Source organism: Dermacentor andersoni, chromosome 7 (assembly GCF_023375885.2).
Source record: "Dermacentor andersoni chromosome 7, qqDerAnde1_hic_scaffold, whole genome shotgun sequence".
Lineage (NCBI taxonomy): Eukaryota > Metazoa > Arthropoda > Arachnida > Ixodida > Ixodidae > Dermacentor > Dermacentor andersoni.
This window is the reverse complement of record NC_092820.1, coordinates 95,218,115-95,456,230: the sequence shown is the minus strand read 5'-3', so window position 1 is coordinate 95,456,230 and position 238,116 is coordinate 95,218,115. Positions and strand designations below refer to the sequence as shown.

The following is a 238,116-nucleotide window of genomic DNA, read 5'->3' as shown; positions in this document are numbered from 1 at the left end:
CTGCACCCAATTCACGGCACATGAGCGTGTTTGCAATCTGCCTTCATCGAAATGCGGCCATAGCGGCAGGGAGTTGAACCCGCGGCCTTGTGCACAGAAGCGCAACGCCATAGCCACTGAGCCACCGCGGTGGGTCAGTAACGTTCGTATGCGTCTTTTCTACAGAAAACTGATGTCCACGCACCACTTCTTTTGCAACCAGTAGTCGCTAAACAAGAGATGATTAGGAGGGAATATTAGTACCAGCATCAAATTTATGTTCAAAAGACACGCAGACCCAACGCAACGTTGCAATCTGAATCACACGAAGCTTATTTCAATTAGGAAAGTATCAGCAGTAGCGGATGACATAAGCGCGGCCTCGTCGCCTGTAGCTGTAGCTGTCTACGTCACAAGCACGAAGGCGACCTTTGATGCACGTCGAGCGGCGAATGTCGAAGAAAAACAAATAGACAGAAAACAAACACTCATTTGGAAATACATTGGCCAAGAATCGGCATATACCCTGTCGCGCCTACCCAGTGCTGCATACATCTGCCCCAAGTTGTGTGTGTCTGTATATATATATATATATATATATATATATATATATATACACACACATTGCCAAACCCGTTGGTTGAGACAAAGAAAGCTTCGCTTGAAATTTTTCAAACATTTTTCACGACAAACTTGTTAGTAGCTGATATTCTGGCGCAGGGAGAGGCCTATATCCTGCAGCGGCAATAACAAGATATGCTGATGATGATGATAACGATGATGATGATGATTCTAGCTGACGTTAAGAGGATGGAGTCAGTTGCGCAGGTCATGTATTGCATGCAGCAGCTATCTTTATATGTTTCGGTAATAGAATGGGCAAAGTGGGAAGGGAAACCTGGTCAAGGACAGCAGAGGAATCGGTGATGTGATGACATGAGAGAATTCGCAGGAAAAGGATGGACTAAGCTGATTAAGTACAGGGAAAATTCGAGATATCCCTAGGAGAGGCCTTCACCCACCAGTGAGCGTAAAATACCCTGATTATGATAGCCTTAGGTCATTAAAAAAGAAGGCATGCGTCCTGAATGACAAGTGGCCTTGAAGTTCTAAGCCATGAAGTCACGGTAGTGGGCTTTTATTTCCTTTTTCAATGCGCTTTCGACTCAATACAATTCAGCTTTGCTCAACATCTGCCAGATGTTCGGAGCAGGGACAAAAAGCCTGAAAAGGCTTGACTGGGTCCGTGCACCATAGCATCGCATACAGTGACATCAATTCCATACATGTACAGGAGAAAATCAAGATGCCGGAAATGCAGAAAAACAAAACTTCAGAAAAATACAAAATAATGCAAACAAGGGACTAATATGACCATAAAGAAAATCAATGAATATATAAAAATAATGCGGCAAGATCAGTGGATCAGAAAAGAAAAAAAAAACAGAGAAAGCACACGTAGTGTTGCAACAAAAGATGAAACAATCGATAATTATATATGTTTCGTAGCTTATTCAAAGAGTTCAATTCTACATCTGTGCCATTTTTGTCCAACTCGTTTAACAAGGTTGGTAATGTGTACCTTGGTATTTGCTTACGGTAGGTCGTGTGGTATTTATCAACTTTCCTTGTTTCGGGATAGCGTGTGTTGTATGTAGGGGAATTTTTTCCTAGCCTCACCAGTGATTTCAGAACGTAATTTTTCTTATTTGTTTCCAACTTGTGTTGCCGAAGTAGACTGAAATTGTACTTACATTGCACGTTAACCATCTTTAGCTTATTCAACATGTTCTAGGTGTGACTTAGGTAAAGAGCTTTAAAAACAAGGCGTATTGCGCACTTTTGAGGGGAAAAGTTCCTTCATATTTCCTTTAGTTGTTGTTCCCCAAACTAGTGTACCATAGTTTAGGGTAGAAGAAAACAAAGAATTCTACAGAATATTGTTAATCGAAGGAGGGGACGTAAAGCAATGTCGACGCATGAAACCAATTACGTTGGACAGTTTTTTCGTCAGGTAATTAAGGTAAGCATCCCAGGACTTGAAACAAAATCACGCACGTTATTTTCTGTAACCACCCATGTCCAGCTAATTATGGGAATTTTAGCCTGAATAGCCTTATGCGTGGCCTAGGAGCAGTCATATTTTGAGCGCTCTCAGGAGCGCTAACTGGTGGTGTTATTCTTGACAAATGTCTTACTCCGCCACATTGTTAGTACAATGGCGGCGTTTCGAGCCGATGAGAAAGGCTCTAGCCGTCCTGTGGGCCAATCAGAGCTGACAAAATGGCGAATTCAGCAATATGGCGGAATCTGACAACGTCCAGAATACCACTCCGGAGAATGGCAGCGGTTCTTCGCAGGAGGGTCCAGTCAGCGGACTTCTTTCATCTTTCGGGCCATGCGGTAATAAAGCTACCATCGCAAGTAAACAGCGCATCATTCATCATTATACTTAGTCGGCACCTCCTGGATTCCAAAGTGGTACCGGGGACACCAAAGCTGGTACCAGAGTGGCCCGTTGGTGGGGACCGCTCTGGTATCAGCTTTGATACCCTTACTGTCCCCTGGGTGCCCTGGTCATCTTGCGCCGCCTGCTCAGTATAAACCCAGGTGCTGTCCCGAGGCCTTTGTTCGCCGATATTCTTTTCATATTTGCATACTAAACTATCTCATACGACAAACTCGAACACTAAGCGTAACTTGCTTCCCACATAATGTAGCGCGAATGAAAGAAGATGCGCGCTCTACCGAGTGAATGGCTGCAGTCGCCGCCGGCTGGAACGTCCTCTCACGGCCGTTCGATGAGAACACACACCTGCAAAGAACCATATTGCCCGAGAATAGCGTTCTCGTCCTTCTGGTACTTCCCGTGAATCGTTAGATGAGTATGATAATTCCATTGGAGCCTGAACGCTGCCTGAAATAAAGTAGCCAAGAATAATAAAAACAAAGAGTGGCCTTTCTGCGTGAACAGTAGCTAGTACGTAATTACTGGGGGAAGCAGTTTAACTTTGTTTATGACTTGAGGGGATGATGATGAAGATGTCGAGGCGCAGACATCTTCGTCACAATCACCCCTCCCCCATTCCTGAAGGAGCCGAGTTTGTTTCGATACGTCGGGAAAATAAACTTACTTTTGGGTTGGATCCGCTTGAAACTCATAATTAATTAGCCCAACTGAACAGGCAACTCTGTCGAAATGTTGATTTTCATGTTTAATTTTATGTATGTGGTATAACTTTTTAAAATGCAAATCTTATAGGTGGCTGAAGACATCAAGAAACGGCATGCAGAGCTCAAAACTACCCCACTATGTTCAAGCCAGAGACATAGATTACTCGAAGTTCTGTTCTTGAAGTCTGGATTAGGATCAAGTATTCCGGTAATGTTATCATTTGGGGCCTCGGCACTATGCTATGGTCACGGGGTGTTTATTGCAGAGAATTTTCTTTTTCAAACTGGAACACAATTACCCTGCTAATTTTTGTAGTTTTATTCTACTATAAGATAACTATTCATCTCACTGAAATTTTTTTCTAAATTGCTTATTAACGTTGTCCTTATTCTCTCCTCGATTATTATATCTTTCATAATTGTTTTGCAGGTATTCTGACTGCTCGCTCACGCACTATTCTTGTTCTTCCAGTCTTCCCTTTTGTATTTTCCTTTCAGTTTCCGTTTCTCGTCGCCGGATAAGAGAGTTTATTGATAGAAAAGACAGAGAAGTGCACCTGATCTAGTGCACTCTTGTTTGCTACTCTGCACTGGGGAAGAGGGAAGGGGGGGGGGGGCGAAAGTAGTGGGTTGGATGATGATCATAATAGAAGTCGTAAGTGCTTATGTACACTAGGCGGTGGTTCTACTAGAGCGGCTAGTCTAGTTTCATGTCAAGCAGAAACTTGCTTGAGTTGTCCGCATTCAAGTTCAAGCCTCACTAGTGGTCTCTGTGTTGTCCTGAGAGGTGTTTCAGGCATGTTGGTGGCCTGGAACCTTGCAGGTATAAGGCTGGCGTGACATGCAATCGGTTTAGAAAAATCACAGTCAAGAATAGTTCTTGGAAGTAGTGTTGTGATGGTGTGAGTGTCTGGTCAGCAGGCGAAGATATGTTCACACAGGTTAACAGTACCTGTATACGTCGCTTGGGCAAGCCCATGCTTCTGCTATTATGTCCTTAGATGTCGTGCAGCACAGCAAGCCAATGCATATCCGCAGTGTTTGTGCCTGAAGGTTATCCAGCATGCGCAGACAAGATGACTGAACCCTAGATAGCACAGGCATGCTGTAGCGTATGTACCTCGCCAAATATTCCTGCTGCACTTGGATCAAACTTCATTCAGAAGGGCCCCATCTCAGTCCAGATATAACATGAAGAATGTGTATGAAGTTTGTCAGTTTAGTCATAAGTGCAGTAAAAGGTTGGCATTCACGTGCAAATCAATGTCCCAATGTCCAAATCTTGTCGACGGAATGGTGCTTTAGTCACCCACTACAAATTTCTTGGTGTCGTGATCGGCCGCAATCTTTCTTCGAAAGAGTGAGTGAGTGAAGAAACTTTGTTGTGAATGCCTGCAGAACGGTTAGCCTTCCCCTGTTAGGGAGGCATTACTGTGACGCGGCCATGACGTCTTCGCGGCGTGTGGCGCCTCTACTTCGGCCGCGGCCGCACTATTCCCTTTGGTCGACCGCGCCTGCCCCTCTTTTGGGGTGGCAGCCTCCCTCCGGTTTCGCTAGGTCGTTGCCTTTCGAAGGCCGCCGAGATCTGCTGGACAGCCTGGGTTTGGACATCTTGGTCATAGCACCTCGTTGCGGCCTCGAGCCGCGGCGGGATCGTTGTTATCGTTGCAGCTTCGTGCGCATTCTTAGCACAGTCCCAAAGGATGTGAGCTGCAGTGGCTCTTTCCTTTCGGCACACACAACAAAGATCACTTTCATAAACGCTTGGACACACGAGCTTCATCAGCACCGGGGTGAATAACGACCCCGTTTGAAGTTGTCGATATAAAACCGCCTCCTTACGGGTCAAGCCAGGATGAGGTGGCGGCATAGTCCTTCGCTCTAGTCGGTACCATTTCACAATTTCGTTGTAGGAAGTCATTTTGTCCTTGGTTTCTCACCACCACGACGGGTCGGCTGTAGTAGCAGCGGCATGGTTGGTTAGTCCTCGCGCCGCCGCGTTCGCCGTCTCGTTGTGGTTAGCGTTGCCGCGATCCGACACATCACTGCCAGGTAATGCAAGGTAATTCGAATTTCTTCGAATAAGAATTTTCTTGCTCTACCTCCGGTTGCCCGATTCTTGGGCTATCGCCCTTAGTGGGTACACGTCATAAAAGCGGGACATAATCATCATCACCGCGCTTTCTGTGGTCATCTTCGGCAACACGGAAAGAAATGAAAAACCACTTCGCGTGTGCGATTTCGCAGACGAGACTCCGGTTCCTATGAGAAGCAAGCAAAAAAGGGCACACCTCTTAGGCGCCGCTCGTGCTTATGAGCACTGTCCTTCCATTCGCCTGGTGCCGTGTACGAGAAGACAGCTTTAGAATAGTCTTTGTTGTCTTACATACGTCAAATGCAAGCACGTTTGCGGGACGTTAGATGCGAGTCACGTCAAGGCTTTTAGTTTAACGCACGAGCACACAAGCACAAGGAATACGTTAGATGACAAAGCGCCACCTGGTGCCTCGTGTCAAACGTATCGAAATAGACGCTCTTATTAGCAACCATCCTGTCGTTTCTGTGCAGACGCGTCTCGTTGGGCCTACCGACGCCGGAATCGCCTAACAGTCTCAGAAAGTGGACGCGCTAAGCGCTCATAACTAACGCTTCACCTAAGGTTACAGGAATCGAAAGCCTGTAACCTGCAGCGCACCAGTTGTATATTGTACACAATGTCTAAATCACGTCCGCCAACCCTCATCGTAGATGTAGGTGCGGATCCTTGGGATACTGGAATGCATCATGTAACCGCACAAAAACAAGGGACAAAGAAGCAACACACAAGACAGGCGCGGAACTTCAACTAAGATTTACTCCAGGAAATCCCACATTTATACAACTATCATAATCGCACTTGCTAATCATTAGACAGCCATCACTCGACGTTGGCATGCGGGCGTGAGTGCCACAAATTTGCTTGTAAATATTTGAACTCTTTATCGCTCAATGACACTGAAGAGCTGCTTACGCAGCTGCCAGATTGCATTTTTATACAGTAAGCTTCATAGATATGATACTTGTATAAATGTGGGATTTCCCGGAGTAAATCTTAGTTGAAGTTCCGCGCCTGTCTTGTGTGTTCCTTCTTTGTCCCTTTTTTTTTGTGCGGTTACATGATGCATTCCAATAACGACCACCAACTAGCCCGTTTGTCCCTGTTAAATATGTTACTTTCTAGTTCAATGGGCCCTGTTCTTATGATACTTGTATAAATGTGGGATTTCCCGGAGTAAACCTTAGTTGAAGTTCCGCGCCTGTCTTGTGTGTTCCTTCTTTGTCCCTTGTTTTTGTGCGGTTACATGATGCATTCCAATAACGACCACCAACTAGCCCGCTTATCCCTGTTAAATATGTTACCTTGGGATACACTGGCACGCACCCACTCTGGGGGATTGGCCAAGAGTCTGGCGGGTCAAAGTTCAAAATAAGAGAACTGATCGTTCGCACGCGTGCATAATGTAACAACGAAGAAGAAGAAGAAGCAGCTCGAAAGCCCGGCGCCATGCATCAAGGAAGGTCATCCAATTTCCATCCACCTGCGCCAATGGGCACCGCAAGCCGAGTTTCTTTGGACCTGGTTGGTCCCGATGAGAGCGTCTCGACGATGCCTCAAGACGCGGGGCCTTCCTGTTCGCATCTGGACGCGGCCGAGGCCCGCCATGAGCCCGACATGGGGCGCCGTGCTCAGGCCTCGCCAGCGGCCAGTTCATCCGCGGTGGCCACAGGTTGGAAGCGCGAGAGTACACTTATTTGCTTACATCCTATAGCCACTTTGGCAATTTTATCTGGCTGTCCGGCCTCGGTACGAGTCACACGTAACATTATGCGCCACACGCTGCAGCAGAACGTCTTCGCTGTGCCGCAATAACTTGAGAAGCCAGGGAACGCCGGCTCAAACAAAAATGAGATGCCAAACGCCAACGCGTCGCACAAGGAAAAACTCGAGAACGAGACTCCGGCTAGAATAGTGTGTGTATCGTTGTATGAAATACAGTTGCATTAACTTGGGCGATCATCATAGATGGGTTATGTCTAATATCACAGCGAAGCTGTTAGCCATGTAATTGGTCGGAATTTTTTCGTCGGTAATGCTCACCCCAAAACAGTACCGCTACCTAGCAGCCATGGAAAGCAGTTGAAAATGAATCGGTGGATGACAGTAAAAAGTAGACTGGAGGATTGGTAGCATACGTAAAGATAGGGAAAACAAAGAATAAGAAGACGGTATATATATATATATATATATATATTTTACAGGTTTGACGGCTTGTTAACACGAACCCACTGATTGTAGTGGCCGATCGACAGTTATGACAGAAAAGAGGTAGAAATGACGAGCTTGGTGCACTAAACCACTTCGAATTGGATGCTAATATTATCCATCCATTCAATCGCGACGGAGTGTCGAGCGTTGTAGGAGCGGTCCAGCAAATGGTGGTTCGTTCCGCTGCCATCGACATACCTTTCTTTCTTTTCTTTTTTTTTCTTTTTGTTTTTGCTCGTGACCAGCAGGCGTCACTCCGACGACCGACGCCGACAGCTGCGGAAGAGGCCTCGACGCCGGTGCCTCCGGCTGGGCGTCCGCAATCTCCAAGGAGGCCCTCTGGGTGCTGGGCATCGTGGTGGCGCTGTGCCTGCTGCTCGTGGCGCTCGTCTACCTCAACCTGAGCCACAGGGCGGGGATGTGAAGACTACCACGAAGCGGCCAGCCACACCCTCTTCGTGGGCCTGTCGCAGAAACTTAAATTTTTTACTGGAATTCATTGGCATATTTGCGCTTGCTTCTATGAAGTCTCTCTTTGTTTTCTTGCTACCGCTGTTACAGATGTGCACATCGTCGGGCAAAAATTATTGCAATTTTGCTCAACAAGCGACAACGCCACTTGTGAGCCAACACAAGCTTCACTTGAAAATGTTTTCATCATCGAAGCGCACTCTCGTCGTGGGTGCCGTCATTGCATTTGTTCTGTCTAGCTGTCAACGGCGCATGCGCGGCTCGCGCGCGACGTCTTAGAGGCACAGGAAGGAGTCCGCAGAGACGCGGAGAGCGTTTGGCTAAATAATGAAGCGAAGTGGAAGCACCATCAACACTCCGCTCAATCGCCTCGATGGCAACGCAAGAGGAGCATTCTTCCTTCCACTGTTGGCATGGATGTTGTGCGCACACGCAGTAAAGCATACTAAGATTCGTGCTAAGCTACTATGTTGTGTATCACTGATCTGAGCGAAACGGACATTAAACGTCGAGCTAACATTATCTAATATTTCATTTGCTGGTGTATGCTTTTTTGTTTTTTCTGTGTTTTTTCTATGATGATTATGAAGATAACGGAAAAGATGAGTCCGACGGTTTCCCGTAGGAGAGTATCTCGCGCTACAAGGAGGTGCAATGTAAGCAAACCAACTTGTGGACCTTCTTATCACTCCACTTTTGTGATGTGCCTATCAAGGGGCCCAACGTACACAGTAGCACACCGTGGTATGTTACAAGCAGCGATAAGGTGCCTCAAAATGGTGGGCTATCGTTTTGATAGGAGGACCCATTTTCGTCAAAGGCGGCCTTGTCATCCTCGGCAGGTTAGTTTTAGCAGGTTACTAGAGTGACGCCACGTGCGGTCGTTGTCGGTGGTGGCTGGCTGTAAAGGGCGAGACTGGAAAAGGAAATGCGCGCAGTCGCTTGACGTCTCTAGTCAGTGTAATCTTTTACAGCAGAAGCTGTCATGGACTCATTCCAATAGCGTTTTTGATTAGGAATCTTACAAATTTATCTGGACTGTCCTGACCATATCCTCATATTATAAACATGTAGTCTATGTATGGTAGGTATGTTTGGTGCTTGCTGCGCAGCGAGATTGGATATCTGTTTCTAGAGAATCCATAAATTTATTCACGTAAGTCGGCGCAAGAGGTGTACCTATATTTGCCCCATGAATTCTTAGCTAGCAGTTTTCCTCAATTTTTAACTAGATATATGTTAGAACCAATTCAAGAAAAGTCAAGTAGACTTCAAAAGAGTGTTGTGCATTGTGTTTGGACAGCGTTTCTTTTATTGGAGAGAAACCGTCAGGGGTTGGAATGTTGGTGCACGAGGCCTTGACGTCTAATGGTACGAGAATTATGTTTTGCGGTAATGTGTCTTTAGTATTAATGTCCTCCGTATTTCTCAGTAGGTGTGGGGGGAGGGAGGTGTATAATTGTACAAATGACGGAAGTGTTTTGGGTAAACCACCAATGAAGTTGTTAAGAAAATGTGGTAGCTCTCTGTCGGGTGTTTTTATTTGATACTATAGGACGCCCTGTGATATTAGCAAGGTATATTTGAGTGGGTGGAATTTTATTAATTTTCGAAAGGAGGTAGGAACTTGCAGTTTCGTTGGTTGGCTTAAATTTTTTTTATTTCTGACCTACCTCAAAGACTGGGACGCGCTCCCACCCACGATGATAGGATTCAGGAGAAACCTCTCAGCACAGGACGCTCTGTTACAAATAAAACATCAGATCATAGACGATTCGGGCAGATCGACAAAGGCAATTCTCGGGTTGGACCTAAAAAAAGGTCTTCGATAACGTAACACATGCAACTATACTAGATAGAGTAGGCGAACTAGGACTGGGAAAACGGACGTACGATTATGTACCCAATTTTCTAACGGGCAGAAAGGCAAAGATCACGATAGCGGACCTAGTTTCGGAGGAGATCGAGATAGGCTGCGCAGGTAGGCCCCAGGGCTCGGTCTTATCACCGATGCTATTCAATCTGGCGCTAATCGGGCTGCCAGCCAAGCTGCAAGAAATCGAGGGTCTAAATCATACCTTATACGCTGACGATATCACCCTATGGGTGAGAAACGGAAGTGACGGGCAGATAGAACAACCACTTCAAACAGCGGTCGAAACAATCGAAAAATATGTAGAGCGGACAGGGCTAACATGCTCGGCAGAGAAATCGGAGCTGTTGCTGTACAGACTGACTCGCAGAGGTCGCAAACCAGGCAACTACAGAGAAGACCTCACCCATAGAGAGGAGATACAGTTAAAGACGGCCGATGGGAAACCCATACCCAAGGTCGATAGGATCAGGGTATTGGGGCTCCTCATTGAAGCCAAGGGCAACAACGGAGAAACCCTCAGAAGACTGGAGGGAACTGTAGCGCAAATCATGAGGCTAATCAGAAGGATAACAAATGAACATAGCGGCATGAAAGAGGAAAACACGATCAGGTTAATACAGGCCTTCATAATAAGTAGAATAGTATACGTAGCGCCGTACTTAAAATGGCAGGTCGCGGAAAATATCAAACTAGAATGCCTCATTCGGAAAATATACAAACTTGCCATAGGACTACCGATCAGCACCAGCACGGACAAGTTGCTGCAATTAGGCCTACATAACACGATAGACGAGCTCATTGAAGCGCAGTGTAGTGCACAATATGAACGCCTCTCTAAGACTAGAGCAGGCAGACACATCCTAGAGAGATTAGACATAGGTTACCACACACAGAACGGTGTCAAGGTGGACATCCAGAGAGAGGCGAAGGAAAGATTGGTAATACCTCCCGCACCAAAGAACATGCACCCAGAACACAATAAGGACAGAAGAGAGAACAGAGCGAAGCAAATACAGAAGAAATTCGGCAGCGACAAGGACGCAGTGTTCGTAGACGCGGCTCGATAGAGTTGAAGACGGGGGTTTACGGCAGCCGTAATCGACAGGGAGAAACGGGGCAAGACGTGCGCGACGCTACGCACCACAAGTAACGAGATAGCTGAAGAAGTAACCATAGCGCTCGCAGTCGCTCAGACTAACGCAACCGTGATAGTCAGCGACTCTCAGACGGCAATAAGAGACTTTGTCGACGGCCGAATCTCCCCAGAGGCACTACGCTTTCTTCTTGCAGGAGGCCAAAATTACAAAAGAAAGATATACATCACCTGGCCACCCGCTCACACCCTCGCGGAGGACGGCAACAACGAGGCGGCACACGACGCGGCTCGAGGGCTTACGGACCGAGCCGCAGTTGCAAGTGACGCCCCGACACTCTCCGGACGTGACGGTGCGGTAAATGAGTGGGAGTGGGAGGACAGAATGACAACATATAATGACATTACGAAACATTATAGGTTACAGAGGCGCAAATTCCCGCGACCTCACGCAAAATTGACAAAAAAGCAGTCTGTCGCATGGCGGCAGTTACAAACTAGGACGTATCCGAATCCTGCGCTCTCGCACATCATATATCCGGATGTATATCCTACGGACAAATGCAAAACATGTGAATCCAGAGCCACTCTGGATCATATATTATGGGAATGCCGAGGGATAAATAACAATAAAGAAAACGCGGCCTGTAGCAGCAGCCTTCGCGCGCGCTGGTAAGCCGCGCTGCTCAGCCCCGCCCTCGAGGATCAACTATGGGCCGTCCAGCGGGCCGAGGATACCGCCAGGACCAACGAACTCCTGGACGTCACCTAGGCGGGGCCTCTGGCTCTCCCCACCAACTCGCAGGGCACACAATAAAGTTCTTTCCTTCTCCTCTGACGGTGTAATCAATTCACCAGCAAAAAGTGATTTCAGCCTGTTGGTAATTGTCAGAGAGTATGGTAACACCGGATAGTTTTATAGCTTACGGTAATATTCAGAGTTGTTTAGCTGTTTGTAAGCCTCGTGCTTTTACTTATCTACTGGCAAAATAACTTTACTTCCACCCTTACCTGCTTACTTCATGGCAGTGTAGTTCCGGAAACTAAAATTTGAGATGATGCGACTGTTTGAGAAAGTTATGCTTCTGGGTCGCTTAGCTGTCTTTGCTTATGATTTCTTTAGTGACAGTTTTAAGATATAGGTCGAGTTCTATGGCTTGTTCTGGTTCAGGAGTCCAAGTGGATTGGACTCTAAGTGGCGTCGTCCCGGTGTCTGGTGCGTTGTTGTCTGCGTGCGTTGTTGTCGTCGGGAAAATTCCGTAAGGTCCTTGTGACGCTCGAATTCATCTATAGTATTGTTCGTGGGACAAAAGCTTAGGCCTTTGCTAAGCGCGCCTATTTCTTCCCTGCCTAATGTTTTTGAGATGCCTGCAACATTAGACTGGTTTACCTTGCGGAGACGTCAACCGCACCTGGTGTTTCTGGATTCGAGTTCCCTCTTGTTGGCGTGAGGTACCTGTTAATTTCTCCTTCTGCCCAGCAGCAGTCGCCTTGCGTTCTCCGTTGCGCCATCGGGTCGCGCCCGCACATAGCTGGGACACTGTTCGATAGGCTCGAGCGCAACGCTAAACCTTGTATCGCTTTCAATTCTTCACCCTTCGGATGAAACTGTCGAATTTTTACCGCAGAAGTGATTTTCTCGAGGCGTTTCGCAGACTTCCGGTTCACGGAAACTGCGTCATCGCCACACGTAGCTCAGTACAGGACAGTACGCATACATCGATTGGGCGTAAACTAAGGCTACATGTGAGCGCGGTCTCGTTTTAAAGCGACTTGCTTTGCTTCCCTTTTTCCCCGTTTTCGTACTCGCACATTTTTCCGCTATATATGGGCGTCGGTTCTCGGTGCGTGTTAGTCGCCGAACGACAACTAGCTCTGTCAGATTCACGTGTTGTCGCAGGAGACCTTTACGGCGTCCGAAGATTTAGACACTGTGGTCGGTGGTAGCGCTTTGTCGCGCTTCCCCGCCGCCTGGGCTGACGGTTCCAGGCCGCCTTTTTCGTCGAAATCCTCTACGCGTCTCTTATCATAATGCGCCAAAATGTGTTCTTCCATGAGTAATACGTGTTTTAATTACATATACTGGCTAACTCATTTCAGACTAATTTCAATGTTTCTGCGGGACTAAGCAGCCGCCGCTTCTGTAAGCTGGTTTTGTTCGGAAATCATGTAGTCCTAAAATTTGTTTTTCTTTTTTGTAATTGCTCTTCTTGTAGACGTCGCAATATTGCGAGAACTATCAAATATTCAAATCAGTCAATCAGCTTGGACTCCATTTCGTGCAAACACAACAGTATACACTTAGAAGAATTTAGAGAAAGAAAAAGACAGAGCCTGGAGTTGCATGGAAAACTCACTGGCGTCCTCATGCAGATGCTATCATCACCGTTACCAACCCGACTGCTCGATCTCATGTCCGCACGCTGTAGCCGAAGAAGAAGAAAATTCCGCAAGCGGACGCCATGCATCAAGGTGGGCCGACCAGTCGCCTTACGCGAACCCCGACGGGTGCCACAAGCAGGGCTTCTCTGGACTGGATCGGCACGGGCCCCGGGCCAAGCGTCCCTGCGATGTCCAGCCACGCGGTCCTTTCGTCGTCGTTCCAGGACCGGGGACACCAAGACGTGGTCAAGGCGCCCCACGATCTCGACACTGGGCGCCGCTCGCGGGCCTCGTCAGCGGCCAGCATATCGGCAGCGCCAGCGGCCTCAGGTATGTACCGAGTCGCGAGTACTTTATTGGCGAGTTCGAACAGTTAATTTCCACACCCCGTTTTGAGAACTTATCATTGTGTGAGGTCACATCTTATTGCTTCATTGCCTGTTCGCTTCGTGTAGCTGTAACCATGTTGTAACTAACAAAACACGGAGCTGGTCAGGTACGCCTTATTATTTTCCTTTTATGGCATTACCCATTTATCGCATCACAAACGCGGACATCGATGAAGATGTTTGTTTTCATCGAAAATGCCCTCCCGCTGAGCACGAAAAAAAAGACATGTTCCTTAGCGGCATTTAACCTGATGACTTACCTTTTGCGAGCTAGCTGTTGCAAACACTGCACCACAGCACTTCCACGGCAGCGTGTGACTAGTGGAATCATGTTATGCAGTCACGCCGTTTTGTGCGTGTATCGCGGAAGACTAGAGCCATGAGTTAAAGGCACTGAACCGACACGCGTCTAAGCGGTAAGGCAAATGCGGTGAGACGCAGCACTTTGCGCATTTTTTGTGCAACAAAAGTCTGGTATTTAGTACAGTTAAACAAATACCAAAGAAAGTAGACAGAGGCATAGCCGCCACCGCAGTTCCGTCCGTAGACCATCATCCACGTCACGCCTGTGGAGATGGTCGGCTTGGTTCCCACCGGCGGCGCTTTGTCTTTACCTTCCACTTTCATTTAGCTTTTCTTTAATAATTTCTGCATTTAGGAAAAAAAAGAAACGCGCTTCATTTTCCCTACGTTTTCCTTGGATTCATTATCTCTTGGCATTTTATGGTTGGTAGTACAAAAATAAAATCGAACATCATATGCTCCCTCATGGTTTTAGCTCTGTAAGTGACAAAGACTGTGGAATTGGTGTCAGTGTTTGTTGGCTTCTTATGATATGACTAATAAAAATCGGGCCCTTGGTTAACCCCCTTTCTTCTCGTTTAATACTGTGGGAGGTGTCACGAGATTGCTACCCAGCCGGCCAACCTGCAAGTCACTCGTCGATCCCACTCGCTTGAGCTACAGCATGTACGTTATCGATAACGTTTGCACCCTTTGGGGCTTGTTCCAAAAGTTCTTGAAATATCTGCGTTCGCACATTTTCTTGTCACGAATACTATGCTACACTGATAACGCGCATGCCGTTAGCAACCTGGAGCTACCGGGCTCGCCGCGTGAACGAAAGGAAGCGCAAGCAAGGCAGATGACAGTTATTGTTGCGGGACAAGATAAGCACCCCAAGCTGCAAACTTTTCTGGGTGTGTACACTATCGGCGTGAAATGAAAGGATAACAGCGGAGCGCGTGGCCGAAGCATAACTGAAGGTGTAGTATGCGCCGTCCAGTCATCACCATTGAAAAGCGCGCACATCCGGTTTTAACCGCACTGCTCGGTGATGCCCGCCCTATACTGCTATATTTTCGTTTTTGTTCCTGTTGTGTATTACCTAAGAAGCGAGAAAAGATTAAGATAAAGTAATGATGTATGCGCAAACTGTAGCACGCGTATCGCTGTTCGCCTTTCATTTGACGCTGATAGCACATATGGTTTCGCCGCACCGTGCCATAATACTGGTTCGATACTGCGATATTTTAGCTCCTGTTTTAGAGCTCTTAGACGCCCGTTCCATGGCGAGCAACGGCGTAGCGGAGCGAACGAGCACAGCGAAAGATTAGAGCGAACGCGGCGCGCAGCGGCGGATGAAAAAAGCGGCGAGAGCGAGGAGGCGCGAGGAGGAAGGCGGAAACGAAGGCGCACTTGAACCATGAGGCGGAAAGCGTAGGAGGGAATGGCGAAAGAGTGAGGAGGAAAGCCGGGTGCCGGCAGCGACCAAGCATGCGGCGAGCCCGGAAACAAAGCGCTGGCGTGGGCTTCAGACCCATTGCGCATGCGCTACTTCACTTGCGGCGCCGCCGCCACGCGTTCCCGCGTTCACGCTTTTTTTCTGAACAATGAGCGACGCAACCGGTGGAATTGCTTCGTCTGCCGCTGCTGCTAAACGAGCTGCTCGAGCAGTGGCTCAGCGCAAAGGTGTCCTGTTTCGTGCTTGTTATACGTATCTTGTGTGTCGTATGACCTCCTTGTATCATTTCAACAGTGAATTCGCCTGCAGTAGCACGCTAGTGGCGCGCCGACGATTTCATTTCGATCGTTTCGACGAACCGACAGTTTTCGTTTGCCTATCTATCTCTCCGTTAACCGGCCAGTCGGTCGTGATCGTCACTCGTTGGGTCGAACAGAACCGTCACTTTGATAAAGAAGTTTGATGTGGCTGGCATACTCACATCTTGCGCTTCTTCGCCTCTCGCCAGTGGGCCCCCTTCCGACGGCCGAAGCCGAGAGAAGTGGAGGCGGCCCCATCGGTGATGTGTCCGGCTGGGCGTCCGCAATCTCCAAGGAGGCCCTCTGGGTGCTGGGCATCGTGGTGGCGCTGTGCCTGCTGCTCGTGGCGCTCGTCTACCTCAACCTGAGCCACAGGGCGGGAATGTGAACATCGCATAGCCCAGTCGCTCCTGTCTGCAAGGCCCTTGTGGCCCTTCGCATACTTTACTCCATTACATACCGTGCGCTGATATTCACTTACTGATTCACGTTTTGCTTTGTTTTGTTTTGTTATGTTTTGAAAAGCATCAGTGAATAAAGAACCGTTTATATTCCCCTGAATTTATATTAAAACAAAGATCTCGGCAGCAATGGCAGTCGCTAGCTAAAACCGCATTTAACGATAAAATCTAGTCCACTAATACGTAAGCAGTCTAGGGCTATACTTCCCTCGGAAATATGTTCGTCTGAAACGTGACACGATGTGCTCCATAGGTATACAAACGGTCCTATGGAGTACATATGACAGTGCCTTATCACTACGTATGACTACTGAGATTTATGATTGTCTATGGAACACCTACAGTTACAGTCGGCATAGAAGGAAAGTACACGAGTGCAGTCGACATAAGTAACGCTACCATGCTTCCGAAAAAGAGAAGCATGTGTAAGTGAGTGAATAAACTTTATTTCGGAGACCAAGCTGTTGATGCCCGAAGGCGGGCGGCCACCCTATTCCAGGTAGCCTTGCCCTATTCACTAGCTGAAGTTGGTCCTCAGTTTTTGGGCTTGTCAGCTGTGCCTCCCACCGGTCTTCTGTTGCAGCTTGGATGGGCGTTGTCCGCGATTTCTTTTTGCATTCCCAGACCATGTGGTAAAGGGTGTTTGGTGTATCGCAGAATTGGCAGTCTATTGTGAATGTTAAGGGGTACATTGCGTGTAGTGTAGAGTGCCCTGGAGGTAATTGCCCATCTGAAGTCGGCGTAGTATGACGGCTTCTTCTCTGTTAAGCTTGATGCGTGGCGGCGGATATTCCCTCCTGTTCTTCTTGTAATGTTCTAGAATGTTGTAGTATTTTCTTTATATCATGTCGTCTTGGTCTGACAGTAATGATGTCCTAGTGGTGTTGCCCGGCGTACAGGTTCTCGGGCGACGGCGTGAGCCACTTGGTTTCCCACCAAGGATTCGTGTCCCGAGGTACAGACAATGTACATTTCAGTGATGTCTTGTTTTTTGATGACGTTGAGTGCGCTCTTGCTAATTCTTCCTGCCCGAAAATGGCCACAGGCTGCCTGCGAGTCTGTAACGACGATGACCGGAGCGTCACATTGGCAGGTCCGTATGGCCATTGCTATGGCCACCTGTTAGGCCACCTCAATGTAAGACAGCAGAATTAAAGATTTCATTTGGTTTCGCTTAGGAAAGCATATAGAACGCCTACAGTCGCCGCAACAGTCGGCACAAACAGAAAGCAGATAGAACAGTTGCCACAAAAAGTGTACCATACAGTCAGCCATATTACAAGGTGCATGTGGAGCCATATGGTCAGTGAGGAAAGAAAGTAGGTCACAACACTCGGCCGCGACAAGTGTACCATACAGTCAGCACACCATACAGTCCGTATGGAAAGAAAGCAGGCCACTATAGTTGCCGCCTAAGTATACCATACAGACGGTGCAGAAAGAAAGGCCACTACACTAACCACAACACGTAACTATATCATACAGTTAATGTAGACAGAAAGCCACTACACTTCCTGCAAAAATTTTACCATACACTCGAGCAATGCCGTAAAATTGGTGCAGAAATAAAACAGGTCACTAAAGTTGCCGCAACAAGAAATTAACCCTAATTAAGCCACTAATTACACCTAATCAATAATACTTAAGTGTACTTATTATTAAACATGTAAGCCTTAAACCTTGTAACATGTTTCTGTGAATAAATGTCACTCGCACATTTGGCTACGTTGTTTGTGTGCCTTAGTGCCTACACACCTTCAGCAGCACGCACAAGATGTTCATCACGGGCCTCGCTGCAGCTGAGTCCCCGATACAGCATTCCCCGATTTTATTGTGAGGTTAGGTAATTTTTTACCAAAAAATAATTCAGCATATTTTAAGGTATTGCTTCAAACGCGACATCTTAAGTGAAGGAGAGCGTACAGAGAAATATGAAAATAATTTTTTTTCGTGATTATAGCTGCTGCAATTTTTTTACTACTTACTTACTACTTTCATAACGAGTATCGTTAATTTTTTTTTTTTTTTTAACTCGTTGGTGTTTACGACTGCCAGGTGTGCTGGGGCGCGGCAGACTAGGGCGCGAAGACGGTACACTGCACTCGATCGTTACTAAATTGAAAGACCTATAGATCAGAACCAACAAGAACAGATTGTTTTATTATTTATTAGTGTAGCCTTGGGTAAAAAAATGATATAAGTAAGAAAGGCTGTTGGATGGCATCGGGAGAGAAAGTTCGGCAAGCTCGTATTGGACGAGAAAGGTATGCACGGACGACACGACAACTCTAAGATTATATTTTTTGCTGAAAACCACAGTGATTTACAATAATCATGCTTATTGATTATTTTATTGGCATACCCTTGGAAACTGGGCGGCGAAAGATAGTCACCTATCCTGCTTTACCAGTCTAGCATTTTTCTTATATTTAAAGTACATTATCTCTCTCTCTCTCTCTCTCTCTCTCTCTGTAGGCTCTATATTCACTCTATCTCCAGGCTTTTTTTTTTCTCAGTGCGCATACTCTAAACATCTCTTGCTTATCTCTACGGCTAACCAGTGAATGCTTTGATCCGCTTTGAATCTAAGTGCTTCTGGAAGATAGATGTTCTCTACGGTTATTGCAGGGTGAACATCTTGGGATTTCATATACGATGCGCTGAATCATCTCCGAACTTTTGCTGCAGCAAACACTTGCCTCATCCTGTTCCGGATAAGTGCTCCTGCATGTCCTTGTCCTTACGCAGCCAGCTCGGGTTTTCGAACAGCAAGGCCAACGCTTTGTAATACTGTGCAAAATGTCTCTCCTGACTTTTTGTAAACCTTCAATAATGATGATGGGGATTATAACTGTGGTCTTCCCCTTCGTATCCGGTAGCCACCGCGCAGTGTCCTAACCGGTAAATGTAAAAAGAAGAAAAATATATATGCAGATCCCACGCACTGTGGAAACCGATGTAAGCGAAGCTTTGTCTGCTGTTTGCTTTCATTAACGTTATTTGGCCGTGATATACCGACAGCATACCATAGCCGTGACGGGATGTGAAATATGACCTTGCCTGCTCTGCTCGACGCTTTATGCAAGCCTTCGTGTCGTCGGCACTAATGTGCACGCTTCGGCGCCATTCTGGGTTGTAGTGTTGTAGCTCACAAAACTGCCTCCTCTCTCTCTCTCTCTCTCTCTCTCTCTCTATTCCCTCGCTAATATTCTCCCCACCATCGTAGCGTTCCGGGCTGGGTCGCCCCCACAGCTCACCGTCGACACGGTGGCTGCTTGCGGGTCTCCGAGCTCCCGCGCGCCAGCGTTCGGCGTTAGGGCTAACAGTATACCGTCGGCGTGGCCGTACGAATAGGGCTCTCGTTGGTCTTAAAAACTACGGCTCATCGAAGTTTGGTTCCGCTGAGTCCCCTTGATGTTTACAAAGATATTCCGCTGATTTCAGTGGTACCAGGAGATTTTGGGCGCTTGGAAAATTAGAAATCACGGAGCCGATAGATAGTAGCCACTGGATAGATAGATAGTCGCCACTGGAAAGTGTATGAAGTACTCTGAGAATGCCAACGCATTAGTTATTGGTGTCCTTCAAGACAATACTAAGTCTCCTTTACAAAATTAAGATGCCGTATTCTTCATTTAACGTTTACATGAAAATTATGGTGTTTACGTGCCAAAACCATGATCTGATTAGGAGGCACGCTATAGTGGGTGTCTCAGGATAAATTAGGACTATCTGGGGTTCTTTCACGTGCATCTTAATCTAAGTACACTAGTGCTTTGTACATTTCACCCCATCGGTGTGCCGCCGCCGCGGCCGGGATTCGGTCCCGCGACGTCGTGCTTAGCAGCGCAGCGCCAAAGCCACTAAGTAGCCAAGTACGGTAAAGTTTACTCTAGCCGCCGATATTTATTACAAAGTTCTTAGAAGTATCATTTCGACAATTTTGATTATCGTTAACCACGCCAACCAATCCTGTCTTTAGGGGCGCTTTCACTGGTCCTCAGCCACATGGATGCTTTTCTCGCGATTTACTATTTCATTAGCGACGCAAAATGATTACCTTTTTGAATTCCCGAACTTCTCAATCATTGGTGTTATTTCATTTCTTGATGGTAGATTATTTGACCTCAATATTCCTAACGAAATTTTTTTTTATTTCTCACTTTTTTTAACTCACGCTCTGCTAGAAAAAGGTTATTTTTGCTATAATCTTAGTAAGCACGTGTGCAATCGCCTGCTTTTTGGCCAGTCCCTTGTAGTGGGTGTGAGCGAGCGTTTAGACGCACGAAGAAGAACAAAAACAACAACGGTTTGGGAAGTGCACCGTCGAAAGGGTTATGTACTTCCAGCAGTATTCGTCGGCTCCGCCGGCCGCACTTCCAACAAACGCGGCCGGAAACTTCCCTGGCCAGCCTTTCCCAATCGCCGCGCCTGGCGGCCCGTACGTCCAACAGCCGCAGCTCGTCGAACCTCGTCCCGAGTTGGCTCAGCCCACCGCTCCTGACGATGTGTACCCAGAACCAGTGCAGCATATCGACAGCCCGTATCCCCTGGCGGTTCAGCGCGTCCACAGTACCTATCCCCAGCCACCACCACAGCCAGCCCTAGGAACCGTGGACATCGATCCTGGCCAAGGATCCTATGATCCGGTTGCACTCTGTGCACCAGTGCCGCAGCCGGCTCTGGCGTACACTGGCTCGGTGGACTTCCAAGCCGAGCCATGGGGTGCCGGCCTGGCCGCCGGTAAGGCTTCGAAACTGAATTCAGTTATTGCATTTTACGTGCAAAAACCACAATCTGATCATGAGACACGCCGTAGCGGGCGACTGTAGATTAATGTCGACTACCTGGGGTTCTTTAACGTGCATTCACCTGTTGCGTGCACGCGAGCATTTTGGCAGCCCGTCCCCTTTGAAACGCGGCCGGCATCAAACCCGCGACCTCGTTCACAGCAGCACAACGACATAGCCACTGAGCTACACCGCGGTGGGTGGTTTTCATTCCTGACGATTGAGACAGGTTAGAGGAAGATTGGAACGAGCTCGGCAGGCGCTTGTCAACTCATGACGTGCTTAGCGATATCGAAAAGGACAGTATGTAATCAGTGTATCTGGTCAGCAATAACCGATACGAACATCTTGAAGGGGCAGCGCAAGACGACAAAGACAAAAAGCAGAAAACACACAGGACAGCGCTGAACTCACAACTAAGTTTACTAGAAAGTACACAGAAACTTAAGCGCTACAACCTACACCCACGTGCTCTCCCGTCGATGGCGCCATTATCAGTGCACAGGCAAACAGCAAAACCCTGCAATCTAATGCTACACTATGAAGCGGTCTAAAAATGAAAGTTCACTGTCATGCAAATTTAATGAAGGCATGCTTACACAACGCTTCATGCTTCAATTAATCTTTAATACTTCTGCCACGATGCGATGTACCATGTGAGGCAATGACAATGCCAACCTTTTCGGAGGTTATGAATAATGGCGCACAACGCTTCAAGGAGACACGTTTCGCTGTGTGTTCAGTGTACTACGCAGACAGACAGTGGTGTTCAAGAGGCAACAATTAACGCCAACTTCCCTTTGTAGTGTTGCACTAAACGGTGAAGAATTTAAACATTCGCTGTAAACGTCACGTATCGCCAATCAACGGAAACAGCACACAAACCTTCGATTACATCGATTTCCACAGTGCATGAGATCCGCATAATTTTGTCCATGTGTCTCTGCGCTACGATTTAACACTTCTCTGCCCACTGGGAAAACAACTACCTTTTTAAAGACAAAGTCTTTCTTAGCGGGTTCCGTATCGTACCGCTTTTCCGTATCGGGCACGCTCTTAGCCATATATCTTGGGCCAATTCCGGAGATAGTGCAGCCTTAAAATGTGAGCCGCCGATATGCGCTACTGGGACTACTAGGCGACCTGATACGCGAATGCAACATCGACACAATGTGACAACGCCGGCAAGATCCCGTAGTCCTGGCCGATTCTGCTCGCGGCCATCGAGTTCTTTCTGTCCGTATTTGTCCGCGCACGTCACGTCACGCCTGTTTACTTAGCCAGTATGTGTTTACTGCAATTCATACTGCCAGCAAAGCTACGAGCCTTGTTTCGGGTCATATTCTAGCATGTATCTATCGCATTCATTGTTTAGCCCTTGTGACGAAACTGATTTTCTTTTAAATCGGTAAATCGATAACATTGTCCAAAGGCCGGATTCGAATAGAGGACGTCTTTCACAGAAGCCTGATACTGTAACCATTACGCCGTGAACACTTTTCTCACATAACGGCGTGCCTCATAATTAGATCGTGGTCCGACACGTTGAATCCTGGAAGTTATTTAGAATAATTAACACGTCATCATACGTCAAAATCTGGGCCAATATCGAAGATAGTACAGTAAAAGAATTTGAATGCGATGCTCCATGCTATACTCCTCCTCCTCCTCCCCCCCCCCCCCGCGTGAGGAGTGACGCGATAAAGTGCGTTGCGCAGTGACTCCACCCCTATCTCGTCCCCAACTCGCTCTGGAAGACCTCGTCATTCATCGACTTTCAACTGCAGGTTGACTCGCATTGCAACTTAACTCTTTATTATGCAGATTAGAAGTGCGTTTAGTAGTACTGTTTTGCCGATCGGCATATACAAATGTTATACTATATGCTCGTTTGCTGGTACTTGCAACGGTGCAAGGTCCATCTATACTGTGCACAAATACGCCTCCTATATATGCCCGCAAATGTAACCGCCGAGATATGGGCTGACCCATCAATAGACAGCAGCAGCCCCGCGATACCAGGGAGGGCAGGCAAGGAAACCTTCTCTTGAAGGAAACGCAAAGATGATTGGGCGGCAGGCTGAAGCATTACCTCGTCATGCCGTTTGCATCGGCGCGCATGTATATAGAGCCACAGCTGCACGTGATATCTACCTGGCAAATATGATTTCACGGACCCGTTTCGATTAAAAAATCAAATTTAAGAATAACAGCACTTGGCGTTCTTTCTTCAATGTTTTAAGCAAACATTACGTTTCCTCTTTCGATTCCAACCTCTCGTTGCATCTCAGGTATTGTTTCTTCCCAAAACGTTGAAATAATTTCAGGCATGCGGTTCTTTCAGCCGCGAGTTCTTTTGAAACGGAAAGGGTAAGCTGCAGCGTAGAAGACAGGCAGACTTTTTGCCTTTAACGTGCCTTTTCGTATTTAGTCGATGTGACTGTGCAGGCAGGCAGACTGATGCTTTCACATCTTTCCTAATTCCTAGAATCCATGACTCCCTACGTGGAGCCGCCTCCCGCCCCTGTCCGGCGCCGTCGAATGGCGTCTCCGCTGGGCCAGACTCGTTCCGACTGGGTGTTCTGCCTCTCGGTGACCTTGGTGTTGCTGCTGGCAGTGCTGGTGGCCCTCGCTTACTTCTCGTACCGGAAGCTGCTCGCCCTGCGACGTCGAATGCAACGCCACATGCTACTGTTTGCGGCGACTACCAAGTTGGGGCAACCGTTGTAGAAGGCTTTGGCGTTTCTCAGATGCGAACGCCTTGTCGGCTCGACAGGTTTCCGGTGTGCAATATTAAAGTTCGAGACGATGACTTCATGTTATACCCTGTTTTCGGTGCCTCAGCTATGCTTTTTCTTTGGACTTTCCCTTGCGTTTATGGCCTTTCCTCCTTGGGGGAATGGGCAAATATATATTGCTTCTACGGAAGCACAGAGCTTTATCTTATAGTTTTGGGAATCACGTGTTTGGGATATGAGCCATCTCCAGCAAATTTCTTATTATTCATCTTTATTTCTCACGCTTAACTATACACTGAGTTTCCGTTACTCATATTTAATTGTATTAACGACATTATTGGGCATCTTGTAGCATCGCCGGACGTGACAGCCTTTTCGTTTTTAAATGTTTTCTTCTTTTACTTCCACCTTTCAAATATTTGTAAGAATGCCTTCACGGATGCATTTAGAGATGACATTAATGCATGAAAGTACAGAGGCTGTGCTGGCTCACGCCGTCGTGAATGGCTGTTATTAGCAGTGGCATAGGGGGGAGGGGGAGGGGAGGGACGGAGGGAGAGGGGCAGACGTGTGTTGTCTCCCGCCGTTTTATGCTGCAGGTATCCCTCACAAAAATTTCGGTGGAGGATGGGGGGTATACGCCCCTGGTTCTTAGTGACGGCACAACAAGCACCATGGCGTCAGGTGTTATGGCCGCAGCCGTACAAACTCCTAGCCGACTCTAAGTTAAACGACGTGAGAAACAAGTTACGGATTACTTGGTAAAAAGATCGTGCATAAAAGTGGTTGGCCATTCCAACGACGTATAAGCGAGGTAACTTAGCACCCTTTATCGTTAAGCTTAACTTCCCCTCCCTCCCTCCCTCCCTCCCTCCCTCCCTCCCTCTCTCTCTCTCTCTCTCTCTCTCTCTATATATATATATATATATATATATATATATATATATATATATAGGCATGCGTGGGTGTCAAGGAAGTAGTTCTTCGGATTAGGCGTTAAATAAATTGAGGGAACTGCAGGCATACGTAGAAAACCGCAGGTTTAATTTCGACGTGTCGGCCGGGATCCGGCTTTCACTTCACCAAGCACCAAGGGATTACAACAGTGACGCTTATAACGTTGCATATCTTCTCGAATGCACCATTTTCCACGCACAATACATTGGACAAGCTGAAACGCATTTTAGTACGCTTTAACAATTATGAATCACAAGTAAAATCTATACCGCAGCTCCCCCTTTCCACACATGAAAACACGCTAGGCCCCCCTTTCGAAACCGTTAAGGCCATTATTTTGAGATCCGGATTTTCCACTCACTGCGACAGGGAAGCTCTCGAGTCATTTCTAATACAAAAGTTCAGCACACTTTCTATAGGGTAATTAATAAAAGCCTAGGTAGGATGAAGTGTATGCGCAACTACCAAGATGCATGTTTCCAAGGTTGTCGACATTTTTGGCGCACCGATGAATATCTTTCCGGGTGCTTGCAATCGCACTTTTCATGAAGGCCGGACCCCGGCCGAAACGTTGAAATTAAATGTTTTACTACAAGCCATTCTATCGACCACTCCGCCGCACGCTGACCTTCGCTGCTCGAAAACCACCCATAAAGGGGCCCTCACCATGGTGACGTTGCAGCTTGGCATCCTCCTTAAGAGGAAGCTTTAGCTGGGGTGTTCCTATTTAAATACATGTAGAAGAGGAATTCATTTTTCTCGGCAACCACTACACCAAATGTGACGAAGTTTGTTGCATTTCAAAGAAAACCTTGGGCGGGGGGGGGGGGGGGGGGGGGGTTCTAGTAACTGCTGGTTTCGAATTTTTCATTTAGGTCGTCAATTTTTTATTCAAAATTAGCCAAAATCGCAAATTTTCCGGAAACGAAACTATCAAGTTTAAAACTCTAACTCAACAATGAAAAATGGCATCACTATTCTGTGAATTTCATCTAATAGCACATCTACAGCGGACAGAATTGATATGTTACACATGAATCTAACAAGGTGAGTATTATGGAAACACGGCTTTTGCAGAACCCTTGTACACAACGTAGCCAATTCACGTAAAATACAAATTAACGTACCAAATTTGTCCGCTTTGACTGTTACAATAGATGCCGTTGACAGAACCGCGGTATCTGTTCTTGATGCAGAGCTGTTAGTTTTGAAATCTCGTGCTCCTATTTTTTTCAAACTTTCAAAATTTTCGAAATGTTTTAAACAAAATTCAGGCCCTAAATCGAATTTCCGCTTCCAGACACTACAATTTAACTTTCTCAAATGCAATGAATTTCATTAAAAGCGATCCAGAGGTTATCTCAGAAAAGCGTTTCTGCGTTTTACATGTATTTGAATAGGCCGCGTTGGAGTAGGGCCCGAGCTGAAGTTTCCTCTTAAACAATTTGTCGAGGGATCAAATACATGATTAATAATTGCATTGTCATCGCCAAAGATGCTGCCAACGAATTCTTGAACGCTACGCACCGTAAGAACAAGTAAAATATATCATTCTTCCTAAAATAATGTACTCGTATGTACCAAAAATTGTGTCCAAAATAACTGATATCAATGCTTCCATGTTTTTTTGTCTATTGAATAAGTAAAGAAAATATCACACGAACTTTAGAACTATAGCAGTTCTAAACCAGCAAAGCAGCGCATGCCGCTGATATGAAAAATGTAAAGGCCATGAAATGAACAAGTTGAGAGCAAATATGTTATTGAAACTTTGTCATTCAACAAGTCGTCATAAAATTTCGGAATTGATATCCATGCGCTCCGTAGATTCTGCGGCCTCCGCCAGATGCAGCGGTGACCCCGTTTATTATCAAAACGCCATTGAAACTTTGCGCTCGGATGGGGCTGCTTGCGTTATGCGACTCCCGGTGCATGGGCAATGCCACGAAATCCAGCCCGAGTTTGCAATTTTCGCGGCGAAATGTCTTTTCGGTCATGAAAAAGACATTGTAGACAAAATCCAGAATGATTTCTGGCGCCCGTGGTTGCTTTGGTCGGCTGTGCATTGACAGCACGAAAAAATTTCGGGGGGGGGGGGGCTGAAGCCCCATAAGCCCCCCCCCCCCCGGCTACGCCCCTCGCCCCAGCAGCACCAACGAAAGACCAAGTAAATCTCACTCAAGAGGACTACCGCCAAAGAACACGACGTAAGCAGTCAGCAGTAGCCTCCCCTCGTATAAAAAACCACAGAAGCCACCATCTATGAAATTTGAACAGGAACTCGCGACCATGCGCGCACAGATACAAACACTCACACAAGAGAACAGACAACTCAAACAACAAGTGATACAGCTAACACAAATACCACAAGAGATGGCTCCACTCAAGGCCATCATTTACCTATAAACCCATGTCGATGCCATGCGCACCCAGATGCAAGCCTTTTGGAACGCGCCCAGTTGGAACTAATAACACAGACTGCAATACAACGCACAGAGGCATGCAGCAATAAAACACATCGAAGCCACTGCAGACAGCAAGCCTAAGAACCAGCTTCACTCCATAAAACTACGAAGGAAACTACGACAGAACCTTTACAAGGCCACATCTGTAGCAGGACCGAACCAAATCGTAACATCACCGACCACAACATCCAACAATGGCGGCGGGTGCGGTGTAGACCACACAGGCAAGTCAAAGAAAACTTGGAAATTTGGCAATGGAACTGCCGTGGGTACCGAAGGAAGGGCTGCAGACACAATTGATCGCTCATTCCTCAAAGCCACCGGGGATCATAGCCCTACAAGAGCCCGGTACCCGACCAACACTACATGGCTACGAAGAATACCACACAAGGAAAGACGACAAGTGGAAGATAGCCGCACTAGTAGATAGAAACATCACAACCATACAACACAAACCGATAGACGACGTGGACGTATTATATGTACTTCTCTAAATCGTACAAAGGCAACCAGAAACAGAACGCCTTCGTCCTCAACATTTACTGCCCCCCCAAGCCAAAGGCGGACAAACATTGCAAAACTCTTTGGGGACGCCCTCTGCCTCGCTAAAGACAGTCCCCTGGTAATCATAGGAGATTTCGACGCTCAGAACAAGCTGTGTGGGTACCAGAGACAGGGTTGGAAGGGTTTCCAGCTAGAAACACTAATTGAACAGTGTCACCTCACACTCATCACAGACCCGAACATACCGACGAGAGAAGGGAACAGAGTAACACGCGACACCACTCCCGACCTCGCTTTCATCACTCAAACCAGGCGAGCCGAATGGCTCAACACACTCGAAAACTTAGGCAGCGATCACTACATATTAAACATAACACTAGAAACTGGACGCCTACGCAGGCAGTTCGGCACAGCTAAAGTCACTGACTGGCGGAAAATCGGGGAAGATCGCGAGCAGGACGCCGACATAACCACGAACCTGGAATATTGGTGCGACAACCTCTGTCGACATAAACAACACCACACAAAGGAAATCGCCAGAACGGAAGAGGCCCCAGAGGTGGATCCCCACTTACTACACCTGTGGGATGCCAAACGGGGCCTCACCCGCCGCTGGAAAAAGAAATACAACAGGAACCTGAAGACGCGCATAGCACAAATAACAGCGGAAGCAGAAGAATATGCCATGCAACTCGCCTCCGTGAACTGGTATAGATTCTGCGACTTCTTCAGTGGCACCCTGGATACGGCCAAGACGTGGCACATCCTCAAAGCCATCCTGGACCCCACCAAAACCAAAGGAGAAGGGCACAGGGCTCTGGAGCGGTTATTACACACCTACCCAGGTAGCCAACAAGACCTTATCGATGCCATCAAGACCAAGTGCTGTGGAGATCCCGCTCCCACACAACCATGTAGAACACCCTACACAGGACAACCCAACACACTAATGGACGAACCTATCACAGAAAACGAAATGAGAGCGGTCATCGCAGCTACCAACCGTAACACAGCGGCGGGCACGGACCAGATCACGAGCTCCATGATCAGAAACCTGAGGGACAAGTCTATGTCCGCGCTCACGGCCTTTCTCAACCAACACTGGGAACAAGGTACGGTGCCGGCGATGTGGAAGCACGCACGAATAATCATGATCCCTCCCTGCCTCCCGCAGGGAAATTTTGTATTCTTCCTGCAAAATAAACAAAAATAAACCGGGCAAGAAATTAGCAATTGAAAACCTCAGACCCATCTCGCTCCCGTCCTGCCTCGGCAAGGTGTACGAGAAAATTATAAACACGAGCCCACAGAGACACTTACAAGATAATAAACACCTGCCGGACACCATGTCCGGTTTCCGCGCAGGCCTGTCCACACAAGATGTGCTACTCCAAATCGAAATAGTCCTCAGCAACGTTTCCCGCAGCGGCAAGAAAGTCCTCCTAGCAATCGACACCAAATGGGCTTTCGACACCGTCAGCCACCAAGGAATCCTAGAAGGGCTGGCCAACAGCAACTGCGGTGAGCGAACGTACAAGTATGTTCAGAACTTCCTGAGCCACCGCGGCGGAGCTGAAAATGGGAGAGATCCAGACCCCAGTGTACCACCCTCCCAACAAGGGCACACCACAAGGTGCTGTCATCTCACCCACGCTGTTCAACGTCGCCATGATCGGCCTCGCAATCAAACTGCAGGACCTATAGCAGGTCGTCGGCACGCAATCTGCGCAGACGACACAACACTCTGGACCACAACAGGGTCCCTCGTTGAAAAAGGAGAACGGCTGCAAACTGCAGCAAATCTGATCCAAGAATACGTCGGCCGGCCGACGGGGACTACAATGCTCCCCCGAGAAATCTGAGCTCGTAAGAGTCTGGCGAGGCCGGGGTGACCACACAGTATCCACAGACCCAACAAGAAAACTCGAGGCACGCCTCAACGGGGGCCTCATGCCTGAGAAGCCATTGCTCAGGGTGCTGGGCATGTGGCTGCAGTCCAACCAGCGGGCCACACACACCCTTACACTCCTCAAAACCAGTGTCAAGGCGATATGACGCATGATCTCTCGCGTAACATCCAAGAACAGAGGCATGAAGGAAAGGGACACCCTCTGACTCGTCAGAAGCCTGGTGGTGAGCAGAATCACATACAGCTTGCCCTACTACCATCTCACACAGTCCGAGACGAAGCAGACCCACACACTGTTGACGATGGCTTTCAAGACCGCTCTCCGCCTGCCGATGAGTAAATCGACTGAAAAATTATTGGCGCTAGCGTTGCATAACGCCCTTAGCGAACTGACAGAAGCCCTTTACGTCTCGCGACAGAAACATGCACGGACTCGCACGGGCCGGCAGGTCCAACAGGCCTTGAGATTCCCAGGCATAACAACACGAACCCAACAAACCTGCTTGATATCTCGTCATGTCCAGGGCAGGTTTCACGTTGCCCCTATACCACGCAACATGGACGCTAACCTACACTCCGGCAGGAGAAGAGCAAGGGCCCAGTACATGGAGAAAGCATTCAGGTTCAATACCACGGCCCGTTTTACGGACGCCACCAATAAGGGCGCAGTGGCAGTGGTATGCGACCACCGAGGCCACGTTACCTCCGCTGCATCGACCCGCCCCTGCACGATTACGGAAGCCGAAGAGGTGGCCATCGCGTTAGCCATCCGCCAAGGCCCACACGCAAACCGTCCACTGACGAACCTCACGGATTCCCAGCAGGCCTGTTGTAACTTCCTACAGGGAAGAATTGGAAGACCTGCTACACAATTCCTAGCCCAAATACTCAAGGAGGACTCCGAGGACTTCAACACCCAAACCATCATCTGGATACCGGGTCACACTGGCATCACGGACGACCTGCAGGCCGACAGAGCAGTTCGAGGATTCGTACATAACCTAGCACTCATCACGCTGGCTGCAGAAGACCCGGACCCTGTCGACCTCGAGTATTCAGCCATCGTTAACTACCACAGAGGGCGTCGCTAGCGACATCCACCACCCCATCGAAACCTAAACACAGAGGATGCCGCTACCTGGCGTAGGCGCCAGACAGGCACTTACACGAACCTACACATATTGCATCGCATACACCCCACAGCCTACAGGGCCGAATGCCCGTGGTGTGGGGCCACACCAACCTTATACCACATTACGTAGGAGTGCACACTACACAACATAGAACACCCTGACACGAACACCACGAGTGAGCAATGGGAGGCACTACTGTCCAGCTCGGCTCTCGACGACCAGCTCAAGCTGATCCAGAGAGCTGAGAAGATGGTAAGAGCCAGCGGAGCCGTGGACTAGGGGCCCCGACCATTAGCGGTGTTTCTTACTATTCTCTGAATAAAGTTTATCTATCTATCTATCTATCTATCTATCTATCTATCTATCTATCTATCTATCTATCTATCTATCTATCTATCTATCTATCTATCTATCTATCTATCTATCTATCTATCCAACAGCCAAAATCAAACTGGACGAGGAGGAGAGCATACAGGTGGACATGGGCAGCGCTGGCACACCGCCAGGGTCCGTTGTGTTACCGATGCTCTTCAACCTCTTCATGATCGGACTATCGGAAAGCTGGAGCGAATAGGAGGCATTAATCACACCGTTTATGCAGACGCAGACATGGCACACATCTTATGGAAGTGCACAAAGATCAGATCAATATATGTAGACGACAACATAGAACCTGACCTTCTCTAGGAGCGAAGCCTAAGCGCTCCGACTAGCTCGGCATAACCAACTATGGGCTATCCAGCGGGTCCGGGCAGCGGTGGAAAGGCTATGCCTCACCGCACTTAATGCCCGGGTGGCCTGAGCCCGGGCTGGCAACCTCGCATGTCCTTTTCTCATTAAAGTTTGTCGGTCTGTCTAGCTAGCCGCCTATCTATGTTTGTATCTAACCGTTTTCCAGCCTACCAGGGTTGCTGGGTAGTCCATGGTCGAATGGGTAGCACGTCGGGCTGCTGTGCTGAGGGAACTGGGTTCGAAACCAACTGTCCGACCAACTTGGCTCACTGGGTATGTGGCATTGTGCACATAGGTGCCGTTATTCAACGAACCTCTCATGCAGACATAGGTCAATGTAGATGCGGGACTGGGTAGGTGCCGCTGTTCAATGAAACTCTTTGATGCCAACTTGGAACACTTGGCATGTGCAATCGATCTGTGATGGTCTGCGATGAACCATTGTGATGCCAACTCGGGTCGCTGGGTATGTGCCAGTAGGTGTGTGCCGCTCTTCAATGAATGCCTTTGACGCCAACATGGGTAAGTAGGTATGTGCCACAGGGAATGTGTCGCACCTACAATGACGACGAAGATCCCTTCAATTTATTCGATGGTGAGCGGAATCAAACCCACGTCACAAGGGTTCCCCAAAGACGGTAACTCGACGTACTCGGTATGTGCCGCTTTCAATAAACGCCTTTCCGTCAGCGTTTTAGCGAGCTGCGCCATGAATGCATTGTGTATCTGCAGATCATGAACCACCCGCCAACTTGGGTCACTGAGTATGTGCCACTGACTGCGGCAAGGGAGGGAACAATTCTCAGCGTTCGCAGGCACCGGCGCGCCACGCTTCTCGTCTCGGAGCCCACGCGCGATCTTCTCGGCAGCGTCGCTAGATGGCACGACGTATCTAGAATCAAAGTAACGTACACCTTCTAGAAGCTCTCGAAGTGTAGGGAAGCATCAACCGGTTTCAAGTAGGGATAAGCAAAAAAATGCAGGGAGGAGATTGATACGACCGGAACCGTTACGGGCATAAGTAGAGGTACAAGGAAGGTAGAGAGGTTTTCGTTCATTCAAATGACTTTATTGAGAGTTCTGGGATTTGGTGCGGTGGGCCTGGACCCCACCTAGGTTTCGGCAAGGGTTGTTGGCCCTTGGCGGCTTCCTCGGCTCGCTGGACGTATCAGAGTTGGTGCTACAGGCTCGAGCTGAGCAACGCGGACCCCCAGCACACGCGGAGGCTGTCGCTGTTTCAGGCTACATCACCGTTATCCTGTATTATAGCCGTACATTCCCATCGGATGAAGGCTAGGTGACTAATTGTGACAGCCCCATTTCAATGGGGATGCCAATGAATCATCATCATCATTGAAGCGCGAAAGAGAAGCTCGGTTGCCGCATGACACGTGAGTGAGTGAGTGAGTGAGTGAGTGAGTGAGTGAGTGAGTGAGTGAGTGAGTGAGTGAGTGAGTGAGTGAGTTAAGAGGAAGCTTTAGCTCGGGCCCAACTCCGACGCGGCCTATTCAAATACATGTAAAACGCAAAAACATTTTTATGAGATAACCCCTGGACCGATTTTGATGAAATTTGTTGCATTTGAAAGAGAAAGTTAAATTCTAGTGACTGTTGGAAGCGAAATTTCGATTTAGGGCTTGAATTTTCTTAAAACGATTTTCAAATATTTCACCGTTTGAAAAAATAGAAGCACGAAGTTTACAAATTCATAGCTCTGCATCAAGAACTGATATCGCGGTTCTGTAAACGGCATCCATTAGATCATTCAAAGCGGACAAATTCAATATGTCATTTTACATATTACGTGAATTTGCTACGTTGGTTACAACGGTTTTGCAAAAGTTGTATTTCCCTGTGATTAAATTTTTTTATGTTCATGTGTAACATATCAATTTTGTCCGCTTTAGATGTACTACTAGATGCAATTTACAGAATTGTATTATCATTTTTAGTGGTTGAGTTACAGAGTTGTAAACTTGATAGTTTCGTTTTTTGAAAATTTTCGATTTTTGCCAATTTTTAATAAACATTTGACGACCTAACTTAAAAATTCGAAACCAACAGTCACTAGATTTTAAGTTTGTCTTTTAAATGCAACAAACCTCGTCAAATTTGGTGCAGTGGTTGCCGAGAAAAACGAATTCTGCTTTTACATGTATTTAGATAGGAGCACCCGAGCTAAAGCTTCCTCTTAAGAAACTTTATTTCAAGTCCGGCGAGGACGCGAACTCGTCGCGCACCCGGCTAGTCCCACGTCGGGACCGGCAGGTCTAGCCCACAGGCCGGGTCGCGGGCACGCCGGACAGCCAGGATTTGCTTTTCTAGAGCGGGGCTACGCAGAAGCGAGTCCCACTCCTCCTTGATGAACTTGGGGTATGTGGAACCACACTCCCAGAGCATGTGCGCTAGAGTGGAGGTCTGCCTGCAGGACGGGCAGGCGTCGTCGCGATACACGTCGGGGTAAGCCTCGTGGAGAACGGACAGACACGGATATGGGCTGGTCTCTAAAAGTCTAAGCGAAACGGCTTGCGCCCTATTCAACTTGAGGTGAGGGGGTGGAAAGACCCTTCTAGACATGTAGAAAAATTTAATAATCTCGTGAGTAGCGGGAGCGTCCCTGTGGCCGTAGAGAGAAGGGGAGTCAGCGCTCCTTATAGAGGAAGCGCGGTCGGTGAGGTCACGCGCAGCCTCATGAGCCGACTCATTGAGGTTCGGAGGAGCACCCTCGTCCGACCCTACGTGAGTGGGGAAACCAGTGAATTGAATGATGCGTGAGAGCACATGGACTCGAGTCGCTAAGAAGACGAGCAGCTTGCTTAGCGATGCAACCATCAGTTAGGGCAGTTAGGGCGATGCAAGCCCTAAATGCCGTTTTGTAATCACTATAGATCTCGGACCCACGACCGTCTAGCAGGGCGAGGGCGATGGCGGCTTGCTCGGCGACTCCGGGGTCTGAAGTGCGAATCGAGGCGCTATTGGAAATCTTGCCGCTGGAGTCGACCACGAGGGCAAAGGTCTTCCCGTCGCTGTACTCCGCGGCGTCGATGAAACTTGCTCTAATGTCGCGTTGCTTGATCTGTTTGAAGATGGCTGCTGCTCTGGCCTTTCGTCTGCCCTCGTTGTGGACGGGATGGACGTTTGGTGGTGAAATGGTGAACTTGACGTGTGGACATATCCCAGTGTTGTAATTGTGCTTGCACAAATACTGTCTGAGGGCTGTGTAATCGCAACCACAACACTTCAAAAAGCTCAGACGGTCCAGTGACAAATACATATTGTGCTGTTTCAAACATCTTAAATTTCTAAAAATGGCTGGACCGTATGAGTGCGGAATCTGCAGTCTAGGATGTGTACATGTATATCTACTTCCTGATATAAGACATTGTTGGCAACGAACCTAGGTAGCCCAAGGCATAAGCACAGAGCTTCTATTTCTAAAAGCACGAGAAGATTAATTTTTCCCTTCTTCATTGGCTTCAATAAATTAATTGGCGCTTGACGTGCTCAGAGCTTTGCGCATGTCACGTCACGTCGTGACATATCTCCTCTATTTAAAATAGAGGAGCTATTGCAGGACAAAAAAGGACCATAACAGAAAACGCCTCTCACTACCAAAATCTACGCAATACATGTGTATACGCTGTTTTGTAACCGGTAATTGTATCCTACCCGACAATACGAAATTTCCTTTAAGACGCTGCCGTTGCCGTATCCCGCCATTTAATTTCTACTCGCACAGATCTGGTACGGCGGCATCCCATTTATGCTCCGCAATGAGCCATAATCAATCGATTGCTTTCTTTTTTCATCGTGCCGGTGCCTTTTCGGAATTTCCCTTCGTTATCTCGGGCTGACTTTAGGCAGTACCGTTGTAGTTTCACTTGGAGCATCGGTGTTAGGATACAGCCACAGGAACGTTTGCCGAGCCACACATAATTGCCTCTGCGACACAAATAAATTGCCCTAATAATATTCCCGATTTTTCCGCAATGGATTTATTTCTGTTTATGCAAGGCTTGACGACCTCATTACGCACTATTTTATTTTATTCAAAATGAGTTTCTTTCATAGCTTCGTTCGCACGATTATTTATTTTTTATTCGTTTATCGCATAACTCGGTTCGTGGCCTATCTATCATCTGCAGCGAAGAAGTATTTTAATGACTGGAAAATGTAGAGAGGTCGACCGGATAATGGGGCATCTGGCCTGCTACTCTACGTGAGGGAAGGGGAAGAGGGGAAGAAAAAGGGTCACAATGGGGGATGATAATGGCAGGAACGAGGTGAAGGACACATTACACAACTGGTATCACAGGCGTGAAACCAGGCCCGTGTCACCTAGGAAACGTGAAAGAGCATGCATTGTCTCTGTCATCTGCCAACTCTGTGGCCATGCGCCTAGCAAGGGGTCCTCATCCGCAGCGAGTTTTGTGTCATTGTACATGAAATTAGCGTTACCGTCATCACTGCTTGAGATTCGAGAGACGGAGGGCCTAGATAACACTCGACAAGCACAGCCGTGCGAAGGTTTGCATGTGCGACCGAAACTCACCCAGAAGTAATATCGTGACCGCTAATCGTGAATAGGCTGCTATGTAGGCCGACATATGGATCCTACCGCACGGAAAGTTTTACTTTACGCTCAATGAGCATTGCGGGAGTGACTAAGTTGCCGCTTTGTAATTTGACGACTCACAGGGATAACAAGTATCGCAGAAGTAAGACTTTTCTTGATAAACCCGTTTTTTTTTTCTTTTTTTTTTCTTTTTTCCTGACCGAAGAAAGTGTATTAGTGATGGCTGTTCATACATGTATATAGCTCGCAGCAACTCGTCGCACAAGGAGTCGAGGAAGACTGCTGACGATATACAGTAGCTTCGTCCACGAGAGCCTTGCGATGGTGTTTTGCGGTGCATATACTTTCTTTTTAACACGTACCCTTGAGTTCTCGTTTAAAGATGCTTTGGAAACCTCCTACTCGGCCACTCTTCTACGCATGCGCGCACGACAAAGGAATTGCTTAGTATAACTTATTAATGATGTCCAAAGGCGTCAGATGTGCACGTACGTGTACATCAACCGTTCAGTACCTCCAAGTCCCTTCAGTCACTTAGTCAGTCAGTCAAAAATAAATGTATTTGTACATTAAATAAAGCCATATATAATTATACTTCAGTCCGTAGAATATGCGCCAGTGCATGGTCCGGTGCAACAACTTAAATGGGCTATTACCAACATCTTTCAAGAAATATTATTTGAAAGATAAAGAGTGATGTTCGACTGGATAACTAGCCTTCATACTTTTTAACAGTCGTTATGTAACTTGATAAATAACTTTCTGACACATCGTTCATAATTTACACAACTCTAGAATTCCTGAGTTTCTAAATGATTTCGACAACATGAGCACAAAACTAACAGAAAAACAACTAAGACTATCTGTCAAAAAGTTATAACCTAGCTAAAGTGTATCGGGAGGAGGTACGTGGCCGAAGCGCCAAAATATGCTTCCAAGCCAAACATGACGAAGCCGCCTTTCACATTGCAAGTATACATAATTTATATCGAAGCGTAGGCAGGCATGTTTTCAGACACGTGGTCATAGACGCACTTACCGGGGGTGGGGGAGTGTAGGGAGAGAGGGGTAACCACCTATCAAAGTATGCTCCCCCCCACACACGCACACTTTTGAAAGCCTGCACTGCTGCCTACGACGAACCCAATAAAACCATACCTGTTGCCATATTTTCCTTCTGAAAGTAGTGCCAGCGTAACTAATGCTTTTCTTTCTTACGTGTTCTATGCTTGGGCAGCAAGGATTGTCTTTCGCGCCTCCCCGCAATGCGCTATGCGGGCGCGCATTGCGGAGAAGACTGGTGTTGGCCAGTTCCAGCCATAAATAAGTTTCAGCTTGAGCTGCTTAGTACACCATGCCGAGTTTTTGGGGCCGTCTAACCATATCTGAAAACGCAAAATCAGCGTTGCTGTATTTAACCTAAGCGTCAGTGGACGGATGCGGATAAAATGGCATAATCAGCCGCACCCTACAATTTGCGTGCCTTACGGCCCGCAATCGAAGGATTATCAAAAATGCCGGAACTATGAAATACCGATCCTCTGTCCACGTACAGTCCGTACAGCACGCAGTCTGCCTCATCTCACCTTCAAAGAACAAAAGAAGGAAACTCTCGCAGCTCACCAGTGTGCAATCACAACTTATCGTAGATAATGTTGGTGAAAAACTATCTTATCGTAGGTGCAGAAAAAACAAAAGGCAAGTCAACAGCGGCTGACATTGAAATGATACAAGGTCGTCTCGGACGCGTTGGTGTACCATGTGGTTTGTTGTTTACACCACACTGCCTTCGGGACCGGCCCACGTTTTTACTGCGCTACCTCCGGGATTGTTGTATATTTTCCTTTGAGTAATGCCATACTTCCTGTTCCGGCTTTAGGCGCGCTGAAGTCTGAACGAGTGCTAATGGGTTTTATTTCGGTCTTTATAAGCTAATTATGTACTATTACTACTCCATACACAGCTCTAGGCTACCTTGGTGCAAGTCTTTCGCTTCAAGCTTCATTTTGACGTATTTTTCGTTGCCCTACGAGCACTAGAAGGGCTAAAATCGCTAAGATGGCGAGACGAGACGAAAGTGGCCAGATATCTAGATCCCAGGAACCCCAAATTGATCGCAAGTATCCAAATAACACCTTACCATCCCACAAAAAGAAGAAAAAAGGGAAAAAAATAGATTAAGATATCACATTGTGTTCTTAAACACGCGTACCCTTACAGCATCGACTTATTTTTTTTTTTTCATATTGACATATGTTTCTTCTGACGTTCCCTTTCATTTTTAGGTTCTTTCTGCATGAGAGTTACAATAGCAAATACATTTTTTCCTTGTGCATCTTGCAGGTGTTTTAATGTTGATTCTACCTCATTGGTATAACCTCGACAACGTAATTGCCTTAACTGCTCTCAACTTTGTCTTGTATACGTAAACAGCATGTATTATGTATGCATTGTTTAATTACTAACATTGTTTGTAGCAAATGTTGTATGAAGCCAACAGAGCATGCAGACAAGGAAAGCATCGGGGAAGTTATTTGCACTTTTAATTGAAGTGTAGAAACGATAAATTAAAGAGAAATGAAAGTGGACGAAGCAGTGGCGTAGTAACGGGGGGGGGGGGGGGGGTCGCTGGCCCTGTGTGCCAGTTGCCAGTTGGGGGGGAGGGGCGTGTCAGATATGTCTGAAGACCCCGTTTCCGCTGGCTTGACTGGGCGTAAATGATAAAGAATACTCCGGTAACCAGCAGCCCGAGCTCACGTACCCGATGTACCAGATGTGTAGTGTTAAGAACGGCCAGCTGCAGTGCAAGTTTGCCAGCCTTTTACGCCAGCGGTGGTAACCTCATCTTGGAACGCCGCCGCCAACCTCTAGCCTCGTCGCCGTTGCGAGAGAAGGCGTTTGACGAAGCAGGCTTTGCGCCGAAACCGCCACCGTTACGCTCTAGCCTCGTCGCCGTTGCGAGTGAAGGAGTTCGACGAAGCAGGCTTTGTGCGCAACACGACAATGCGGACCTGATCAGCTACGGGTGGGGGAGTTGCCGAGGGAAAGCCGACGAAGGCTTTTCGTCGACGAAGGCCATGCGCTTTTCGAGACGCCAGAGAATGGACCGCGGTGGAGGCCCCTGTGCGAGGTCCGCTCTGGAATTTAGAGGCGACGGCTGTTCTGCAAAGTTCATCGGCCCTCGAGGCGGCACTGAAACCTGTGCAACACGTGTATGTGAGCCCGCCTCCTCCAAAAGGGCGGGTCATCTACGGTGACGTCGAACGATGACTGGACGAACGTTTCCGTCCGCTTGGAATCAAAAGGGGACCAAGTGCTTATAAGCAGCGATTGCCGGCTGCTAGTGTGTGCTTGTTGTCGTGCTAGAAATGTACTAGTGAGCTGTGTGCTCGTTGTCATGCTCGAAATGTACTCGTGAGCTGTGTGCTCGTAAGCTGTTCGCTGTATGCTCGTCTTGCGGGCTCCAATTGGGAGTCACGCTAGACTGTCGATGTATCTCATGTTCAACTGCAAATAACATGTAAATAAATCCTGTTCACCGAGTTCCTCTGTACGACCGTCAACTCCTTCAAATGGTGGCAGCGGCGAGATCGTCCGACGACTCCTACATCTGGTTGACAGCGGTGGGATCGTCCGACAACTCTGACAGTAGTGCCGCAGAATTGTCGGCAGCAGCTTTATCAACAACTTACGTAATAGCTAAGTACGCCAAGTTTATCAGCAGGCAGCTGACCAATAAACCCTTGTATGCCAACTGACCGCAACAAACATGCCGGCTTCATCTCTGATGGTTTCCGCGAAATTTTCTTATCTAGCGTGTGTTTACATCCGCTGTCCTATGCATATTAAAGCAAGTGGTGGCCACGCTGCTTTGAATGCGCTCCAAGCCGTACACCACGTCGCGTGAATATTTCGGTTGCTCAAGTTGTGCACACGTTGTCTCAAAAGATGGAAGCAAGAACAGAATTACCTAATCCCAAGGTTGGCTATAATGTACAAAGCTAACAAATGGACTAAAGCAGAGAAAGCATCTAGCAAGTACACCAATACCCATTATGTCTGTTTTCTGCACACTGCGCGCGCGTCCTTTATTCATTAAATTTTCAGAAAAACGAAAGGAACAAACTTTCTCCGCAATTTCACCACATCTCTTCCGTTGGGAACGTAGGCTTCGAGATAGCCGTGGCCCTCGCTTTCTCTAAGCGAGTCATATTGACCACGTAGCTGACGTACATCGTAACCATCAAAACGACGCCGACCACAACCATGACGAAGAACATCCAGGTCATGTTCTTGGGTTTCTCCGGTGGCGTCATAGTGTCCTCTATGGAAGGCGGCCTGTCCCATATCGTCCAACCCATGCTGATCGGAAACGAATCGGTTATTCGTGGCGATGATGTCAGCCGACGCTTGATTTCCGGCGTCTTGAGAGGAGGGTCGGAAGAGCCACCACGTCCAAAAATAAGACTCGGGGCAAGTGTCGGAGCCTCCGGTTTCTGCGGCGGCACGTAGCCGGAAGTTAGGAACGTGAGAACATTGTCAGCATCAATGCCCTCGCCGAAGACGCTGGCTAAGTACGGCGGTTCAGACCGATCTGGCGAGGAACTCGACGCCTGGACAGGTCCGAAGCTTTCGGAGGACGGCGTAATGGGCTCGCGAGCAGCCCGAAGAGATGGCACGAAAGCGGAACGCTTTCCGGCACGATTTTCCTCCTTGAGAACACGGCCACTGACGGGCTCCTTATGCGAAGCCCGGCGGGTCGCTCCTCTGTCGAGCCAATCGGTTTCCGTGATCTTCGCGTCCTTCAGGACCCTAGCCGTACGCGGTGCTGTTCTCGCTTCCCAATAGGGGCCACCTGTGATGTCCGGTACTCTTTCTACCTTGACTGCAGGCTCGCTCACGTCCTCGAAGGCACCTACTAGTGGCTTGGGCACCAGAGACACTAGAAGTTCGTGCATCGGTTCCAGGACGGGAGTAGCGCTGGACAGAGTCTTTTGCACGTTTACACGAGCGGCTTCCAGCGTCCCCGGTACGTCTCGCTCGAATTCCGAAAGAAAGAGCAGCTTATGCATGCTGAATGATGCGCGGTACTGGTAAGCTACAGCAATCGTGCCGCCAAGACCATGCGATTTCGTCTTCCTTTCCGCTTGTTCAGATGTGACCACGATAGCACCCTCTACGTGGAATCAGCAGAGAAGCCAGTGGCTCGGGGGGTGAAACAAGAGCAATAATTTTACAATTGGGAGAAATTTATTTTGATGCTAATGCATCAGACGGCCCATTGAGCGAAAAAGCCGGCGTCTGTAACAGCGAAACGGCACCTAAATTCCCATTGGCCGCGACGCCACGTCACGAGCGCGCCTCGACGGACCAGCGCGGGCGAATTGGAACACCTGCTGCCACGCCAGCGCGCCGGGTGTTGCGCCGCCGTTGGCGTTGTCAAGCGCGGCCCACGCGTAGAGTTAGAATGACTCCAGAAACGCGCGTGCATTTGGCCGCAAAAGCAACCAAGTCAACCGGACGCAGATGCGCGACAGTTCTCCAGAAAGGGGCAGACCTACAGTGCTGAGACGTTTCGCACCTGCCTTGTCTACTTTGCCCCCAAATCCATGGCTTACCCCTACTATGTCATGACAGTCAGCTATGAGCATTGCAATTGGAACTATTAGTTGTATCGCTTTAATTGCTTAATGATCAGCATAAGGCAAATGAGTAACGTGATTTTTCTTTCTGTTTAAGGTCATGCATTGCCGCCTTGCACAATGATGAGAATAGTGAAAGGCAACAAAGGAAAACAAGCGATGGAGAGCTTCAGTGGAAGCAGAAGCACCCAAAAGCACAAGGTGGTGAAGCTGTGCCTTGCCTTTGAAAGAGAAAGCATCTTATGGTATGACCGGTTTTTCTATATTGTAAACATATTAGAAGACTTGGCTTCGTGTGGTGGTTGTATTTACTTGACGCTCAGCACAGTCGGCCTACATTGGTTGCAAAGACACGTACAATGCAGGATAACAGTACAAAATGGTGAACAGTCCTTATGCAAAGCTGATTCTATAAGGCCTGCCCGATATCGACAGCCTGAAACGATTTTTTTTTTTTTTGCGAAAGAAACTGGCAATGTGTTGCAGAGGCTTAGCAGAGGTACAAATGAAATATGGAAGCCTGCTCTTGCTAGAGTTCACAGACAACGGCCTCTCCATGCTAACCTCCTAGCTGCGTTTAACTCTTTCTCTACCATGGGGAAAATAGGCTTTTTTGTAGGCTACGGCAGATTTTCTTTCTCAGTGAACTAATGCACTCTATATTTTATGTAATACTAAAACAAAAGGCAGAACGATGCACCTGTCACTCATAAATTTTTTATTAACGAGATGTATGTCATAAAAAAGATATAGATTGCCAAAATAAAGATTGTGGGATAAAATTTAACAAAATTTGTAATGACACGCTTGTATCTATTAAGAAAAAAAATATAACACATGGATACAGTCAGCCACAAACGCAGCGGAATTGCGAGATCTGCGTTTGTGCATTGCGAGATCGAAGCGCGCGCTGCTCCCGGAGGTGGCCATTTTTGCTTTCTGCGGACAATCGCCAAACATCGAAGTGCGTTCAAAAATTAACGCCTGGTGGGGAAAAAGCGAACTGCTTAGAAAACAAAAATATAGTTCTCCTTCACATCCTACGGTGCCGAGTGGCCGGGAACAGAGCGGAAAGTCTCGAAAGCGGCGTTTTAAATCATCGATTGCGGGCAGCCATTTTTGCTTTTTACTTTGACGAGTGCGAAAGCTTCAGAGCGTGTTCAAGATCACCGCCTGGGGGGACAAGGCGAACTGCTTAGGAAACTAAAGACTAGCTATCCTTTTTCACGTCCGAAAGTGCAGTGTCCGTGAGCGGCGTTTCAAATAATAGTTAGCGGGCTAACGATGCCCAATGGGCGCGGTACGGAGAGTTAAAGCGTCGTCAACGGCGCTGCTAATGAGTTTTGAGTGAAGCAAACAGCACATCAGCAACAGTTGTATATGGTTCCAGATGGCACTTGACAAAATTGCAAGACCTTGTTGCTGTGCTGTCAGAGCACACTATAGACATTGCTTTTCAGAAAATTCATCAGAGCGTCTTGCTGTTCAAACAACTCCGTACTACTTTTGTTTTTGCAATGTTATGTTCATGCTCTGTGTGAGGCCTTTATGGTACTGATAACTAAAAAAGCAGCATATAGATATCAGCTAGAATTCCCATTAGCTCTACAAAAAAAAAATGCAGACAACTTTCATGCGTCATAGGCACTTGCTTTAAATTTTTTTGTGCTTCTTTTTGTGTTTGCATTGAAGTAGAGATAAAAGCAATTTCTGCATTATGCCCAGCTATAAGCCAACACTGTGGAAAAGAGCTAGGGCTGTTATGGCCGTTTCCCTCAGATGTAACATATTCCATTTATTTTACCTCAAAATTGCTGTTTATGTGACCAATTTGCTGCAGTGTGTTGCGGAGTCTGCTCAAGCTGCAACACCAGTTCTCAACAGGCTCACACCACCACCACCCCTTAGCAAAACTATCCTCAAGTTCCAATCCAGGACTTGGTGGACAAGCGAAGGCATTGCTACAGCCTGTGCTGACATGAAAGAACTGTAATGTGTGCTTCTGGGGCGATAACTGCATCTGTTTTGGAGAAAAGGGAAATGAAATTAATTGAACGAACGTTAAGTTGCAACAAGCCATGGGCCAAGCCCTCTGTGGCACGTACTCACCAGCCCGTCGTGGTGCCAGGTCTCTTACGCAGCATGGGTAGGTGGTGATGCCTTTTGTCTAACGACACTACAAGAACATCACCCGTAATGCTGTAGAATTAGTAATAATCTTGCAATGATAGCTGCACCTTTGGCTTGCCGCTACTTATTGCAGTTACCGTCGAGGGCATACGAATGGGTACACTGAAAGACTGGCATGCCGACAACACTGCCCCAGAAAACTAACAGACACGAATTGTATCCAGCGGGATACTGCCTGCCCGTGTCCAGCAACTCTCTTTATTACAACAAATCATGATTGGCGCCCTGGAACTATCTATGTTAAGCACACAACATCATCGTTTCTATGTCCCCTTACAAGTTCAGCCTCCTTGAAACACAAATAGTTCAGCTGCAATGAGAAATGCACCCCGAGGGCTCCTGCACAGTTGTTGGTGTAGCACCATAGGATGGGGCAACCCCACGTAAAGAGGCTTGGCTCTGGTTGGGATGCTGAATGGCTTGCTGGGTCCCTTCTCCGGCAGTGCCGTGTCAGCTATTGGGCTGGAGCTGCTAGCTGCTGACCTGGGGGATGTCGGGACAAGATAAATGTGCTTGCATTGCACCGCACCGTGGAGGTCCTTATGACATATGGGTGTGGACATTATGCAGGGCTCAAGATGACTGCTGGACAACTGATTTCACTGACCCAAACCTGTCTACCAAGCAGAAGCAGACGGAGCTCAAGGGCAGCATGCCTTCTGGTAAAGTCCATCATCTTTCTTTGCTTGTTAGTGCGGTTGACTTGATCCGAAGATGGCCAACCTGGCTTCAACAGGTTACTTGTCTTGGGGAGGCATGTTTGTAGGCATCTGTCCATAAACAGTTGACCAGGGCTAGCTCCATTGATACCAAATGCGTCTCGATAGGCCAACAGGGCCAAGTATGCGTCTTCCGACTTGACAAGGTCTTTCATAGCTCCAACCATCTATTCCACCTCGTCATTTGATTGCGGGAATCAAGGACACTGGTGGCATGACAGAAGGTATAGGAACCTGAGAAGTTCCCGAATTTCTTGGCTGCAAAGTAAGGTACATTGTCTGTGCAGTAGCCTGGCGATGCATAGCAAGCAAAAACACTCTTGATGACAGCGATAACTGTCGCTGCTGATGTGGAGCCGAAGCTGATAACCTCAGGGAATCTGTACCTGTAGTTGACCAGAAGAATGTAGTCCTTGCCATTCATATGGAAGAGGTCGGCCCTGACCTCTTCCCAAGGAAGACTTAGAGGTGACTGAGGCCATCATGGGCTTTGTGAGTTGGACATGTCTCGGCACACTTGGTGCAGCTGGAGACAATGTTCTCAATTTGGGTGTTGACGGTAGGCCGCCATACTGACTATCGGGCCCCAAGTCCACTCAGAGTATTTAGCAGCAGGGCTCGAATGGGAGCAGTGACGTCAGAGGCATGTGGCGAGAAACATCTCACATGATTCACGAGTCCAAGTAGACGATTGACACTAGAGATGTCCTCTGGAGGTGACATATGCTTGACAGCTCCTACATTAGTTGGGGTCTGGTGAAATTCCCCGAGCACCCACAATGGCTCCTAGAAACTTGATATTGCTGGTGCTTGATATGATACTTTTACAGATATAAGAGTTTTGATAAAAACTTGGCATCTCGAAGCAAGTCTAGGCATTGTTCCACAGTTAGCAGTATGTGGCAGCTTGTTAAGCTGACAGAGATCAATGCAGATCCTGTATCCACTCAGGCCTTTTGGGACAGCTATCAGTCCAGCAGCACATCACTCAAGAATGTTGACACTACGGATCACCTCCTTTGCTTCGATACTTTAAGGTGTCGAGGTGCACTTAGCAAGAATGGCATTGCTCTGGGTTTCAAGCGGATCTTGTAGGCTTCAGGTAGTGATCCCAGTTCTTTCAACAGGCCAGGGTTTAAGAGCAGTTCCCTCGATGGCTTCTGCGAGCTTGAGACATGGTCAAGGAACTTGCATACACTCAGGGCCTGCATTACAGGGAAGCTTTGCAGAGGAACCGTTCTGGCAGCCAACACATTTCTGTTCCACGGACTTCTTTCCATGTGAGCATGGCTTCATATGTACCTAGGACAGGCAATGTATGCTTATTGGGACCCTTAGCTTGCCTTCTGGGACATGAAGCTGCAGCAGGATGACAAGAAATGAGCCAGGGACAACAGAAAGTTAAGCACCGAAGTCTACCTTGAAAAACAGTGAACAGCTATTCACAAGTTTCTCAATTATCTTTGTGTTTGAACGATTCTCTGCAACAGCATGAAGCTTGATAGAGCTCGCTGAAGACCGTGTGTGCTTTAAGTTGCTTCCTTTTTTTCTTCAAGCGCGTCGCTTCAAAAGTTGTGGAGTGGATGTTGAGCTGGAAGCCTGTGGCACCACATATTGTAGAAACACGGCATTGTGATAGGCAGATCGCATACAGTGAGAGGGTCCTCACTGGTTGCCTCTAAACATTGCGTCTTTGGTGCACGAAACGCTTCATGTGGTGGCATATATTCACATACGAAATGCACAAGAACTGTTGTTTTGGTGTCTTTGTAGTTGGTATTGTTATGTGGTGGGACAGACTTGGTGACTGCAGTGAGAACAGATGGCCGGATTTGCAGAAGGATCAGTGATGCCGTTAAGACAGAGTCGGCTGTCGGCCCATAGCTGCCTTGTTCATGCGAGGCACCTGAACTATTCCTCAACAGGAGGAGCCATAAGTGTGGAGCATACCACCAAGTAGTCCCTCTCTTGTGCGATGACTGAACTTCAATGCTGCTTAGTTTCTGTGATCGCGAAAGCTGGGAAACTTGCAGTAGGAAGTGGCTGATGCCTTTCATCGTAGATGTTGTACAAGCAATAACAATAACATTTTGTCAGTTACCCGCAGCCATGCTCAGTTCTTTTGTGTTGTCTGTCTTGTTAGGTATTTCAGTGCACCTCGATTGAACAGAACTACTAATTGCAGCTTTTATATTAAATGGTGCTGTAGCAGGAACCCTGATCTTCAGATAATGTACAAACTTTTTCTTTTTTATTGCCGTGAACACCTGCCTTAAGGCATAACGTTTGGCGTGTATTATATGTGTGCTGCAAGGCCTATGTTGTGTATGAATTGAAGCAGAATTTTATTGTATCTGTTGTCATGTGCCTAGCAATCATAGCTTGTCATGGCACTGTAGCAAGGCCAGCTGAAATGCCAAATCTAAGAATGCATCCTGAGTGCTGTACAATGTTTACTTGAAAAATGGAGAATAAGTTGAGGTGAAAGCCACATTCAAAAATCAGTTTTCTTGCTGAATATTGATTTTCGTTTTTTACCTTTTATGAACACCTCAACATTCGGAAATATGTTGCAAAAGAAATTATCTTCCTGATTGTGAGTTAGTGAGTTTTGCAACTCACACACTTATATTGCGAAACGGAAACCACATTGCATTAATTCCGAAAATTTTATATATATATATATAGTCATACTTTTTCTCTCTTATGTTGTTCACGGGCAGCCACATGAACAAAGAGAGACTCCTGCGCATCTCATGGGGGTCTCGGCTATGAACTTGGTGCATTTTAGGTCTCTGTGTGTTTTTGACATATATTACATGGTTTGAAACATTCATTTACACTTTTCTCAAAACAAGATTACGCTCCACCTCATGTTAACGAAACTTTGAAAGTTTTTTTTCTGAATGAATACATTCAAACGAAATTTTTCACACCCATTCCTGACATAGATATGTGTGCAACAAACCAAAAGAAAAGAAATAGGTGCAAGATTTTTGAATTTGCATCATATTTTGCAAACAACTTTGATCCAAATGGGCAATTCTTTTTTTCAAGTTGCTTAGTCTTTCAAACACAACTTCCTTGATGTTCATCACATTACATTTATTCTAGTTCATTGCATAGGCCACACACTTAGCTACATAAATGCCAACAGCTTTACTCAATTCAGCAATTCATTAGTTAGTTACCATTGCTGGTGAAACTAGCACTTCTAATACCCCCCCATTTTACCAAAAAAATTACCTGCAAGAAAACTAAATGAGCTATTCTTGCAGTTTAAACAGTTGGATATGTTAAATAAGACGTGCTCATTCAGGGAAAAAAGTTATTTCCATCCTTACTTCTGTTTTAAAGAATGACTTTTTTTTTGGCCTCTCATCTTAACAGTCTATACATCGAAAGTCTGCGCACTGCTCCGACGGAAATGTTTTCCTAATTTTCAGCACTATGCAGCTTGGAAGAGGCTCTCTGTTGTGTCTGCCACACCTGTGCCATATCAACCTTGCAAAGTGGCAATACGCCGCATTTCTGTACCACCTGCAAAAAAAAAGGAATAAATTATTTCCCATTTCAAATGCTTGCTACCGTTTTTATCAAGCCAAGGTAAATAGTGCTTTCTATTAGAGAAATTATTGTAACACAGCTAGCTACTGCATAGACAAATTTGAAGAGTTCAACTGTACTAGAAGAGAAACTTGGGCGAGTTGGTGGTGATTTATGTTTCGAAAATTTACAGCCCGAAACAGACAAGGATGAAGGAAAAGAACACAGCGCCAGTGTCACTTTCTTTTCCTTCGCCCTTGTCTGTGTCGCGCTGTTAGTTTCCGAAACATGACGAGTTTAACGCTTTAGTTGTCAGTGACTGCACATGCGTATGTCTACAGCATTGACCTCTTTTTGGTTCAGGGCCATCATGTTCAGGTAGGCAATCTCTGTGGCATGCACACCTAAAATTTCAGCCACAAAGGTTGGGTGCATTGTGATGCAGGCTCTGCCTTTCATCTTGGCGTGGACTTTGGCGACGCTATGGCAGCAGATGATTTCTGTGGCTGTCTCCATCTGCTTGCACAGGCCACAGGAACACCTGAAACATGCAATGTTACTTTTTTATCAGGTAACATGCAAATCCTCCTGCCATGTCTTTTATCAAGCATTACTCACCGCTGTGAGCTTGCTTTCAAAAATACATAAACTTCTATTCACTCATGGAGTAAAGTAAATGAGGCATTGCACTTCTTTTTTGATGGAAGAGAATTTTTTGAAAGATCGTCTGAGATACCACTATATCGCTTCTCCTGTGTGGTCATTTAAAAAGGCAGAGACCACATGTTTGACAAAACAGCGGAAAGACAAGGAGTTTATGCAACATGTTGACATTGCAGAATTGTAGCCTGTATTCTGAAGCGACACCTGTTTCAAGATATACATGGTACAAGCATGTGCCAAAGACGTTATTGTCTCAGTTGCTTAACTCTTGCTCTGCACATCTTTTTTTGCTGCAGGAGGAGAGCACATTTCAGGCATTCGAATCTCTGAACTCGTGCTATTACATTATTGCAGCCAAATATATTATCGACTGTGCCATTGCAACATGTGCCCTGTGGTCATTAGTTAAAATGGTATTTAAAACACATTTGTCAGTGACTTTCTCTGTATAATTTTTTGAGCTTGTGATGACCCCTGTTTGTTGAACTAATCCCACTGAAGTGGTATCACCGCTAGCGATCTTTTGTAACGCAGCCTAGTGAGCTCTACAGCGAGTATGCTCTTGGAAGCACTTTACTGATGTTTCTTGAGGCTGCAGGCAGGTAGTGCCCCGGTTAAACGTTAGACTTGCTATTCTTTTACCGATATTGGGTGCAATAAAGCAAGTTCAAGTAGAGGTTCAGCCAAAGCATACATTGTGCAAAATCCTTGCACCGTGGGCACATGTTGTGCACGGAAGTACAGGGGAGGAAAAAAAAGAAGACTGGTAGGAATGCACGGCAGCTTAATGAAATCGTACTTTTGTCGAGTATGGACCTGAGATACATGCATGCACTGAATTCATGCCAGCGAGCAATCTATGCGCATAACAATTTGCATTGTGTGAAGTAGCATGAGACTTCGTCTCCCGTGAACGGCTGGCTAAGCAGTGCTGCATGCATAAAATATGATGAAATGAAGCTATAGTACTCACCAGTGCAGAAGGGCATCACCAGCATTTTGCGCAACACTAACGTCGTCGTCTCTGTCGACCGCGTCTTCTGCGCTGCCTCTTGAGCTGGTGACGATCAGGTCAAAGTCTAAATGTGAAGCGTACACGATGCCATCGCTGCTTGCTTCACCCGAAGTTGTTGGTGTCAAATACAAGGCATGCAATATCGAGTAAATATGGCAACGAACGGCAGCTATACTCTGACATCGCATGTTGCAGTGGCCGATTTTGTAGCAGACGATGGCTCAGTTCCATGCAGCACATGACTTTACACATGGAATGGCAATATGGCAGTCAGCGCCGGAGGGCGGTGCTTAGAGACAGCGACTTCTATCTTGTATTTTGCACAGACGTATGTACAGCCCAGTTTTTACACATGTATAGCCAATACTAGACCCTCTACTACAATTTCTTGTGGAAAACCAAAAATTGTTGGGTGACCGTGTAATGCCCTCTTTAACAAAAGGCTCGTTTATGCATTGAAGCACAAGAAAAACTGGAACAACCTAGTATTTCATCCCACACTTTGGGAAATAATATCTCGGAAGTGGTGTAATCCTGGTAAATCATTTCAAGTGGATTTGTCTTGTAAGCTCTCCGGTTACAATTCGTAAATTGCAATACTTGCCATAAAGTAAATAACTAGGAAGTTACTTAGTTGAATATGTGTTTCGATTTCTCATGCAATTAATGTCTACCTCTTGAAATCATCCTGCTCCGGGATGAGAATTGTGCAATTAGCCACAAGTGACATTTAAAAATTATGTAAAACTTGAAAATGACCACACCATATATTGCTCCTTAATTCCATATCTGCAGTATAGACAATATTATATAGGATTCATGGGCACCGCCATCTTGGGCTGTTACCCAAACAATTTCCACGTTTTATCAGACGTAAAGTGCCATAACATGGCCATGAAATGCTGAACGCATTTATACAACTATTTTCATGCTTGGAGGTCGACTGTAGTAACGCACACTTCATCGTTAAAGACAAAGCAGCGTTAACAGCTCAAGAAGGCGGCTAAGCAATGCTTCCGTAAAAATAGTCTATATTACTGGGGGATTAGCATATCAACCTGGGATAGCAAGGAATGCTAGACGTTAGTGGTACACACACGCGTTTGGACAAATGCCTCACGTGTGCTAGAGCATTTGTGATCCTAGTTAAACTTCACAATGAACACAGCTCTAGCAATGGTAATGACAGGGTTGGGAAACTGGACATATCTCAAGTGCATGTGCGTTCATTTGTTTATGCACCTTTCTTGGCTTTCTTTTTTTAATACCCTTCCCCTCATGCCTCCCTCCTCCACCCTGCTCTTCTGCAGGACCATTCCGGTGTCTGCATAAATGCGACACAGCTATGATGCCTGCGATCACACTTTTCCATTTTCTCAACAGTAATCCATACTACCACTATTACTGACATGTATTGCCGTTTTGTGGACACAAAGTGAGTGAAATAAACAATGAAAAACAGAGGAGAGGATCGCATCACATGCCAGACTCTTTCATTCGTCATCACTCTGCTTTCAGCACACGCAGTTAATGTACATTCTCATGGCAGTCCATTCCAATGGTTCACTTTTCTAGTCTCTTCTTGACAAAGTTGATGAGGGTCATGCGATGGACACGGCCATCGTTGGGGCAGGTCTCAGATGGTGATTGGGGGGGCAGGATTCGGAGGCCTGGAACCCACGGCCAAAGCACGGCCGACTGGAAGCAATCCTTAAAAGTGGCTGCGCACCCATACTTGGGCATCTCGTAGTCACTCTTTCTCGTCATCGTGTTGAAGTAGTAGGTGCGTTGTGAACTCGTGCTGAACTCTTCATGCCATGGCTCTGCATAAACGTAGGTTACAAAAAAGGAGTGGGTATAAGCTGCTACTGCAGAAGTACTAAAGTTCCTACTGTTTGAATGATGGTGTTTTAATACAAAGGCCATCCAGAAAGTTAGTTTCGATTCATTTTTAAACAGGCATGAACATACAAAAAGTTGACAGTCACTTGAGCATACACTAAGAGGATGATGGCAAAAGCCTGCGCGATCACGAGACATCCCTGAAACTACTTGATATTCTCATTCGAATGAGTTGTTACTTCGTATCAGTTGTTTTCTCCCACCAAAGGTCATGGCTTCGAGCACCTTAACTCGATCATAATTAACTGTGCCTTAATTAACTTTGCCTTAATTAACACCAAAGGTCTTGGGTTCAACTTCTATTAATGGTCGTGAGTTCAACTATATATAGTGGCACTATCAATTTTTGGTGCCATCGAATTTTGGTCCGACCAAAATCGAGGGTTTGACTTCACCAAAAGTCTTGGGTTCAAGTGCTGTAATTAACTTAGCCCTATTAACTTAGCCCCAATTTCGGTGCCATTGAATTTTGGTCCCACCAATGGTCGTGGGTGATGCCCTCAATTTTGGTGCCATAATGCCAGATGTCAAATTTTTTCATAATGTAAAACAATGAATTTTTCAACCCATGAAGCACTTAAGGCTTTTTGCATTAAGGAAAGAAAGGGTCCAACCAAGCATTCACGTTAAAGAAGACAAGGTCGACGTACATGGTGGTTCAAATGATTCACTGATTAAATGTTGATTATATCTCTCTATTCTCTCTATTTCTCGGGTTTATTATTTAATCATTTTGTATCGTATTCATATTGTATTTCATATGCAGTTACATCGACCTTGTCTTGTTCAAGCTTTCTTTCTTCGGCATTTCATGCTCTGGAATGCACCCCTCGCCTTGCTTTTCTTGGTGCTCTTTCACGCTACCACGTGGAGTAGGGCCTATTAGCCCCTAGTGCTTACAGCTCCTTCAAAACACACGCTCAAGGCACAGGCGACGAACTCACACGGCCGGCGGCTCGCCACTCTCCGTGTTTCTCTAACCCAGCTCTCCTCCGCCCGAAATTCACGCACTTCGCACCATCTGGCAGAGGGCGGGGCAATTAAGTTAGAGGGTACTTGGTGGTGGCATGACAGAGGACAGCGGTGACACAGGCATTGACATCCCATCCCATTTATGGCTAATTACACTCGTTTTTGATTGTATCCTTAGTTTCTGACTACCGTAAAATTCCGATCAAGCCCCCCTACCCGTGCAAGCACCTCCCTTTACTTTCGAGTGACCTGAAATTGGCACCAACTACCAAGCAAGCGCCCCCTCCCTTTCTTCACCCTGTGCACTGCTTCATGCATTTTCACCAGACTGCTTGGCTACTGTTCTTTTTTTGTCAACATTTTACGAAATTGCACAATAAATTACATGAAATGATGCAATTTAGTGCGAAATGAATTTATTGTTGAGCCACATTTCTGCCGAGGCCCGATAGTTCACCACAGCCAGGTATCTGCATGACCGTTGCCTACGTCGGTTGCCATTTTGGTCAAACATGCGAAGTGTCACGTAGCGCAAGACAAATGGTGCGATTTTGCGTGCGATCCGTCACGCGTTGGAGTCCGACTTGTCACATACGATTATTCAGGACACATGGCATGAATAGGCGAGCGGCTAACCGGCACCCCAGCATGAATGCTCTGAATGACTTCGCAAATACAGTGAAAACAAACATATTTGCACAGCTCTTTTGTTTTAAGCGAACGATGCTAATATCAACACAACTATGTGAGCAGTGTAGACGCGTTTCCGCAAGGTCACGTCCACTGTGTGGGCAACATTGACAGCCACCGATGACTAGGAGCCGGCAGGCCTAGCTCACTGGCCACCAGATTCGAGGCCGACAGCCCTTCAATTACGCTCCAAACTTTCTGGGATTAGCTTTCACCCTAGAGCAGGAGGGGGAGGGGCACTTGCTTCAAATTTTACGGTATTGCTCCGTGTTCTTGACATGAAGAGGTATCATTTGATACGATTTTCATGTTCATACATCTACAAATCACCTGATCGACCATTTTGTTTCCTCAAAATGGTTGCAAGATACCCAGATCCCAGATACGCCAAATCCATCTGAAGTCAGCTAAGACCTTGTCATCAAGAAGCAATGTTCCACTCATGTACAGAAAAGATTCTATTGGCCAGAATGGCAGATGCATCAATGACCGAGCATGGGAACATGAACAAACGATTAGGAATAATACGTATCGGATTGATTGACACATTGTAGGGCTGCGCAAGTGAGCCACTGCTTTCCTCTGCAGTGGACTTTCATTATTTTAACCTTGACAGGACCAACAAAATTATGCAGTGAGAGAAACAAGAACAAAGCAGAAAAATTATCCAAACACACCACTGGCACATTTGGCATTATTTGCCCGCTTTCAGTGCATTCTAAATCCAATGCACACCCAGTGTTTATGGGTTCACAGCAGGGTTCCCCGCAGAATTTTTGCGACCGAGAGGGGGGGTACAGACAACTAAGCCGCCATTCTCTCTTTTTCAAGTACCATTCCACCATTTTTAATTGTAACTTCACCAATTTTGCATTTTAGATGCATTTACAAAACTAGCACGAGCCAGCGATGCATCCTACTACAATCCGCCTCTGTCATGGCGCGACGGCGCATGCGCCCTGCCCTAGTGGATTAGTCGCAAAACGTTTTGGAAGGGTAGTGCGCGTGGCCGTGCTACGGAAAGTCCCCCGAAAAAAAAAAAAAAAGAAAGCACTCGGACGGGTGCTGCTGCAAACACTCGTGCCATGTACCGCGTTGAAACTCTACTGGTAGCTCGACGTCGGTGCGGTACCGAAAACGTGTGTAGCGTTTGACTGAACCCCCCGTGATCGGCCGTCGAACCGACAACACAATAGCGATGTCTTCGCTTGTATATAAAATTAGTCGTGCTCAAAATGAGTCAAGCACACATACCAAGTTGAAATACACAAGCTTTAACCCTCTCAAGCCATGCCCACGAAGTTTGAGCCAATGTCGGTCCTGTTCAGCGAAGATTAACCTGGCGCCATCGAGTTCGTGCACTCGCTACCGGCGGACCTGAACTGAAATGTAAGCAGTTGGGTCGAACGAAACTGCTTTTATAGTTCAATTCTGGCCTTAGCAATTTGAAATCAGCTACACTTCACTTCGCACGGCGCGTACACAATAAGCGGTAAGCGGTGACACAGCGCTGTGCCAATATCTGTACGTCATCGCACCTGTAGGCTGTCGGCCGCATTCGCTACATGTATGGATGGGCCTGTACGTGTTGCTTTGCCGACACATTTCTCAATTTCAGAGATGCACTGTTTGCCTCTGCGCCAAGCGGCAAACAAGAGACAGTGTATTCGGTATACTGCAGCATAAACAACTGCTTCGCTCATTTATACCAACGCCGGGTGAGCCATGGCATTCACGCGTTTTCGAGAGAACAACATGGCCTACAAATGAGCACTTATGCCAGCACAGTTTTCTCTAATAATGCTTTATGGCATGCTGAAACTGTAAGTATGGAGTTAAAGAAAAGCGAGAATGAGTTAACAGCCCGTAATATCTGTATCTGCATCACAGTTGCCGCTGTTTTTAAGTGGTTCGGCCGCTCCTATTGACTCCTCTCACGGTGTAACAACATGGCACATATGTGCAGATATGCATGTTTTGCGACATTTTGACACCATTTCATATCAGCGATGGACCTTTTCCACAATATTTGACGAAACAACAACCTGCGGCTGTAGATGTCGATGTAAACAAGTGCACCGCTTTAATAAATCTGACGCAGAACGCTGCGCTTGAAGACTTTTTGAATATGCGAAACGTCTAAATAATGTGTAAAAGGAATACAAAAAGTGATGTCCAAGTGCAGAAATCAGTGACAAATTCCAAGGCAGCCGTGCCGCCAGGCGGAACTCAGCGCGCCTTTATCGGCCGTACTGTTTGCAGAACAGCGCACTCAGGCCTGCTCACCAAGTAGTCATTGAGTGCCACATGGCTTCAGGAACGACATGCTGTCCCTAAGAAGCCATTAATAATGATCCGCGATCCACGAAACACGCAACCAACGTGCACTCAATGTGGGCACAGGTACACAAATCAACCGGCGAAAGCCCCGGGACCCATCCAAAACATTTTCAGCGGCATGCGCCAGAGGGCAGCACAGTAAAATGAAAGAGGCAGACTGCCAAACTTCACCGGGACAAAAAATTTGCAGCTTGCTGCTGTCAAAATGCACATGAAAAATCTGCTGGCGATTTAAGTCTGCATCAGCCAATAGGAGCACTTCCTGTGCCCGCACGGCAACTGTAACAAATCGCAACGTTAGTTTAGGCACTAAGTTTCTTATTGAGGTATCAGCAAATCTCCTCCCGGGTTGTCGCACATCGAATTCGTAGCTATTGCCACCAATCCTATTGCGACAAGCACATTCACTTATCTGTTTAACAGTGTGTGGGCCGTACTGCCGTTGGAAGCGTACTGCACGCTTTTAATAGGCGATAATCCAAATGCGCTGCCGCTCCCTGCTGCATGTACGGTAAAGGGGGCATCATGTATCGCTCTGGTGGCATCATAGGCATTGTATTCCGGTGTTGCCCACCAGCTCAATTTCACTTATATTTCCAATCGCAGTCTCTCAAAACAGTGTGCAACAGAAAAACGACCATGTGCATCTCGGGTTGCTCAGGCACTACAAGCTCGACACGTGTCCGCATCTTGTGCCAGAATGACTTGCGCTAAGTGGGCACGTCCAAACGTCCCAACAAAATGCCCTGCTCGAAGAAGCTGCTGACCCAGGCTGAAGTTGAGAAGCACAAATGTAAGCCTGCTGAAGCCGTAAAAATGACAACGCAAGTTCCGGGGCCTTTCGAGGACCCACCAGCTCAGCTCGTGTTTTCGTCTCGTGTTGCAATTCGCATAATGCTTTGCATTACACAGATGTCAAACAGTTGAGCCTGTAGATTTTTTAGTGACTTCTGATTGTATGTTTTCTCGGTTAGTATGTTTTTTCTCACATTTCTTTTTCTTAAACGTACAAATGAGTTTCTACTGTAGTAAGTAACATTCTATTTATATAGGAAACTGTAGCGCCCTGGCCTGGGCGGAACCCGGATAGCGCGTGCCCGCATGAGAAGAAAAAGACGGCGCCTGGTCGTGGCACACGAAGCCACAGCTCGCAGTTCCATTCCGGCGTCGATTCGCATCAGCTGTCTCTTTCCTTCGTGCCTGAGACATAAGCCTACAAAACTTCGAATATTCAACCACCCCTAGAATTTACATTTTGCCTCTGACGAAATACTGCCAGTACAGCAGGGAATCAAGCTGGGAGTCCAACCCATGACCTCATGTTCAGCACCAAAAGGTCATGGCCACTGAGCCAGGTGGGGAATAGACCCTTACAGCTGCTACAAGAGTGAAAGCAACTCTCCCTTACCCCTGGTGGTACGGTAGAAGAGGACGCCCGTGGCTGAGAAGTGCTTCTCCTCCCGATCCCTCACTTCCTTGGGCACCGTGCAGCTCAGCCGCATGTTTCGGGCAGCACCTTTCTCCAGCTTCAAGGTGATCCTGGTGCCAACATGAGAGTAAAGTATTAGTATGGCGGTGGCAGATTAGACGGAGAAACAACAATGTCATGGCTCAACAGGTAAACTCAACAGCACCTGCCTAAAAGGGAGCTTATCCCTTTAATTATTAACAAATGTGGAGTTAAATGCTATGTGAAACCACTCTACAATATGCATTCACACGTGGTGAAGACGGCCTTGATACCTGCGAATACCAGAACAATACGACCTTGCATGTAAATCCTTTTCTTACTTTGCAAGAAAACTGCTCTCTAAGCAAACAGTATCAGTCAACAAGACAAGTGTGCAGAGCTAACGCACGCTAACTTACTTGCACATTCGCAAGCATTCTACATGACAAACAGGCACATAACCTTCCTTTAACAAAAGTAAGGAACAAAAATGGTACTACCGTTCAAAGAGTGACTCTACATCTTGAAGCTTGAAAACCTCCTTGGCTCGAAGAGGCGTCAAGTCAGACCGACTTGGCTTTGACACGGCTTTGGCAAACTTTTGAACCCATTTCATCCTGGGAAAGTTAAGCAGTGAAAATCATCAGTGAAAGAGCAAATGGCTTGTATACATTTATGAAAACTTCCCAACCTAATTGTGCCACCCCATCGGCAGCATGGGTGGAAGAGACGCGAAAAGATGGCTGGCTTTGCTTTGTATCATCGACATGAAGATATCATTGACAAGGCATGAAACAGTACCTTCCGTCGCCGACTCTTAAATTCAACAAAATTAATTTTTTTCTTATTCAAATTTGTCTTTTACGACTGTCCAATAATTCCGAAAATTTTGTGGCCCCTTCCGTGTAAAAAAACATGCATTGGCGACCAAACTTATTTACACGAAAGGTCAAACTTCAATACTATAACAAAATTTCAATATATTGAAGCAAATTGCAAATTTTACAGACTTGGTTATATCAAGGTTTAACTGGACTGTGGCACCTTCCCAAGTAAAGTCGGTACTACATTTCATCACCACTGCTTGGCAGCTTCTTCAATGAGATGCTGCTTGAGAAACACATCTCAACTCAATCAGGCAGGCAGGTGAGATGCTGCTTGAGAAACACATCTCAACTCAATCAGGCAGGCAGGTGAATATATTAGGAGCGTCAACATGTAGTGACCAGTTCACAGCAGGTGGGCAGCACTGCCGACCCATAATTAATGCAGAACAAAGATAAAAGCAATAGGCATAGGCTTGGCAACATCAGCCAAGAACATGTCGGAACGGAATGCTCCTAAGTAGGCTTGCGCAAATATCAATTTTAAGGTTTCTCACTGCTCGAATTTTCTGGTTCGAAGCAACGTCGAAGCAAAAAGTATTTAGTGTGAAATAATTTAGAAGCGAATGGTTTGAATAGTCGTAGGGTTTGCATCAAACCTTGACATAAGAGCCAGACGTCGGCAAATCTAGGAAAAGTTGGCTCTTTGCTTGCACCGAGGAAAAGGCTTTATCTCTAAAGTCATTTTATTATAAAAGTGCCGTTCCACGCAGATATTGTCATGCAAAAGTGCAAGTTCAACATTTATTACTACTCCATCTGCACAGAAAATTTGTTCACAGGTTCTTGCTCCCTGTCATGTCTGCCTAATTAAGATTCTGTGGTGGTTGAGGCACGGGAATATTTTGGTTTCGCTTGTCCTGCATCGTCACAATGCTGAGGAGGGCAACCTGCTAAACAAAGTATCATAAAATTATTCGAAGTGAGACAAGGACCAAAGTTTTTGAAGAAATGCAAAAACAATATGGGTAATGCAAGCTTGGTTTCATGATAGAAGCCCAAAAGCCAACTGGTGATTTCTGCTTGCAGTCTGTCATTTCGTGTTCTTGGCAGTCTAGTAGCTCTATTTATGCTACAATCAGTGATGTTTTTCATTTACACGTACTTACGACACAACCTTCAGCTGTAATTGTTTTTCTCCACAACTCTTTCTTTTTTCTTTTAATGCAAAAACGTCAAATGTCCCATTGAGCTACAAAGCCGAGATTGTAAGATCTTTTCTCGTTTGGAACTGAAAAGGCTTCTGGCAATGCCACTATCGTATTTGGAGACTATCGTATTTACCTGCATAATTATCGCACTTGCATAATGATCGCACCCCTGAATTTTGTCGTCAAAATTCATTTTTTTTCTTTCCCACGTAATGATCGCACCCCGAACTTGCCGCAGCAATATGTCGAGTGCCAAGTCTAGCTAATGATGATTGTGCTTACCATCTGTTGAATGCTGTCGAATGCTATGCGAACAACTCCTCAAGACATACCAAGCGGTCTGCACACACCAAACATTCTTAAGCAGATGCCCCATTTTATTCCTTTCATCACTTTCCACACTTCCATGAAAAAAAAAAAGGCTACTACAAAGTAGCCCTGGCTTTATTGATTGTAGGCTTTATAATGGTTGTGATCAACAACAACAAAATAGGCGCCTTTCGATTCTTCGCATCTGCACTCGTAGGCACGCAACAAATCACGAGCGGCAACGATAGTAGCCACGTTTACACTGATATGTTAGAAGTGCACCCTATTCATACGCAAACGCTTGTAACACAGCTAAGATATTTGCCCACCCTTAGCGGAAACGTGCCTTGTTAGAATAGTAGTGAAGACAAACGCCGCAGTTTCTGCAGCATACCCACCATATGTTTCTATGTCACTGGCAGCTAAGCACGCCCATCTATTTCTGTCCTCTCAAAGTGGACATGGCTAGGTTATTGCCACAGACTTGCCGATATTAACAATACTATTCATTACTAATACAGAAGAAACTGTTGCATCAAATTCGGCGCGTTCGGCTTGCTCCCCCGGCCGCCATTTTTGTTTTGGTGTCCCGCACTGTTACAGTGGCAGCCGGCTATTTGTTGACCTATCTTCCCGCAGCAAATGCAGGCTGAAAAAATTTTTTTCCGTTTTGCGGGAAATTTTACCTGCGTAATGATCGCACCCCTAAATTTGCAGCAATTTTTTTTACAAGAAAAGTGTGATCATTATACGAGTAGATGCGGTAAAAAGTTCCATATTTTCACGACACCATTAGACACATACAAATATAGTAGGCCCGAGACAACAAGTGCTAACCCGGGCCTTGGCAAGGCAGGGCGGGCGAAAGGGTGCACTTGCTTCCACGTTAGCACGCCAGATATTGCGTGAAGGGAGAGGGCACCCCCCCTACGTCACGACACCCTTGCTCTCTCGGAGGCTTGTGCTATCCGTGAGCTCCTTGCGTGTGCAAGCTCTCGCCTGCATTTTAACTGCGCCTTGGTAAGGCCAAATCAAAATGCACCAAGTGCCTCAACCGCTTGCCCGCGAGGAGTCCATAACATGAAGGATCACTCAGCAGTGTTCAACAGGACATTAATGCATTTGCATTCACAACTCATGAGAAGTGCTTACGTGTCCTCGGATACATTTTGGCAAGCATCTAGTGGCCTGACTACATGGAATCAAAGCTGTGAAATGGAATGGTTTGGCTGCCTCTGAGAGCTGGATGAATGCAAAGAAAATTTGACAAGAAACTTCAGATGCCACTCACCTCTCCTCATAGTGCTTATCTCTGACAGATACTTTGCCCAAAACAAGAGCATCGATGATGTGGATTGTGTTGAAGCGTTTCTGTTGTCGGCCCTGAAAAAAAAGAGAAAAAAAGACAAATAAGCAAAATGTGCTGCTGATGGCTTTAACCTTTCTAAGCATCTCTTCTGCCACGCGGGCCATGCAGCTTTGCTCTTTCTATCTGCGGCCCTTTGTTTAGGCCCCACTGGAGAGAGACGCGTTTCCACCAGGCCAGGCGTGGCCAACACCTTTGTTGCAGGTCAGTTCTCTCCCTCTCTCACAACCTTCAAGGTAAAAACGCATGCGCGGCATGGCATGTTTTTTTCTTTTTCCTTCTTTTTTTTCATTTTACATCTTGGAGGCTATGCTCTTTCTCTACAAGGTTTTTCTGCCGAGAACCGGCACCAGGTAACGTGTAAAGAATGGCAGCCGTGACGTTTATTGGCATTCGCAGTACCAAAAAAGCATGGCCTTTGAGATTAGTGGCCATTAATCAATGGAAAGCAACATTTTGATACGTGTTTGGCCGCCACGCCGATGCAGGTACGGAAGTACAACGGAGACCAACATTGCAGCAGGTTGTGGTGTGTTTTGCAAGTGCATTTTAGAGCGCAGCTCTTGTTTCTGTGGTGAGCGTCGGTGGCACAAAGGCGCGTTTATTGTCTGACGTTTCCGGTGTGGGTCACTTTTGGCCAGTCCCGCTACGTCACTTGCGCTGTGCCAGCCGAGATGCCGTCCCCTCCAGATGCACGCGCCGTATGTGTGAGCGCTGCTCTCTTCGAAGCATGCGCAGAACGATCCCCGACCCGCACGCCGCTTTGAACGGCTGTCTGCAACCGTCAATGAAGTGGCGTGGGCACTCTTTTATCTGTGCCATGCATTGTGGGTCGGCGCAACAAATGCGCAGATGGAGCAAGAGCCATCTTGACGTCGGGCAAGTTGGACCGCATTGGCCGCGTACGGTTACGTTGGCAGAGCCACTGCAAACTATAGACATTGTTGTTCTCACCAACATTACGTAGCATGTGCGCGCACAGGCTCCCACTACGTCAGACTATATGCGTGCCTTAACTGAACGATTTCTTTTCTGGCTTTCATTATTTAGAATTTTGTATAATTCGAATTTTCGTAGCATCCCCGCAGAATTTTAATTAATGAGCTTTTACTGTGGTGAAAGCCTCAAAATTAACCATTCCGCCCATCAACCCATCAGTTCATAAGTTGTCACCATATAAACTATCCACGAAAATGTCACTGTTAGCTGTCAGCACGTGCTGTTGCTATTATCCACAGATTCCGCTGCCACACACCATTGAAGCACCGTATAATAAGAGCGACGCGTGCAATACAGATGCTGACGCCGAGAAAACTACCGACAAAAAGGTAGCTCCGTGTTGCCTCCAAAGCGCTATGTTTCTTGCTTTTTGTTTGTTTTCCACATTTCTTGCCGTGCACACCTAAACTGTCTCGCTCGAGGAGGACACCCGAACTATGTCAAAGCACAAGGGCGCCTAAACGACACCGTCTGGAACGTGCGAAGTACGACTGCGTGGCATCCCCGCGAGTACGGAGGTTACATTTCACCGTACATGTAGCTAGTACGGCTGCAGAAAGAAGCGCAAAAGAAGAGGCATGCACAGAAAGAAGGGTGAAAGAAGCAAGAGGCGCGCCTCCATAGCATGGTGGCATTTTACTGGGTGGAGCATCTCGGCAAAACCCGATGCATTGTCGCCTCTGCTCACCCGCATTCTTTTTTTCTTGGGCATTGTCTCGGGTTTTCCGAACCCACGCGCCACAATGTCCGCTCTCTGCACCCTGTCATCTGCTAGCCTATTGTTTCGGTTGCCGCAAAGGATACAAAAAAATCTAAGAATCTCCAGATTTCAGAATATTAGCTCGTATTCCTGAGGCATTGTTAACTTCACAGGGTAACTGAACAACGATTGTTATTCTGAAAAGTTCGGTATTCTGAAGTTCGTAGTACTGAAATATTTTTACATTGAAACTATAAGTCAGCAGGCGATTTCTAAAATGTTCATTGATCTGAAAAGTCTGTTAATGCGGCATTCATAGTACCGAGGTTCCACTGAAATGGCTGTATAAGCATACATGCTGATATCAGTGGGAAAAAAAGTTGAGATCAAGTCCATGCAGAAAAAATGCAAGAATGATGCCTCTGACAAGTCAGCAATGGCTTTCCTTTTGATTGTAATGGCCCACCAGTGGCTCACCGTTTCAATGTATGGCACACAAGCCATGCTAAAAATGTAAGCAAACTATGCGCTGTTCTCCACACGTAGGCAGGTAATTGGCGTGATCCCACGGGATTATAGGAATGGTCAGAATGCTGGAGGCCAGCCAAATTTAGTCTAAAATTCACTTGCATGTTCAGTGTGTGCTGTACCAAGACATATCTGATCAGCATTCGACATCTCTCTACCAGGGAACATACTTTGAGCTGCTGAGCAAACAGGTGTTCGCTTCTCTGTAACCAAAATTGTCTCGGATCTTGGACATCTGGTTTCATTCTAGCAGTAGAATACTCTGTGAATAAAACATGGCATGAAGATTTACTTTATTGTATCGAACAGTTTGTATACTTGTGCTCGCTATATAAAAGTATTCATTTTATATGATTTAAGTTGTTATAACCGTGCTTGCTATAATCTTACTTCCACTGCCCAAAACAAAATGAAGCAAGTGGCGCTTCAGTATAAGACGTTCTCCATGATCCAGCCAAATAAACACCAAAAACAAATAAACAGGCTGCGAACTTGGGCGAGTTGGTAAGTCATAGTAAACTTTAAAGAGTGCTTTACGAACGAGACATAGGCAAAGCAAGTGGTGCAAGAAATATGGCGTTACTTCCAAGTGGTCTATTATGTGTTCTGTTGAACTCAATAGAGTTCAACAGAACACATAATAGAAAAAAGATAATGTGCAGACAGAGCAGATGATGCTGTCGTCAATGTGATCAAACCCCGTGCGTAAGATACCAGCGTTCTTTGTTTGATAAGGACGAAGACAGAGCGCTGATGCAGTCTTCTCTGCCAAAACAAATTTCCGCTGCCCCTATAATCTCCTGCATGCACTTGCCCCCTTACAGCAAATAATGATGCAATTATTTAAAAAATTTCTAACTGCAAAAGATTTTGAAGGTGTGTTTGTCGTACCCGTTTCTTTGCATATGTCTCGTTCGTGAAGCACTTATGCAAAGTAAGCGTAATGTTACGCTTTCAGAACTCTCACGACTCTCCTCCAGCTGTCATGGAAACCTGACGTGTAGTGCGTGCCATGTGCAAGCCACTGACCTCTCCTGAAAACTCCTGCACCATCTCGCCATAGAAAAGCGTGTCTGGTGGGAGTTCCAGGCCTTCGGTGACTTTCTTCCACTGGTCCGTGGAGTTGCCTGTCCACTGGTAGACCTGCTTCCGCTGCAAGTGGATGTAAGCAGTTATAGTACTAGTATAGGCAAAAAAAAAAAAAAAAAAACAGACCTCCTGTGCCAGCAACCTGTCAACCTTAGAACATGAAAAACACTACAGTTAAAGTGCAAAAAAAAAAGAGAGAGAGAAAGTAACAACCAAGATTTCATGAAATATACCACAAGTTGTCTGATTACTCAGCATTTAGGTTGGTCGTTAAACATTCACTGACTCTGTAATGCAGGGATGCTATAAACAGGCAGCTCTATATAATAGTTGCAGCAAGAATGAAATATTTCATGAAATTTGTTCATCAAATATTTGTGTTGCAGCAAGTGATATTTTGTTTCCTGTTACAAATTGGTTCTGTATGTCATTGTCACTGCTGCAGGTAGATCCGAATAAGAGTCTGAAATGTTGCGCATTAAAAAAAAATTGGCAAGCAACTGTATTTATATTCTTGTGAAATCAGTACTGCCTTAACCCTTTCAGGGTCAATGACGTAAATACATGTATATGGCGTCGCGAACAAGTGCAATATGGTCGATGCCGTATATTTAAGGTGCCATCTGTACGTTTAAAAAGCATACCAATTTCCTTTTCTTTTTCCTGGCATTTGCTGCCACTATGTGGAAATACATGGAATTTTCTTCTCGCATTTCCCTCTCTCGATTTTCGTTGCATGGTTCTTTTTTTAGAGCTAGTTTGCTCCGACACGTCTATATACTACCGCTCGCACACTGCCGCATGCACGGGCAGGCGGCGGTTTGAGTTTTGTTCTGCGGGCGGTTTCGGCTTCTTGCATTCGCAAAATTGATGGCTATCTCTGATGGCTATCTCGTTACCAATCGCTCAAAGGGCGGCCACCTGTTTCTCGCTCATTTAGTGCTCACAGGGGTGAGCACAGGAAGGATGCCGTCGTACATGCGCTTCCTTTTCTTTTCTTTTTTTTGGGGGAGAGACTTGCGATATTTAATTGCCTCTGGTTGGCGATAAGATGAAGATTAGCAGAAGTTTGTCACACGTTTTGCTTTTTTTGACGGGCACACAACCACACAGTTTTCTTGAGTGCTATTACCTACACAGTTCGATTACGCTATGGACGTAAATATTAGTGTAAGAGCAGGAACATTTGAGACTTGCGAAATATTCTCGTGTGTGCATGTTCAAAGCCTTGAGCTATGTGTATAACAATGCATCAAATTTTGAATTCTTATAAGGTTATTTCCTTTTTTTATTGTTGTTATTCATGAATGAAGAGTACATATATACCAACACAAAAGATTTTTTCTCACTTTACGGTCACCCTAGAAAAATTACGGTAAGTTTTTTTCGAAATAGGTCCCTCAGAAGAATTGGCATCTGCAGTAAAAAAAGTCGACCCTGGGCGGTCGCATATAGCGAAAAATATCGACCCTCAAAGGGTTAAACTAAACACAAATTAAAGATTACTACTGCCACGAGATCTGTAAACAAGATCTGAGAATTGTGCCTTGTACAAGAACATCATAGATGTTGGGAGGTAATATGAAAGCATAGGCAGGAGCTGTACACTCTTCCAGAAGTGAGATATCCTCACAAATGTCAGACACAGTTTTGGCAAGTCAAGTGCAACTGCATTATACTGGAATACCCGCACATTTTTTCCCTGAAGCTTTGCTAACAATTTAGCAATAATTCGAAAAAAAAATTAATGTGACAAATGTTGGCGAAGTGTTGGCTAGGGTGTGTGAGGTGCCAACTCTTTCGGATAGTGTCATGCCAAGCTACTATGTGCAGCCTATGAGAGGACATGCGAAAAGTAAGTGGAATGCTTCTGTCATGCAATGATGCCTTGTCCTTCCTTAAAGTCAACAGACCTCACCACTAGTATGAGGCATTCTGTATCAGTGTGGCAAGTTACATAGGTTGACATAAAATAGGTAATTTATCATGCCACGAGCAGTCTAGTTAAGTTGTAGCAAGCAAGCTGTATTAAGCAATTTTTCCATGAATTTCTAAAAGCATATAGGGAAATTTGTTTTCTTGTAAACAGTGAACATACTAGTATGAGGAAGGTTACAGACTCTGACAAGGCCTTAAAGAGAATGCTCTTTACCCCTACACTTCATGAGTTATTCTGTGCAGTTAAAGAAGAAAGCAACATTCTAGCTCTGAGCACAACAAGGCTTTGTTGACTGCTAATGAGCTGGATTGGTGCATATTTTAAGTTCCCCATGCACTGACTGATGTTATCAAAAAGCCATTATTGTGGCTTCAAAAGACTTGACCTCATATAAAGGTTAAGACATATTGGCAAACTGTTTCATAAGAAACTGTCTTGGAAAGGCGAGCACTGGATAAGAAAATGAGACTCATCTTGCCAATGACAGATCTGTCACAAAAGAAAAAATAATAATAATTCTGGGTTTTGTGTGTCTTTTATCCTTTAAGGGTGTGCTACCAATGTAGAATGACTTGATTTACAGACCGACCTTAATTTGTACCCTTTCGTTAATTCAACTTAATTCAATTTTTAGTTATTGATTCGATTAATTAGATTTTTAGGTCAATTTGATCCTCGAAGTTTCTGGCTGGCCCCTATACATTTCTACTGGACCAAACTTTCGTTATTCTGATCCTGAAACTAGCCTTCACCGGGTAATTCTAACTTGGCTGGTCATTGCGCGCACACCCAATTCCAATGGTGACCACAGACTCCAAAAGGTGCAGCATCCATTTTGGTAGTGTTTAGGGTAAAGTGAATGCGTTGAGCTCATGTCATCTTTCGTTGAAAACCCGTTTTTTTGGCATGCTCCAGGAATATTTTTAAGCAAAAGCAGCGGCGCACAGTGAATTATCACGGTATTTGCCCTGTTCTAAGCGTGCCTTCTTTTTTCCCAAGAAAATTCATACGAGAATTGTTTGGCCTGGGCAATCCCGATACGAAGCTGAAACCAAAACAGTGTTTGTGGCGTTCAATCGTTATAGCCGGCCTAGCCAGCTCCACCACCATTTCCCTTAGGAGATGACGAGCACGGAAGGTGACAAAACGAGTTTTCTTGCATAGCATGACGACGTCACGCACCAGTTTCAGCTTGATTACAAACGCACATTCAAACGACCGGCTATTTTACGTGCTAAGCTAGCAGCAAGAAGTCGCGTCACGTGTTCTTGGCTTTCCGGAGAATTGTATGCGTTGCAGGATGAACTAGCGAAGTGGTTATGATCCCGTTAGCGATTGTGGCAGAGTTGCTTCATAAATTCAGATTATAAAGTGAGCTATGGACCGAACGAAGGACGAAATGCGGTGGTTCTTAATTGACAATGATAAAGTGCGGTATGAGAGCATTGGTGATCAACACCACGTAGATACATAAATTTACATTCTGTGAAGGTAAAGCTCACTGGTTTCGTTGTTTCCTTTCTGTCTAATATGCATCTACTTCCTGATTAGACAAGATGTTGTCCAATTATTGATTTATTTTTCTTATTGCCAGAAACAGACGCATTGTATGTTTTTCTTGCTAAAATATAGAGTGCGCGTTCTGATTTCTATTTCATTTAGGGGCTCTAATGTCATTTCTGTATTAGTTTTCTATTTTGAACCCTTAATAAGTGGGTGCGCATTCGATTCAGAGGCGCTTCAGAAACAGGGAAAATACTGCTGATGAATCAGCAGTGAGTTTCGGCATCTTTTCTGCTTCTTGCTTAATACAATCCATTGAAAAATTCAACCAATTCAGTCGGTCCCATCAGGGTCAACTTAACTGACGTAATCTTTAGTGCCTACAAGCACGCTTCAAGAACACTCCTGCACAGCTTTCATTTGCCAGGAGCTACTCACAAACAGCGAAACAAGGCAAGTGCTTTCTGAGATGAAGTGCTGAATATGCAACCAACACAAACACTGCAAATTCTGCCGATAAGCTATGGCAACAACCTTAGGAAGTATGCAGCAGCCAATCTCACAGCAATGAAAAAAAAATGATGGTACCACTTCAGCCGGCGATCAAGAAATCGGTGGTCTATGCGAGCAGTATGTGATAAGTCGAACCAAACTAAGCTGTTCCAGACAGCAGGAACATAAATAGATGCATAGTGCATCTTGTGCACAGCCAAACACCAAAACTCTCATTTGCTGCATATTCTGCTGGCTACAATCTATGAGGGTGCCACAGTGAACCTCCTTGTGCATGCTTTATTCAATGCCACTGCCTGTCAATATCAATGCCATTGACGACACCAATAGTTATAGGATACGGCTTCAGTGGAGGCCATAAAAAATTGTCCCGTGTTGATTGCTACAGTTAACAATCACCCTTTATAACAACTGTTTTGAAATGTTCTCACTGCTAAAAGGAAAAGCCAAAAAAATGTTAGCCTAAAATACTGAAGGAAACACAGAAAAATTCACTCACCCCTGCGCTGAGATAGAAATATTTGTTGTCTGGAATATTGGGCTTCCACTCTCCACATACGACACACCGGTAGTCGTGGATGCTCTTGATGCCCTCAAGAAACTTGGGTTTGAGCTCGTCAGGACGTTTGTCAAAGTACGACAGTTCATTCTAAAGCACAGAAAGCAAAGAAGGTAGATCGATGAAAGAATGTCACGAAACAATGTGTATGGCCTACTATATTCCCACAAAATCAGCACAAATTTATCTAAGACAATTTATGCTATTCTAAGACAATTTATTAATGCTAGCTACTGTCAAAGTAGAACATTAATTGGATATAGAGCACCAAATAATACCCTTAATGATACAAAGTTTCACTGGTGGCGAACGTGTTTTTGCATCTGGTTGATGTGTTCAGTCCTCTTATACCCCTAATGTTGTTTGCTATTGCCAGGGAGTGTTTTTAATTGCAACATTTAGAATGACTCAGATACAGTTGCTACATGGTAAAGTGGACGTAATGAGGACAGCCTAAATGTCCAAGTAATCAAAAGTACAAAACACTGGAGTCACCAGAAGATAGGTGGCTTCATTCCCCAAGTGGCCAAAAAACAAACTTGTCAACGGATTGCTATGCGACTATGTGTACGCTTGCCTGTGACCTGGTCAACCTGTTTTTCGACCATAGTCTCACCATGCCTACAAAGTGATGAAAGTTAAAGGGACACTAAAGGTTACCAGAAAGTCAAGTTAAAGTGATAAAGCAATGCTCTAGAACGTCTAAGGCGTCAATGCAATCGCGAACAGAGCTTTAGTAACCGAGAAATTGAGGTAAATGCACGACACGATTTGAGACCCCCAGCCGCATTCCGGTACTAGCCCGATGACGAAAGCACTCCTCACCATAATTTATGTCACTAGTACTCAACTACTCGTATTAAAAAGATCACTTCATTAGATTATAAGACGGAAGAAAATGCTACTTGTCTACTTCTATTCGGTTCTAAGAAAAAAATAACATTTTGACGTTACCCTTGAGTAGGATGAGTGATCGAAAGGTTTCATTTTCGCTCGACTGTGCGCGCTCGACTTCGCGCCGCGCGCGCTTTGGAGTTTCAGTTGTTTCTTTATCGCGTCGTGCTGCGGTGGTCCTGCTGGCTCGCGAAACTTGCATTTGGAACAAGCAGCAAGAATGCCACGTCCATGTGTTGTCGTGGGATGCGCGAACGGTCCGTGGAACTAGGCCAAGGGCAGTTGCAGCGGCGAATCCAACGTTACTTATCACTGTGTGCCAACGAGTGAACCTCACCGTTCGAAATGGTTGAAGTGCCGTACCTCTGCCACAACGCGCTGGCAAAGAGCCGAAAAATCACGTAATGTGCTCGCTGCACTTTCGTCCAGAGGATTACGAGTTCAACGCCGACTTACTGAAGTCGCGTGAAGTGCCTTTCAAAGCAGGCCGTCGTCGTAGTACCGTATTTACTCGCATAATGATCGCACTCGCGTAATGATCGCACCCCTAAATTTTGTCATCAAAATTCGATTTTTTTTATTTCCCGTGTAATGATCGCACCCTGAACTTGCCGCAGCGATATGTCGTGTGCCAAGTCTAGCTAATAATGATCGCGCTTACCATCTGTCGAATGCTACGCGAACGACTCGTCTGCACGCACCAAACATGCTTAAGTAGATGCCTCATTTCATTACTTTCATCACTTTCCGCACTTCCATGGCAAAAAGACGTACAACCAAACTTGCCTTTATTATGGGTAGGCTTTATAATGGTTGTGGTCAACAAAAACAAAAAAGGCGCCTTTCGATTTTTTTCATCTGCACTCGTGAGCACGCAACAAATCGCGCGCGGCAATGATAGTAGCCACGTTTACACTGATACGTTAAAAGTGTACCCTATTCATACGCCGACACTTTTAACACAGCTAAGATATTCGCCTACCCTTAGCGGAAACGTGCCGTGTTAGGATAATAGTGAAGACAGATGCCGCAGTTTCCGCAGCACGCCGGCCATGTGTTTCTATGTCACTGGCAGCTAAGCATGCCCATCTCTGTTTCTGTCCCCTCAAAGTGGACATGGCTACGTTATTGCCGCAAACTTGCCGATATTAACGATATTATTCATCACTGATACGGAAGAAACTGTTTCAATGCACGTAATGTACTCACGAGAAGAAAAAAAAAAGATCGCGTTCGGCGCGCTCGGCTTGCTCCGCCGGCCGCCATTTTTGTTTTGGTGTCCCGCACCCGCATTCCGCAGCAAACGCGGGACGAAAAAAAAAAATTTTTTTCTCGCGGGAAATTTAACTCGCGTAATGATCGCACCCCTGAATTTGCATCAATTTTTCTGACAAAAAAGTGCGATCATTATGCGAGTAAATACGGTAGTACGCAACGACGCCGGCAGCGCGATCCCTCAACAGCACATCACGTTCATCAGTGCTTAAATCGCTGAACTCGAGCCCAGCATCGCGAGCTAATGTGTCGTTGTCAGGGTCATCCATTGCAACCAGCGTCGAAGTTGGCGTCATAAAATAAAGAACCAGCTTATCGTTGTGCGCTTTCCCTTCCGCTAGCCACCATAGTTCCGCTTTCGCGCTGCTGTCGGCTCTGTCTTGGCTCTGTTTCTGGCCGCGCGTTTGCGTTTTGTGCAGAAAATCCGTAGCGCCGTCTGCGGGAGCCGTTTTACTCACCGACGGCGCAACGACACTGTGAGACCATGACGTCAATACTCCTCGATCGGAGGGCGGGTGATTTGAATTGCGCTAGAGGTACACGGACGCTTCAGAACGCATTTTCTCTTAAAGTAAGTCTCTTCTTCGCATGAAACAAGCGTTTCGAGGTTTCTGGGATGGTATTTCAACAATCCACGTTGACTTAATATTAACCTTTAGTGTCCCTTTAAGGCAACGTGTACGCCAAATCTATATCCCTTGGAAACTTGAAACGGAGGTCGACTGTGCTCTGATAGCTAAATAACTTTGGGTTTCTTCACAACAGTGATTGTCTGGCACTCCCCTCACTTAATCACCGTCTTTGTTGGCTCAGACACTGAAAATGGAATTGGCACCACTTCAAGCTGTTTGATGATCCTGAGCGACAAAAATCAAAGAAGTCGCCTGGATCTGTGTCACTATTTAACACGTAAAGGAACAAATCCTAGACCATATGACGAACAATGCGGCCTTTACAACTCGACATCTTGGCTTGGCTTGTCCTGTGTTTAGCGCATGGTCAGCAACTACTGGATTTACTAGGATCTACTTGTTTCAGTTTTGAGGAGACCCTGGTGACAATGCTGATGACACATCAAACAAAAATTTAGCTCTTTCTGTCCGACTATGTGGCTAAATTAGCTGGCGATTGTGCAGTTATCGAAGGGTTCATGGTAAGGTGCATGAATTTTCGGTCATCTTTATACATTAGGTCTCTGACACCAGTGGTCGTGCTGCGAAGCTGTCCGAAAACTACAGCATGCCTGAATTATCGGTAAGTGACTATACTAGTCCATTTGGCAGTGGAGATTAAGATTACTTCTTGTACTGATCTTCTACTGATCTCTTGGAGGATGAAAAATTGGCAGTTCTGACTGAAGCGTAAAGCAGCAACAATAATTGCTAGCATAACATAAGCTACTTGCATTACGGTTCACATTATTTCATGCAGTCTAAGTTGCAGTACACATTCGCAGGCAGATGAAAACAATTTGCACATCACTGTCTGGCTGAACTCAGAACTTTGTACATAGTTTGCAGAGTTTGACGTATGCACAGCACATCACTATACTTTTGCAAGAGATTTTCAAGAGGATTTTACAACAGCTCGATATAGAAAATAATTTTACATATCAGAGTTTGACATATCTGGGATCTACTGCTGCAGCATCGTCATATCTTCATTACGTTACACTTTGCAACTCATCTATATTGTTATGCAGGCAAAAAAAATCCAACCTTGGTCAGTTCTTTGAGCTTTGCTTCAGGGGGTGGCCGCTTGGGGTCTAGCCGCGCTAGGTCTGGAACCTGCATGGATAACAAATGAAATCATCACAAGGAATTTCAGGATGGCATCCAATTTAAATTTTCAGATAGCGGTGCACTTCTTGCTGCATACATACAAGTAATGTACAGGGTGTTTCACTTAACTTGGGCCAAACCTTAAAAATATGCAAATGCCACATAGCTGGACTGAACCAAGGTAACGTTGCTTGCTGTCGTTTGGAGATACTCCGATTATTTTTTGCATTATGCCCAATTATATAATTAGTCTTAATTAATCAACTTCTCAATTATTATAATTAGATGAAAAGTGTAAACAAGAAAATTGTAGAGCAACGTGATAAACTCCAGATACAGCTTTCTGTTGCTCAATACGTGCTAGATAAGTGTTTTTCCGAGCGTGAAAGAAGCCCACGAATACATGCCAAAGTGCTGCGCGACTGGCCGCTCGAGGCATTTTGTGTGTATTCACACTTAAGTAAGACTAATTATCTAATTAGGCGTAATGCAAAAATTAGCTATCTCCAAGCGACGGCAAACAACATTACCTAGGTTCTGTAGAGCTACGTAGCAGTTGCATATTTTTAATGTTTGGCCAAAGTTAAGTGAAACACCCTGTATATTCAAAAGGAGAGATGTGAACATGCACCTATGTTTCCACAAGAAGCATTCTAGGCGCATTTTCTGAGAACCGCGGTTTTTATGCACTGGCCATGTCCCAGTTACCCAAATGCTGTCACATAATTCACGACTTCACAATCAGCCAATATCATCATCATCATCATCATCATCAGCCTGGTTACGCCCACTGCAGGGCAAAGGCCCCTCTCATACTTCTCCAACTACCCCGGTCATGTACTAATTGTGGCCATGTTGTCCCTGCAAACTTCTTAATCTCATCCGCCTAAGCAACTTTCTGCCGCCTCCTGCTACACTTCCCTTCCCTTGGAATCCAGTCCATAACCCTTATCGATTATCTTCCCTCCTCAGCCAATATACCATCAAATTATTGTGTTATCAGTAACAGAAGCTCACAGATCATGCGAACATCACTAACCATGCATCCCTGTACAGCTTGCACACCTAATTAATATCCCTACATCGGCTGTTTTTTGATGTACTGCTCTTGATTGAGAAGCCAGAAAGCTTAAATTTACTGATAGCACTGCTTAAATCAAGCAGCCTCGAAATGCATTGAAAACACAATGGGTGAACCAAAATTTTGAAGTTGTTTCAACTGAATGGCGTATTAAAATATGTTAAAAGCCTCAACGCTCATGAGGCATTAATTTAATTACTTGACACTCTCACTTGAATGCATGGTTACATCCTATTGCTTGTTTTCTCCCACCAAAGGCCGTAGGTTCGACTCCTACCAATAGTCATGGGTTCGACCATCAATGATGGCACCATCAATTTTGGTGCCATTGAATTTTGGTCCCACCACGCAGATTACCTTTAAAACAGGGTGTGCGGCTGCGTATGTGATCAGCTGTGCTTACAGCCATGCGCAGCTACGGCCGAGATGCGCGCCAATTAAACCCCACCCCCCCTGCCCCGTCCCGCATGCTTGATCGCGTTACCGCGAGCGAGCTCCCCTTCCCCTCTTTCCCTTTGCTTGCGCGGGAAGGCGGCACTCGTCAAGTCGCCATCTTTCTTCTCTCACCCTCGCACACTTTCACTCACACCTACAGCACACAGTGAGCAGGGTGCGATAGGATCTTATCGCACTTGGACTTTATACAGAACATGATGCAGCTCCCATTCGGCGGTCGCTCTTCCCACGCCGCGCGCGACTTGAGAGGTGCACTGCAAACAGCCGCTTGTAATTAAATCATCTGACCAGCTGTGTCCGTGAAAGTTTCCATTTATTGTCTTGGCATTCCTTTACGGTGGGAGTGAAATTTCAATATAATGAAATGGCATACAAACACACTTCGTTATATAGAGGTTCTAAATGCATCGTGTTCTATGGACAAGAGGTTATGAAAAGTTAAATACTTCATTATATCAAAAATTTCGTTATACTGAAGTGCATTGTATCGAGGTTTAACTGTATTGAAACAGTATGGACCTAAGATACTACATTGCAGCACTCCAGACGAAGTGCCTTTTAATTGAAGATGTGGTGTTATCAGTAGAAATATATTGCTGGCTGTGACTAAGGTGATATTAGAGGATTCGACAAGCTGCATATGAATGCCGTAGAATTCTAAATTTTGTACAAGCAGATTTCTATTAGGGGAATTAAATGCCTTTGTAAGGTCTATAAATATACCTAATATACACTTCCTCTCTTCAATCTTCTACAGTATAAATTCTTTTTGATTAAGGAGTGCCAGTTGTGTGGAATAGTTCTTACAAAAGCCAAATTGAAATTCTGCCACTATGTTGTGCTTATCGGAAAAAGAGATGAATCAAGAATAAAGAGCCTTTTCGAAAATTGTGGAAAACATAGACAGGATTAAAACTGGTCTACAATTCGCTAAATCATTTCTGTCCTTCTGTTTATACAAGACACAAACTTTTTCCTTCTCAAGTTTAACAGGGAATATGGAATCGGAAGTGCAAAGGTTGATTACATCAACAATTACATCTTGGCAATTACATCTGCAACAAATTTAACGGGGCATACCTGAATTCCAAAAACATCACAACAACAACTGCCTATTAAGCTGCACAATTAGCAGGCAAATCTCAGCCTATGAAACACGATTCAAGTACACCGTATCAGCATAGTTGCCTTTCAAATACCCTAAAGTGTTTCCTGGAGTCAGAGAAAAAGACAGGTTTACAAGGTACTCGCTGAACATATCGGCTAGTTCGGCACTTTGAACTGCTTGGCCATTAACAATAATTTCATGCATAGTATTATTCCTCCTACCGAGCACTGAGTTGAGCTTTCCCCAAGCTACAATCGTGTTTTTTTAGCCCTCTGAAAACATATTACTTTGTTTCTTTAGCGTGCTGAATTTATTTACTTAAACGATTACGATATTTTAAATATTCCTGAAGAGGGGTCACGAAGCAAAATGACTTTGTTGTACATTGAAGTGCAACAAATTGTCCATCTCAACCATTAAAAAATGTGGTTGAGATGGACAAAGGAGCTGCGAAAGACTTGAGGGATGTGTTACCAACTGCTGCTTCCCCATTTGCCATATCTCAAAAAGTGTGGTATGTCCGTGCAGAATGGCTGGCACCTGTAAGCCACTGTGCTTCGTGAAATGTCGTCATTGACGGTGCCTAAGGCCAAAAAGAGCAGGGGCTTCAGGTGCCACGGGGGAGAGCTAGTGATCTGTTACGTGAGACCCCAAAATTTCCTGTTGCTTGCACTTGGTCAATGTGCGGCACGCATGTTAAACAAAAGCTACAGATTGTTTACAGATTGGGAACATTTTCTTACAGCCCTTAAAAAGTGCTTCAGCACCCACTTACTTCCCAAACCTAGCACACAAGCCATATAACCTATAAGACGAAACAGATGAACAAGCACGAGAAAGCACGCACCTTCCAGAGTTTCAAACATTCTTTCCGAAGGTTGCTCTGCCTCCCATCATACAACTCACTGCACAAGGCAAAAAGAAAAGCACAATCGTTAGACATGATGGGGGTTACAACACCGAAGATGCCACTAAGTTTGTGCGTTCAACAAGCTGTGACAGGAACACTACAAAGCACGTCAAAATGTGTCGGTGACAATTGCAGCAATGCGACAGTGACAACAAATGCCTTACAAATTCTATGCTGCACACAGCCAGAGGAAGAACAAAACCACAAAAGAGAGAACACATTACAAGCAGTTTGATGAAAAGTTCACAGCCCCAAGAGCGATAGCTAGTACAACTCTCAGGAGCCAGTGCTTTTGATCCTTTTGTTTGGCATATATTAACCCTTTCAGGGGCGATTTTTTTCGCCATATGCAACTGCCCAGGGTCGATTTTTTTTATTGCAGATTCAAATTCTTCTGAGGGACCTATTTAGAAAAAAATTTACCATAATATTTTTAGGGTGACCGTAATGTGAGAAAAAAATATGTTGCGTTGGTATATATGCACTGTTTACCGTATTTACTCGCGTAATGAACCCACCTTTTTTCCAGATAAGTTGACATAAATTTGGGGGGAGGGTTCATTACGCGGGGAAAAAAAATTTAGATATTTTTTAGGTCGAAATTTCATGTCACAATGAAGATAGGAAAATCGCAATCCCAACCTTACCTTTATAGTAAAAACACGTACGCGATGAATGTGAATTAAAAATTCATTTTTATTTTCATGCTGCTGGCTGCTTATGGTCTGTCTCACTCGGGCTCGCTATCTGAATCCACGCTTCCACTCATATCGCTTGCGACTTCGTCGGCGTCGTCGTCTTCCCACAGCGCGTCGTCTTCACTGCCGTCGAGGCTGTTGGAGATGCCAGTCTTTTTGAAGCTGCGGACGACCATCTCGCTGGGAATCACACTCCATGCTTCTAGAATCCATCGACAGAGCATGTCGATGGTGGGCCTTCTAATCTTACCTGCGGGAGTCAGGTCGTGGTTTCCCGCGGCCATCCACTCTGTATAGAGCCGGCGCACGTTGTCCTTAAAGGGCTTATTAATGGAAACATCAAGGGGCTGCAGCACTGATGTCAAGCCACCTGGGATGATAGCGAGGTCCGTGCGTAACTCGCTCATTCGGCAGCGGACATTTTTTTTTAGATGGCCGCGGAAGCTGTCCATAACAAGCAGCGATGGCAGGAGAAGAGCCCCGGGCCGCCGTCCCCAGACTGTTTTCAGCCAGTCGGACACCAGCTCGGCCGACATCCACCCTTTCTCCTGGGCGCGAATGTGGATACCGGCAGGAAGAGTTCCCTTTGGCAGAGTCTTTCTTTTGAAGACGACGAACGGCGGCAGCTTCCTGCCGTCCGCTGTTACAGCTAACATCACGGTGCACCGCTGCTTCTCGGCGCCCGTCGTCTTAACCTGCACACTTTTCGCACCTTTCATATCGACAGTGCTTTTTCTTGGCATGTCAAAGTTTATAGGCGTCTGGTCCGCGTTCCCGATTTGCGACAGCAGGAACTTTTTGTCCTCACGGATCCGAATGACAAAGCGGTGGAAATCACGCACTTTGTCCCCACAGTCTGCCGGCAGCCGCTGGCATAACATAGTACGCCTTCTGAGGCACAACACGTTCCGGCGCATGAAACGAGTCGTCCAACCACTGCTCGCCTTAAATTCACTCGCGGCAATGCCGTGACTTCTTGCAGTGGCCCGCGCGTGATTCTGTATCAGCTCGTGGGATACGGCACATCCTTCGTTGCGGAGCCTCTTCACATAGCTCAGAACTTCTTCCTCGACGCGAGGAAACTTGCCCTGCTTCGGCCCGCGAAAGGCCCGGCGATCTTTCTTCGTCGCTCTGAGTTCCTCTTGTTGATTCCTCCAGTAGCGCACACGCACGGGGTCTACACTAAAATGCCGTCCAGCCGTGCGATTGCCATGCTCCAAAGCATGCTCCACGACTTTGAGCTTAAAACCGGCCGTGTAGCTAGCGTAACGCCCCATCGCACAACGCGCAGAAAATGCACAGCACGCACGAAATAATGCAAAGGTCGTAGCGAAGCACTTAAACAGCAACAAAATAGGACTGGCGAAATGGCGACCGACGCTGTCCAAGTGCGTTGTCTTTACTTCGTTCTGCCGCCGCCGCGCATGCATGGCGCTATAAGCAGAGATAACGCGAACATGCTGAACACCGACCCTGCGGGCGGGTGCGCGTTATTTACGCAACGTAAAAAAAAAAAAAAATTCAATTTTCGACGACAAAAGTGGGGGGTGGGTTCATTACGCGAGTGGGTTCATTACGCGAGTAAATACGGTATTCATGGATAACAACAATAAAAAAGGAAATAAACTTATAAGAATGAAAAAATTTGATGCATTGTTATACACATAGTTCAAGGCTTAGAAAATGTGCATACGAGAATACTTCAGAAGTCTCAAATGTTCCTGCTCTTACACTAATATTTACGTCCGTAGCATAATTAAAGTGCGTAGGTGAGCGCACTCAAGAAAACCATGTGGTTGTGTGCCCGTCAGAAAAGCAAAACGTGTGACAAACTTCTGCTAACCTTCACCTTATCACGAATCAGAAGCGATTAGTTTTCGCAAGTCTCCCAAAAAAAGAATTAGAAAGAAAGAAAGAAAGAAAGAAGAAAGAAAGAAAGAAAGAAAGAAGAAAGAAAGAAAGAAAGAAAGGAAATGCATGCACGGTGGCAACCTTCATATGTGCACCGCCGTGAGCAATAAAAAAGCGAGTAACAGGCAGTCGCCCTTTAGTAACGAGATAGCCATCAGTTTTGCGAGTGCAAGAAGCCGAAACCGTCCGCAGAACAAAACCCAAACTAACCACCGCCCGCCCGCCCGAACGACAATGCGCGAGCAGTAATACGTAGACGCACCGGAGCAAACAAACTAGCTCTAAAGAAACCATGCAACGATAATCAAGAAAAGGAGGTACAAAAAAAAAAAATTTCGTGTGTTCCCGCAGAGCAGCAGCACATGCCAGGAAGCATGCTTTTTAAATGTACAGACTTCACCGTGAATATACGGCATTGACCATTTTGTAGTTGTTCATGGTGCCATATATTTACGTCATTTACTTACGTCATATATTTACGTTAACTGCAACGAAAAAGAGGCACTACTGAGCTGGTGCACCATGTCAAGTGTTTTTGTCTTCTTCATTACTGCAGACCCCTGTCCTTCCTTATTGCCGAGGAATAATCTTTCAATATGGCCCAATGAAGCTGCAACAAGTTTCCTTTTTTCTTTTCTTTTTTTCAACAAGTAAACATTTGACATAGCAGTGCTGCCAGTTATGTTAGACATGTCACGTAAAGTGCATTCTTCTCATCTTTCCTAGCAACTGTCTACTTTTTGGAAGGATGAGCAGGTAATGCAATTACGTATACTTGAACTACTTGTGACACCACAAGAAGAGAACTCACCTGTTCTGTGCAAAGGCCCTGATCTTCATGAGATGTGTGACTTGGGCACGCCCTAGCCTAGATGTGCAAGAAGGGAATTGCAAGAGAATAAGACAAGAACACAGAACGAGAGAGAGTTAATGTATTCATCTGAACCTAACACACACCCTTTCTTCAGAGAAAAATGAATCCAAAAATTGCCTACACATTACAACCAGGCATGAAACCAAAACTGTGTTCTCAGTGTTGGCAACAGCCTATCATCAAAGGTGTCAGACGTAGCGTCATCACCATCATCAGATGGCGACAGAGACTGTTTTTGCACTGGTTTTCATGAAGCTTGCTGTGGGCACATTTTGTGTTCAACTACATTCTGGAGCGGTATTCACAATCGCTTTCGGAGGTACTACCCCTTTCGTGAAATTGTGCACGACTCGGCACTAGATGGTCAGCGTATAAGGCCGACAGCATTTCTGGCACCGTGCCAAGCTCGTTGTCTGCAGACAGTGCCAGGAACGCTATCGGTCATATACTTCGACAAGTCCAATGCAGAGTCACAAAATCTCACCAAAGTGATAGCAGTGTCTGTAGTGATCGCTCGAGAATGTTGCCCCTGCGTGCTTCTTATCTGTGGGCAATGAAGCGGTAATGGCGATGACGGCATGCTGCTTTCATAATGAAAGCTCATTTAAAGAAAAAATTCCCTTCTGCAAAGACAAATTCTGCATGCCTCGTTTTTTTCTGATCGCAAATGTGGGGGGCATGCTACAGCTTAAACCATTTACCATTTATAGTGCGCAACTGGCTACAAGACGGCATTTTCTGACTCCTGTTTACCCTCCCAGAGAACTCCATGTATATGCATACTGCTTACATTGCAGCTGTGCGAGACGAAATACCAATTATAATGTGGCTTCCACAGAAAAATCCCGCGAACAAGCACAGTAGCAAGCATGCTTCTCAATGAGGTGTGCCAGCCGATGGAAGAGGAGAGCAACGAGGGCGATGCAGAGGAGGAGGAGGAGCACGAGACGAGGAGCGAGTGAACGAATGACCGGAAAAAAAAGCAGCGGCAGCGCTATGCTGGCGCTCGGTGGTTGCCTAGGCAATGGAGAAGCTTTGTGCTCAGCTGCTGCTTATCAGCGATGTGCTCTGCACTGAACGCAGCTTCAGTTTCTGTGCACCCATTACGATGTGCGTCGTTGTGATGTGCATATGCCATGCATGCGACCTTGACTGCTGTCAGTTTAAGCAGTGTTCTGCAAATTTAGTTTGGAACTATTAGGCTTTATGAGCACTTGTGAGCCTCAGCCATTCCTACCAGTGTGCACACATATAGGCTTGGTAGGCGTGCACAGTAGTTGCCACGACTGATCGCCTGAGAAACCAAACTCTACTTTACACGTGCTGCTGTCAGTTCAGACCGTGCGCACGATCGCATGTGCAATCTCCATGCAACTGTCTGTGGGTACAAACATACCAAGGGTAAGAATCCTGCAACGGCATGCAGGCCCTCAAGATGAGTTGAGCTACTCCGTTGTTCTGTGCTTGTTCAATGCTATATGGTGCAAGGTGCCTGTTGAAGGGTGAAGTTGTGAATATAGACTTTTTTGCTTCCTTGTCGCGTAACCGGCCATTTATTTCAAAATGGCATCCTCCATGGGATAATAAACATGACTCATCGATATGATAACATGATAACATATGACTCATAGAGTCATGTTGAAAAGAAAAGAATGTGTGTTGATTTGGAGAACTGAACTTCTTCGAGTAAGAAGTATTTTGCAATACAGTGCAATGTGTCGAAACGTAAAAATAAGAGAAGCAAAAATGAGCAGTGAAATCCGCCTGTGTGTAGTTTAGCCAACTTTCATTACAGCACAAAATGTTTTTTTTTTTTCTGATAAACTGTCTTCCTGAAACAAAATTTTTGCGTGGTCTTCATACAAACAGATCATTTTCAAGCAAAAAAAGAAATGGGTATTCTTTGCAAGCCCATTTTCTTAAATATTTTTGCTGTCCTTCAAGGGTAAGGGAAAATAAAGCACTTCTCACAACAGTAAACATGAAGAGACACTTATTTTCTCCATGTAGATAGTGCCTTCAGATGCTAATTGTGGTATTAAAAAGGAAAATAGGCTTATCACATCAGAAATTAATGTATTTGAGCTGTCCTTTGGATCTGAAGAGCATGCAGACTCAGTTTAAAGAAGTGCATGTTAGGTACTGGTACAGTTTTATCTCAATATAACGAAAATGGATATAACAAATTATTGCATAAAGAGAAGTAAATCTAAAATGCGGCTGGTTAACATCTGCATGCAAGAAATAGATTCTTGTGACAAATGTAATGAAGGTACAGTCGAATCTCGTCAATACTTTAAATAGTTTAATTTGGTTTGTATTAGGAACACCTGCATCTCGGCATCAGCCAACACTGTTTTTTCGAGCTCAAGCTCTTGCAAAGAAGGGGCAGCACGCTTCCTTTCCCCTTCATCCATCAATGCGTAGATCCTTTCTGTTCTCGTCCTTGCGCTCCGTGCGCATTCGCCCCACACACTATTTGAGGCATCCTCGTGGTCCCTAGGGGCCGCAGGAACATAAAAAAAAATCAGGCAGTCGTAACCCTTAAGGGCTAAGCTCGCTGCAGGCACATCCAAAAATGCTCTGGATGCCTGACAGTACACTTAGTAAGCATATCGGTGCTTGTACTGTGACAGGAGATGGTGGGTGCACGCATGTAACAGGCTAATACCAGTGCCGCATACACGTACAAATTACGGTAGATCTAGACTGGATTACTGCATACAAACACTATACAACCTCTTAAAAGCTCACATTAATTTCAATGCCCTACTCGGCACGTTTAAATCGGAGGTGCGTGATTACCTGAGAAGCAATGAACTTTTTCTCTTTTCTCCTGGCCGCTACATTTCTTGCACTGTTGATGCATTCTGTGATAGTGTCCACCATGTATGCTGCGTCTGTATCAAACACGTTCGTTTCTTCTTCATAATGTCTGTATGTATTTACAATTGTTAGAATTTGTGAAAATCCACTGCCTGTTGCTCTCTGTAGGCCCCCAGGTCCCGTCAAGCTGTCTGCAACAGCTTTTTGCCTGGGGGCCCCCAACTAGTGTGTTGGAAATAAAGTGGATTCTGATTCTGATGCATAATGAATGAATACATACTGTACCCGTGACAATTGCCTCTTCCCACACTTGTCATACTTTACCTACTTTCGGGTGTGCTTCACCGCGTAACACTGCTGTACCGAGGCGAAGCTGACTTTCGGGAACCGGAATTATGCAACGAACTGTTCCTTCTGAGCTTCGCAGCCAATCGCAAGGACCACAAAGGTGGAGCCAGTGCCATTGCCGACAGCGGCAAATTCTTCCAATGAAAAACACGGCACAGAACGGCAAGAAGCTTAGTAGAGAAAGTTGAAGCAGCAAGGCCTAGCGCTGCTGCGGTGGTGGCTACGGCTGCCAGCAGATCTGCATGTGAGGGCGCCGGTTCGAGGCGGCGAGGTAATCAAAATGGCGGCGGTGGTGGCTTTAATTAATGCCGTTTCTGACCTGCGGTCACGGCAAAAAGTCCGGAAAATCGGTCGGCGGAGGGTTCTTGCATCCGAAATTTCACACTTTCTTATATATAGGCGCTATGGGACACGTGGGGGTGCCGCAAAGCCGTCCGAATTAGAATTATAGGGCATTCGGAGAGTCGGTCGTTGAGTGCGCACTGTTGACTCCTCCAGCCGACGACATGGCGTGAAAGACAATTTCTTACGGTTTCTCTCTGTTACCCGAGCCAGCATTACTGCGACTTTCGTTCCCTTTAAATAAAATTACAGCAAATTTCACAAATTTCCTGAGTTTTCCCTGAGTATTTCCAGAGTATTAAATATCTAGGCGAATTCCCGGTTTTCCCGGTTGGTAGACACCCTGGACAATGGCCTCAGCAGTGCACCAAATCACACGGTGGCGTCTCCAACCAGCATTGCTCTGACCCCACCACAGACGAAAGGCTTAGGAGAAACCCTTCAACGCTGCACGTGAAAAAAAAAATGTGGCAGAAATTTCACCCTCCCTCAAATGGTGAGCTCGCCGTGTCTGCGCCCCGCCGTAATGCCCCAGCCACACTAGTGGCAAAACGCACGGCGAGAGTGATCGGTATGGGTCGGTTTTTCGTGGCTCGCTGCAGTGGCAAGCGAGCCGCGAGCGGACGAGACCAATAAGAGTGGTCCCTACAGTGAGGTAAGCGCAGGAAAGTGGTAGCACATGGATCTGCCCAACCGCTCTATTCATACTCGCATCTGGTTTAGCCGGACCGCTTGTTTCGTACTATTATCTGCTTGCGTCAACTAGTTCACACTTGTTTTTTTACAATGATGCGTTTAAACGGAGATGTCCCTAGGGAAAGGTTGTTGGAGACAGTGTGCCATATCCAATTCTGTACGACAAGACAGAGCCTGAATACAAGGACGTGAAGGCGACACCCAGTGCCTCATACTCCTTGTCTTTTGAATGCGGCGATGCCGCAACAGAAGGGAGCCAACCAGCATGATTATTATCAACGGCAATGATTTCGTCATCTCGATAAGACATGACTTGCGTTAAGAATGCAGGGATGAAGAAGGTAAACACAGTGCCGATCTGCCAGCAGAGGAAGGAAAAAACACGTGAGCACACAGAGGGATGCAGCAGCGGAGGCCCAGTACTAGCCATGGCAACTCCGACAGTAGGTGGCAGAGGTACTGTATTTACTCGATTCTAACGAGCACCCGTTTTCCGCGACCAAAAAAAGGAAAGAAAAATGCTCTCGATTGTAACGCGCATCCATTCACCATGACCTAAAAAAAAAAAAGTATCTTACAGTACCGCGCACCTCATTCTTTCATACATAAATATGACTTTCTCTCATTTGGAGGAAAAGGATTTACTCCTAATGCGCTAAAGGTGCGATAAATAAAAATATGTCAGTTTCGCCCGAAAGGCGAAGCATCGATTACGATAGCAATTTAGTAGACAGCTATACAAAAAGTAAGGATAGTAGTTTTATCAGCCATATAAACTTTTAAACATTCACTTACTAGCTAAATAACAAGCATGGTGTGATGCGAGCACAAGCAAACATGAACACGTCTCACTCAATGACTGCGCAAAGTCTTTATCAAAACGCTGGAGCGAGGTGGTACAGTAGCAGGAGCCAGGGAATTGACGTTTGTGTGTCCTCTCACTTCAACGCGAACTAAGCGACGAGAACACAGCGCGGTGCGCCTAGATGCATACTCTTGTCTCGGTCGCAGATCGCTTTCAAGATGGGGGCCACGCGGCCGTGCCTTACGTAGCAGCCGCCGGTGTGGAACACCCATCCTGTTTGCACCAGTCCCACACGCAACTTTTGGGAACTCCGAACACCCGTGATGTGGCCTGATTTCCGTTCGTCTCTGCACACGTGATAGCTTTCCTTTTAATTGCGGCATCGTGATCAACTCGGCATGTCCTTGCAGTCGACACTTCCATGCTGATAGAGCAAACGCAGAAAACGGAAAGACAGATGGTGCACTAACCAAAGTCAAAGGAAGCATTGCCTAAGCACGTGTCCTGCAGCACATGGAGGAAGCTACCGCAGCTAGGCTCGAAGCGCGTACGAGGCGGCCACTTTGATATGCCGATGGCAATATGGTGATGCAGATTTAGGGTTGTACTCGATTCTAAAGTGCACGCAATGTATTTGCCCATTTTATCTGGAAAAAATGTGCGTTATATTCGAGTAAATACGGTAATTAGTGCCATCCAGCAAGCTGGCGGGAAAGCAAATCCACTTCCCTTCCGCCCATCCTCGCAACTGCGCACCTCTCACCCTCCCTCTCAACTTCCTCGTAACTCCCTCATCTTCGACGGTCTTTGCGTGCGTGCACTTCTGCGCCAGTGCCGCCAGCCTCGCCAGTCTCACCAGCCTGGTACCTGCTTAGCCCGCTCCTTGAAGTTTCGTTTCCTGCCATTATCTTGAAGCAAGTGTTGGCCGGCTTGGGCAGTTTCGTGGTCCTTGCTCGCTGTGTACTTGCGCACTGCGATAGTTCCTGACTTGCACTGTTTACGCATCGCGCTATGGTGAATGAATAATTAAAAAACAAGTCCTTCTTTTAATTTGAAGTCTGTTTCATTTGAACAAATTTTTGGGCCCCTTCTAGCTCCGATTATTGAGATTCGACTGTGTTTCCATGTTTGCTGCAACTTCGTTATAACGAGCTTCAATTGTATTCCGAGACGTGCACCAGAACTGTAGTTCAATGACGAGTTGCGTTTGTGACCAAGTCATGTCCCTGACCAATTGCTGCCAGAAGCCTAGCACACGCACCCACCTGTCATTTGACTCGCGGATGTACTTCGCGAAGACAGCATCGTCGTTGATGACTTCCAGGGGCACAACCTCAACTATGTCAAGCTCGCTCATGACACTTGAAATCTCCTTGAAGCGACAGGACAGCTCGTACATGTAGTCCTCGATGTCCTTGGTGTCCGGCCGGCGCCACTTGCAGACGATGTACCTGCACATTCCCAAAATTAGCGGTTCTTTACTTGTCCCAAGTCGGAGAGCAGTCAGAGGACAACTCCAAGAATAACTCCAGCTTTGTATGACAAGCTTTACAACACACAATTAAGATGCGCACTGTTAGGAGATAGAAAGCAATATGAGGATTAGCAATATTTTGGCAGAAATTAGGGAGCTTTAGGAGAGGGACGCCCGAGCCTAGGGTCCCCCTAATGAATAACACCTCGCCACTGCAGATGTGCTAAACGCAAACCTTGGTGTTTGAATTATTACGTGGGTGTCCCTAAGCCTTGTATAAACAAACATGGTGGTATCCATCCTGATGACACCTCCTACCTAGCACCAAATCTGACTTGATTTCTGAGTAACTGGTAACATTTGTGACAAACCAATCCTGATAAACATTATCACTTAAATAAAGAACATTAAACAACAAATCACTACTGTTTTTGAGATTGTTTGTCGATCAAGAGCTCACATCCTTGAAGCAAGATGCTTTCGGCTCGTGTAGCCTAATTTGGAATTGCCTCGGCTGATTGTGCAGCTGCTTTTCGTTGCTTTCAACAAGAAAACCAAGGCTGCCTTTGTGGAAAATGTCTCAAAGACAGATTATTTGTCTAAGCACTGCCTCTCTGGCAATTATTACTTCACGCAATAATTGTAGCATTAGCACGACGGTCACAATAAAGGTGACATTTGTCCCATCATCTTTCTTGCAGCTGTCATCTTAACACTATGGTTATTGCTTTAGGTATGAACTGACTAGCTTGATATGAACCTTTGACCTTTCACATAAGGCCATAACAAATGCACGTGCTACAATAATTCGTTATATATACATTTTTAGAACTTTCTTCTGCAGCCACAACAGCACTGCAAATGCTTTATGCTATTGCGAATCTGGAACCGTACACAAAAGGGCATTCACTTTAAGTAACCCTTGAACACAAAGTCGTCACTGTATGATGGGGAAGAACTAAAGTTTGGCATCTCAAGTCTGATGCCAACAGCCCAAAAATTGTCCCCTCAATGTTATGTTCATGTTAATGCTACACAAAGATTATTGTAGTACAGTTAAACCTCAATATAACAAACTTCAATACAGTCAAACCCGTCTATATCGAACCCGTTTACATTGAGTTATTCTATATATCGAACCATTTCTGGACACGGTGTAGTTACAATGAGTATATACTACAGCAAAAATTACGCTTACATCGAACAAAAATAGCAGAGACTCTCGATATATCAAACGTCAAGGGGCGGAAAAGTGCCCCCAGAAGTTGGCTTTTCCTCGCGGTAGCAAGTAAACCTGGTGGCGCAACTCCATCCAACCGCTCTCCCTACCGTGACCGCGCTGCCTCGGGTGAGCTGTCGACACCCCTCTGCAAAAAATGATCCTGGCCCACCCGCAGCGCTTGCTCAGACAGCCAATCAGAGGCTCTTGTGCTCTCGTCGTGCAATATGGCGAAAGTGCGAGTTGTCTCGCTGCTTTTCTGGTTCATTGTGTGTGCGCCTTGTGGGCCTTCTCCCGCAGAGTTGCCGTGATGAAGCGGCAGAATTTGCCTTTTGTCGTGAAGCTCAAGATCATAAATCGGGTTGAACGCAGTGAGAAGTCGGATGTCCCCGCAGCGTGCAAGATTCCAAGGAGCAGTCCCGCAGTCACCAGTCCTGTGAAAAATTCTATTATAGTGCCAATACCTATGTGGGATGTATGACCACGTGTTAACCATGTCCCATTATAAACCACTGTTATGTTGTTATTAAAGGTAGGGTCCATCTCCCTGTAAACATTGCACACTGCCACCATAGCATCAGAAAAAATATTGGCAGCAGCTGTCCCACTGGCAGGTCTGAACTCAGCCTTAAGGTGTTTCTGAGATGTTTTATGATGCAACCCTCTATGGGACACATTCCTTATTGACCAGAAATTGGTCAAAGCTGTTGCCCCTTCGCCAATACTTTAACAGCCGGTACAGCTCTCATATTCACATAAAAATTTTCCATCGTTCCTTTCGTGGCGATGACCACCCCTTTGCGACAGCGCTGCAAAACGCACACGTCAGTATCATTTGCGCTGCTAATCCATGTCTTGTTCCCAGGTGACCTGAAAGTCCCGGTTGGGAGCACTGCTGGCACTTGGATTTGCTGAGAAGGGCATTCACAGCAGTCATTTGAACGATGAGAAAATCCTCCGCTTGTTCCGTACCGGCAAGCACCTCGCCTTCACCTGCCAGTTCCATTTTCCGCGCAGTCGCCGACACTGAACTTAGTTTGCTTGCACTTTCGCGGCGACCTCCCGGGATGCTTCGGCCAATACAAAACGTAGCTCAAGGCGCGCCTGAATGGTGCCGCCCGTACTTGTAGACGGTGTAGCAACATCGTACAAAGTGCCAAGACGATAATCGGGCACATCTGAGACACGATCGCTGGATGCCTCCGACGATGTGGCACATGGCACGACAAGCTCAACAGTGATACTGCTGCTCGCATGAGATGTTTTGCCCGTGTAAGAAGTGCCAGAGGACGACTCCTCAACATCGTCGACACAAGTAGGTATTCCGCCCGCATGTGAAGTGCTCGGCGGTGGCTCCTGAACGACATCATCAGCACGCGTACACATCCTGCCCACATGTGGAGCCCTCGGCTGCGTGTCTGTGACTTCTGCGCTATGCTGCACAGTACTGCCACGCGATCTTGAAGCAGTCTTTTTCACCGTCGGCAATTTTCACTTATGAGTGCTGTAAGCATGAGCCGTCTTGTACTTTAGCGGTAACCGACCCATGGTCACCAGTAAACTTCCACAGCTACACCCCGCAAGCACTGATGAATGCGTCGAGCTGATATGTCCAGAGTAGCGTATCACAACACAAACCGGCTTCCGAAACTATGCTCCCCACACACTGACAGCGAGCCAATATGTCCAGAGGCGCATATCACAACACAAGTCAGCTGCGTTTGCAAGTACTAATGAATGCGTCGAGCTGATATGCCCAGAGTAGCGTATCACAACACAAACCAGCTTCCGAAGCTATGGTCCTCACACACTGATGGCGAGCCGACATGTCCAGAGGCGCATATCGCAACGCAAATCAGCCAAATTCCGCAAGTACTGATGAATGCGTCGAGCCGATATGCACAGAAAAGCGTATCACAACACAACCCAGCTTCCGAAACTATGCTCCTCATGCAATGACAGCGAGCCGATATGTAGACAGGCATATATCACAACACAAGTCAGCTACGTTTGGCAAGTACTGGCGATCCTGGCAAGCTGAGATGCGAGGAGGCGCTTATCACTTGTGGAGTCCACTGCTGAAACTACGCTCTGTACGTGCTTGCGAACAATGCGAGGCGATTGTCAGACGCGCGAGTCATGGGCAATATGAAATGTAAGCTTCTGAAACTATACACCGCACATACAGACAAACATCGCATGCCGAGAGGCACCGCCTGCACGTGGCAGTGCAGTAGCAGAAGACGAGCATCACCGAGACCAATGGTGAAGCTCCAATTGACCACGTGATGGGCGTGGCCAATCGGAGGCCTTGGAATGGCCTTGAATCATTTGCTTTTTGTGAGCTTGCTTCTGAATGGAGGAGGTGGCTAGCATGGCAAACTTAAAGATGGAGAAATGCGGTTTCTAACACGGGCAAAATGACGGAACTCGGTTGCGCCATTGCGGAGATATTGTGGCTTGAAAAACGCCATTTTTTCGCGATTTCCGCGGAACTTTCTCGTCACATTGGCTGCTACAAAAACTTTTTTGAGCACTTCTACGCAGTTTTCAGCGTTCATATTTTGGAATCAGATAAAGAAAAGAGTTATAGAAACGGAATATGTGCTTTTAAAAAAAATAAATTTTTTGGTTATTTTTCGCGACACGAAAGCCGTGTCCCCCCTTAATCAGCAGCTCTCCACAATGGCGTCTCGTAGCCCCAGCATCGCTTAGAAATGTTAAATACCATTTTTGAACTAATCAAACAACTTGTAGCTCTGCACATCTATCGAGCACACCCAACTTTTCCTTTTAACATATCTTCACCCATAACCAAGTTCACCATGCAAATAGCTGCACATTTTTCTATGTTTTAAACTTGCCTTTCAGAATTTGCAGGTCGACTCGTGTTTGGCTTGAAGATGCAGACGTGCCTGAATGCCCGGTACATCAGGTAAATTAGACCGATACTGTACACAGTGAAGATGTCGAACAGCTTGCAGACAAAGTGACCTCCTAAACAAAAAAGGCCAACAGAGAGCGATTTGAAAAAGCAGACTGATGAAAACATGCTCCACATGATCTCCCCAATTCTGCTTCTTCCTCTTAATGTTAAGCAGAATACCTCTACACATTTCGCCTCTAAGCATTAGTCTTCAATCTTTTACTTCATAGTAATCAGTGGACTATATACAGTGGAATCCTGTTAGTGCGAACCTGTTGAATTTGAACTTCTGGTTCATTTAAGCTGACGCTGTGGTTCTATCTGGATTATGTCTAGTTCAATGCGTCATAACGCCTCATGATTCAAATGCGCAACATGCAGTGCCACCGACCGTACTCCTAGCAAAGCACTAGCTCGCACAGCGGCGCTTTCGACCCAGCAGTGTGGCCGTGCATTAGCTGCTGCTTCCGTCCCTGTTGCAAGTGCCGTATTTTGGTGCATGTAACCAGCAACAAAATTTTTGTAAGTTTGACAATAAAGTCGGGGTGAAGGTCACATTCGAATTTTGCCTTGATATGCGGCTTCACAGCAGCTAAAATTTCGCCTAGAGGTGTGGCTTCACTGTAGTACACCGCGGTGAAGCCAAACTTCCCGAACTCGTCATTCGTGTTCAGTGCGCATGTGCCGCCTAACGCCACGCTACAGATAGTTCCTCTATCGAATGAGCTGCCTTTAGTTCGAACTAAATTTGATTTTCACAAATTTTAGGGCTTCGAGTTCGAATTATTGAGATTCAACTGTATACCGAAGTACACTGTATCACCAACTATGTACTGTGCAGCAAAAGCTAGGGCTTGTGTCATCCAGTCATTATTGAGAACTGGCATTGTTTTTCAGAGAAAGGAGGAGGGCTTTCCCACTGTGTCCAATTCTCTGTGAAACTCCCTTTCAGTCTGTGCCACATGGACGGCAATGGGAGACCGAAATCGGAGATATGTATTACTACTTTAGTTGCCTTTACTGGTCGGCTGACATGACCCACAGCATCTACCGCACTGCACCAAGTTCGGTGACATGTTTGCAAGTAAATTTACTTGCCCTGCTGCATTTTTTTTTCACAAAAACGAAAGGTAAAAAACAAAAAGCTGAATGAACAAACAGAGCTCACCTGTTCTCAAGATAGAGAGTGCCATGTAGAATTGGCACAGGTAAAGTTGTTTAGACAATATTTCTTGGATGTTTTCCTGGCCCTCGACTGAGAAGCCCTGCAACAAAACAAAATTAAAAGGTGACGTTGTTACAGGGGTGTTTGAAATCTTTCTCAACTTAATTAAATTGAAAAAGAGGATTCACTAAGCCATTTTGAATTGTGCGTCGATAAAGAGCTTTAGTAAATGACTCGGCTTGCATATCTTTACTTGGCTTGTTCAGTGTAATATTTATGTTTAAATACAAACCAGAACACAGTTTTTCCCAACTCTCTCTCCCAATTTGGAAGCTTTTTTGCTTTGCACGTGCAAAAAAAAGAAAAAGAGAATGTGCCAATAAACATTCTTTAATACAAAAGAGAGACAGTGGAGAAGTTAGTGTTCTTTATAGGGATATAATAAATAAGGCCAATGTATTGCTGTTTTTATTCACGATGATTTTTAGGGCACAAAGAAATTTTACACCAATGGACAAGAATGGAGATTTTGCGCTAACTTTTGTAATAGCCAATTCACCCAGAGGGTGCCAAATTCAAACAAACATCTAAAAAATGAATATTTCTTTGGCATAAATAAGAAACACTATTCGTATGAGAAAGAAATTGCATAACATTTTTCAGGCAGATTGGCAATGGTCAAGCCCAACCACTATGAAGTTACGAGATTTAGGATAATTAGCCCATTAGCTGCTACTATGCAGACATGTATATGTGTACCTCCAGAAGGGCCATAGAGCTCTGAGAACACCTACGCTAAAGCATTAAAATCAAAGCCAAAAATAGTCACACTGTGGTGATGGTGAAAAACACAGCTACAAGAACTATGAATCACAAAACTAACTCTTTATTGGGTGAACCTGTGCCCAGCAAAGCAAATAACACTGAAAGCACAATGATAGGGGAGAGCGCAGTCGGCGATCTTCGAAATTTGAGCAGCAGGTCAAGCGCATTGGCTTTTACACATGACTCGTCGAAGGTTCTACATTTGCGGACAACTTTTCTTGGCTATGAAGCTGTTACAATGGTTGAGGGCGGAGGCAACATCTCCTCCCGTAGTGAATGAGACAGTCGTACCAGCCGAAGAACGTCAGATTTATTCATGCTCGGAAATATAAAAGAAAAGGTAAGGGGAGAGGGAAGGTGTGTTAGAAAGACTGCACACATGCGCACTAGAGGAAATGGCTTGCTTGTCAAGTTCATGGGTTACCACATTTCTTCACCCTTAGTAACCAAAACGCACAACAGGTTTCTTTGATCATGCGGAGCGACGTAGCTCCTGTGGTTGCGCTTCTGGTATTCTCCCGGATCATTCAGCTGCCCTTGGTTCCTTTAATACCGGGGAAACTGTTGTAGGAAGCCTCGACAGGTTGATGGCTGCTGGGGTTTCATCTATGCTCAGCTTACAACTTTGATCCAAGTGGCGGCGGACAAGCCCGTCCAGTCTTAACATCAAGGAGGCAAGCACCGGAAGTAGCTTCCACAGTGCCCAGGGACCACTTATCGCCAGCTCCGTAATTTCGCACATAGACATAGTCTCACGGTGCAAAGTTCCAGCTCGAGTTATTCGCTGCTTTGGTAGGGCAGGCTCTGGAAGGAAAAAACATGTCCAGTCTTGTGCGCAACCGTTAACTTAATAGCATCTCTGAAGGAGAAGGGCCTGCTTGGTGTGGTGCGTTACGATAATCGCACAACACCCGGGCCAACGATGTTATGAGGCAACCGCCTCCTATCTTCTTCAAGCCTTCTTTGACAGTGTGCATGGCTCGCTCGGCTAGGCCATTACTCTGGGTGTGATAGGGAGGTGTCCGAATATGCACAATTCCATTTCGCTTCATAAACTGCTCAAACTCGCATGCTGTGAATGACGTCCCATTGCCTGATACCATCGTGTGCGGTATGCCAAAACGGTTAAATATCGTCCTGAAGGCATTAATGGTGCTGTGACACAGGAACCACCTCAATTCACTTTGTGTGTGAATCGACAACTACCACTATCATTTTCCCTTTTATTGGTCCTGCATAGTCTATATACAAGTGCAACCACTTTTCGCGCTTATCGGGCCAACTTACTGGTTCTTTCACCTGAGGCATCGGTAACGTTTGTACGCAATTGTGGCATGTCACAGCAATGCGCTCGATGTCATGCTCTAAGCCTGGCCACCAAAATAAAGACCTGGCTTTTGCCTTCATAGCGGGCACGCCTTGGTGGGCTGCAGGTAGTAGCTTTAGCAGCTTCCCTCGTGCATCTGTTGGCACTACAAGGCGATGACACCAGTAGAGCACTTCTTCAGTAACAGACAGCTCATTCCACTTTTTGCAGAACTCTGGCATTTCTTTCATTTCTGTGTCAAAACTGCATGGCCAACCTTTCCGTGTGTACTTGCGTACCTGTGAGAGTACCTCATCAGCGATGGCAAGTGCTTCGAGTTCCTTTAACAGCATGGCAGGCTGATCCTACTGGTCCAAGGTCAGTACGATTTGGGCCTCATCCTCCTGGTCCACTTCCCCCTGTAATGGTTGAGGTAAGCGGCTCAGAGCACCGGCATTACACATGAATTTTCCAGGCTTATGTTGCAACCGATATAGGTAGGCCCCGAGTATGATAGCCCATCGCTGAATGCAGGCAGTGGCCATAACCGGCGTTTGTCTGTCCACTCTTAGGAGACCCAACAATGGCTGGTGGTCAGTTATTAGTGTGAATTGCCTGCCCAGCAGATAATCTCGGAATCTCGTGACACCATAGACAAGAGCTAATGCCTCATGCTCAATCTGCGAATAATTCTTTTCCGCAGCAGTGAGCGTCCGAGATCGGAATCCTAGGGGCTGATACTGTCCTGTAATTCGATGGAATAAGACCGCTCCCACGCCGTAGGGTGATGCATAAGCCTCCAAAAATAGCTCTCTTGCAGAGTCGATGAGAGTCAGCACCGAAGCGGAACACAATGCGGCTTTAGCCTAAGGGAATGCGAATGCATCATCCTCAGGCCCTTCCCAAGACCATTTCCATTTCTTTTCCAGTAGTCAGTATAAGGGGCTGAGGAGCGTGGACAGATTAAGCAAGAATTTGTTATAAAAAGTAAGCATGCCCAAAAAGGACCGCAGCTCGGTAACTTTTCGAGGAGTTGGAGCCAGCTTAATTGCTCGATGTTCTTCTATGATGAGTGCAGCCCTGCCGCATCAATTCTGTGTCCTAGATATGTAACGGACGCATTGCCTAGTCGGCACTTGTCCACCCGGAGCTTGATGCCGTATTTTCTGAAACACTGCAGAACTGCTTGCTGATTCGTATTTGGCTTATCCTTTGCATCTGCTATTAGGATATCATCCAAGTACGCTTGAACTCCTGGAAGGCCTTGCAGAACATACTCAATCGTTCTTTGAAAAATCGCAGGTGCAGATGCAATTCCAAATGGTAGCCGATTATAGCAGAAGAGGCCCTTGTGAGTGTTTATAACAGCTAATTTACGAGATACTCATCTAGAAGAAATCGGTTGTAGGCATCAGGTAAATCCAAGATGCTGAACAGCTGTCCACCACGAAGTGTAGCAAAAATGTTGTCCACTACGGGTAGAGGATACCTTTCCATTTCACAGAGTGGGTTCAGTGTTACTTTAAAATCTCCACAGATACGAAATGTCCCATCACTTTTTAATACGGGAGCCACCAGGGTGGCCCATTCTGCATAGGAAACAGGCAAAATAATGCCCACGGCCACGAGTCGGTCTAACTCAGCGGAGACCTTGTTTAACAGAGCGAGTGGAACGTTTCTTTATATGCAGCCGTGCGGGTGGCCCCTTGATGAGTCCCACAACCTCCGTGAAAAGGTCAGCATACTGGTCCATCACGGGTGCAGCTCCTTGCTTCTCTAGCTTCACTTGGCTGACTGCAACATGATGTGAAGAAGCGGCGCCCCTTGTATCTAGAGTTTCTGCAATAATTCACGGTCGCAAAGGCTAGGGCCTTCGTAGTTCAACACTACACGAGATTGCAGTCAACTGTCGCAGACTTATAGGAAGCTTGCATTTGCAGAACACTAAGCACTGGTAGCTTTCCAAGGTAACATGAAAGGGTTGACGCAGCCTCACAAAACGGTGGCCACTTATGATGATGGGCTTCGTATATTGCTTTGGGCACCACGCAGACAGGCGAACCGGTGTCTATTATCATCTTCAGTGTAATTCCATTCCACGTGACAAGTCTCTGTATGGGCGGAACCAGACATTAATTACTTTCTACTGACCATATTTGCAATGTGTTGCCGCTGCTGTCTTCAATTTCCGCTGAACAATCCATTATCGCCAAGGTTCGATGGGCGGGAACTATTCAAGAGCATACTCGCGCCAAGTGACCGTGTCGCCCGCATTTGAAACACCGGCGCCTTCACAGGAAGCACGCAATGGCTTGATCCCCTGTCTGCCACAGCAGCTACATTGTCACAATAACATGCTCGGTTCATTCCTTAATATTGTGGGTTCCACTTTCAGCTGAAAGTTCAGCCCACCGACGGTGTCACCTTGCCTGTCCATCTGCTGCAAACCTAGCTCTGTGCTTTCTGCTGCTAGAGCAAGTGCTTCGGTTACCGAAAGAGTCGTCTTCCTTCGCTAGTAGCTCTTGCAAGTTTCTGCAAGCTCTGCAGTTTCTTCAAGTTTTTCAACCGCACTCCGCAAACAATGTGATCCCTGAGCATTAGCTTCAGCATCGAAGAGAAGTTGCAATTATGGGCTATCCTATGAATCTCGACGATAAACACCTGCATAGACTCTCCTTCTTGTTGGCTTCAATGAAAGAACTTGAAGCTTTCCGATATCTTGTTGGGTGATGGATCATAGTGCTCATTCAAGGTAGAAACGACTTTTCCATAGCTTAGCGAGCTTGGTTTTCTAGGTGCTACTCTGCCGCAAACAATCTCAACGGTCCTAGATCCTAACGGCACAACCAACAAGGCCCTCTTCTTGGCATCGTCTGCAACTTCGTTTGCTTCAAAGTAAGCGTAAACTTTTACAAGATACGCGCGCCACTTATCTGTGTTCTCTATAAAATCCAGAAGCTTGAGGGCCATGGCCGTGACTGGGCCGATAGGTGTCTTCGTGTCGTGACTGGTGCCCGGCTGCTGCTGCGTATCTGTGGGTGTTCTCGTCACCACTGTTAAGATGGCTGACGGGCGGAGGCAACGCCCCTCCCGTATTGAATGAGACAGTCGTACCAGCCGAAGAACGCCGGGTTTATTCACACTCGGAAACATAAAGAAAAGGCAAGGGGAGAGGGTAGGAGTGACAGAAAGACTGCATACATGTGCACGAGAATAAATAGCTTGCTTGTCAAGTACATGGGTTACCGCAGAAGTGAAGGCTACAGAAACTAAGCGTGCCTTGTTCACCGCTGCTGGAAGTAGTCCCGCAGTTTTGCTCACATTTTCTTACGTGGGAAATAGAAAACATTACTTTTTTGCTTTTTACAGCACCTAATTTGAAACAATACGTCACATTCACCAGCTAGCTATTGGTATTTTCTTGTATTTTTAGTTTGCTCTTTCAAGTTTTCACACAACCAAGACTGTCGCACGTTTTGCACATTAATCAAATGCAAAATGACACCTGTGTCTTCTGGTGAGTGTTTGCCGCTTGCTGTCCCGCCAATCAACTCCCCTGAGAGGCTGTTGACCAACTTTGGCAACCAAAGACTGTTGAAGCACACAAAGTTTTTCCAGCATCTGTATGGAAACCAATCGAATTCATCTGGGAATCGCAACCACTGGCATGTACAAATGAGTAAGTGAGCTGGCTGCTGCACTGGCTCTACCAACACCAGCGTCCATTGCATGTCCAAGTCCTAACAGATGCCGTACGGCTGCTTCAGAGCTTCGGCCGACGCAGGCTGCAATGCTCGCTGTCCAGAACTTGGTATACAGTAAAACCTCGTTAAACCATACCCGCTTAAACAGTAGTTTCGTTTTAAAAGTAGTAAAGTCAAATCCCCGACTCAGCGGCCATTGAACATAATGTTTTGTATCCGCATAAACCGTACCAGCTTAATGCGTACGTATCGGTTAACACGTAGTGTTTCCACTTTTCGTCGCGCAAACACAGCGGTGCGTCGTTTCCATTGGGCGGCACAGCAGAACAACAAGCCTCAGAGATTGGAACAACGGGCTCCAAGCGCCCTGTGCATTTGCGCATGAAGCCACATCAACATCAACATCATTTCCGCGCCATGCCAGAGTGTTGTGGCGTCGTGCAAACAAGGACTGCATCATGCTGAAGCTCGGCTAAAGAAGAAGCCGGGTGCTTAGCATGGAAGAAAAATTAGGCATCGTTTGTGCTATCAAATGTGACATGAAGAAATCGGCGCTGGCACGCGACAGGGATCTACTGTTGACTACTGTGTGTGGCACTTGGAATGCGAAGAAGCTGCTCGCCAGCGCTGCTGCGACTGCGAAGAGGTGTCCGCTACGAGGTTCGACTTCTTGCCATCGTTGCCTCTGTTGTTGCCGAAGTGTCGACTAGCGCCAGTAATGAGGACAACACGGAAAGCAACAGCACGGGCGATTCAGGCCCGACAGTGGCAGAAGCTGCGCGTTAAGTCAGTCTCACGAATGCAATCGTTGCGACGAGAACAGCACCCCGCAATGAAAAAGGCACCCCGCGACTTCTGCAGCGCTACTACCCGCGTGCACGGAGAACATGCAACACCAATCAGGAATCTGCCATGCGAGTGTTTGCCGTGAAGAGGGAGCTAACTGAAAAACTGGCCTGCAGCTTCAGTAAGTTTGAGGCCGCTGCCGTCACTTTTAGTGCGCTAAGTGAATAAATACTGCATGTCTTTTTCCCATTTCATCGCAATCTCTCTGAGTTCCGTTTCTGACAGGTAAGTGGGTGATATGCTATTTCGGTTAAGCAGTACTACCGTTTAGTACGTACTTTTTCCAAGCTCCGACCAACTACGGTTTAACGAGGTTTCACTGAATATCAGATGTGAATAAACATTGATTCACGCCGAGTTAATTGTATCTGCCCTGACTAAAGAAAAGAGGTTGTGCAAGGTCTGCAAAACCAAAACCGCCAAGTGTGCCCAAACTACGTTGCATACGAATAAAGTCATGTGCAGAAGCTCCGCCCCCGTAGCTTTCGCTTCACAGCCAAGAAAAGTTGTCTGCAAGTATAACGGCATCGCTGGTGCCCATGTTCCTTCCAAAAAGTACTATACAATTCGTATTGTGCACAGAATCAGGTTACACAGGGTTCAGCAACAATAGACATTGGATAGAACTAACGATATCATTCTAGAAACTTCAGATACATGTATTATGATGCGATACTTAGCAAATGGTGTTTGACGAATCCTTGATGACGACAAGAAGCAATCCTTGTACTCGGAGAACTCTCCGGTGGTATCACTTGGTCTTCGGATAGCGTTATCTACTTGGACTTCAGGTCGATGATCGCACCGTATTGATTCAGGAAGTCCATGTCAAGAATTACGTCTCACGAGCATTGTTGGAGGATAAGGAAGGCACAAGTCTTGCTATGAACGGTAATTCTCGCCATGCAGATTCCAGTCCATGTTATCAGGTGTCCTCCAAGTGTCCGGATTTGAGGGATTTCCCATGCAGTCTTAAACCGGGCAGCGAAGTGTCCACTGATGATGGAGTAGTTGGCTCTTGTGTCCACTAAAGCAGTCACTGTGTGGCCGCCAAAAAGCCCGAGGAGGTCGGGGGTTCTTCGCCTTGCATTGCAGTTAAGGCGCGGTGTCGGGTCACGCCTGTGTCACGTTGTTCTATTGATGTTACGCCAGGTCGTCAGGTCCTTAGGTGCCGTTTTTCTGTCTTCGAGGCTTCATACGGGTGGCATAGTGTCGTCGCTATGTAGTCAAGGTGTTTTTGGCATCTTTGGCCTTTCGACAAACAGCAACCTATACTCATTAGTTGCTGCTTTTAGTTTTCCAGATATGGGCTTACGAACTGGCCATGAGCTGGTCCTGTGTATGGTGGGCGCTGCGGCAACAGGCAGTGTCCTGGTGATGGCTGACAGGATGGTCGGAGACTCCATTGTGCAGTGGTGACGTAGTTGGTTATGTCATGTGGTTGTCAGCGATGTCACAGCACGTCGAACATGAAGCCACTAGTCCCATCTCCCAGTATGGGCATCAACGGCAGACGTGGCCCGCTTCTCCGCAATGATAGCAGAATGGGTGGTCGCCGGGAGCACGCCCGACATCTGTCTTCCTTGAGCACTTGCACTAGGCAATGGGTGGGCGAGCTGGCAGACAACGGAATCGCATTGTTATGGGGTCGTGGCGCGGATGTGGAGGGTGACCTTGACAATGGACAACCGCAGCGCAGGTCATCGTTTTCAGTACGGTACATGGCAATTCGGGCTGCACTTCAGAAACTCCCAGTCACCAAAAAAGTTCATCCTTGACCCTGTCGGTGATTGAGGCCACCTGAGGGTGTGACGAAGGGGACATCTTGTGCAGTTCTTTGCACATGATGGCCCTAATGGTCTCTCAAAAGTTGTCGGGGCCCAGTGCTTCAATTTCACACTGTGGCATAAACACTTGGCAGTTACCTTGTCTAGTGCCCATTTCCAGAGTCTTCTGAATCATCGTCACCTCTGTCAGAAATTCTGCTAAGGTCATCGGCGGATTTCGGATCAGTCCGGCAAACAGTTCTTCCTTCCATGCCAACCTGGACATTTCCAGGTTGGCATGCTGGAAAGGATGGGTCAACTTTTCCGTGAAGATGGCGACCATGTCATTAGGCAATTGCATCGGGGCTTCCAGTGAAGTTCGGCCCTCTCTCTTGGAACCATGCTCGTAAAGGCTTCAGGAAATTGCTTCTAAACAGGTCCCACATTGTTAGAGTGATCTCCTGGTTCTCAAACTGAGCCTTCACAGCATCCTCCAGGGAGAAGTAGACATGGCACAGTTTGTCCTCAGACTTCTGGGTGTTGAAGTTTGAAACCAATTAAGATGTCTCGGGCCAGCTTTCTGCATCGTAGGACGAAGCTCCATAGAAGATAGGTGGCTCCCTGGGTTTTTGCAGTACAATGGCTGCATGCAATGCTCGGTCTGTCATGGTGGTAGATGACTTGGCTATGCTCTTCCTGGTCGTCTCCGATAGAAGCCCGTGCTCCAGGGGCCAATTGTGTTGCCTGCAGCTTGCTCGATGGTCCAGCGCAGCATTGTCATCCTCTTCACACTTTCTGTTACGCCGTCAGCTGGACGGGGGCGTCCGGTACATGGACAGAACAGCCCTTCAACCAGATGTCCCGTTGTAGTGACGGTGAAGAACACAGTAGCAAAAACAGTAAATGAGGAACCTAACTCTTTATTGGGCGAACCTATGCCCAGAAAAGCAAGTGGCACTCAAAGCACAACAATAGCGATGAGCACAGTCAGCGATCGTTCAAACATGATCAGCAGGTCAAGTGCGTTGGCTTTTACACACGACTTGTCGAAGGTTCCAGCGTAATCGCTGGTGCTGATGCGCCTTCCAGAAAGTATCACAGAATTTACGACGTGCACGGAATCAGGTTACACAAGGTTCAGTGACAACAAAAAACAGATAGAACCATCGATAACATTCGAGAAACTTCCGGTACATGTAGGTGCATCTTGTGCCGAGCGATAACATTTAACATTCCTCAGTCGGTGAAAAAGCGGTCACCAGAGAGAGATAAATAAAGACACGTGTCAATACATAACATTTAAGAACCTAAGAACAAATCAAAGAAAATTATTGCAGTTTAACATTCCAAAGCAGCTCACAAGCCATAGTAGTGAGTAGCTAAGGATCAATTCTGATTATAGAGTGTTTTTGCAATACTACCAAGAGGGAAATCTGGCGCCACATTCTATGTGAACTTCCTAGTGGGCACTGTGACCACCTAGGGAATTCCCGAATCTAGGAATGCGAGGCTTTCTCTCAAATGTGGCTTGGCCTAAAGCATGACCATGACCATACAGAAAAAGCTTCTTTTTTTTTAGTAATATCTTTATAGAAGGTGTTCATCCACCTTTACTACATATCTCAATAAAGTTTACTCACCCACATTGCATAGGCAAGCGAGAAAAAAGAAAGGCAACAAACTGACACACAGATTGGTGCAGACCTTGTCTTCTGTCCTCCAATTTTAGTGGCACGCTGGTAGTTTTTACATTTCACCTAATTGTGCATCGAAGCACAACTCCTCATGATTCAATAAAAAACTGTTTTCGTGTAACAGCAAAGGAACTTGTCCCGTCAGCGCTTGTCCTGTCTAGTTGCTTCTCGTGCTCGTGTTTCTTCACACCGTTTACTGTCAGTGTGAATCACCAACTAGCCTAGGTAGCCACCTTGCTAAATTAAAGGAACAGCTCCTTTCAGGTGTTGTTTTCAGTAGCAAATCAATCACTGTGACAGATGGAAACATGCTAGCCAAAAATTAAATTAGGCTCTGAAGTTTCACAAACTAAAACCGTGATGTGATTAGGAGGCACATCATAGTGGGGGATTCCTGACTCAACTTTGACCATCTGGACTGCTTCAACGTGCGCCTAAATCAAGGTACATGAGTGTTTGTGCATTTCGACCCCCATCAAAATGCAACAGCCTGAGCAGATGGGATAGAACCTGCAACCTCAAGCTCCCCAGCACGTCTCAGCCACTGGGTTACCGTGACAGGTAAAGGTTAACTTGCTCACAGCAACATTTTTTTTTTTTTGCATTCTCAATTCCTGTGCGTTGTGGCCCATTGGTAAGTCACTAGGGAGTTGTTCTCCTTTGAAACTTTTTTTAAGGTTCGAAGAGACAGGCACCATGTCGCATCTTATCAGAAACAAGAATTTTTTCACGCCGTTGATTTCTAGGAAAGACGTCGCTTGTGCACTGGGAGAAAGCCCTGCACAGCCGCACAGGGAGAATAACTGCCATGAACCACCGGAGACCCGTGCCGCAGCAAACGTGTTAAGGACAGTCTCATGCATCACATCAGAAAATCATCAAGGTGTGCTTTCTTACACCATCTGCCATGACAAAGTGGACCCCCTGGTTGTCCGTGCTCTCCTTGACAAATTTGGAGAATGCCCGTACGTTCTCGGGAAAGAAGATGTCACCGTCACCTTTGACACCTGCATATGAGACACAACATGCAATAAATGGCATGAAAGAGCACTCTTGTGACACACACATTTAAAGTTTTCCCTGGATTCGTGTTTTATGGCAAACAATGAGCGTGCAAAGTCTGTCCGAGAATTTCACGCAGTGAGTCAGCAAAACAGTAGGAGAGGATGTATCAGTGCTGCTCTCTAACTCTCTAATCAAGAGGACCTGATTGTCCTCTAGCACGAGCCAACCTGCTGTATGACAAGGCAGAAGTTTATGCGTGTGCTTTATGTGCAACCCATTTCTAGTCTTCATCAAAAATTAAAAATTAAATTATTGGGTCTCACGAACCAAAAACACAATCTGATTATGAGGCATGCCATAGTGGGGGACTTCAGAAATTTGGACCACCTGTGCTTCTTTAACATTCACCTAAATCTAAGTGGACGGGTGTTTTCGCATTTTGTCCCATAGAATTTCGGCCGCCATGGCTGGGATTCGGTCTTCATCAAAATGTAGATCAACAGACGATGGAACGAAGGACAAATACCAAGCTTCTTGTGAAATTAGGCAAGAATGATGCAGAACTTCATCAAATGTTCCAAAAGGCTTATGGAAAGGGTACCTAAAAGGAAAGTAATGTGCTTAAGTGGGTCCACCATTTTTGGGAAGGACATGAAGACCCCAAGGACAATGTGAGATCACAACACTTCTCTACGCCGTGCAAAGATGAAAGCATCGATCATGCGCGTTCTCTCATGCTAGGTGATCGCCGAATGACTGTTCGTATGATAGCAGAAGCACTTCATTTGGGAAAGTCATCTGCTCAGCAGATTTTGACTGAACATTAGGAAATTATAAAGATTTGCACCAGGATGGTACTACAACTGTTGACTACTGAGCAAAAGTTGCAGTGAAAATAATGTTGCGTCGACTGGAAAATTTCAGACAACCACTATGAACTCTGGCAAGGGTCGTCAACTACAGTGACACTTAAATTTATGAATATGACATCAAGCTGAAGTCGCAGAGCAAGATGTGGAAAAATAAAGATGAGCCAAGGCCAAAAACAAAGGTAACCTTGATCATGCATTTTGAGTATCACGGAATTGTGCATCATAAATTTGTAGCTGAAGGTCAAATTGTCAATGCAGCTTTCTATGTGAAGGTCCTGAAGCAGCTGAGAGGCAGTGCGTGCCGCATATGACCAAATCTGTCGAAAGAGGGGCACTAGATAGTGCCCCACAATTATGTCCCGGCACACTCTACGTTGACAGTATGGGAGCTTTTGGCATGCAATTCCATCACTGTGCTGTAACACCCTCTCTATTTGCCAGACTTGGCCTCCTGTGACTTGTCTTTTCCCCCAAATGCAAATTGGGGCTCGAAGGAGACATTTCAGGGTGTGACAACAGTTCAAAACGAAACAACATCACCACTGAGGTCCTCAACAGTAGAGGACTTTCAAGGGTGCGTCCAGCTATGGAAGAAAAGATGGAAACAGCACACTGCGTCGAACGGGGACTATTTTGAACGTGACCACAGTGGTGTATCTGAAAGTTTGTGAAATAAAATTTTTTTTACAATGACACTGCAGAACCTTTTGGGACAGACCTCGCATAGCACTTTCGTTTACTGTGAGAGCAACTAGATGAACACACCAGCCACTATTGCAGCGTTGGCATCAGGTCAAGGCATGGGGCAGCAAAAGAAAGAGAAAAAGAACTGCATTTGCACCATGTAGTCAGACCTATTCTTGTCGCCCGAAGCCTGCCTTGTGTTATGGCATCCTTGAACATTCACAAGGGTGCGTTGAGATAAGAATAGCATGAGGGGTACCCAGACTATTTTAATTTTCAGTGCAATTTTTATACATATGAGGTGAAAAAATGTCTCTATATAAAGGAATTAACCTTTGTTTTGAGAAACTTAGCACGGATTTCTTGGAAAACATTCTGATTTCACTAAATGTGGAAAAGAGTATTTCATCGATTTGCAGATTTTACAAATTCGAAGGCTCATCACTCTAAAATGAACACACAGTACCCTGCCAAAATTGTTTTCATTAAGTCTATGCTATTAATACTATTGGCTCATGAGAAGTTAAATTTATGTTGCCTATAGTATGTTTTTGAAAAATTGGCAAACTTCGGTTTTTGAGCAACTGCCTCTGACTGACCCCAAAATCAGGGTTTCTTTCTGGGCCATTTTAGTTAACGCGATGAAGCTGAAAAATATTTCTCACAAGTCTTCAAAAAGTTTCTCGCAAACTAAAAAAAAAAAAAGAAGTATGCAACCACACCACGTATTTATTTCGTTATAAAATCCCAAAAATGCCAAGATTGCAAGAATAGCGAAAATTGGAATATTCAAGACATTAAAAAAAATAAACATAGCCAATTTTCATGAACATTTTACAGAATACTCACCCAGGACTGGTAAATCTGGTATGGCACAAACATGTTGCATTATTTTAAGTGATAAAATTGAGCCTATCTTTAGACCCATGTATGATCGTCCCTACCCCAATGCATCTCATTCTAATAATAAAATAAAGATCACACTCACGTTTAATTCTGAACTCATTCTTTGTGTTGCAGTAAAGAAGAGTGACTCAGATTGTGTCGTTGCCTCGTTTTAGCCATGAAATGAGTTGAGCTTGAGTTTTCAGGGCTCCTGCATCCATATTCCTACTATGGTACGCTGAGGTAACAAGCATGTGACGTGCTTACAACAAGTTTTTAAGACTAGTCGGGGGAACCTATTTCTGGAATTGGTCTCTAATTACATATGCTACCTGAAACGCTTCTCATGTGCAAGAACGATAGACAGCGTAATGGGAAGGTGCAATGAATTCACTGCAGTGGATGAGCCAACTTCGTATGTTCTGATGACGACAGTAGCAAAATGGGTCCCGAATATTTTTCATTTTCACTGAAATTTTTTTTATTAGGCATAAAGGTAGTTCCAGAGCTCAGAACTACAACTACTTTTCCAACACACTTTTTTCCCCACACACGAAAAAACCTTAACTGAGACAAGTTGCAAAAATCTCGTTACTGAGTTGGAAAATATTGCAAATTTTAAAGTGCGTGGTATAGAGAACACAGTTTCCTGCATGCTAACACATTTACTCCCCCTCTATATGCCCTCTCACACAGAACTAAAGCAATCTGAATTCAATTAGTCTTAGCACGGCATTTTGCTATGCAGTCAATACTCAACGAGCCTTGCACTGCATTTTTTAAGCTCTCCAGGCCCTGCATAATATGCAAAGAAGAAAAATTCTGCTTAACATAATGTTCTTAAGGTATCAATATGAAAATTTTACTGAAGCATCAGGGAGACATTTCAAGTATTTGAGCCAATTTTCATCAACATCCATGAAGAAATAAGAAAGATGATTTTGTAAGCCATTTCCCTCCTTAGTAGACTTCGATCAATTCAATTTCGGTTAATTTGATTTTTCAGTTAATTCGATCCTGACCGAAGGTCCCAGCCAGTGCCCATGCATTTCTATAGGCCCACACTTTCATTATTTAGATACTACTGAAATTGGCCTCTGCCGGGAAATTTGAACTTGACTAAGCATGCGTGCACATGACCCCTATTATGACCCCAAAGCGACCCCTTCAGTGTAAGGATCTGTCTCGGTGGAGCTTGGGGGACAGTGAATGTGTTGAAGACAGGTCCCCGTTTCATGTCATAAACACATATTTCTGGCCTGCCCTAGGAAGATTTTGAAAGTAATCACAGTAGCTCACAATGTCTAATTGTGGCATTTAACCAATTCTAATGAGAAATTTTTTTTATACCAAGAAGATTGGGCCGAAAATTGCCGGTGCGGTGCAATCGAATGCAACATCAAAACCACATTCGTATGATTTGCCATATAGCACGGCAGCATTGCGGCGAAAATGACTTTAAAAACATGGTGGAGCTAAGCTGACTTTAGAAAGCCGGCTACCATCGTGCAACACACTGTTCCCGCTAAAAAATTTCTACCTTGCTTAGGAGCTTTAATGTCATTTCTACATTAGCTTCCTCACCCTTCCCCTTTTGCAATCATACCCCTCCCTTTCCACCGCAGCGTCTTTGGCACATTTTAATGTGGAATAAACATAGTTTCATTCATTCATTCATTCATTAGCTTTCTTGGTTTTCTACTTTGAACACATGGAAATTGTATGTACATTTCATTCAGGTCGTGTTAGAATCGGGTAAATACTGCCTGGGAATCAGCGGTGAGTCTCAGCATTTTTTTCTGCATCTTATGTATTCAACCCCCCAAGATAATTCAAGCATTTCCATTGGTTCTGTCAGGGTCGAATTAACGGTAGTCAACTGTATCAATTTTGTTGAAGCTGGGAGTGAATAGAGCATCCATGACCCCCTCACCGTAGTGTGGTTCAAAGGTATCTGGAGATCCGGCAAAGAAGTCCTCCAGCTTGAAGTCGTTTGGGCCCTTAAGGGTGAAGCCAAAGCCCTTGGCCTGCCAGCCCTTGCGCCAAAGGACGTACTCCGAGAAACCACCGGGGCCCGCGCAGATGTCGGCGAAGTACAGGAGGTCGTCGGGACCCACCACAGGATCCTGAAATGAGAATTGCCACATTTACTCTATTATCGTGTTCGGCTACGGCATCCGCATTTGCAGACACAAATCCTTTTGGTGATTTTTTCCAGTAGTGACAAAGAAAAAACACGGAAACTAAGCTGTCGGTCAGTCAATTCCTTGACTTACCCAATGCTAGTCCAGTTCACTTCAGACTGCAGAGGATAGCTACACACAATTACTTTACTAAAATCACTACCATGTTTGATGGGATGTTTGTCAAGCCATATTCCATAAGCAATGAAGCAGTAGTCTGTTCCTCTTGACATGTGTTGGCAACAATTACCTAATATATGAGGTCTGGGCCAGTGATTAAAATCTTTTTAAGAAAAAGAAATGTGACATTACTGACCGCACACTAATTACTTTGTAATTATTCAATGAATTACTTTCTAACTACATGAACTCCCCAATATAAGATTCAGAAAGAATCTTCCTGTGATCTATTTCACATTGCTTTCTTTCAAGAGAGTCCACAGCACCCTGGAATAAGATTATGTGACTGACATATTGACAGTGTGTGTTAATTTAAGGTTGAAAGGGATAAGAAGCACCATGGACTGTAATGGCACACCCAATTTTCCATGGCCAGAAATGGAAGATGCAATGCCCTCAATTGTAATGCACACCCCAATTTTCATACTTCAAATTATGCAGAATGCAATCCCCTTGACTTCCCTCAACAGATTTTCAGGGTAAGAGAGAAAAATAGTGACTTGGTCTCACTTGGAAAAAGAAAGTTGATTACATCCAAGCCACAGTGGACCAGCCAGCCATCCCTCGTCACACACCAGCTGTGTCCAATAGTGTCCATTGGTGTCCAATGATAAACTTTCAGCATTTATGAAAGCTTCCAACACCGGCAGTATGCCAAAAAAGGCCTTGGAGATTGGAAGGTGGGATTCGAGATTGGAGCGTGGTATTTTAACGCCACCGACTGCAGTTTAGGTATCATACTTGACTTTATAACGCATATATTTAGTTAGGTTTTTAAGAAAAAGGAAGTGTGCATTAAGACTTGAGTAAACATGATAAATATACGAGAAGAGTCAGGGCAACTGAGGTGCTCCAGATTTGGCTTGCCCTTTTCAAGCACTCCAGTGTGCTCTAGTAGCGCGCCTTAAATTCAGCTGTTTGAAATCGAGCCCTCGGAGCCCATTCGGCTGCTTCTTTCACAGTTCCATGCCCCAGCTCAAAGTGCTTGGAGGCACTCTCGCTTTAGAGCTGGAAGTGCAACCAAGATTGGGCAAACTTCCGGTCACGTGGCAGCTTCAACTTCCGTCTTTGGCGTAGCACCTGCTACGGCGGCATGCATGGCATAAGCTGATCCAAGCATACGCCGAAGTGTGCTTACAAAAGCTTGCGTAAGCATTACCACTATGCTTGTTCCAGATAAGTCATTAAAAAACTCAATCACTCTGATTCCTCCTGTCAGCAGTAGCGTGGACGGACAAATGGATGCGCCCACTCACCCCATCTTCATCCACGGGAGACGTGAACATGAAGTCAAAGGCAGAGTCAATGTTGGCCATCTTCATGGCTGCCCTGCGGAGCAATAAGCAAGCCGGTCAGGATGTTAAAGTAGCCAGACTAAGATACATGGGAAAATTGCAGAAGTCATACATGGTCATGTCTACTCCCCTCTTTTCTTATTCCTTTCTATTTTTTACAGTTGACGTCCGTTAATTCGACGTTGACAGGAATAACGAAATTGATTGAATTATCTGGCGAGTCAAATTAAACAAGATGAAAAAGCTACAGAACACAGCTGATTCATTTGGCAGTAGTCTGATTCTAAGACATTGCAGAATCGAATGCACCCAATTCCTGTGCGTCTAAAGTAGAAAACTACCATAAAAATAACATTAAAGCTTCTAAATAAAGCAGAAATCTAATGCGCACCCAGTTTTTTAGCAAGATAAATGGGCAAAGGTCTAATATGTGTTGCACAATGGCAGGCGGTTTCCTAAAATCAGCTTCGCTGCACCAATTAATATCAGCTTCGCTCGAATACAGCCATGTTATGCGACAAAGCATACGACTATCGCGAACACTGTTTTCGGCTTAGTTGCCCTAGAAAGGAAAAAGCACGCTTTGGAATCAGGTAAGTACCGTAGTGAGACAATAGTGAGCTACCGTTACTGCTTGAAAACCTTACCTAGGGCAAGTGGGAATAGCTGTTTTTGAAGGGAGATAGTGTGTGTTAAACACATTCACTGTCCCCTAAGCTTTGCCTAGGCAGATGCTGCCAGTAAAGGGGTTGCTATTGAGGTCACCAATGGGGTCCAGCACGTGCGTGCTGACTGGTCATATTTGAATTATCCTGCGAAGCCCAATTTTAGGATACAAATAACAAAAATTTGGGCCCACAGAAATGCATGGGCGCTAGCCAGGACCGTCAGTCGGCATCGAATTAACTGGAGTCAAAATAATTAAAATCTAATTTATTTATTTATACTCAATGAAAGTATGACAGTTTTAATCACTGTAGAGTGGTGTGGGGTACTCATTCATGAGGGACACAGAGTACAAGAAGCAAGAAATGGAAAGAAAAACAAGAAGGAACAAAAAATAATTTGCGCAGAAACAATCGGCAATGATTGTCAGCACAAGTGAATAGCTGAACGCTTCATTAGAGGAAAGATGTGCTTGAAAGTGCACATTTGATGCAGTGAGGACAATTAGGTAGCGTTTGTTGTTTCATTCTGTAATTCGGTAGAGAAAGGAGCCGTTCACCAGCGCATCTCTAGCGGTGCCAAAGCACACTCCTACAGCCGCCAACAGGGGAAGGCCCCCACAGCACCTAAACCTTCAGGCACTCGAAAGCTTTTGCGTGACAGCACACACCGGCAGGCCTAGCACATCGAAACTGAGTTCCACCTTTGCATGCTTGTGCATTGCGTATATTCAAACTCCGCAACAGCCATAGTTGCTCAACGAAATTTCATGAGAATGTGATTACTTTGCCGTTGCAAATGACATATCTTGAGATCATAGGTTTGTGAGAACTACGTTTGCTACAAAGGTTATTTTTACCTGATTCTTTTGGCATTTGGCTATTGCATGAGAGCATTGCATGAGAGCACTTGCCCAGAGACATGCGCCTCGATCATTTTTCCTCCATGGTGTGCTATCCTTCAAATTTAATGCCTTGTTTGACAGCATCATCCATAACAATGCCACTGTCAGCAGTGAATACTTCCGACAGCGTGACAAATTGTCATGGTCCCATTAGGAGAAGTGCACTTACAGGGGGCATGGCACAGCGATCTATTAAATGTGGCGATGAAAGGGAATTCAATGCATGCATAGTACAGCACTACACCTCTGCATGATATTTTGAAGGGAATGTTACGATAGTTCAACACAGACAATACCTCGGTATGTCTGGGTTTGATATATGAAAAACAGACTGTATGATAAGAAAATAAAAACAAATAGAAGAAATCATGAAAGAAATGACAAAACAATAAAAAAAGTTATAAAGCATGCTGCACTGCTATCATGAACACATTCAGCTCTTTCTCTACACTCATATAGTGCCCTTCCATACCTACTCACAATGACGACATGGGGCAACATACCTGTTCAGAAAGATTCCACCACGAATAGTTTCAAAAGGATTTGACCGTGTTCTCGCTCGCCGCAATTCCTCTGGTTCTAGCCTATCAAACACACTCTGAAATGAAAATAGAAGGTAGAAGACAAAATACACTTCAACTACAACTACAGTAGAACCTCGTTCATACATTTTAGAAAAAAAAACACGAGAAAAACGTACTAACCGGGAAACCGTACGATCTGAACTAACAAAAAAAAAATGCCACAGGTGTAGGTGTGAGTGAAAGGACGCGAGGGCAGCTGACGATCGCGGCTCAATCTCGCGCGCCATCTTTCGTTGCGTAAGAGGCCCGCGGGGGGGGTAGGGACAGCAGCGTTTTACTCTGACAGCAACTGTGTATTGCACATCCACAGCCGAGGGGCACCAATGATCGCAGCTCGATTTCCCGCGAACAAGGGAGGAAAGCGGGAAGGAAACACTCGTCTTCCGTCGCACTCATGGCACCGGAGAGCGGGGAGGGAGGGGGGCGTGGAGTTTTGCTCTAGCAGCAACTGCGCATTACGCGACCGCGGCGTGCCCCATCTTCAAAGCGATCTGCATCGGGGGCTAAGTCGATGGTGGCTCATACTGTTGTGTGTGCTGCGATCTGGCTGCTCAGTTTGCATTGAAGTGAACGTTTGCAAGTTTATACGGCCGATAAAACTACTATCTATCCTTGCTTTGTGTAGCTGGCATTTGCTATTGCAATTGATTGTTCGCATTTCAGGCGAAACTGACTTTTTTAGAGGTGGCCATAGAAAAAAAGGATTGCTAGAAATGTTAGCCGTATAATGAATGCACCCCCCAAATTTGCACATATTCTTCGGAAAAGAAAGTGCGTTCACAATGCGAGTAAATACAGCAAGTGATTTTATTCCATAAGTGGCCTAAAAGGGTGTGCCGTATTCTCAGATCATCACTTTCGGGGATACTTTCAATTTTGTGCGACTTGCGCAAGATGCATCGGCAAGCAACAACATTCTTGGCACAGTGCAAAGCATGCTAACCTTCGCGTGACCAGCACAAGACGATCGGCGTCTACAACTGACGCCATTCTAGGCACACGGCCCAACACACTATCATATCACAGTGTGGAAATGCTGCCACTCATCGATGCCTTCAGCGCCAGTCATGTGAAATATAGTGAAACATTAAAGTGCCTTCAAAGGTGAACATCCAAGAATACGGCCCAAGTTTGTCAACACTTTGCTGCGGGCTCTTGTCTTTGGCCTAGAGCTTCCTTGGCCGTGATATTCTAGCAATGCCTTTTGTGTTATTCTTTTTCACACTTTTTGTGCTTCGTCAGCAGTCAGAGCAACATTCTCCTCACTATATTAACAGGATCAACAGGCCATCGAGTGAGAAGCATTTGCTACAAAATTACATAACAAGCGGGGAAAGGTATCACTGCTGCTGGCCACGTGTTCCTTAATCTATACACGCACACATCTTCTCCGTTCACAGTACGAGCACCTATGGCTATATGCCTAATAAGTTTACTGGCAGGTTTTTAGAGTTTTAGATGGACCCCCCCCTCTTATGACAGATTTAAATGTCCCCTCGACTTTCAGAATTTTTATCTCACCACCTGCCTTTTCACTATTTTTCCAAAACACTGATGGCTTTCATCAGCTTCTCGGTGCATGACGCATGTGCGCACTTATATTTATGGAATGCGTACGAAGTCCCATTAACAGCCTCACATACAAAACTTGTATTGCAGGCAAAATGAGAGCTTAAATCGCTACAACGACATCAGAAACAGCTCTGAATCGCTGCCATATGTTTATTAGGCATCTAGGTTCATGTACTGTGACTGGAGACAGCGTGTGGGCACTTGTATAAAGCAACAAGTACTAAGTCCCGTGACAGTGGCCTTTTTTTCCCTTCTTGGTGTGCTCCACCGCAATAATGCGCGTACGCTTCACCACATAACACGGCTGTACTGCGGCAAAAGTGACCAGTCATGTTTGAATTATCCGGCAAAGGTCAAAGGCCAAATCAAGAAACAGCTCTGAATGGCAGCCAGTTTGCTTATTAGGCATCTAGGCCTTTGTACTGTGACCGGAGATTGCGTGTGTCCCCTGTATAAAGGAACAAGTACTATGTTTCGTGACAGTGGCCCCTTTTTCCAATCTTGGTATGCTCCACCGCAATAATTTGCATAAGCTTCACCACATAACACGGCTGCATTGTGGCGAAGGTGACCAGTCATGTTCAAATTATCCGGCAAAGGTCAATTTTGAAGTTGAAATAACGGAATTGAATTAACGGAAGTCTACTACATGTACTATCCGCCAAATACAAAATTGTCTCCTGACATGCATAGTCTCTACCAACAGAGAAATAAATGCGATACTACATTAAATGTTGGCCATAATATGCACTCTGAGGCTTCTTTTTTTCTAAAGTGCTGAAAAAATTCCGGCTCTCTCGCATAACTATGTGACAGCACAAAGGCAATACCAAAGAAGCATATCGAAAATTTGACAGGAAACACAGTAGCAGATATGGCAGCTGTGTATACGGTTCATTTGGCTTTCTTTGATGCATAAGTACGCATTTGTACACTCATCTGCTCTCAGAAAAACTGGCACCATGATGCCAAGTCTTGCTCATTGTCCCGTGAGATTTGTGTGTAGCGCATCACCTCCTAAGGAAGCGCCGTCACTTTGTTGGGAACTTGCTGGAGCAGCCCAGCCGTATGCATGGACACGCCCAGTGCTGAATTTCGTGAAAGCGAAATCTTGATGAGCCAATGCACAGATGACAGGCTGCTTTCACTTTTGCAAGTGATGTGCATTTGAAGCATCCCCATCAGTCCCCCTTAAGGAGGCAGCAAACGGCGGCGCGTTTAAGTTTTTCGCAAATTAACGGCAGGTAGTAGGTCTACAATTGCATTATGCAGTGCACTACAGGCGCTGCCGAGCAGATAGCCGAAGATGTTTATCACGATAAGATTAGCGGCGATAAGTCACACAGGCACACCCATTGGTGGTTCTTTGACGAGGCCACCACCCCACCTCCGTGCATTTCCAATGCTTAACTGTATAGGCATCGCCGCACTTGTGCTGAAGCGGGAATGATTGGTCGACCAGTCTCTGTACTTTCCAAAAAGGCGTAAGCGCTTTCGTGGCACAGCATGGCATTCGCGAAATCGCCATTGAGGCAGCGCAGTTAACCTTCACGGGACAAAGGTGATTGTGGTATGCACTGACTAGCAGTCATACGACGAGCCACTACCGCTTAAGGGGGGGACGTGGCTTTGAAAATCAACTTCCTTATTTCTTCATGAATTTTGATGAAAATTGGCACAAATGTTTAAAATGTCTCCCTGATGCTTCCACAAAAGTTCCAGAGTGATATCTTGAGAACATTTTATTGAATTTTATTGAGTAGAATTTTTCTCCCTCAACCTTACCGGAGAGCCTGGGGAACTTAAAAAAAGTGATAGAAGGCTTGTTAAGTATTGACTGCATAGCTAAATGCGTGCTGAAGGTCGTGACATTCATGCTTTTTTTTCCCAACACAATTTTTTTGAAGTGGTACTTTTTATGTAACCTTCACATCAAGCACACTTTCGGGGTAGATGAACAGCCATATCGTAAACTTACAAAGAGTCAAGATAAGAAAGCGAGAATGTCACAACCTGCACTGTAGCTCAAGGAACGTGACACAAAAAGAACAGAGTAAATATATGATAAACGGTAACAAAGAAATCAGCTTCAGAAATTGAACAGAAAGGCAAAAGAAGTTTTGAGAAAACAGCTCTCAAAGTTTCAACTTCTCTTCAGTTCTCTAAAAGGCACCAAATTTGTAGTGTTTGGGGTGTTTTGTGATGTGGGGCTTATTGTACATGTGGCCTCTGGTCTGGTGAGCTTCCCCCCATTCTCTTCTTTTAATATGGCGTTCTTTGCTGCTGCTGCTCTAAATAGAGCATGGTGCCTGGGTTTCAAACCAAGTGATGTGCAGAACTTTGTATGGGCATGAATATAGTTCCAGTGTTGTACCTGCAGGCTGCCTGATTGATAGCAGTCTCCGGTACAATCAGTGAGGCATTTTTTTTTCTTTTGGTAGAACTGACGGTGTTACTGAATGAAGGCTCTGAGTGTAAGCAGCCTCCCAAGTCATCTTTACTCGACAATGGCTGTAGAACTTAGGATCAGAGAGCCAGTGATAGATATGCAGCTGCTAGGTGCTTTCCAGCATTGTAATTTTGTATGATGCCTCGATCACGTCTGCAGTCAGGTGTCTGTGCCAGCCCGAGGAGCCTAGTGAACAGAGCTCATGATGAGGTTCTATTCATGAAGAGGTGGTATGATACATGTTGTTACAAGCTATCGTAACAATACGATAATAGAATGAATGTGAATATGCTTGGTTGCGAGTCCGAGGTGCTGATGTGCGAAATGCCTACCCGCAGATACAAAGAGCCGACGCTCGATGTGCTTAGTCGCGCAGTTTGAGGTGCCAAAGCGCGAAGTACCTAGCCGTGCAGTCCGAGGTGCCGACGTGCAAAATTCCTAGCCACGGGCTCGAGGAATCGACACTCGATGCGCTTATTCACGCACGAAATGCCTAGACGCGGGCTCGACAAGTTGATGCTTGATGTACTTCGTCACGCAGTCGGAGGCGCTGATGCACAAAATGCTTAGGTGAGGGTCTAAGAAGTCCGCGCGCGAAGTGCATGATCACTGAGTCGGAGACTCCCTATACGCGAAATGTTTAGCCATATGTCCGAGGATTGTGTGCGCAATGCGTTTGGCCACAAATTCCGAAACAGCGAGTGCTGAAAGGCTTTGATGCATTTCCAAGGATTCCGCGCGTAAATCTTGGTCGCGAAGTCCGCGTTGCCGATGTTCCGAATGCTTAGCCGCAAGTCTGAGACGTCCACAAGCATAGGGATCAATATGGCGGCGCTTGGTCGCGCCATTCCGGAGATATTGTGGCTTGAAAAACCCTGTGCTTTTTTAATTTCTGCTAGTTTATCGCCACCTTGGCTGAAAAAAACGAATTTTTTAGAGCACTTCTACGTGGTTTACAGGGATGATATTTGGGAGTCAGATGGAAAGAGAGTTATAGAAGCTGAAAATGTGATTTTCAAAAAACTGATTTTTTTTACATTTTTCGCGATGCGAAAGCTGCGTCCCCCCTTAGGCAGTCAGCTAATACATTAAGCTCTATAAAAACAGTGTCGGAGATCCACCACAACATTTTAAACACCCGCACATTTTTAACGGGCATGTATTAAAGACGAGCGCAATACCGTATTTACTCGCATAATGATCGCACTTTTTGTCAGAAAAAATTGACGCAAATTCAGGGGTGCGATCATTACGCGAGTTAAATTTCCCGCGAAAAAAAAAAAAATTTTTTTTTTCGTCCCCCGTTTGCTGCGGGATGCGGGTGCGGGACACCAAAACAAAAATGACGGCCGGCTGAGCAAGCCGAAAACGCCGAACGCGATTTTTTTTTTCTTCTCGTGAGTACATTACATGCATTGAAACAGTTTTTTCCGTATCAGTAATGAATAATATCGTTAATATCGGAAAGTTTGCGGCAATAACGTAGCCATGTCCGCTTTGAGGGGGCAGAAACAGATGGGCGTGCTTAGCTGCCAGTGACATAGAAACACATGGCGGGCATGCTGCGGAAACTGCGGCATCTTTCTTCACTACTATCCTAATACCGCACGTTTGCGCTAAGGGTGGGTGAATATCTTAGCTGTGTTACAAGCGTTGGCGTATGAATAAGGTACACTTTTAACGTATCAGTGTAAACGAGGCTACTATCGTTGCCGCTTGCGATTTGTTGCTTGCCCACGAGTGCAGATGAGAAGAATCGAAAGGCGCCTTTTCTGTTGTTGACCACAACCATTATAAAGCCTACACATAATAAAGGAAAGTTTGATTGTACCTCTTTTTGTCATGGAAGTGCGGAAAGTGATGAAAGTAATGAAATGAGGCATTTACTCAAGAGTGTTTGGTGCGTGCAGACCGCCTGGTTCGTCTTGAATAGTCATTCGCGTAGCAATCAACAGATGGTAAGCGCAATCATTATTAGCTAGACTTGGCACACGACATATCGCTGCGGCAAGTTCGAGGTGCGATCATTACGCGGGAAATAAAAAAAATCGAATTTTGACGACAAAATTCAGGGGTGCGATCATTACGCGAGTGCGATCATTATGCGAGTAAATACGGTATTACCAGTGTAAGATTAGACAAGAGACAGAGAGCAAACAGAATGCCCTTATTTAGGACGTCTTACCGAGAGCGAAACCAGTTTTTGTGGCATCTACGTGTCACATTCGATTTTGCGCTGGTAACATGTATCAGGTATTAAGGAGAGACAGAGGTGCAGTGAACTCAAGCACAGTATTACCTTGCAGTCGAGGACTTCTTTGAGCACCTCCTCGTCACAGAAGCAGGTCTCATCATCAATTGTGAGCTTTTTCTGTCAAAAGAAGAGAAAAGCAAGAAAAAGACAAGGTCATCACTTGGGCAGTTGCGTGCAACATTTAAACCTTGGCCATTCAATGGCATGCGACCTGCAAAGTGGAACACGTCTCCCTTAACAATGACACAGAGACAGTGCACAATACAGTGGTATCTGGATGACTGAAACATCCTGAGAATGTGAAAATGTGCTCCAATTATCAGGAGTTTCATTTACTGAGGCCATATGGTATACAGTAGAACCTACTTGCCGTGTTTCTCATGTGACTGAGGAAAAGAATGCTTTATCAAGGCCAAGGCAACATCTGATAACTTGAAGCAGTGCTAAAGATGACTCGGGAAGATACCGTATTTACTCGCATAATGATCACACTTTTTTGTCAGAAAAATTGACGCAAAATCAGGGGTGCGATCATTACGTGAGTTAAATTTCCCGCGAAAAGAAGAAAACAAATTTTTTGCCCCGCTTTTGCTGCGGGACACCAAAACAAAAATGGCGCCCGACAGAGCAAGCCGAACGCGATTTTTTTTTTCTTTCCTGAGTACATTACGTGCATTGAAACAGTTTCTTCCATATCAGTAATGAATAATATCGTTAATATCGGCAAGTTTGCGGCAATAACGCAGCCATGTCCACTTTGAGGGGTCAGAAACAGATGGGCGTGCTTAGTTGCCAGTGACATAGAAACACATTGCCGGCATGCTGTGGAAACTGCGGCATCTGCCTTCACTACTGTCCTAATACGGCACGTTTCCGCTAAGGGTGGGTGAATATCTTAGCTGTGTTACAAGCGTCGGCGTATGAATAGGGTACACCTTTAACGTATCAGTGTAAACGTGGCTACTATCATTGCCACTCGCGATTTGTTGCGTGCCCACGAGTGCAGATGAGAAGAATCGAAAGGCGCCTTTGTTGTTGTTGTTGTTGTTGACCACAACCATTATAAAGCCTACACATATTAAAGGCAAGTTTGGTTGCAGCTTTTTTTTAGTCATGGAAGTGCGGAAAGTAATGAAACGAGGCATCTACTTAAGAATGTTTGGTGTGTGCAGAGCGCTTGGTTTGTCTTGGAGAGTCGTTCGCGTAGCATTCAACAGATGGTAAGCGCGATCAATATTAGCTATACTTGGCACATGACATATCACTGTGAAAAGTTCGGGGTGCGATCACTACACAGCAAATAAAAAAATCTAATTTCGACGACAAAATTCAGGAGTGCGATCATTACGGAAGTGCGATCATTATGCGAGTAAATACGGTAGTCTCACACAAGACTAATTTGAAATTGAACAGACACCAACAAAATATTGAAAACTTCCTAAATAAAGCTTGTTATTGCTACCTGACAATTAGGTTACCCAATATTGAACACCTTTTTGGAGCAGTTGCAGCTGTGAATCCCACTAAATGAGGCTTGTGATTTCTATCTAACACTTGAGTCAAAGCTTAGATACAGTCAAACTCACCTAGATTAATACAGGTGTTAACAAAATATTGGATATAACAATGGGCAGCCAATGCACCATCAACTTTTGTACATTTTTTATGGCAAAATAAGCTGCTCTCTACAATGCTCCCATGACGTGTTACTGGTTATAACAATTAAATCTGGCTACTGGGTGCGTGTGCCAAGAGAAAAAAGAATGCAAATCTTTGAAGAAAAAAAGAAAAGGAAATGTGAGCCACCACACTCGCCTGTGTGCTGCACACCTTCGCCACACCCGCCTTTGCACCGCACATCCCACATGACATGCCCTGTTGCATCACCAGCCTTATGTATCTCTCTCCCTGCTGCTTTCGACCCCTTCAACATCTCGACTTGTGCATCGGAAGGGTGGAAGAGAGATGGGAGAGGGGCACTTGAGGCCAGCGATGCGTAAGGTATCGTAGACACCTCGGCATCCACAGACAACAGTTTTCTTGCCACTGTGCGAAGACAGAATCAACGGCACTGTGGCAAGAACGCTCAGACTCATAGACGCCGATGATCCGGCGCCAGTCACGCATAAATTTCACGAAAATGATCATCCGAGATGCAGCACCTGTTCAACTAGAAATGCCAAAAGTTTGTCCAACTCATCACTTATCTAGCCCCGTCTTCATTGGCACGCTCGTTTCATTTCAAGCAGGACTTTACAAGTCAGTAAGTGGCCCTCACCTTTCCTTCCGAGACCCACTCCCTCAGAACTTTGATGTCTGGCGGCTCTTCTTCACATTCGGGAATCCAATCCAGCCGCTCCTTCACATCAACCTGCATCAGAAGCACAAAAGTATACGTAAGACGAAGGAAGAGTTTTTTTACTGGATAAGTAAAGAGGTGCTGAAAACAAACAAGGCAAAAACAAGCATTTCCTCTGGTTGTGAGCAGCAAGAACCCACAACTAGAGAATCTTGAAACACGGATGCAGTAATAATTTGGCTAATATGAGTTACTTACTAATGCTCCAAAATGCCCAAAGCTGTGGCACCAGTAGTGAGTGACTAATTTGCAAAAAACAACGCTGCAAGTTGGCAGCGCTGCAATGCTCCGTTCCAACAGGAAAACCCTCGCCCACAAACCAATTTCTGGACTTCTTTTAAGAAGATAGAGCAATACCATCTGGCCTCCATAAGTGGATTCTGCTTATCGTTGACCCTGAAGCGTGCAACTAAAATATGCTGACGCTGTCCAGTAAGAAAGCCACAATATTGACAGGACCAGGCCTACCAACCTCAGAATTCTAAAAGCATGACAGTGGCAGCCAGGAAATAATAAAATTTGGCTAAATATGCTACAAAATTGTTTATTATTCAATATGTTGAGTGTTTATTAAAGATTTGCAGATTCGTTGTGTAGGAATGCTGTGAACAGCCACTCTGCTCTACATAGTCGCAGCAACAATGATCTGCTGCGCAGAAAGGCAAAATTTTTAATGACGTTTATTTGTGCAATATTCAGGTAACGGCTGTCGAAAATTCGATTGCTGTTGAACATTGGTGGTATGTTGATATCGCTGCCACACTGGTACGTGCCTATAATCAATGGGTCCAAAAAATTGGCTCAGAAAAATCACTCCCGTGACTGGTTCTGCTTTAAACTGTATGCAAATTAAAAAATCTAAATGTTTATGTAAGTACAATAATCGTAAATCAGCGCTAAAAAACTGGACATCTTACGATAAAATTGTATAAGAGTTGGCAGGTATGAAGGACATATTGAGCAATAACAGACATGCCGAATAGCATTTGGTGGTACCCGATGCATATAACCCAGCTCTATGCACCATCACACGCATTCTGAAGACCGCATGAGCTCTTACATTGCTATAGCACACCTTTGCCAAGCCAGGCCAGAAGCTGGACATTGCACCTAATATGAACAGTGGATTTGTTGATGTGACATCGCAGCATGCGCTACAGAAAACCATTTCCACCACCCTATAGGTTAAGTGTTATGCCATTGCTGTTGAGAGTTTCAGCGCTGGTTTCCCAGAGAGAAGAGAAAAGGGGGGAGGCTGCTTCAAAGGGTAACTCAGGAGCCAGCTTGTTGCTGAAGACAGACGTGGCAGAGTTAGATGTGCAATAGAATCCAACTTAGAGAAAAATACCTGCAGAAAAGCTCCTTTATATTTAATAAAATAAAGCATGTCGTCTTTTTTTTCTTTTTTTTCAAGCAGGAATTTTCACTTGTCAAAACAAGGATTTGCAGGGCAGCCAACTCGGAGCGTCCACTGTTTTAAGAATTGTTTCAATCAATTGACCACCTGAGGTTCGTTAGCGTTTACCCAAAGCATGGTACACAAACATTTTTGCATTCCATCTCTCTACCTGAATGCAGCCACTGTGGCTGGGAATCAAAACCCCAAACTTGCGTTCAGCAAAACACCGTGGCCACTAAGTTAAATAGGTAAGTGTTGTAAAACCATTTCAACCATAGCCACTAAGTTAAAGAGGTCACTGTTGTAAATCTATTTCAACCAGAGGTAACGTGCCCACTTTTCCAATGACGAATGTGAAGAGATAACAGCCTGCAAGATGCTACTGAACAGCGACAACACAGCCTGAAATGTGAAAAATGTAAGCAGAAGAATGCGCTGCCCTTTCTCACCTCTTCCTTCTCAAAGTCCCAGCTGACATCTGGGCTGGGTTCAAGGCCCTCCATAGAGAGACCCAGACCCCGTCGCCCACGCTGCTTCGATGTAGGAATGATGTCCCGAATTCCTTGGTTGTCCTTGCCAAGACCGGTGCCAGCCCTGTAGCCCATGCTTGCCTGCAGACCACCAAGGAAAAGTCGAATAACATCTCATTATGGCTATTATAATAAATTTTTATAGGGCTATATGACCGCAGTAATGCAGTAGAGCCCCTTCAATATCAACACGAAGAAACCCCGGGTGTCTGTGTGTCATCAGAAGTTGAGCGTAGCAAAAGCACATTGCATTAGTAGAGGTTCAAGTGAACGATCCAAAAATGCTTGTCTTACCAAAGACTAACTGTGGTAAGGGGTGCCGTATTCTCTGACAAGCTGAACACTTATTTGATAATCTGCACAACAAAAAACTGTTCTGCACTTGCCCTTAGCCTATCTTATTAACAGTCTATGTTGTTGGACAACCCTCTTAGCAATCTGGCTGTTGTTGCGGCAAGAGGTGACTTCGTTGCAGAAAAAAATCACAGCTGAAGAGGACTACACAACTCTTCTGCAATTAAAATTGTTCACTATGAACATGCTCCACTATATAATCCTGTGTGCCAACGACTTTAAGGAATTCATGCTCTGCCAAGTGCTACACACTTTGTCAAGAGCTCGCACATAGAAACCACCAGGTTCAAAATACATGTCGACAGAGTGATGAGCAAAGGAAGCACCTGATCAGTTTTTATCAACAAATATAATAAAGAATCAGTGAAACTGCATTTTGTTCTGTGTTAAAACGTAACAATTCTTTATTGTTAGTGGTTAAGAACGAATTATCAGTTAAAAATGGGACATGCTATATTATGAGAGCTGGTACCATAAACTTACAGCCACAGTGACAATCCTGTCTAACATTTACCTCATTTTCTCAATTATTCTCGTTCGTTTGCTTAATTGAATGGATCACCACAAAGCATGTGAAGGTATTTACGTGAGAGGGTCCAAGCCCTTGTCCAGTAAAACTATAGTAGCGGTTCACAGAAGCTATCATCCATAAGCCAACATGTATAACTCTCAGTTCCGCATTACACATGTGATGCTCTACCAACTAGCTAATGGCAACAATGCTACATCCGGTGCCATGGCCAGGGGTGGCGCTGGCTAACACTCCCTGGGTCTCATCTGTATAACTCAGTTACATCACAGGTTGGCAACTCCTGAAACCTTATTTTCGTAATGAACATTGTTGGGTGCGCTGTTTTCGTACATTGGAACCCTGTTCAAACGCTTAGGATTGACTTACCAATTTCCTATCACATCCTGTGAAAGGGGGTATACTCTGTATGCCACCATTTAGAGGGGGTGCCCCCTCTAAATGGTGGCATACAGCAAATTTGCTGCCAAGGCTCCATTCTAATGGGTGCGCAAAAAGATGCAATTATTGAAGGTAAAATAAACGAGACTTATTTATGCCCTCTACTGGGCAAGTTGCTTCATACATGGCAACATAGAAAGCGTAAATACTGTAATTATGAGAAAGAATATGACTAGCGTGCAGTTCTAGACATGTCTTCCCCCAAAAAAGCTTTTCAAATCATTGCTTCTGTGCACCAGGTCACAAAGAAAATTATTCAACTGAACACCACCATGTCTTGCTTACCATCAGCTTCTGTGAGACATTGCTGTAATTGCCTGCGTAGAAAAAAAGTTAATTATCACAAAATGAATCAAAAATTATAGAGTACACAGGCTGGCCAGGAGAAAGTGCGATCACTATCAAGGGGCCCCCCGAAACCATTCTCAACTAAAATTCATAATAATCGTCATTGATGTTATCATCATAAGCCTGCTTATAGTCTACTGCAGGTTGATAGCCTCTTGCAACAATGTCCGGTTACTCCTGCCTTGCAACAATCAACTCCCACCCTATGCATTGCAAATTTCATAATTTCATTGCAATGCTAAGTCTTGCACCTCTGTACTCTGTAACCTGCATATCCATTTCCTTGGCATCTGTTCTGTTAATCTAATTGACTACCGGTTATGTCCTATATGCCACCCACCAACATGGCCTGTGCAACGCCACTCGCGGACTCTTAACTAGAACACAGGCTACCTGTGCTTGCTCTACAATCCAAGCAACTGTCCTGCTATCTCTTAATGCAATGCTTTGTTCACCTCTTCCCCAAATATGTAGATGCCAGCTGCTGTCTTGCCGAGTAGACGACAACTTGGGTCACAGAGTACGTGTCCATTTTTGGTCAACTCGCCAGAATGCGTAATTGCAATGGCAACACAAAAAATGGGGCCACCATGACCGAGATCAAAACCGTGACTTTGCGCTTGGCAGCACAAAGTTGCAGCCAGTGAGGTTACAAAAAGCCTTTGTGAAAATAAACAGTCTCTAAACCATGCCTGCAATGTTAAAGGGACACTAAAGGCGAATACTAAGTCAACGTGGACTGTTTAAATACCATTCCAGAAACCTCACAACACTCGTTTCGTGCCAAGAAAATACTTAGTTTATGAGAAAATTGCATCGGAAGGGTCCGAATACCTTTATCGCAATTCAAATCTCCCGCCACCCAACCAGGGGAGTGGTGACGTTGCATACGCTATCACCATCCTTTGCTGCCGTCAGTGAGTAAACCAGCACCCGACAAATGGCGGTACCGAGCCAAGACAGAGTGGCAGATTCGCCGCTGCAGCTGCTCTTTAGTCAAGTGGCATAGACCGTTCGGACATCCCACGACATCACATGGAAGTTGAATTCTCTACTACTTGCAGTTTGTGCGAGTTTCACGAGCCAGCAAAACCAGCGTGGCACTACGCGATAACCACTGAAATGCGAAAGCGTGGGCAGCGCGGAGCCGAGCGAAAATGAAACCTTTCCACCGCCCACATCATTGTCAGGGTTACTTGAAAGAGTTCTTTTTTCTAAAAGTGAAATAGAACTGGACCAGTAGCATTTTATTTCGCATTATAATACAAGGATGTTTTGTGCAATGAGTGGTTGAGTACTAGTGACAGAATTTATCTGAGAAGTGCTTTCGTGATTGGGCAAGCAGTTGAATGCCTCGGGACAGTCTCCAATCAGGTCCTGCATTTACCTCAATTTCTCTATAATTAAGGCTCTGTTCGCGATAATACTGATGCCTTAGGGAGTCTCGAGGACTAAGCTATCACTTTACCTTGACTTAACATTTGCCTTTAGTGTCTCTTTAACGTGTTTCAATGTCTGATTTGTTTTGTTCTTGCCACATTCCACAGTTACAATATGCAACAGACTAAGACGCACATTCTGCACTGATTGCTAGTTGACAGCCATGCACAGCTAAGGCCAAAAAAAAGAAAATCTACACGCGACAATGTACTCACCCATCGAAATGCCCGAGCCACTTTCAGCCACCTCCTCGTCGTCATTCGAGAAACTATTCGAGTACTTCACGTATTTACCTGTGAGAGCACGAAGCAACAGGATCAGTGACTCGGCTGAATTACACATTACAGATGCAAGGAGGGGTCACATTCTCAGGTGCTTGCGTCAGGTGGTAACCTTAATTTTGCATGATGTAACATTCAATACCATGTTCCAGTGTAGCACGATACGAACTCCCTCATGCGACCTACATTTCTGCTGCAAACTTTTGATTGGCATTCGCTGTTAAGAGCACTGTTCATAGTTTTCTTTTATTTGATACCATGCAGTCATAATGTACAGCAAGCATTGCCCAGTCATACAGGTAGTAGAACTCACACTGATAAATAATAGCGCATTCTAGTGTCACTGTTAACAGTTCTCAAATCTGTACAATATGCAAGTCTTTATGACAAATGCATCTTGAGTAACATAGTATGAAATGTACTTAAGCCGCATGAGACGTACACGTGAGAACAAACAAAAGATCCAAATAAAGACAATGCGCCAACACACTGGCAGCTGAACATTCTTAACCCTTTCAGGGTCAATGACGTAAATATATGGCGCCACGAACAAGTCCAAAACAGTCAATGCCATATATTTACGGCGCCGTCTGTATGTTTAAAAAGCGCACCAATTTGCTAAGTTTTTCTTTCCTGCCATGTGCTGCCACTATGTGGGAATACAGGGAATTTTTTTCTCGTGCCTCCCTCTCTTGGTTGTTGTTGCATGGTTTGTTTTATAGCTAGTTTGCTCTGGCGCGTCTACATACTACCACTCGCGTGCCAATGCGCGAGTGGTGGGCGGCGGTTTGGGTTTTGTTCAGCGGGTAATCTCGGCTTCTTGCGCTCGCAAAACTGACGGCTATATCATTACTAATCACTTAAAGGGCGGTTGCCTGTTTCTCGCTCATTTAGTGCTCACAGTGGCGAGCATAGGAAGGATGTCGCCGTGCATGTGTTTCCTTTTCTTTTCTCTTCTTTTTTTTGGGGGAGGGGGGGGGAGACTCGCATTATCCAATTGCCTCTGGTTGGCAATAAGATGAAGATTAGTGGAAGTTGGTCACGTTTTACTTTTTGCTTTTTTGACGGTCATACAACCACACAGTTTTCTTGACTGCGCTCACCTACGCAGTTCGATTATGCTATGGAAGTAAATATTAGTGTAAGAGCAGGAACATTTCAGACTTGCAAAATATTCTCATGTACGCATGTTCCAAGCCTTGAACTACATATATAAGTTTATTTCCTTTTTTTATTGTTGTTATTCATGAATAAAGAGTACATATATACTAACGCAAAATATTTTTTTCTCACTTTACGATCACCCTAGAAAAATTACAGAAAATTTTATTTTCAAAATAGGTCCCCTCAGAAGAATCGGAATCTGCAATAAAAAAACTGACCCTGGGCGATCGCATATGGCGACAAAAATCGACCCTCAAAGGGTTAATGTAAAAGAGTAAACAATAACATATACACCGACAAGCAAACGCCAAGACGATAGAGCGATATTAGTTATCATGGCAAAAATAACCTACAAAAGCACTCATGAGCTGTTGGAACTCTTTCAACTCCCATCTACAGTTCAATTACAATTTTGGCCAGGCACTCTGAATGATCACTGGGTAAGTACCCTCTAGGACTTAATCGGGCTAGTGTATATGCCCTACAGCCACTGGCCCTGGTGCAATGTGGAGCCGCCTGCTGTCCACAGGTATGGCTTGTGTTACGTTGTGAGCCACACATAAATAAACCCAGGCCCCAGGAGCAGGCCTTTTCTCGCTCTCAGCTTGGCACCTCTCCTGCAGCATTGAAGGTGAGTCGGCACTTTTGCCTGGCAGATTTAACTTCACTGTTCTTCGTTGTCAGATGCTGAGATGCACCTGGGACACACACCGAGCCAGATGGCCTCCTTTTGAAATGAACCTAGCTTACTACAGCCCTCTGTGAGTAAGTGGACTTCCCACGAGCTTTCGCTTGTGGACCGTGTTCGCCACCTCAATGTCATAGCCCTTGGCTGCACCTGCCCCTTGTACATGTGGGGAAACACTTTTGTTGATTCAAGTGCTCGAGTCGTCACCACACCTTGCCAGTGAGTCAACGAAGCCAATGTGGTTCCCCTTTACGTGTGAAATGTAGTGGTGACCTGCTATGTGTCCCACTGTAGACCTTAGCTATCCAGTAATAGGAATGTTAGCTCGAAAACCCACATCAGCTTGTCAAATCATAATCAACCATGCGCTTCATGACCAGCTCACTAAAGAAGTAACCAAAACATTTTACAAAACAAGAAGTAGTGACACGCACATAGACCAGACATAATCTATGCCAGAACAATGATAGGTCTTTTTTTGTTGGCCAAAAAGAGTAGTCGGACATGGATTTCATTAGATTCTCAAGTAGTTTGACTGCTTGCTTTCACCATGGTAACTACAATTGTTCTGTCATCTGAATGTTTCCCTGTAGGTAGCCTTAAAATGAAATTATGGGGTTCTATGTGCCAAAACCACGATATGATTATGAGGCATGTCATAGTGGAGGACTCCAGACGTGCACCTCAATTTAAGTACACGGGTTGTTTCTTATTTCGCCCCCATTGAAATGTGGCTGCCATGGTCTGGATTTGATCACGCGACCTCGTGCTTAGCAGCCCAACACCATAGCCACCACTAAGCAACCACGGTTGGTCCTGTAAGTAATACATAAATCCTTAGTTTCAAATGAAACTTAGCTGCAAGTACAGCAGCATGTTGTCTTCCTTCTACCATCTTGCTTGCACTGCTTCAATAAAAAATAAACCGTGATCAACTAGCAAAAATATTAATCCTTCTAAACTTTATGCATGTAGTGCCAGGCAAAACTCTTTAACGCACACCGGAGGAACACTAAAGAAAATTTGAAATTTTATCCTGGAGTTTTACATGCCAAAACCACGATGTGATCTTGAGGCACATCATAGTAAGGGACTCTGGATTAAACTGCGACCTACCTGAGGTTTCCTACAGTGCACCAGTGTTTTTGCATTTCACCCCCACCGAAATGCAGCCACTGTAACTGGGATCAAACTCATAAGCTCAGCAGCGCAATTGTATGCCAGTAAGCTACCTCGACGGTTGACAATAAAGGGAAAAGCAAGTGTAACTGTATTAGTAAATTAGCCTTCTGCAATGCCAAAAACACTACTCTTAACATGACAGAAGGCTTGGAAATCCAGGAAAAATACGAAAACAAAAGGCGGGTGGCAACGCTGCCTTGAATCGTCCCACCACCTCATCGTTGTGGGCATAGAGGTGCCTTCCTGTGCCTCGTCCCCAAGCTCGCACGTTGTGCTTAGCTCAACCTTCGGGAACTTCCACCCCAGTGGAAACATAGTGGACACGGCTAGCCCCCCGGAGCTAATTTCCCGTGCAAACTATGCTTCTCACTCCCGGCGCCAAGTCACCACATGAGCATATGTCACCGGGACGCGCCCTGATTTGCCTCTTGAGTGGCAGCCCCTGGGCTACACCCGAGCTCCACCCAAGCTCTCTTCTGCTGAGCACTTGATCGCCGCGACAAATGCTCACAGGCCTACAATGAGTTTGTTATGTGGGACCTTTGCTCCCATGACTTCTCGTTCTCGCACTAGGTGGAATGCTAGCCGGTTAGCCCTAGCACAGCGGGCTTGCATACTCAATCGGTCTTGCGGTGAGTCTTTGTCCCTAAGTGCTGAGAGTATTGCACTGTGTTTTATCTTGGGCTAATAAACCCGTGTTTGTTTGCGATCTGATTCTGGAGCCTTCTCTGTGCCATGTCGGAGGGCACATGAACCCCGCCACAGCACTTTTGTGCATTGCGGAGTAAAGGAGCATTGTGCCCTTTTTGACCGTAGCTTGAAGGCTGGGCTATATCATAAAGTCGGTGGAATTTGACACCACCTGCTTGTGCCCAGCTAACTTTTTGAATTAAAAGATGTACTATACTGATTTCTAAAAGAGCCAAGGACTGGACTTGGCAAGTTTCAAAGAATTTGTACTGTGCGACAATGGCTTAAATACGTGAAAATGCTTTGAATACGCAATAGACAATAGACAAATGTACAATCCCACGCTGCCATACTGAGGCTAGAGTTCTAGCATAAAACTAAGAAAATGAAAATTGAGTCCTCATTTTCTTTTCCACTAAATAACCTCTTACCAGAAAACAAAAAAAATTGAGTTTTGAAGGGATACTTAGCCAATGATTTAATGTTTTGCTAGACTACCCCTTCAACACCCTACACGAGTAACAAGGTCTTTTGGACACAAAGCCCATGACCAAAGTCTAAATGTCCAACAAAACATTGCTCACCTTTAGAGCCTCCTTTTTCAAAAGATTTACGTTTCTTGCTTGGTGCCTCAGGGGCCTTGTAGTTTCCTGCAACAAAGAATAAAGGCTTCTGCTACAAAACAAAGCAGTAGGATGCCCATCACCTCCGTGCCAGATGAAAGCCTGTATGCCCCTATACTTGCCAAGAAACTGCTGGTTTGGATGAAACCAGTCAAAGCCACAACGGCTCCTGAACATACCAAGAGCTGCACCAGAAACCAGTGACTATTACAGACATTAAAGGCAGATATTAATTCAATGAAGCTAAACTGCCAGATCAGAATTTCATGGTGCCCAAATGGGGTTGCCACCTGGGCCATTTAGCCCGATTTTCCCTTACGGTGTCAGCTGCCAGTTCAACCACCGTACCGGCACAACATCTGCCGGTTTTCTGATTCTACTCAAATCGCCACATTACAGGCATCGCAAGAATTCTGTCAGGCCTTTGCACGTGGCAAACAACTGAATTGTCGCAAGGAGAGTCATTCCTATCTTCTTATACTGTTCAGTGTCTTGAAACTGTCGTGTTATCTGAAGTTACGAGACTAAGGGTTTCATCCTTTCGTCCCTATTCTTGCTTCCAACCTTTCTCTTACATGGCCAAATGCAACTTCTGCTTCTCTTCGATGCGTCTTCTCGGTGGCCACCCTCTGATGGCACTTATCCGATCAGCTGCCACAATAAGTTCAGGCCCCGCAAGCAAAATCGACTCACGTTGTTCGTTGTTCTGCCCTACACAATCCTGGGCTACGGAAACGATGCTCAGTGGACTATTGGCTTTACCTGCTGGTAATTTTTTAATTTCAGATGCGTACCATATTATATATAAATAAAGGGTTTTAATAAATTTCAACCACGCGATGTTTGTACTCTAGGTATCGCCACTTTATTTTGTTTTCCTTTTGTTTTTATTTTTCCATACAGTACTTGTCACAACCCCCTCCCCTTTCTTCTTGATGGCAATTTTTCTTCTCTGCAAAAATGGCAAACCAAGACCTTATGTCCAAAATGTTACCTCTACAAAGCCTTCATAAGCGGGAAAATGACAAGTGGAATAAGGCATGCCACTGCTGTGAAGCATCCAGTCTGCTTTCACAATCTGCAAATTTTAGTGGGAACATGCATTAAGAGAAAGCTACTACACCGCATTTCACCATAAAAGAAAACACAGTTTTGACAATTTGATTAGATTTTTATACAAAAAAAGAGATCACTTCTGCTACTTAGCGTTTTTCATGCAACTGCAGCACCTCGTCTGGGCTCTTAAAATGCAGGAAGTAACAGTGGCACCCTGTCCTGTTTATTTGTGTTATTTGCACTTATCCCATTTTAGTACTTAGATGTTTTACTTCCAGCATCTAGAAACTTCAACACAAGCTCGACCAACTAGCCTGAATTTCTATCTTTTTCAAATTGTGGAATAATTGTGCAGTCTCTCAGGTCGTGACTTATATAGAAAGATGGTACAAGATTCCTGAAAAAGCAATCTAAACCTCCCTAGTGAATAAGTATTTGGCTTTTACGTCTTCTTAATAAAACCAAGTCGAACATATTCGCTACCTTTTCCTGGCGTGGCATCACCTAGCGTTGGAAAGCATTCATTCTATTCTACATGATGACTGCGCTGAAATTCTGGTCAGAACACACATGAGATAGTTACAGGATAAGCCAGAAGTCACATGGCAGCACATCAACAATTTCATTATTACACGTTGTCAAACTGATGTTCAGACACCAGGTGAAGCCACAGTAAGAATATACATAATCATTACACTGCACATGGTTATCACTTTAGAAAGAACATGTTGGATTAGTTATCTCTCTCACGCAGAGACTGCATGGTATTCAGCATGTTCCAGCTCAAGAAATCTATGAGCAAACAAAGCCCAATCCGGACATAAAGGGCACCAAAGACCGACACGCCTATCAACAGCATACCGTAACACAAGATGCAGACTTACAACATATATTAAATGCTGATTCCACACTAGCCAGAGTGTCTCAAAGCAACACTCTGGTTATGACAGGTATCGTATCAGAGAGCTCTGGAATAAGTTGAATGCCCAGGATTCTCCAATGGGCATTAAAATTTTGGGGCACAAGCATCTTTGCGCTGAATCTGTGTTGGCATGTTGCGCAATGCTGTGAAGTGCAGATGCTGCATGCAACCTCAACTACTCAACGCCACCAATTTGGGCCGTACTACACAATTCAGCTCAGTGAATTCTGCCTACACACGAGCTGAACTTGTTTCATCCAGAGAGTGCAGAAACAAACTTGGTAGGCACAAGGCCCTCAGTAGAGCCCATGCGTGCAATCTCAGGACCCAATACGGATGAGCAATTTGCTCCCACCACCTCAGCCAGCCGTTAGGCCTAGCCAGCTCTGCTTTGCCAGCTGTCAGCGACTGAAATTACGGCTTGGTGCCGAGTCAACAGAAATGTATTTGCCGGAGCTAAAGCCGAGAAACAACTCAGCCAATGAAAATGGGTGCACGGGGCACAGCCTGATTGGCACCTATTTTCTTCACAACCGCCATTTTCTTGATATCTTGCATGCCTTCCAAATATCGAGTGAGACACCCTACGGCGTTCAAAACTATGGTCGCCACTATACAATGGTTCGCTAGAGAAGGTGGCGGTGCCGTGGAAACGTCAGAATAATTGAGCGGGTCCAAAAGAATGGGCCAACAACTAAACAAATTCTTCTGATTTGGCTTTTCTCGACTATTAGCTGTGCCAATGGCAATGCAACTTGCAACCGACATTGCCACTGGTACATGGTTCAAACTCAAACTCGTTCATTCTGAATACTTCTAAAATTTTGATGACTGAAATTCCAACCGATGCGAATACTGAATATCATATTCAATCGAAGATTTGCAAATACTGAAAATTTGCAGGAGCCCAAGATTGAGGCAGAATGTGAAATAGCTAACCATGTTTAGCTGCACCAATTTATGTTGCAATGCCATGTAGCAATGCCATGGATATGCATGCATGACAGGAACATTACCAGCGTTCATTGCTACTGAAACAAATTTTTCAGAAGAATGTAGACAAATTACATTTGTTGCACAGAATCACATGCTATAGGGTCTTCACTAAAGCCAAATATATAATTGATGCCAAATTTGCTTTCTGAAGATCATAATAGTAATTGAAAGTACTTTTTTTGGTGCAGTCAGATTCCTATCATAAATAACAGCCAAAAGATTACTTCCTAAATTGTGTAAGGTAATCTACACATCTATTCTTAGATCAGTCAAACTTACATTTTTGAGGGCTAATTTACAGCCTCCTAAAGACTTTATTTGTAAGAGTAATACAACAGTATTGAGTCCACATACGCATTTTCTATTTTGGACAGCGCACATGGCCTACTTCTAGATTATCAATCTTGTTGCGATTTTCGCACATAATATCTAAATACGAATTGCAAGATCAAAGCCATTATAAGTGAGTTGTATTCAAATGTCTCAGTGCCAGCACGCAGCAAATATTTAACGGTTTCCAGAAGCACAGACAGTTGATATCACAACATCAGGCACAAATCAAGAATGCTCTTTGCACAAGCAGAAGACCTAGCTTCATGTTGTGATTTCAGTATGTGCTGTAAGTGCTGCATCTTAGCCTAACTACCCAAGTGACAGTTTCAAAATGAGTAGTCAATAGTGCTCTTTACCTCAACACTGTCTACGGAGCAAAGACATAACTATGCCATTAGGACTAAAATAACAGCAAATAATTTGACAGGGGAAAGTAAGGAAGCTAACACTGGCCCCACTAAAACACTGCTGCTTGCTTGGCAAAGACAAACAAATGACTGACTGCCAACACTCTTTCACGTAGCATGTCACACAGAGCACAGAGGAATAAATGTGAAAGACACAGTGCCGGGAGAAAGACACACCACAGTAATGGGCACAACACTGTCAGGGCTTCCAACCACCACCGGGTTAATAAATTCAGCGCAAGAAAACGAACATTACCAACAGCACTTCACACAATGAGTAGAGATTGTCGCACACATGGGGAGTAAGAGGGTGGGCAGAAGGTAAAGAATGCACAAACGTGGCGGAACGCCAACACCAGCAGCAGCAGCAGCAGAACAAACAGAGCACCACCCAGGCCATTTCACAAGCCCCCAGAACACACACACACAAAATCAGCCCCACTCACTCAAGTCTGGCCACAGCAAACACCGTCCTTACCCCTCTGGCTCCAAGTGTTTCTGATGTTGCCGTCATCGCTGTCATCAGTGTCACCGCTGTCACTGTCGTCACTGCTGCGGGGAGCCTTTTTTGATTTACCTGTGGCCACACACACATACACACACACAAGAGACTACTATGCGACCTCAGAAATGCCGGTATTTGATGCAGTCGTCGCGGGGTGCTCAAGGTATGAAAAATAAAGGAAAGTGGGGAATACAAACAAACTCAGCACTGACAGCCAACAATGCTGCTTACCTTTAGATACTATGTTAACGGGGTAGTGCATTAATCATGTAAGAAGCCAGCAAATGTCCAGCCTATTACAAAAATGGGTGCAGTAATTCAGCTGAGTAACCGAAGTGTAGCATGTAGCATATTAAACCGTGCTCCTAGCATGTACAACATCCTGGATTGCAGCTAGTAAAAAAGTAATACAGTCTGCATCTGAAGCTTGTCCCTTTAAAGGGCCTCCCAACAGGCCCCACTGAAAATTTTGGTAGTAAAATCCTGTCTAGGGAGCATTTTATTGCAAGAATTTTTCATATTGGGGTTCATTAGTAGAGGAGACAGAAGAAACTGAAATGTCAAGTCCACATCCTGTCAGGAGGCAAACTTCATTGCCAACAAAGACACTCTTTCCCACTGATTCAACTAGCGTCTGCAAACAACATTCCTTCCTGGTCTCCTTCCATACCGCAGCCAAAGGAGTTCATCCCACTCATGTCATGAGCCCCATCTGTTTCTTTCCTGCTTCTGTTCCTTTTTAGCTCTTCAGCACACTTCCATTGGCACTTTTGCACATTCTACAGTGGACGATTTATCTAAAATCACATGCCATAATCCGGCAGTACAGGCAGTGCATCAAAAGTAGGGGTGTTTATGCATGTGACCTTCATTCTCCGGCAGGAAGCAGGGCTCCCTCAAGAGAAAAGGCACACAGGCTATCGTTTCACATTTCAGCTGTTGTAGCACTCTGCAGCAGCTTGACACTCTGCAGACACAATCACAAGTGCGCGACTATTTGCTATTTGGGCAACCAACTTTCTCGCAAGGAAAGAAGTGCAGTTTGATTGGGGTCTAAGGAAGATGATTACATGGTAAGCTTTAAGAAAAGAATAGAGAAAGCAAGCTTCAAGCAATGAAGGCTACCTCTTTCCCAACCTTTGAGGATGTTCTTTATTTGCTCTAAACGTGCTACAACAAAAAGCTAAATTTTTTTTTAAATATGGCTAGTAGTACAACAGTTTTTCAGTGTTAAATGATACACCTGATGTCATACACCATTGACCACAACATACAGTGGTCAGAAAATGCAAAGTGACTGATTCCAAGCCTCAGCACAAAGTCACATGAAATCCACATGTACTAAGAGTTATATTAATTCAATGTTAATGAATTTGCACACCACTTCGTTAAACCAGGTTCAAAAGCTCCCCAGAATATCAATACTATATATGTTAAAGGGCCCCTCACCAGGACCCACTGCAAATTTTTGGTGGACACTGGAAGTTGCAAGGTGTCATCTAGGAATCGTTCTACTGAAATAATTTTTCAAATTGGTTTGCTATTAGAGGATAAAGGAGAAATTGAATTGATCGTGTTGGCCATGCTGCCAGGATGCGAGCTTCACTGCTGACAGAGACTCTCTCCCCCATTGTCTAGAGTAGTGTCTGCAAGCGGCCTCCTCTCCTGCTGTCTGCCGTACAACAGCAGAGGGACTGCATCCCTTTCAGGATACCAGCCCTTCTCTTCCTTTTTTTTTTTTTTTTTATGAGTGGCGAACTCCCAGTGGCGGCATTGCACATTCCACACTGGATCATTTACTGAAGTTACGTGCCATTGTTGGTGATGCTGCAGGGAGTACTTCTTGTGTAGAGGCATCTATACATATGACTTTGGCTCTCTGACTGGAAACGAGGCTCCCAGGAAGGGTGCGTACACCTTCCTTTGAAATTTCAGCTGCTTTCGCTACGCGCACTGATTTGTTACTTTGCAGACAGGATTGTCAGCACACGATCTACGCACCGCGCTTGTCTATATTCAATGTCCAAACCTGGTAAGAGGCCCTTTAAAGATCACTACGTTCAAACTTAAAGGGGCCCAACTACATTTTTTTCAACACAGGTAAAGAAACTATGCTCAGACACTACGTAACAATGTCAACAACATTTGGTCCAAATATCATTCCTGCACTCTTACAGTTTGGAGTTAGTTTACAGTTTCACTTAATGGCACTTCCTTTTTTATAACTCCGTGGATTAATCATGTTTATCAGTGTGGATGTCTTTTACTGTGGTCCAAATATCATTCCTGCACTCTTACAGTTTGGAGTTAGTTTACAGTTTCACTTAATGGCACTTCCTTTTTTATAACTCCGTGGATTAATCATGTTTATCAGTGTGAATGTCTTTTACTATGTTCTTGCTCTGCACGCGCTTTGTATGAAATGAAAGATGCTACCCTTGCACCAAGACAGTGTTGGGAAGCCAGTTGCTGTGTCCTAAGTTCATGTCTTCTTGGGCAGGTAGTGCAGGTAGGCAGGTAGGCCTGCTTGCTGGTGTCATGTGCCTGTGTCATGTACACTCCCAGTCGAATCTTGTTATAATGAAGCTGAATCCAGAATATGCTTTATTATCTCTGATATTCGTTATAAGCATATCATTTGTTACATTCTAATGCCAGGGATATTTTTCTTACTTAATTATATCTGATATTTGTTATAAGGATATATTCACTACTCTAATATTGGCAAGACAATTTTTTTACTTACGATATCTGTGCTCGTTACATTGAGATTCAACTGTACACCATGGCCGGGCATTATGCAAAAAGATGAATAAAGGTGGGACAGTTTCGTATACGTGCATCGCCTAGTCGTATTGTCCAATCGTTGCTGCTACGCCATATCACTTCACCAGCATTGTCTCCCGCTCCGCAACAGTGCACCAATAACCTCCTTCTGTCCTCACCCCCATGTAGCATCGAAAAGAATAACAAAAATATATTGACACAGCCTGCAGCCCACTGTAGCGTGATGCTATAGCTCCCGTCATTTGCCAAAGTGCGAAGTTCAGCTCACTCGTTTCATCATTCCCGCTTCTGCCGTCCCAGTCATCGGTGTTGCTGCCGTCCTCCTCCTCCTCCTCTTCCTCGTCCTCATCGTCACCACACAGCTTTGGCATGGAGCATGCTTGCTTCTTTGGAGCTATGAAATAATGCGCCAAAGCGACATGTCAGCATTAAAAACCTGAGATCTGTGCACCACTGGTGCATTACGGTATTGCCGCCGTCAAACCTAAACGAGTCCTGACACGACTTTTCTGACTTGTCATATTGTTACACGTGTTGGATGAAGATTTAAGTTCGCTAAACCCTAGAAAAAGGCAATGGCGGGCGACAGAGCAACCTAAATAATTTACATGAATAGTGGTTGCTACAAACCAGTTTCGGTTTCTGTACACTGAAGGTATTTGTGTCACGACATCCAAGACACTACACTGATATTGTACGGCAACTCACTCTGCCTGCCACACATAAGCACAGCCCAAAAACGTGCGCAAAGTGCTGTAGTTCATTTTTTTTGTGTGCAACGTCATCACACCTATGCTTACTGCTACACGAGGTCAGCAAATTTTACGGCGTCTCATTGACATAATGAGAATGTCGATATCAGGCAATCGTTAGCAACCCAACTTTGGTATCAAACTAAAATATGTCGTATTGCTAACTGTCATTCCTGAACATGTGAAAAGTGTGTGATAGAGCTTGTCCAACCTCAAAAGAGTGTGTCAGTACACTTTAACCTGAATGCATGGGTGAATATGTGGCTTGCGAAGGTGTCAGCGCCACGGAGTGTTGGCCACTGGGCCCGAGTACTGAGCATGGTCTGGCATGCAGTGCTTGCTAACAGCAAATGAAATTACTCATTTGACCATCTGCTGCATTGAAAGGCCACAATGGCTACATTTGCTGTAAACAGGTGCCAAAGGTCAACGTCTCTTGGATCCAGTGGTCAACACTCCACGGAGCTGGATGTTAGGCGGACCACACATTCATACGTTTGAGCTATTTTATTTATTTGATATCTGCTTTGCATTTGCAAGCATCAGAGTTAAGTCTGATGGCATCAGTACATCTCACAAAACTCCTAAAAAGCAAAACAAAGCTACTGCTTATGTTTTCTAAAAAAAAATAAGAATGAGGCAGTAAAAAAGCACAAGCAGTGGCTGGCATTTTCTCTGAGCTTGCCATCTATTCAATATGCAGAAAACTTTTTTTTTGATGATTAAAAAGAAGACTACACGAGATCTGCTACACAATCATACTGCAGTATCTCCAAAATTCAAAACATTAAACATTCATTTTTCTTAGTGAAGGCAACTTCGCGATAAAAAAGAATACACACAATAAAGTACCACACTTGCACAAAGGAAATGCAAGTTCTTTAAATGTGATTACAAGAGTTACAAAGTACTTGCATTTTGTGCACATTGTGCACAATATGCAAGAGTGCGTCAAAGGAACTGACATTCCAACATGCAACACAGTTTGATAATGCCGTCGCAAACTCATTATTGGGTGAACAGCTGTTATTATTATAATACAAGGGTAGGGGTGTGCAAATGGTAGTAACATTTTAGACCGAATTGAATATGAATTGAACAGTGACAAACTAATCTAATCTAATCAAATTGAACATCAAACACTTTTCAAATATTGGGCAGCGGTTCTGAGTTGAATAACTAATGATTTTCAAATCCTAGTGCATTCACAATGTTAACTACTCGTCCAGTCTCAGGGGAAACACGCAAGCTTGCAGCAGCACTCCGCAGAGCGCCAAATGCATCCGCCAGACAAACTGCTTACAGACGCACATAGAAAATCAAAGACGGGGCCCCACGGCAGCTTACACCGTGTCGTCTGCTACTGTGCCAGAACATGCAAAACCTCACCTGATGCAGGCGTCACAAATGTGCTTACATCACGGTGCAGCTAGCACAAAGAAAAGTCATTCATATCACTGTACATAAAGCGCTAGGTGTTATCGCTTGTCATCCAACACACTGCTCAAAAGAGAAAAGAAATGCTCTCAGAATATGTTTCATGTGTGGTGCGTTGATGTGGGACTTCGTGGCATCTTTTGTGACTGTGTTTAGAACATGTCAAAAGCCAGAGGAGACAAGGTGCACATTACGCCATGAACCTTTCATACAACACTTTCGTTGCTCCTTTTCCTTGCATGTCTGGTCTCTCTTACTGTCTTCTTTGTCTTAGTATACTTTAGTTGCTCAGCCAATACACTTATTGCAAAACCACAAACTGGGGACGCCAATTATTTTTCTCCTATAGCAATGCAACTGCCCCATCCCAATGGCTCCGTGCTTGGAGCCAAAACTACTTAACGTGAAAATACAAGTTGATGTTAACACACATTACATTGTGTCACTGACTGGTCCCAGAAAAAAGCTTTGTAAACTGCATCACTTTTTCCCATTCAACACATAGTGCTACTGTTCGAAAAGCTGGACTTTACAGTGTTGATATATTTTTTTTTATGAGTTCATTAAGTAAATTGAGGGGAGCAGCACACTGGCACACCCGTCATGCATACGGCGTGCTGTCAAATCTTGAAACAAATAACACCTACATAAAAAACTGTCATTCTCAGACTACTTGGTTGCCACTTCAAGCAGCTTGTTTATGTGCCATAAAACACTCATCACTTTACATATGGTGACACGAAAGACGGGCGATTGTGAGCACACCAGCAGAGTAGCAGACATGCCCTAGGCACCACCTCTGGCTCTCAAGGTGCCTGCACAAGTAGCTATCCTGGTGACCGCGTGTGGTGTTCCGCATACTTCCCCCTAAGAGTGCAAGACCATGTACATTACAAAGTGTGTGGTTCATCAAAATCACAACGTAGCCTTCCAAGCAATAATCAGTTTATTAACATACCCGGGACCCACAGGCAAGTGCGAATGGGTGCAGTTTAGTCAGAAAAGTCTGACTCCCTCTGCAATGTAGCATGCTGAGAAATGTGTTTTATGTGTAGTACCATGGCTGCAGTGGGATGAAATTTATTGCAGTTACTGCAATTTTATTGTTTGCAGACAGTTGGTGATTTGAAATATTCAATATCTATTGTAAAATATTTGTACTTACGAATAGCAACTATTCAATTCAAAGACCTAATCAAAGAGAACAATACTTCATTCATTGTTCAAATGTTTTAAGTATTTGGACATTCTTATACAAGAGTGCTAAAACATACACGTGAAGCAAGAAAAACAGTATGCTAATATGAAACAATCATTGGCGATTCCTTCACAAACTCATTACTGATTACACAGCTCTTCACAAGCGTTGGGCTTGTTGGTTTGGTATGATGCAATACCATCGCTCGGGGACATGAAACAAGAGATAAAGGTGCCACAACACAGTGGTTGACTAACACTTGAGCCTTCATATGCATATCATAATAAAGCTTTAATTGTTAGTTTACATCTGTGTTACGTCCTTTTCATCTTGTGTCCTTGTAACTGATTTCAGGCATCGCATCATTAAACAGCTCTGTTACTAAACTAATATAAGAGTGTCAAAACATACAACTGAAGCCAAAATATTATTATGCTAATATGCAATGCAAATTGGTAATCCTTTCCCAAACTTGTGAGTGGTTAGGAGTGGTTAATAATGTGCAAATGAATCCGTCAATTTTCGTGCTTTTTTTTATTTGAAGTCAGCAAAACTGAGAAATTTGGCTTCCGACAGCTTGCATCAAATGTTGCATCACAGTGTTTGACGCAGTGAACCAGTCACATCATACCTTGTGCAGGACGAAAACTCTGTGCCTTTTTGGGCGAGTCATGGTCATTGTCTGTATCGTCCTCACTTGTGTCTGGCAAAAGAGAGAGACCGACATGTCAGCAACGTAGGCAGCATTCATGATAAAGAGTTTTTTTTTAGGAAAATCAATATAATTGTTCACAACCAAATGACCAAATGAAATTATTAAAGAAGCACTGGCAGACCTTGCTTTTTTTCGGTGAATAAAGATCCGTGACAAAGAAACTCCAGGAGAAATACTGGCAAGCCTCAGAATGCCTTAAATAATCTACTGTGATAGCTTCTTTGTGAAGCGATTTCAGTATCATTTCCCAGGAGATGTGAAGAATCCTTTTTTCAAAATGAGCCAAATTCAGAAGCCAAAACTAGGTCAAATTATGTTCCAATGGCAAGCACGTATAATCGGCTTTCATATAAAAAAACTTATTGGAACTAACTGGATCAAATAATGCCAGCAACACAGACAGGCACACAGATCCTGTCTCAAATTGAAACTAAGGCAGATTCTACTGGTGTACAAATCAAAATGAGTCTGATCCACTAGCCCTATAGGAGAGCCACACAATGTTATAGAGCAAGTTGTATTCCTGATTTTGTTACAGCCTTCAATACTGCTCAAGAAAAAGATCCTGTGAGACATTACAAATGATACTCCCTATGCTTTAGAGCAGACAAACTTGCTCTCTCCAAATATTATTCTCAGTGTTCATGAAGCACAGCAGTGACCCTAATTGCCAATGTTCAAATCACTTTTCTACTAAAATAGCGTCAGACTGTCCTTAAAGTTGTTTTCAACAATATTTTCTGACCAGAACCGCATCAAGTCGAGTATTTCAAATCAAAATGATTCAAATCCCAACTTTACGTGCTGATATTGGTCAAATGTGCTGAATAAATTTTTAAACTTGTCACTGCGATATTGTTCTAGCTGATGTGTAAAACTTATCACATAATTGCTTTTATAGTATTGCATTTCGGTCCAATAACTAACTTTGTTTTTCTCAAGTTCTGTTTAGGTGGATTTGACCGATCTCGAAACAAAACTCATGTATGTGTCATGACGTCATGATGCAGAAGGTGGTCACGTGGGAGCAGGACAGCTAGACAAAACATATTTTCTTTCATGGCCCAGATCAACATTATATATATATATAATATATATATATATTATATATATATATAATTGCCAGCAAACAACTATTTTACCAAATACAATCATCAGGAACTGGCACAGTACTTTTTCAGCAGCAGAACTAATAATGATGTAACTTAAGTCATCTTTTCGTTCACAAAAACTTTCTTCTAAGTAGAAATGATGCTATGGGCATTCAGGCACATCAACATTATCAGTTAAGCTTGACCCCACCCAATTAAACTAGCTCGATGTTTGCCTGTTTAGAGCACAGGTGATAAAGCAGCAAAAACATCAATAAAGAATAAGAGCTGCAAGAAACACCACATCTACTTAGCGAGTAAAAACCTGCCGCATGTTACACAGCACATTCAAAGGCCTTTTACACGAAACAGACCAGCGGAAACAGGAGATATAAGCACATCTAGCTTGCCTCCAACTTAACCTACATTGATTATCACAGATTACATTACAACAGCATCGTGTGCACCTGTGCTGACAGTCGAGTTCAACCCTTCTGCACTTCCATGTGCCATACACTCAATGCGCTTCCCAGCGACATCATTTACTCAAACCAGCATGGAATTCCACCAACACCTATACTTCGTCTCACTGAATCCGTGCACTGCAATGAAGGCTCCTCTCGCTGAACCAGTAACTGGTAGCAGGTTCCAGAGAAGGGCTTGCCCACTGCATGCTACTAAGCCTTCCACAATGCTTCCATATAGTCAAAATAGCACAGGGGGCCATTAGAGGCCGACAAGGGCTGTCACTATTCTGGCTGGCTGACATGACCTGTGGAACGCACAGGGTTTTGCATGCTTAATGAATTGAGCTCTGCTAATTAACTGGTCACACCCTTGTTACATGGTATGTTTACGCTTGTTTACTGCTGCATACATTTTTTATTACTTCGCCATTTTCTCATTATGTGCACTGGTTTAGTTTATGTAACGAGTGGAATTGTAAATTAAATAACAATTTTTGCAATTTGCTGCTGTTGTTCTGCTTTACATTATGATTTGCCCTGTTACCATCTAGCCTTTCACTGATGTACTCTTTTCTTTTATTCACTTCCAGTTCAATCCCTTAGTTAAAAGAAAGAACAAGCAAAAGTTCAAACCAGTTCAAGCTGATTTTTGTCGGTGTGCGTAACTAAAAGATAGTGACAAGAAAATAAATGTATTCTGTGCAAGAGCTTGAGGCTGGTACCAGTACCGTCAAGAGACGAAAGCAAGATTCCCTGCAGTGGAGTTCCTGTACCAAAAAATAAAGGATGAAGGTACCCAGAATCTTGGGACTCGCAAACATTGGCAAAGAGTGAGTGACGCTTCCTCCTTCACCAGCTTGCATTCTTTCCTACATTTTTACAAACCTTAAAGCGAAATCTATTTCATATTAATTCCTTCCAAAGTACTTACTGCAACTATAAGGCACAACAAGGATTCTATAAAGTGCTCTTTTCTTACTTTAGAGGAACCTGGATTTTCATTTGAGCCTCAATACCTCAATACCTCGCAAAAAGTATTACTAGACGCACTATTCTTGCATGATACTGTGCACATTGCAGATTTGTCAGCTTAAACTCTTCAGGGCAATCAATGTTGCAGTGAATACATGCGGTGCAAAGGTCCACTGCTATGGCAGGTGTCCCGAAATACTGAATGGGAATGATAGGGAATGTGATGTGTCGACTAGCAAATTTAGTGACAGCATTTGTGCGCTTGATTAAAAAAATCAGCCACTAAAATGTGAACAAATGCAGCGAAGCCTGCTGAAACAAAACTAACGAGTCTCACCACTTGCAATGGCGACACCAATCTTTCTGCACCGAACAGAACTTCTGCGCCATTATGAAAGTTCCAATCACTGATGCAGACATAGGCAAACAATTACCAGCATCACTCGGCACTGCTATGGGTTCTAGCACACCACAAGAGTAGGCAAAAGGTAGTCAAAGCATGGAGTGGGCAACCTTCAATGGCCAAAGCCGAAGCCTTGAACTGAATTTATTTTCGTGTTGGAGAGAGGAAAGCTTTATAACTTGTACAAGCTGAGCTTGTACAAGTTATGAGGCTTCATAATTTGTACATAACTTGTACAAATGAGAACTTCTACAACTCGTTTACAACTACAAGACAGTTTAAAACTTCTTTTGCAGGAACAGACTCGTCAGGCGAAGTCCTTAATTAGTAAATACACTTCACGAGTTTCTTAAGCGGTGTTACAGAGCCTTCTTATAAGAGAACTAGACTGCTGGTACGTCATCGATATTTGGTTGTTTACAGACAGCATCGACGACACAAACAGGAAATTGATTTTATACAATTTTACTAGGCAAGCACAACACATGACAAAATAACGTCGTTGCCAATTTCTTATCATTTTTTTAAGCAGCTTAGAAAAGATGCCGCTAGAGTTGCCAGCATTTTATCCAATGGCTGGTATACTCATGTATTTAAAAAGTTACGCATAACAAATACTTACGCTAAAATCTGCGTTCGCATACAAAATGGAAAGATAAAACAAGATTAATACGGTCGGAGTAATACACTTTTAGTAGAATCTGCTTTAACATGTTTTTATTATTCGTAGTAGTAGTAAACAAATCTCCCATCTGTTTTGCTGATAGCGACTTCATTCGCGCTCAATCAGCCCGCTGATATAAGCCATACCAGCACTGAGAGTGAAGTTTCCTATTACGAAAGACGGCACTTTCTGTTCGACGCCGGCTTTGGACGCTAAAAACTAAAGCGGCAACATTATTAACGCATCGCGAATGGCATGACTGATTATGACGCCGTTGTTACATCGGCAAACGTAACCTCAGCGCACGTACAGTGAGCTGATAAGGTAGCACCGACTTCGATCGGCGCCTCGCATAGCCAGCTCCCGACAGCGCCATCCGCTTATCAATACAAGGCCGCATCGGCTCTTGACACGCAAACAGCGTCTCCCGTCTGAACGGCGCACTGATCTTACCTGACAACATCTTCGCCTTGAACATACTCATAGCGAAGTGAACGAGGCTTGCACTACAGTCCAAAACGCGAGTGTCACACACGTACGCGTTCTGTGCGAGTTTACAATTACTAAATAGCTAAAATAAACCGGTAATCGCAGACTATGGCACAGGGCAGCCCATGCTAAAACAAGGGCGGCGCCATGTTTCCTTTAGGAGCGACGAATGCGTCGCTCTGCGGGAATACGTCAAACATCTTGAACGCCTGAAAAATTCAAAGTGCCTTTATCGCACGTTTGTGAAGCACATTATTTGCTTTCAACGCGTGCATACATGTCTGTCAATTGTAATTTTGTTTGTGATATGCTCTACGGAATATACATGCAGCAAAACGAGGAGATACCGATGGCGGGAAGTACGAAGTAGAAAAGGCAGTGGACATATAAAACATCGCTTAGTACCATCGTTTTGGTTATGTAGTTTAATGTGCTATTAAGTATGTCCCCAAAACCACTGTGTCTGCTCATTATAAGCAATTGTCATACTTGGACTGACCTTGTAACTGCCAACAGGCATACACGGGCAGCACTTCCTTTTTCGTCACCTTCGGCAGGAGAAGAAAGAAAAAGAATAGACGGCGACACTTTTTAGGCCTCTGGGTCCTGTAGTTATGTGTGCGAACCTATAAAAGCCATGAAGTAGAAGTTGCGCAAGAAATGAACCATGATTTCATATATTACAAAGTCGGTAACGTAGTAAAATGTCTGCTTGTTTCTGCATGGAGCATGCTGGCAAAACTCTCAGTATTGCAACCTTCACAATCACGGCAAGCTTCTGCACTTGTCCCTTAGTCCTGGCATAACAGATCGTACGCAAAGCAGCGTTTTCTTTCTTTTTAAAGAATGTCTACGCCGACAAATTTGGCTGCTGCGGGCGGTAAAATTAAAACAACGTGCTCAACAATGCGATTTCCGGTAAGCTCTCATTGGAAGCGACTGCAACAAAATAGACTTACGAAAGTGCTGCAACGAAAAATGTCCCAAACAATTATCTTCTTGCATGCCAACGAATCATGACGCAGCCGAACTAAGGACATTCAGTCTCTGTCGCGCGATGACAATAGCGATCATTACACTTACCAGCTTGCTCGAACTAGGGAGCCGCTCGCCTTATTAAGCTTACCTTTTCCTCTTCCTCTCACTTACCAGCTTGCTCGAACTATGGAGCCGCTCGCCTTATTCAGCTTACCGTTTCCTCTTCCTCTCACTTACCAGCTTGCTCGAACTATGGAGCCGCTCGCCTTATTCAGCTTACCGTTTCCTCTTCCTCTCACTTACCAGCTTGCTCAAACTATGGAGCCGCTCGCCTTATTCAGCTTACCGTTTCCTCTTCCTCTCACTTACCAGCTTGCTGAACTATGAAGCCGCTCGCCTTATTAAGCTTACCGTTGCCTCTTCCTCTCACTTACCAGCTTGCTCGAACTATGGAGCCGCTCGCCTTATTCAGCTTACCGTTTCCTCTTCCTCTCACTTACCAGCTTGCTCGAACTGTGGAGCCGCTCGCCTTATTCAGCTTACCGTTTCCTCTGCCTCTCACTTACCAGCTTGCTCAAACTATGGAGCCGCTCGCCTTATTCAGCTTACCGTTTTCTCTTCCTCTCACTTACCAGCTTGCTGAACTATGAAGCCGCTCGCCTTATTCAGCTTACCGTTGCCTCTTCCTCTCACTTATCAGCTTGCTCGAACTATGGAGCCGCCCGCCTTATTCAACTTACCGTTTCCTCTGTGACAGAGAAACCTTGACAGTGCACAGTTATTTGCGCTCATCATCCAATCTTTGTAGAGAATGACTGTATCACATATTGCCGTAATGGACGGGCATTGATGACGAACTGTTCTCATCAAAAGGCTATGCTTACGCCGCGCTTGTTCAGAGACAATGTTCTGAAGCGGTACGGCTACAAGTTGAAAGGTGGCTCGTGTCGCTTCAAAGCGTTGGGCCAATAATTAAGGCCATTTGCAAACACACAAATATATTACGGCTAATGGAAGTAACACAGGCAACGTAAGCTTACACAAACACTTGTCATGCATAGTATAGTAGGTAATTCTGTGCGTGCACTAAATGCTGGGGCCCAATATAGGCAGTTAGTGTAGAAGTGCCCTCGTCCGCTTGTAATCAGTAAAGTTGACGCCACACAATGCAAATGTGCGAACGACTTTAATATACATATATTAACATGCTCTTCTGCCGGGTTTTCGATGGAATCTGCGTAGGCATCGAAACACATGATTGCGTTGCAATGACGGGAGGCCATGGTGGTTGCTAGAAGAAAAAGGCAAATAGCCCTTGTCTTTTCGTGAGTAGATGCGTAAGGCAACCGAGCAACTAAGACATTAGAGACCATTTCGCGACACAGACAAGCCGTTGTGCGTGTAGTTAGAAAAACGTCATTTCTAATCAAGCAAAAAGTGAAAATCTTTGCAAATGCTGTTCTCGGTGTACTTCAAAAAAAAAAAAAAATGTCGGATCCTCTACAGGTTTTACGTCGCTCCCGTCCAAAGCCTATTTCACGCACTGCGTTTCTGCCATTCGAAATGTTATTTCCGATGGGAGTCGACGCGCAGTTATCGTGGACCGTTTCAATTCAATTTCGTTTGAAGTTAAATTTGCGTCAATGTTCTGGTCTATATCTGGTCTATATTGTCGCGACGGTGAAGCACTAGCTCTTTATTGGGTAACTTGGGCCCACAAAAGAAAAATGAAGCAAGTTACATCGTGGCAGAACGATAGCGACGTGCACGCGGACGTCCATCGTCGACGTCTAATCTGCGGGTCGGACGCGTCGGCTACTTATTCGACGTCCCAGCGTGATCACTGGTACCGGCGCAAGTTCTAGAATGAGCAGCGCTATATTCCCGTCGCTCACGCAAGCAATCAGCTGATCATAGATACGCAAGGCTCGGCAATGACCCAGACAACAGATAGAATCGGGTATACAACACTCGAGAATGTTCTGATACGCGCAGGCGCCTCATGCACCGGGCGATAACGTCTAACATTTGTTAGCCGGTTGAAAGCGGTCACCGTACAGTGTTAACCAAGTTAAACAAGTTACGTTAGTTACACACATGCCTGAGTTATATAGAGCTACTTGTACTGTGCAGCCTGATTTGAGACGTCATTATCCGCTGTGAAGGAACGTGTCACCCTGGAGGTCCAGGAAGCGATGGCACGGCCTTAGTTAAATGTATACGCATCGCCTTACGAGAAGCGCGGTGTGAGCTTTTCGGTAAATGCCTAGTCTATACGCGACTGACTGAGATTGCTTGATTGCTTGCTTGCTCCTTGTTCCGTGGCGCCTACCCACTACGAAGCAGTGGCGTAGCCAGGTGTTGACCTTCTCAAGTCAGCAGGCGAGATAAGTAGGAGACGGTTAAAGCATTGGTAGGGAAAAAAAAAAGAAAAGAAGCAGAGAAGAGATTGAGAGAACCGGAGTCACTGCAAGCGTATAGGTAATATTACACTATATTAATAGAGGTTTTAAATACGAAACTTAAGACCGAGATCGAATAGGCCATAGGCAAAATGCTAGACAGTGGTAGATGTAGCAAACTTGAGTGAATCAAACAGACTAGGGATTTCTCTCCTCCCCGTTTCGAAGTCAATAAACATCATAACCGGGCACGCGGCCCCCCTCCCCTTCCCGAGGGGTGGAAACGAGGAAAATGGTAAATGAACGGCAGGGAAGTTAACCAGGACTACAGTGGCTAAGGACTGAGCCCGATTCGCTTTCCGAAATTAGTCTGTGGCCTGTCCAGTTCTCTTACAGGCCCGCGCTCAACGTCCCCGAAAAAAAAAAAAATTCTGGCTACGCCATTGCTACGGGGGACTGACCAAGAAGCCGACCAAGAAGCCGGCGCATAACGGGAGGGCGGAAAAACGCTTGAAAAGTAAAGTAAGGCAGGGCAAAGGGGAAATTCCGCAATTGATCTGGAAATAGACAAACTTTAGAGAGGCAGATGTTCTTTTTCTTTAAAGGAAGAGTACCATTTACGTATACCCAGCAAACCTGGCTGTGATCAAATAACTTTAAATACAATCGACAGTTTGGTGAAAGATCCAATAATCGACTCAGAAAAACATAACATGGTATTTTCCTTGTGTGACACAGGCATTCGTTTCGAATTCTGTCAAAAGTAAAGTGGGCTCCTTTTTCCTTCTTGTTCCTTTTTTTATCTCAGCGTAGCAGTTAGCGTCAACAAAAACAAGGAAACATAGCAACGGCTATTTGCAAAAAAAAGAGATAATAATAAAATAAAAATAACAATAAATAAATAAATGAATAAATAAATAAGTAAATAAATAAATAAGTAAATAAATAAATAAATAAATAAATAGTCGAGGAAAGACCTGAAAATCGCTAAAGTGGTGGCACCTATTCTCGTAGGTTTGTCGGGCGTCCCGCCAGGTGTAACCGCGTCGCCCTCTTTGACAGGATCTTGAGGCTCCTTCGAATGGCGCGGCATTTCCAACGTAGGTGCGGCCGGGGTGCCTGCCTCTGAAAATGCCACCGAAGGATTATATATATTGTAACGGATACGAAAGGCAGGTACTAGAAGGAAGAAGAGAACGAGGAGTTTGAGAGGCCGGACTGCGCTACGATCACGCTACGGTCATCGTCCACCTCCTGTAAATAAAATCATTTCTTCGCAACTCTTCGTAACAGTTGTGGTGGAAGTTGCGGGGTAATCGACACCCGAAGGCGGAGGCTGAACCACAATTTCTTCAACGGAGCCGTCGCCTTGCGGGACTCCTACCGAATACACCGGAGTTGAATATGTCTCACGACGCAGACGAACAACGGCCCATTCCAACTGCTGCGCCGACCAGTACCGTTCTACAACTGAGAGATGCGCGTCCCTTCGCCGGAAGATCGGACGAAGACGTCGAGGAATGGCTCATCCATTATCACCGGGTGAGTGCCGCCAACAAGTGCAACAGTGCTTCTCAGCTTTGGAACGTCGTGTTCTTTCTAACGGATGCTGCGTTGGTGTGGTTCGACAATCACGAGGAAACGTTCCCAACATGGGGAAGATTTGTTTCCGAAATCAAAGAGCGACTCCGCGACGAAAAAGAAAAGGGCAGAACAGACGTTTCTGCAATGCGCGCAAGTGCCAGGCGAAACCTGCACGACCTGCATTGAGGCAGTAATAAAACTGGGTAGGATGGTGGAGTCCGGAATGTCTGAGAAAGACAAAGTCGGGCACATCCTAAAAGGAATTGCCGAAGATGTTTACAATTTCCTCATCGCAAAAGACAACCTGGCTTCCGTCGCCGACATCATTCGGCACTGTCGCACGTTCGAGCAACTGAAGACGAGGCGCATCACGCCGAAGCTTGGCAGGCTAGCCAATGTGACGACAGTTGCAAGCGTAGACAACAACCAGCCCCTCGATCTTGCGTCAACCATCCGACAAACAGTTCGGGAAGAGCTCAGCCTGCACGCGCAAGCGACACACCCAGGCACTCATAGCTTCCGCGCCTACCACCAGATTTCGAGCAAAACGTGGCATCCTTCTCCCCGTATCCTGCAGTGAGGGGCACTGAGGATTATGAACTCGCGCCGCGACAGCAGCCACGTCTCTACGACAGAGGCCCTACTTATGACGCTCGGCCACAACGAGAGCAGCCGCGTTTTAACCCCGAGACCATATGACTTCTGTCACGCCGCGACAAGAACAGCACCGACCCTACTACCACGACGTGGCTAATGAACGATATAACGGATTTCAGCGAGCAGCAGAGACGCGTTATCCACATGACAACAAACTTTCTCGCCGCCCGCAGCAGCCTAGCATTCGTTTCGAGGAAGATGCTGTGAACCGCGACCCTCCCCTGTGCTACAACTGCGGTTCCACAGGCCATACAGCTCGGTATTAATTGTCGCCAAGGCCGTCAATCATGAAGGACATCACCGATGTTCTCGTCACTCGGAACCTATATGACTTCATATGACTTGCGGACGGCCGATTTGCTTCCAATGGACCACTTCTCACACGAGACCAGACGCAGCGATTCGCCAGCATCTGAGCGGAGTTTGACGCCACCAAATAACCGTCCCCGTCGCTCTCCGTCCCCTCGTTGCCGTTCTTCCTCACCGCCGCCGGGAAACTGGCATCCGCGGCCAATGGAGGTGAGGTCGCCGGACGGTCTTTGCAAGAAATATCTCTGCCTGTTGTGATGCTCAAAAACTAAGTGAATGTCTTGATTGACGGAATACCGACCATGGCGTTAGTTGATACTGAGGTGACTGTGTATGTGATGAGCGTCGCTTTCAAAAACCGTCTAGTCCACAAAGTTATGTTTTCTTGGAACGACGGTATTACTTTCGTGGACTAGGCGGTGAGTGGCTTCATCTCCTTGGTGTTTGTGCTGTGAGTGTTTTGTCGGCTGGGAAAGCGTTTGTGTCGGAATTCCTTGTTCTTTCTCGTTGTTCGCACGATGTTATTCTTGGTATCGATTTTCTTGAACAGTGCGGCGCTTCCGTGGACTGTGGTTGTGGCGAAATATCATTGAACAAGTTATTTATATCGGCGCATTCCGAACAAAGCTCGCGTGGCAAAGACAGAGACACAGACACACTCAGTGTTCTTGATGAAGTGATTGCACCATCGTGGTGCCTGACGCCCGTTCGTGTTTCTGCAACTACTGTTGACCCTGATTGTAAATATATCAACGGGGCTAGTTGGTGGACGTTCATAGTTATTTTGCACTTAGTCTTACACAGACGAACGATAGGGCCAGCACGCGGACGTGTACGTAGCGCAATACGTCCGCGTGCTGTCCCTATCATTCGTCTGTGTAACAGTAAGCGCAATATATTCATGAATGCTGATTGTGTTGACCTTGTAGTTAGGCCTATCCGCATAAACTGTGCTAAAAAAATATACTTGTGCCCTGCTCTGTCGTGTGCATAACGAAATGAGTCGCCACATTGTGGGCGCTGAACTGTTCCGCCGCGCCGGTTGTCCTTCCTCGCAGTATGAAAATCGATCTCTTCAATGAAGCCGCATGTGGCTCAATAGCGGCACTAACTGCGGACGTCTCTACAGCTTGCTCTCCTTGCGATAATCGCCATTCTGAAGAGCTAATGCTTGTCATGATCAGCAAGGCTCTCTGTACATCGGAACGACAAGCACTGGTACATGTCCTTGCCAGGCATGAGGCTGCATTCGACTCCACGCATGGAGATGCACCCCTTCATTTGCCGTCGTCCCGCGCTCGTCACAGAGTAGACACCAGCTCAGCACACCCCATCCGCCAGAAGCCCTACCGAGTGTCATCCTCCGAGCGCAAAGTTATTGCAGAGCAAGTCAAAGAGATAATGAACAAAGGTGTCGTTCAAGAATCGTCTAGTCCATGGGCAGCCCCAGTAATCCTGGTCCGAAAATAAGATGGCTCCTGGAAATTCTGCGTGGATTACAGTCATCTAAACGCAGCGACGAAGAAGGATGTCTATCCACTACCGCGAATCGATGACATCATTGATTGCTTACACGCTGCTTCTTACTTCTCAACACTTGATTTGCGATCGGGGTATTGGCAAATACCTATGGACCCTGCCGTGACTCCATATGGCCTATGCGAATTTAACGTTATGCCTTTTCGCCCTTGCAATGCTCCTGCCACCTTTGAAACATTCATGGACACAGTACTACGTGTTCTAAAGTGGGACATATGCATGTGTTACCTCGATGATGTTGTAATCTTTGGCGGCACGTTTGAAAAACATAACGAACGCCTCAGCCTTGTTCTAGACTGCATCGAGAAATCTGGACTGGTTATAAACTAAAAAAAAAAAAAAAATGTCGGTTTGGCTAACGTCAAACACTGGTCCTGGGACACTTAGTTGAAGGATGGCGTCAGACCCGATCCTCGTAAGATTGAAGCGGTGAGCTCCTTCAAGCCACCGCAGTCAGCACGAGAACTCCGCTCATTCATTGGCCTATGTTCGTATTTTCGTCGTTTTGTTCCCCGGTTTGCCGACATCGTTTACCGTTGACAAGTATTTTGTGACAAAATGCGTCCTTCAATTGGACGCCAGAGTGTGACGCTTCATTCTCTCAATTGAAGTTTATACTAACGTCAGCAACCCTCTTGCGTCACATCGATCCATCTTGCCCGACTGAAGTTCACACTGATGCTAGTGGAATCGGGATAGGAGCGGTGATTGTACAACGTCACAGTGGCGCAGAACATGTTTCGTGCCAGCCGTTGCTCGAGCAAATCTGAACACAATTATACGGTTACGGAACTGGAATGCCTGGCAGCTGCTTTCGCCATACAGAAGTTTCGGTGTTATCTTTACGGTAGACCATTCAAGATTATCACCGACCATCATTCTTTATGCTGGTCGCCTCGCACGTTGGGCGCTGCGCCTCGCACCCACGCCTCACCACCGCCGTCCTTCTCGCGGGAGGAAGCAGTGGCATTACGCCAGTTACAAACCGCAACTTTTCCTAATCTTGTCTCTCTCAATAAATTCTACCCACACTGTTATGCAGATCGTTGCCCTGGCTGTGGCAGCTCGCCCACAATCTTCCACGTCACGATTGAGTGCACTGCAAACCTCTTTCCTCCCTTGCCAACTCTCCTTTACCCCCTACGCAACAAAGAGCTGTGGGACGATGCCCTCCGCGACGGACCTCCCGAGGTCCTCCGAGCTGTGATACAACGGGCTCGAAACATCGCCGGAATCATCTTAGGGGCCCTGGACTGAGGGTTCCTCCCACACTGCTCTCGCCATGCAAATATTATTAATAAAGGTGTTTTACTCTCTCTCTCTCTCTCTCTCCAGGAATACGACTTTGTGGTATTGTACAAGAGTGGTCGTCGTCACGCCGACGCAGACTGCTTCTCTCGGATTCCTCTTGCAACTACCGACTGCGATGCTGAGAATTTTGACGACTGTCTTGCTGCTGTTACTTCTACGTTCCCTGACGCGGCAGACTTTCAGCGAGAACAACGGAGTGATCTTACCCTCGATCCGCTTTTTGTCGCCGCCCGTACTTCTCAAAGCAGCGGTCGCTTTATTGTCCGTGATAAGTTGCTCTACAAAACTAATTACTCCGGGCATGGAGAGCTTTTTCTGTTTGTTGTCCCCGAGAGTCTCCGCTCCGACGTTCTATATACGCGCCATGCATGACGATGTGACATCCGGCCATTTCGGCTTCGTACGAACGCTACACCGCACGCAGGAGCGCTTTTACTGGCCCAAGATGTACGAAACAACCAAGCGCTATGTCGCTAATTGTGAAACGTGGCAACGTCACAAGCGACCAACTACCGCAGCCCCGGGTCCCCTTCGGCCATTGACACCGCCCAGTACGCCGCTCGAGCAAGTAGGCATTGACCTTTTGGGTCCATTCCCGTTAACTAACAACAAGAACCGTTGGATAACTGTCTGCGTAGAGCATCTCACACGGTATGCAGAAACTGCAGCCATACTGTCTTCCACCGCTGCTTGCGTGGCGGTCTTCCTGCTGCGTTCCATGGTCCTTCGTCATGGCCCACCACGTGTCATCATCAGCGACCATGGCCGCCAGTTCACTGCTGATGCCATTGAAGAGTTACCTCGTTTGTGCACTTCACAGTTCCGTCGTTCTACGCCGTATCATCCACATACCAATGGCCTCGTTGAAAGGACAAACAGAACGCTGACCAACATGCTTGCCATGTACGTCTCCTCCAATCATAAGAACTGGGACGACGTGCTGCCCTTCATCACTTACGCATACAACACGGCGAAACACGAAACTACGAGCTATAGCCCATTTTATCTCTTGTATGCTAGGTTACCGCGAAGCCCTCTGGCCACTTTCTTACCCTTCGTCCTGCACAGTGACGATTCTGTATCGAATACTTTGTGTCTCGCCGAAGAAGCCCATCGAATAGCTCGTCTTCGTATACTCTGGCCTCGCAAAGTCGTTCGAAAGAGCAATACGACGACCGTCACGTACCAGTATCGTTGGAAAAAGGTGACTTGGTCCTTCTTTGGACACCGCAACGCAAGCGTGGATTATGCCAAAAATTCTTGTCACAATATTCACGCCCATTTGTAGTTGTGGACCGCCTGAACGAATTCAAATACATCATAGCTCGCCTCCTGTGCAATGGTCGGCGATCAAGCAGAACTCAGCTGACTCATATTGCTCGCCTGAAGCCTTTCTACGCTGCTCGTCCATCCTGACTCGCCCCACGGGCTTCGTCTGCTTGCGGGGAAATGTACCGGATACGAAAGGCAGGTACCAGAAGGAAGAAGAGAAGACGAAGAGAACGAAGAGTTTGAAAGGCCGGACTGCGCTATGACACGCCACGGTCACGCTACGATCATCGTCCATCTCCTGTAAAAAAACCATTTCTTCGCGACCCTTCGTATATATATATATATATATATATATATATATATATATATATATATATATATATATATATATATATATATATATATATATATAGAGAGAGAGAGAGAGAGAGAGAGAGAGAGAGAGAGAGAGAAAGAGAAATGCAATGTTATACAGTATAGTAGCATATTAGATTCCACGCGAATAGCTTGAACAGCACACATACATTATAGAACATATTTACTACCCGCCGTGGTGACGGAGTATGGCCTTGAGCTAAGCCCGAGGGCGCGCGATCGAATCCCGGCCGCGGCGGCTGCATTTCGATGGGGGTGAAATGCAAAGATGCCCTTGTACCGTGCATTGGGTGCACGTTAACGATACCGATGTGGTCTAAATTGACCCGGAGTCCTTCATTGCGGCATGCCTCACAATCACAACCTCACAATCAAATCGGGGTTTTGGCACATAACCCGGCAGAATATAATTTTAAAATATTTACTCACGAATTTGTAAGATAACACTCACAAAGTTTCTAGTTGGAGAAAATGTGTGACATTTTAGGGGAATTATGCAGGCATATTTTTAAGTACGTGGGTTCCCAAGGGGATTATCTAAAATTGGCGCACCCTCGTCTTCTGCCAATTTAGGTGTGTTATACCAAACGCTTACAAAGTTTATCCGCTTTCCTGTGAGGACGAAAGACGGCAGCAATTTCACATTTGGCGAAAATAGGGGCCATACGCTATGTGTGACCTGCGCCGAAAGTGTGAAGTGTGCAGGGGCACTATAACGTACAACTATTCTAAACTTTTCTATTCCAATTCTTCAATCAGCCCACCGCGATTGGTCAAAAACGTTTTTGGACCACCCCCACTTCACCTGTCTGTCACGCGACGTCACGAAAACCGCAATAGCTCTCCATCTGATATGACGTGTACACACTCATTATGCATAATTTTACCGAACAAAAAAAAAGTTATTTCTGATTCGACGCCTTTTTGCCATTAGCCCTCGGCTATTGATCAAAAGTTTTCGGGCTGCACCCACTTCACCTGCCTCTTACACGACGTCACAAAACCGCAAAAACTTACCGTGTCAAAGTGACACGTACGCGTTATAGATGCATTAAATAAGCGAACAAAACTGACTTTTCTTCGGAATAGCCGCAGGCTGCCCCGTTCCGAAATGAGTAAAAGATGGCTGCCGCCGATCGCTCCGGCACTGTCACTCGCCCCTGCCGGAGAGCATGAGTTAATTTGCGGGCAATAAAACTTTTTGCGTGGCCGTGTAAAGTTTTCGAGAACTTTCGGCAGGTTTACAACCTCGTTCTGCCAATTCTTCTTTGCCGAGTATCCGTTTTAGCGTCATTCTTAAGCTTCCGGTCAGGCACGTACCCAGGATTTTTTTTCGGGGGGGGTGGGGGGGGCCCACCACTCCATCATCATCATCATCATCATCATCATCATCAGTCTGTTTTATGTGCACTGCAGGAAGAAGGCCTCTCCCTGCGATCTCCAATAACCCCTGTGCTGCGCCAACCGATTCCAACTAGCGCCCGCAAATTTCCTAATTTCATCGCTCCACCTAGTGTTTTGTCGTCCTCGATTGCGTTTTCCTTCTCTTGGTACCCATTCTGTAACCCTAATTGTCCAACGGTTATCTAACCAGCGCATTACATGACCTGCCCAGCTACACTTTTTCCTCTTGATGTCAATTAGAATATCGTCTATACCCGTTCGCTCTCTGATCCAAACCTCTATCTTTCTCTCCCTTAACGTTGTGCCTAGCAATCTTCGTTAAATGGCTCTTTGCGCTGTCCTTAACTTGCTCTCAAGTTTTTGCCCCATATGTCAGCACTGGCAAAATGCACTGATTGCACACTTTACTTTTTAATAATAATGGTAAGCTTCCAGTCAGGAGCTGGCGATGTCTGCCGCATGTGATCCAACCTATTTTTATTCTTCTGTGAATTTCCTTCCCATGATCAGGGTTCCCTGTGATTAATTGACCTAGGTAAACGTACTCCTTCACAGTCTCTAGTGGCCGACTGGCGATCCTGATCTCTTGTTCCTTTGCCCGGCTGGTTATCATTATCTTCATCTTCTGCATATTAATATTCAACCCCACTCTTACAGTCTCTCTGTTAAGGTTTCCAATCATTTGTTGTAACTCGTCTGCATTGTTGTTGAATAGAACAATGTAATCGGCAAACCGAAGGGTGCTGAGATATTTGCCGTCGATGTTTACTCCTAAGCCTTCCCAGTTTAATAGCTTGAATTCTTCTAAGCACGCAGTGAATGGCTTTGGAGAAATTGTGTGGTAATTGGGGGTAATGCCACTTGATTTCGAGGGGGGGGCCCGGGCCTCCCCGGGCCCCCCCTGGGTACGTGCCAGCTTCCGGTGCATGCCGCAGCGATTGTCGACGAGCCACCGCAAGCTAAGTAAGAGAAAGTGGACCAATCGAAGACGCCGGCACCACCTTCTTCATCCGATTATCAACATTCAGTGCTGTGGCTCGGCCCCATCGAATCCCTCTCCCCTTGAGCATGCTCCTCGCCTCTTAATTGTGAGCCAATTAGATATTACAAGCCGCTCAGTGCAGGCAATGTTATTCATTTTTCAAGCAAACAAAAGTGACCTCCTATGAACGAGAGGAGCATTTGATTGGTTTGTTCAGACAACCCTGCGTGTCACCGCCCGATGCTTGCGTCGGCGGTTACGCAAATTGGAGATTGGAATAAAAACACATCGGAATAGTTTTACGTTATACGGCCCCAGGTTAACTAACTATGTTCTCTTAAACTTTAATAACCGAGTACCCGTCTTCTCCATATTTGCATGCCTCATGCGCGAGGCATGTAGTTGGCCTTGCAGGTCTCCGCGGTGAGCTATTCGAGGCAGGTCGCTTATATTTCGCTGAAGCACAAAGCATGTTGCGGATGACATACACTAAATGTTCAATCTTTGTCCTGTAATTACAGCCTCTCTAGAAAATCACTTGTAATGCGTTCCAGAATGTCACATAAACATTTGTGTGCTACCTATTGGCACCAATGCTACCAACGTCGCGAGGCCCTTCTCTCTGTGCCAAGGGCGAGAAGGGGAAAAGCGTTGGTGCATCTCACCGAAGCCGGAGACGACGACGGTGACCACCATCATGGCCATGAGCGCTGACACGATCAGCAGCAGGGTGATGATGGTGACGGTTCGCTTCACTAAACTTTTCTCGCCGATGCCGCTAGACGGAGAAGGGAGAACGTAAACGAGAAACAAGTTTCGCGACTGAGCAAACGCAGCGACACGTTTTGTTGGAAGCCGATTGAGCATCGAGTCGCATGGTGATTGCAACAGCGCGAGTTCGGAGACAAGAACCATCGGTCAATTAAAGATACTGGCATATAGCTTGCTCTCAGCTGAAACACTTTTACACAAGAAATCACTTATCGCACAAGATGTAGCTCGTACGCGAATAAACTGGAAAAGGGACGAGAAATACATTTATAAAGGTGTTCCTTTTAACCACGTCGCAACAGACAGCACCTGTTCTTCTATACACCATCAAACAATATATGGAGATACATGTGTAGTCTTTCAAAAGAGCAAGCGCTGTCTTTGCTTTGTCTCCCTGTGTCTCAGCCCGACTATCGTAATAACTATTAGGACACAAAGGACGCCAATAACGAAATGTTTAAAAAGGTTTGCTAGACTCGTGGAATAATTTGACAATGAATATTGCCATATCTAGTGCGCGTATTAATTCGGCCACCCTGTGAGCTGCCAGCCTCCTATAATTAGTTCAAATGATAGAGCGACCGCCTCACAATAGCGTTAGTCCCCGGGCTAGTACGAATTTTTCTTCAGCTGCTAAGAATTACTTTTGAGGAACCCGTATTGAATTCCTTTTTAGCATCCTGCAGCTGTCGGATGGATGACAAATTTTCGTTTTTGAAGCCAAGGACCCTTTAATCGACTTCAGACGGACTTGGTGTATCGGCAGTATGGGTATCTTGTAACCACTTCTAAAAAGAAACCGTCGGTTACGTGACTTGTAGATGTTGTATGAACATGACAATGGTATTAAATGATACCTCGTCATGCCGAGAATACGTACCAATAGTCAGCAACAGAGTGTATAATAAACGAAACAAGTGTAAGCAGCTGCAAATGGGATGAAATGTGATTCTCTAAGTCGCTGTCGCCCTCTGCCGTGCTGCCGCCAACTGCCATACTTATTTATTTACTTAAGCACACATTACAAGCCTCGTTGGAGGCATTGTGTGAGCCTTCTTCGCTCAGAATCCGTTTTAGCGATGTTTTTAGCCGGCCGTTGCACGCCGCCGCCATTTTAGAACAGCCGCCGCAAGCTAAGCAAGGGGAAGCAGGACAGTCGCAGCCGCCACCACCATCGTCCTCGTCCGGTCGCGCCTTCGTTAAACGAAAAAAAGCGCTCGCTCGCCGCACACTTGTGAGCTTGCGTTGCGGCAATTAACAGCGCTGCTACGGGCCACGTGCAACGCTTCGGGTGGAAAATGTTGCGTGATTCTGGCGTCGCCAGCGCGACGTATCCTACTCGCCCGCCTCCGACACATCCGATTCGGCGTCTATATATAGCCCTAATGCGAGATTCGTGTCGTGCCCGCCAGGAGCGCGTCGAACTAGGTAAAGCTTTACAACTATAGGGTACCTCGATGTCCTCCTCGCCCGCCGCTACAGCATTGTGGCGCCCTATAGCGGGAGGGAGTCGCTCAAGGCAGACGCGTGGTTGCAGATACTCCTGAAGCATACAACCAGCGTCTCCTACGTTGCGGGACGGCCAATGAGAGCCGACGGTCATCATTGTACTTGTATTTCACCATTGTATTTACAGTGAACGCTAGGTTGACACTCCACTTTTAAGATTGCACTACAATGATGTAAGCGCCTGTTGAAAGTGCACCTTCCAATATGGCCGACCTCAGGCTGGTAGCACTCTCGAAGCCGAAGATAGCGGGCTGAGAGGGCACGAGAAGCTAATGTAAATGGAACCAAGTTTCGGTGACTTTGCAAGACGCACCTCCCTCTTGCCAGCAATCCATGCCAAGGTGCCATGGATGGCAGCATTATAGAAGCACTGTGTCCGATCAATGTCAGAATTCAAAAACTTTGAGTGGCGTAGGGCCCTGGCGTGACACCATTCATCGCACTAACTCGACGGGCACCCTGGACAGGGACATGAAAACTATGCGACGTCGTCAGAATAACGGTTATGATATATGTATAAATATGGCATTCCTTTCGTCAGATTCGTTTCCGCTGGCTTAAACAATCAACGATGTTGAAATAGCATCCCCGGAATTGACCGATCGAGAATGCGGCGCTGCATACTGCATGCGTTCTCGTGTTAGCTTAGCACGTAACCATCAAGTGAGCGGTATACAATGAGTGTATCACAAGCGCTGTACTACAACAGACATAGGCTCGATTCAGAGCGACAGCTGGCAAAAAAAAAAAAAAAAAAATACCGTGCCAAGCAGAAGTTTACCTTTTCTGCTCATACGTGATGCTCTAATATACTGGATTTATTTGTTCACACAACAGGAGCGATGAATAAAGGGAGAATCAGACATCCACCCGTACGTAGCAATTGCTACAAAGGAAACCCATACGGGTTCCTCGAAAGAAACGCTTCATAGTTGAAGAAAAATTCGTCCTCGTCCGGGACTCGAACCCGGGACCACCGCCTTTCCGGGGCAGCCGCTCTACCATCTGAGCTAACCAGGCGGCTAGCAGATGGCAGGGCGAAGTCGAATTTGTCGACAACACGAAGCAAAGGCAAGTGTTTGACGTAGTAGTTCTGCGGAAACCCGCAAGGCGGAGAGAAGTAATGAATAAAGGGAAAATCAGACATCCACCCGTACGTAGCAATTGCCACAAAGGAAACCCATACGGGTTCCTCGAAAGAAACGCTTCATAGTTGAAGAAAAATTCGTCCTGGTCCGGGACTCGAACCCGGGACCACCGCCTTTCCGGGGCAGCCGCTCTACCATCTGAGCTAACCAGGCGGCTAGCAGATGGCAGGGCGAAGTCGAATTTGTCGACAACACGAAGCAAAGGCAAGTGTTTGACGTAGTAGTTCTGCTTCTGCGTAGTAATCAGCTTTGTAGCAATTGCTACGTACGGGTGGATGTCTGATTTTCCCTTTATTCATTACTTCTCTCCGCCTTGCGGGTTTCCGCAGAACTACTACGTCAAACACTTGCCTTTGCTTCGTCTTGTCGACAAATTCGACTTCGCCCTGCCATCTGCTAGCCGCCTGGTTAGCTCAGATGGTAGAGCGGCTGCCCCGGAAAGGCGGTGGTCCCGGGTTCGAGTCCCGGACCAGGACGAATTTTTCTTCAACTATGAAGCGTTTCTTTCGAGGAACCCGTATGGGTTTCCTTTGTAGCAATTGCTACGTACGGGTGGATGTCTGATTTTCCCTTTATTCATTACTTCTCTCCGCCTTGCGGGTTTCCGCAGAACTACTACGTCAAACAGGAGCGATGCTAACGAAGTTATTCTGTTACTTTTCTTTTACTAATTACTCAAGATGCTTCCAACACCAATATGTTCCGTTCTGACTTGCGCTGATGTAGGACACGTGTGTTTCGGAAGAAAGCGGGCTACAATTACATTGAAAGTGGTGAGGTATATATAGACGCTTTTCGTGGAGCAGTTTGCTCTACGAGAACTAGATGGCGCTTTCGGCGGCGCGTCACAGGTTGCCTCAGCGAAAGCGCGCGAATGCGAAACCGTTACCGGCGTCTGCCCTGCTATACTGTGCGATCAGCTGTCGGAAATCTAATTGGGTGATCGCTAACGCACTGTGCTTCATTCATGCTGCAAAATGTGCAACGGTAAGGGGAAGACGTCTGCAGTTGCTGGCTACAAAAACAGTGACTGGCATATTAAGAAATAAAAGGAATATGTGGGATTCATGGACCACTGCTACAACCGCTGCTCTGGAAGCAGCCTGTGTTGCCGGCCCTTTGCGATGTACGGCTTTCTTCGAGAATAAAAGAATTCACCCATCCGCCGACGTTGTATCGCTAGCCTCCAAGGAAATGACTTCAACTCAGGAACGAAGGCAAGAGTGAGTACCGCTCGTTACACGGTGACAAAGCGAGTAGCGCCGCCTCCGGGTATAGTAAGTTGCTCGCACGTTATATATATACGCGTCTACCTCAACTTACACACTACCTTACGTCCACTCTATTACCAACGTATCAAGAATAAGTGAGGGGGTCCAGACTTGAATCAATGCTCCGAAGCATGGGTAACGGCGACTACAATGACAGCACACGAATGCTCGAGCCTGAACGTTTTGTGACGGTATACACAGAGTAAGCGAGCGACTAGCAATAATGGGATAGCCACCTTGCCTGATCTCGTGGTAATGGACGTGCATGTCGCCGGTGCGACTCAGGAAACCTTTGTTTCGGTGAATTTTGTAGACGATGACTGGGTGAACAACACGAAGCTTTGGCCACAGCTTCAGAGGACACGTAAACACTTTCGGACCTCATTACGCTTTCTCCCAACGGTGCAAGCAGCATATACGCTGCTTGTGCTAGAAGCGGGGCTAAAAATGTATGTCAAGCTGTCCAGACATTCCGTTTTTGAGTTAAATAAGGATCAGTGTGTTTTCTATTGGTTCTTTATTTCCCGAACACTCTGAAGAAGCGGCTTACCACGTTTCTGACTCAGTAGCATTCCTCGGTGCGGTTCCCGTCCCCTAGAGGTAAACGGGAACCGTTTACCTCTAGCCCCCGTAGTCCGCATGCGTTCCCAGAGAGAGACAGAGCAAAACATCTTTATTAATAATGTTTGAATGGCGAGAGCAGTGTGGGAGGAACCCTCAGTCCAGGGTCCCTAAGATGATTCCGGCGATGTTTCGAGCCCGTTGTATCACAGCTCGGAGGACCTCGGGAGGTCCGTCGCGGAGGGCATCGTCCCACAGCTCTTTGTTGTGTAGGGGGTAAAGGAGAGTTGGCAAGGGAGGAAAGAGGTTTGCAGTGCACTCAATCGTCACGTGGAAGATTGTGGGCGAGCTGCCACAGCCAGGGCAACGATCTGCATAACAGTGTGGGTAGAATTTATTGAGAGAGACAAGATTTGGAAAAGTTGCGGTTTGTAACTGGCGTAATGCCACTGCTTCCTCCCGCGAGGAGGACGGCGGTGGTGCGCAGAGGGGATACTCTGGACGGCTTGCGTCCGCATCGTAAACAGGATTGTGGTGACCATAGACAGGATTGCACGAGGAGCCGACCAGTGGGGTGAGAAGGGAAAGGGTGTGGCAACGGCGACTGTGCAGTGGTGCGTCGGAGGTGCCGGCGCGGATGCAGCAGCGGTTGCGGCAGATGCATGGACGAGCCGTTCAGTTGAGGGATCGTCAGCCATTTGTGCGCAGGCGCGAGTAAGAGCGAGTGCGAGAGAGAAAATCTAGGGGCTTTTGCTTCTTGAATATATGACTCTGCCTAGGCACTACGGAGGAGGTTTCTTAGGGCGTGTTGTAGGCGTTTGTCCCTAGGCGTGCCGGCATTGCGTAGTGGGGTCGAGTTTGTTTACGCTCGGAAGCTAGCTGCCGGCGCGGTAAAATAGGTGAAGCTGCGGGCACTGACGCCCGATTTGGCGACCACTGTGTCAGACTGTCACGCTCCTGCGGCGCTCGTGCTAAGTCAGTCGTGGCGGATATAGCTTTCTCGTGCCTTACGGCGATGTACCTTGTGAATAACATGACAGATGTTTCTGTGGGAGCAGTAGCGACCGTAGTAGAGCCCGGGCCGCATATATTGAATAAAGTCGCGGGGCGCGGTAGCGCTGACCTTAGCGTCACAAGTTGGTGGCTGGACTTAATTATATTTATTCAGTAGTGTTTTTTACTAATTAGAGAGTTTTAGAATAGGGGCCCCAATATTTTGGGGCCCCAAAGAGCTTTGCGAGTGTTAGCGTTGGGGCACGCAGGAGTGAAGAGCTTTAGAATAGGGCTTTGCGTTTGCAGATAGCGTCTTGCGCTGACAGCGCCACTACGGCGTCTAAGAAAAACGATTAAAAATAATTAAATAAAATATACCATTTATGATATGAATAGTAATTTTGACTTGCGTGTATTTGAGTTTAATTACAATTTAGAGGTTATTCTCCAAGCAGCAAACAATTAGTTGTGCTTTGTTTGGAGCAACAAAACCAACTTTACGTGCCTTCACCAGCCAAGCTTAGCCGTGTTAGGCCTACGAGCCATAAAATCCACACTCGAATTCGGAATCAGCGGCGTCTAATGAATCAATCTTCATAACACACGCTAGTTGAGAGAAAGCGATAACTGCAGTCACTTCTCCTAGCTTGCGAACTTCACGCATTACCGCGAATCGAACCCAGTTTGGTGCTAGGTTAGAGCCGTCGCTTCGATGGGTGCCGCCATGTTTGTTGACGCAAAGCTTTTGGGAACGCTATTTGAGCTCCCGCTAAATCGGTGAAATAGCGTTCCCAACGCAAAACCCAAACGCAGTTTGCGTCTCGCGCATGCGCAGTGGCTTCGACGCTATTTCTTTGGGGCCCCAAAACGTTTGGGGCCCCTATTCTAAAACTCTCTATTGTAACAACGTGTCATTATTTCGCATTATTGGCGGCGTCTCCATGACACCAAAGCGGCAACGGGGACACCAAAGCTAGAACCCGAACTGGTCCGTGGGTTGGAACTCGCCGAGGCCTGCGCGTGCCAGGGGTGTAGAAGATAGGCTGCCCGTTATCGCGGACAGACATTTTTTTTTATGCTAACACCCCCTGGCACGCTTCGGCCTCCGCGGCCCCAACCCACGGGCCGCCCTGTTTCCAGCTTTGATCCCCCCGCTACCGCTTGGGTGCCCTGGAGATCCCGCGCCGCCTGCGTTAGTATAACCTCATGTGCTCTACTGAGGCATCCGTTTGCCGGTTACAAGTGCCCTCCTGGAGCAGTGCTTGTAAAAAATCCAATCTATCGTCGCGACAAAAAAAAAAAAAAGCGACCCGCTACTTATACAAGACCAGTAAGAACATTGCCCCTTAAGACACAGCGATAACCAAATGGGGCGTACGCGCCCATTGCCTCACCGCGCGGGCAGCCAGCAGCTAAGCGTAAACAAACTCGACCGCACTCCGTAATGCCGGCATGTCTGGGGACAAACGAATACAACACGCGCTGCGAAACCTCCTCAAAGCCCCCAGATTTTCTCTCTCGCTCCCGCTCTTACTCGCGCCTGCGCACAAACGGCTGGCGATTCCTCAAATAAACGTCTCGTGATGCATGGTAGTTGCAATGATCGCGACGGCGCATGTGTCGGCGTAGTGTGGTGCCGTATGAAAAATAAGATGTATGATCTCATAATGTATGTGGCCCGTGCATGTAGCCTAAACAGCCTCGCTGGTAGTTCGTGCCCATATGAATGTTGCGGCCCCACGAATCTTCCTTTTTTTTTTCTGCTTGATCGGCCGCGGATGTGCTTAGTGGCAATAGATTAGTTCTTGCTGCGCACAAGGGCTTGGAACGTCGATGCTTGTAAGAGTATTATCGCTAGTCGCTCGCTTACTCTACGGACCGTTATGAAACGTTCGGCTTCGCATATTCGTGCGCATTGGGTGTAGTCGCCGTCACCCATGCTTCAGCACTTTGATTCAAGAGTACGCCTATTCACTTATTCCTTATGCGTTGGCGCTATATTAGGCGTAAGTTTGCGCATGAGTTGGGATAAACGTGTGTAGATAACGTTCAAGAAACGAAGCTACTCCATTGGTCACTGTGTAACGAGCGGTACACACTGTTGAAGACGTTCCGGAGTTCAAGTCCTCTCTTCAGAGGGTAACGACACAACGCTGGCGCATGAATATATTTTTTTTTTTATCCTGGAGTAAGGTCATGCATCGAGGAGGGCCGACAACACAGGCAGTCTAGTCCTTATGTAGCAGCGTACCGAGAACTAGGCCTCACAGGTTCGTTTCAATCCTCAATGTGCCAGTCATTATTTTTTTTCCCATAGAGTTTCCTACAATAATTACTAGGGGGAGCCCTGGCGCTGCGGTCCTGTGTTTAAGGGTAGAGGTTCGGTCGAGACTAGAAGTAAATCAGAGAGCTGTTGGAAAATTAGCACTAGGTGCCCACGGGAAAACCACAAACGAAGCAGTACAGGGGTATATGGGCTGGGCATCGTTCGAAGCACGGGAAGCTCAGAGTAAAATCCTAGACGAAAAACGCCTGAGGAAAATGGACGATAACAGGTGGGCAGCTAAGGTATTTAAATACCTATACAAAAAGAGCGTTGACTCCCAATGGCGGAAAAGAACTAGGAAGCTAACCAGTAAGTATGCCAGACACGAGGACGAAGAAAGACAGAGCATTAAACGACAGGTTAAAAACGCGGAAGGCAAAAATTGGATAAATTCAATGGAAACGTGCATAGCGTGGAACTATATCGCTACTGGAAATGGCAGATCAGGAAGGAAGCGTTTTATGATAACTCAAGAGGCAGTGCCCTACTCTTTGAAGCTAGGTCAGGATGTCTTAGAACGCGGAGCTATAAAAAGAAATTTAACGAAGAAGAAGACACATGTACTGTGTGTGGTAAATCTGTAGAAACAATAGAACACTTCATACTAAAATGTGATGGTATCCATCCCGATGTCGATGCGGGCACAGTCACGCTTCCTGAGGCGCTAGGGTTCAAAGATAACAATAGTCATGTAAATAAACATGCGGTGGAAATTTAGCAAAAGTTGATTGGAGGATTAGTGGCTCAAAAGCAGAGATGTGACATATGGTTAAAAGGGTAGGAAGACGTACTTAAAGAAAAGGGCGAATTTTAATAATACACAACACAGGTAAACAAAAATAAAAAGCTGAGCATGGTGGCAACTGCCATCACCCCGTTTCAAAGGGGACGCTCCTACCTTCCATCCATCCATCCATCCATCGTTCAGCCACCATGGGGATGATGGGAATACCATGGATTCGTCTGATGTTCGTGCTTGTGGCTTCAGACGTTCTTGCGACTTCGTTTATTACGCTTAATATATCTGCACTGTTAGCAAAAATAAGCCGAGATTGGGGTTTTCGCCGCTCATGTGCTTTGAAAACTTCCTTCGGCTAAAAATTACTCTGGCATGCTGGACTAAAATGCGCTACACTGCAGCGTTTTACTTTGGCTTTTGTCGGTGCACGCGTTCGTGGCGTAATGGTTTCAAGATCGGGCTTCTGCGGTTGAAGTTCTTTGTTCGAATCTTGCCGTCGGGCAATTTTAACGATGTTTCTCTAATTATGTATTACACGCACTTTGTTCAAAAATTACCAGTTTACAAGGTCACGAAACCGTTTGAAGCCAGAAGGACGAAGTTTAGGTAAACCCATGCCCTTCCCGTAATTTCCATGCTGGCCGAACCGCCCCGATTGCAGATCCCGTAGACACTAACGCCAGAGTTTCCTCCAGTAATTACTGTATTGTAGGTAATAGAGTGACGCATTCAGTCACGCTACATTACAACATATATTTTAACACTCACACTGGCGAACATATGACGATCGAAGACCAAACGGCACACCAAGCGCACGTGACTTCATCGTTCTCTTTTCCCTTTGAGCCGTCGCAATGAAAATAAGTAGACGCCACAGGGCCTTCTCCCTAATGAGGAAGCCGCGGGCCTGCTGAACGGTGCATAATAACAGTGAATAAATTAAGGCCGTATCTGTAGCAAAACGCACTCTAGGACGGCCATATGCAGGCTCGAAGGAGTTTGCGGCGGAGTGTGTCTTTATCGATTCATTGTCAAAAAGAGCCAGTTAAAGACGGTCAGTGGATACGGTGTCTTCGCGTTCGTTGATCATCTCTGTAAAGTGTTTGGGCATACGGTTGATTACCGTTACAAGGGGCCGTCGCATGGTGGCTGCAGCGGAGCAGGCACTGCGTCTCGGCGTATGAACACTTGTGTGCCATCGTTGAGGTGCGGGCTGACAAATGTGTTCTGACAAGTGGGGCGAACAGGTGGCGGAACAATGGCATCCATCATCGCTCGGAGTCGGCTGGCGTAGTTGGCGATCTCAAAGGGCACAGGTGATGACTCTGTAACAAAAAACTGTAACAAAAAACAAAAACAAGTTCTGCCGTATTCTATGTCGCTCTTCAGTGCAGTCCCAGGCCGATGAGGTCAAGACGAAACCGTTCCGTCCATTGCATGGTGTTGTCGGAACACATTAGGGCGGCCCTTAACTGTCGATGAAAAAGTTCGACCATTCCGCTGGACGCTGGATGGTAGGCAGTTGTCTTTATGATGTGCAGCGTTCGCTGTCCTTGGTGCGGAGGCCGGCCAACTCTCGCCCACATTACGTGGGACTGCCAGAACAGGCCACCCAAAATTAATACACCAAAAATAGCTGGCAAACTTTCCGGAAGGGAGCAGTGGGAGACTTGGCTCGCCAGCGAGGATTGGGAAATGCAACTAGCGCTCCTCGACCAAGCACGGCGGACCGCTCAAGCCAGTGGGGCCTTGGACTAGGGGCTCCACCCACTCGCTTTCTGCATTTTTTTTCATTTTAAATAAACGTTTTGATATATATGTGTGACCCCAAGAGTTTCCGAGATGTTACGGAAAAGTGTGGATTCAAACTGACGACCGCGGTCAGCTGTGATGGTAGAGGGTACAGCGTATAGCCTTATCCAGACCTCGACTACAGCCAGTGCGACCGTTTCTGCGGTAATGTTCGTAAGTGGAACAGCTTCGTGCCAACGTGTAGAACGGTCGACGCACGTTAATACATATCGGTGCTATTGCACGGGAGGCAAATGGCCAACGAATATCTGCGTGGATAGGACTGAAGTGGGCCTCAGGAGGTGGAAAACCCTCTATTGGCCCGACTGTGGGTCTATAAACCTTAGCCTGTTGGCATTTCAAGCAACCGCGCGCCCAGCTCCGAATACGGGGCCACGCATATTTATTGGTTACTAGGCGTTGCGTCGCTCTAGTTACCGGGTGAGAGACAGTGAGCGTCGAGCTTCAAAAACGGTTCGGCGAAAAGCTGGTGGCACATATGGACGACAACGGTTGTTTTAAGTATCGCATATAATGGAAACGTCACTGAAAGGCATGAACACTTCTTCAAGCACGAGTGAAGTACCAGTGGCGCGGAGGTTGCTGAGATCGTCGTCATCGCGCCGTGCTGCGGCCAAGCGTGTGAAGTCTACGTGGGGTCTGGTGACGGAGATCGAGTCGACGCACAGAAAATGAAGCAGGCGCTACAGTATGGCACTCTATGCTTTTCGCAGCCAGCTTCGGCACACGTCTTCCCCTTACCGCTCCACGTTTCCAAGCACGAATCTCTAGAGCCCAGTGTGTTTGCGAACACCCGGTTGCATATCAGACAGCTGATCACACAGCAACAAGGCAGAAGCTGTAATGGTACCGTGCGCTGAGGCAACGTGTGGTGAGGCAACGCTGATTGTGTTTGCTAAGTGTGGGACCCAAAATTACAACGTCATCGAGGTTAGCACATGTAAATCTTCCACCTTAGGCTACGGACAATTCTGTCCATAGACCACTCAAGGGTTGCAAGGAAGTTGCACAGCCGAAGCCCAAGCGGCGTTACATGTAACCAGAAATGTTACAAGGTGGGAAGCGTTTGTTTAGACGGCTCGGCGTTAGAGGACTGTATGTGGCGAGGTCGCCAGACTTAAACCAAAGTTCTCGTCCTCGTCCTCCTACAGCTCCTTCTCCTCCTCTTCGCGTGCGCGCCGTTACAATATTATGTTCAGTTATACGCAGATTAGCAGCGGCACGTTTGCATCCTTCCCCTTTCATGATAGCCATGTGCCCACCTTCGAAACCTTTTCACACCATTTTCCTGCGCCCCGCTATTTTTAAGCAGCGTTCTCGCGACGCTTGTGTTCTTTGTGATATATCGTTCTGTTATTGCGGGCTATTGTGTTCACCTTATATTCAGATTTTCATGTCACTGTTTGTTTGCCATTGTTCTTCTACGCCTACATGCAATTTATGCATAGCACAGGTCCTTCCGGCAGTATTTTTCATTCTATTGATGACACACTACTTTCCTTCTGTAACATGCAGTCCTCCCAAAGGCCCGGTAATCTGGCTGACAGTAATAAATAAAATAAATTAGAACTACTAGTTTCTTTGCTTACGTAGTGGTTGCCTTCCGCACACCTGCCAGAATAAAAGAAGAATTTGGAGAAAGTACGCATTAGTGGAGATGGTGAAAGAAAAGCACCACGGTGCTACGAGCATTCTTGGGAATAAAGCTGTTCCAAAAAAAAAAAAAACAACTTCGCCTCAAAGTGTGGTATTTTGGATTACTGCGTATGCGGCAAGCGAGGAAAGTGACAGCGCACTGCTAACGTACTACAATAATTTTGCAAAGCCTGCGGCAACTTCAAGCTGTTATTTAAGAGCAATTTCAATTAAATTTTGACCCGCGTACAACGCCTGGACTTTCAGATAGGGCATATTTAGAACAGCCCCCGGACAAAATTTTACGTTCGAAATAGGGGTGGGTGCATGCCAAAAAGCTCGCAAAATAAAGACATCCTTGATACCTAAACTAAAACAAAAAAGGAAAGAAATGCAGCAACCACTGCGTGCTCTTCGAAAGTGGCGTGTGCCCCAGAACGTTGAGAAGCACCGAGGATCCTCGGCATGGCCTCAGAGATTGGAAGGCGTCCGCTGCAGCATGCAACGCTGAAAAATCTTGGAGGTGACGTGCTGGGATTTACGTCACATCCGCTAACCTTTGCAAGTGCACGCTTCGTTTGCTTAGGGGTTATTTGAAGGCTGCGACAATAAGACAATCACATAATTGCCAGCCCTGCAACTCGCCCACGATTCCATGAATAGTATATACGCTGTCCAATTATAACTAAGTTAGCCAAAGCGAAATTTTGTTGCAGTCGATCTCGTCTAACTCGGGGCCAATTTCTATCGCTATATATGTAACTAAATACTAGTGAAGCTATGAAAGGCTTCCTCTAGACAGGCGCGTGGAACAATTTCAATTAAACATTTCGCGCTCAATTAAAAGGGAAGGATATGTGCTGCCGTTTGTGGCAAGCACATTTGTAGCAAGCACATTTGTAGCAAGTAAGCAGGCGTAGATTGTATCTCACGCCAGTCGAACATAGCTGATGATTGTTACACTCCAGCTCTCGGCTCGCAAGAATGACTCCCAGCTTTGCCCGGCAATAAGCTATCTCACACGGGAGCCTTTGCGCTTGTGTCGAGATTCCCGCCTCTGAAAGCGAAAATAGCCTATCGAGCACGAGATTTGATGCGAAATATTCTGGAACGCCTGCGCTTTAGCAAAACGAGATTGAATGAAGTTGTCATCGAACAAGATTGTCTTTACTTTTCTGTTATATTATTGAAACAACATAGCGAAGTATTAAGAGTTTTAATGAACAATCGTTTGGCGATTTCACATTTGACGGCTGTACTTACTGACGAAATTTGTGCCTGAAAAGCTTATAAATCATTTGACAAAGCAGCATTTGCAAGGATAGCATAGCGTCTTTATCAAAACTACTGATACTTGTTTTTTGAAGGCCCATTTTCTTCCCGGCTGTTATCGTGCGCGTGGTGCCGTTACTACGTTAAAAACAAAGTAGAACGGGTAATATATATCGCATAAATAGCCATTCTCTGTAAAGCCTATTGCACTGGCGTCGAAAAGTAAATTAGTGCCAACTTTGTAGATCGAAGCACGGGCACCTGCTATGTTGAAGGGGGGGGGGGGGGGGGCAGCAAGTGCCATATACACCTACCCTGTGCTACCGTCCCCCGTAGGTCAAACAGCATTAGCTAATTTTAAGGAAAGTTCGAAACATGACAGTTCGGAAAAATAAGTATTTTGTGCGACCACCGCGCTATAGTTGCAAAACACGTTTCTGGCAAATGAAGCACAAGTGGTGTTCGAAAGCTGTAAGGCCGCGTCCGGGAGCTCTCAGTGCCAGGCATTTTAGCAGCCGTTCGACGAAAGACCGTTCTTTCTTGCTCTGATAAAACTAAATGTTTATTGTATATATGTTTTTAAAGGAAGCAATGCAAACGGTACCATTATTCGCTTGCTTAATTTTGCGCTTGCTCCCCTTCGTTGAGTTCTAGTTATTCCTACCTGCATCCAGAAGCCCCTTTCGAGAACATTTTTCTGTGAACGCGAATGGGCTGTAGCGACGTGGCTGATACCAGCTACACCCACTGGACCGCTTATAGGTTCTCACCGGCGTTGTGTGGGAGCGCGGCCTCGTCGAACACCACGTTGTTGGCGACGCCGAACTGCGGCACCTCCGCAGGGGGGGACACAGGGGCCGGAGCTGCCCGTGCCAACGCCATATCCATCGAAAAGCCGCCACCGGTAGTGGTCGGCGGATGTCTTCAGTCGGGACTGATCCGAGCGGACACCTTGGACGTGAGCAACAGCGGGGAGAAATCCTGAAAGGGCGCTTTATACTAAATAACTCATTTAAAGATGTATATTTTGATGAATACATGTTAGGTTTCTCCGATAGCTTGTAAATTAGGCTAACCGTGGTCGGAGGCTTGGTTTCGCGAGAATAGGACGCGAGAATGGCAGACAGGTAGCGACCCCGCCTTACAATTCCGGCACCATGTGTGCCGTGCTGCCAGATTTTGGCATCGTTCAGTCAAGGGCTAGTTAACGTTTTTATTGCGATGGCAATTATATGGACGCTCCAGGCGCGTTTCTGCCGTCGTCGCCGTCGTGAGGTTCCGTATAAAGTCCGAGGGCGATGATAAAAGCGTCGCCGCGCGCCGTATGTGCGAGTGAAAGCTTGCCAGGGTGAGCCGGCCGTCGCGGCTACATCTCGCGCACGCAACGGCGGAAAGCGAGGAGGAAGCGTGCCGTCTTCCGTAGCGCGCAGGGAACCGGGAAGAAAGTAGGGAGGGGAGGCGCGTTCTACGCCAGGCGGCCCGGGCGACACAGCACGTGCCCGGTCGGGCCGCTGTATCTTGAAAGCTATCTGCGACCGGTACAGAGTCATCTCAGCGATGTGTTTTCGAGGCGTACTTTGAGTTGATGCGAGCGGGCGCACGAAGATGAATTCGCTCGCTGCTGCTGCTGCGTTTCCTCACTACAGCGTTTTGACAGCGAGTTTTAGCGGTCATCGAGTGAGATGTGTTCCTGTTGGCTTGTGCACGCGTGGCACCATGCTTGTTAATTTAGTTAGTATATGTCTATGTTTACAAGTTTATGCGGCCAATAAAACTACTATCCTTACGTCGTATAAATGTCCACTAATTTGCTATCGAAATCGCTGCTTCGCCTTTCGGGAGAAAGTGCGACTTTTTTTTTCAGAAAAGCAAAGCTTTTGAAAGCGAGATGCGACTGATCCTGGCAACATTCGCAGACATAAATTTGTCTGCACAAGACACATGAAAACACTGCCGAAATGGTGACGTAAAATAGAGGTCATGAGTAGCATGGTTTGGTAGCCAAGTTCAAAAAGCATAATTCGGGCTTCAGTCTTTCCGCTAAGAGTTTCTCACTATATTATCTAGAGGGAAATCTGGTGCTGTTGAGCTGTCTTGAGCATGGAAATGCTGGGATATGGTGGCTTCGGATTCGCATCGTTCGGAGAGAACCAGGACACCTCGAAGACGCGCATGGTTATAGCACCATTCCGTCTGTCACAATAGCTCCTTTCCTACTAAAACGGCACGTAAACAACTCCTCTATAAATGTAAACATTCGGCAGATACGTGCCTGGTTGGGGACAACTTAATGAACTAGCAATGAAAAGTCCAACGCAAGTTTGCTTCAATTTTAAAACCCGATGTTTCGGAGCCCCACTGGCTACTTCAGGGGTGAGATGGCGCGAGGCGTAGAAGTGCTTATGTGCGTTCTTTTTAACGCTTTAACAGGAGCGGACACTCTTCCTAGTCTTTCAGAGTACACTGCAGTGTGGGATGTGTCCCGGACAAAGGAAGCTCGCAGTTTTGTGCCACCGTACTGACTTCTCTGTTTATGTGGCGAATGTCGCTCTTCTGTTGCAATTTTTTTTCTTTTTCCGGGTTGTTTTTAGTCTAGCCAAAAACGACGCGGGGCATCCTGTGCAGTTCATGCTACACACAATTACTTGCGCCTTTGCTACTGAACAGCGGCCTTTTGGACGAGGGTTGGAGGATTCCGACCATGGAGAGAGGCCTGCAAGCGACGACAATCCCTGCCCCTCGCACCACACGGCCAATGTCTCGTTGACGCCTCGTACGCATGGCATCGAGACACGGCGCAGTTGCTGGGGAAGGTTGGCAGTCGCCGTCTTTCCTTCAGTCTTGTTCGGTTGGCGGAGGCCGCGGTGAATGAATGCCTTTGTATAACTGTTCATCACAAGGTCACGCCTTACTGTGTTCGCTTTCTCCTTCTGAAGGTGAGAGACGAGCACAGTGTTTCGGCTCTCTTGAAGAGGTCTCGAACTACGGCAGGTGGGGTGATTAGAATTAGAGTGATGATATCGTCCTGTATGTGTCGGCTTTCTGAATGCGGAAACAGACAAGTTCGGTTGCTCTCTGTTCACCAGGAGAGAACCGGGATTTTCGCTTTCCACTCTAAACTGTATAGCCGGCTCTATGGAGTTCAAGTGGGCGAGCAAATTGTTCACCTCGGATACCTTCATTACGCAAGAACAATCGTACACGTAACGCACAAACGCTTTCGGTTTTGAGGGTGAAAGTGCAATGCGCCTTCTTTTCAATGTCCTCCAGGTCGAGTGCGACGACTGTGACGGAGATTGCGACACCCATAGGAGTTCCACTACTCTGTTAGTAGAACTGGTTTTTGAATGAGAGATAAGTGCTTGAAAGGCAGAATTCCAATAGCCGACATGCGTGATTAATAAATATAGGAGTGCAGTCTTTCAGTGTGTTGTCATGTTCGAGTGCACAAAATGTCACAGGAAGTGCGAGGGGCAGAGGCACACTAGTGAACAGCGAAACTACATCAAAGGACACCATGCTGTCATTGTCGTCACCTAGACTCGCATTGGACGCCATTTCCACGAAGTCTCCCCAGGGGCGATTGTAGGTTTCCGTATTTCCGTTGAGACGAGGAAGTTTCTTGTGAAGGTAGGTTGACAGGACTCGTAGGGGGCAACACGTGAAATTTACTACAGGCCGTAGAGGAATTCTTGTTTTATTAATCTTTGGGAGACCGCAGAAGCTTGGGGTGGATCCGTTTCTGCATATCAACCTCAAGTAAAGGGTGTTGAATTTTGGACGTTGCTTGAAAACTTAAAAGAGAATTTCGTTCATCTGGGTTTGGGCTTGCCACGTTGGATCTTTCTTGATCCTGATGTATGCATCTCCGTTAAGAAGGTCCTCCGCTTTCTTCTCGTTGTCAGCTCGTTCCATGATGACAGTGTTGTTCCCATTGTCGGTTGGAAGGACAACGATGTTTTTGTCTTTCTTCAAGTTTTGCAGAGCCTTCACCTCGTAATCTGGTGGGTTTTTGTTTTGGCGGGTGGGTATCTTAGACAGTATTCTTATTGCATTTAGCCTTGTTTCTTGATGGACGACAATTTCCCGATGTTGCATACTGCCTTCGACCACTGCAATAATTATGGGGAGAGGCAGGGTGATTAAAACATTGAGCCCATGTCCCTTGGCCAGTACGTATATCTCCGCTGTCCAAAGACGCCAGGATGATAGGTTCATCACAACAGTGCTTGTAGGATTTACCGGTGACTTTCGGTGGCAAACCAGGTTGCTGAGTTTCTTTTCTTTGCGATGCCTTGTACTCGCTCGAGTCTGCAGAGGCAGCTTTCTTGGCCTTCCAATGATGAGTGTCTTCCAATGATGGCATGATTCCGGGAATACGATGTTCTAGATTGCGCGAAGTAAAGAAAAGTCCAGTTCTTTCTTCCTGATTGCCGCGTTGCACTCATGTATGCCAGCATAAAGCAAGTGTTGATTGCTTTTGGAGATGATCTGCAGGCCTTTCGATGATAAAATCGAACGTTTCAGACACAGGTTGGGGGGATTACACCATTCTCATTGCCCTTTCGGTTGAATTCCAAGTGGCACTTGAACAAAGATATTCCTTCGAAGATCCTGCTAACACTCTTATCAAAGCTCACGGTCTTTTGGCCAAAATCTCGGCGTATAGAATCAAAGGTGACATTTGGCAGATATCTTTTGCCAAGATAACATTTGCCAGATTGGGGACAATTTATTTAAAGAGCAAGGAAATGTCCAAGCAAATTTTATTTATTCTTAAAACCCAATGCTTCGGAGACCAACCGGCTCCTTCTTCAGGGGTGAGATGACGTTTTGACAAGCGCGCAGGCACTTTTCGCACTCTTTGAAAGGAAACGGCGACAAGAGTTCCTGACGAACGACTGGTGTTTGCCGACGTCATTCAGTCAGGCCAGACCAGGCAGGGCAGGGCAGGGCAGGGCAGGGCAAGGCAAGGCAAGGCAGGGCAAGGCAAGGCAGGGCAAGGCAAGGCAAGGCAGGGCAAGGCAAGGCAAGGCAAGGCAAGGCAAGGCAAGGCAAGGCAAGCAAGCAAGCAAGCAAGCAAGCAAGCAAGCAAGCATCCCGAGAATTAGCTCCAAGTGGAACCCCCTTGCGAACTCCCACGATAGAATTTGTAAATTGCAATATGTGCCACAATGCAATTAGTTAAAAAATACATATAATTTATGAATTATTGTTAATTAGTCGATTATGTCTTTCAATTGCTTGTGCAAGTAATATCCGCCTCTCCGAGTAGACCAGCTCAAGGACTATACAATTGTGCTATCTGCCACAAGCAATTAAAAGAAAACTTTAAAGTGTTCACTGAAACCCCCTGTACCTATACCAACTAGGCTACCAGAAACTATTTTGTACGTACATCACGCAGCACGTCGCAATGCACGCGTGTAGCCTGACCATGAAGTCACCATGCATGCGTGTACGCACTACATCGTGTGTGATTAGGTCACTTTGTTTAACATTAACATTAACTTTAACGATAACGCTACACTAGAACACTATATCGCAAGAAGCGTCTGGTCCTAGCACGGCTTGGATACGCTCCGTGATCGACAGTCGAAGTACGCATGTACGTATACGTTGGCTGTGCATCTCCTAAACGACGGAACCTCGTCTCTGCAGTCCGTAAAGTTTACCGGGCTTGAACGGCTGACTAGGTCGAGATGCGTGAAACGCTAAGCTTTTCTAGTGGCTTCTATTTGAAAAGAGAACAGGTTACCTGAGGTGGCAGGTCTTTTCTTCTTCTTCCCGATATCGCGGATACACTTCTTAAAATAAGATGATGATCGTGATGATTAGAGGCATGGGCACAAACCCACATCCGGGGATTTACCAAAAAGCTGGTGGTAGAACGATGAGTAAAAAAAGTAAGGCCAGTTCTACGCAGTGCATGCTGTGGTGGTCACTTTCTCAAGTTTGAACTCGTGTTTAGCGCAATTTTCATGAAAGTCTTTTGTCTCGATCGTTGTCGTAGTTTTGCTAGATTCGAGCTTCCGTTCCAAATTGCGCACACTCTTCAGTTGCGTGAAGTTGTGATCAAACCACAGTCTATCACACACCTTGCAGCTGTGTCCGCACTCACGGTCCAGGAATTCTTTCTTGAACCGTTCATCGGCACCATCCGTGGGCGGAATCCCTCTGCGTGGACGTCTCTGCTCAGCCTCCTACTCTCGAAGTTGTAGGTTAGCTTGCCCCCGCTGGCGCTTCGCCTGGGTTGCCTTCTCTTGAAAGTGGGGGTTGGATTGCCTCCCCCGGCGCTTGGCTTGAGCTTCCCGTTCTCAATCCTCGGCGGTAGCGGCTTCCCTCTGCTGGCGCTTTGCGTGCGCTTCTCGCTCTCGAAGAAATTGGCGCGACGTCGGTGTTGCCCCTCTCGCGCGAGATCCCGCTGCCGCTTGTGCCGAGCGGTATCCGTGGGGCCAAAGGCCGCTCGCTGGCGAAACACCTGCTCCTATACCCATTTCCTTCTCCTCCCCCGGCGCGCGCTCTTCACCCTGCCCCCCTGCGTGACACCGGACAACGGACGGCGAAGGCTCGACTTAGAACAGCTCCATTGTTTAAATTCAGCGACGCTTGTGATACTCCCTAAAGCGAAATTTCAGCGCAGCTCTATGCGAGTTCTCGTTTCGCGATTTATTCGCTGGCGCGGAAAATCTGTCTCGTGCGGCACGTTGCAAACGGCGCGAAGCGTTGCAATACAAGTAAGGCTCGAGCACAACGATAGGGGCAAACAGTGTCGGCGAACGTCGAAAATCTGATCTGCGGGTCAACCGCGTCGTCTTTTATACATGACTCGTCGAAGGTTCCAGAGTAATCGGTGGTGCCCGCGTGGCTTCCACAAAGTACAACACAATTCGCGTCGCGCATACAATCAGATTACAAAAAGCTTAGGTGACAACTGCCAACGGATATAACTATCTATAACACTCGGGAAACTTCTGATGCATGCAGGCGCGTCGTGCGTCGAGGGATAACGTTTAGCATTTGTTAGCCGATAGAAAGCAATGACAGAAGAAAGATAAAGCGAACAGACAACGCGTGGTATAGTCTGGCGCGATCTCGTAGAACACGTCGTGCGCGGCACCAGGCGGCCCTACGTTTTTCTCTTTCATCCTTCGCTGTTGTGCCTGTTCGCTCGGTTACGCCGCCGCCGCCGCCGCAGGAGCAGGCCATTAAGAGCTGCGCTCTAAATGTATGGAAAACTTTAAGCAGCACACGACATCTGTAGAGTCCGTGAATGTTTCGCATTTTCCGAAGCTACCAAATATAGTATAAATTTCACTGAACTCTTTCGATTTCCTCGAGAAATTTCGGCAAGTTTGGTGGCATGTGGCACCGTCCTATTTGAAGTATTTTCCCGATATCATAACCGTCTTCATCATCATAATCACCATCATCATCATTTGGAAATATGGTATGGTATGGTACAGCTTTCTCAAAGAGGGATGGCTCATCGGCCTGTTAAGGGTAATGGAGTTGGGGAAATTGGGAGATGAGGACAGCGCAGGCCACCGAAGAATGCTTCTCCGCATCGTGGCGCCACGCGGAGATCCTCGATTGCGCAGCAAAGGCCCACAGCACTCGCAGGAGACTGTCCGCGCTTCAGATGAGGGTCGAATCGATTCCTCGAAGCTAGCCACTTGCCCCCGGCGCTTTCGTGAAGCAGATCGTAACGTCGTCTTGAGGCAGAAACAAAATTGCGACAGGGGTGAATGGGTTGAGGGATTTGTGTCCGAAAGTACGGACTGCAGCATGCAACACGCCAGAAGATACAGGTCAAGCACAGGAAGTAAAAAAGAAAACAGCTACCGCTGCCCATAAAGACATCTTAATTCGCAAGCGACAAGCACTTCGGGATGGTAGATATGAATAGACAATAAGGACGGATGAGTTCGAAAGATATTTGCAATCGTTATGGCATTAATTTTCACTAGAAGCTAGGACGAGCTGTTGAGTTGTGACTAGGGGGTAGATTGGCAGATTCTTTAAGAAGCCCGCGAGGGCCTTCGAGAAGGTTCACTAAGAAGTGTTAAAAAAAATAAAATTAGGGGGTTTCACATGCGAAAACCACGATTTGATTATGAGGCACGCTGTAGCGGGGGAGGAGAAGGAGGAAATAACCTTATTGCGTGCCCTGCAAGTTGGTGGGGAGGGCCAACGGCCCCGCCTAGGTGACGGCCAGGAGTTCGCGGGTCCTGGCGGCATCCTCGGCCCGCTGGACGGCCCAAAGTTGATCCTCGAGGGCGGGGCTGAGCAGCGCGGCTTCCCAGCGCGTGCGAAGGCTGATGCTAGAGGCTGCATTCTTCTTAGTTTTACGTATACCTCGGAATTCCCATAATATATGATCCAGAGTGGCTCTGGATTCACATGTGTTGCATTTGTCCGTTGGATATATATCCGGATATATGATGTGCGAGAGCGCAGGATTCGGATCGGGGGACTCTGAAATAATTTGGACCACCAGGGGTGCTTTAATGTGCACCTAAATCTATGTACATGGGTGCTTGCGCATTTCACCCCATCGAAATGCAGCCGTCGTGACCGGGATTCGATCCCGCGACCTCGTGCTTCGCAGCCCAAAACCATAGCCACTACGCAACGCCGGCACGTAAGAAGAGTTACTGAAATTATGAACAGCGTGGACGTTGTTGAAACAAAAACAGAGTACATATGTTAAGAAAAGAAAGAAAGTGTAACACTGGTAGATCAGTTACACTATCATGCAAGGAGACAGACAAAATAAATAGTTTGATAGATAGACGAACAACTAAATAAGGAACTGATAATTGTCTACACTTTTGCAGTAACTAAGCTGAGAGATTTTGAGTAATTTTCTCGATAATTTATTAATTCGTGTGACAATACATGAACACAGACAGGAACTAAAAGCCATGAACGTGGCTTGAAAGTTCTACGAAGCTAGGAAACTTTCTAACGGCTGCATCTGGGAGCTTTGCAACAGAATAACAGCAGATAGAAAAGGACGTTGGTAGAGCCTACTGAATTCTTAAGTGTCAGATGAGCGGAAATGAGGTCCTCTTGTAAGGACGATCTCTTGGTAACAGGAACGATTACAGGATATATAATACAATAGCGCAGTAGCTTACTTATAAGAAAGGGTAATATACATGTATATTACATGAACACATCAGAGAGCTCAAAGATAAGAAATTATATTGCTATAGGTCATACGAAGATCCATTTGAAGACGTGGCTGGAGACACGGACAACAAAGGGAATATACTGTCTGATGTGAATGAGCAACCCAATCGGTAGCTGTCAACACTGAATCGGGCACCGAAGTTTGAAGCTAAATTAACAAGGTCAGTCATCGATTGATTACTATGGCATGTGCGAATAAATACGGTGTAGGTTGAATTTAGTGCTAATACAAAGATCATGATGAAATTAGAAACTTAAGGAAACACTACAAAACATCACTTTTCGCTTTGAATATCGAACTGAGGGTCTGTTTACGTTTCCTTTCAGTGGGGCGTGGTACAAGAACGGTTCTTTATAGCACGTTCAAGGATTATGATGATGATGATGATGACGACGACGACGACGACCCTATAATATGGCTCATATCTACCCTGGGGATTGCCCAAAACTGTGCGCCAGGAACACGCGCGCCACTTCTTTTTCTTCTGCGCACGGCCCTTCTTTATATCGCTCTTCAATCTGCATAAGAAAATTTACGTCTGCTGTGTGATTTCGTTCTATGGGCTGATTGAGCGTGCGAAAATAAATACTACCGACAAACGGAGGCCTCAGGGGAGCATCTGAGATTACAATAAAGCGGTGGACGCAGGATCTCCAGGTCATCCAGGGGCCGCGAAGGGATTAAAGCTGGGACCAGTGCGGCCGCAACTCACAGACCACTCTGATTCCAGCTGACTGCGTCGCTGCGCTTCGGTGCCCTTGAAGCGCCGCCAAAGTATACTAAATGATGACAGCTTGTCTGCACGACCGACGTGCGCAGAGAGGAAGAAATATAGGAATAAAGGGAAGGGCAGGGAGGGTAACAAACCGTGATGCCCCGGTTTGCTACCCTGCGCATGGAGCGAGGAAAGGGGGCGTACTTTGCGAAAATTCTCACTTCCCCCTTGGCTTGTCAGAGGAGACTCATTCAAATCTCAAGAGCTCTCCTTAGGGCTCCATTTAGCGGTGTTTTGATCTTTATGTTTGCATGATAAATTATCCCGCAGAACCAAATCCCAGGGGAAACTTAAATTCTTCCCCGCAGAAAGAAACGCAAGAGAAGAGGCGCACGCAGAGAGAAGGAAGATGCAGGCCGTTCTGAAAAAAAATTTCCCTTAAGCTCTCTCTCCTTCGTCTTGCGTTATTAATGAATGTTTCAAATTTATTATCATGTGGAGCTGTACAGTTTGCCCGAGGCCACATGGCAAATCGCAATGGACTCCATACGTTTATAAAAGCACACCAAGCCTGTTACGTTGCTAGGGGTTTTATCTCTCTGCTGAGACTCTGTCACATGTTCTTTTGATTGCTGTATTATTTAAAGTTCGCTATAGCTTCTCAATACGTAGGTCAATATTCTCGCTTTTTCAAAATTTGATGATTTATAGATATACATTTAATTTCTCCTTTCCGTAGCCCATTCCTCTCGTGGGTATGTGCCATGCCGAAAAGCACGCAATAGAAACATCGAACATTCCTGGAACCAAACTGTACCAAGTCCCGCTATGCGTTCGAGGAAACGTTAAGACGCAGAAATGAGAATTGCAGAACCCGGTCAAGAAAAGAAAAATCATGAGCAGAAGCGATCGTTTTACTTCAAAAGTGCGTAACAACAGCAAAAGCGCTCCTAGAATTTCCTCACGGCACTCGAAATATCTAGGTCGAAAAGAAAAGAAGAAAATAAAGTCGCACATTCCCGCACACAAGATGACGAGGTTGTACAAGTTTGGGGGGAAGAAGACGCCCAGGATAAGCGGTAAATGTAAATTTGGGAATCATTAGCATTAATGCTTGCAATTACAGTAACTAGCGAACGCATCGACACACCATGGCGTTTCGATATCATCATTAGAATTAGCTCGCGTCACGTGGGCGCGTTCCACGCGCTCTCGCCAGAAGAAGAGAAGCCGCAGCAACTCGACAGCCGAAGTCGCACCCGTCTGTCTCTGGGGGCCCAAGAAGAGGCCTTAGTTCGCCAAGCGGGAGCAGCTGAAGAAACCACTGAACGGTTCGCTTTGCCCTCCCGCTGCACCTTGCAGAAGGCGGAGCCGTGCCGAGTCCTCGGCGCGCACTTGGCCTCGTCATCGTGGGCTGTTCAAAAACAGACCACTGGTGAGCGACGTCGCAGCCATTCCCGTTCCATCGCGACCTCGAACAACGAATAGCTCGTATGAACTGAGTAAGAAACAATATATCGGCGAAACGGGACAATCGGTGAACGTCAGATTAAACGGACACCGCGCGGACACAGCTAAAGAGCTTCCCAAAGCCGCCGCCGAGCATTTCAACCAACCAGGTCATGAGTTTGATGAACTTAAACTCCACATCTTACTGTCAAATTTCCGTTCTGAACGAGAAAGAACATACAGAGAATGATACCTTATCCACAAGTTCAAGACATTGCAACCAATAGGCATAAACGTTTCAAAGGGAGCTCTAGAATGTATTCGCTAAGCTAAATTTCAAGCTATAGGCAACAACACTTAGTTTGGTTGCTTAGGTATTCTTTCTTTATTTTTGTTTTCCTTTTACTTATTTATTTGTTTGTTTCTTTGTTCCATTTCAGTATTTTCTTTTAACTTTTTTTTACGTGCACCGGTTTCTGCCGCTCATTTTATTAACTGTTTCAGAGACAGGATAGCCCACGACCACAGCGAAACAGGTAATAAAAGGGCTGCTGTGCACGCCGTTGACACGTGACTCACAGACGGCCGTGTCACTGGCCTTGTGAACAGCACTCCTTTATCCTCAATTCTACACCCGCGCCGCTAATACACCTTCGCTCGTTTCCGCACCCACCCACCTTACGCCCTCTCACTTTTAGAAGAACCCCTCCTATATATAGGAAAGCATATGTCGCCTTGAAGAAGACAATTAAGTCCACTTGTCGAAACGTTGGCTCCAGATCTCATCTTGTTCTCGTTTTGCTCATCGTCTTGAATTTCCATCTCCCGACTTCCCCCAGTTTTCGCGCGTATGAACGAAGTTTCTTTAGGTGGTGTTGCTCGTATCCCCTAAGTGGTTGAGTTGAAATAATAGAATGGAATGGGCAGGCTGGCAAGTGAGTGGTAGAATTTTATAGCGATGTCGAACGGCCACTCCGTGGCCCTCGCGGCGTCGGCTATAATTACATGCAGTGAGGCTAACAGATTAAACCGGGGGAATTTTTTTCTTCTCAGACCGACTACAATTTTTCTTTAAATCGCCTTTGGCATGCGCAAATTAACTCATCGACGCTGTTGTTTCTCTCACTTTCTTTTTTTTTAGCACAATGCTGTTTTATGAATTGAAACTAAAAAATTACTGGAACACCAGAACAATTTGTCGCAAACTTTGAGAACGCATATCACGGAACTGGTGTCATCATCAGAATGTGTTCCAAGTGGATATGAATTTTGAAGTCACCGGCTATACTTTGTCAGGCCTCTTGCATTTGCGTTGTTACCGAAGCACTTATTAGAGTTGTTGGACGATCCCACCGCTGTTACCAGTTGTAGGAGTTGTCGGACGATCTCGCCGCTGCCACCAATCGTAAGGGTTGAAGGTCGTAACTCGGGAGGAACTGGGTGAACAGGGTTTATTTACAGGATTTACATTTTAAACATTGGATACATTTACACAGTCTAGCGAGACTCCCAAATGGAGCCCGCAAGACGAAGCATACAGCAAACGAGCACAAAGCTCACGAGTACATTGACGAGCACAGACGAGCACGACGACGAGCACACTCTAGCCGCCGACAACAGCTCGTTATATACACTTCGTGTTCCCTAGATCCCTAGGTGAGGCAAAACGTTCGACGTCATCGTAAACCAACCGCCTCTCTGCGGGACGTTTTACAAACACACACACGCACACGCATGTTTCAGTGCCCCGTCCGCGGGCAGACGACCTTAGCGCAGTCGTCGTGGTGTCCATTGTCCTGCGTCCTCGTTAGCCAGGTGGTCACGCTCGACACCAGCCGGCGCCTGTAAATTCCAGAGCTGCCTTTCTCCTGTTCTCCGAACGAGGCGCTTGGTGGATGAACGCCGCCGTAGTCAAGTTCTCCAAAGGAAGTTCACGGCTGGTTAGCGCTGTCCTCGCTGGTTCTCTGAAGGGCGCCCCCACCGCGCGTGGATTGAAACACGTGCAGCGGGCTGAAATAACTTGCACGTTGCCACCTTGGCAGGCCATTCCGAACACACTGCATAGCCACGCCTACTGTAGTTTGTATTGCCGTAAAGCTACCAGACTCACTTCGTGTAACATTCTAATAGCTGGCTACTGCTGTTCATACACGATTGTTTTTTTCCTCTCTTTTTTTTTTTGTCTCGGCAGAGTCGACAGTTTCAAGGAAAGCAGGAGCAAGAGCGCGAGAGGCATGCCACCGGCCAAGGCGCACTCCCAGATCTCCAAAGCCAAGACGAAGAAGCCAGCGAGTGGTCCCGGCGCTTCGAGCAAGGCTGCCCCGTCGACGGCGTCCAAATCGCCGGACGAGGAGCCCGACGCCTCCCAACCGCCCGCGCACGAAGGAGGGAGGAAGGCGTCGAAGGCGGCCGTCGGTATTGTGCGCCCATTCGCTCTTGTGACGCGCTCCTTGCTAACGCTTGCCACGCGGCCGCTTCGAAGAATGAAACGAGACGCGCTTACGCGGTTAGAAATGGCCAGAAAGACGCATAGCACGAAACGAACGGGACCGGCGACCGACCTGTGCACTCCGTGTGCACGCATCCGTCTTTCTTAACGCTGCTTATTAACACCCGCAAAGCTGCCAAGCTGTAAACATTACAATTTGTAAAAAAAGAAAGAAATGCTACAGATACGACAAACCGGGGGCGGGAGTGAGGGGTTACACGCATGTTTTTATGGTTTGCCTTGAGCACGCATTATTTCTAGGGCACGTATGCATTTTATTAACGAATATTTCCCATTAAATGCAGCACACTAGAAGCGATAAACTTGGCACAGTAGAGATTGAGAAGCAACACGGTGCGTTCATTGTTTATTAGACCACACTGACATTCAGAGGCTTTGCTATTGCTAATTTCACGCGCTTCAGAAGCTTGTCCGAATAAACTTACACCAAGCAAGTGTACCCCCTGGCATATGGCGTCTTGCACCACCAGCAAAGAGCGGCGTGTAGGTGCCACCACAATCTTTTTGCGCATTTTTAAAAATAACGCCCCCCCCCCCCCCCCCTCCCATCACATGGCACCTTTAAAACCTTTTAATCGCGAGCAGAATCTACTTTTTTGCGAACTTTAGCTCCACATTCGTAAATTTGCAGAGCACGCCGAAATTCGCTACTTTACGAAAAATACGTGAAAGCTGGCAGGTATGCAGCAGTAACCCACTTGCCCGGCTCAACAACAGTGCAATGAAGTAAGCGTTCCGGGAACTCTCCGGGATGAAGATTCACGAAAACTCCTCGTGAAAACTCCTCTTTCGTGAAACGCGAGTATAAATTGGCTTTTTTGTAGCTTCATGCTACTACAGCCTGATGAGCCACCCTCTCTAACTTCCCTTTTTATAGTGTTCCCTCAGCTTGGTATCTTCCGCAGTAATCCCATGATCCCGCACTTGAAGCTGTGATTGGCTTTCTCGCTTAATTTAATTTCGTCTATTATTATCCTAATGGCCCAAGTCATCACGTTACAGGGATTGCATACAAGCCCAAAATACAATATTAAGAAATTCTGCATGTCCAATGTTAACAATGCGAAACACGATGACTTGCGTGCTTGGACGGAGTTTATCTGTTAAGGCTATTCCATGCCCTCCGGAGTCCGTGGAGTGAGTGAGTTCAAGCAATATTTTGTTTGACCCGTGTCAGTGCCGGCTGTATTATTCTGATTCACGCGTAAAAAAAAAAACGATGGTGAATAATACCACAGTACACCTATGTGATATAACCTATTATTTTTTAAGTGTATGCAGAAATCATCAAAGTTGATTATCTATAAGTAAAGGAAATAGCTGACCCCGCTTCATAAAAATGCGCTGGACGAACCACCACGACTATCGAGATTGCCTGCTTAAGACTGTAATGGTATGTTTTTTGATATTTCAAGCATGATGTAGCGGTGCGTGATGGTTTTGGAGGAGTAAAGGTAAATATTTCTAGCAGGCCAATCAAAGATTTCATTTCGTTATCTAGAAGTTTATCTTTGGTTGCGCCTTAGATGTTATTAAGATCTAGTAATTTCCACTGCACTTCTTGCGTTTGTTCGCTAGACCGGCGACCCCATTATGAGGCGAACACTGACAAGATTGCAGACCGCGGTAGCGAGATGGGACGCTGTCACCCTTGTCACCAGGCGACGAACCATGCGACGCGCGGCATGCACTAGCGATACCTCCTCGCAGCACCTCGTAAGGTTATCTGGCGTCCCCTATCTAGGTGGCCGAGCTGCTGGCCAAGTGAGCGAGCATTCGACCAGATACGGAGAAAAGTCGCAGTTTTCGCCTAACAGACAGGCTCATCACAAACGTCAACAGGTCTCACTCGATAACCGCAAGCACTCGTCATAACGCTAGCGTAATGAATAGCACCGGCGGCGGAGAGCGAACGCCCATCCTGCTGCTCACCTCCGAAACAAATTACGCGACCTCGAACACTAGGCGCGTCGGAAAATATCGCGTTATGAACCCACCAGCCATCTAGGCTCACCCTCTGTCATTGCACTCTCCACGGAGAGGACATGCCATATAAAGCGAGCAGGCTGCGCATGCTCTCCGCCGCGCGAACAACCATGGGCAGCGACACCTAAAGCCCCTTAAACTTCGTAAAGTACTGCCACGCTTTGAAGAATGCCGCCGCCTCCTCACGCGCTCTGACCGAGGCCGACGCCGCGTCGCTACAGGCCTGATAGAATCACGTGGGCCCTCGCGCCGTGCATCAGCGCCATTTTTGCTCGAGAAGCGTCTACGGAGTGGCGAGGAGCGCATGTTGGCGCCGTTGCTACGCTCGAGCAGTGTAGGCGGCGCCACGGTCGAGGAGGGAGCGTGAAAGAGAGGAGAAACGAGGAGGAATGAAGGCGGAGGAGGAGAGTGCCACTACTTTACGAAGTTTAGCGACACCCAGGCTAGAGAGGACCCACGCGCTCTCTCTCACCAGCGAGCGATCGAGCACGTGACGCGCGGAAATACGATGCGCATCAAGCCACCATCCTTCTTGGCTCAATCGCGATCTTGTCTCACACCCGCAGTATACGGCGCTCAGGCCGCTCATTATCGCAATTGGACTTTACACTGAACAACACGGCGACGGCGAAAATTTGCTTGGAGTGTACACATAATTGCTATCGCAAAAAATTCTGCAGGAACAATCGACAATAATTGTGATTCTAAGCAAATAGCAAGATCGAACGAACGAACGAACGAACGAACGAACGAACGAACGAACGAACGAACGAACGAACGAACGAACGAACGAACGAACGAACGAACGAACGAACGAACGAACGAACGAACGAATGAACGAACGAACGAACGAACGAACGAACGAACGTTTTCTTTGCCGACGCCCGCTCTACAACATCTAAACCTTTTCAGACGCAACAAAACTTATCACACGTGTGTATCAAAGAGCTACAAAGTCCGCATTCAACGACGAACGCGCCCTGCGACTCCGTTACATGAGAGCAAGTCCGACTGCCGACCATTAACCCCCGACAACTGGTCGCCGACCGCTGACCGCTAACTGTGAAAACGATCGAAAGAGGCCAAGAAATATATTCGCTTTAAAACAGCTGTTCGGCTCCCGAAGAAAGCTATTTCCGTTGAAGGTATAAATTGTTTCCGAAGGGGTGCACGCTCACTATAGTGCTTTTCCTGGTTGTTGACAAAATAGTTCGTGACAACCGAAGTATGCCGCGTCCAACTTAACGATATTTATAGATGCGACAACATCCAATTACGCCCACTTAATTCAGTGACGTCATGGCGGAGGTGAACTTTTTGCAATATCGGCGTCTCTCAGGAACTGCTTCGGTGCGCGGAGGCACAGAGGCCAGTTTAAGTGTCGTTTTGTGGGTGGAGCTTCAGATTTGTCGTCTCAATTTTTAGATTGTCACTGATTATAGTTGTGCAATTGTGGTTGCTGTAATGAATCTGGCGGCGTTATTCTGGTCAATTTCAACTGTTACAAATGTGTCAGAACGCGAATCTGATGCGGAAGCCAAATACTCATGTTTAGTCCTGTTACGGACGACGACAGGCCGACACGTCCGTCGCGAACATCAAGTTTATTGCGGCCCTCCGAGACTCTCGCACCTCACCGTCCATCCGCGCACACCATCTACCACACCACAATACGCGTCACCCGCGTCTTCCTGCTTCTCTCACCGCCGCACTCACGACAACTTGGCCTTCCCCTGGCAACTAAAGCCAAATGCAGGCGCGGCCTCCGAGAACCGCGTCTTGCCTTGCATCGCCGCACCTGGAGCTTTCGGTCCGCTTACGTCATCACTCTGTCCTCGGAGTCCTGGCCAGACTTTTGTAGCTTAGTAGAATGGCAGAGGAGAAGTTACGACGAAAGCAGCTTAGCGTGCTATTAGCATTGATGACTATACTGGTATTGTACAACATTAAGATATTGGAGTGCAACTTTCTTCACAAGTAGTTTTTTTTTTCATTTCCACAGATGCCACGTAGTGTAACTTTGACTCGGTAGTTTACTCATTAGACACGGCGGCCACAAATCTAAAGCTCATAAATGGGTGCGAAAAAAATGTGATTACTAGGACATTAAAGACCGTGCTAGGCCGTATGTTGCCTATGCAATAGGGGGGGGGGGGGTCGTAAAAATTCTGCTGACTTGGGTTAGGATTCATATTGATCAAACAAGCCGCCGGGTTAATGAGTATAGGGCGAAGGAGTGCCTGGGAAGAATAACATTGTTGCACATTCGCTTGTGCACTGCAGTTCCTACATGTGTGAGGCAAGTCTTGTCTAACATCAGCACATTCAGCAGAAGCAGAGGTGCCGTGAGTTAATGAAGGCCTAACTGCATCGAAGCGAAACACATTTGTATCAGCGATATGTCTGTCGCTCTGCGCAGCGCTAGCCTATTTGGTTTTGTGACGGAAAAGGCATGCATTTTCGGAATTTTGTCTCCTTGGTGCAATTGCGGTGCGCGCTGGCACTTGTGAAAGTTTTTCTCTTTCCCTTCCTGGTCTTGCTTCACATTGTTTCACGTCCTATTACACCGTGATAAGCAAGAAGCAGCTAGTCCTAGCAACAAGTAGCAATAAAAATGATAAAAGACAGACGTTTGTGCTAGGTCCCTGCGGTTGTTAATTCTCTTTGTTATTCTTCATCCAGCGAGCAAGATATCCAAAGCCGCGAAGAAGCCTTCCAAGGATAAGTTGCAAGTCCAGAAAAAGGTATGTAATCTAAGAATAAACTTCCCAAGCGTATGACGCAATTCAAGGTCCGTATGTTATCACAATTTCTTTCATTTCCTTCTGTTTCTTTAGTTTTTCTTCCTGCCTCACTGGCTAAGCGCTGTAGAGACGATACGAGCCGAAAGTAACATGTCACGTGACACTTTATCGCCAAAGGAAATCGTCTTGTTTTTCTTTTTTTGCTCAGGAAGGCAGCAAGACCGGCATGATAAAGATATACGAGATCTGCGGCAGTGAGACGAGCCTCTTCTTCAGATTTTATTCAACGCTCGTCGATCATTCCGAACTTCCCAATTTTTCTAACAACGTATAATCGTTATAGGTACCCTGTTAGTCCAACTTTAAAGTGTTATAAGGAACGCTATAGTAATACAATCGTTCCGGCCAGAAGAATTACATGATGGTTCTAGATTATGAGTAATATTGCCAACGGCTCTTTCAATTCCTTCACATTGGCTGGTTCGGCACCCTGGATGTCTTTTCGCTCATGTCTGCAATTTTCCGAATAAACATGAGTGCGTATAATCAAAACTACTTACCCTTGAAAAAAAAACGAAGACGGGCTTGAACCTAATTTCGCGGGAGTAATTAATTGACCCATACTGGCATTTTGAAATGTTGCGAACCCACAACACATGTTTAAGGAGATGTGTCAAAAGCAGAGGAAACGCACTGCTTTGGGAAGTGCGAAAGTCAGCTCTCGTAAATGGTAAATGAATATGATGTTCATAAATTAACCATCCTTCAAAAATAAGAGTACCAGTTAATAGTTGGCACTCGCGTCGTCCATACCTTTCTTGTCGTCTGTCTGTTTTGTATGCAAGCCACTGTAGGAATTGGTACGTTATCACCCAGCTTTTAGTCCTTCTGCATAAATGGGAAATGTAATCGGAAGTGATACGGTAAGGCTAAGTCGTCGCCATTACTCGCATTTGTCCTTCTCTCGCTTTAGAAGGCTTATGGGCACGGGAAAATTGCGCTTGGCAAGAAGTCGCAGTTTCGCCCGAAAGGCGAAGCATCGATTGCGAAAGCGAATCAGTGGATAGCTATACAAAGTAAAGATAGTAGCGTTATCGGCCGTATAAACTTGTAAATATAGGCGTACTAACTAAATTAACAAGCATGGTGTCACGCGTGCACAAGCAAATACATATGTCACTCGATGACCGCGGACACTCGCTGTCCAAACGCTGGCGTGAGGAAGCGTGGCAGTAGCAGTGAGCGAATTGAGTTTCGTGGTGCGTCTCGCATTAAGGTTTTGAGGTTTATTTATTGATTTCTTTCTGTACATCAACAGAAATCGAAGCAAAAGCAAAAGGCTATAGAGCCTGACAGAGGCTTTTGCTCCGAGATACAGTTCAGCAAGCAGGCATAAGCATACATAAGATAATCATTGAACAATCTAAATTGTCTCTAGCTATAAAAAAACAAAATATACAAATATCACAGAGCAAAGAAACCAGCAGATCGACATACATATATTGTGACAAGCAGCAAAAAAAGAAAAAAGAAACAATGTGTGCTAAGAAATAAAACACAGTGTACATTGAGTAAGATAAAAAAAGTCAATACACATGGAGGTTCTAATCAACACTTAAACAGTAATTAAACATATTCAATGCAATTTTCAAGAAGAATTTGTTTAAACCTATTTTTGGAAATTTGTTTATTTAAGTCTAAAATGTTGCCAAGTTTATTAAGCAGACTGGGTATTTGATGCAGAATATGCTGCCGACCATAGATAATTCTGATTTTTGGTGTTATTATACTTTGTGTACTTTGTATACTGTACTCTCATACTTACTGTACTCTTATACTGTACACTTATACTGTACACTTATACTGTACACTTATACTGTACACGTATACTGTACACGTATACTGTACACGTATACTGTACTGTATACTTACTCTTATACTGTACTCTTATACTCTGTGTACTTTTATACTTTGTATACTTTGTGTAACACAAACTAAGCCATGAAAACCCATCGCACGGGCGGACTCTGTCCCCGTCGCAGATGGCTTTCTACCCGGGCCGCCCGGAATAGAACGCCTCCCTCTTCCCTACCCTTTCCCCGGAAGCTTGCGCGCGACAGAAGTCGGCGCGCTTCCTCCTTGCTTTCCTCGCTTGCGTGCGCAAGATTGAGCCGCAATCGCCGGCTCACCCTCGCGCGATTTCACTCGCACATCCAGCATGCAGCGCGCGGCGACGATTTTATCGCCCTTGAACTTTATATAGAACATCCCCTCCTCCCTACCCTTCCCCGGAAGCTTACGCACGACGGAAGACGGCGCGCTTCCTCCTCGCTTTTCTCGCTTGCGTGCGCAATATTGAGCCGCAATCGCCGGCTGACCCTCGCACGATTTCACTCGCACATACAGCATGCAGCGCGCGGCGACGATTTTATCACCCTTGAACTTTATATGGAACCTCTCGGTGACGCCGACGGCGACGGTAGAAATGCGACTGTGGTGTCCTTATAATTGCTATCGCAATAATAATCGATCCCTTTAGTTTGATTTTTTTGTCTCTGGTTTCTCTAAGCTTCCCAAACCGATGCAGCCTGACAAAAAGGCACTGTCGCATCGGTTAAGCACCGCAGCGCCAGCGCAGCGTCGAGCCAGCCACGCCCCGTCCAAGGTGGCCAGCCGTGAGCCGGCAACGCGACGCTCCACCCTCCCCGCGACCAAGGGGACCGACCGCGGGGGCAACCGGGAAGTCCCTAGTGGAGCTGACGACGAGCGCGAGCACGCCTCTGGGTCTGAGCACACGAGTATACAACTGAGTGCGTATTAAAAAGAACTCTTACGCTAGAATTGTAAGTAATCGGATATGCCAGCCATCCAATCCTTACTCTGAAAATATTATTAGCGAAGGCTATGGGCCCAAAATCGATGAGCACTTACGAACGAGAATCTTTCTGAAGGGGCCCGGCCTGTGCGCTTGCCGAGTATTTATCAACAATTAAAGAACTAATACATAGCTGTTATGAAGTACGGAAAGGTTCGACGTTGCAACTTTGAAAACTCATCTGACACAAAAACAGCTTAAACAAACGAAAATGCAATGAAATACGCGTACGTCGCAGTGAAGCCGTCGGCATTTCAGTTCGCTTGAAAAATTCTGAAGAGGAAATTTGATCTTTTCGGCAATAATTGATGTTTCTGCACCGCACGAATGCGATTTTCCAAGGCTGGTTACACAGTCTACGGTTATTCATTGTATATGTCTCACTTAGTGTCACTTTCACGTACGCGCTTAAACGTAAGACACATATAAAAGGCACGAGGCAGCGTCAGGCACTGCGTGCGGCATGTTGAAGAGAATGCTGCTTCGAATGTCAAAACTCATTGGGAAATCGCTGAATTGTGCTCTGTGTACGCCCAATCATACGTCTGATAACACAGTACGATGCGCCCAGCGCGTCACATCCAGTTTGCTAGTTTAATAAGTTACCTCTATATCACTCTATCTATAGCCGCAGCATGATATCAGTGAGAATAAAACGTGGCATAGGACAAGGCAAGATGTATGCACTCAAAGATATACAGGACAATGCTATTAGCAATTAAGATGATATAGTAAAAGCAGCAATAGAATTCGATACTGGCCTGTACAGTACCTTCATTCGAAGTAGGGATGAACAGGATACAGAGGCTCCTCTTATAACTAGTGATGAAATTAGAAGGTCATTTCAAGACATGTCGCGGGGAAAAGCGGCTGGAGAAGATGGACTGACAATCGATTTAATCAAAGATGGTGGAGATATAGTTTAAAACCTTGCGCCTATTTACGCAGTGCCTCACGACTTAAGTGTACCAGATAGCTGGAAGAAGGCCGAAATTGTACTGATCGATAAGAAAAGAGACGTTAAAAAATTTAAGGATTATAGGCCCATGAGCTTGCTTCCAGTATTATATGAAATATTGACAGACAACTTGCAATAGAATTAGGGCACCACTTCACTTCAAATAAACCAAAACAACAGGCTGGCTTAAGGAATCGATATTCTACAATGCATTCCATCCATGTCATCAATCAGGCGATCGAGAAATCTGCGGAGTACAATCAGTCTTTGTATGGCTTTCATAGCTTATGAAAAGGCATTTGATTGAGTTGAGATGCCTGTAGTTATGAAGGCATTGCGTAATAGAGATATATAGGAGGCTAACGCGAATATATTGGGAAATAACCACGAAGATTCCCTAGGTACCTGGATTCTCCACAAGAAATATAGAAAGTTGGCTTTTGTGATCCTTAGGGTCATCATGTTGCGAGGCGTGTGACGCGAGGAAGATGGAGGAGACGGTGCGCGATGATGAAGCACACGACAATTTTATTAGACAGCATACAGACACGAAAAACATCTTCAACTAAATCCACGCATGCAGGATTGTTTGAAAACTGGAAAAAAGGTATGTAGTCAGTCTCACGAGGTTGCTGTTGAAGTGCGGAGGGTGGTGAGACTGGTAGAGTCCTTGAGATGGAACACTAGCGCGTAGAGTGATGACCAACGTGGCAAAGAAGCAGCAGCACGGAGCAGCTCGGTAGACGGTAGCAGACCGCTCCGAAATATCATGCAAGGCGACGACCCAAGATGCTCTTCGTCTCGATGACGGACTCCCGTCTTCCTCAACCTCGCACGTAGATGCGGGTTCCGAGACTGCAGCAGGTCGCTCCAAGTTCTCGTGCCAACCAACGACCCGAGACGTTCTCTGTCCCGAAGGCGGATGCCAGTTCAAGTGAACCTCACGCGCAGATGCGGTTTCCATAGGTCAGGTTCTGTGGCCCTATCGTGCCAGCGTTCGAACGATCTCCTCTCTGTGAGCCACTTTTTTCATCAGATGCACGAGCCTTGCTTGTTTTTATTTTCGTCCTCTTGTTGAGGTCAGCCGTACTGTCGTCTCCTCCTGCTACTCTCATTGTGTGAGTACTTCGTTACACCTATGAAGAAATGGGTGAGGCGAGGTGACACAAGCTCTTCAATGCTATTCATAACATGCTTAGACGTAGCATTCAAGCTATGTGACGGGAAAGGCTTAAGAGTGAAAATCAACGGCGAATATCTTGGCAACTTTCGGTTTGCAGATGACATTGTCCTCTACAGCAACACTGGGAATAAATTACAACCGATGATTGAGGACCTTAACCGAGAAAATGTAACAATGGGGTTGAGTGTAATATATCGAAGATGAAGATAATGCTCAATAGCCTGGCAAGGGAACAGGAATTCAGGAACGCCAGTCAGCCTGTGGAGTCTGTGCAGGAGTACGTCTATGTAGGTAATTACTTACAGGTGCTAACATATGGGGAAGAAACTTGGGGGTTGACAAAGAAGCTCGAGAACAAGTTAAGGACCGCGCAAAGTGCGATGGAACAAAGAACGCTGAGCATAACATTTAGAGACAGAAAGAGAGCGGTTCGGATCAGAGTTCAAACGGGTACAGCCGATATTCTAATTTATATTAAGAGAAAAGAAATGGAGCTGGGCAGGTCATGTGATTCGTAGCTAGGTTAGATGACCGGTGCATCATTAGGGTTACAGAATAGGTGCTAAGAGACGGGAATTGCAGTCGAGGACGGCAGAAGGGTAGGTGGGGCGACGAAATTGGGAAATTTGCGGGTGCTTGTTCGAATCGCTTGGCGCAGGACAGAAGCAACGGCCAGTAGGATGCCGCCAGCGAAGACTGAAACGGCGCGACCGTCGCAGCCGTCAACACTCGGGGCTCCATTACGGGCAGGCGAGTTCCGTTCACACCTGAGTAAAAACAAGGTCCCTCGCCACTTGGTGTCTCGGAGGCGGCGGCAGCGGCTTGCACTGCCACCGCCTCCAAGCACACTCCACAAGATTGTCAAGTTGTTTGCCTTCTACCGAACCTTGGAGTACGGCTGCACTTGCCACAGCACGTGGTCAACCTTTTCCGATTCCAAGACATCACCGTCGATCCGCTCATAATAGGCCACGATCGTGTGAATAAATTCTTTAAAAGTTTCCACAGGGTGCTACGTGCGGAGCTCAAGTTCTTGTTTCAAGCGGCGTTTCGCGTCAATAGAAGAGAATTCTGCAACGAAGTCGCCGTAAGTTCCTCCCAGGACGCAAACGTGGTCACGGAGCGCCACTACAGCTTCACGCTGCCTTCCGGAGCAGAGGGCACAATGTGGTTTAGCCTTTTGTCAGCGTGGGCACCGGTGACCAAGCAAAACGTCTCCAGCTTGCCGAAAAACTTCTTGGGGGATTGGATGTCGTTGAATCCGTTGTATGTTGAGAGCTGACCTCCGGAAGAGGGCTGAGCGGCGTCGCCTGGCGATTGAAGCACCGCCCGTTGTTGTCACGGCACCTGCCGGTACTCCCTCTGCAGCCATCTGTCTTCGTTGAACTGTTGCCGCGATTTGCTCGTGTTGCATGGCGGAGCCGTTGGTCTGCCCCAGCAGCTGTTGCAGCAACTCTTCGGGCACGTTCACTGCCTTCATGCCCATGTCCGTGTAGATCGAAGACGAGACCTCGCATGTTGAGAACGACGACCGGCCTACACATCCGTCGCGAACATCCACTGTGTTACAGCGCTCCGCGACTCTACCACAACGCCGCCCCATACCCGCACACCACCCACCCCTCCACACTGCGTGTCACCAGCGTCTTCTTTCCACTCTCGCCACCGCACTCGCACCAGCTGGTCCTCCCCTGGAAACGACAGACAACCGCACGCGCGACCTCCGAAAACCGCGCGTTGCCTGACGTCACCTGGAGTTCTCGGTCCGCTTACGTCGCTTCTCTCCCGTCACAATCCTGACGAGACTTTCGTAGCTCAGCAGAAGGGCAGACGAGGAGCGGCGAGGGATGTGGCTTGGCGTGCTGTTAGAATTGATAACTATACTGTTAGTGTGCAATACCAGTTAATAAAGGGAAAATGAGACATCCGCCCAAACGTAGCAAATTGCTGCAAAGGAAACCCATACGGGTTCCTCGAAAGAAAAAAAAGCCTCGTAGTTGAAGAAAAATTTGTCCTGGTCCGGGACTCGAGCCCGGGACTCGAGCCCGGGACTCGAGCCCGGGACTCGAGCCCGGGACCACCGCTCTACTATCTGAGCTAACCAGGCGGCTAGCAGATGGCAAGGCGAAGTCGAATCCATCAACTCGAAGCAAAGGCAAGAGTTTGACGTAATAGTTCTGCGGAAACCCGCAAGGTGGAGAGATTAAGTAATTGATTTCGAAGTAATATTAAGTTAATATTGCCAGTGTGCAAACTTTTCTTGTCAAGTAATTTTTCCTATTTCCACAGATCCCACGTAGTTGAACTTTGACTCAGTAGTCATTACTCATTAGTCACGGCGGCTGCAAATCTAAAGCTTATATATGGGCGAGAAAAAAAATGTGATGACTGGGATATTATAAAGAGCGTGCTAGGCCGTATGTTGGGTGTGCGGCCGAAGGTCGCGTACAAAATTCCGCTCACTTGGGTTAGGATGCAGGTTGGTCAAACAAGCCACTGGGGTTAATGACTATATGTAAAGGAGTGCTTGTGAAGAGTAACATTGCTGCACGTTTGCTTGTGCACTGCGGTTCCTGCATGTGGGAGGCAAGTCTTGGTTAACATCAGCACACTGGGCAGAACCAAAGATGCCGTGATTTAATAGAGATATAACTGCATCAAAATAAAACACGACATTTGCATCAGCGATATGTCTGTCGCTCTCCGCAGCACTGAACTATATGATTTTACGAGAGAATAGGCGCGAATTTTCTCCATTTCATCTCCTTGGTCCGATTGCGGTAAACGCTAGTTCCTGTATATGATCTTTCCCTTCCTGGTCTTACATCACTTGTTTGATCTCCTATTACACCGTAATAAGCACGGACACAAAGCAGCTAGCTCCATCAACAAGTAGCAATAACAATAATTAAAAGATGACGTTTGTTCGATATCTGTGCGGTTAATTATTTTTTTTGTTTTTCTTCATCCAGCGGAGAAGAAATCCAAAGCCGCGAAGCAGCCTCCCAAGCATAAGTCGCAAGTCCAGAAAAAGGTATGAACATTAACCTAAGAATAAACTTTCCCGGCGTATTACGCTATCCAAGCTCCGTATGTTATGGCTATTTCTTTCATTTCTTCCTGTTTCTTTCTTTTAGCTTTTGTTCCTGCCTCACTGGCTAAGCGCTATCGACACGATACGAGTCGAACGTCATATCACGTCACGTGACGTCTTGTCCCCGAAGCAAATGGTCGATTTTTTTTTTTTTTTGCATATGTAGGCACCAGAACAGGCACGAGAAGGATATGCGAGATTTACGGCAGTGAGACGAGCCTTCTTCCCGATTTTATTCAGCGCTCGTCGATCGCTCGAAACTTTCCAATTTCTATAACTGTGTATAAACGTTATAGGCGCGCTTTTTGGCCAGCTTGAAGTGTAATAAGGATCACAGTAATAATGCAATCGTACCGGCCATAACAGGAACATGATGGTTGCGTTATTCCAGCTCTAGTTATGAGTAATAGTATTACCGGCTCTCTTCAATTATATTGTGACACTCTTGCGTGCGTGCGAAGTTTACGCCTCAACGAAGAGGAGGAAGACGACGTGTGGCTGGCTAGCTGAATCTCGACAGGTACTCAGCTGATCAAGGCCGTCGCGAGTAACTCTGCCTGACCTATCAACAAAGGCCTTTCTTGGGCGCAACAAAGTGTTGGAGCATGCGGGGTACGACACAACGTACCACGTAGTCGCAACATCTAGAACTTGGCCGCAGTCGCCGCCTAGCCGGTCTCTCGCCAGTGGCCTTCACCATGTCTAAGGACGGAGTTGGACAAACGCCAGCGCCAGTTTTGCCTGCCGAAAGGTCAAAGCCGGTTGGAACTGTGCACTACATGGAACCACGCTCGTTCGCGGCAAAAGCGGGCGAAGATATCGTCGAGTGGTTGAAGCACTACACCAGGGTGTGCCGCTACAAACGTTGGGACTCTGTCACTCAGCTTGAATATGTCGTACTGTTTCTCAGTGAGACAGCACTGATGTGGTATGAGGATCACGAAGACTTTCTAACAACGTGGGAAGGCTTCGCTGAGGAAATTAAGAAGTGATTTGGCGACTCCTATGCCAAGCCGAAGCGTGGGTGGCGAACATTAGCTCAAAGAGCTACGGCTTCTGGAGAAACTTGCACTACATAGATAGAAGAGATCTTCAAGCTGTGAAAAATAGTGAATTCGCAGATGACTTAGGAAGGCCGAGTCGGACATCTCAAAGGAATTGCAGAAGATACCTACAATTTTCTTATAGGCACGGAACCCGTTGATTCTGCATCAGATGTCGTACATCACTGCCGTACATTTGAGACGTTGAAGACACGTCGCATTGTGCCAAAATTTAGGCGTCTGGCAAATGTGACAACCGTTGCCAGCGTCGATGAGAGCCAGTCCGCCGATCTTTCGTCTGCTATACGGCTGATTGTGCGGGAAGAACTGCTGCGACACGAGGTACTTTCGTGCAACGTCATGCAACAACCTGCTGCCTATTCCCCGCAACACATGGCGCCTGCAGCACCATGTGTTTCGTGGCAACCGTCGGTATGTCTCACGGACACCAACCACAAAGGAGCTCCATGGCAAGTATATGTATGTGTGATGGACACCAACCACAGAAGAGCTCCATGGCCAGGTGAGGGCGCATTTACGCCCGATCCAACGGCACGGAGAAAACCCTCGCCCCGGCAGGTTTGCACGAAGGCCGACCGTTCCTCCTGTGCGGCAGGCTCAGCCACTTTACCCTGCTGCACAACCCCCCGCTGTTCAGCGTTTGGAGGAGCAGTTCATCGATAGTCGTTTACCCGTGTGCTATAGCTGCAGCGACTTGGGTCACATTGCCAGGTACTGCAGTCGCCGCTAACCACCGAGGTTCGACCGATCGACGGCGGTACCGCACTCCACCTGTTGAAACGTACTCGCCTTCGCACACATATCCAAGAAGCGTTCCTCACCAGTACCCGGAGATGCTGCGGAATCGTTCTCCAGCATCCGATCGCAGCTTGACACCACCACCCGCTCTTCGCGTAAGTCAATCGCCGTCTCCACGGTATCGTTACCACTCTCCATCTCCGTAAAATTAGCGTGGCTGTCGGAGGTAAGGTCGCTGGACGATCTTCGATGTTGACAGATATACCTCCACCCATTTGTATGTTTGAGAATAAGGTGTCTGTACTTATTGACGGAGTTTCAACAATGGCTTTAGTGGACACGTGACCGACCGTTTCAGCGATGAGCCTTGCGTTTAAACACCTCCTATAGGATGAAAACTGATGTTTCACTGGGACCATACCAACCCGTTTCGCGGAGTGAGTGGGGAATTGTTGCATCCTGTCGGTGTGTGCAATGTGGACGTTATCGTGGATGGTCAAAGGTTTCACGCAGAGTTCGCTGTTCTACCTCGCTCTACTCATGACGTAGTCCTGGGCCTTAATTTTTTGAAACTGTGTGGTGCCACTGTCTACTGCAGACTGGGAGAAAATAGTGTAGGTACGAGCTTTTCGGCGGCGTTTATGGAAAGCCCGCCCTATCACGAAAGTGTGCTTTGTGTATCCAGGGATACAGTTGTGCCTCACTTATCTGCAATCTGTGTTTAATCCGTTTGTTTCCCTACCACTGAAAGAACGTTTGACGCTACCGCGAAGTCCGTGTATCTCAGCTGCGTCAATAGGAACGTGTTAATACGGTATTCCAAGCTGTCATTCGTTCAAGGGCGCACTAGCTTATGGACTGTAAACCGTTCCGGTGAACCTGCAATACTGCTACTACAGGGTCTTAAACTTGACCCCTACCATAAAGATCAAGTGCTGTTCTGCGGATGAACGCTATTTCGTTAACGCATGTCCTGCTGCGGACTCCTCCGTTCTAACTATGGTGAACAAGTCACCCAGCACTAAGCAGCGCCATTAAGTGGCGAATATTCTGCGGAAACATGCCGGACTGATTGACTTTTCGCAGCAAGAGGGGCCACCATCGTTTCCTCCTACTCGCATGCACCATCGCATAGATACGGGATATGCCCAACCTTTGCGACAGAAGCCATACAGAGTCTCACCATCGGAACGCAACGTGATCAACGACCAAGTACGCAAAATGCTCAATAAATATATAATACAAGAAGCATGTAGTCTGTGGACAGCGCCAGTGATTTTGGTTAAAAAGAAAGACGGTACATGGCGACTTCTTGCTGACTACCGGCGTCTCAACACCGTCACTAAAAATGACGTGCATCCTCTTCCACGTGTTGATGATGCTATCGACTGCCTTTCATTAGCATCTTAATTTTCGTTTCTAGACTTGAGGTCGGGGTACTGGCAGATTCCACAAGAGAGACAAGGAGAAAACGGCATTTGTAACACCAGGCGGACTTCTTGAACTTAATCTGATGCCGTTCGGGCTGTGTAATGCGCCTGCAACTTTCGAGCACTTCGTGGACAACATCTTGCTAGTTTTGAAGTGGGAAGTGTGTATGTGCTATCTAGACGATGTAGTGATTTTCGGGCGCATGTTCAGTGAGCACAATGCCCGTCTCGACCTTGTGCTCGACTGCTTGGAAAAGGCAGGTTTGCTGCTCAACTTGAAGACATGCCATTTTGGAGGGAGCAAAACACTGGTTCTGGGCCATTTAGTGAATAAGGATGGCATAAAACCCGATGCAGCGAAGACTTACAGCGAAATATCGTAAAATATTCAAAGGAGGTTATACAGAAGTTCATGAACAGGTGAAGCATACTCAGATCGTGCCCAGGTGTCACGTAATGTATAAAGACCATCACCCATGCGGATGCGGATTCCCCGATTGTCATTCATCATCATCACTTATTTTTCCTTAAGGACCCCTGTCGGGGTATTACATAAGGCGGGCTACAGAAGATAAGGATAGAAACAAAGATATGGTTACAATTTCTTACAAGACTCAACATGTGGATTCGCATTAAAACAAACAACAACAAAAAGCCAAGAGGCACACTGAATAGAATGCAAAAGCAAATCAGCAGAACAGTCACAATGTGAGACGGCAATCGCAAAAGAATGAAGGCACAGTACGGTCATTATAAGGTTAAGGTTTAAGGTGATCAGTAAGCAGTTGCTTGAAGATAATGGGGTTGCGCTCATTGACAACTCTATCTGGTAAATTGTTCCACTCTATAATGGCGCTAGGCAGAAACGATTGATTAAAGGAAAATGTTGAACCACGCAGGCGCTGGATGCTGCAAGAGTTAAAAAGGCGGCGAGGTGTACGGTTTGGTGAGATTAGAAGCCTTCCATGCAGTTCGGGGAAGTTATAATAAAGTCGCTGGAAAAGGCACAGTTTTGCAATTTTCCGACGCAACACCAATGGTTCGAGTCCTAGAGATGATTTAATCGCACTGACACTTTCTTCACCGCTGTACCTGGAAGTGATGAATCTAGCGGCACGATTTTGTATTGATTCTAATATATTAATTAAGTAAGCTTGGTGCGGGCTCCAAATAGCTGAGGCGTATTCAAGTTTACTTCGAATAAAAGCAAATAAGAAGGCTTAAAATGGGCAATTTGAGGTTATCTTTGTCATCGACAGATCTGGTCTTCAATCGTACATTATGAATCATTACAGCCTAGTATTGCCAATATCTTCTAAATTACGTCGCTGAAGTGAGACAAAAGAAAGTCACTAAATTAAGAACGTGAGTGTTTTGGAACATTCTAACGCAGGCTAATGTGAAGTAAATCATTTACATAGGCGTTGAATGTTGCTCTGATGCCTGTGCAACCGAAGGAAAACTGTGTATTTACCAGCAGGGTGCAGAGAGCTTTAGCTGTACCCTGCTATATATTTACTATATATAGAGGGGGCGCGCTTCGAAGTTTCGAATATGAATAGTTTTCTGTGATATTTTATTCATATTTGAAAGTGCACTATTCGGTACTTCCGAATATCAAAACTAACCAAATATTCAGCAACAACGGACTGTTGAAATCGGATTACTGTCCTCCACCTCCTGAACAGAAATATAGCAAATTATCAGGAGTAAAACATCGACAACGTTTTTGAAGCAATGCAGAAACAAAATCGGTAATGCAAGCTTTGTTTTCGGTTTTGTGGTGGAAGTGTGGCGCTGGTTAACGATCCCCAGGTTAGAACTTGCAAGCATACATATACATACGCAAGAGTATGAACGTGAGAACAGCCTTCACCGTAGTACAAATGGTATTTAATTGCGGTAACGCGGATTTTGTGGGTTCGGCTCCCATCGGCTGCAAGTTGTTTCTTTCCTCCATTTCCATTTAGCTTCTAATTTTTAGACTAAGAAGAATGACGTACAAATAGTTTCATTTGTGCTTTTCTTTTCTTCATTATCTGCTGGTTTCATACGGTTGTAACTAACAAAAATGTGCGAGTGTTCTTACAAAAAACGGTCACCTTAGAAAATCGGGTCCCTCGCTTACCCTTTTTCTCGTCCGTAACATGACAACCGGTTATTTTTGGTTCTGGCCTGCCTGGATTATTCTGGCCTGTTTAGACATGTAGCAGTTTACCTTTTAGGTTACAACGAGCGCGGCTTTCTTTGTAACAAACGCTTTATTGTGTATAGGGCCACACAAATACTTCGTTCTCTTTTTCTTTTCATTTTCCTTAACTTCTGACATTTTTCAACAACTATTTATTTTGAGTTTTTGGAAAGTTGGTCACAGAGCAGCCTGTAATTCTTGAAAGGCTTGTTTGACAACAGAAGGTGTGATGCGGCTATTCGTGCAGTTGCTTTCATGGCCGTTCTAGTGATCTTGTGCTTGAAACGATCCTAATTGTCTGTGATAGTTGACTCTCTATTCAGTACAAGCACGGTAACCTTAGTTTCATTAAGCAGCCTTGGTACAAGCGTGCACAACCGAAATAAATATTTATGCTGTAAATATGTCCGTCTGCGTTTGTCTATTTATTTATTTATCTATTTATTTATATATATATATATTTATTTATTTATTTAGTTATTTAGTTATTTATTTATTATACATACTTTCAAGGCCTAGTAGGCACAACAGAAAGGAGTAGTGAAAATATACAATATTTGCAGTACAGGGTAAGAATAGAAAATCAAACTATAAGGCACGTTGAATTGCGATCTTGAAGTTGGGTTGTCACAAGTTGGGACTGTGGAGGCGGGAAGGCGGTTCCATTCAATGGCTATTCGATATTCATTTCGACATTCGATAAACACGATTTCTATTCGAGAAAGTCAATATTCGATCGCCTACCTCTAATACTTGCACAACGAATTATGACAGCTTAAATTTTGTGTTACCTTCATATTGAAACGTTACAAATACAGCACGATTAAAAAGTGCACAAGCAACGTAGTTTTCCTACCATGAAAATACACTTAGTCTACACACTATCCCTAAATTTTTTGGGCTTCTCGATGTTCGTGGTAGCAGAACTAGATTCTGCGGAGCGCGCTTGGCCGCATGTTGTTAACACGGCGATGACAGTTACCAGAGCTTTGCATCGGTCAAATACCCCATTTTCGCCCTTGATTTAGCTGAAAGCCGCCGTGAAGTCGGCTGATTCGTTCGAAAGCTATGTAAAACGGAAGCCATTTCTTCTGGAACGCGTGAGCGAGCTCAGCCTTGCCGATACTTACGCTTTTTCTTTTTCGCAGTCAATATCTTGTTCGGCTGCTGCGTTATAAATGTGAACACAAAAATTCATTTCATTTGGTTTTGGTAAATTTGGTAGACACGCTTGCGCACGTCTACCAATCGAATGGATTTAGTGACACCACTGAACGCGCAGCGTTGAAACACATTCAAATAGGCTATGTAAATAACGAAATGAAATTTGAGAAACTTCAGTTTTATGTACACTATGGGGGCTGTGATCACCACTGTGCTGTGAAGCACAATCACAATGTGAAGGCTACCAATGTGAAGGCAACCGTTGGTTCATCACGGTCACGGAGCCTATGCGTCGTAAAGCGAGTTTCGGCCATTTACATGTGCAGAATGTAGCTTTATGTAGCTAGTAGCTATGCAGCGTATGTAGCTTTTTAATGTTAAACTGTGTTCTAAAAGGCCGTTTTTCAAGCGACCTTTCTAACATAAGTCGTTAAATTATTGCGAATTGTTCATTCAGATCACTAAAAAAGTAAATGATTGCTAAATAGAAAACTAAATCTAGCGACAAACTCGCTAAAGTAGCAACACTGATTAAATATTTGTAAATCATTCCAAAAATGGGCTCTAATCCACGCTGCGAAGTTGGTTGGCCAGCGGAGCAGTGGTGTCATCTGATTCGAGAGACGTAGCTTTGAACGATTGAGCAATGCACTACATGAAACGATTGACAACAAGACAATTAAATGGACACGACGCCATTCTGCACATTGACGTTGTTGTTCCTGTTGCAGCTCATCGTGTTCACGCTGCTCTTTGGGAGTCCTAACTGCGCGTGGCCATCGTATAGAGCTATCACAACACAAATGAAATCACTTGCTAGGCAGGTTCTTCTCTTTCTCTTTCGCTTCGCATGCCACAGTTCCCGCTTTCCGGCAACTGCACCTTACGCAATCGTAATCTTTACCGGGAAGCGCATGGGGCGAATGCTACGCGTGCTTCGCATTGTTGGAACGCGCCTTATCTACCATCTGGTTCTCACACTTGCTTTTTTTTTCTTTATTGATAGGAATACTGTATTACGTCTTGCATACGTAATTCCAGTGGAGACAGACACCTTTCGATTCGTTTCGGGGAATGGTTTTCTCTTGACTGTTCTGTCGACGGAGACGAAGCAGTTCTGGCATCTAAGTCATACACAGCTTCGCTTTAAAAGCAAATCCGGCTTTGTGTTTTCAAAGATGGTTAGGTTAGACGGCCGCAATAAACGCGGCATGATGCCAGGGCCTGTTAACTAAAATTGTTTTTGACTGCCCAGCGACAGCTTTCTCGGCAGTGCAGGCTTGCAAGACACGTCCTGCAGGCTACTCGCACCGCAAAGTACAGTAAGCCTTGTATGCTTTGTGCGGCCGGCCAGGCGTCATCTGCTACAGCACGTGGCGGTGACGCCCAAAATACAGTCCTTGCTGCCCAAGCAGGGAATGTGCCATAAAGAAATCGTATCTACGTGGGCTCAATTCTGAGAATACGTGGCGTCAGCTGTTGTGGGGGTGGTCATGGCTTTCCACCAGCTCCCTCCCCCGACCCCCCCCCCCCCCCCACAAGCACACCAGTAGATACGCCTATGACAAACATGACTTTGGTCCAGTTCTGAGAGCGGGGAGCACGTGCCCCCCCCCCCCCCCCCCCCCCGTAGGACACGCCTGAACGCTTGATGAGCCTTTCAACACTAACCCATCACTTTAGTTCGAGGTTTGTCGCTGGTGTCTCAGCTTCCCAAACCGATGCAGCCCGACAAAGAGGCACCGTCGCATCGGGTCAACCCCGCAGCGCTAGCACAGCGTCGAGCCAGCGTCGCCGCGTCCAAGGCGGCCAACAATCGTCAGGCGTCACGCCGAGCCAGCCGCGCGGCGCCCAAGGATACCGACCACGGAAGTGACCGGGAAGTCGCCAGTGGAGCTGACGACAAGAGCGAGCACACCTCCCCCATTGCCCGGAAGAAAGTACCAGCCCGCAAAGGTGATCCCCGGCAGTATCATCGACAAAACAAAATGAACGCCTCCAGACGATAACTAGGCAGTAAAGAGGAGTGTCGGGTTAAGCTAAATTAATCGTTTGTATTCCTCGTATACACCGAGCAGGTCGGCCATAGTCTATATTTGCTTTTCTTACAGACTTAACTTGCCAGCAGGAGAAAATTCTGTGTAGGTGCAAAATTGCAGTGTAATGAAAGCTTTTCCAGCCTGTCTCCGTCCGTCTCACGGCAGAGTAAATGACCCAGCACAGAGTGCCCAAGACAAAGCTTAAGTTGCCCTTCTGGTGGTCACTTCACTCTAACCATTCTTGGAATGAGGCAAGCCCTACGTGGGAGTGATGAAGCTTGCTCACGATTCAGGGAAATTAGCTAGAAAAGCGATGTCATGGCGTTGCCCGAGATTGCCCAGCTGAATTTTAGGCCGATCATAAAAACGTCAGTTACGGGCACGTAAGGTTTCTTGCAAGAGATAAGTGAATAAGGATGAGAAGTACACCTCGCACCCTAGATTGTCTTTCCATGAATATTTTAAAACTGGTGCCAGCGTCATGGTTCCTACTAATGCCTACAACATCGATGCGCTTGAATTACGCAATTTCAACATGCGTTCAAATGTAGCAATCGTGCAATTAAGAAGTCGCACCTGATAATTCAGCTAATGAGTGGTTTTCACGCTTAATGCGATGCTCGCCGAAGTTAACACGTAAATTGCCGAAAAAAAGAAACACGTTAACAGCTTACGTTAAAAAAAAAAAAACATTTGCCTCTTGCCTTTGAAGCTGATGCTTGATATGCCTGCCGACTGCCTCGAAGTGTCGATCAATTATTTAAATCAAGCAACTATTACTTTCGCCTTTTGTAATCAACATAAAACAAAGACGGTATGGGCCAAACATATATTTAAAAAAAATTATTTTTAACATAACTGCCAACGCCACGGGGTTTATTACGGAAGTGGGTGAACAAACTTTGACACATATGTGTACATTTGCAATCTTGGTCTTCTCTTTTTTTTTTTTTTTGAGCTAGCTCAGTTATATGGAGCGCAACTGCGGATTCTCCGGCTGCGGGACCGCAGGAACTGAGGACAACCCGGCCCGCCGCAAGAAGGACGGCGGGTCCAACGCGTCCCGTCCGGAGCAGTCCGGGCGGGGAACGTGCGCGTGCGCCGCGGTGCTCGGGGCGGGCGTCGTCCTGCTCGCGGTCGCCTTCCTCGCCGTGAAGACGTTGCACAAGGGGAAGGCCGCCGACGACCGCATGGCGTGCAACACGGCCGAGTGCAGGGAGGCCGCCGACTACCTGAGGAACCTGACGGTCGCCGAGCACGCGCCCTGCTCCGACTTCTACAGCCGGGTGTGCGGCAAGTGGTCCGCCGCGGGCACGGGCTTCCGCGCGGACCTGAACTACGCGCTGATGCGCAAGCTGAATGCCAGCTTGTTCGAGACGCGGGAGCCGCCGGACGCCGAGCACCTGCGACGGGGCATGCACATCGCCTCGCCCCTGTATCGCACCTGCTACGGGTGAGCCCCCCTGCGAGCACGCCGCGCGGTTGCTGCTTGACAATGGCGGCCGTTTCGACGCCACCGGTACTCGTTGCGAGAGAATCGCTTTAAAAAAGAACGAAGGTCGTCAGAGACACAATACCCCGCGTGAAAGACCGATGTGCTGTCAATATCCCGGTATACGATCCATTCGTCTACGTCTCGTCATAGCGTCTGATGGACGTCCTACTGACGTACATATTTCGTAAATGTGAGATAGCCGACCGACGCCTTTTTGACATTCACTGTGCTTTGACATTAGACTGTTTGTGGACATTGCATACTGACCTCGTAGAGTTGTACACACTAGGTCATGCCGGTTGGCTAAATGTTCATTTTCTTGAAGGTTTAATTAAGATGCCATGTCGGTTAGAGGATATAATTTAGGATTTTCTCCTTAAATTTCTTGCGGCCACAACCTTGAAAACGCCGACTTCCCCGAGCGTTTTCAACTCGGGGCATTTTCGCACCACTATTTCAATAAACCGCCATGGGCTCGCACTGCGTCCCTTCCTTACCTATTTTTCTGGCAGCTGCTGGATTGACGTTGCCACTGGTTACCTGACGCGATACTGCGAAACTAAAGCCCTTCCGCGAGGCACTGCCAGTGATTTTGCGCCCTTTTCCGCCACAGCATCTTCCTCCGGCAAGGTGCACCAGCAGTAGTCATAACCAATCGTGGTACAGCTTTGGCAGCATAGATGACGCAAGACGTCGTGACGCTTAGTAGAACAGCTCATCGCCAACCGACTGCATACCTTCCTCAGACCAACGGCCCTGAGGAGAGGTTAAACAAGACGATCGCGGACATGATTTCCATGTATGTCGACAGCGGCCGTAACAAGTATTCGTTACATTCGCATACCAGACTGCTGTTCAAGAAACTACGGAGTTCTAACCTTTCCGTTTGCTACACGGCCGTGAAGCGATCACCATGCTGGACACCATGCTCCTACCCGACCGATACGACATTATAGCAGTGATGCCGATTGATTTCCCCGGTTTGCTAACGCATCTCGTAAGCTTGCACGCGAGCGAATTCCGAATCAGCAATACATAGACTCCTAGGGGTAAAACGCTCGCCATCGCGAGGTTATCCACTAACCCGGTGGTAAGCTTGGGTAAGTAGTCCCAACGCGGTGAGTCGGAAAAGTTACAGCGCCCGTAAAATTCGGTCCCCATAGAGTCCTGCGTCACCTCAGCGACTTCAACCACGGACTTCTCCCTGAAGACATGACTCTGCGGTCCCGTCGCGTGGAGCAGACGGACGTTGTGCATGTTTCCAGGATGAAACCATGCCACTCGCGCAGACGTAGCCATTCTCATTTCGCCTCACCTTCATCCCGCTTGTGAGACCCTTTCCTCTTCACAAACATTTTCTTTCTTTTATTTTCTTTTGTATTCAAGGCGTCGAGACGATGCTTTCTGAAAAGGAGGTAACGTCACGTGCATAACAGCTGGCTGTTACGTGGTCTTGCCGCTTCTGCGGAAGGTGAGGACGACGAGGCGAACTGAGTGTCGACGGTGACGAGGACGCCCTGTCCACGAAGGCGTCGAACTGAAGCTCTGTTCCTTCCTTAGATTAAATTAATAGCTCTTGTCATATGTAGCAACGTGACTATACAGCAAACACTCTGCAAAAGGCCATAATATGCTGGGCAATCACGCGGGTCTTCATTTTCCTCAGCAAGGTTATTGAAATTTTATGTGCGACGTTCGTTTTGCCAATGCAAATGCACTGAACTATCCTGCACGAAATGTCATCTCCATAACCTATGTATAGCGAATTTTACTGTTTGACAACATCTATTCATGGCTAATACCGAGTGTTTTATTTTAGCTGCACCACGTTTTTAGAAATCGCTGATGGCATGTAGCAAATTCTAATCAATGAGCTGAAATACTCGGTCATGCGGACATTACTTGTACAAGAAATCGCAATGCTTATCTGAATAATTAACATTGTATTTGCAATAATTAGCAATTTGTATATTACTTTACGGCAACTTCGGAATTGTAGCCGGTGAGGTCGCAAGGCTTATCCACTTGGAATGAATTCTCAGGATGGCACCAGTTTCGAGATTAGAATTTCTGAAGTGTCCGACTAAATACAGTGGCGTTCCCCATACTTCCGTGCTTCAATGCATAAAACAGCGCTTTCATAAAAGTGTAAGTGAAAGAACAGGGCATTTTTACCGCAAATTTGACAGCGCATACCTCGAAAGGGGTGCCATCCTCGAAATTCGTTCCAAATAGATATGTCATGTAACCTCACTAACTACCATTCGTAGATTTTAATATACTCCCTAAATAATTTAATAAAGAACTTAATTACTGAGACTTTTGTAATTAGTTAATTAAGCGTCTGATTTTTCGCGTAAGTAATGTGTGCCTGAAAGAGTGATCCAATTCAATAGTTGGAGTTGTGCTACGTGTCCCAGGCGAGTTTTAAAAATTTGGTGCAACTAATGAAAACACCCTGTATAGGATAAGCGTGTCATAGATGTCCAAGTCGTACTAGCGGTTTACTGGGGTAATAGCAAATTAATTATTAAAGTAAATAAGATCGTTTTCTATGTTTTCCCACTTTAACTACATCCCTTTTTCGAGCGTATATATTTTTGTTATCGTGTCAAGATTTTTGATTGTCATGATTGTTGCCGCGCACTGCTTGCTAGCTGTGTGGAAAAGACCGTGTCCTACTGAATACGCCGCGTCTTCTCAGACCATCGAAGCTAAGCGGCACTATATGCTTGCGCGTATAGAGGGTGTCCCGCGCAACTTCAGCCAAACTTTAAGAATATGCAAATGCCACGTACCTGAACAGAACCAAGGTAATGTTGTTTGCCGTTGCTTGAAGATACTGAGATATCTTTTTTTTTCTATTCCGCCTAATTAGACAATTAGTTTTACTTAATTATTCAACTCCTCAAATATTATTAGATGAAAAGTGTCAATGAGAAAATTGTACAGCAAGGTGAAAAACTCCGGACACAGCTTTCTATTGCTCAAAAGTGCTACATAAACGGTTCTTTTTCCGAGCATGAAAGAAGCCTGCAAATACACGCCGGTTAACGAGGTGGCGACAAGTCTCGCCTCTGCCTGGTATCGCGGCACCGATTGTTGCCGCGAAGTTTGTTCGCGGCTTACGGGAGCGTTCTCACGAAATAAAGTTCGACGAAAGCTGGCGCTCTTTCGGTCCGTCTTTTCATTCGCCCACTTCCGTTTTGCACCACAAACGTCTCAGTGTCAAATTCACTACTGAGGCGCTCAAACGAACGAAGGAAAGGACGCACACGACACATTTGGGCTCTTGTATGCAGCTGCCACGTCTCGCGTGCGTCCTTTACGTCGCGCCTTGTTCTACCTCGACAGCGCGTTACGCTTGGGCACGCGCAAGGAACTGTACCCAACCTTATGACCCCACTAGAGCTAGCTCCGCACATATGCCGAAGTGAAATTCGCACAATCAAAAAAAAAAAAAGCCATCGAAACGCGGCTTCCGCGGTGGAAACCCACGCCTCCGCCCACGTCTCACGTCCGCCCCGCCGCAGGTACATGCAGCAAGTGGGCGACATGAGGGACGAGATCGCCAACGCCGAGCGCTCGGTCAACGTGAACGAGCTGCTCGGCGCGTCGTCCTTCGTGGACGTCGTGCGGTTCCTCGTGCGCATCGCGCTCCGCTCCGGCTTCTACGCGCTCTTCGACGTGCGTTTCGTGCACGCGGGCGAGCGCGACATGCTCGAGCTGAGGCGCGGCTACTCGCTGCAGGGCAAGGTCGGCACAAAGTCCGGCGTCTCGGACACCAAGTACCTCATCGCCAAGCTCCTCAGCAACTGGCTGGGCACCAAGAACACCACCGTGGAGACCGAACTGCTCTTCTGGATAGAGGAAAAGGTTGTCCATCCTTATCGTAATCGCCGTCTTTTCAAATCGTATAACCAAAGGAAAGGTTTCTCGCCCTTGACGCGCAGGGCGGTGTTAGCGGAAGCAGTCGCCGTTGCACCACAGATACGTGAAAGTGATGACTATCGTATTATTAAGGGCAAGAAGTTGCCGGCGACCACCTCGACCACCAGGCGATCAACTGTCGCACAACGGCTGGCAGATGTGGTTCCGTACACGGCCTGCGTCAACTGTCACGCGGGAAGGCTTGCGGGCCAGAGACGATTGCATATGCAGCACGTACGGGCTATCACACGCGAAGGCTGGAAAAGGCGGTTTCATGCAGAGCGCGGGTCGACCATAATCAATCAATCAATCAATCAATCAATCAATCAATCAATCAATCAATCAATCAATCAATCAATCAATCAATCAATCAATCAATCAATCAATCAATCAAATGTTTACTATATTGTCCAGGATGAGCTACGGAGCATTCGTTCTGCTGCACATAAAAAGTGATACGCGTGATAACATATACAAAAGACAAATGTGGAAGACAAAACATTCTGAGATAGAGAAACAAACAGGCGAACAGGAAAAGAGGAAGCGTAAGAGGGAGCTAATCATACAACATGATTATCTACATATATACAAAACAGAGGAAATGAACTCTGAGACATGTCAGTACAGGCCCTAATGCAACAAGGCCACGCAGAGAATGCGGAACGTTGCCTGGTACACTTTTGCGGCACGAAACATTTCAGATGGCCAATGAGCTTTGGGCAACGCATAGTGCCACGGGCCAGCTAATAGAAAAAAATATTGATTTAATAAGTCTTCCTTTTAGAAGTGTGAGTAGCGGTATACTTGTGAGGGCTGGACTATGATTGCCAGAACGGTAAAACTGGTGCTCGAAAATAGATATCAATTTATTCTGGAGGCGTTCAATAAGCGCAGAATTGAATGTCCACGTTGCACCCCGAACTACAGAGCCATAACCTAGTAGGGGAAGGCGCACGGTAGAATCTAATTTCAGAAAGGCAACAGGCGAGTGGAAGTCATGCAATATGCGACGAACAATTCCTAAGTGCATGAAGGCCACATTGTTGCGCATATTTAGCGTGTGAGGAGAAGCTTAACGTTGGGTTGAGGTATACACCAAGATCTATGATTTCATCGACCCAGGGCAGGGGAGCATCCCGAAGGATGTACGAAAATTGCACATGGTGTGTTTTCTGCTCATAACTTAATGCTGTAGTTTTGGAAGCACTTAATAGTAGCTCATTGTCTCTGTATCAGTTTTAGAGTGAAAAAAAAAAGTCTTTTTGGAGGTCAATGCAGTCGTGTCTTACATAGTTTTAAGTCGTCAGCATATATAGAATAAATAAAGAGTGTATAATTGCTGACGAAATGTCATTTATGAATAGTAGGAAGAGCAGAGAGCCAAGAACGGACCCTTGAACTCCGCTTGCGACCTCCTAGCTAACAAAGCTCTGTCCATTAATGCCATTAATTAGACATCAGGACAGCGATGATAGGAGGTGCGTCCATTTGCGTGGGCTTTGTAATGAGGAGCTCATGGCAGACTACATCAAATGTTTCACTTATGACAAAGTAGTGAACGTCTAATTGGACCCTGCCATATATGATTACTGCAGTGGAATAATGGGTCATGAATGTTATCAAGTTTGTTGTTGTGAAGCACCGTGATACAAAGCAATGCTGTTTATTTGTTAAAATGTTTTTAGCACTAACAGAAGGTAGCGAATGGAACACGGATTCAAACACTTTCGACGCAGCGCAGAAGATAGATGTAGGCCGGTAGTTTGTAACTTCACTTGTAGCACCAGATTTGTCTACGAGCGCTACCCATGCTACTGTGAAACGCACTAGGCTTCAGGGAACTGCTGAAAACGCTTGTGAGAAAAGAAGCGTGTTATGCTTCCATACGTCTTAAACAGTGGGGGAGGGATACCGTCAGCGCACCAAGAGAGGGAATGTTTGAGGCGCTTTATACACTTCAAAGCAAGGTATTGATAACTTATAGTGTACACACCGCACCAGCAGTGTTCACGAGACAACCTCGCCATTTTCATCCACTTTCTTTTCGGAAGAGTGAGAGTGCACGTAGTTTGAGAAATATGTTGATACGTGTCATGCTGCCTTCAGCACGTTAAATGTGGTCGTAGTGATCATTGCTATAATAAATTTTGCAAACACAACGACAGCACCTAAATTCAAGTTTCAACTTATCTAGGCCTGTTTGCTCCGCTTCTGTGTGCGCACAGCCTTTCAGTTGTATTGCCGTTTTTAGTTCTTTAGAAAACCACTGAGGGCACTATCACTTTTTGAGCGTTTTTGTAGGTATGAATATGCGCATTCCATCTTCAGTGACTTTCGTAAACAAATGAACCTGTTCATCAACATCAACTGTCCCATCCACGAACGACCAGTCAGCGTTTTGAAGATAATGGTACGAGCCAACGTAGCCTCCAAGAGAAAAGTTGAAGCTGCGCTTTGTGTGGCCATTGAAACTTATGCTACGTTTCTGTAATGCCAGAGCTAAAGAAACAATCTAAGGAGGGTGGAACTTGTCCGGCGCAGCCAGATGAACGCTGCTACGCATGACGGAAACATTATGAAGATTCGTAAGACAAAAATCTAGAACGTTGACACAGCAGTTCTCAATGAAGTTTCGCTACTGCATGGAAATCAAGAAAATAAGGTCAAGCTAGGAGTGTCATTGTTGATAAGCGTAAAAGGAATTGTGCCAGACAGTATCATTAGTCCTTTAAATTCTGGGTACACTAATGTATCCGATAATTGACACTTCGTAGTTAGTGTGCGAAATGATAACGGTTTCAATTGATGCCTGGGTAAGATCGAAATAATAATAATAATAATAATAATAATAATAATAATAATATAATTTTATTTCTCATTAGGTCTGCCTGATGGCGGTAGCAGACAGCAAAACCTGCCACACTATGACTCGAGGAGGCTGGCAGTTCACAGACAGTTGGATGCGTAGCGTGTGTCAGTTAAAATGCTCAAAGTCTGCAAAAGCGGCGGCGTGCGCAACGCATACCAGATTTCACCCGGGAAGACTGGATGGTCAGTGTAGCTTAATGCGCAGCTTGTTAGATATCACGCACGAAGGTTTGCTATCAACTATCACTCATGAAGACTTGATGGGAACGTGTTAAGGTGTGCTGAAGTACTGCATTGGTGTATATGCCGGGTCTTCTTCCGGCCGTTGGCCTTCCCGCTGGACTGGCGAGGCCTCCTTCCTCTTCTCTTTTCATTCCCCTCACCCCTTCCCTGTGCAGGGCTGTTGAGGTGTTCTCACAATGAGAGACAGTTACGGCACTGCACTTTTCTCTTCAGTTTCCTTCCTATAAAAGTCATTTACTACTGTATGCACCGTGTGCCCTACGTAAGTTGTGCGAAAATTATATATATATATATATATATATATATATATATATATATATATATATATATATATATATATATATATATATATATATATATATGGAAGTGGCACGTAGCTTCACAGAACCCTGCAGGGTAATGTTTGCCGTCCCTTGAGGCACGTTAGCATGTATTTATTGTGTTTAGCCTGACTGCATAATCATTTACCCTTCCCAAACATTATACTCAGAGCAACAGTGTCAATGGGAGAAAATGTAGACCATCCTGAAAAATTTCAAAGCGTGAAATAAAGCGCGCGAAATATGAAAACAGTACCGCGCGATGGCTTTTTTCTGTTTCGCCAGCTTTACAAACACACACACACACACACACACACACACACACACACACACATGCGCTCTCTCTCTCTCTCTTGTAGGTTGAGGACGCACGTACGAAAAAACGGTGCTTTATTTCTTACATTCGTACATGTGGGCCGGGGTCCGGCCTTCGTCAAAGAATGACGAAGGTCGGGCCCCGGCTGAAACGTAGGAATGTAAGAAATAAATCATAGTTTTTTCGTACTTGCGTACTCAACTTACAAATGCCTGTTCAACTACCAAATCCAGGTGCTCTCTCACTATATATATATATATATATATATATATATGTTGCACGTGTATAGCACTGTATTATTGTACTGTGCAGTACTTGCACCAAATCGGCAAGCACTTGATCCGAATGCGCTAATAAGGACGATGCATCTCGAATCGCCCTCTCCAATTAATGCGAAGCCCGAGTCGGGACAAGCCAGCGGTTAAGCTACAGAGCAGCGATCGTTGCCCGTTATCCTCATTTCGCGCACGAGCGCCACTCGTCCCTCGACCGCAGGTGAACGCCGCCTTCAAAGAAAGCTCGCCGGAGAAGCAGTCGGCCCTGCGTGACGTCACCGGCGGCATGCTGAACGTGGACGCCGACAATTGGACGGCGGCCGTCAACGACGCGCACGGCGTGGACGCACTCAAGCTGCAGGCGTCCGACAACGTGATCGACACGGACATGGCGTCGGTGCGCAAAGCGTGCGTCGCCCCGGTCGAGAAGGGCGTCAACGCCACCGCCTTCTACATGGCGACGAACCTCATGGCGGACGTCATCTTTGCCGTCTACTCCAAGCTGGCACGTATCATACGTCACCCCGCTGTCACTCTTGCCACGAGCCCCGTTCCTTCCATTTTACATATTTTTCCGCTTCTCGCTCATCTCTGGGTGATCGCCGCATTGCACGAGCTAAATATGAAGCATTTGGTTCGCATGGTAAGTGTGGCGAAAGACTGTGCCTGGCAGTGTCCGCAAAGCCATTGTCCGCTGCCCGAACCTGCGCTCCGCCATCGCCTCCCCACCCCCTTTTCTGGCTAGCTCTGAATATTCAGGACTAGAATGAGTAGAATGACTAGAATGCATCGCGTTTTTAGCACTGTCGTTTTATTCTATAGTTCAAAAGGCAGGGATGACGCAGGCGCTGGCCTGCGTCTGGTGTGGAGGTAGCACAGGTTTGGTCCGACGAACTTGATGGTTGCGGCCCCAGATCAGGGGGCATCACTACACTTGGTGAAGTGGCATGAAGATTCGCCAGTCCAGCTTTACATTTAGGCACTTGCTGGGTTGACATGAGAGACCGAATTACTGACTCAGTCCACCGGCGAGCGTGACGTGATCATGGCGCAGCCACGTTGCGAGCACGTCGTCTATGACGCCCTCATGTAAGTCGTGGTTCGGTTTCACTGGACCACGTTACAGACACCGGTATGCGGTAAGAGGCGATTCGACTTATCGCGAATATCGAGTTTTGGGAACGCCGAAGTATACTCGCCTGTTACTGCCGGCGACTTTAAGTGCTCTTCTGAGGGCTATGCTTTATTTGCATTAACGTTCATGGCTACTGTGTTTAAACCTGAACATTATCCCTTGACCTAGGGATTATGACCTAGTTTATCATGCTAATAATGATGCCAATATTATGCCAATCTTCAAATGAGGAGACCACACTAACCTCTCCAATTACCGACCAATCTTCCTTAAAAGCACCCCCTCAAAATTACTGGAACACATCATAGCCTCAAGCCTAATGAAACGCTTGGAATCAATTAGCTTTTTTTTTTTTACCTAGTTCAATATGGCTTCGAAAACATTTGTGGTATTTCCAATTCGCCGAATTCAACCATGATATTCTGCGCATCATGGACAGGAACCTACAGGTCGACGCCATTTTCATAGATTATTCGAAAGCTTTTGATAGTGGGCTTCATACGCTCTTGCTGCAAAAAAACAATGTATGCTTGACATCTGCAATAGCTCATTCAGATGTACTGAACCGTTCCTTTCAGGGAGCACACAATACAATTCTACAAACAACTACTGCTCACTTCTTACCGATGTGACTTCGTGAGTCCCTCGATCAAGACGCCTGTACGTCTGTGCCCTTTATTATTCGTAATCTCTATGAACGAACTGTCTACTAGCATACATTATAACCTAAGACTTTTCGCAGACGACTCAGAAGGGTTTGGGTGCGAGCTAGTTGGTACGGATCATTCATATTTAAAACAGCGCCAAAGAACACGGACAAGGGAGGACACAGGACGAGCGCTCGTGCTGTGTCCTCCCTTGTCCGTGTTCTTTGGCGCTGTTTTAAATATGAATGATTCGCAGACGACTGTGTAGTTTACAACACTGTTAGCTCCACTGACGATGTTCTTTGCATGTAACACGATCTGGATACTATCTCCTCATGGTGCAAAAAATGGCACATCTTTAACTTTACGAAAATCAAGCTAATGGCATATACCCTTAAGCACAGTCCTCTCCAGTCTACTTATCGTATTAGTCCTGCTAGCATCAGCACCACTTCATCTTACAAGTATACCTCGGTCTTCATATGGCGTCATCTCTTTCTTGGGTAATACACATCGAAACTTCGAAGCTGGCATTTGCACGACAGCCGAGAGAAGCATCCTATAACGCATACCACCAAACCACACTACCCCTTTTCTCGAGCTAATTAACAGTGCGAACTACGCATTTGTAGGGCGAGCTTTAATTCAACGAGTGACTCAGGCTGGACTGAAGATGGTTATTGCTAGACGAAGGCGTTCCGCCGTCAGTATCTTAGTATTTTACCTTGAGAGTCGTAACTGTGATTTGGCTTTCGGCAGTGTCGTGAATCGCTTTACGCGGACCGAGCGAGCGCAGCAGGAACAGATGACGTATGATCACCCGCGTAACGCGAACCGCAAGCATCAACTTCCCATTTGCTCCGCGGTGTGAATACAGCCGCGCCTCACACGTAGACGTCGCGGAGTAGGATACTTACATCGCGGTGGGGAGAGTGTCTTGAACAATAATTTGCACCACTACACGGGGAGTGGCCTAGAGAGAGAAGAAAACCGGCGTCGTAACGCAATTCAAGAAGACAGGGACGTGACAGAGACACAGGACAGCGCTATGTCACGTCTCTGTCACGTCCCTGTCTTTTTGAATTGCGCTAAAGGCTTTGCCATTACGAGTAAGCCGTACCTACCAGCCCAAGAATCAGCCTTATCGTAACGCGTTCGCTCGAAGAGCAGTTGTGACGTTAGCGTGTAGGAGGTTGCAGGGGAAGCGTTTGCGTAGTGGCGCTGCTTTCCGAGTCGCAAATAGTATTCGTATAGCTCAGTGCGACCCCAAAGGACATTCACCAACGTCTTGGTTGGCTGTTTTCCTCAATCGTCCCTTTCTAAAGGGCGTAGGCGTGCTGAGCGCTACGCTTGGTACCTCTCAGTATGCATGCACCTGGACTTGCAATTCTAGTGATGGAAGTTAATGGGGGCATGAATATGCTCGCCTGTGAAGCAGTGGCGATCGTTCACTTCGTTCAAGGGTAAAAGAAGCCAATTGAATTCATTCTCGTGCATTATTGCTACCGATGTCGTCACAGGCCCGACATCGACATAACATCTACATAGTGTAAACATGGCCTCTAATAACGCATCTTAGTATCTATAATAATGTGGAGTCAGTAACGCGAATGCGTTTTGCTATAATTCATATACCTACATCAAAGAAGCTTCGCGTCCACCGCATAATGTCTTACCGGTAGGTTTTAGGTCGACCTAATTCTACGGAAGGGGGAGGGGGAGGTGTGTGCTGTAACAGTCCACGCAACATTCTCTTCATTTCGGCCCCCACTGAATGGTTGGAGCTGCACCAGCGAGAACGAAACTGGCTGGGGCATCTCTTCCTTCCTCGCTGGTGAAACCACAACAAAGATACCCATACGGGCTCCTCAGAAAGATGGCTTCGCAATTGAAGAAACATTCGTCCTGGTCTGGGACTCGCACTCGCGACACCAAACCCTTGCCGAGGCTGCCGCTCTAACACCTCACCTTATGCTCTGCCACATCCTGTCAAAAAGGTCCGTGAACCACGCCAAGCCATACGAGGGCTTTTTGTCCGCCATCCTAAACATATTGTTGTTAAAATAAGGCATTTTTTTAATGAGGCATAATTAGGAGGCTAGCACATAGCACATAGGTCGCCCTTGTAGCTTCGTGCTGCAGTCCGGTGCATATTAATTCTTCCCCTTTCATGAACTTTCCTCCGCCTTGCGGGCTTCCGCGGAACCGATTTGCCATATTCGGGGCAAACACGCACTCCCCGACGACGGCCAACGATACGCCGGAAATATAGGCCTCGCATGGTTGCCGCCATAGTACGTCACTGGGCTTCGGAAAATTGTGGGCAGCAGTCGGACACCGTACTCGCTGCACCCGGCCTGCAAAAGAGATCTGGCCACGCGATTGGTGGGTTTCTGCCGCGTGACCTCCGTGCGTCGGTCTTCTCCTCGGCGGCCCTCAACACTTCAACCTCTCCCATCCCTTTCCTTCCTTGTTCCTGAGCAGCACATGAAGGCGAGCCCACTGCAGCAGGCTGGCTTCTGCATGTACATGGTTCGGATGTGCTTGACAGTCACGTGGCCCCTGCTGACCGCCGAACTCTTGCTGGACAGAGACAACGTGCCCGCGTTGGAGCAGATTTTCACGAGCCTGAAGCAAGCCGCTAAGGTACATGTGTGTAAGAATTATGATGCGGATTTTCTTTTTGTTGTTGTAGTTGTTGTTGTTGTTGTTTAAGGTAAATCCGTCTTACGCCAATTATTAGTCTCAGTTCACTGCTACTTTCTGTTGTTCCTCAATGTCGAGACCATTCCAAAGAAAAACTATATCTTTAGTATGCAAAAACAAATAGTTACGCATGACGAATATGTCGTACCAAATCGCATATATGCGGGTAAGTGCACCGTATTCGTAGTGCATAACCCTTACACTGGCTATCAACAACTAAATTTTACAGCGAAACTGTTACTGCGACTAAAAGCGTTCAAGAATTTATGCGCGTTTTCTTAGTTTTCTGAAAGCACTCAATCACTCAAGATGGGGGAGAACGCTAGGGGTAATATATGAAATAACATATTGAACCATGCGTGTCAATTAGATGTTAATCAAAAAATGCTAAACACTCATTTTCTCTACCTCTACCACCTGGTAGAGGTTATATGAAACGCTTACAAATTCTTCCAGCTTCCCTGGCAGCACCAAAACTAGCACAGATTTCATATTTAATAGATGAAATGAGGGCCACTCTATATGGCTGACGTGTACCGAACGTTTGAATTCTGTAGGTTAATTATGTGCTTTGAAGACAATTCCTTTGCACTCGTCTTCTCCCAATATTTGTGTTATATGGAACATGTATACGTGTGTTTACCCGTTCTCATGGGAGAACTATGCGAGAGATATTGGCCATGTTTTGATTGAAATAGTAAGCATGTTATATATGAGATGAATATTTATGCAGCGGACGTGAACTTCATCGTTTATACGTAGAAAGTTGCTGCTTCGACCGTTCCAGAGTGTCGTACTACGGTTATTCCCAATATTTCTCAAAGTCCGAAAACAACTATGCAAAGCGCCAGCTTGAACCTTGGTAAAAACAAGGGAACTCTCAAGCGTAAAGTGTAGTGAGAGATTCACGTTCCTGGCTTAAACAGGAGTGTTACAAATATTTACTGAACCCTCGTACTCTTCTTTTCTATTTTTATGCGTCATACGAGGTTCGTAGTTGCTTCCTCTCCTATGCCTTCAGTGAACTACACAAGACACTTCGTTTTTATTTGGTATAAATAAAGAGCACGTTATGCGTAATGCGTTGGAAAATTTCGGAAGAGGGGGGGACGGGACGTAAATGCCACCTTTGCAATACCGGGCAGCACGAACGACGAGGACAGAGAAGGAATGACACAGGAGAAGCACTGATCCTATGCGATCCTGAGCGCTGATCAGCGCTTGTCCTGTTTGGTTGTTCCTTCGTCATTGTTAGCGCTGTCCGTGACCACCAATCAACACCAACTCCCCCAATTTTGCGTTTCTTGCGATAAATCACGTGTTCAAGTGCTTCGGAACATTATGAGCGTTTAATAAATGACGCAAAATTTTGTCCGCCGCCCAGACACAAATACAGATGCCACTGAGATCAAATTTAGGGAACACAAAGTGTGGGAGGGGGGGGGGGGAGGCGTGGAGGTGATGCTATGGCAACGTGTTCGTTCGAATTGAAGTGCTTGTGGATCAAATACAGTCTTCGCAAATCACAGGCAAGCAAATTCGTGCGAATAGAGTCGACTCGCGATCTGGACAACACCATTAGAGTATTGCTGGGATAGGGAATCTCGTACTTTTCCCCCTTCTTTGGATTGTTTATCACGGATATTGCTTACGGGGTCTTATTTCAACTCAAGCAATGTCGCAGCAAACATTCTCTGCTATTGATCGTTTTGCCACTCCGAAGGATGATGAACATAAGTTATTTCTTTATTGGGGTCCTGCTTGACGTGATCATGATGCGAGAAACCTGGTACCATGACGAAAGTAACACTCTGATTTTGAATAACTACAATCATTAACTTTATCAACCGAAGTAGGTTGTGTGGTGGAGTAGTAACTATTCATGTTACGCGCTTATCGTTTGTTTGTAACTGTTGATTATGAATCTCTGTCTGTTAAAAATGGAAGCAACCGACTTGCCCTATGTATATCGGCTCCTCGCCGATAAGATGCAGGTTTTTTTTTTAATTCTTCGAGGAGCTGCTAAAATATCCCTCACTTAACCGCTGTCATGCACTGGCTGGTGCTAATTTCTACATAAACTACATAAATTTCTACATAACTTCCCAGTGGTGGGCGAATATTGGAAGTTTCGAATACGAATGGAATTTTCGAAACTAACTAACAAATTGTATTCGCATTCGGAAATCAACTATTCAGTACTTTAGGATTCTTAAAGCTAGCCTACTCTTTCGCAACCATCGACTATTAAGGTATTGTTACTGCTTTGCGTTTGCTAAATAAAGTATCACAATCTATCAGCAGTGAAAGATGGTAATAGTTTTCGAAGCAATGTAAGAAACAACATAAATTATTTATGCCTTGCTTACTGTTTTGCGGCGGGAGACTACAAGAAAACCATTGAGTTTAGCTCGTAGTCTGCAATTTCATGTATTTGGGAGTCGTCATGTAGAAGTTTACAACTAGTGAGCTTTTCTTTGTAATGGGCCCATTTACATGTGCTTACAGCACACAAGTACTTCAGCAGTTAATATCTCTCTTTCTCCAGAATTGCCGATTTTTTTGGCCACCATTTATTTAACGTTGTTGCAAAGCTAGTCATACAGCAGCCATTCCATTCTTAAAAGGATTCTTTGCAATCAGGCTCTAAATATGTTGGGAGCCTATTCATAGAGCTATTAATGACAATTAGCGATCATGTTTAAAACCGATCGTAATTGTCCCTGATATATTGCTATGTTATTTTCGTTGGTCAGTACAAGCCTTGTACCTCTTATAGCAAAATAAATATTCCAGCTGTGAATACAAGCATCTGCGTTTGACTATTCGATATTCGATTCGATACTCGACACCTAATCTTCGTATTCGATTCGTATTAAAAGATTTGATTTTCGCGCGCCGCTACATTTAAGCGACAATATGAACTCTCGTTAATTCAGCAACAAAGTACCTGCATACGGCTTCGCTTGTTTCATAACACGACTTACACGTGCAACACAGACTGGTCGACCTATATTGGAGCTATTTTGTGGCGAATGGCCCACTGAGCGAGAAAAGTTGGCGTTCGTAGCAGTAAAACGGCACCCGAGTTCCCATTGGCTGCGATGCCACGTCACGTGCACGCCTCGGGTGAGCGAAACGGAACGCCTGCTGATTCGCGAGCGCGCCGGGTTGTTGCGCGAGGGGAGAGGGCATCGCCGCGACGCCACGTCATCAGCGCGCCTCGACGGAACAGATACAGCGACGTGACGCCGCGGGCCGAGTCGGGTTGTCGTCAGCGAGGCGGTTGCGTGACGCGCACGTGCGGGTGGGGCCGTTCAGTGCCCCTAAATAGCAGGCCTGTGCACTCCGATTTGTGACATCATGCTACTTGGACCGAAATTTCCATTGCCAAGCCCAGCGTGACGAAGACGATGACGCCAAAACCACCGCGGCTCGATCGGGAGCGTCCCCATTAGATACTATGGCAGTCGGGCAAGGTAGCATGACGTAACGGATTGAAGTGCACCGGCCTTGTGTTATCTAGGAGGCGTTGGGCCGTTTCGCTTTCGGAAGCCGGCACGCGGTACGTATCTTTCTCTCTCGCTCTCGCTCTCACCTCCACTGGGCTCAGCTGCTGCATGGCCCTGCCGGCCTTGGTTGCTTCTTCGGTCTCTCGTTGCGCAGGACGTCGCTGGCAAGCGGCGTCCTTGATTTCTCAGCAATATCGTCCGAGTGATTCCCGGCTACAGCCAACATGCTAACGTAGAAACTGTACCAACAAAAAAAAAAGATAACCCGCACCAATTTAATCGCAAAACTCGATAACATACCCCGCAGCTAAACTGGAAAACATCCCTCGCAGCGCAAGACTCGAAGGACCGCTCAGCGGCGTTTAAGTGGATGTTAATGCTTTCTCATTCTCAACTGATATGAAGTGATTAGGTGTCTTAGGATTTTTCGCAATAATTAAAATATGCGCAGCTGGAACAATAAGTTCGGGGATAAGTGACGACTGCCCAATTTTTTTTCTTATTCCGAAGTTATCCAACAAGAAAAACGTTGCCATGAGAATGTGAAATACAAGAGCGGTCAGATATGAATATGCAGTGTAAGATATGCAAGTAAAATTTACTCAAAGGTATTGTCGATATTTAGTCGCTTTTACAACGTACGCCTCTTTAAAAAATAGAGAGTTTTAGAATAGGGGACCCAATAGTTTGGGGCCCCAAAGAGCTTTGCTGGTGTTAGCGTTGGGGCATGTAGGAGTGAAGAGTTTTAGAATAGGGCTTTACGTTTGCGAATAGCGTCTTGCGCTGACAGCGCCACTACGGCGTCAAAGAAAAGCTATTAGAAATAATTAAATAAAATATACCATTTTATGATAGGAATAATAATTTTGACTTTCGTGTATTCGCATTTAATTACAATTTAGAGGTTATTCTGTAAGCAGCAAACAATTAGTTGCGCTTAGTTTCGAGCAAACCAACTTTACTAGACTTCACCAGCCAAGCTTAGCCGTGTTAGGCCTACGAGCCATAAAATCCACAATCGAATTCAAAATCAGCGGCGTCTAATGAGTCAATCTTCATAACACGCGCTAGTTGAGAGAAAGCGATAACCGCAGTCACTTCTCCTAGCTTGCGGACTTCACGCGTTACCGCGAATCGAACCCAGTTTGGTGCTAGGTTAGAGCCATCGCTTTGATGGGTGCCGCCATTTTTGCCGACGCAAAACTTTTGGGGCCGCTATTTGGGCTCCCGCTAAATCGGTGAAATAGCGTTCCCAACGCAAAACCCTAAGGCAGTTTGCGTCTTGCGCATGCGCAGTGGCTTCGACGCAATTTCTTTGGGGCCCCAAAACGTTTGGGGCCCCTATTCTAAAACTCTCTATTGTTGAACGACGAAAGATATTAACAATCTCGTCACCTTTACACATACGATAACGAATTATTCGCTCAGTTAAAGAATACGAATGTATGCTACTACGCAAATTTTGTTTGATATCCAATAATAATTAAACGTTCTAAAGAAGCAATTGTGTTTGTAATCGGCTACTTTCTTTCCGTAACGTCTACAAGTCTGCGCCCAACGTATGTAGTTGGAAAATAAAGACTTGACTTCAGTATAGTGGTTGCGGTCTTCAATACGTTGAAGTTTCGCACGAAACGCGAAGCATCGATTGCGATGGCAAATTAGTAGACAGCTATACGAAGTAAGGATAGCAGTTTTGTCGGCCGTATAGACTTGTAAACATTCCCTTACCAACTAAATTAACAAGCAAGGTGCCACGCGCGCAAAAGTAAGCCTGAACACGCCTCACTGGATGAGCGCGCACGCTCGCTGTCAAAACGCTGGAGTCATAAAGCACGGCAGCAGCAGCGTGCGCAAATGACCTTCGCACTGCCTCTCGCTTCAACGCGGTCTAAGCGGCGAGAACGCAGCGCGCACGAAGCTATCAGAACTCGGCGCACTCTGTCCCCATCACAAAGCGCTTTCAAGATAGGGCCAGCGCGGCCGCGCCATACGGAACCGCCGCCGGAGCAGAACGCACCGCCCTCCCTCCCCTCTCCCCGGAGCCTTGTATGCAATGAAAGACGGCGCTTCCTTCCCGCTTGCGTCCCTTGCGAGCGCGAGATTGAGCCACCATCGTCCTCTCAGGCTCGCACGCTCTCACTAGCACATGGAGCATACTGCGTGCGATGACTATGTCACCGCCTTTGCACTTTATACAAAACATCACGGCGACGACAACGGCGTCGACGGCAGAAATGCCCCTGGAGTGTCCATATAATCGCTGTCGCAATGAAATGTCTCGTACCCGCCAAGAAGTAGTTTGCCGAGCAGGCGGAGGTATGAACCTGCCCGATCTGAGGCTACACTCTAAAAAAAAAAAAGTTTACAGCCTTTGGGTTGCATATTTGCCACACAATAATAATCGTCATGTAACTTGCCCGCATTTCCTTTCTTTAATGCTGCGAGCTTGGTACATCCAAGTCACGAACGGCATGCGCGTTATCAGCATGACAGATATAGGAAACATTCCCGACAGGAAAGTAACGAGCGCAGCGTTTTCAAGAAAGGAAATGTGGGCAAGACAGCTTACGATTATTGTTGTGTGGCAAATATACACCCCACAGGGTGTAAACTTTTTTTTTAGAGTGTATTGCTGTCTGTCCGTAAACTTTACTTTCCCTTTACAAATATACGTTCATTCGTTCGTAGATTTATTCGTTTATAACCTGTATGCTGTTCGGTGCATTGCCATTAAGTTTGCTGTTGAGTGTTGATCGCTATTAAGTTACCCCTTGCCCACTTTGCAGACGTCCAAAGCACTCACCTGGATGGACGACAAGGAGCGCGACGTGGCAGCCGGCATCTTTGGCAACACGACGCTGCTGGTGGTGTCGCCGACGATGTCTGTGAACCCGAAGATCAACTACACGGGACCTTCTAAACCGCTCGAACAGGACCCCGCCAAGTTCCTCCTGACATATGTGCGCGCCAGGAGTCACCACTGCGACGTACGCCGATTCAAAGTGTCAAGTTTATACACGTGAAATACACATCAAGTGTATTTCTGGCTTATGTTCGGCGTGGCGGCCCCCGTTCTCATCGCAGTCATTTTACATTGCGCAATAACCGTGTTGTCTTTTTCGGTCACAGTGTAATCGTAATCATTGTGTTAACCGAAAAACAATTGCGTATGCTCTGGTGACGCACATTTCGTCCACTTAACGGGCACGGTTGCTGCGTCATGTGAGACGGACCCTGCGGCGCCTTGCGTCGAGGAGCGTAAGAAACGCCAGAAGTACGCTCCATATGGTTGCTTGCTACAATTTACCAGAAGTATTAGCTTTAAAGGACGCGACCAGTTGTATACTTCTATAATTGCAGCGGAGACGTTGCACATGCGCAATACTAAAGCGTGTCTCGGACAGGTCTCTTGTATCTATGAAAAAGCGCAAAGCCCGTATCCAAATGAAAGCAGTTCGCTTTTCTGCATTTTCTCGCCGCAAACTAAATTCATAAAGAATATCCGCTGTGTCTAACCTTACTCCACATTACACTTTGCCGCTTCATCGACTAGCTGTCGTTGCGTGTTATCTTTTGGAGCGAAAACGTATTCAGAGATTTAGCGCGGGGGATAGTACTAGCTCAGATACGTAGTGGTAGGCTGGGAGATGTTGACGTTGGTGATGACGATGATGATGGTTATCAGCATCCGCTTTGAAACGAGGTGGCGACCAGTAGTCGCCTTGTCTTTTTGGTGTTAGGTATCGATGCGATTAGCATTCTTTGATTTCTTCAGCGGTTTTGAGCCCATCCATCCATCCATCCATCCATCCATCCACATGTCAAACAGTCATGATTGACAAACTTCATGGTAGTGACAACCGTTGTGGTCGCTCCATTTAATTTTCCGAGCGTGAAAGAAGGCCGCGAATGCAAGCAAAATTGTCGCACGACTGGCCGCTCGATGCACTTTGCGTGTATTCGCGGGCTTCTTTCACGCTCAGAAAAACTTTTACGTAGCCCGTATTGAGCAACTGAAAGCTGTATCCGGAGTTATGTCTACAATTTTCTCAATTACATTTTTAATCTAATTATGATGTTTGAGAAGTTTATTAATTAAATACGTCGAATAATCTACTTAGGCGGAATGCAAAAGATAGTTTGAGTATCTCCAAGCGACGGCAAACATTACGTTTGTTCTGCCCAGCTAGGCTGCATTGCACATTTTTAAACTCTAGCTAAAGTTAGCTGTGACCACCCTGTATAATCAGTATGCACAAAATATAATTTATACATACATGATAAATATATCATAAAAATAATATACTAGCATATTATACCTACATGGTTGCCAACCTTCTTGACTTCATTCTCCATTCCGTGTGCACGCTGTTGAGGTACATATATTTGCGCACTTTAGCCACCGATTATAATTTATTATGACATTTATCATAACCATTTATCATCAATATTTTTTATCATGACGACGAGCATCAATCTGAGTCCTTGTGACACTGCGATCAACCACAACACGCTATCAGATTTAGAGCGCAGCTCTTAAGCGGGAGACACATGGTGCGATTTTCCGTGCGATCTGTCGTACGGCGCGTCGTGTGCGACTTGCCGCATGCGGCGATTCGGGACACACGGTACGAATGAGCGAGCGGCGGGTAGCTCCGCCCAGAACCGGCGCCCCTGCGTGGAAGCTCGGAATGCTGCGTAACTTCGAACAGAAAGTTAAAGCAAACGTATTTGCACAGCTCTCTTGTTTGAAACAAACGATGACAATATAAACACGCCTATGCAAGCGCTGTAGACGTGTTTCCGCAAGGCCGCGTTAGCAGTAACGGCTCCTTTGACAGCCGCCGATGGCTATAGGAGCCGGCAGGCACAGCTCGCTCGGCCATTGAATCCGACACCGGTGGCGCTTGTGACACAATCGCTTGCAGCTCGTATAACGAAGCGTCTATGTTAGTCGGCACAACGTGTACACAGTTATCTTACGCATAATTTGCAGCACATTTGATTTCATTGGCGCCGACGGAAGCGAACGAGCATGCCAGGCGAGCTTGCGATCGCTGGGAGAATGTGTAGGCCTAGCTCGCCGGCCGTCTATCCGAGGACGAGGGCCCATGCCGATGCGTCCGCAGCTCGTAATAAAGCGCCTAAATTCATCAGCACAATCAATGCCTGAACATTTATGTTTCTCTTAAGTGAAAATACGGTTAGTTTTCTCGGTGCCGTTAGTAGCGATGAGTAAACACGCCAGTCAGGCGAGCCGCTTCGTATAGACGATTGCTGGCGCATCTGCGCTGACCGCGTCCGATTACAAATCACGCCAACTATTTACTATATCGCACAACGTTTCATAACATGCACTCTTTCGAGGCCACTTTATTCTATCAGTTATTTCGTGTCAGAAACAAATTGCAGCTTATTTATGTGCCGCCGTCACCGGCGAAAGAGGCCTTCGTTTCGACCAGGCAGAAAAAAAAACAGACATGATCGGAGCGGCGAGGCGCTCGCTCGCCGGCTCCACCCCGTCGGGTCTACGACGTGGCCGTGACGTTCGCGCTACCGGCGCTGTCATTGGCTGCAGCCGCCCGACCGATGCGGCAGTCGCACGACAATATTCAGCGAGTTGGTCGCATGTGGGGCGTGCTATGCGGCGCCGCGTGCGGCGGATTTGGTTGAAAACCTGTTGAGTGCGGCTGCCGATGCGAATGGCCGTACGACCGATCGCACCCAAAATCGCACCATGTGTCTCCCGCTTTAGGCGCCCGTTCCTGCGTTGAGCGTCGGCGTCACCGAGCGAACGAACACAAGGAAAGATGAAAGAGCGAACGCGGAGCGCAGCGGGGAATGATGGACGGCAATACGAAAGAGAGCGCGAGGAGGAAAGCGGAGGAGCAGGGCACAGTGGAACCATGAGGAGGAAAGTGATGGAGGAGGGCATGACGAAAGCGTGAGAATAAAAGCGTAGTGCCACGCAAAACAGGCTCTGCAGCGACGACCGCTGCGAAATGGCGCCAGGAATAGCGCGCCGTCGTCTGTACAACGATGACAGGGGCAAACGCATCCACCGATGCCATATATGGAAACAAAGCACTGCATGAGCGGAGGTCTGTCTGCGGCGGTTGTATACAGTGAATCGGGCCCCCCGCGTAACTCACGCGCTGCCTCTCGCAATATCTCGAATAGCGAGACAATCGCGCCACACTTCGATCCGTTTGCAATACGCCGCACGAGACAGGTTGTCCGCTCCAGCCTATATATCGCAAAACGAAAACACGTATAGGGCTGCACTCAAATTTCGCATTATGAAGACTCGTGATCTTCAGCGAATTTTTCTTTTGCTTTTCTTCTAACCGAAATAAAAAAAGAAACGTGGGAAATATTTTCGGCTATAACACCACAAATAAAAGAATATTGACTCCAAACTGACGTCATTCGGGTCAGACAGATCAAGGGAAGTACAGTGGGCAGTTCCTATCGCAAAGAAATACTTTCGAAAATGTTTTTACCGTCAAACGTTGAATTATGGAACAGACCATAGCCACTGTGGTGGCGTAGTGGCTTTGATGTTGAGCTGCTGAAGCCCGAGGTTGCGGGATCGATTCCCGACTGTGACGTACGCATCGATGGGGGAAAAATGCAAAAATGTGCAATATACAGCGGGCGCGACGGATGAACTCCGTCAGATCGGTGCTTTTGCTAACTTTGTTCAGGAATATAGGTCGAAAGTCTTTGGCGTCGACTGTAGGTCGATAGCTCATTTTGGGAAACATATTCCAAATGAAAAAGGTCGACCTATATTCTGGTAACATAGTCCAACGTCCGGCGAAAACTCGTGAGGCGAGGTTGATACATTGTCCAATAAACTGACACTTGCCTAAGGTTCAAAAGAAAATACAACATAAAATGACGCTTTGAGACCACTACGGGTCCCTTGTTCACAATGAAGATGAGCGCAAGTAGACATCGCACGCTCTCCGTTGTATGAATACTTACTTATTTGTGTACAATGGCACTGATGGCCTCTCGGAGGTCGTCGGAGACTGTAGTGATTGGATTTCGCATTTGAGCCTGTATGCTTGGCTATTATATTGCCTAGTGTGCATTTAAATGCGATAGTGTTAATGTCTCCGTGTCGCAAAGGTCTGTCTGTGGCGGCTGCTGTGGATCGCGCCCCCGCATCACCCACGCGCTGCCTCTCTCCAGATCTCCCGATTAGCGAGGCAGTCGCGCCACACTTCACTCCGTTTGTAACCTGCCGCACGAAACAGATTGTCCGCGCCAGCCAATATATCGCGAAATGAAAACACGTATAGGGCTGCACTCAAATTGCGCATTTGGGTGTATCGCAGTCGTCGGTGAATTTTTTCCTGGCGAAAAGAATGCTCGTGTAACACGCAACGATTCTTAGGTTGGACGAAATGTCCCAAGACATTTATGCTAGCGCAAAAATCTCAGCCCCTGCAGACAAGAGCAGAAAGCCAAGGAATCCAATAGCATGACCACGCGGTTCGACTGAGCATAGCACCGCAAGATGCCGCCACCAGCGTTGCTGTTCGAGGCACGATGGCATTCCTTTATTATAGCTAAAGCTGTGACGTCAGTAGGACTATTTGCGCAATATTATTTCTGTGTAATTTGTTAGCAAGTGCAAGGGGTATTAGAAACTTAGAGCATAGACGCTACGGCGCCATCTTTAGCGTCATCACCCCTGCGAAAGGGGTTAGCATCGCTTGCTGGTTAGTGCCCTAAGTGCGTGTGTAAGTAGGTCTGGCATATATAGAACAGCGCTGAGCTAAAACTGTCAGTTAGGATTTGCCGAAGACGGCTTTATCGGGAATTACCGCAATCCAGCGTTCGAAGGAGTGTCGTCTGGGGAGGAAAGGCTATTCACTGTCCGGATTCCGAAACGTCATCTTTCTTTAAAGGCGATCAGCACTCTTTCGCAACTTCACTCAACCACTTTCGTACCGTCTTGTGGTACAGGGTTACAGCCCAAACAGGCATTTTGTAAATAAACAACTTCGATCATTGGATCATGGGTGGCTGCACATGTGTCACTAGGCATGTACCCTAATGAACAACTTGGCACCATCGACTATGTGCAAATAGACACGCAACACTAGCTATATTATGAGCAGTCATGGCCTATCCTTCCAGAATGAGTATATGTGCCACTGGATAGGTGCTCCGATAGGCAAGCACAATAAAAGGAAAGAAATGAAGTCGCCAACAGAACATTGTAGAAGTCAGGTAGAGAGAAGTGAGAAAGTCGGCATCAAAAGCAGTCGAGTGTGGAGAAAGAACTGAAGTGAGCAGAATGGGACAAGAATGTGCATTGAGCGTGGAGCGTCGACATACCGAGAATTCAAGTAGTCGGCTATTGAAGGGAGCTATTTTGCAACATTGTGTTTCGATACATTTCTCTAATGCTAATCGCACCAACGTCGACATTCGTCGTTAGATGCGTTTTGCCGCATGTTTCCTTTTAAAATATTTTGACATGGTCAGTGTCATTCATTTTAAAGCGAAACTTTCTTTGCATCTTCCTTTAACGGTTATGCAGCTGCTGCTGCTGCTGCCGTCACCGCCGCCTTCACGCCGCGTCGAAAGGTAGATCAGAGCGCGCATGTAGAGCTCCCTGGGCGTCGCCACAATTCCCTCTTGATGGCTGTAATTATGCGCGATTCTCCGCAGGACACATTGCAGAAACTACAGCGCTTGCCTTCGTACTAACGTGCAACAGTCCAGGAAGGAGGCAGATATAATGGTGGAGAGTAGGTAGGGAGAGGAAGCCGCGTATGGTGAAACCGACGTAGTCTCGAAAGGATTGTATAACTGCCTTGCCACTTTTCGCTCGCAGCTCCCATAGATGGGAGAAGGGTGGGAGAGGAAAAAGGCAACATAAGGAGGCAAGGAAACGCTACGACTAGACGCGACAGCGGTTGCGCACAAACTAGGATAAGTTCAAGTTTAGGGTACAGTACGGTACATTTCTCCTGATTCTGAAAAATAAAGACCCTATAAATTTGCCATGCGTACAACTCAGGCAGGGCGTGCCGGCGCAAAGCCACATTAAAGCACCGTGCCGTCTAGGCGACATTGCAGAAGCGGACGCATGTCAAATCGACAATTCTGTGCCCGCCGCGGCGTTTTTGCCCCTATGGCGTCACTCGGGGTCACGGGATCAATCCCGACCACGGCAGTCGCATTGCGATGGGGGCGTAATGCAAACTTGCTCGTGCACCTAAATTTAAGTTCACGTCAAACTACTCCAGCGTGTCAAAAGTACTCCGGAGTCCGCCACTACGGTGTGCCTCATAATCCGATCGCGTTTGTGTCACGTACAGCGCCACAACACTTCTGGAACCATGCGATGAGTCACGTGAGGCAATGACGATGCTAACCTTCTGGGATGTTACGAATAATGGCGCACGCCTCAAGCAAACACGTCTCGCGGCGTGTTCTGCGCATACTACGTAGAAAAACAGCAGTGGCGCATGCAAGGTAACGCTTAACGTCAACGACCCAATCTAGTACGGGTATTGCACTAAACGCTGAATAAATTAAATATTCAACGCAACTTTACCGACAAGTATTGTGAATCAAATGAAACAGCACATTAAGATTACATTACATCCATTTCTACAGTGCGTGGGTTCCGCACGACTCTTTCTTAGTAGTTTAGTGGGGAGGGCTCGCAATACAACAGTCGCCTTGGACACGGTGGCTCCAGGTGGTGGTGGTGGCGGTGGTGGCGGCGACATTATTGCGGGATTCAGTGCTGTGGTTCGGGTACTGTTTACATACCGGTCACCCGTTCTGCTCGTCGCAGGTGATGCTGCGCAGCCCACCGACGCGGGCAGAGTTGATGATGGCTGACATGGAGACCAGTGCCAGAGTGGTCTACCTCCCGCAGGTGCAGAAGGTACTCGTACCCACGCTGCAACAGAGTCGGCCGTACCTGTACGCAAGCGGCGTGCCTGACTACTACAACTACGGCACTGTGGGCGGGCTGATGGCAACGCGACTAATCGATGCCCTGGTGATGGCCGACCATGCCTGGAGCAAGGCATCGAAGACCAAGAGAGGCAAAGTGATCTCATGCCTCGCCGAGAGACACAAACGCCAAGGTTTTGGGCGAAAGGTGAGGCAGCGCGGGCTTGCGCTGCTTTGTGGCGGGTGCACGACAGTATACCATTGGCGTACAGACAATAGACAATTTTAAACTTACCAATGTTTTATTGGAATCGTTTGAAAATATAGTTGGCTCAGAATACTCGGAAGGCTCCTCGACGTGTACTTGTGCTGTTGCGATATCAGTATCGCCGTTTGAGCACGTATATACACGTATCTTTCTACACGTTTATTATTGTGACGACTATTGATTACCGGACTTTTTTATTGCGTGTATATATATGCATAAATATATAGAGGACAGAAGGGACACAGAGGTGTTCGACTTTTGTTAATCACTACCATATAAAGTGGACCGACAATGAAGCTAATGAAAGCGTCGGGGAAATTAGCTGCGGTTGAAATCTAAATGTAGAAAGTTTTTCTTGTTCTCACGTCATTATGACTAGTTTCTTCCCTGTTAACAAAATGCCGCGCATAACGAAGTCAATTTCCGCTCCTGGTGACTTTGTTACAACGAGTGTTTAGCCACCTAGAATGCAAGAGCTATAAGGTAACAGTGTTAGGTAGTAGTGACGGTAAAGGACACAATAGCAATACTGTGAATTACTAAACTAACTTTTATTGGGAGAACCTGTGCGCACAAAAACAGGCTACACTCAAAGCACAACGATAACGGTGAGCACAATAGGCGATCGTCGAAATCTGATCTGAGGGACAAAGGCTTCGGCTGTTATACGTGAGTCATCGAAGGTTCCAGAATAATCACTGGTGCCCGCGTGTTTTCCAGAAAGTTCTACGCAATTCGCGTCGCGCATACAAGCAATCAAGTTACACAAGGTCCAGTGACAACGGACAGCGGATAAAACCATCGATAACATTCGAGAAACTTCCGATACACGCAGGCGCGTCCTGCGCTGAGCGATAACGTTTCTTAAACGGTGAAACGCGGTCACTAAATAAAGACGTGTCAATATGTGCGTCTATTGTATGCGTATATAGTCTAGTGTATTGCCCATATCTCATTGGTATTTTTTTTTTTTGCCTCTTGACTAAAGCGCCTACGTTTTACCTCTGCCTGCAAGTATAAATCTGGCTCTCAATCCGTTTCCCCATTTTCTCCACCAATACTCTAAACGTACCTTGCTCATTTCGGCCGCCAACCAGTTAGTGCTTCCGCCCGCTTTGAATAGCATCGCTTCTGGAATGTGAACGTTCCCTGCGGTTCTTGCTGGACGAGCTCCTCTCTCACGCCGCTTGGGGGGGTGTGTGGCCGCGCGCATCGCAGGTCAGTGGCGTGGTCCGCGCGCAGCAAGTCCTGATGCTGTCGCTGTCGGCGGGGGTGCGTCTCGCGTACGCAGCCATGGAGTCCCACTTTCGGGAGCGCATGGAGAACAACGAGATGCTCATTGAGGAGTTCTGGCCCGCGGCCCAGGAAGCTTTCTTCACGCGCTTCTGCCTCCTCTGGTGCAGCGCCAGCAAGGACCCGGTCACGCTGACCTTCAAGGAGATGTGCCTGCTGCCGCTCTATAACATGAAGGAGTTCGGAGAGCGATACGGCTGCAAGTCCAACTCCAACTACTCCGCCGGCCCCATGTGCGACGTCTAGGCCCTACGTCACATGACAGCAGGCGCCTTTAGTTTCTTTTTCCATTTTAAGTTGGCTACGACTGCACGAACACGTATTTAGCCGTGACGTCCTCATTTATTTTGGTGGACATAACTCCAACGTTTGAACATTTTACCTATTTTTACCGTCGCCGGACAGTATAGAAGAAAAGAAAGGAAGTGTGACGTGAGGCTCTGTCAAAGCCACAAACCAACGTGTTCTTAATTCACCACTTCGAATGCGCGTGTTTATCAGCGTTTTATTGTCTATTTTTACTAGAAACTGATTGAATGTTTACTCATGCGCCGAAAAGCAGAAGCAGGAGAACAATTCTGACAGGCGGCTGTGACAAGGCCCGTAGCCATTCTTGCCTATTTATTTATGTTAGCAGAGAAACCTGAATGGTTGCACCTTATATCGCGGCAAGGTCGCGGTTATAATTCTCTGTCGCAGCTTCTGTATTACGAATGTGAAAGACTGTCTCGCGACACTTTTGTGCGTAACGCTGGCTTGCGCTGTGATTTTCTTTAGCATGGCTGTGTATCGTGTGAAAGGGAGGATCACGCTAGCGCAGTTACGTTTTCTTTATTATGGGTTGATATTCACATATAAAATAAAGTACCTTTCATCTGCGTCATAACAGCTAGGATTCACGTAACGATGCCCAATAGCCACTTGCTGGCTATTCTTGCGCACACTTCATTTAACGCCTTCAATTTCTATAGTTCTCATTTTGCATCACAGAATGTAGCCCATTCGTAGATTTGTGGTGAAAAAACTCGGGCCCTTCAGTCTGGATGCAGTTTTTCCAAAGATTAGGCAATGGTATTTCTACAGCGCGTACACTGCGCATTTCTAGACCACGTTTTCGTCACAATGAGTCGACTTCGTGAATGCGATGACTCCGAGCGAGTATGCGTCGGTGAGCCTGCAAGCCTTGGACTGTTGAGTGGGTCCGCAAGTCTTGTAGACTTGCACACCCACTCGTCAGATTGTGCGAGTCTCAGTGCGTTCAAATAGGTCTGGATCAAATGCGGTTACAAATATATTTGTTTCGATCTACGAAACCACATGCGAGGTTGAGTCAACATGGTCCCTAGTGAACAAGCCTCTGCGAATTTCCAGAAGCAGTGTCCGTTGCAACCACACTGACTGAGGACGTTTGAGTGAAGGACTCCTCTTCATTGTACCAACTTTTTTACGCGAGAGGCACCGGGTTAAACAGCAAAACAGTTCGTACGCTAAAGACGTTTGTGCGAAACAGGTGGCGGCCAAGCCTGGCAGCCAACACAGTATAATAGCGAAGGCTTCGTGGAATCAGCCGCAGGTTTTTAAATGAAAGGACTTCTCCGGCGCGCTAGCGTAGGATTTCGTCCACTGCGTATATTCACCGATACCGAAGGGAGGAGGAGGAGCATATTCTCAATTCCACTTGCATTGTTTTTAGCAATTTTAGCGATTTTAGCGTAAGATGTGCATACGGGCCCAGAGTTGGCCCCAAGGTAAAGCTGTCTAATAAATGAAGTGCAGTATACCTTAAGCAGACGCCACGGGGGTGGCTCGGTTCTGCGAGTCTCCATCTCCATGAACCAATAGCCGAAGACAAGAGAGTTTTTGTGATGCCAACGTATGCGTAGCAGAGACGCTGTAAAAAAAAAAGTACGAATAAATCTTTCTGTACCTTTAACAGAATGAAAATAAGATAGATTGATTGATTGATTGATTGATTGATTGATTGATTGATTTAGGAGACGCCTCATTGAGGCGCCATTCTTCCACACCACACCAACGCCAAAGGTAATACCGCACTCCTAATCTAACAGTACCGATGGCCCCAGCCTGGCCTTCGCCACTATTTGTATGAAACTCAATTTGAATAAAGTTCGCTCGTATTCATTGTAGACAGTTCGCGACCTCACGTATCCTTTTTCTTTTTGCTTTATAGCTATATAGGCATGGCGCTGAATATTTCAGTTCTGTTTGGTTACGAGGCACGGTCTGTCGCGACGGAGATGCCTTTTGCCTTGTATTTCCTTGTAGATAATTCTTTGCTTTGTATTTTACATTGTTGTCTACGAAAGTTATAATTTGGAACATTTGCGAATGTGCACTCTGCGTGAATAAATGAATGAATGACTAAACTGTTTCTGCCCGCCAGGAATGAAGCAACAATTGCCTCAATACCTCTGTTTCTTGCGGCATTGGAAATACGAATATTAAGTGCGGAACATTTGTTTGCCTAGTTGTAGCCAAGGTCAAACGCGAGGCCCAAGGTCGCAGAGTTTGTTGCCGATACGCGTGCGACCCCATGCGCCCGCTTGCTGGTTGCTATTGGCTCGGCCCATTCTTGCTTCACGCGCTTGCGCGCGCTCTCCCACGCCCAAGCTCTCGCGCCGCTACTCGCTT

The 238,116-nt window shown here is 46.2% G+C and overlaps 4 protein-coding genes and 1 long non-coding RNA gene across 6 annotated transcripts; 3 read left to right on the top strand and 2 right to left on the bottom strand.

Annotated features, from left to right (window-relative positions):
• Positions 1-6,200: 6,200 nt before the first annotated feature.
• LOC126534099 (uncharacterized) lies at positions 6,201-8,464 on the top strand. Its single transcript, XM_050181318.3, has 2 exons — positions 6,201-6,920; positions 7,708-8,464. The coding sequence occupies exons 1-2, from the start codon at positions 6,698-6,700 to the stop codon at positions 7,881-7,883; spliced, it is 399 nt and encodes a 132-aa protein (XP_050037275.2). The 5' UTR covers positions 6,201-6,697; the 3' UTR covers positions 7,884-8,464.
• A 598-nt stretch (positions 8,465-9,062) lies between these two features.
• Positions 9,063-16,274, top strand: LOC126534763 (uncharacterized). Its single transcript, XM_072289280.1, has 2 exons — positions 9,063-13,611; positions 15,923-16,274. Exons 1-2 carry the CDS (start codon positions 13,362-13,364, stop codon positions 16,099-16,101), a joined length of 429 nt encoding a protein of 142 aa, XP_072145381.1. The 5' UTR covers positions 9,063-13,361; the 3' UTR covers positions 16,102-16,274.
• A 4,201-nt stretch (positions 16,275-20,475) lies between these two features.
• LOC140219296 (uncharacterized) lies at positions 20,476-24,054 on the top strand. The gene is made up of 2 exons (XM_072289076.1): positions 20,476-20,917; positions 23,453-24,054. The coding sequence occupies exons 1-2, from the start codon at positions 20,512-20,514 to the stop codon at positions 23,692-23,694; spliced, it is 648 nt and encodes a 215-aa protein (XP_072145177.1). The 5' UTR covers positions 20,476-20,511; the 3' UTR covers positions 23,695-24,054.
• Positions 24,055-47,617: 23,563 nt separating this feature from the next.
• On the bottom strand, positions 47,618-49,648 carry LOC126534765 (uncharacterized). The gene is made up of 2 exons (XR_008612970.2): positions 48,480-49,648; positions 47,618-48,069 (listed from the first exon to the last, which is right to left on the bottom strand). It is a non-coding gene; the product is annotated as an uncharacterized lncRNA (long non-coding RNA).
• A 1,581-nt stretch (positions 49,649-51,229) lies between these two features.
• On the bottom strand, positions 51,230-144,490 carry Cmtr1 (Cap methyltransferase 1). 2 transcript variants are annotated; one of them, XM_050181306.3, is made up of 26 exons: positions 144,297-144,490; positions 140,163-140,234; positions 136,413-136,538; positions 133,331-133,429; positions 129,100-129,165; positions 124,726-124,803; positions 123,008-123,039; positions 121,318-121,479; positions 119,389-119,481; positions 117,156-117,227; positions 110,755-110,849; positions 108,643-108,715; positions 106,957-107,149; positions 102,475-102,584; positions 91,440-91,536; positions 90,210-90,342; positions 85,918-86,103; positions 79,573-79,629; positions 76,090-76,147; positions 72,535-72,603; positions 68,588-68,737; positions 64,074-64,196; positions 60,743-60,834; positions 57,608-57,724; positions 57,066-57,196; positions 51,230-51,576 (listed from the first exon to the last, which is right to left on the bottom strand). In XM_050181306.3, exons 1-26 carry the CDS (start codon positions 144,325-144,327, stop codon positions 51,317-51,319), a joined length of 2,775 nt encoding a protein of 924 aa, XP_050037263.2. In that variant the 5' UTR covers positions 144,328-144,490; the 3' UTR covers positions 51,230-51,316. The 2 variants fall into 2 exon arrangements, with proteins under 2 accessions (XP_050037263.2, XP_050037264.2); XM_050181307.3 differs by lacking the exon at positions 133,331-133,429.
• Between the last annotated feature and the right edge of the window lie 93,626 nt (positions 144,491-238,116).

Excerpts from the sequence above, each read along its gene's own strand:
- LOC140219296 (XM_072289076.1), top strand. The coding sequence starts at position 20,512 with ATGTACTTCCAGCAGTATTCGTCGGCTCCGCCGGCCGCACTTCCAACA. Across the intron at positions 20,918-23,452 it reads GGGTGCCGGCCTGGCCGCCG|AATCCATGACTCCCTACGTG; the intron begins GTAAGGCTTCGA and ends CCTAATTCCTAG.
- LOC126534099 (XM_050181318.3), top strand. The coding sequence starts at position 6,698 with ATGCATCAAGGAAGGTCATCCAATTTCCATCCACCTGCGCCAATGGGC. Across the intron at positions 6,921-7,707 it reads TTCATCCGCGGTGGCCACAG|GCGTCACTCCGACGACCGAC; the intron begins GTTGGAAGCGCG and ends CGTGACCAGCAG.
- LOC126534763 (XM_072289280.1), top strand. The coding sequence starts at position 13,362 with ATGCATCAAGGTGGGCCGACCAGTCGCCTTACGCGAACCCCGACGGGT. Across the intron at positions 13,612-15,922 it reads GGCAGCGCCAGCGGCCTCAG|TGGGCCCCCTTCCGACGGCC; the intron begins GTATGTACCGAG and ends GCCTCTCGCCAG.
- Cmtr1 (XM_050181306.3), bottom strand. The coding sequence starts at position 144,327 with ATGAGTATGTTCAAGGCGAAGATGTTGTCAG. Across the intron at positions 123,040-124,725 it reads TGGCTCGGGCATTTCGATGG|GCAATTACAGCAATGTCTCA; the intron begins GTGAGTACATTG and ends TTTTCTACGCAG. Across the intron at positions 108,716-110,754 it reads GGTGGAATCTTTCTGAACAG|GGCAGCCATGAAGATGGCCA; the intron begins GTATGTTGCCCC and ends ATTGCTCCGCAG.